Source organism: Dama dama, chromosome 18 (genome assembly GCF_033118175.1).
Source record: "Dama dama isolate Ldn47 chromosome 18, ASM3311817v1, whole genome shotgun sequence".
Taxonomy (NCBI): domain Eukaryota; kingdom Metazoa; phylum Chordata; class Mammalia; order Artiodactyla; family Cervidae; genus Dama; species Dama dama.
In genome coordinates, this window is record NC_083698.1 from 98,996,423 (window position 1) to 99,261,777 (window position 265,355).

General features: G+C 39.2%; 3 protein-coding genes and 1 pseudogene across 6 annotated transcripts; 2 read left to right on the forward strand and 2 right to left on the reverse strand.

Moving 5' to 3' along the window:
• The first annotated feature begins 12,708 nt into the window (after positions 1–12,708).
• ADCK2 (aarF domain containing kinase 2) lies at positions 12,709–27,005 on the forward strand. 2 transcript variants are annotated; one of them, XM_061165932.1, is made up of 8 exons: positions 12,715–13,815; positions 15,522–15,668; positions 17,828–17,956; positions 18,963–19,058; positions 19,210–19,461; positions 20,960–21,088; positions 22,014–22,067; positions 26,586–27,005. In XM_061165932.1, exons 1-8 carry the CDS (start codon positions 12,883–12,885, stop codon positions 26,724–26,726), a joined length of 1,881 nt encoding a protein of 626 aa, XP_061021915.1. In that variant the 5' UTR covers positions 12,715–12,882; the 3' UTR covers positions 26,727–27,005. The 2 variants fall into 2 exon arrangements, with proteins under 2 accessions (XP_061021916.1, XP_061021915.1); XM_061165933.1 differs by lacking the exon at positions 22,014–22,067 and having other exon boundaries at positions 12,709–13,815.
• Positions 27,006–31,718: 4,713 nt separating this feature from the next.
• On the forward strand, positions 31,719–37,252 carry NDUFB2 (NADH:ubiquinone oxidoreductase subunit B2). Its single transcript, XM_061165937.1, has 3 exons — positions 31,719–31,878; positions 35,620–35,764; positions 37,033–37,252. Exons 1-3 carry the CDS (start codon positions 31,772–31,774, stop codon positions 37,105–37,107), a joined length of 327 nt encoding a protein of 108 aa, XP_061021920.1. The 5' UTR covers positions 31,719–31,771; the 3' UTR covers positions 37,108–37,252.
• An 8,035-nt stretch (positions 37,253–45,287) lies between these two features.
• Positions 45,288–203,984, reverse strand: BRAF (B-Raf proto-oncogene, serine/threonine kinase). Of its 3 annotated transcripts, XM_061165934.1 has the most exons (19): positions 203,844–203,984; positions 139,959–140,060; positions 128,795–129,058; positions 116,229–116,332; positions 115,268–115,370; positions 109,642–109,790; positions 108,657–108,776; positions 106,153–106,312; positions 99,612–99,648; positions 95,737–95,873; positions 94,713–94,830; positions 92,064–92,148; positions 90,827–91,003; positions 74,033–74,079; positions 73,112–73,230; positions 69,245–69,376; positions 60,870–61,004; positions 57,279–57,432; positions 45,288–51,274 (listed from the first exon to the last, which is right to left on the reverse strand). In XM_061165934.1, exons 1-19 carry the CDS (start codon positions 203,982–203,984, stop codon positions 51,252–51,254), a joined length of 2,307 nt encoding a protein of 768 aa, XP_061021917.1. In that variant the 3' UTR covers positions 45,288–51,251. The 3 variants fall into 3 exon arrangements, with proteins under 3 accessions (XP_061021917.1, XP_061021918.1, XP_061021919.1); XM_061165935.1 differs by lacking the exon at positions 108,657–108,776; XM_061165936.1 differs by lacking the exons at positions 45,288–51,274; positions 57,279–57,432 and adding an exon at positions 67,277–67,357.
• Positions 110,092–110,210, reverse strand: LOC133073125 (5S ribosomal RNA; annotated as a pseudogene).
• Positions 203,985–265,355: the final 61,371 nt, after the last annotated feature.

Below are 265,355 nucleotides of genomic sequence, written 5' to 3' on the forward strand. Positions count from 1 at the left end.
CAGGTTGCTTGGCCTCTCTAACTAGCAGCCTCTTCAACTGTGCGCTGGAAATAGCAGTTGTACCCACCGCAGGGTATTGTGGGAATAAAGCAGATCTTCAGGTAAAGGGTGTAGTGCCAGGCCTGGCCCATGGGGGGCACTCTCCCTCAGCTCCTGTTTGTTGTTGGCTGGCGTTCTGTGGCTGAGTGGTGTCCGATTCTTTGCGACCTCATAGACGGCAGCACGCCAAGCTTCTCTGTCCTCCACTATCTCCTGGAGTTTGCTCACACTCACGTCCATTGAGTCAGTGATGCCATCCAACCATCTCATCCTCTGTTGCCTCCTTCTGTCCTCAATCTTTCCCAGCAGCAGGGTCTTTCCCAGTGAGTCAGCTCTTCGCATCAAGTGGCCATTGTATTGAAGCTTCAACATCAGTCCTTCCAATGAATATTCGGGGTTGATTTCCTTTGGGATTGACTGGCTGGATCTCCTTGCAGTCCCAGGGACCCTCAAGAGTTGTCTCCAACATCACAGTTCAATTCTTCAGTGCTCAGCTTTCTTTATGGTCCAACTCTCACATCTGTAAAACCATAGTTTTGACTATTCGGGCCTTTGTTAGCAAAGTGATGTCTCTGCTTTCTAATACGCTGTCTAGGCTTGTCATAGCTTTCCTTCCAAGGAGCATTTTTTATTTCATGGCTCCGGTCACCATCCACAGCGATTTTGGAGCCCAAGAAAATAAAATCTGTCACTGCTTCCTCTTTTTCCCCTTCTGTTTGCCATGAAGTGATGGGACCGGATGCCTGTTTGTTATTCTTTTCCTAATCTCTCATTTCTTTGTGGGAGCATAGTGGCACTCGGGGGTCAAGGAGGGAGGAGGGCAGCAGGCCGTGTTTCTTCTCCCCTCTGAGTTTTGAGTTCCCCCCTCCCCCCACCCCTTATAGGTCCAGGGCCTTCAGCCAGAGCATGGCCATCAGCCCAGAGCTGACATCCCCTCAGTATAAGTGAAGGAGAACTATGGGACCTGGGGAGGGAGGCTAGTCTGAATAAGATGGGGCGAGAACCTGAGAAGCAGCCTTTGACCATCTACTCTCCCCCAAATTGCTGAATGTCCACTTAAATTCCTTTGAGATGCTAAACACTTCTGAGCAACATCTCTTCAGTTCCAGGCACTTCACCTATGTCAGGGCACCTGATCCATTCCACGCTCCTGGGCAATTAGAGATCATCCCTACCATTTTCTGGGTGGGAAAACCAAGTTCTAAGAGGAGATGTGTCTTGTTCGAGGTCACATGGGTCCCAGCCTTTTTGTCAAACCAGGTTGCCTGAGAGCAAGGGCTCTGCCCAGTGTCAGTCACTCTGGAGGGGGGATTCTGGACAAGCCTTTAAGCCCCGTCCCACTCTGGAAGCCACAGGCATCTCTGACACCCCTCCCTAGAGATAACCCTGCTTGGGTTTGTTGGTGTTGTTTTTTGAAGTTACTGAGTCATGTGCGACTCTTTGTGACCCCATGGACTATAGCCCACCAGGCTCCTCTGTCCATGAGATTTTCCAGGCAAGACTATTGGAATGGGTAGCCATTTCCTTCTCCAGGGGATCTTCCTGACCCAGAGATCGAACCCAGGTCTCCTGCATTGCAGGCAGATTCTTTACCGTCTGAACCACCAGGGAAGTCTGGTGGGTCACTGTGACCCATTCCTTTCCAACTTCTTGCCAGACAGGAACTTCTCTCTCAGTGCCACTGGCCTGCCAGCGGCATAGTTGAAAGTCATACACAGTGTAGATGATAAATGAGAAGTTTGGTGTTTTTTTAAAAATTATTATTATTTTATCTAGAGAGCTGGCATGGAGAGGGGAATCATTTATTTGTGTTCGGGGCCGTCGTGACATTTGGATGAGGTCGAGCAAGGAAGGAGGCTGTCTTCGGGGCAGACAAAGTACACACCTCACCTTGACACACCCTTGGTGAGGATTCTCTTTATCCCTCAACCTGAGACCGCGGAGCCATCTGGGCTGGCAGCTGGGCTTCCTCCGTCTTCCACAGGCATCCTACTCCTTGCCCCCCCAGGAAGCCGTCTCCCGCTGTTCTGGGTCCACGCCACTCTCATCGCATCCGTGGCCCTTTCCCCCCAGCCTGGAGACAGCTGGATGCGAGCTCCTGCCCGGCCCACCACAACCCCTGGCTGCCTCCCTCTGAGGAAATAAAACCAAGTCAAGCATCCCACCCAAACCTCAAACCCAGGCTTGGTTTTTTTTCTCAGTCTGGGATCAAATGTCATCCAGGAGGTATGGGATGGGAGGGGAAGTGTGGGGCTGGGAAGTGGAGGCCACCCAGGGGAAGGGGTGAGAGGAGCGCAGACCGAGGACCCTGGGCCTCCTATATCACCCCCTGGCTTCAAGGGACGTGTCTTTTTTGGCGTGCCCCACCCCACCCCCCACACCCCCAGTTCATGCTCTCCTGTCCTCTATTTCTTGTACTAGGGCTGGGAGATTGGAAGCTGTGGGGACCCTGTAGGGGGCGCTGTGAGTAAGTGGCATTTGTTTATCACTCCCAGGTGGCTCAGATGGTAAAGAATCTGCCTGCAGTGCAGGAGACCTGGGTTCCATCCCTGGGTCAGGAAGATCCCCTGGAGAAGGGAATGGCTACCCTCTCCAGTATTCTTGCTTGGAGAGTCCCATGGACAAAGGAGCCTGGCGAGCTACAGTCCATGGGGTCGCCAAGAGTTGGACATGACAGAAGTGACTAACACACACACACAGGGACCGCGGACATTTGTCAGGATTCCCTTGGAAATCTCAAAGAAGCACCAAATTGGCAAATGTCAAGATACTCTGTCATTTCTGCATAAGCACCATCTGTTTTACTCCTATGCCGCTAGCTTACTTTGAAGGGTCATTTTTTTTTTTTCACAAAGAATTAAAGCGTTCCTAACTTTACAAGGATGAGTGTGTCTGACAAAAAGCAGAGAACCGAGTCACAGAAGGCCTGCACCTCTCACCGTTAGGCAGAGTCTCCAGTGTCAGACTGGTGATGCCCAGTACAGTCTGTGCTTGTCCTCTTCTCTGTTCCTTTTGGAAGACCCAGGAGACTTCAGGGAAAAGAACCAGAGGATGGTGATTGAGATACCCTTTTAGAGGCACGGATTTCTGTGTTTAAGCAGGTCCTGGTCTTCCTGGGCACTGTGATTCCAGAACACAGTATGGCAGTCAGACCGACTCTGGATTGTACTTAAGACACAAGGCTTTGCATCTATTTCCTGACCGACTAGATGATATCCTCTGACACGAGGGGGAGTCAAGAATCCCCCTCAAACACTTTCATCACAAGACATTAGGATCTGGGCAGCATAGCTCTGGGCTTAAAGCCTGCCAGCTCATCTTCCCTGCTAACACCCACCCAGGCACTGATCGCAGCCTTCAGACCTCCAAATGGTGATAAGTCACTGTGCTGCCTCTTGGAGGCCACACTTTGGGGGCACGCATTTCTGGAAGGCCCTAAAATCTGATCCACTCCCTGTATCTCTCAGGCCAAATAAGATTGAAATCAAAATACTAGCCAGATACAAAATTGTGAATCAACTATATGTGTGTATGCTAAGTCACTTCAGCTGTGTCCGACTCCTTGCGACCCCATGGCCCACCAGGCTCCTCTGTACATGGGATTCTCCAGGCAAGAATGCTGCAGTGGTTTGCCATTTCCTACTGCAGGGGATCTTCCCCACCCAGGGATCAAACCCAAGTCTCTCAAGTCTCCTGCATTGGCAGTGGGTTCTTCACCACTAGCAAAGCCAGAGACATAACATTGTAAATCAAGTATACTTTAATTTAAAAAATAAAAGGCAAGTCAGGAGACTTAAAAAAAAAATTTTTTTTTTTAATGTGGACCATCTTTTAAAGCCTTTATTGAATTTGTTACAATATTACTCCTGTTTTATGTTTCTTTTTTTCTTTTTTTCCGGCCATGAGGCTCCCTGACCAGGGGTTGAACCCACAGCCCATGCACCGGAAATCGAAGTCTTAATCACTGGACCACCAGGCAAGTCCCCAAGCTGGCTGACTTCTGACTGCCCCAGATAGCAGTGTGACCTTGAGCAAGGGGACTTCTGTTTGTGGGTCTCAGGTTCCTGGGGAGATGGGGCCAGATGGCCCTCAGGTCTCTACCAGCCCCCACCCCCTCAGGTGGGCAGGAAAAGCCCAAAGCAGCTGCCTGTTTTCACCCTCATCCGGCTCTGTCCTGGGTGACTGGGCGGATGCCAGGGAGCGCCGAGGCTTCCCGCAGATCACCTAGGAGGTGGGTTCTAACAGCAGCCTCATTTACCAATGAAGCCACTGCCGAGAAGAGCCAGGTACCTTGCCCAGGGCTCCTATGAATGAGCGCCAGAGCCCAGCAGTGTGACCCCAGACGACCCCTGCCTGCCTTTGCTGCCGGGAAGCCAGCAGGAACTGCTGTCAGGAGCTGCTGTTCTCATCTGCCCAGCGTGCAAATGATGGGGTTACAGGAGGATGAGGTTACAGGACCGAGAGCTGCAGAGCTGCAGGCAGCATGGTGGGGCATGCGGGCAGAGCTAGAAGGGGTCTCACAGCCCCTCAGGTAGGAGGGAGGAGACCTGCCCAGACCACTGGACCCCTCGGCATCAGCCAAGAGACAGCACTTGCATCAGAGGACTGCAGAACCATGCAGGAAACCAGAAGGTGGGAACCAGGGGAGGAGAAATCTCCTGAGAATAATGGAGACAATTCCGCTAAAGAGAAGACAAGAGATAGGGGAAGGGGGCAGGGAGGGCTGACATGAGGGAGGAAGGGACGGAAAACCAGCACGTGGAGGGGCCTCCTCCCTGAGTGTCCCTTTCCAGGATGATTTCTGATATTTCTCCTCTACAGGCTTAGGGAGTAGATGGATGTGGGTGGCCCAGAGAGAGTTTTTCCATGCCAGAGTCCAGCTCTCTGAGGAGCTAATTGCAGGCTAGGGGCACAAGCCGGACCTATGGGTAGGCTGGAGTCGCTGGCTTCTCAAACTTTTTCTGATACTTTTTCCCTGATACTCCCCTGAGGCTTGTGGAGGGGGAAGAAAAGCAGATTCTACTTTTTCCCAAAGGCATCCTCACGCAGGGAGACTGGGAAGGGGCCCTGGAATCTGCAGGTTTACAGGCACCCCCGGTGTTTTTAGTGGAGGTGGCTCCCGTCCCCACTGCAGACATACTGGTGGGGACCTGTTCAAGGTGGGGATGAAGTGCGGGCTGCAGCAGGCAGGAGGGGTGTCCGTTCCCCTTATTTGTTCTGAAGAAAGTAAGCATGTGTGATGGGGGAGGCGAGCAGGATGTTGAAACGGTCTTAGGAGAGAACTGTCCTCTTCAAGAAACTAAGCCCGTGGTCCTTACCTACGGACAACTTTGCTCCCCCAGGGGACACAGTTGGGAAAGGAGAGTGTTTCTGGTATTGAGTGGGTCAAGGCCAGAGGTGCTGTTGAACATCTTGGGACAGCTTCTCCTGCCCTAACGCACAACAAAGAATTATCCTGCCCGAAAGAGCAGATGTTAAAAACCCGAGAGCTACCTAGGTCACCATCCCCAGCCCCTCTCCAGGATCTTGAATAAAAACTTGCACCACATCACATCTGCTGAGGAACAACGTGACGTGGGTGATGCTACAATCACAGTCATTTGGCTCAGGTGAAAAAAATCACTGCAGCCAGGTGCATCTCTGTCCCCCTCCCATTCTTTCCAGCCTGTGCTGTAAGCCAGCAGACACTTTGGATGCACTTCACAAGCGACTGGTGCCACCTAGTGATCCTAGAGTTAACATCAGCAGCGATATTTCCAAGAGCTGGAAACTGTCGGTTATTCAGGGGTTTACTGCTTACAGCTGTGAAGCTTCTATGGAAATAAACGAAGACCACTCAAATGAGAACAAGCAGAGGCTATTTATTCAGAACTTTCAAACAGCAAGAGAGTCAATTACAATTAATTGTATTTGGCAGAGACTCCAGTACAAGTGGAGAATCAAATGCTAGTGGAAAAGGTTTAGAAAAAAGGTTTAGAGAAAAGGCATCAGGTGCCCTGAGTTGAAAGTTGTTGGCTTTGGGAGGCTGGATGCCGGAGCATCTTTTGTGACTGGGTTTGGAGAGGTTATTTGGCTTTCTATGATTGGTTCTGAGTTGGTAGTGGGGGCAAAAATTAGAGAAGCTGCAGTCATTGACTAAGTCCTGAGTATTCTGGGCCCATTGCTATAGAGGCTGTGGATCAGAGTTCTATTGTCATATATGGTCCAGCCTGTGTCTGTTTGTATATCTAGCTTCTTAATTCATCGGCCATTCTAAATACAGTCTGTATTTAGACTGTTGTTACTACTCATGAAACATTACATAGAATTATCCATGTGAGAAGCAGCTTGACTGCAAATCAACACCTGTGATTTTCAAAGCCTGCCCTTTCAATTTTTGATTTAGGGTTTATATTTGATATAACTGTTTGATTTTGCTGTCCATGATGTCTTACTGTGTACAACATTGCTCTCCCAAGTGAAATCCACATGGGCCTCAGGGACTCCTCAACTGCGCCTGTGTGGGCGACTGTAATTCCTTGAGATGCTGCACTTGTTCCACCATCACGACCACCACCGTCTCCGTCTACTACCACCTGCAGCTCCATCACCACCGCCACAAGATCGATGGTTCTCAAACTGTGTTCCCAGGCCCACAGGCGGCAGCATACCAAAACTTGTTAGGACTGCAGATTCCCAGGCTCCACGCCAACCTACAGAATCAGACACTGGGGACAGGGCCAGCCCTCAGGGCGTTCTGATGGATGCTAAAGTTAGAGAGCCTTCGCTTCAGGGGAATTTCTAGGATGCCACAAGGAGCTCAAGTCAGATCTTCCACGATGTTGCCTCCGAATCTGTGAAACAACTTTTGTTTATCTAGATAATATAAACGACAATACTTGCTAACATTTAGTGACACCTGGTGTTACGTACATCACATACAGTTTTGGCTTTCAAAAGTCTGAGAGGCAAGATCTGTTTATACCTCCATCTGACAAGCGAGGAATAGAGGCTCCAAAAGGTGAGGTAACTTGTCTCTAACATTATACAGGTTACACAGAACTGAAAACAGGCTTATCTGGCTCCAGAATTTTGCTCTTAACTGTTAAAGACACCAGTTGTTGGACTTCCCTGGCGGTCCACTGGTTAAGACTCCATGCTTCCAGTGCAGAGGGCATGGCTCTATCTCTGGTCTGGGAACTAAGGTCCCATATGCTACATGGAGAGGTCAAGAAAGAAAGAAATAATCAAACAAAAAAGATGCTAACTGCCACATGGATGGAAGTCTAGAGAATTTGTATAGCTTTAGTCAGAGTCCCCGCCCCAATTTGCCTGAAGTCAAACAGAGGCCCAGACAGACCATATGAGGTCGTGTGTTTACCTCTTTTATTTTGGGGGAGGGGGAATCAAAAATTTTTTTATTTATCCTTCTGCCAAACTAATTTCCATCTACAGTTATTTTTTAAGGTAAAAAGCAGTGAGTCAACTGAAGAAAGGGCTGTGGCCTTGGCTAGGCCATGGTCACACTGTGACACTGGGCTGAGACCGTGGGCCTGTGGGGATGAGCGGGACTGGACCCGGCTCAGGGAAGCGTCTCCAGGAAGGCTCTGTGGCGCCATGCCCTCTGCTGGTAGACAGGCTCAAGGTCACTGTAGTTGCCATAACAGGAATCTTCAACAATGAGCTGTTTTGGGGATCATAGCTCCCAGGTCAATTCAGTTCAGTCACTTAGTTGTGTCCAACTCTTTGCGACCCCATGGACTGCAGTACACCAGGCCTCCCTGTCCATCACCAACTCCTGAAGTTTACTCAAACTCATGTCCATCAAGTCGGTGATGCCATCCAACCATCTCATCCTCTGTTGTCCCCTTCTCCTCCCGCCTTCTATCTTTCCCAGCATCAGGGTCTCCTCCAATGAGTCAGTTCTTTGCATCATATGGCCAAAGTATTGGAGTTTCAGCTCCCAAGCAGTTTGGTTTTTGCTCTGCTATTTTTAATTTGATTGATTTTTCTATTCAAAGGTCTTAGGTCGCCTTCATCCATACATACTATATAATGAAAAGCTGCGAACTCTTTTTTGGTAACCCAGACATAAACAGCACTGAGTGGGTCACCTGTTCTGCCATCTTCCCTCCTGCCTAGAGGCCCCCACTTATGTGGTTACCTCTTAATTAGGGGGCTAGAACCTAGGGCCTCTGGTTTCAAATTAAGTCCTCATTAAGCCCTTTGGTGAATTAAAGGCATACAAGAATATTCTACTCCTTTGGGACAAGAGTGGATCCATAAACCAGAGGAAGCTTGTTGTTCAGTTGCTCAGTTGTGTCCAACTCTGTGACCCCATAGACTGCAGCACACCAGGCTTCCCTGCCCATCACCAACTCCCGGAGCTTACTCAAACTCATGTCCATCAAGTTGGTGATGCCATCCAACCATCTCATCCTTTGTCGTCCCCTTCTCCTCCCGCCTTCAATCTTTCCCAGCATCAGGGTCTTTTCCAATGAGTCAGTTCTTTGCATCAGGTGGCAAAAGTATTGGAGTTTCAGCTTCAGCATCAGTCCTTCCAATAAATATTCAGGACTGATTTCCTTTAGGATAGACTGGTTGGATCTCCTTGCAGTCCAAGGGACTCTCAAGAGTCTTCTCCAGCTCAAAAGCATCAATTCTTTGGTAAGCAGCCTTTATATGGTCCAACTCTCACATCCATACATGACTAATGGGAAAACCATAGCTCTGACTAGATGGACCTTTGCTGGCAAAATAATGTCTCTGTTTTTAATATACTGTCTAGGTTGGTCATAGCTTTTCTTCCAAGGAGCAAGCATCTTTTAATTCCATGGCTGCAGTCACCATCTACAGTGATTATGGAGCCCCCAAAATAAAGTCTCTCACTGTTTCCATTGTTTCCCCACCTATTTGCCACGAAGTAATGGGGCCAGATGCCATGATCTTAGTTTTCTGAATGTTGAGTTTTAAGCCAGCTTTTTCACTCTCCTCTTTGACTTTCAGCAAGAGGCTCTTTAGTTCCTCTTCGCTTTCGGTCTTAAGGCTTGTGTCATTTGCATATCTGAGGTTATTGATATTTCTCCCAGCAATCTTGATTCCAGCTCGTGCTTCATCCAGCCCAGCATTTCTCATGATGTACTCTGCATATAAGTTAAATAAGCAGGGTGACCATATACAGCCTTTGAGGATTTGCAATAGCTCAGCTAGGATTCCATCACCTCCATTAACTTCCTAAGGCCCATTTGACTTCACACTCCAGGATGTTTGGCTCTAGGTGAGTGATCACACCATCGTGGTTATCTGGGTCATTAAAATCTTTTGTATAGTTCTTTTGTGTATTCGTGCCTCCTCTTCTTAATATCTTCTGCTTCTGTTAGGTCCATACTGTTTCTGTCCTTTATTGTGCCCATCTTTGCATGAAATGTTCCTGTGGTACCTCTAATTTTCTTGAAGAGATCTCTGGTCTTTCCCATTCTATTGTTTTCCTCTATTTCTTTGCATTGTTCACTTAAAAAGGTTTTCTTACCTCTCCTTGCTATTCTTTGGAACTCTGCACTCAGATGGATATATCTTTCCTTTTCCCCTTTGCCTTTCGCTTCTCTTCTTTTCTCAGCTATTCGTAAGACCTCCTCAGACAATCATTTTGCCTTTCTGCATTTCTTTTTCTTGGGGATGGTTTTGATCACCACCTCCTGTACAATGTTATGGACCTCCATCCATAGTTTCTCAGGCACTGTCTATCAGATCTAATCCCTTGAATTTATTTGTCACTTCAAAGTGTATAATCCTAAGGGATTTGATTTAGATCATACCTGAATGGTCTAGTGGTTTTCCCTACTTCCTTCAGTTTAAGTCTGAATTTTGCAATAAGGAGTTCATGATCTGAGCCACAGTCAACTCCTGGTCTTGTTTCTGCTGACTGTACAGAGCTTCTCCATCTTTGGCTGCAAAGAATATAATTAATCTGATTTCAGTGTCGACCATCTGGTGATGTCCATGTGTAGTGTCATCTCTTGTGTTGTTGGAAGAGGGTGTTTGCTATGACCAGTGGGTTCTTTTGGCAAAACTTTGTTAGCCTTTGTCTTGTTTCATTTTGTACTCTGAAGCTTGGAGGGTATAGTTAATGGCTGGCCATACTTGAAACCAGCGGAGTTAGGTATGACTTCTGTCTTGAGAACTTCAAAAGGGTCTGTACATCTTGGGAAATGGGAGTTGGATTATTAGCTGGCAGCGCAGGAGTCCCCAGGTTTTCCTGCACTCCTTAGGCTGTTAGTGGCAGTCACACTTCCAGCAGCAGGCATGGGCCACGTCTCCAGGGTCTTTCCACTTGTGAGTCCCTGGCAGACTTCTCTGGAAGGCTGTCACCCACGTGGAGATAAAGGGTCATGAATGTAGAGGAGACTGTGGTACCCCAGTGCAGGCAGCCTCCAAGTCCCAAACAGCAGAGCAGAAGACCGCTGGCCTTCCCTGGCTGTCCTGGCTGATTTCCAAGCTCTGCTCCACTCCTCTTTGCTTGGTAGAGCTATCTGGCCTTCTTCTGGTTCTTGACAGTTAAACAAACTCCCCCAGAACCTCACACCAAACACCTTCCTGTTTGGGGGCTTAATTCTTTCTGTGGCTGAACACCCTCCCACCTGTACCACCCTCCCCTCTTCTCCCAAGTAGCTGCCATCCTGGGGGTTCTCGTTGCCCAAATTTTGGCTCTGTGCACCAGTGCCAAACAGAAATATGGAGACAGTTATGGAGGAGAAGGAAAGAGTGGCTTTATTACTTTGCCAGTCAAAGGGGGAATACAGTAGGCTAGCGCCTCAAGAACTGTGCCCCCCTCCCTGGTAAATAGGGAGGGGTTATATAGTCTGGCAAGGGTACCTGAGAAGGATCAAGATGGTAACATTCTTCTGCAAAGTTTCAAAAGGGTGAGGTTGCTGACAAGGTTAGGGTGTGCAGCGGCTTGGATGGTTAGGTCTCCTAATTCTTTTTTTTTTTTTTTTTTTAATTAGTTGGAGGCTAATTACTTCACAACATTTCAGTGGGTTTTGTCATACATTGATATGAATCAGCCATAGATTTACACGTATTCCCCATCGCGATCCCCCCTCCCACCTCCCTCTCCACCCAATTCCTCTGGGTCTTCGCAGTGCACCAGGCCCGAGCACTTGTCTCATGCATCCCACCTGGGCTGGTGATCTGTTTCACCATAGATAGTATACATGCTGTTCTTTTGAAATATCCCACCCTCACCTTCTCCCACAGAGTTCAAAAGTCTGTTCTGTACTTCTGTGTCTCTTTTTCTGTTTTGCATATAGGGTTATCGTTATCACCTTTCTAAATTCCATATATATGTGTTAGTATGCTGTAATGTTCTTTATCTTTCTGGCTTACTTCACTCTGTATAAGGGGCTCCAGCTTCATCCATCTCATTAGGACTGATTCAAATGAATTCTTTTTAACGGCTGTGGTCTCCTAATTCTTGATGTCCCTTTAATCTTGCCTCAGGTGGTTTCCTGGCTGCTCCTCCCTTGATTAGCAACTGTTCTGTCCTTTGGGACTCTGAGAAGGTCCTGGAGGCTGGAGTCTTGCCTACAAGAAACGGGGGACAAAGAGACCTTCGTGTCCAGGAGACCCTCAGGGCGCAGCTTGGCATCGTCCCCATTGTTCCCTTCTTTCACGGTGGGATCTTCCTCAAAAGTGATGAGCCTACAAGGTCAGGATGTGTGTTTCCATGTTCCCAGGACCTTGCACGGTAGATATTATTGAGCCTCGATAAATACTAGATTGAGTTTAAGAAATATAGACTTGGTTGAATGAATGAGCACTCCGGAGCCACAGCCCCGGAGTCCAAACACGTTCTCCAAATCAGGGCAGCCTGGGAATCCCGCCGTCCAAGGACAACACCCCCCCACCCCACTCCTCCTACCACCCTCCCGGTCCCGCTCAATTGAAAACCAGACCTGTGTTCAGGAAACGGCTGTCAATTTACCCAGCGTTCCCGCGTTTCCACGCTCTTTGTAAGGAAAGCTACCATGTCATTGGAGAGACAGACGCACAGTGGAGAGACCGGGTGTGGAGGGCGCGTTTGGGGTTAATTTTATTTGTGGGGCCCCAGGACCCGAGGGCCGGGTGAGTCTCAGCCGGAGTCTGGGTCGCGGTCGCTTTAAAGGGGCGGTTCCCGAGCCGGCGGGCGGGCGGTCCCGGAAGACGCGCGTCGCGCGGCCTGGGCGTCGGGATCCAAGCTCCCCGGCACCCCTCCAGTCCCCGATTCCCGGTCCTCCGACCCCCGACCCCCCTAGTCCCGATCCCCGGTCCTCCGCTCCGCGACCCTCCGCTCTCCTTCCCCGCCCCTGGCGCCCAGACCTCCAGTGCCCTTGGGACCTCGGCTCTCTAGAGCCCCCACCCGACTCCTCCCCACCGCGCGCTCGCGCCCTGGTCCTCGGCCGTTCCCGCTGCCCCCGCCCCCGGCCCCAGCTCTCCACCCCTCGCCTTATCTGGTTCTTCCTCACCCCCACCAGGCTCTCCGCACCGCGGCCCTCCGATCGGTCCCCCTCGCGCCCCTCCGCGCAGCACCGCTGCGTCCTGGCCCTCGGCGGGTGCACTCTGGCGCCGGCGGGCGTGCGCGGTGACCCTGCGGTCGCCGGGCTCGGTCTCCGCCCGCGCGGCCACCTCGCGCAGGTCACGTCCCTGTCCTGGGGACTGCACACGGGCGGCCAGGTCTGCGCTCCCCCTTCGTCTCGCTGCTGCCTCGCTCTTTAGCGGAATTCTCAGCGGAGGCCCGGACTCATGTCCGCCTTGCGAAAAGAAGGAACATAGATGGGCCCTCCTTAAGTGGAGGCAGGCAGCCGAGGCCGTGACCTCTGGGAGAGGATGGTGACCCCCTGGCGCTTCTCTCTCAGGGTCTGCTTGGCGCACTTGAGAGGTTTTGCGCTCAGAAAGGAACTCGGCCTTCTGAGACCCTCTGAGGGCTGTCGCAAGGCTAGACTCTGTTGGCTTCTGCTTGGCACTTTGCCCAAACTCGTCTCCACCTATGAGGACATTGGCGAGGGGTCTCCGGAGAGCGTACGTCGGCAGAAGACCAGTTGGAGTGACCTGGCTGAAAATGGGCCGCTGGAGAGAGTCCCTCCGGAGGGGCGGCTGGGCTGGCTCCTCCTGCACGTGCGCATCTGGCTCAGAGCAGGGGCTCTCTTGGTGAAATTCTTCCCCCTCCTCCTACTCTATCCCCTCACCTACCTGGCTCCCAGTGTCTCCAGTCTCTGGCTCCACCTGCTTCTGAAAGCCACCGAGACCTCGGGCCCCACCTACATCAAACTGGGCCAGTGGGCCAGCACCCGGCGGGATCTCTTCTCAGAGGCGTTCTGCGCCCAGTTCTCCAGGCTGCACGTCCAGGTCTCGCCCCATCCTTGGACTCACACCGAACACTTCCTGCGCCAGGCCTTTGGGGAGGACTGGGGGAGGGTCCTCTGCTTTGAGAAGCAGGAGCCAGTGGGTTCTGGCTGCGTGGCCCAAGTGTACAAAGCGCGTGCCAATCCTTCCTTCCTGGAGAAGGACAGCATCCAGAGACTGGCCACGGCCTCTAGACTGCAGCTCTCCTTGGAAACTGGGGCAGGTGGGGGGCTGGACGAGCTCCCTGGACGCCTGGGGAAGGCAGGGAGGCCTCAAGAGAGTCTTGCCGACCAGTCATTTGTAGAAAGGCTGCTCTTCCCTAAGGCGGACCTGGTTGGATCCAATGCATCCTTGTCTCAGGCTTCAGGGCCCACCGGTGAACAGGAGCCAGATCACCTCGTCCCCGTGGCCGTGAAAGTAAGTGTTCTGATGTTTGCAGCCAGGCCCTCCCATCTCTAAAACCTCACCAACTCCACGGAGCTACCCAGGTCAGGATACACCCCTTTGCAAATTACCCCACTTTGCCTTCCATTGGTTTCTTTCAGCTTGACCATTTTCTGAGTACCTGTGACATGCAAGCTGTTTGATTTCTTGGCTTGAAGGAGAGTGATGCGAATGGCCTGAAAAAGGAAGATGAAGAGGCTCTGGAGTTGGCTGTCTCTGCGGGGGGAGGACCGATCATCCATCCAGCTCACCTCTTGGCTCTGGGGTCGGGATAAATGGGAGACAGACTAGGTTAGGTGTGCTATGGCGAGTCCAAGAGGGCAGCGTTCATTTTTACAACATCAGCTTCCGTCTCTTCATTTCCAGTCACCCCTGCCCAGCTCCATCATCTCTCCTCTCCACACCTTTCCATCCCTGATCCGAACACCCCCAGGAGAACTAGCGGATGCTAGTAGCCAATACCCTGGTGCTCTCACCCTCACAGAAAAATCCCTCCCAAGGGTGCCTCACTGATTTCACCTAATTTCCAAGGCTGAAACCTAATTTCCAAGGGGAGAGTCCGACCTGGTTTTTTTATAAATGCTGCAAATGAGTCGCAACATCAGGCATGTTTAGGAAACACCTGTCCAAAGTATCTTGAAGTTTCCCTTTGCTCTGTGGGAGACTAAAGGAGTAGATGCCTGCTGTATACCAGGAAATGTGTCCCCTTTATTTAATCTGTATGAGGTGCCTGAGGTGGGCACTTTTTTTTTAAACAGGTTTAAAAAAATTTTTTTGCTTATTTATTTGGCTGTGCTGGTTCTTAGCTGTGGCACGCGGGATCTCCTTCTCCCACCAAGGGTTGAACCTGGGCCCCCTGCATTGGTAGCCCAGAGTCTTAGCCACTGGACCGCCAAGAAGTCCCTGTACTAGTTTTTCTTACATGTTTATTTACATTCCACTTTATTCTGAAAAGGATTTGTGGTGGAGGTAGAGGCTGTTATCTGCGTGTTTTAAATGATGGAACAGGAAGCTGAGAAGAGGTTGAGTGGCCGGTCCGGTTTCATACAGGGGATGAGTTGCAGAACTGGAGTTTTTGAAACCCAGAGCTCTTTCCATCTCACCTCTGGAGTCCTGTGACTCTAGAGCAGTATTTTGCAGGCTTAGGACTACCTGACTCAGTTACCTGGACACTCAGTAAAATGCAGATTTCCACCCCGCCTCCCAGCCAGTCTGATTCAGTAGGTCTTGGAGGAGGCTGGGGGTCCATACTTTACCAAGCAGCCCATATTGGTTTTTTTATGCTTGCTGATGTTTGGGAGCTGCTGATCTAAACTCAGCGTATTTGGAAGGGAAGCCAACCTATTCTTCCAAGCAAAGCTGAGTGCCGCTCAGGGGAGCTGCCCTTTTGTCCCCTCAGGAAGGCACAAAGGAATGGGTGTTGGAACTGCTTCCCCTCAGCCAGCTGATGGTCCTCTTTCTGTGGGGGGTGGTTGGGGGGATGTTGGCTGCACCACAAGGCATGTGTGATCTTCATTTCTCAACCAGAGGTAGAACCTGCATTGGAAGCACGGAGTCCTAATTGCTGAATTGCCAGGGAAGTCCCCTAGATCTCTTTTGATGTTGGGCCCCAGCCCTGGCTAGGCAAATGTGCCTGCCTGATTGATCCCTCCTCTGTCTCACTGTTCCTCTTTTGGCAGGTGTTGCACCCTGGCCTGCTCGCTCAGGTGCAGATGGACCTGCTGCTGATGAAGATGGGCAGCCGGGTCCTTGCACTTTTGCCAGGAATCAAGTGGCTCAGCTTGCCTGAGATCGTGGAGGAATTTGAGAAGCTTATGGTGCAACAGGTGAATTCGCCTTCTCTCAGTCGTAAATAGCATACAACAGTTTTTGCTGTTAGCAGCTGTTTCATAAATGTTGAATGGATGAGCATTTTTCTCAGGGCGCCATGGCTAATGTAGAATAGTAGTCAGGATAGGTGATGCTAGCTGATATAACAAAGAATATCCAAACCTCAGTGAGTTAAGGCAGCAAGGTTATTTCTTGCTATTCTATGGAAGTTCCATGCAGGTAAACTGAGGGAGCAGGTGGGAGCTCCACTCCATAGTTACTCAGGGACCCAGTTTCCTCCAAATTTAGTCATTGGGGTCAGTATGGAATGGGGAGAGAGACCATGAAGGGTCATGTAAAGGATTCTGTGGCCAGGCCTGGAAATGATGAACCTCACTTCTTCCCAGGCTACATGTCAGGCCCAGTGTAACTACGAGGGAACTTGGGGAAGGCAGTCTTGCATAGAGCCTGGGCTGCAAACGAAATAAGTCTGGTCGAATAGAGCATTATCTGTGCTGCAATCAATGGCCGCACTCCAGGAGAAGAAGAATCAGCGAAGTCACACACTGTGCCTTTGTTTTCCTTTGTTTCTGGGGTTTAATGAGTAGACAAGGGCCCTGTCCAGGGCCTTTGGGACACCTGTTTAAGTAGCCAGACTCAGTAGACACACTGGAGTCCCTGAAGGCTCCAAGGAGCCATCTGTGCTGGCTTTCTGGTGGTTGGCACAGAAATTGACAGGCTTTCAGAGGCCGTGTGCCCAACTTCATTTATGTCATCTGACTTAGGGTTTTAAGCCCCAGGAATGCATTTTCACGTTTAGAAAGCTTTGCTTTATGATATGGAGGTGTCTACTTTTGATAATAAAAGAAAATTAAAACAGAAAAATAGCTGCTGTTCCAACACCCATCTTGGTGTTAATACTCTTAGTTCCACCACCCACCTGAACTTCAGTTCTGCTTCAAGAAGTCTGATACGCACTGTGAGATGCCATCACTTCAAGTTCAGACCTCTATAGCTCTGTAACTCACCCCATTTTGCCTCAAAAATCAACTCTTCCTGCCAGCTGTAGCTCTCAGTGGTCTCATAATGCTGCCTGGCTTGAAAGCTTAGAGTCTGGGTGTATGTAGAGGGATGTATGTTCATTTATAAATTCATACAACAAGTATTAAAAACTCTGTTAGGATCTGGTGAAAGAAAACAAGTGGGGTTCCCTGAATCTTCTTTGATGGTGGGACCCAGTCCTGGCTGGGCAAATGTGCCCTCCTGACTGGTCCCAAGAAGTATGTACTAGGAGGAGGAGGGCTGACGTGAAGTGTTTGCAGCACAAGTGCTAGTTCCAATAGGAGTTCTTACGGGCTCAGCTGGGCTTAGCTGAGGCCCAACAGAGGAAGTGGTCATTCCACCCTGCGGGTCCAGGCTCCCGAGGCTTGAGTGGAATCTTGAAAGGAGAGTGTCTGCAGTTAGACCCAATGGGGGAAGAACATTCCAGTCAGGTGGAGTACAGAAGGCACTCAGAGGGGAAGTGTTAGGTGGGCTGGGATGCTCCCGCTCTACAGATTGGGTGCAGCTGGAGTTTGGGGCTGTAAAAAAAGGAGGCTGTATCACAAGAGCTGGACCTGGAGGAAGAAGCTGGGCCCAGACCATGACCCACCTTGGACGTCTTCCTAACCAATGCAGACTCTATCCTGCAGGTGGTGGTGGCGGGCACCAGCAGATGGATTGTAGAGAGGGGAGCTGGGGGACAGGGAACCCAACTAAGACACCTCTGCTGGGGTTCAGGTGACTGGTTTCGAGTCACCTTGGGAGGAACAGTGGGATGGAAAAAAACAGCTCTGAGCGTGGTGAGGGCTACAGAGCTGATGGCAGTGGGTCTCCCATGGGTGTGAAGGGTGAGAGAAGGAATCCTCTGCAGTGACTCTTGGGGCGGGGTGAGTGTGAAATCTGTTAAGTTCTCCAGTGTGTCTGTTGTCTGCAGCTTGGAGTCACGTGGTGGGGAGGGATGGGGGATCGGGACTTCCGGGGCGGCCTTCACCCTCAGGTGTCCTGGGAGTTCTGCAGGAGGTTAGCTGGTGCAGGCAGGTGAGTCTCGGGCTCTGCCAGCTCTTGGGGGCTTCAGTGTTGCTGTCCCTGGCCCAGACTAGCCCCTCCCTCACCTTTTCTCTCCACTTGCCTGTAGATCGACCTGCGGTATGAGGCTCGGAATCTCGAACTCTTCCAGTGCAACTTCCTAAATGTGAACTCCGTCAAGTTCCCCACGCCTCTGCGTCCCTTCGTCACCAAGGATGTTCTGGTGGAGACATACGAAGTAAGAAGGAGAGCTTCCCTTAGCCATTTGCCTTTTATCTCTGCTCCACAGGAAGGCTTGAGTCTGAGAGGGGTTTGAATCCGCCTGAGGGTGGGAGGTAGGGTAGCAAGGCGGGGAAGAGCCTGGCCCTGCCCTCAGACTTGCTGGAAGTCTGCTCTGCCAATTGTATCTGACTTGGGTTTTTCCATACGCTGTTACAAAAAATCGGAATGACTTTTTTGGCCAACCCAATATTTGCTGGGTGGCTTCAGTTACCTCCTGCAGAACAGCAGGATACCCTTCCTGCCTCGTAGGAGGCGATGACACGTTGAATGCAAAGTGTCCTGCACACAGAGTATGCACAGAGGAAGTGCCTCATGGCCTCAGCTGTCTTCTGGTCCAGCTTCATTTGTAAAGATGGTAATGCGACCCAGAGGAGTGGCCTGAATGACCCACTGTTACTAGCTGTGTGACGTTGAGCAAGTTACTTAAACTCTCTGGGCTTTAGTTCTTTAATTTGTTAATTAAGATTACAAGATCTATCTCAACAGGCTGGTTTGACAATTAAATAGCCAACCTGTCTCAAGTGCCTATAGAGCAGCTCCCCTTCTCTCTTCCTTTTCTTTCTCCTCCAGTGAGGTCGCAGAGCTCCTTCGTGTCCCTGTTGGCTGATTCTTGACTAGATACTACCCTTGATCTTAGCCAAAAGGCCGAGAAGTGATGATGATTCTTGACTAGAAACAAGCTCATCCTGACCTCACAGCCTCTCTTACCTGTGGGCGGCAGTCAGTGGGTTTCCTCCCTGGGAACCTATGGACTTGTTGAGATGTATTATAGAAGGGAAGTGTAAATGTCGGTTACAACTCACTTGTGGGTGATGGATTCACAGGCGTTCTGGGAAAGGAAAAACTCTTTGGGTCATTTCCCAATCAGAGGGAAGGCAGTAACTGTGTGTCCCTGGGAGGATGAGGAGCTGGGCAGTCGTGGCTGTGCCGTTGAAGCGGTTCTCACCCCGTCTTCCTCACAGGAGAGTGTGCCCGTGTCCAGTTACCAGCATGCAGGGATTCCCCTGGACGTGAAGAGGAAGATTGCGCGGCTGGGGATCAACATGCTCCTGAAGATGGTGAGCTCACAGCGGGGCGCGCAGCCGCCTCCCTGCCTTGTCCTAGATCTCCGGGAACTTGCCGTCACCCTGGAAGCTTTTCTGCGCGTGGCCTGGTAGAGGTGGGATGGTGAGGTTGACTCAGCCTGGAGTAGCTCTGGTCTCTCCGCAGATATTTGTGGACAACTTCGTCCACGCGGACCTTCACCCTGGGAACATCCTCGTCCAGGGCGCCGACGGTCTTGCTCAGGGCCCAGAGGCGCGGCTGCAGCAGGTGGACGTCTGCGAGGCGCTGGCGGTGGCCGTGTCGCCGGCCCGCTGCCCGCTGCGCCTGGTGCTGCTGGATGCCGGCATCGTGGCCGAGCTGCAGGCCGCCGACCTGAGGAACTTCCGGGCTGTCTTCATGGCCGTGGCCATGGGCCAGGTGAGGCCCGCTGGGCCCTCGGGGGGTTGGGGCCGAGTTTTTTTTTTTAACCAGGGGGCTCCTCAGGGTTTGTCATTCTTGTTAATGCTGGCATTTGCCAAGGGTGCTCCCGAGAGAGGAAGGAGGGAGGAGGAAGAGAAGCCCAGGAGATGAAGCCACCGAGGGTCCGTAGACAGAACAGGCTTGTTCCTGGCAGCTCATGGTTTAGGATGATGGGAAGCAGTGCCTCCTTCTCAAGTGATGTTCTGGTGGTTTCTCTTCCGTCCTCAGTCACTATACAGTTGGGCTTTGGAAATGCTAGCTTCTTGACAATAATAGCGGCCTCAAGTGCGTGCCATCTGCTCTGAGAAGGTGGGGCTGGAAAGCAGCAGCGGCTCAGGGAACTAACTCTCCCTGTGTGGGAAGTCACCTGGGGCAGGGGGAGATGACTCGTTTTCAGTTCTCATCCCATCCCTCGGAGGAGCTCCTGTGGTTGAGAATTGTGATTTAGGAAAAGGGACTCAGCGAAACCTCTGCGGGAGTCAATCTAAAGTGCCACATCAAGGGTGACAGTGAATTCTCCAGCAGGAATGACCCCGGGAAAGACGAGCTGGACAGACTTCCCTGGTGGTCCGCACTCCCAGTGCAGAGGGCCTGGGTTCGATCCCTGGTCAGGGAAATAGATCCCACATGCTGGGACTAGAAGTTTGCATGCCATAACTAAAGGTCCCACATGCCATAAATAAGACCTGATGCAGCTAAATAAATAAATTTTGGGGGAAAAAAAACCTGGGAAAAAAGGGCAAAATTGAGAGAAGCCCCTGCTTAGGAGGCTTCTGGGGTGGATTGGGGGTGGTGGTAGATAGACCAGAGGCTTGAGTCTGAGCCAGTTTGAAAGTGTCCCCCAGGCCAAGGTTAAACATCTAGGTGCAGTGATGGGTGGGGGCTGGGAGGTGCTCCTCTGCACAGGTTTGGGCAGAGGAAGAAGGTCACAGTCAAGGAGGAAGAGCTTGGCTCCTGGGCCATGACCAAGGGGCCCAGGTGGGCGTTAGGAAGACCTTGGAGCATCCTGGGTGGAGGAGGAGCCAGCAGGCTGTGAGCGGGGAATTCTGCTCAGGCAGGAAGACCGCCCTCAAGGAGAGTATGACTAGTCTGTCCCGGAGGCAGGCCTTTGGGCCAGGCCGGTTGGTTGGCAGGCAGTGCCTCGAGGCGCGTGAGCAGTGGGGCTTGGCCACTGGGCCTGTGTGGCCTCGGAGACAAAGGAGACCACACAGCTCCTGCCTCTGATTGTGCTGAGCACGGGTGGGGCCTCGCCAACCGAGAGAAGCATCAAAAGGTTTTGATTGACGACCAGGTATTATTGGAAGGCAGCGAGGTAAAAAAAATGGATGAAGGGGGTGCAAAAGCAGGAGGGTAGAGAAACTGGGATGGAAAGAACTAGATATGAAAACATTTGGGCAGAGAATCCAGGGTTAGGCCCTCTTGATTCTAGCATGTTTTTTCCTTTTCCATCTTCCAGGGCCAAAGGGTGGCTGAGCTCATCCTGCATCACGCCCGGGCCAGCGAGTGCGAGGACGTGGAGGGATTTAAGGCTGAGATGGCCCGGCTGGTGACCCAGGCCAGGAAGAACACCATCACCCTGGAAAAGGTGAGCAGGCCACTGGAGGGCCTTTTCCTCTGCTCACATCCTCCAGGGGTAAGGAGGCCCACTGAAATCTCCAGCTCTCAAGAGTGGCTCCTTGACCGGGCTCTCCTGGGTGGTTGCGGGGGGAGGGGGTGATACATGTGATACTGCACATCTGTCCAGACCCAGGTGTAGCTGCCGCTCCATCTATGTGGAGCTCAGCTGAGCATGGGGTGGGGGCGGGAGCACGGAGGCCCCTGAGCAGACAAAGGACTCACCTAGTGTTCATATCCTTTATTTAGACCTGAAGCAGAAAAGTGAAAGCTTTAGTTGCTCACCTGTGTCCGACTTTTTGCAACCCCCATGGACTGCAGCCTGCCAGACTCCTCTGTCCAGGGGATTCTCCAGGCAAAAATACTGGAGTGGGTTGCCGTTCCCTTCTCCAGGGGAACTTCCCAGACCCAGGGATCGAACTCCGGTCTCCCGCATTGCAGGCAGATTCTTTACCATCTGAGCCACCAGGGAAGCCCTTACCTGAAGTGGAGCCCACTTTGAATTCTGCACAGTTCTAACAAAGCTGACTTTTCTTCCCAAGTTCATTCCCAAGTCCACTCTGGCCAGATCAAGTCAGAAAAAGAGGTGGCAATGAGGAGCGGCAGCTGGCCCTTGGCACTGCCTGTCTTATTTATTCCAGTGTGATTTCTGTATGTGCCGGGCGTGCTGGGGTAGAGGCCTCCAGGCTGGTTCTCCTGGGGGGGAGGGGCCTTTGAACTCAGTCATGAGGTGGAAGTTGGGCTTGTGTGAATGTAGTCCTTTTGGGGATTTGTCAGGCAGTCCATTTCTGATCAGTGGGGTGTGTGTGGGTGTGGAGCGGGGGGTTGTGGGTGTGGATGTGGGTGAGGGGCAGGTGAGGGAGAGAAGTGGTTCCCTGTAACTCTCTGTTTTCCAGCTTCAAGTTTCCAGCCTTCTTTCGAATGTCTTTAAGTTGCTGATGACTCACAAGGTGAGGCCTGTGTGGGGAGCTTGCACTCTGGTCAGGCAGGAGGGAGGTCTGTGGGGAAGGCCAGTGGCCTCAGGGTTGTGGCAGGTTCTTTTACGGGAGATCTTTTCTGGAAATGTTCTGTACACCGATCCCTCTGCTAAGAGTGCTGTTTCTACTCCCTGACGTCCAGCAAGGTTTTCCTTTGATCACATTGTAACCCCACGTTGGTGGGATTTGGGGGGAAAAACTTTATGCTTTCCAAGAGTTTTGACAAGTTCTATTTTTAAAATGACTTAAATCTCACGTTAGAATTAGGGAAAGCTTTCATCATTGCTGGGGGTTGGCTTAGAGACAACTGGGAATGAACACACACTCCTGGGAGTTTATTTGCTCAGGACAGGTTGCTGGAGGGTGAGGCTTGTAGCCAGCTCTGACCTGGGCAGCCTCTCCAAGGCCCCGGGGCTGCCAGGAGGGCCAGATGAGGCTGTGACACGGTGATCAGTGTGCTGTGACCTCCCTCTATCCACCTAATTCAGTTGGATAACATCTATTAGTATCTGATTTAATCCCAACATTCCTCAAGGCTGGCACCAAACAACTCGCCCTGGCCCCCAAGGCCGCCCGCCCAGGGAGCCCCACTTCCCGTGACTTTGTTCTTTAGCCTTGGGGCTCCCACTGGTACGCAGCCTTCCTCACACACTGCGTGAGACACAACAGTTACCAGTGCTTTAGATGTTTGCTGTTGTCACTGTGATTCCCAGGATGGGAGAGCAGAGAGAGGGCCAAGTATAGCCATTCTCTTCGAATATTTCACCAGGCACTTAATTTAAAATAATTAAAAAATTTTAAATTATGGTTAAAAACTAATATACAGTTTGCCCCTACCCACCTCCAAGTGTACCATTCAGCAGTGTCAACCACATCCACGTAGTTGTGTAACAGATCTCTAGATCTCTAATAGAGCCCTATACCTACTGAACAAAAACTCCTTGTCTCTCTTACCTAAGCCCCTGACAACCACCAGGTCCATGGTTTCGATAGCTCTTGATTTCTCCTATAAGTAGGATCATATGGTATTTGTTCTTCCGTGACTGGCTTATTTCACTCAATGGAGTGTTCTTGAGGTTCATGGACGTTGTAGCAGATGACAGGATTTCCTTTTTAAAGACTAGATAATATTCCATGGTATGTACATAACCATAATTTTCTTTATTTGTTCATCCTCTGATGGACATTTGGGCCACTTGTACCTCTTGGCTACTAAGAACAGTGCTGCAGTGAACAAATATCTCTTTGAGATCCTGGTTTCAAATTCTTTTGGATATTTACACAGAATTGGGATTGCTAGATGATATAGTTGGTTTTTTTAAATTTAAGTATAAATTTATATGGGGCTTCCCCTGGTGGCTCAGAGAGTAAAGTGTCTGCCTGCAATGCGGGAGACCTGGGTTTGATTCCTGGGTTGGGAAGATACCCTGGAGAAGGAATGGCAATCCACTCCAGTATCCTTGCCTGGAGAATCCCATGGACGGAGGAGCCTGGCGGGCTACAGTCCACAAGGTCACAAAGAGTTGGGCACAACTGAGCAACTTCACTTTCTTATAGATTTATACATATTATTATTTTAGCTTTTTCTCCATACTGTTTTCCAAAGTCTACACATTTCTACACTCCCACCATGAGTGTGCATACATAACACGCTGCTTTCTTCTGATTGGCCCATCTGACCCCTCAGACAACTTTTTTGGGCCTTAACTGAGACAAAGACTCTTTGCTTTCATGAAAGGTTATTTCCCCATGAGTCATCCTTCGATTTCCTGACCTTCTGTCCACCTGAAAGCAGATTCCTGTTCTAGGTTTAAATCCTGGCTCAACTCTTCCTCATGTGAGTTTCCCTGGTGGTTCAGTGGTTAAGAACACTCTTGTCAATGCAGGAGACATAAGTTCAATCCCTAGTTTGGGAAGATCCCCTGGAGAAGGGAACGGCTACCCTCTCCAGTATTCTTGCCTGGGAAATCCCATGGACAGAGGAGCCTGGTGGGCTACAGTCCACGGGATCCCAAAAGAGTCGGACATGACTTGGTGACTAAAACAAACAAACAGACTCCTCCTAACCCAGAGGACTTGAGCAAATCACTCAGCCACCCTGAGCCTTAGCTTCCTTATCTACTGAGTGGGCACAATGACTACTTTTGAGGATTAACTGGGTAATCCATGTAAACTATTATTACTGTTAGCCTGGCTCCAAAGGGGAAGAAACCTGCTGTATTTGAGCAAAGCCAGACATGCTTGGTCTCAAAAAGACTACTGTGGATTTTGAAGCATGACCCATATTTAGATTGATAGTTTCTGGTGGTGTTTGTTGTTTAGTCGATAAGTTGTGTCTGGCTCTTTGCGATGCCATGGCCTGTAGCCCACCAGGCTCCTCTGTCTGTGGAATTCTCTAGGCAAGAATACTGGAGTGGTAGCCTTTCCCTTCTCCAGGGGATCTTCCCGACCCAGGGACTGAACCCAAGTCTCCTGCACTGGCAGGCAGGTTCTTGACTGTTGAGCCACCAGGGAAGCCCAGTTTCTGGTGTTAGCTGTGAACTTTTCAGTTTAGTATCTTCTAAGTTATTCACACATTCACACTGTACACACTGCATCCCCCAGATTTTTTCTTACTATGTCTAGTGGGTAGGGGGGGGTTGGGTGAGTAGATGAGATGGCGGGAAAACTGACTGGATAGGGAAAAGAATGTTCAGTTCAGTCACTCAGTCACGTCCAACTCTTTGCTACCCCATGGACTGCAGCAGGCCAGTCTTCTCTGTCTATCACCAACTCCCGGAGCTTACTCAAACTCATGTCCATTGAGTCAGTGATGCCATCCAACCATCTTATCCTCTGTTGTTCCCTTTTCCTCCTGCCTTCAATCTTTCCCAGCATCAGGGTCTTTACCAATGAGTCAGTGCTTCACATCAGGTGGCCAGAGTATGGGAGTTTCAGCCTCAGCATCAGCCCATGCAATGAATATTCAGGACTGATTTCCTTAGGATGGACTGGTTGGATCTCCCTGCAGCCCAAGGGACTCTCAAGAGTCTTCTCCAACACCTCAGTTCAAAAGCATCAATTCTTTGGTGCTCAGCTTTCTTTTTATAGTTCAACTCTCACATCCATAGCTTTGACCAGATGGACCTTTATTGACAAGGTAACATCTCTGCTTTTTAATATGCTGTCTAGGTTGGTCATAACTTTTCTTCCAAGGAGCAAGTATCTTTTAATTTCATGGCTGCAGTCACCATGTGCAGTGATTTTGAAGGCCAGAAAAATAAAGTCTTTCACTGTTTCCATTGTTTCCCCATCTATTTACCATGGGGTGATGGGACCGGATGCCATGATCTTAGTTTTCTGAATATTGAGTTTTAAGCCAACTTTTTCACCCTCCTCTTTCACTTTCATCAAGAGGCTCTTTAGTTCTTCTTCGCTTTCTGGCATAAGTGTGGTGTCATCTGCATATCTGAGGTTATTGATATTTCTCCCAGCAATCTTGATTCCAGCTTGTGCTTCATCCAGCCCAGTGTTTCTCATGATGCACTCTGCATATAAATTAATTAAGCAGGGTGTATAAGGTTAATTAGCCTTGATGTACACCTTTCCCAATTTGGAATCAATCTGTTGTTCCATGTCCAGTTCTAACTGTTGCTTCTTGACCTGCATACAGATTTCTCAGGAGGCAAGTCAGGTGGTCTGGTATTCCCGTCTCTTGAAGAATTTTCCACAGTTTGTTGTGATCCACACAGTCAAAGGCTTTGGCATAGTCAATAAAGCAGAAGTAGATGTTTTTCTGGAACTCTCTTGCTTTTTTGATGATCCAGCAGATGTTGGTCATTTGATCTCTGGTTCCTCTGCCTTTTCTAAATCCAGCTTGAACTCTGGAAGTTCATAGTTCATGTACTGATGAAGCCTGGCTTGGAGAATTTTGAGCAGAACCTTGCTAGCATGTGAGATGAATGCAATTGTGTGGTAGTGGGAACATTCTTTGGCATTGCCTTTCTTTGGGATTGGAATGAAACCTGACCTTTTCCAGTCCTGAGGCCACTGCTGAGTTTTCCAAATTTGCTGGCATATTGAGTGCAGCATTTTCACAGCATCATCTTTTAGGATTTGAAATAGCTCAACTGGAATTCCATCACCTCCACTAGCTTTGTTCATAGTGATGTTTTCTAAGGCCCACTTGGCTTTGCATTTCAAGATGTCTGGCTCTAGGTGAGTGATCACACCATCGTGGTTTTCTGGGTCATGAAGATCTGGGTCATACAGTGTATTCTTAGAAAAAAGACATTTCTGGGTCATGAAGTGTATTCTTGCCACTTCTTAATATTTTCTGCTTCTGTTAGGTCCATACCATTTCTGTCCTTTATCTCTAAGAATGTTACGTAGATAGTAAAAATCATGTGGGCAGACACACGATGCCAGGAGTGGAAGTTGACCTGGTAACTACTCAGGATACTCTCCGTCTATCCATGGGCTTCAGAAAGAACCCCTGTTTTTCTGTTTCAGGTAAAGCTTGAGAGCAACTTTGCCTCAATCGTGTTTGCCATCATGGTGTTGGAGGGGCTTGGCCGCTCACTGGACCCTAAACTGGACATCCTGGAGGCAGCAAAGCCCTTCCTCCTAAAAGAACTAGTGACCTCCCGCTGACAGCAGCAGAGGGGGCTTCATCTCGGAACTGGAGGCCGCTCCCAACAGCCTCTTGTGTGGCAGCTTGGACATTCTAGAACTGGGATTATGGAGGGCCTGCCACTGTGTTTCACCCTGGTTTGGTTTCAAGCATCTGTTTCCAAAGGTCTGGGTTACCTGGGAAAGTAAAAGGAGGAAGGGTCCTGACAGCTCAGTCGTGGAAGCAGGGCTTGGTGTCAGAGAGACTGTTTCAGGGAAAACATTCTCTGGAGGAGGATGAATAAACTTAGTTATTTTGTTTTCTGGTTTTTCTCTTTCCTGTTCTTAACCTCTGTACTCCTGGATCAGGCTGGTCTTCCTGGTCCTTTCCAGACTCTGATATTTAGGTTAGAAAATGTCATAGAAGCCTGTAGACCCATGGTTTCCAAACTGGTGGGGGGGGGGGGGGGCATGGCACATAGCTTGCGAGATCTTAGTTTCCTGACCAAGGATTGAACCCATGCCCTCAGCACCAAGTCCTAACCACTAAACCGCCAGGGAATTCCCCCAAGTATTTTGTGTTGTTTTTTTGTTTTGTTTTTCCCCCCAAATGTTTTGATTATGTGCCCTGTTGGTAAAGGGCTGCGTATATTTATATATACTGCACATATAATTTATTTATAGGGTTTATACAGGTTCTATGATCACCAGTAAATCTCTGAAGACACAGACACACGTAGGGCATGTTTCACTGTATCTCAAATTATCCTTTTGATAATTTAAAATCTTTTTTGCCATTCTCTTGCTAAATTTTATTATAAGGTAAAAGAAAAAAAAAAAAATAATGATCAGTGGTTAATGTGACATACTAGAGACAGGAACAGAGTCAGCTCTGCTATTTATCTTAAAGTTTCCCTGTGCTCACATATTAGCATTTAGATACTGGTTTTTCTGAGCATTGTACAGGGCTACTTTTGGTTAATGTCAACAAATAGATAATACAATCAGTACATTCCTGTTAGGGCTTCCCTGGTGGCTCAGATGCTAAAGAATCTGCCTGCAATACTGGAGACCCGGGTTTGATCCCTGGATCAGGAAGATCCCCTGAAGAAGGGCATGACAGCCCACTCCAGTCTTCTTGCCTGGGAAACCCCATGGACAGAGGAGCCTGGGAGGCTATAGTCCATGGTGTCGCAGACAGTTGGACATGACTGAATGGCTAACATTTTCACATCCTGTTAACCAGGACTTGAAATTCGCAGTAGTGCCCAGCAATACTCCAGCAGTAAAGGAAAATGGGGTGGCCATTGCCTGGCCCTCTGCACTGGGCCAGCCCATGGGCCATTCTCTCAAAGCTGGTCTGACACGTGGCTGGCCTGCATAGACTTAGAGCATCCCAGGGTCAGTTTGTAGAGTGGATATTAATACAGCTTAATTTCCTAATTTTGTTTAAAAGTAATGTTTTCTCTGCATCTCAGTGGATTCTCCTGCTTGTTTTGGAGACTGCTCTAGACAGTGAGTGGAAAGTCAAACCTTCCTGCTCTCTGATAGATTCTCCTATTCTTTCTTTCTTAAGGATAAAGTTCCTGTCTTTTAGGAAACAACTGAGGACAGAAATTATCTTTAGATATTGGACAGAGATTCCCTTGGATACAGTTTTTTTCTTTCTTTTTTTTTTTTTTTAGAGGGGTGGAGATGTTGTTGGCACTTTCAAAGTCTTGAGGGTAGGGCATTTGAATCAGGCAGTGAAGGGTTGGGGGCTCCAGGTAACCCTGTTCAGCTCCCTCCTCATGGGCAAACCAGCCAGATATTCAGCCCTTTGTGCCAAATGCATATGCATTTGCACTGTGGGACAAGAGACAGGGGTACCAACCAGAGCAATGTCTCCCTGTGCGAACACCAGCACCTCTGAGCCTTCCTTGAAAGCCAATAAATTCCATCTACTTACTGTGATAATCATTAGTTATCTCTCACTGCATACACGCTGCCCACAAATACAGCAGTTTAATACAACTGTTCTTCTTACTTGGTAGTCTCTGCAGGTCAGAAATGTGGGCGAAGCTTGGCGGATCCTCTGCTCAATCTTGCACGGCTATAAGCATCTTCGGGCTCCTCTGGGGTAGGTCTGAATTCAGGCTCACTCATGTATTTCCTCGTGGGCTGCTGAACCGAGGGCCTCAGTAGCTCAGGAGCTGTTACAGCAGCAACAGAAAATGAATACAGGCTGAACTGAAGAGAAAAATGGTTATTAATGGCTGTGCTTGGCTTTAATATAGGTAATTTGCTGATTTTTAAAATAAGCATCTTAAAAAGGCTAAACTTGATTTATACATTCATCTTCATAAGGAGAAAACGCTACTTCTTGGGTGTAAGTAGATAAAGGGGCAGTGGGGCATCACTTGGAAGGGAGATCCCAGTTTAGTCCCTCCAAAGTAGAAAGAACAAGGTTCATTTCTGTGTTAAAACTGCTGGAAAGATAAGTTCCTTTCTTCTTTCGGAGACTTAGAGGGAAAGGGTGATCAAGCAACCTTTAAACATAGAAAATTAGGGAATTCCCTGGCAGTCAGTGGTTAAGACTCAGTGCTTTCACTGCTACGGTCCATGTTCAAAGTAAGATTCTAAGAGACATACAGTGCAGGGGAAAAAAAAAAGTAGAAAATTAAATGAAATCGTGTGAACAAGTTTTTTTTTTTCCCTTCCTCATTCCCCTGCTGTGTTCTCAATTTCCAGTTACAGGATATATTTTTGATTTGGGGTTAGATGCTATAAGTTAGGCTATTTAGAGTCTGTCCTCACAGTTAAAATTTGACTGGGGAACTGATTTGCCTATCAAAGCTAAGAACAGTGTCAGGGCTTGTTATCCTTTCCCTCACCTTCTAATATGCATTCATTCAAACAGTTTGCTTTTCTGAGAATCAAAAAGAAGGCCATTGTGCAACCTGCAAAAGGCAGTCAGGGATATTTGCCCTTGGAATTTTTAGAACGTGTCTGCAACACAAACACACATTGCTGTTACACAGTAAAATAGTGTATTGATTGGGACCCTAAACTTTTCATAGTAAAAAATCACCATTAGTGATTCAAAACATTAGAGCTAAGGACCCCACAAATGGTCTATAGAACAGTATTGTTTTCAATACAAGCCAGCATTAAAGTTAAAAGTTTTTATTTTGTAATTGAGCAAGAAAGATGGGATGGGGAGGGGGTAAGTGAATTTCAGTTTACCTGAAAAGCTTTTGCAGCCAGGAAAATATTGACAAAGTAATACAAAATTGCTGAGTACATGCTGTGGGCCAGGTACTCTCTTGAATGGCTGATGAAGGGCACTGAGACCTGGAGAAGTGACTTGTCCAAATGGACAGAGCTAATCACTGGTAGAGCTGAGGCTGAACTCCAGATCTTCAGACTATCAAGTTGTATGGAGTGCTTTTGTTTAAGCTGGGTTTTTTGTTTTTGTTTTTTTGTGGCCTAGGAATCACAGCATTGTTCTTTCCTAGTAGCAAGGCAGGCAGCTCTATAATATGGGCAAAGAGCTCTCTTCGGAAGGATGGAAGACCCTGCTCTCCCCATTCATGAACATCTCTTAGTGGTTTGTACATGTACTAGGAAGGGTAAGTAGTGAATGGTAGCCCAGAGAAAGCCACACTATTGCATATCAGCTGGAAAGTCAACTTGCACCCAGAATACAGTACATTCTTTCCTACAGTTTATATATCTAGAAGTTAGGAGGACAGGAGAAGGTAGGGGTGGGGAGGGATAGCAGGTGGATGTGGGGAGGGGCATGAGTTCTACAGGGCCAGAGGGTCAATCAGTAAGTTCTGCAGAAAGGTATGTTGTTTGTTTGCTAAGTCGTGTCCGACTCTTTGCGATCCCTTGGACTGCAGCACTCCAGGCTTCCCTGTCCTTCACTGTCTCCCAGAGGAAGCCTTTCTCTCGGGAGAGAGGTTCCTAGCTACTGGGCACATGGAGGCCCATATCTTGCCACAGGAGGAGTGTCAGTTATATTCAATACACTCAAATCCCTAAATTCAGTTCTATGTGTCTCTCCATAAATTTCCAATTTTTCATGCTTATCACTCAGTGTGAAGTCTTCAGTGCTTGGCAGGTGATCCATTTCAAGTCGAAATCTCCAACGTGTGAGGCTGGCAGGTTAAGTTTATAAAAATCGAGAATTCTTAGGAAAACTATAACCCATAAGTGGGGACACTAAGAATTTTGGAGCCGGGGTTCTCAAGGCTGGAGAAAGGGGTTCTTCAGCTCCCCAAAGTTTTGGAAGTTTGGAGTTCATCCAGGACTTAATATTAAGAGACAAACGCCAAGAATCCAGGGCTGGCTCAGGATCCAGGGATCGGGAGCACCGCGTATGTTGGGGGCCTGCTAAAATTCAGATTCCTTGGCTCTACTCCAGACATAATAGCTGGGGTCGGACTCCTCAGGGGATTCTGATACCTCCAGTCTAGGTGCTGACATTTGAGAACCACGCGCTGCGGGTTGGTTATCAAGCTCAGGTTTGCACAACAACCGTATAACGATGAAAGCTTTAAAGAAATCGTGGAGCCTTTGCAGGGGAGGAATACAATGGACTAGCTTTGGGAAGGACAGACTTGTTCAGAATGGATTTGGCAGCCTAGGAGGGTCTGGAAGGGTACTTAATTCGGGGGAGCAGGCAGAGGGGCGGGTCCGGGTGGGGTAACAGCGCCTAGATCAGCACCCGTAGCAAAGAGCGAGCTGTGTCAGCGTTGTTTCTCAGTGTCCGCGTAACATCGAGGGGCTCGAGGAGCGGAGCGCCCATCCGCGGGCTCCGTCAGGGCCGTCTACACCCCTGACCTTTCGTCAGGGCGCCACCAGGCCCACAAAGCGACGCCCAGTCTGGTGGCTCAGAGCGAACCGCGCGCTCAGGAGGCGGCCCCGGACGCCCTCACCTCAGGGAAGGGACTGGAACGCTCCTTCGGGGCGGTAACTACCGCTTCCCCGCCCCTCCCTGTGTCATAGGGAGAGGGGCGGGCCGGCGCTGTGACGTCACCGGCCGGGTGCCAGCGGAAGTGACGTGCAGCGGCGGTGCGGCCTGGGCAACGGCCGATCTAACGATGGCTGGCATGTCGGCTCTGAAGCGACTGTCGCCTTTCGCTCACGTTGGAGGCCACCTTTTCAGAGGCCGCTGCGCGCGGGCGGCTGGAGTTGGTGGCGTCCGTCGGTGAGTATTGCCTGGGGTTGGGGCTTCGCCCGCTTCTAGAGGAAGGCACTAGCCTTCGGGACGCCTTCACCTTGACGCCGAGCCTCAGGGGCTTATCCTGGTCTGCGGCGGCCTCCACCCCTGAGGCATGCTGGGACTTGTAGTCTGATGGCGCGACGCCGGGGCCAGGGGAGCCGATTGAGGTGTGTATCTGACGGTCCCGGCCCCAGAGGGAGGCTGCCCCCGGGAAGCTGACCAGTTGAACAGTTGGAGACAGTTGGAGTTAATCTGGAAGCAAGGACAGGAGCTGAGGAAATCACCTGTACAGGGTAGTTTGAATCTTCAAGCTCGAGGCAAGGTGAGGCCGGAGACCTCGGGTCGCAGGGAAAGAATGGTAGAGGCTCCTTATGCGTGGTTGTGCCCTAGTTTCCCTGGTGGCTCAGACAGTAAAGGATCTGTCCGCAATGCGGGAGACCCGAGTTCGATCCCTGGATCAAGAAGATTCCCCCGAAGAAGGGAATGGCAACCCACTCTAGTATATCTTGCGTGGAGAATCCTCTGGACAGAGGAGCCTGGCGGGCTACGGTCCATGGGGGTCACAAAGAGTCGGACACCACTGACCGACTAAGACACACAGGCCTGCCTGATTTCCAACAGAGGCGCTGATCGGTCGTTTTAATCAGATGCCACGTGGCCACATTTTAATTCTAAAAAATTACTGTGGTTGCAGAGTGGAGAATTAGTGCTCCAAGGCACGAGAATGGAGTGGGGAAGGGTGGGAAGAGAGCCAAAAGTGGATGCTTGGGCAATGTCGGAAGTTTTCTTTTTAAAAATATTTCGTAGAACAGTTTTCTGTTTCCAAAAAAAAAAATTGAGAGGAAGGTACAGAGATTTGCCATAAACCCCCCAAGCCACACATGCATAGCTTGCTCCATTATCAGCATCCCCCACCTGAGGGTACGTTGACAGATTATTGTCACCCAAAGCCCATAGTATCCTTTAGAGTTTACCTTTGCAATACCAGAATTTAAGAGAGTGAGCAAAAGCAGAGTCACCCATGATGTAGCGGGAGAAACCCACTGGAGAGTCCAGTGCTGATGCCAAGGGAGGGCAGGTCTACCAAAAGCAAGCTGGGAGTGCAGAGAGATCCAGTAAGAGCAGGACTGAAAACAGTACCCTGGATTTTTTCAGGTGATGTTCCAGGCCTCTCCGACCACGGTCCACACTTTACCAAGAGGCACTGCAGATAGTGGTTTAAAAGCAGGATTCTGCCCTCAGACTGTTCAGATCTCACCTCTGCCACGCTCTTGCTGTATCATCTTGGAAAAGTTTCATGATCTCTTAAGAACTTAGTTTTCTCACCAGTTTAATTGGGATAATAATGTTGACTTCCAGGGAAGTAAATGAATAACAAATCTCCGAAGTGTTTTTACCAGAGTTGCTGGAGCCCTGTAAAGACCAGACAAATATTGTATAAATAGCTGTTGTTATTAGGGAACTGAGACCCAGCTAAATGAAAAGAGTGACTTGCTTAAAGCCACGTGTCTGTTATGAATATGGAACTGGGACAGACGTAGGATGGAGAGAAGGAAAAGGCATGTGTGACCTGAGAAGGACAGAGATCGAGAGCCACCAACAGCCGTTGAGCCTGCATGGGAAGACGAGGGGTGTTCCTCTCTGCTGCGCTCTTGGTACTTCCATACCAAGATTTTAATGATTTATTAAAAGTTTAAAAAAAATTAATCTGCTGTCGTAGTTTCTATTTGGAGGATGTTCAGGCCTATCTAGTTTGCCTTAGTGCAGTTAACAACCTCTCGGAGCATAAAATTAGATGTTTGTGGACTCTCTATATTTTTTAATCATGGCAATCATTATGTCATCCATCCTTTCTCTAATTGCAGTGTTTCAAATCTTCGTTCAAAAAGATTTATACCTTGCAGTCAATGACCCACTTATTTCATAGTTAAAACAAGATGTAACTCTCACAATAATGAAATATGGAGAGTTCCAGGGAAGGGGTTTAAACTATAATTTTCAAAACTTATTTTAAATGAGTTTAACTGATGGGCACTTACTACTAGATTGTATCTAAAACCTATCAAAGAGGAAGCCTGTTGTTAACATGTTGAATTCCCACCCCCATGGTTTGTTTACATAATGTAGTATCGTATGCACAGATAGCTCCTGCATAGGTACTTTTAAATAAAATTGACATACAGAAACAGTGTGATAAATTCAGGGTGTAAAGTAGTGATGCTTGACAGAAGCTTTTAAAAGTAACATGTCATGCAGAGGGTTATTGGTGGCTTGAACAATAAATGCACATGGAAGCGCTTTGTAATCTGTAAAGTTCCATACAAATGTAATATCATATTCTCAGCAAAAAATTAGTACTATACGTTAGTAAAAGAGTACCTAAAACCTGACTAAAGTTTAGAAGCTGGCTTTAATAAATGTTTGAAAAAAAAAAGTAATATATGGTCACTGTAAAAAAGGATACATACTTACATGAATACACACATGCATGCAGAAAGAATAAAACCCATTTTTTATACCATCCATAGCTAATTACTATTAATATTTTATATAGGATCTTTCAAATAAAAATGTTGATAGATAGATACATAGATATGGAATTAATGTTGTTTGTGGGCAGTATTTAAGAGCTTGCGCTTTGCCACCAAACAGTAATACTCCAGTGTCCTCATTTGTAAACATTGATAACCATAGATCTATCTCATCAGGTTGTTTTGAAAATTAAATGATAATATATAAAGTGCTTGGTGTGGTGTCTGACAGGTGATAAGACACTCTGTAAATAATATTAGTAATCTTTAAGAGTAGAGGAGAATAAAAAGGGTACTAGGTAATACGTATCAAGAACCATGGAAGTATTAATGTTCACACAACTGTAGTGTATTTTGAAGTAATTTTACTGAAGTTTTTGTACAGATACTCATTTCTGTGTCAAACAAAAGGGAACATTGCTTTATAAGCTGATTCTTTCCTGGAATGAAATTTGTGAACACGTTTTATATAGAAACTTTCTTTGAAATTCAATATCCATTTCTATTTAATAGTATATGTATAGCTGCTGAAGAGGACTTGAAAGTAGCCCCATTAAATACAACTTACATTATTTATGTTAGATTCAAGCTATAATAATCCAACAAAATAAAATGAGTAGAGTCCTATGGATGGTATCCCACACCTTGTCAACAGTATCTAAATGAAAAAACAAAAACCAGAAAAACCTGTTCAAACTGATTGTTTTAAGTCGCTTTGTTCAGTGCTGTTGCCTTATTAAAAAGGATCTAAGTTCTCTTTTCCATAAAGTGGTCTTTTAATAAAGATTGTATTACTAATACAGCAGAGGACATAATTTGTCTTGGAAACAGATGGCTCTCCGGAACAAAATTTGCTGATTTGTTTCACTGGATAAGCTAATGACCTACTGCAGGTCGTGATCCTTTAACAACCATGGGGGGCCAGTACCCCGCTAATCAACACATTCATATCTGGTGTAAAATGTATGGATATTCACTCAATGAACATCATAATTAGCCTCTTGTTCAGGCCAGTTTTTGCCGCTGCACACGTTTACAGCAAGCTTAAAGTGGAGTATTTTGAGGGACCATTATCATTCTGGCTTTTTTTGTGCTGGAGGAGAGAAAGAAAGGTTTAGTTTCTGGCTGTAACTCATAGAGTTTTAGATGAGCTCGAAGACAAAGCAAGCTGCTTCACACGTCCGTTTTGTTGTAGGGCTGGCGGAGGTGCGCACATCGAGCCCCGGTACAGACAGTTCCCGCAGCTGACCCGATCCCAGGCGATCCAGGCCGAGTTCTTCAGTGCGACCATGTGGTTCTGGATTCTCTGGCGCTTCTGGCACGACTCAGATGCTGTGCTGGTAAGTGCAGGAGAGTAGTCCCTGTCCTTCTTTGGGTGTGGGGAGGGAAGATGTGTTAACAGCTTAAGATTGTTTGTCTGTTTGTAGCCTGTTCTTCTCTCTGGAGGTATGTTGTCCTTATGTATATGCAGGGATCCTTTTATTTTAGGAAACATTATCATCTCTGACCTTTTCCACCCAGGGATGTACACGTAGGTACTGCGTGTCTTATAGTTGCCAGTTGGTGGCCGTATCTGGAAGGGAGACTACAGAAGCTAATTCTCTTACCTTCCAAGCTGGGCAGGGGGTCACCGGCCGGTTAAGTTTCACCCTTAAATGCCTTTAAATGATACATGTCATCTAGTCTGTGTAGAGGCCCAAGGCAGCAAGCAGGTTGAGGTGGAATGGGTATGAGCTAATTTGCCTGAAGCAGGGAAATTAATTACTGGTGACTTTCTAACATGTAACTGGCCTCAAATGAGCTTTTAATCATATTTGCACAGATACCATTCTCTAGGAAATTACACTTTTAGGCCATTGAAATCCATGCTTATTGATCCAGAATACTTTGAATTTCAGTAAATTAACTTTTTTTTTAAGGATAGGGAAAAATCTTAAATTTACACTGAGTTCTAGAAGCATCAGGTTGATTGGCGTCCCACTTCTCTTAGAATTTCTGTGCCCTTGTCCCCCAGAAAGAAGCCGCCTGGTGTCTGTGAACTGGCAGCACAGAGACAGCTTTGTCTCACTGTGGGTCAGCTCTTAGGTCTGTGTGTGGCTGTCTGGCCGGAGACGATGACACGCCCTAGATAAGGATCAAAGCGGAATGAGTACACCCGAGGCTCCCAGGTCTCCCAGCAGGAACTACAGGACAGTTTGAGACACTGTGTTTTGTCAGGGAGTCAGGACAACACTGTTGTCAAGGGATTCACAACAATTCAGGGACTGTTGTGACGTGGGGTGTCTTTGAAATCTGTTGTCTCCGTTCCCCCTCCCTTCCATCCAAAACTCATACTCAAATGCCGGCTCAGGGGGAAGCTCCAAAGTGGCCAAGCTTCTCAAATTCAGGCCGCAGCGCATTCTGAACATATTGAAGAATAGTTGGACCATCAGATGGTTGAAGTGTAATAGAATTTGCTCCTGGGGTATATCAAGGATTGTTTATTATTTAAATCACTTTCCCCCCCTAAGATTTCTTTTAAAATTTAATCAACTGTATGGAGTATAGATTATTAATAGTTTTGTGAAGTATAGATTCTTGAACTTTTTTTTTAATTGGTTGTCCTTAGGGTCACTTTCCTTATCCCGACCCTTCCCAGTGGACGGATGAGGAATTGGGTATCCCTCCGGATGATGAAGACTGAAAACAGAGGCTCAGCTCTTGCCAAATGGGTGCACCCCATGTTTCTTGTTATGTTTAACATTTGTCTGTAAACATGTTTTGACTTTGCACCTATGATGGTTCCGAAGAAACAGTGCATTTTATAATAGCATAAAGAATAATTAACACATCACGTCTAATTTCTGCTTTTCCCATTTTCACATTTGCTGTCATTCTGCCTCCTCTTCCCCCTACACACTTTTAGTCTTATCTTCCTTTTCCTTTTATGTTTCAAAAAATTATTTTTTCTTAAGCTTCGTTACAGTTTAGGGTCCCATTTGTCTGTCTACTGATGAAAGACTTTAAGCACCAGCTGTGCTGGACAAGATAGATAGCTTGTTTGTAGTTGCACAAATAGTTCTAATGAAAAATTTGAGCATATGGGAATGTTACATTTTAGAATTGTATGGAAATCAACTCTTTCAATAGTAAAAGGTTATGGCCATTTCATTTTCCAGATCAGGAGGTTTTTCTTTCAAAAGGAAGATACTGGGAGGAATTCTTTTCCTCACAAATCCTTCAGGGATTAAGACATTGTCATTTAAAATGTTTTTAAATCATTGCATGGACAATAGACCTAAAATAAAGCCCAGACTCTTAAAGCTTTTAAAAGAAAGCACAGGAGACTATCTTAACAATTTTAAGGCAGACAAAAAAGTTTTGGAGAAAAAACAAAAGCACAAAAACAATAAATTTTATTTAGCCTCATCAAAAATTTCTTTTATTAAAAGATACCATTAAGGACTGAAATATATAAGCCACTAATTTGGAAAAAATATAGCATCTATATCCAACAAAGGGCTTGTATCTGGTATATGTAAAGAACCCCTATAATCATAAATTAGATTAACAATCCAATTGAAAAATGGGCAAAGGCCTTGAGCAGATACTTCACAAAGGAAGATACATGAATGGCCAATAATCACAAGAAAAAAGGCTCTTAATGTCATTAGTCACCAGGGAAATGCAAATTAAAACTACAGTAAGGTATCTTTTGTACTCACTAGGATGGCTAAAATAGGACTGACAACTTTAAATGTTAGTGACAATTTGGAGCAACTAGCAATATTTGCTATTAAGAATGTAAAACAGTACAATGATTTTGTAGAATTGTTTGGTAGTTTCTAATGAACTTAAACATGTGTATCCTAGGATTCAGCAACTGTATTCCTAGGATTTACTCAAGAGAAATGAAAACTGTATGTCCATAAAAGACATGTACAAAATTTTTCATAATATCTTCAAACTAGGCCTAATTGTACCTCAATGAGAGAATGGATAAACATATTACAGTATATTCATTCAACTGAATAATAATTCAACAATTAAAAGCAACAAGCTATAAGACACAATCATTTAGATTAATCTGAGAGTCATCATATTAAGCAAATGTCACTTAAAAGTACATAATGATTCCATTCCAATGAAGTCTACATACTGGTGAAACTGTAGAGGTAGGGTGGGGGTTATGTGGGTATATACAGTTGTCAAAATTCATTGAATTAAACCCTTAGTATCTGCATTTTAATTTTAATTACACCTCCATAAAAATGTAAAAAACATAAAAACCATCGCACATTAATAATTGCCAGCATTCAAAATACCTTGGAAATTGTTTTAAAGAATAGGAAGCATTAAGTGACAGTTATGTGTTCCTGTTAAATCAGACTACTAGTATTGCTGTTATTTTAATTAGTAGTAGTTTATTGACATAAAAATTACAGCAGTTTTGAGTATGTGGGGGTGGGGGTTGAGGGCAAACAGTTAAGCTGTTTCACAGCTTGTTTTGTGTCTCTGGCTTTGCTATGAACCAGGCAGAGGTCCCTGTCCTCACCAAGCCTTTGTTTCTCCAATGTTAATAGGTCTGCAGCGCTAGTCTCTCCTGTCTTCTCATATATTTTCCAATATTCCTGCACACAGTCATTAACATTTTAATGATTAGAGCATAAGCCTGTTGAGAAAGCAAGGTGATTTTGACTCCTCTGCAAGGCCACTCACATGATTGATACTCAGTGAATGCTTGAATAGTTGAATGAACAAGAGCGATGGATTTGAAGCTTTCCAACTTTTGTTTCCCTGCAGGAGCCAGGTGAGAATTTCAGGAAATTAAGGACATCATATTATATATTAAAGTTGTAAATTAAAGTGTGTTGGTCAAGAATGAGGAACTGAGTTATGGATATTTCTGATGATGACAGCCACCCTTCATGGATGATTTCCTGTGCACTGAACTGCTATGCCAACTGCTTATAGCCCTTTCGGTGGATCTTCTTGGGTACCCCATGGTATAGATGATCAGTGAGGACATCAGGGTTCAAGGAAATGAAGTAACCTTGCTTAGGGTCACACACTGCTGAGTGAATGACATTAGGTCTGACCCCATGCTCAACAGCAGTACCATACTGCCTACCTGCTTAGCTGTCTTAGTCACATATAATTGACAGTTTATGTGAAGATCTTGCCATTTCTCTACTGCTAGTGTTTTCTTGCCCAAAGTATACAGAAGTTAGAGGTCGGTGCAGTCCATCTCGTGTTTATGTATCTCTTGCGGGCTGGACATTGTGTTGAGCCACCATTTGTGGAACTCTTAAGACATGTTTCTATGTAGGAATTCTTAGGGCCAGAAGAATGAGATAAGGATGAAATAGGATAATGCAGTTTTTCAAGAGTTTGTTTCAAAGTACTTTTCAACTTTTGTGTAGTATCATAGTTCTGAGGAGGTAGGACAGAATTTTTTCTATCTACAGATAAAAATATACACTAGAGTAGCTTAAGGACTTGCCCAGAAGCATAGCTGTTCACATTTTTATGTTTTTGACTATCTAGGTGTTGGGACTGCCATGCTAAAGACAGATGAGAACTCAAGACTTTGGCAAGGACAGAAAGACAAGCAGAGGGTTGCTGTGAAGGCAGTTACACTGGCTGCTGGGTGGGTCTGTGCTGATCCTTTTTGATAGAAGGCTGAGCTGAAACCTGACATGTAGCAGGAACGAGTTGTGTGGGGTCTGAAGGAAGAGTGCCCCGCGGACAAGGAATAGCAAGGACCAAGGTCTAGGGTGGGACCAGGGTCACCATGTTTAAGGGACAGAAAGTCCACTGGGCTTCCCGCAGGGGAGGAGAGGGTGGGACTGGATGAGGTCAGGCAGTAAGAGAGCTGCTCACAAGCTTTAAGCAGGGGATGGTCCAATTTGAGTTCCTAGTTCCTAGGCTTTCACTTGCCCTCTGGTTCTCCCCAGTGGTCAGAGTGGGCACAATGGCAGCAGAGGCAAGTGAAACAGTTTTTCACCCTCCCGACTGTCGGCTCCAGCAGCCCTGGGCCTGGTGCACAGGTGTTGGACACTCCTGGTTTTGTGTTTCCTTACCTGTGTAGGAGTGTGCTGTCTCACCTGATGGTCTTTAAAAGATCATCAGATTCTTATGTACTTTTTAGTTCTCATTTTTTGTTGTTTTCCATTGCTGCTCCTCCCCCCATCAATAGAGTTGTTTGGGAAAGAATACAGTCTTTAACAGTGAACTCAAGTAGGATAACCCAATTAGCTTTTTCCGTGAGAAATCAATCAGAATTGCTTGACTTGAATTAAAAGATTACTTAAACTAGCCCTCTTTTAAAATCGGCCAATGTGGCCTCCATATGCTGAATCCTCTTTTCTATACCTGGGCTGTGAAATCAGTTTGTGCTGATGCAAAAATTGTCCCAGCCAGCCTACTCTCAAAGGAACAAACCTCTTACTTTCAGATTCTTTCCATTTTAGAGATGAGTAAGTTGAACTTCCCTTGTGGCTCAGCTGGTAAAGAATCTGTCTGCAATGCGGGAGACCTGGGTTCGATCTCTGGGTTGGGAAGATTCCCTGGAGAAGGGAAAGGCTGCCCACTCCAGTATTCTGGCCTGGAGAATTCCATGGAATTCCCCGTGTAGTCCATGGGGAAAGAGTCAGACACGACTGAGCGACTTGCACTTGCAGCCTTAACTTAGGTTGAACTGTAGGGTGGTTAGGTAACTTCCCCAAGTCCCAGCAGAGAACTAAGGTTCAAGTGCTGGCTGTCTGGCTGTAGGTCTGAGTGAGGCGGACAGTGTAAAGCTTTGTGAGCAAGACCTGCCTGCTCTGCTCTTAAGTCATTTTATGCCGAGAGAGAGAGAGAGAGAGAGAGAGAGAGAGAGTGTGTGTACACATACATAATAGGAAAGTTTTATGAAAACTTACATGTTATATTTTCTTTCTTATTCTATTCTACATTTAAACGGTTGATTGAGACTGATTTTACTACCCACTAATGGGTTTCAGTTTGCAGTTTGGAAAATTGGCATAGTGAAGAACTCAGGCCCTGTAGCCAGACTTACTGGGTCTGACTCCTAGCTCTGGTCATTTATTTATGGAATGCCTGCTGGGAGTTTGGACAGATTACTTGTTTGAACTTTGCCTCAATGCCCTCATTTGTAAAATGGATTAAGTAGATTCAATGAATTTGCACATAAGCCATCAGAACTACATCTGGCAGGAAGGAAATAACCTAAATGGAAGCAACTGTTATTTCCAAATCATTGGGTCTAAACTAAGCTTACAGTGACCCGTGAATCCTAGTTTGATTTTTATAAATAAGCCTCCACATGGAGACAACTGTAAACATATTTCAGCAGATGCAGAGCCACCCCTCTCCTTTGCCTAAAGCAAGACAAACATTTAGGATGGTTTTTCCTTCCTAGTGAGTGGCTAAAAGAACAAAGTTAGTTTTAGGCTGTGACCTGGTAGATGGAGAGTTGTACCTTCATAAATGGAAAGGTAGGCAGTGAAAGAATTGATGGCAACAGAAAATATCAAGTGTTAAAATTTAACACACAAGTTTACCCAGTTTCCTATGGAAACTTGAATGTAAGTAACGCAATTACCTAATAAAGTTGTGAGGCGTGGAGGTACTGTGGAAGGAATGCTTGTTGTGCGTCTTCCGGGAATTACAGATGTCCTCTTGGTCCCACCTGCCTCTGGAACTAGTCTGTGGAAGAGGCAGACCCCGGTGCCTGTTGCCACCATCTCATCGGGAGCCTCAGAGGACGGCAGTGCATAGTGGAGGAGACGGGAGCTGTCTGAGCCGGTACTGGCCTGCCTCAGTACTCGGCCTTGACCTTCTATCTCCTGCATGAGCAGTGGGCTTGTTGACTGGAGGAGACAGAAGAGCAAGTGGCACAGTCTCCTTCTCTAGCTACAAATTCAGTATCATGGAGTCAACACCAATTTTATATCCAAATCTCGCTAGAGCCATCACAACCACGAAGTGTGCATGTGTGTTAAGTTGCTTCAGTCCTGGCCGACTCTGTGACTTCATGGACTGTAGCCCGCCAGGCTCCTCTGTCCATGGAATTCTCCAGGCAAGAATACTGGAGTGGGTTGTGGGTTGCTATTTCAGTCACCAGGGGATCTTCCCCACCGAGGGATTGAACCAGCATCTCTTCAGTATCCTGCATTGGCCGGCAGGTTCTTTACCACTAGCACCACCTGGGAAGCAAGTATTTAGCAGTGATCTTGGAAACCTACTTATTGACATAGTAGTGATCTTGGAAACCAAAGTCCTGACTTTTTAGTCCTGGCTGCATGAATCTAGCCAAGTCATCCCTGGGGATTCATATTTACTAGCTGACGAGGGGACCATGCAATCCTTAAGATTGAGCCACAAAAACTTCTTTGGTGGGGAGAGGACCACGCCACATGGCTTGTGGGATCTTAGTTCCCTCACCAGTGATCGAAACCTCACCCCTTGCAGTGGAAGCATGGAATCCTAACCACAGGGCTGCCAGGGAATTTCCTAGACCATGTAATCTTCAAGAGCTCTTTTGGCTCTTAATATTTCACAAGTCTAGGAGAACTACATAGCCTAGGTAGTAGGCTCAAACTTTATCAAACCCCTGACAAAATTTAAGAAAAGCTAGTATGGTATGCTTCTTTATAATAATAGAATTTTATCACAATAATTAAAGGATTCATAATTCTGGACTAGATTTTAAGGAAAACTAGAACAATGCATTAAGAAGTGAATCCACAGTTACACTCCATCATGTATGAAGGTTACTTAAAAGTTAGCTTCTGTTATGTGGTATTACAGCGTTACATTTTTCAGATGAGAGAACTGCAGTTCAGAGAAAATACTTGTCTCACTAGCATTTTATTATTCATTGGAGGGGCACAAAGATCAGAAACCAGGTTCCTCAAACATGTGCCATCTTGAAGACTTTTCTGTTTATATTGTTCTCAGACACAGGGTTTCCCGGTAACGTTTTAGAATTATTTCTCTCTTCTGGAAACTTTGCCTGGTAATATCACATAGCGTTGATGATATTCTAGGTGTCTTTCAAACTTCATGAGATAAAATGTATAAAGTCAAGGTACCAGCATTAAAATGGGAAGTATAAAACATGAATGCATAGTTTCAAATACATATATTTCTGTCTACAGCCTGTGTTCCTATAGAAAATACATCTTTGGAAGTTGTGTCAAAAAAAATCTGAAAGGTACCATTCACAGTTCAGAAGAGGGAACTTCTCCAGACAGACTACTACTTGTACGACTCAATTATAGCACACTCTTCAGCTGAGCCACTGGAAGGGGGACAGTCATATCACATCACATCACACAGTACTTGAGGATCATCACCAACATCAGACAAAAACTGTCACTTCTACAAGAGGGTAACTGGTGCAAAGTACCAAGTATTTATCTTGACAACTTACTTTAAATGTATTTCTCATATAAATACCTTTTGCCCACCAAGCAGTAATTGAAATATATACATAAAATTTCATTACATATGAAACAATGTACACTTCTCAAGTCCCTCCACTGCCTGAAAGAACTGTCAAAACCCTACGTCCATTACTGAATGTGACAGTGCTAGAAAAATAATTGTCTTCATAAAGACTTCTCCATGCAGTCAATCTTTATTATAGCAGTATTCGCATATTCACATCAAGTACATAGAACTTTTTTTGCCTTTTATATAGTACAGAGTTTTTAAATAACTTTACACAAATAAATTTCAATCTGAATTTCAGCTATCTTTTTTATTTAATTCTCCATGCGTTCTATCCAAACTGAACAATATTTTCCATTGTACAAATTTACATGAGAAAAAACTCCAAAGTACAAATGAAAGGACCTGAGCAGGAAAGAGAACTCAAGAAGTATCAAGAAGTGGGGATGGGGAAAAATTGAAAAAAATAAAAATAAAAAACTTCAAGCAAACATTGAGGATTAAGGGACAAGGAGACATCATCCATTTGACTGAAAATAAATGTCTTTCTTATGAATTGAAAAATAAGCTTTAAAAATAAGTTACTCCTTTGTAATTTTTGCAAAGCAGGTACAGAGAGGTCTGTGGACAATTAAAAACCATCTTTTCACTGGGCACACTCCAGACTCCATGAAAACCTTTTCAATGCTTGAGCAGAACTGAAGTGAATAAAACCCAAACCTTTGGCAGCAAGAGAGGAGAGGGATGTGAACATGCATCACCGTAAGGTCTGGTGTAAACCAGGGCCATTAACTCGGCGCGGTTAAGACATGAAGGAGTTCCCTTTCCTCTCTTATAGAAGAACTGTCCTCAAGCTAAGCGTAAGTGAAAAGGTGGGGAGGCGGGATTTCCTTTTTCTTGGTCCAAACCAAAGAGCAATCATAACTAATAAATAGAATTCAAAGGGACATATGTTAAACAGTTAATTTCAATCTCATGGTTGTACACTCCTGTTTTAGAAGAAACAGTAATTGCTGAGCAAGGAAAAGGGTTAGAGTGTGTACAACCAATGAACGAGCTACGTCACTGTGACAGTCCTTCAAATCAGGTGATAGGAAGGCCAAGCTGAGACTATGACCTGTGGCATGGCCTAAGGAAACACAGAGGACCCAACAAATGCATTTTCAAATGAAGGAGGGAAAATTTATAGCATACACACACACACACACACACACACACACACACACACATCCCTGTATGTAAACTAACATAACATGAAGATAAATAAGACGTAAAGGTTAGCCATTTATGTTGGTAATTAACATGACTAAAAAGGCATATGTTTATATAGCTGGTTTTAATCAGCTATGGGAACAGAGGCAAATGTATTAGGAAGGAATGATTTTCTTTTAAAAACCCGTTCACAGCTTAGAATAAAAAGCACACTTATTGCACTCTTACATTTTATTTCAGGTAATTACAGTTTATTATATCCCACCCTCACATCAATTTTTCCCTACCCTAGACTTATTCCCATACCTTCCCCCCTCCCATTTTGGTCCATTTTGTCTACATTTGTGCCTAGTCTGTGAGCTTTGTTGCTTATGCTAGTCTGAGGTTTCTTTCTATGTGACATATACTGTCAAAACACAAGTAGGTTAAAAAGGCTTAACACACAAATGTAACACAGTAATTTTCAAAACAAAGCCAACTGACTAAGCAACTTACTCCTAACTCGCATCTCCATTCCTGTAAACAGAACACTTCCTCTGCTCTATCTCTTAAGTGAATTTCACACCCGATTCCCTACCTAGATTCTGCGATGAGAACCAGACACCTGTGGGTGATGGACAACGTGCTCAGCCTGCCAGAAGCAGCAGATGGTCTGCACATAGCTTTTTTTTTTTCATACCAACATGAATAAACGTATTTTAGCTGTTTTCAATGAGTACTTCATAAATCTACAGAAGTCTTAAGGAAAAAAGCATCACAAAAAAACCCCAGATATACTCACTGGCTGTGTCCTCATGCACAACTGGCTATATTATATCATTGCAATTAGTCAAAACTGCTAAATAAACATTTTAATGAAACTGACTTAGTAATTAATAAAACTACACTGACACTTAGGTAAAGGGGTTCAAAAGGTAAAAAAAAAAAAAAAAGTATTACAAAAACAACAGCCGAACTTGTGAAAGCTGAAATAAAAGATTCACTCAATCACTTTTTTTGAGGTAGAGACTAACCACCCCTAAGCATTTTAAAATAAACCACGGTTACCTTAAGATTTTAGAACTTATGTTTCTATCCTCTTCTACCTTAAAAATACCTGATAGAAACTGCTAATTACCATAACTGGCAAAATTTAGGACTGAAACTCAATTTAAATGTCTTTCCAAATGGAAGTGAAAACTGATTAAGAACAACAAAACAAAGCTTACTCTCTAGTGTACTGATGAAACAAAAATCTTACCAGAGCTAGCAACATGGAACATGAGTACATTGGCCACTTTATTCTCCTCGGGCCAATATACAGTCATGCAGAGATGCTACTGCACTCCTCGGGTGCTCAACAACCTATGGGTGTTAGTAACACACCTTGGTGGAAACGTCTAGAGAACTCGCTGAAGCCTTTCTTGAGGGTGGCGAGGAATCAAGATACAAGAAGCACACCATGAAGTGTGTCCAGTTCACAGCCGCCCACCAGGTCGTTAGCTAGTCTGCTGTCCTCTCAGAGAGGATCCCCTGGAAGCCCCCACCTGGCCCTCAGAGCATTTCTGAACAGCACAAGCAGGACAGTCCCACTGAATCTGCAAATGAGTCCTGAGCGGCAAGTTTATGTTTCAGTCTCTGGAAACTCAGTGTCTAGGTCGGCAGCAGTACTCTGGGAACCAGAAAATCAAATTCTGTCCTGTACCTTAATTTCTCCCTTCTCACTAGTTAATACATACGATTGCTGCCCAGCACACAGTACTTCAGCCCCAAACTACAGCAATTTAAAATGTCCGTCACACATTTCTGTTATATAAAAGTTCCATGCTTTGAAGAACCTATGGGAGTAGAAAAAGTTTCTCTAGAAATGTCACTGAATTGTGATTTCAACCTATTTGCTCTATGTGATAAATATATCTGACTACACTAGGGATTATGTGCTTTAAAAAAATAATTTTGTTCACTGAAAATTTACTTGTGTTTTCTCTCATTTTTTAAATGTGATTTTGGCTATAAACACTTTAGTGCATTTATCTTTGCAGTCTAAATTGCACACTAAAAAATATTAACACAGCTGAGTTAGACCAGGGTGGCTGCTCTCTTCACAAATCACTGATTTCTGCTAAAATTTTAGCTTTTTTTTTTTTATTGCATCATGAAGGCACAGTAAGATCATTTGGCAAATTGTCAAGGTATTTTTCTAGCGCCTTACCTACACCATTTCAATGTGTGACTTGTAACCTATTTGCTGTTTATACTCACAGTAAACTTCCTGTGTCTGGCTGTGGTTTGTCTGTTTGGTTTGTTTTGCTTGTTAATAGCCTAATAGTTGGAATCACTAGTTTCAAAGTGCTGATATTCTAGTACTCCCAATGCCGGTTTGGACAAAGAAGAGAATCTTGAAAAATGGGTCATCATTCTACCCTCTTAACTGGGCAGTATCTCAATAGGAAAATCTGTGCATGTGATGAAGTTGTGGCTAACTCATTATGAAAATGTACTGTCTTGCTAAAAGCCTACCGAAAATTAAAATTATATCTGTTAGTCAAGTGTTACCATTAACTATATAATTTCATGCAATCGATTTAAGGTTAAGATTCTGATACGTACCCCTAAAACAGATTCTGGCACCACTTTCAACAACATTCAGATACTCTGAGCTACATTTTTCAGTATTACTGCTTAAATGTATAATGCCCTTTAGGACAAAAGGAGAGTGCTCAAATACAAGTATACATAAAAGTTAAAATCTTAGATCATCTTCATGTTCTAGAGCTCCTGACTTTTCATATCTTAAAATAAATAACTATTCATTACCTCATTCTGAGGAGGTAGTTTTTGAAGAGGTCACCTGAACCCTGCAATGTGTTTCAAACTAAAACTAAATGAGGTGTGCACAGGGCTGGAGAGGTGAATGTACAGGAGGGGCAGGTGAGATCTGAGGAGGGGCGTGCAGCAGCTCTAACATTGCCCAATGAGGAAAAGATAACATTGTGTGACAAAGAGCCGTGACCGCATCAAATGACAATCTAGGAAATATTTACAAAGTTTCAGGTTGACAGTGCTGAAGTCTTGAATTCTTTATTACTACACAATGCTCTTTGCCAACACTGACATAAATATAACATCTATCCTAAAGTATATGGGATTTTATCTGCTAGCGTGCCCCAGCATGTCCTACCAGATCTCAAACACAATCAAGGACTGGATGTTAAGGAACCAGAATTTGACAGCTAGACAGAATCCTCTTTTAAGGTGCACATAAGTACAAATGATCACATTGTATTTTCTATTCACAAATCCCTTTTATAAATTGCTTTTTGGTCAATATTATTTCAGTGGTAAAAGTTTAGATCCTAGACTAATTTAAAGATGAAAAAGTCCATCAGTAATACTATGTATTTTAAAATAATCTTCTTATGGTTGCTCTGAGATTTTTCAGAAGGCATAACCTTTCCTTATATACACTACAGAAGGCACTGCAGCCGCCTTACAGGAAAGACATAAGTACAGCCTCACAAGCTTGTCAGGGAAGCAGTCACATCCTATCCACACAAACTACTCATAAAGTGCTCTGCACAACGAAGAGTTCCTCCTTGTATTTTCTTTTTTTTTTCTCCTTGTATTTTCTTAGGAGCTCAACATGCCTATCTGTAGTCTAAGTATCAAGAAAAAAAAAAAGGCATACAAAACTCAGGGGAAATTCCTTTTCCGTCTCATTTGTAAACTAGAGAAAAAAGAATCTGATGGAGAAAAGAAGAAAAAAGGAAAGCTAAAATTTTGTTATTTTTTGAGGGCACTATACAAATCTCTCAACACCCTGAGCCTGGCTTCTGGGCACAGATTCATTTGAGATCAAATCTATTTCCCTTTTTCAAATCAGATAGCAATCTATTCTAAAACAGAAAGGGAAGAAGAAAGCGTTATCACCTTGAATTGTGAAAATGCCAGCACTAAGCTTCCTCCATAACCAGCTCCTCCTGGGCAGTTTCTGCCCGGCTGAGGGAGGGGGCCCTGCCTGAGAGCTCCTGGCTCTTCCCAACCACGGAAAAGGTAACACGAGCATGTTCATGTTCAAAAGCATCTATGGGGACAAATTTACAAAGAAAAATAGACACTGCTTTTAAAAGAGAGGCAGTATTATGCACACAGATGCTCTTTAAATCAGCATGAATCATTTTTACAATTTCTGAAATTTGTAGGATCTTGCTCTACTCACCAAAGACTTAAGACCTCATTGTTTTTCAAACTCATTAATAACTTCAGGATTATTTTCCACTTTACTGGGACAATCTTTTATAAATCCATGGAATTTTCAGTAGGCCCTCCTCTGAATGTAGGTATTGTAGCAAAAATAATGTAACAGCAGTAAGCTTTAGTAGGCTGAAAGACAGCAGGGCAATTTACAGTCTGAAAACTTCAAATAATTTCTAATTCCCTGATTTGTAAGTTCTGCCTAATATTGTTCAGGTCCTTTACTACATAGCTTGGCTGGGCTGGGTACATTTGATTTGATTTACATTCCTAAATCATGATAAGAGAGTCTATATTCATGGTAAGGGAGGTATTGACCAGGAACACATCCAAAGTCTGTTTCTTTGCTACTACTGTGATTTATGCCACACTTTAGTAAAGGCTGAGGGAGGTTATGATTAGGTTATATTCTCCATTTATAAAGATAAAGAAGAAGGTTCTTAATTATTCCACAGCAGTTCTTTACTGATGTTAATCTTTACATATCCTCCCTCAGTCCCAATACACCTAAAACTGCTCTATTCTCTGCCTGGGGAACTCAGCTGCCAAATTAACCAACCTTTTGAAGATCAGGCTTGGGAAAAAAGGAAGGAGGAGAATGAATGAAGATACCACCATTTTTATTTGAGGTTGCATATTCTAGATAAAAGACTAAGAAGATGTAGGATGTAGTGTAGAAGTAAGTTGGAAGAAACAATGAGATATTTAGTAAAGATGTTAGTGTGGATCCAGCAAGTACCATTAATTTAAAAATTATAAATATTTGTCATTAAGCTAAGACTCCCCATATATTTAGGTAGAGAAAAGGGTAATGATCTTTCTTTAAAAGCTGCTTATGTAACAAAAATACAATTTTCCAGGATATATAATTCTAGTGGGAAGTAATATTATTTTATTCCAATTCAATCTGAAAATTATTTTTTTAATAAAAATATAATAGAAGAAACTCAGAAATTAAAACTTGTACCTTACATTTAAATTACATAAATGTCTCACATTCAAAACTGTTATCAAGCAGTTTTGTAGGCTTTTAATTAGATACAGGCATTTTGTGCCCTGGACAAAGTAGCCACTTAAGTACTTGGTGACTGACTGGAAGAGCTTAGGAGGAAGATAGCAATTGTATTTTCCTGAGAACTTGCTACATGGTGGAGAAAAAAAAATCCCCAAACACTTGTCTTCATTGCTGGACCCAATGGGAAAAGAAGGCAACGCGCGCCGCTTCCAGCCGGCCCGCCAGGCAGGGAGCCGCGTGAGCAAGGAAGCCAAGGCCAGAGCCCCAGCAGCCCAGGAAAAAGATGCAGCATTCCCTTTCCTCCACACCCAAACCGACCTCCTCACCTCTCACCCTCCTTTTAAATAAAGTAGCTTCATTTTGGTAAAAATTTGTCAAGGACTGAACATGCACCACACAGGAAGGGCATGCTGCATTTTTGTTCCATCCCTCAGAAATGAACCGGTGGTGGCCAGGGGAAAGGGTTCCACAACACAATCCCAGAACAGGAAAGAGAACGAGGCTTGGTGATTGCGACTGCCCCATCAGACGATCAGCCACATACTGATCTGGTGGTTAGAAGGGCAAAGTTGACTGGCAGACTTCCCAGAGCAAATCTCCCAAGCTGTAGCAGCGGTTTCTTTCCATCATGCCTGACCATCAAAAGGTCAGAACTCAGGGTCTCTCCTCTTTCTTCCTGGGAGTGGGCAGACTTGTATACACGTGGTATTTGTGGTGAAGAAGAAGCACTGGCAGCAGAGAATTCTGGTTCCTAAAACATTCTTCCCTCTCTTGTTGGATGGGAAATTTCCTTCTGTTCCATACCAGCTTATGCACTGAAAACTTTTATCTTTAAAAAGAGTTGAGGAACAGAACTGTGTTTTGATGTTAACAAATTGTACGAACACAAGACTTAAGAAATAAGAGTAGATGCTGTCATGATGGTGTGGCTACTTGAAGGCTGCAAATTCTCCTGTAGAGGGAGAACAAGAGCTAATTTTAAAAAAGTTATCTCAAATAGCCTAGAGATGCAGAAAAGCCTCGCTGAAACCTCACTGAAAGGTGACTAGCTATGTATTACAGATCTAGCAATGACAGGCAAAAATGGTCAAAAGCATGAAAGAAGCCAACTTACACAATACTACATTAAATCTGCAGATAATCCCCCAGTTGGGTTTTACATGCTATGATTCTAATCAAGCTATAAGCAGTTCAAATGAACAAAACTTCTCAGACACCAATGGTAAAATAATAAGGTTGATTTGTAGAATACTTTCCCCCCAAATTATCAACACATTTTCATTATTATAATGCAACTATTAGGAAGGAAGAAGGAGGAATTAATCTCCTTTTGTAAAAGATAAAATTTATAGGTCAAATAATATATCCACATTACACATTTGACTGAAGGAAAGAAAATTCAGACCTCTCCCATTTGTAGTTCATTTTACCTTTTAAACTATCAAAAAATTACATATAGGCACATGTCAATGAACATCATTCTCAGCATACAAATTTTAAATCGCAAAGACCCTTTGAGGTATTATACTCTTTTAAGCTTACTGAATTTGGGGGCTTCAAGACGTTATTTTTCACCAACTATTTTGTCCATACCTTCTACTCGAAACTAGAGATAGGTTCCTCTTATTAATTACACCATAGTTCATTCTGGAAGTTGGCTAGTAACTGACAACTATCACAATTTAGTCAGCCTTAACATCATTTTTCAGTAACAGCAACTTCTGATAAGGATCCAAGCAATCACTTATATGAATACACTATTTAAATGAAGAATAATCTATCCGTTTTTAGATAGTTTTTTTGCTACTGATTTCAACTGGTTACTAGAGAACACTGGCATGTCCCAACAAACAACAGATTGCTAATGACTGGCTGACAGAATCCTCCGATTGTATGCTGATAATATTAGCAACTATTCTATTGTCTATTATAGTATACCAGGTGACTCCCTGAATACTTTAAACACATTTGTACTGCATCTGAGCCACATAACAACTCTATGAAGTGGGTGCTATTACTTCTTAATTTACTGGGGTTAATTTACTTCTTAAAGCTGGGGTTTAAAGTGGTTAAGTAACTTGTCCAAAATTTCACAGCCAGAAAATGGCAGACCTGGAATGCATAGCCAGGCACTGATTCCAAAGTCCAAGGTCTTAACAATGAACATATTTTCAATAATGAATTTTCAATAATGAATAATCTGTTTTTCCATTCTGAATACTACTACTAACTGGAACTGCAGATAGTATTATTGTCTCTTTCCATTTAAGGATTCCTTTTAACAAACAATTAACCAAGGTATTTATTGTAAGTCAAAAGATCAAGGAAGGGTAAAAGATTTTTTAAAGTTAAAAGAACTGGGGAGTTTGGCACTGACTGGAAAAAAAGCCAAATTACTAAAACCTTGGAAAGCAAAACATTTAAAGTAAAACCATAAGAGGCTATTACGTAAACAGGGACTCTAGAAATATATAAACATTCTTATTACCTTTGCTTATGGTTTTAAGGTTGCTATTTTTTTTTCAGAACTATTCTGATACATTTCTCTTTTTTTTTTGATACATTTCTTAAAAGTAATTTTCAACAGTCTTATGAGCAGTCACCATATCCAGCAGAATCTAAAACTCCTCAAAGGAAGCCAATGTGAAAACAGGATTTGCTTAACAGAAATCTTTATAAAAAATGGCTAGAATTCATCTTTTAAGTAAGAGAATATCAGAAAATGATAAACTCTAAGCTCAATTGTATATACCATGTTAAAAATAACTTAAAAAAAAAACTTCAGATGTTTCCTACTCATTATTATAATTTGAACAGCATTCTACTTGACAAACTTAAATATTAGCCTTAAAAATAAAATGACACAACCCCCGCAAAGCACAAAATCTTACTAACAAACTTCAAATCAAATAACAATAAAGCAAACTAAAGATCATGCTACCAGAATCTACTGCTTCTAATGGAACAGTTGTTGATTTCATCATCAGACTTTAGATTGGGGGTGGAGGGTGTGGGGAGGGGATGACAAAAAGAACTCATAATTTAGGAATTTCTCTGGTGGTCTAGGGGTTAAGATTTCACCTTTCAATGCAGCGCGTGTGAGTGTGGTCCCTGGTTGGGGAGCTAAGATCCCATATGCCTCTTGGCCGAAAAACCAAAACATTAAAAAAACAAAAAAAGAACTCATAGTTTAGGTATCAATAAAACTCCTTCTACATGTCTTTGAAATCACAGACAATTTAAGAAAAGACAGAGGTAACAGACAATAGATATGATTTTGGGAAAACAAACCTTTTTTCTTGCTTATTCTTCCCTGCATACCAGGAAATCTCTAAATCCCAACTTCTACTCTATTTTATTTGCTGTAAGAGCCAAATCTGCTTCTGTGAAGTTATTTAAAATGAAACATCTAGATACTCTGACTTTTTAAAAAATCTCAGTATATTAATTTAATTATTAGCCAAAAATCAATCAGAGGTCAAAATGAAACTTTTTAAAAACCTCCTTTCGGGATGAGAATAACCTAAGCTCTATTTTCCATTTGATTTTATTTAGGAAAAGGGCAGAGAACACTTGGGAAGACCCCAAGATTTCAGACACCTCAAATATCAAGTATTTGTTTATTTGAAAGCTAAGGACTTTACTAACTAGTTTTAAGATATTACTAAATGATCACCCTTAATTTCAGAGTTAAATGTATTTCAGTGACTGTTACACATATAATTTGATAAAAATTTCTTAAACATAAAATAGTCTAGGAAAAATCTAATGTTATTTTGTATACAAATATATCCCTGTTTTAGATGTAGAGGGGCAGTCATTTGAAACAAGAGTAAGTCCCATTCCTTCTTTGTGGTGACCTTTCAGGCAGTTTATAAAAAATGAGGAGCATCCTGGCACTGCCACACTGAACTTTAAAACTCTTAGAGAGATAATCACAGAAAAGGCGCTGCAGAAGTGCTTGATGCTCGTCAAGTGAGTCTGTAACTGGCCAAGTGTTTCTGTCATGAAATGTTTTCATAATACTTTAAAAAAAGGATAGATGATTTCCTTACATTTAGACTGATCCACTTGGCCAAAAGGCCAGATAAGCTACTGTGTTAAATAGTCACTACTTTAGAGAGAATGAGTTTAACTACTTGCTTAGGATTTAAATGGCTGGTACAACAATACAGTAATATTTGAAAATAAACAAACCTGAAGTATTTTATTTAAATGCTGTGATCCCTAAATTACTTAAAATGAAGAAGACAAACCTCATTCCTTATCACTGACTAGTAAACTTTTAAAATGTAAAACATTTTATAAAATGGCTGCCTTCTGAAGAAGGAAATCAATCAACTTTAATGAAAATATCCGAGGGTACAGGTTTTAGGAAAGAAGCTGTCAGTTGCAAGAGAGTGAACGTCTGTCCTTCTGTTTCAATTCCTTAGTCAAAAAAATTAACTCTACATATGGTTAGGAAAATGTTTTTCTTGTTTGAAGAACAAACACATCTAAAACTCAGTATCAAACAAACAGCAACAACAGAAAGGAAAACTACCATGTATCATTCTAATGCTTCATACTTCTCTGGATCCATGTTATTTAAATATTTCACCTGCTACATTTTTAATGTTCTCCCAATAACATTTCCAGTGGGCCCAATTTGGAAAGAAGAGGATTACTATGCAACCCTGTGAAGGCATGTTCAAATGTCAAGGGATGGTATAATGAGTATTCCGAGCAGTTCTAAGAGTTTAGCAATGCCCTCTGGCAAATGAGACTGGTATAGGAAGGAAGGAAAAGAGTCAAAAGCAGAGGTTGAGCGCTGGCTGGGTGGTGTTGGTGTGGGGGTAGTGCTGGGGGGAAAAAGAGGGTGAACAAAGACAGGAAGATAAAAGTGAATAAACTATGCTGGGAAATTATAAAAGAGCTCTATCAATAAAAAGATCCTTTGACTCTTGCCCAAACCTTTGAACATTCCACAGACCAAAGTCAATTTTGTAAAAACTTTGCTAGCTACATGTTTGCTGTTCAATTCATGAATAAATAAAACCCAGACTAATAGTTACTAATAATCGCATCTTTAGTGTCACTGGAAAATTTAGAAATTGTGAATTTTGATGTTTTTGAATAAGTTACATTCTTTTACGATTTTCTTATTCTCATTTTTTAAAATACAAGAAATGTTCTTTTTCACTACTCTTCCTAAACTAAAAGTTATGAATAGATTTTTAAAAGCATGAATGGTATTTTTTATCTTAAGCTACCCAAATGAAGGGCAAAAATTATGTCAAACTTATCAGTGAGTGATTTCCCTGGATAAAATCTAACTTACTTAAAGAAATAAAATATTTCAAAATTTTATTTATGGTGTGTGTTATCTGTGGTACTTAGAGACTAAACTATTATTAGTGTAAAGTCTTCCCAATTTTCTCCTTTATTTTCAAGAACGGCATTTATGCAGAAACTATCTGTGTGCCGCTGAATAACCTTGAACTGTCAGCTATAATGAAAATCATCACAAATCCAAACTGAGTAAATGAAAGTGTATTTAAGAAGCTGGCTTTGGTCCCTAGGCTGACTCTGAAGTTGAAATAGCAATGCTGCTTCTCTCACTTTGATTCCCAGTAAAGACTCTTGATTCACAGTAAGAATATACTGACTGCCACATTAGTTATTTTTTTTTTATACAAGAAAGTGGGAGTCCTAGAAAGCACTAAACATACTAATTACACTGGGGAATCAAAAAAGAAAATAGCATTCATTCATAACAAGTGGACTCCTGTTGGGCAAAGAACATAAGGAGGAAAGATATTTTACAAGACACATGGATAAGGTGATTGCTAACAGGTATCATGAGAGGTGAGTATAATCTAAGGCAATAATAATTTTAAAAAAATCAATTCCTTAGTTGTTTGGCAACCACAGTTATCCAAAAGAAAACAAACCAACCTACAAGTTCTCAGAGAATTCTTCTGTGCTTTTTGGAAGGAAGAGGAGGCAATACTTTTGTCAGCAAATTTGACTCCTATAATGTGTGAAAGTGAAAGTGAAGTCGTGTCCCACTCGTTGCGACCCCGTGGACTGTAGCCCACCAGGCTTCTCCGTCCATGGGATTCTCCAGGCAAGAATACTGGAGTGGGTTGCCAGTTCCTTCTCCAGGGGATCTTCCTGACCCAGGGATCGAACCCAGGTCTCTTGCATTGCAGGCAGACGCTTTAACCTCTGAGCCACCAGGGAAGCCCCTATAATGTGTAAGACATCCTTAATATATAAGGAAATATTAACTAAAAACCCAAAGTTAAACTATGTTACTCATGTCAAACATGCCACTCCTCAGTAATATCTTTGGTTACCTATACCGATTATTTAGACTGCTGTAAAGGAATGAAGAAAAATTGTATTTTCTAAATTATTACAAAAAGATATAGTTATAAGAAAAAATATTAATAAAAATAAGCTTATTCCATTCTAGTGATTCCTAATTAGACCTGGTCAGTTTACCTTCACTAACACAGCCTAACTCACCATCAGTTTCCCACCTGGCAACACACACACAAAGAGAGTGCTATTCTTGGAGCCCCTAAGAGATGCGGGCTAGCTAATAGCAAAAGGTAGGTGAGGAAAATTTAACTAAAGGTTAATGATTAGACTAACCAAGTAAACAAAACAAACTTGGAATGGGAAGTAAAGCCTCTGGAAAAGGTACTGTAAATTTCCAGCAATGTCTGCTAATTAAAAAAAAAAAACATTCAATGTTGAAAATCTAATGCTAACCATGGGTTTTACACTGGGGAAAAAACTATATCCAGATTTTAAAAACATCCATGTTCTTTTGTTCACCTTTAAAGAAAAAGAAAATCCTATTCAATTTAACAAATATATAAGCAAACATATGTTCACTTTCTTTTGTCCCTACCCTCCTAAACGCTGTCACTCACTCAGTTTGTTTCAGTGAACAGGAAACGTACCATATCCCCCTGCCTGAATGGGTGTTTTTGGAGAAGCACAAGCATATAGACTAAAATCCTCTGTTTGGAAGCCAGCCCGATTCAAGGAGGGTTCTGATGCACTGCGGTGAATTTTTGGCAATGAGCGGGCCAGAAGCTCAATAGAGGCGAGAATCTAAAAAAAGATAAAAAAAGGAAAGAAAGAACGAAAATGTAGATGGTGTTAATCTTTAAGAGTCCCATTATACTTTATAAGAAAGTGTATGAAATCCTACATTGTTTTTACTGTAATCCCAAATGCCTAGAACATACTAAAGAAACATACTTTTCCTTTAAAAGAAGAGAAAATTATCTATTACATCTTTTAATCTCTATAAACTGAATGAGAAAAGAAACCTGTAGTTAGTTTTTATTTACATCTTATAATTTTTAGATCATTTGCCAGCCTTGGAATAGTAAACAACAAAAAATTTAAAATCAATTATATACCTATTTCTCACAGACCACAAGTCCCTTTTGGGAAGAAGATGGAGCATAAATAATTAAAGCACTATATGACTTCATAAACAGAACCATTAGAGCAACTCATTCTTTAAAGAGATTTAGTAATGGGAAATATCTTTCACACATATAATTAAAGATAGGGCCCCAATGACCCTAGTGCCACAGGAGTGAGAAGTGACAGATGATGACCCATGAGTAAAAAAAAAAGACAAGAAAACTCTACAAATAGACACCAATAAACAAAATGTAGAAATTCAGCACATTTTTAAGGCACAAAGAAACAGGTTATGACTCCTGAAGGCATACAGCATGATAACACATGAAACATACATATAAAGAGCTTGGCACAATGCCTGGCATATAGAAAGTACTTAATAAAACTTTAGCAGCCGCTGTTATTACTACTATGATTATATACTATACAGTAGTATTATACACATTATATACTACATTATTATTATTTTTCTGAGCTACCAAAAGTTTTTTTTAAAGTTAAACGAAATCTGTATAATGATTAGTATAAGAAGGCAAAGAAGTAAGCGTTGTTACAAAAATTTTAAAACTATAACACACAAATACAAATTCAAATAATACAGAAAAGTATAAATCGTACCTTCCAGGGGTAACCACTGTTAAAGAGTCTATACTTTCTTCTGGACCTTTCCTATGCATAAACATGCACATATGAAAACAGAGCCCAGCCCCACCCTCACCACCATTTAAAATGGTATCACACTACACATTTTTCGGCATTCTTTCTTTTCCCCTCACTGATATCTAAGCCATCTACAGAGACACCTTGATCTTTATGTCTTTAATTTTTCCTATTACAGTTAACAATCTAGTATCTATCTGGATACTTGGAAGCAGATTCTGTAGCATAGAGTAGATTTCTGGGAGTGGAATTACCAGAGCAAAAGGTGTATGTATTTTTAAGTTTATGGAGTCTACCAAATCCTTTCAAAAGGTCAAACCACTTTACATCCCTACCAAAAAAATTTAAAAGAAATGCTCTTCCTCACTTCCCAACATTGTTCCCAATGCTGAATATATTGTTAATCTGAGAGACAAAAATAAAAATGCATTTCACAGTTGTGACTCTGTATTTTACTGATTATCACTGAATTCTTAACATCTAGTGCCAAGTTCATTCACCATTTGCATTTCTTTTGTGAATCACTAGTGCATATTTTTTGTTCACTTTCTGATTACCTTTACTTATGGATCTGTATAACATAATCACTCTTTATTATACATGCTACAATTTTTTTCCTCAGCGTTTATCTTTCAATATTGTTTTTACTATACAGAGATGTAAAATGTTTAATGTCATACCTGCTAATCTTTTCCCTGATAACTTCTGAATTTTGTCTCCTGCTTAGGAAGCCTTTCCTACCTTAAGGTTGTAAAAATCATGTTATAGTTTTGTTTTTTACATGTAAACCTTTAGCCATCTGAAATTTGTGTGTGTATGGTGGGAAGAGAGATCTTATAATGAAAATGTGAAAAAAGTACTTAAAGTGACAGTGTTTAATAATCTGGAATATTCATATATGGACTTCATTTTCTAATACCATGAAAAGAGTAAAATATTATTTATGTTTAGAAATATGACCATTTTGTCCCTTTTAATACCACCTGAAAAGTAAGCCTAAGGATATAATCTGTATTATTAATGTACATCAACCACGTTAAGCAGGGGGGCCTCGCACCTGGGATGTGAAACGAGAACATGGTGCAGAGCCCTGTTGACACCGGCCAACAACACTGGTCGTTTACTTCAACAGTCATAAGCGAGTGGTTTCCTAGGTTTAAAAAACCCCAACTCTTCCTCAAAGCAATAGCAATGTAGAAGTCCAATTTGTAAAACAAATCTACCCACCCAGCCCTTCAGCCTTCCCTCCCTGCTCTGGGTCAAGAGAGACTGGTTAAAAGCATAAATTCTATCTTTAATTCTTTAGTTGGGAATAAAAGACTCACACATTCCTATAACACTGACTTCCAAGAAACCTAGCTAGGACTGGGTACTCAAAGGTGTTTAGATTCACAAAAGACCAAGTCAGTAATTCTGGTAGCTGAATTATGGAAGTCAGCACTTCCCACGTGAAATCTGGACTGACTCGCTGAAACATTTATACAGCATATGATGAATTTCCGAGGTATTATAAAACACTGAATTTTTATGACTGTACCTACTACAGCTAAACTTCCTAAGCTTGTTCAGGTACTTAGTTCCAGTTCATGAGGCTTATGAAAAATTATTAACTTAAGGCTGTTAGCCCTCCCACTTGAAAACAATCTGTGGAAAGTTTCCAAGAGTTAGAGAACGGCAGACAACACCAAGAGCTGCCTTCTCTTTTTGCCCCAGGTAAAAATGCCTCTTCAGATAACCTAATATTAGAGGGATGCTTGCCACCTATTTATTTTATTGTCAAGAAGAATAAAAGTAGCAGTACACAAAGTGTAGTCTGTAGAAAACTATTAATGCACTAACACTAAGATATTATTTGCCTTTTTTACTGTCATTACTTTATAAGTGGAGTTTATAGAGGCTATATAATGTAAGATACTACAACATAATAAATGCAAAGCAGAGAATCCAGCTGTCTTCTTTTTGCAGCAATTTGCGAGAAAGTGTAAAACAAATGTCACTTTTCTCTAATTTTTTTTTGCTTGGAAAAATACATTTTTTCATAAAACATTATTTAATGTAATGGTTTTATTTTTACTATGTTTAAGTAAATTTATAAATAAATATTTAAAACCTTAGTTTTAATTTCTAAAATGGGAATTACTACCTACAAAAACAAAAGGTCTTTGGGGATCTTCAATAATTTTTAAGAGTAGAAAATGGTTCTGAGACCAAAACGTTTAAGAATTGCTAGACAAAAGCAAAAGCTTTCTGAATATTTTGTATTGGGATCCTAAGTTACTAGGTTCAACCTTCATTAAATCTCCTTTAATAATATGTTAACTTATATGAGTCTTCACATAATCACAAGGAATCCAAATCTGTGAAATACAAACTGTGTGCTCTAAAAAAGTGCCTAAAAATCTGCATTAGAGTTATCAGTCTGTCCTTTTAGGTAACATAAAGTTTTTCCTTACTTGGGGAAAGAGTGGTCTTTCATCTCTTTTCTTTTTTAGGCACTCTGCCATTAATCTCTTCATGGCTTTTGGACAGTTACTCCGTACCTTACTGAGATCTGGAGACAGATATCCTCGTCCCACCATAAAAATTATCTGGGGAGGGAAAAAAAAGGCAAATCATATAATCTTGTAAATAGGTGAAAACACTGAAAATTCAACAAGTTGTACACGTAAGACAGGGACTTTTCTGTATGTACATTACACTTAAATAAAAAATTAAAAAGCACAATACCACTAGTACTCAGAGTCTTATATATCATAGACTATGGGGAATCAATACGTAATGTGCTGCAAGCTGAAATCTTCATGATCCCGTTGAGTACTGCAAAGGTCTCCTAACTGCTTCCCACACTTTCAGTCTTTCCTTATCCAGTCCATTTTCCCACTGATTGGGTAATCACTCTGAAACACAGATCAGATCTACCTCTTCCATTCAACCAAGAGTTAACCTTTGGTTAACCAAAGTTAATCCACTAAGCAGTTGTTCTGGCATCTGAACTTTGAACTCTTTTTGTTGAGGAAACTCTAATGGGGCATTGAGTTACATAAGTCTGAGAATCAGTCTCCTCCAGAGAGAAGAAGGTGAACTGGGAACTAAAATCTTCTGCTTAACAAGAAAAAAGGTTTATCTTCCCTGCGTGCAGGCAGAGATTCGCAATTTTTCTGATTTCTTTCTTTTCTAATTTTCTTACTTGTGGTTCTTTTGAAAGTGGGCAAAGACAGATGTTAGCAGTCTTAAGTCTCAGGGAGAAGAGAGGGATTTTGACCTTAGAGGGAATAGGTTCAATAGGGGTAGACTGGATGCTAATACCCTGATGCTGGGAAAGACTGAAGGCAAAAGGAGAAGAGGACAGCAGAGGAGATGGTTAGATAGTATGACAAGACTCAATGGACATAAGTTTGAGCAAACTCTGGGAGACGGTGCAGGACAGGGGAGCCTGGAGTGCTATAGTCCATGGGGACATGACTGAGCTACTGAACAACAACAGAGGCTAAGGTGGAAAGAGGCAGTCAGAGATCCTTGGTTACAGGGCAGAATTGATGAATTTTAGAAACAGTCAAGTCTGATATCCTACTTTGTTATTTCTGGTTTGGTGCTGTACTAACCCTTATTTAACTACACGCTGATCTGACCGAGCACCACCAAAGTGAAGTCAGTTTAATTTCATTTACCTCCTTTCCCATCTCCTTTGTTTTAACTGCTCTTCTCCCACTTCATAACAGGCATACCTTTTACCCATATGTAAGTTAAATATATTGCATATCACAATGTATTGCATATATGACACTGCATTGTGTGATATATTGCAATCACAATATATTGCATATATCACACCGTGCCAAGGTGTAAAACTGCTCAGGGTACCAAAGGGACACTTTTAAATACTGCTGTCTAACTAGACTCTAATGAATGGGTAGCAAATCCCTTTGTAAGACAATTGGTTTCCAATTCTTTGCTTTCAGCAAAATCAACTGAATTGCCAGCTAATTATTAAAATAATTTTAATGACAAGTTATTAAATAATTTTTGGTATGCAATAGAAAGTGTGATGATTTACAGTGTTGTGTCAGATTCTAGTTTATAGCAAAGTGATTCAGTTATATATATTCTTTTTCAGATTCTTTTCCATTACAGGTTATCATAAGATATTCCCTATGTTACACAGTAAGTCCTCACTGTTTACTAGGATTTTATTTTTAACTTAAGCACTTTAAAGTTCTTGAATGTTTCAGCCACAGGAGATATTATGTAGTTTCACTGTTTGATCACTTATGTTTAAGAAACATTTTGTCAGTTCCAATGGCATCTTTCAGCTTTCAACCTGTTGAACAGTTCTCAGTTACATTTGTTTTATAGAGTTCCTTCTCACTGTTCAAAGAGCAAATTTCTTCCTTATTCACAAGGAGAGTTCACAAAATCCTCAGTTATGGCCATGTGCTTCTGATCCGTGGCTTTGTCTCTTTTCCTTGCACAGACTTTTAAAAAATAAATTTATTTTAATTGGAGGCTAATTACTTTATAATATTGTGGTGGTTTTTGCCGTACACTGACAGGAATCAGCCACGGGTGTACATGTGTACCCCCATCCTGAACCCCCTCTCACCTCCCTCCCCACCCCATCCCTTTGGGTTGTCCCAGTGCACCGGCTTTGAGTGCCCTGATCCATGAATCAAACTTGCATTGGTCATCTATTTTACATATGGTAATACACACTTCAACGCTCTTCTCTCAAATCATCCCACCCTTGCCTTCTCCCACAGAGTCCAAAAGTCTGTTCTTTATATTTGTGTCTCTTTTGCTGTCTTGCATATAGGGTCGTCATTACCATCTTTCTAAATTCCATATATATGCGTTGATATACTGTACTGCTGTTTCTCTTTCTGACTTACTTCACTCTGTATACTAGGCTCCAGTTTCATTCACCTCACGAGAATTGACTCAAATGCAATCTTTTTAATAGCTGAGTAATATTCCATGGTGTATATGTATCCCAAGTTCGTTATCCATTTGTCTGCTGATGGACATCTAGATGGCTTCCATGTCCTGGCTATTGTAAACGGTGCTGCAATGAACATTGGGGTACATGTGTCTCTTTCAATTCTGGTTTCCTCGGTGTACATGCCCAGCAGTGGGATTGCTGGGTCATACGGCAGTCCTATTTCCATTTTTTTAAGGAATCACCATTCTGTTCTCCAAAGTGACTGTACTAGTTTGCATTCCCACCAACAGTGTTTTTCTCCACACCCTCTCCAGCATTTATTGTTTGTAGGCTTTTTGACAGCGGCCATTCTGACTGGCGTGAGATGGTACCTCATTGTGGTTTTGATTTGCATTTCTCTGATCATGAGTGATGCTGAGCATCTTTCATGTGTTTGTTAGCCATGGCTTTTGTCTTAACTGACATTAATTAAATTCTGTTTTTTAAAAATAATAAAGCAAAGAAGAAATTCAATAGAAGAAATAAGTAGGTCAAGCAATATAATCTGTGTGAAAGTTGACAAGTCTTGTTATTTTGGGGACTTGTGAAATAGTTTAAGATGGTTTTATGTGATCAACTAGTAGAACAGGTACATATTTTCTTATGCTTTCTTTCGAAAATTAAATTCAACTTTTAGAGTATTCTAGTGAAGTATAATTGGTTTTATAAAGATACAAAATTCAATTTTAATGACTCTTCTCCAAATAAATAACTTGCTATTACTTTTAGTTTAATAAAACTATAGTATTTCTATGCATATATTTATATATTTTGAAGAAGGAAATGGCAATCCACTCCAGTGTTCCTGCCTGGGGAAATCCCATGGACAGAGAAGCCTGGCACACTACAGTCCATGGGGCTACAAGAATTGGACACGGCTTAGTGACTAAAGCACCACCATAGAAAGAGTTCAAATAACCAGTGACAAGAGTCATGGTAAAGAATTAATCTTGCCCACAGGGAGGGCTGGCTTTTGCCTTTGGCTCCTAGAAGACTCTGGTTCAGTCCCTAGGTTGGGAAGATCCCCTGGAGGAGGAGTGAATGAGCACCAGCACCACCTGGAAGGTAATCTCTGAGCCCTGGAATGTCCTGCCTGATAAGAGTGCCTTTGTTTACCTGGGAGTCTAAGATCATGTCAGACAGTCTTATTCTATCAACGTGATTTACTGAGAGGGTTTTAAGTTATATGGTAAGAGTTTGATCTCTGCATGGGCTAAAAACTAAGGTGGCCAACTGTATCTATGTGACTGAGGCCTGAGAATAACTCTGGCCTCCAAGACTTAGGTGAGTTTCCCTGGCTGGCAATACTTCCTGCAGGCTGTTACATGTGGCTGCCAGGAGAACTTAGGACTGGTCATAACTGCACTGAAAGAGGACAACTGGAAGCTCCATATGTGACACTCTCCTGGATTCTGCCCTATGTGCCTCTTCCTGTGGCTCATTTTAACCTGTATCCTTTTGTTTTAATAAACCATCATGTGAGTATTAACAACTTCCAGTGAGTTCTGTAAAACTTAAAAGAGTTACTGAACCTGCTGAACTCTGCATACAGTTGTAACAAAACTTCTGACTTTCCCATACTCTTATTAATATTTATTTGAACAATATTTCTCAGCACTTCTTTAAAAATAAAACTAGAAAAAGGACTGATGCTAAGTCCCAGCTTATTCTAGCAAAAGTCTTATTTTTCACAAATATATGGATGAAGAGGAGACAAAAGTCCCATGTTGTTCATTAAATTACACATTTCCAATAAAATTTTACCTGTTTCTATATATCAAAACCTGTATGTTATTTTCATCAGATATATATTAATAATTGTTAATAGATAATTTGGAATTTAAAAAGTTAACAGAGCCTAAGGTCACTGGCAACTTTTAAAAAAAATTCTAAATTAAAATCCCTATTTTTTGTTGCAGAGATGTAATATGAGTGATCAATAAGAGGTTTCAAAGCATACAAATATGTTATATTAGGAAAAAAAAACTCATTGGAGAAAGAAAAATACAGGTATTCAATAGTTTAAAGGCAAAAAAAGAGCCATGTAAAACTTGCAGAAATTTCTATATATATTCATTCATACATGTTTTGTATGTATATACATACATATATATACATATTTTGGCTGCACTGTGCAGATCTTAGTTCCCCAACCAGGGATAGAACCTGTGTCCCCTGCAATGGGAGCACAGAGTTTCAACCACTGGATGGCCATGGAAGTTCTGAAACTTCCAAAAATTAATGAAGAGGTTTTATATTTTTTAAACAAGTAATGATGGTAAGTATCGAAATAAAGTATGACTTAGATTTTAATTGGTACATTTAGAAGTGATATAATCACATTTTTTGGAAATGTCAATATAACACACTGAAAATTACATTCTTTGCAATGATTTAAACTTAAGGGAAGGTCTTTGCTGGATGTAATTCATGGATAGGAAATTAAACTGGCACTTACACTACAAAATCAACAGCTTGGTTTGCAATTCTGGGACTGGTTACTTTCATCCTCAGTCTACACATCTACACTTGCATTCCTGGTATCCCTGCCCTCCCTTCACTCCTGTTTTGTTGGAGCACACATCTGCTCATCCTCAACATCACCTCCTGCACTGCCTCAACAGAACTGTGAACTCCCCTGAGAGCACAATCTATGTTTTACTCATCTTTGTATTGCTCTAAATCCCATACAGTAGGCATCACAAATTTTTTTTATTAAAATAAACTAGTTTGCATGTTGGCAATTTATTGGCTTCCCTGGAGACTCAGTGGTAAAGAATCTACTTGCCAATTCAGGAGACTTAGGTTCGATTTCTGGGTCGTGAAGATCCCCTGGAGAAGGAGATGGCAACTGACTGCAGTATCCTTGCCTGGGAAATCCCATGGACAGAGGAGACTGTCCATGGGGTCACAAAAGAGTTGGACCTGACTTAGCAACTAAACAACAACAGCAAGAAAATACTTGTTATCATTCCCTGGTACTTGTCATTTCCTGTCTCCTTTAGATCTTGCAGCTTAGAACCCAGCCACCAAACTGTGATAAAAGTCCAAGGTTCCTGTGAAAAAGTCCTCACAGAAAGACCCATGTTCAGAAGAACTGAGGCCCCTGGCCCTTGGCCATGACTAAGCTTCCGGCTGACAGCAAAACAGAATGATAAAGAGAGGGGAAAGGATAAAGCAATTTCTCAGACTTTTGGCATTCGTGTAAGTGAAATAAAAGGCATGCTACTTGGCAAAGTCATATAGGGATGGTCATTCCTCCAGGAGTTAAGAGGCCTATTTAGGAAAGAATCTGATCTTTGTTAACTTTAAGGAATTCTTTAGTTCAATCTCTTATTTTTAATAATTGAAAAAAAAAAAAAAACCTAGAGAGGTACAGTAGCCAGGTCATGCAGGTTGTGAGTCCAACATCTGCCATCACATCAGGCTGTTTGACCAGTCCTATCCTGAATTTACAGGCAAAACCTGCCACCTCAGACTATGGAGGGGTGAGAATATGGGGGGATGGGCCTACATTACACAGTAAAGAAGCAGCTGTACCATCTCCTATGGAAAAAATAAAGAACATTCCTAGATTTTCAAACAGAAGTCCAATCTGAGAGCCATGGAGATTAAAGTATGAGAAAGACAGAAAGAAAAATCAAATCAAGGAGATAGATGGAACACTACCTGGGGGGATGACTAGAGTTTCTGATTCAAAAGAGGGAGTTCCATGAAAAGCGCCACTTACAGCAGACTAGAAAGTAATGAAGCAGAATGGGGATGGTGGGAAGAGTACACAATTCTTTCATATCCTTTTCTTTATCAAACACTTGGTTTCAGACTGGCAAATTCCAGAAGGCTCTAACTATACTACCAGAAAGAATTAACTAGTAAAGGCCTTACCCTTCTGTTGGTCACTCACTTCTCTCATGGGAAGTAAGCCCTTGCACAGCATTTATTACACTCCCATGGAGGACAAAGCACCTAAAATGCCAAGAAGTGGATGAGTGCAGAACTCTGGGATGCTTTTTCCATATTTTGGAGACACTACTACTTATTTCCATAATATAACTTTATTCTTTTATTAAAACAAACTTATTCACTGACAAACGGATTTCATCCAGATCTTAGGTTTGTAATTTTTTATTGTTTTTTATCTCTATGATAAATCAACTAAAACTAAACTAAAATTCCCTCATGATTCGTCTAGAACAACAGTATGGCTAGGAAAACTGAACATGGCACAGGGTATTATGCTGGATGGTTGAGTTAATAAGACTGTAACTGGCAGACCACATGAAGCTGGTAAATTAGAGGCAATCTAATCCTCAGAATGCCATCATCGAATCAATCATCTCAGTGATCTAGGATCTGTCACAAGGACAGTAAGTGCAATGTTTCAATTATGTTCTTTAGCTTCTATTTTAGCCCACTCTGAATCTAAATTTCATGGAGGCTTAAAAGAATCAGATCATCAGAAGCCAGGTCATAGATTTCTCTTTAACACTTAGAGCTATAATTCAACATTTTAAAGCTATGAAGCAGTTAGAAAGACCAAACAACAAATTAAAAAATTTAGTTTTAGACTGACTTAGGTGGAAATGCAGCCATTTAAAAAATCCTCAAGATAGAGAACCAAGGCCATTGTTGAGTTAGGGTCATATGGTGATTCAATAAGTACACACAAGCATATGACAACTTAGATTACTTCTCTGATATTACATGATAGTTAAAAATTCTTAGTGAGAAAGCTACCCAATATCTTTAGAAAGCTTCAGTTATTACCAAAAAGATTGACAGTTGAACTGCTGACCAAAAAACTACTAAAGGAAGCATTATACATTAAAAACTATCATTTCATTAGGTTGGGAGGTTATGACCAAACACATACAACATTCATGCTTTTTTAAAGACTCTTTACACTGGTGATTCTCCGTGTGTGTTAGAAACGCCCAGTAAACCCATTAAAATGCTGATGCCTGGACCCCACCCCACTGAATCAGCATCTGCTCCAGCATCTTCATTTTTAAAACAAATTATCCGGGTGATTCACATGCAAGTCACAGTGTAATGTATAAATGCTATTTTAATCCCAGTTTATATGGTCAACTATTGGTTTCTAATATATTAACAGTATAACTGCTGCAATCTCTCTCCACATACACCCCCCCCCCACACACACACACTCTTTTAAAATGTTAAGGTGTATAAGGTAATTTCAGTAAAGACAATTCATTTTTCTTGGCCAGTGTTAAAAGCCTAGGTGAATTTAACATGGCTGGGATCAAAATGACAAACAGCTGCACGAGGCTATGCTGACACTTTGGAAGATAAGGAAGAGACAGCAGGAGCTTAGGAAGAGAGAGGTAAAAAATTCCCTCCTACTTGAATTCGTATCACAGAAAAATGAAAGCATGATGTAACAGTCCTTTCATTTATCTAGCTTTAAAAATCTAAAAAGTAGGGAGAAAGCTTAGTAATTTTGAAAGGATTTGGTATCAAGAAGTTCACAGCTGAGTACCTGCTCAGACCTGACTGCACATCTGTGACAGAGTAAAAGTCCTAAGCCCAGATGCTACAGTGCTGTGCCACGGTCCAAGGCAGGAGCCAGGCCCAGCACTGTGTCTCTAGTTCCTAGTCAGGAGAGCAGGCGGTTCACTCCACTACAACACTGAAGCATGGTATTTCAAGGAAAGGTCTTACACGCTGCGATTACTGTCAAAAGTACTGAACAAAAGGTTCTAAACCTGGAACCAAGATCAAGAGTTCTGTTCTTCATGCCTACCCGAGATCCAAGACTTCTTTGCTACAATGAATTGGAGCCTCTCGACAAATAGTAAAATTAACCCCAAGAAATGGGTGAATATTTACCTGGTCCCTGTTGTTGATATTTGAATAAGGTAACTGTCCAGTCATCAATTCATACAGAACAATCCCAAATGCATATACATCTGACTGAAAGCTATATGGGTTTTTATCTTGCATTCTGATTACTTCTGGTGCCTGGTAGAACATAAAAAGAAAAATATTGTTGTTTATTATTCACATCAACCAAATAAAGACTGAAAACCAAACTATTATAATTCTCAGAACAATGTTTTTATCATTAAATAATCTATATAAAATATGTAGTTGATTCTCTTATTTATGGCCAAAGAAAGAAAACTGATTATCAAAGATAAACAAAAAATAAATGCTCTGTAAACTCTGAGAGAAGCAGTACTGAGATTCCATATACATTATTAAGATTTAAAAAATTTTAACAGCTCCCCTCTCTCTACACAAAATACCATTACTGCCATTTGAATTTTTCCCATTACTTTTCCTATTAAGAGTGAGTTCCCACTTTCCATTACTGACTCAGGAAAGAAACCCTAGACCTGTCATTATGAGATGTTTGAAAGCAGCATAACCACTATGGTAATCGCCTGAGAATTTCAGTTTTTCCCATTGGTACAAATGATTCTCCTTATCTCAGCACACGTTAGAAAATCATGGTAAATTTCAAGACTGATACATTCCAACGCCTTTCCTGTTTCCAAAAGCAGTAGAATCATGCCATGGATGCTTTATTAACAAAACCAACAGACAGTAGGTAGACTGAATGGTATAAAGATTCTTTTGGCTGCTGCTTCTTGGGCAAAGATACAGACCTAATCATATTTGGTATATTTTTACGCATTTCAATTACTATAGTCTACAACTAGATTCATTATTAGCCATTTACATGTAATATAATAAATGGCTGATTAAATATTAGCTTTAAAGAGTTCCTTCACCTTGCATCTTCTGTACTGTTTCATTGGGAAAAATTAGAGAAACTGCAGGGTAACAAGACTTGGTGAAAACATGAATCTGATAAAAAACCAAGACGAGCTGCAAAAATGGCCCAAAGACCTGGAACAGGATTCCCAGTTAGTGGTCAGGGTAAGGCAGGGCAGACTATCTTACAAGGAGTAACAGCACTCCTCAGTCTTACCTGCAAAACAGAATCACCTGTGCAGCCTTTCAACTCTCAACATCTAGAGTACATACTAGCTCAGTAATACACCATCAGAGTCTAGGGATGGTATCAGCTTCAACTGCTAGTTTTTATAGCTCCCCAGATGACTTTAATGTCCACCAAGGCTGAAAACCACTGAGGAAAGATGTATGGGAGATCCAGATGCGAGTAAAGGATGGGGAGGGGTGAGGGTGCTGTGAGGGGTCCATCCACTTGGTTTTGTCATGTATTTTCGTGATAACTGTTCTTGGTAGTACAGTGCAAAATAAACCCCATACAACTGTGAAGCAATCAACAAGCCAGATTATTAAGAGGCTGGTTATGATACAGACATAATTTTCAAAGCCAGGATGCAATTTTTGTGAGGAACAGTTGAAGAACTGCCTTCTTGAAATTTAGTTTTACTTCACTACTGTTGGTAGATGGTTTGATGAAAAATCATATGTGATCTATTTATAAGAAATGCATGATTTATCCTCAATTAGTTTAGTAACATGAAAATTTTCACAAAAGGTTTTATTATTTAAGATATAAATAAAGCGAGATTGAGAATACCACTGTAAATAATTCAGGGACTTACCTAACCTTTGGTTCTGACCAAGCTCTTCTCACTTAGTCTATGGATGTTTCTGTTTATGAAGGCAGTTATCAACTCAAAAAGATTTTACTCAACATTTAAGTGTACTACTGACTAATCTCTTGTCTTAAAACTCAGCTTGGTGGAATAAAGGATGAACCCATCTGCCCAGGTATCAACAAGAAAGAAATTAAAAGAAAATATAAAACAATGTATAATAGTCCATAAACTGTATAATCTAAGGTTTTTGGAAAAGGACAAACCTGGAGACTTGACTGAGCCTAACTTTCCCACACTAGTTAAAATAAACACACCTTTAAAACATGTATCAAAAAAAAAAAAATGTATCAACTGTTTCTTTATAATTGTAGATTTTGCAATTTCATCCCCTCCCAGGATACCTGTTATCTTTGCTACAAGGTTTATGCCTTAAAGGTGTCTGAGATCCAGATTACAATGATTAATTAGCTTGTTTTTAATTATTTATTAAAACAAACATGTATTAAAGAAAAATATAGCTAGCTCTAATTACTAGATCCCAGAAAAGGCATTCAAAATCCATTAGTTCAACCCAGTGTTAAAGATGGAACGACTTGGAGGAGGTCAAGAAACAGGCAGGTTAAGAGTCAAAAGTATGAGAGTAAAGACATCTGGACTTCAAGTCCAATGCCAACCCCGTTCCACCTTGCCACTCACTCTAATGCCAGTTAATATAAGAAATCATAGCCAAATTTAGCCCCAGGCTTATTGTGACTAATTCAGAATCCTCTTCTTAGAACTGCTACAGATAAGTTCAGGGAATTCAGGCAAATGTGGCTTTGAAAGCCCTTGCAGTTTTGCTATTTCCAGCAGGTGTCCCAAAGTTTTACTGCAGGTTCAGTTATTGAAAACTTAAAACTGCACTAATAGTTTTGGAACATCCTGTATTCAACTTGGAGCACAGGTTCTCAAACTTTTTGGTCTCAGAATTTTTTCAGTCTTAAAAATTATGGAGGACCCCAAGAAGCGTCTGTTTATGTGGATTATACCTGAGGATACTGATCATATTAAAACTTAACTGAGGAACTGTTAAAATATTTATTAAATTATAAAACAACCATTAGCTGTGAAGACAGATTACCCCCCCCCTTTAAAAAAAAAAACAAAACAAAACTAGATTTTCAAAAACAAAGCTTACTGAGAAGAAGAATACTGCCATTTTTCCCCTTGCCACATCACAAGGCATGCAGGATCTTGGTTCCCCACCAGGGACTGAACCTGTGACCCCTGGCATAGAAGCATGGAGCCTTAATCACTGGACTGCCAGGGAAGTAAGTCCCTGTAGTTCCTTTTGGCTGGTTTAACAGCAGCTAGCTACAGTCACATATTCACTTATGCATTCAATCTGTTGTGATGTGTTCAACAGTATGAAGAAAAAGCTAGTCTCACACAGGACGATCTTGGGAAACCTTAAAGGGTCTTAAGGACCCCCCTGAGAAGAGCTGGCTTAAGAAAAGCCCTATGACCGCCCTTTTCAAAGCATGCTGAAAGGAACTGAACAAAAGTTTTAGTTCCCTCTTCTTATACTTTCTCTTTCTTCTTTTCCACAAAGCAGAAATAGGAATAAAGAAAGAACAAGAAGGAGCTATGCAGGGCACACAAGGCTGACAGTGTTAAAAATCTACCTTTCATTTTTCTTTTTCTTTTCCCAGCTGCCCATAATTACACCATTCTTTCTAGTCTAAAGAAAGTAACTTTCCAATTTAGGCTTAAATAAGATTGTGAAACAGTCTCTTATTCTTAAAAAGAGTAGCTCTTTTATTGAAACCTTAATAATGGCTGCAGATCACACCTACTTTTAAATTGCATACTTGTTTTTTTTGAAACAGCATACATAGAACATTCTAAACACAAAATATTTTAGAGACAATTCTATATAAAACTTAAGCAGTGCTTATAAAAGATACATTCTTTTGTTTAAGATATACTGAAGCTGGTTCCATAATATTCTTCCTAAAGATAAAATTAAAGTCTATTTATAACAAAATAAGGTCAACATTGGTTTTTGTGAATACTGAGAACTATGAGAACACTATAGTTGAAATCTTCAATGACTTTCTAATAACAGCATCTCAGGGGCCAAAAATTTAATTAATGGAGAAATAGCCTCAATTCTTACCATCCACAAAATGGATCCAGACAACTGTTCAAACTGATGGGACCCACTCCATCGAGATTTCACTGTGGCTAGACCAAAATCACCTATTTTTACTGTGAGGTCTTCATGAAGAAAAATATCTGAGGTGTAGTAAGTAAAGGAAAACAACAGGTCTCATTTTCCTATCAAAGCAAGCATTATGAAGATTTTAGGTATGAGATATAATTTCCACAATTCTTTACTATGATATTCTTTAAAAAGAAGTATAGTACTTCGCATTTTCTTTTAAAGTTAATAAGTATGCTTTAAAAATAGTGTTATTTGAACTGTATGACCTGCTTTTAGGATTTTTGGTGCCTGAAACGTGGTAAGATGAGGTACGCTGTTTTCCTAAGTTTGTGGGAGACCTTGAGACTTCCCCATTGGATTTTAGTAGAAGAGGCCCAAATCTCCTTCTGGCACTGCTAGGAAGGCTATAAAGCTCATCACTGGCATTGAGGCACTTGGCAGATCGGATCTGAATCTGGGCTTATGGAGGAAGAAGAAACGTTATGTTTTCCTCACCTCATTGTTATATAATGTAGAGCCATCAAATACATCTCAACGACCACTGAACAAGGTCAGGGCACTGAAAGAAGCTAGTAGATAGCTACAGAACTAGGCATGTTATAGTGCTTACAGGACATAAACAAGCAATCATAGTCCTACTATCATAAGGACTTAATAGATTTTTTTTTTTTTGCAATGGTTAGCTGTTCAAAAACCAAAAGCAGGTTGTAGTATCGTGTGTTACTACCCTCTAGTGCAAACCCATTTATTGATTCCCTTTACAGTGTATTGTTGAACTCAGCGTGAAAACTGGTTTTACATAATGTGAAGATAAAATGCAGGAGAAAAGGTCAGGATGTTTTCAAACTTCGCAGACAAGTTCAGGAAGGATACTATTACTCTTGAGGTCTCTGTGGATGATTGACTTGGCGTGTAAGTAACTGAAAAACAAAACATCATTTTAACCTGAGGAGGGCTAACGACTCTGGCCTCAGTATCTATAGAACACATTTAGGGGTGTAAACAAAGATTTATTTAGAATCATGATACAACTGCAAACTTCACATTGTGATAATCCCTTTATAGAAGAAACAATAAAATAGACTACAAGTGAACTGAGGATTTTAGGAACATATTACTATTATGGTACAACCAAAATCTTTTTTTCTATTGAATGACTTTGCTTTATCTTTTACTATTTACCAATACAAACCTTCTACTCCAGTCACGCCTATTTATCCAGGTCCTTTAAGTATACCTTGGTATTTAATCCCATCTCTGTGATCAGTGCTCCCCTCCCACACCAAACTAGCTTTCTTTCTATTCTCCACTGAATCAGACTTATTCCTTAAGACTGAATATAGTTCTGACTCCTAAGTGACGTTTTCCCAAGAGTCAACCATAAATGAAGTGATCTTTGCCCTGTTCAGTTATATAGTAATTACTGTAACAGTTTGATTCATGTTTGCTTGCTTTTTTTCACCTATGTTCACTTTCTATTTGGAATATAAACTCCATTTGATAAAATAAAATCACTTTTAAATGTTGTATTATATGTTCTTAAAATACCTTCTTAAAACTAGTGAGGAACTTGCTACTGTAACAGACACAGTGAATCTATTTCAAAGTCAATGATAAATTTAAATCATCTGTTACCCCTAAAAACTGCCTCAGTTGAGTTTATTGAGGGAAAGAACTGTGTCTGGTTTGTTTCTGTTTATCCCCAGAGCCTAGTAGCATGCCTGGCATGTGGTAAATATTCAATACATATACACTGAATCAACAACAATGAGATAAATATAATGTCCTAGTGAAGGTTATTTTTCTTCATTTAACTGTAGGAAGAACAGATACATGAGACTTCTGAAATCTAACGATGACTATTAGGAAATAAATTTTGCCTTGAAGTAAGACTTTAAATTCAAATGATATAATCAAAATTATATAATGAACACTGTTAAAAAGAAAACAGTTGCAAATAATTAACTTAATTATTTATGCTTTCTCATCTTCAATTTCCTCATCCAGAGATCAAGACTTTGAAATTTTTTCTCAGACAACATTTTTATTTAAAATTACTGCTTATACAAAGCCAACTCCTTCTCCTCCAATTACTCTTACATTATACTGTTTATTTCCTTCACAGCATTTATCACAATCTGAAATTATCTTGTTGTCATGATTTTTTAGGCTGAGAGTTTGATACGCTACACCACACTCACTCTTGCATCGAAAGAAAACACGGTTATCAGTTATAGGCCTCATATGCTTGAAAAGTTCTGCAGTGACATAGAAAGGTTCAAAAGGAGAAAAATGAGTCAATCAAAAGCTGTTCCAAGATGGGGAGACCTTATCCTCATTAGAAAGAAAAGCGGATAGGTCACGATACTGGTGGTGGAGTTTGGGACTTCTTATTAGTATTTAGTACACAGAAAAGGTGTGGTCTCTGGAAAGAGGTCCTGTCTCCTTTGAAATTAAAGACAACAACAACAAATGGGTGGTACATATGAAAATAGAGAGGCATGATGAAGTTACAAGATGGGAAGATATAGGTATTCTTGATGGATAGTCTCAATCTTTTCAACAAATTTGATACAAAGAAATACACCAAGAATAATGTAGATAGAAATGTAACTACAGGGTTGAAGAGAGAAAATTTCTGACCAGGAAAGTACTAGATAATTAACAAGATATAAATATAATGGCTGAGCTAGTGATATATAATCATAAACAGCATAAATCTATTATAGGCCAAAGTTGCATACAGCTGCAACCTGAACTAATATTACTTTATCCTTGTGTAGTCTTTTATCATTTAGAAATTGCTCTACTAACTTGTATCTTATTTAATAAACTCTCTTTCTGCAACACTTCTATAACAAAAGCAGCAAAAGAGCAGAAATCCTGGTCTATATAATGGAAGGTTGGAAAGAGGAGAGACTCAAACTCCTCAGCGGGAAAAAAGGGAGGAGTATCATACCTCAATCCCTACTCAATCCCTATAATATTCTAGATATAGGCTGGCCCTAAACCATGATTTCCTTAAGCATCAACCAGTTACAATGTAAGATGCCACACCCCACATTAACTGGTTGAGGGTAAGGAAGGGAACAAGAATAAATGGACTAAAAAAAAAAGCATAAATGGACTTTGCTATAGATGATACAAAAGTCTATCCATTATATAGGACAGTTACACTGGAACTCCTTCTAACCTTTCAAAGATGCTAAGAAGAACCCTCTAAGTTTATAAAAGTAGTGCTTAGTCGCTGAGTCATGTCCAACTCTTTGTGACCCCATGGGCTGTAGCCTGCCAGGCTCCTCTATCCATGGAATGAATTCTCCAGGCAAGAATACTGGAGTGGGTTACCATGCCCTCCTCCAGGTGAGCTTCCCAGCCCAGGGATCGAACTCAGGTCTCCCCCATTGCAGGCAGATTCTTTACCATCTGAGCCACCAAGGAAGTCCATAAAAGTAGCAGGAAAGAAAAAAACATGTTATAAACTAAATGAATATCATGCTCTTGATAGGTTTCTGTTAGGAGTCTCCTTTCCTGAAGAAAAGTATCCACCTACAGAATCAATTTAACCTTAAGAAGCTGGCACATCAGCTAGTAAAATTTGTTCTCTATGCTGTTTCTTTCAAGGTCTTATGCAAGATTCAATTTTTCAGCGTTCTTTTTAGACCATACTATGATGCCCTGACATCAAACTAAAAAGCTTCTGCACAACATAGGAAATCACCACCAAGATGAAAAAGCAACCTACCAAAGGGGAGAAAGTATATGTAAATCATGTATCTATAGGGGATATCAAAAAATAAAAAGAACTCACATCTCAGTAACCAAAAACTCAATCAAGTTTTAAAAACAGACATTTTCCCAAAGAAGAAATACAGATAGGCCAACAGGTACATACATGAAAAGGTGTTCAACACCACTAACTACCAGGGAAATGCAAACCAAAATCACAACAAAATATCATGTCGTATCTGTTATAATGACTATTATCAAAAAGGTAAGAAATGCCAAGTGTTGGCGAGGGGCAGATAAAGGGAATCCTTATGTACTGTTAGTGGGACTATAAATTGGTACAGCTGCTATGGAAAACAGAATGGAGGTTCTGCAAAAAATTAGACACAGAATTACCATATGCACTAACAATCCCACGTTGGGGTATATATATCCAAAAATATTTAACTCAGCATCTCAAAAACACTTGCACCCTCATGTTCACTGCAGCATTATTCATAGCAACCAAGACACGGAAACAACTTAAGTGCCCATCAATGGATAAAGAAAATGTTAACACACACACACACATATACAAAGCAACAGTATTCAGCCATAAAAAATGAGGATATCTAGCCATTTATGACAACATGGATGGATCTCGAGGTCATTATGCTAAGTGAAACAGGTCAGAGAAAGACAAATACTGCATGATGTCACTTACTTTTGCAATCTCAAAAAACAGAAAAAGCAAAACAAAACCCAAATTCCTTTCATCTTCCTTATGGTGGGAAAAAAATGTTTATTAAATCAGCCACTGTTATTATGGCAGCTACAGTCACTCTACTGACTCCTATTAAAATTATATTCAACTATAGCCCTAGAGAGTTGTTGTTCTTGCATGGCTCCACAAAACCATTTCCCTTATCCAAAATTTGTGTACTTCTCTATTTTGGACTTGAATAAGATTTCATATTTTGCACACACGGCCTACATGTGCTTAGTTGCTCAGGCGTGTCCGACTCCTTGTGATCCTATGGACTGTTACCTGCCAAGCTCCTCTCCATGGGGATTCTCCAGGCAAGAATACTGGAGTGGGTTGCTATGCCCTCCTCCAGGGGATCTAGCCAACCCAGTGACTGAACCCAGGTCTCCGGCATCGCCGGCGAATTCTTTACTGTCTGAGCCACCAGGGAAGTCCTGAGACATGGCCTGTAATTGTAGCTTATTAAAGTTCTAGTTTTCACTAAAAATTAAGTTTATCAGCATGCGAATGATGCCTTCATCTAAGTAATGTATAAATATATGCTAGTCATATTCAAGAGAAGAGCCAGGACAAAACTCTCCTCGCGTAAGAACTTCAGGTATGATAATTATACAATTATGAACCTAGTTAAATTCTTCATGTGTGTTACACATCTCTATTTTATCCTAAAGAATATCATGAGAGATTTTAGTCAAATACTTTGCTGAGATTCAAATGCTGTGCCTACACCATCTGCCCAAATTATCAGTCTAGTCTATTTATAAAAGCCTCAAGTGTCTCTCACTCGTTTGCTGTTTTCTTACACTTTCAGCTATTTCTAAAATCAAGCAACTGACCTACAGACACATTAGCATTTCAGTCCTCTTTGATCTAATGCTACACAATTTGAAATAAGTTCATTGGTCTTTACACAGCAAGATGAATCTCTCCTCTGACACCAACGGAGAACTGTTAGCAGTTGATTGGACTAGAATGCGCGATGGTGGTGACAAGGTGTTATTTTATCCAAATAGAGTTTCAAATCCCAGTCTCCATGCTAGTTTGATGTTTTCCTCATCCCTCATAATCAGTGCGGAAGGTGAGCAAAACTTCAGGGAATGCCATTCTGCCAGTCTTATGTAGTTAGTAATCATTCACCACATTAAAATGATGAAAGGCCCTAGTAAGTGGAGATCACACATTTTTCAGTTGCATTCTACAGTGGCCTAAATTCAATTTTTACTTAGATCTTTCAGTTTCTCTCACTTTAAAAATCTAATTTACGGAGAGGTGTAACCAGTATACAACACAAAATGTACCCATTTACTATGTCAGTTTAAAGAGTTTTTGGCAGACACATATGTATACTTGTCTAAAGACCAATCATAACCAAGGTGAAGAATATCCATCACCCCGAAAGTTTCTTCATACATTTCTACAATTAACGGTACCTCCCTAGGCTCAGGCAACCATTGATAATGATTTCTATTACTAGCAATTAGCTTTACCTTTCCTAGAATTTCACATAAACAAAATCATTTGGCTTCTTTTGCTCAGCATGATTTGGAGACTCACACCCTGGCTGCATATAGTATTAGAGTGGATAGATATACCATAACTTAACCAGTTAGTTGTCAGACATTTGGGTTGTTGTGTTTTTTGGCAATTATGAATAAGATACTATCTATAAACATTCATATATGAGTTTTTGTTGCTGACTTGTTTTCATTTCTTTTGGGAAGTCAGTGAGATTAGAATTGTTCATATGGTTAATTTTAATTTGAAAAGAACCTGCCAAAGTGGTTGCACCATTTAAGATCCTTACTAGCAACATGTAAGAGCTCTGGTTACTCTGCATCCTTGCAAATATTGCTTTGTTGGCTCTGATTATAAGCATTCTAGCGGGTGTGTAGTGGCACCCTATCTGTAATGTCTAACATGTTGAGGATCTTTGCATGTGCTTATTTGCCATTCTTTCATCTTCTTTAATAAAGTATTCCAATCTTTTGCCCATTTTTTCATTGGGTAGTTTGTCCTATAATTAAGTTGTCTTATAATTAAGTTCTTCATATGCTTTGGATATAATTCTTTTACCAGATAATGTGTCCTGCAAACATTATCTTCAAGTCTGTGGCTTGTCTTTTCATTTTCTTAACAGTGTCTTTTGAAAAGCAAAAGTTTTAAATTCTGATAAAGTCTAATTTATTAATTTTTTCTTTTATGGTTCTTAATTTTTGTGTCATAAGAAATCTTCACCTATCTTCAGGCTACAATGATTTTCTCCTATGTTTCTTCTAGAGGTTTTAGATGTTCAGCTTTTAGTCTTAGGCCTTTGATCCATTTTGAATGAATATTCACATCTTGTACCAGAAAAGGGCTAGTTATTTATCCTATTTGGATATACAGTTGTTACGGTAACATTTTATTTTGTTTGTTTTAAAATATTTATTTGGCTGTGCCAGGTCTTAGTTACATGGGATCTCTGCTTTTCTTGTGCATGAGTTGTGGCATGCGTGTTCTTTGGTAGTGGCATGCAGGATCTAATTCCCTGACCAGGGATGGAACACAAGCCCCCTGCATGGGGAGCGAGCAGGCTGAGTCACCAGAGAAGTCCCAGGATAAAGATTTTGTGAAAATGGCTCTAGGGAGCCAGTTCTGGGAAAAGTGGATTGGGGAGAGGGAGCTTCTGAAGGAGGGGGATGCAGGGGTCATGGACTCTGAAGAGAGGAAGATTCTGGGGAGAGTAGGCGGGGGGAGGCGGGGAGAGGGAGCCCCGAGTGGAGGGAGATTCAGGCAAACAGGGGGTGTAAGGTGAAAGCTCTGATGAGGGGGATTTAGGAGTGGGCCTACTGTGAGCACTCGGGGAGGAGGAGACTGAAAGGAAGGAAGTTTTGGTGAAAGCTAGATTCTGGGGAAGGGGGCTTTAAGAGGAAAAGGACTCTGGGAGAGGATAAGGAGGTGGGTTCCAAAAGGTAGGGGGATTCTGAATCCTGCCAGAATTCTCGGAGAGGAATTCTAGACGAAAAAATGACTGCTGATGGTGAAGTTGTAAGACAAACCTCCTCCGAGGGGACTGAGAATCAATTTCCAGTAACATTTTTTGAAAGGACTATCCTTTCTCCATGAATTGCCCTGGCATCCTGGTGTTAAAAAAAAAAAAAAATCTACTGATCACAGACTAATAGATATACTTCTAGACTTTCTTTCCTGTTTTGTTGAGTCACACATCTATCATTAAAAATTACACTGTCTTGATTACTGTGGCGGCTTATAGAAAGTTTTGAATCTCACATTAAATGTCCTTCAACTTTGTTCTTTTTCAAAAGTGACTGACTAAAACTGACTATTCTTGCCACTGTATTTCCATATATGTTTTAGGATCAACTTGTGAATTTATACCAAAATCCTGCTGAGACTGGGGCTGTACTGAACCTATAGATTCTATAGATCAATTTGGAAAAAACAGACATCTTAATAATACAGTGTTTTCTAGTCCATGAATATGATATCTGCATGTCCTGTTTCCTGGCTGGGACTTACATTAGAGAGGGTATAATCTCTCTTTGGAAAATACTCTCACCATAATTTAAGTACACTACTGGCCTGAAGAGACTAAGTGTGAGTATACTGTAAACATGGAATATCACAATATTGATGGAATAGCAAAAACTATGCTGTTCCTAGAATAGCATTCATAAACTCAAACACATAAATTCACAAGTATGGTACTTGTTTGTTTATAAGAGCAAGACAGTTAAATGTGGGAAATGAGAGGTACTTCAACCACTGCTGCTGGAACAACTGGATATCCACATAAGGAAAAAAAAAATCTTCAATCCTTACTTCATACTAATTTGAAGTAGGTGGAAGAACTAAAACTAAAAGCAAAAATTATAAAACCTCTATAAAAAAACCAAAGAATTACTATCACCCTCCTGTACATGTAAAGTATTTTCAAGTTCTCAGGATATTTTTTACATCATTTGATTTTATAACCTTCGCATTTCTTTGTGAGGCAAGCAAAAGGGCAATAAGGCCACTTACGCTGATGGGAAAACCAAAGCTCAGAGGACCTAAGTGCTGTGACTAGAAAGGTGAGGAGGAAAGGACATGGGTTGTGAATGTGCAGATCTGGCTCTGAGATCCAACTGTATCACTTACTAGCCGTATGACCTTGGATACACGACATAATTCCTGAAGCTCTGGATTTCTAACATGTAAAACAGAGATAATGTTTACCTTCATAGATTCTTTCTTTCATTTACTTAACACATATTTATTGAAATCCCACTCTGTGCTAAGCAACAATTGTTCTAAGTCTGGAACTTAAGCAGAAAATCCCTACCCTAAAGGGGCTTGCATTTTAGTACAGAAGATATTAAAAAGATGCAAAAAAGTAGATGGGAGACAGAAAGTGCTGAGTGTCAGGGGGTTGTAATTTCAGGCCAGGGAAGGTCTCTTTTCAAAGGATAGCTTGAGTAAAGATTCAAAGGAAGAGAGGGAGAGAGTCGTACAGATACGGGGTAAGAACCCAGCAGGCAGAGGGGCGAGCAAGGGCAAAACCCCACGGCAGCTGTGTGCTTCCTGCGCTCTGCAAAGGCAACCTGGCTCAGACGAGAGAGCAGGAGGCGGAGGAGCAGTCAGTGAGCTGAGAGCGGTAGTAAAGCAGGCGCCGGGGGAGGTGGGGGGACATTCTAACAACTATTAGAAGGACTCTGGCTTCCTTTCTGTATGAAACGTGAAGACACTGGAGGAGCAGAAGAGCAACATAATCAATCTGACTGAAGTCTTCAAAGGACTACTCTGGCTACTAAGTTGAGAATACAATGAAGGTGGGTAAGGGTGGAAGTAAGGCACTCACCCAGGCAAGAGGTAACTGTGGCCTGAATCAGGGTAACAGCAGAATAGGTGATGAGAAGCTGTGAGATTCTTGCTGCGGTTCAGTCGCTAAGTCGTGTCTGACTCTTTATGACCTCATGGATGGACTGCAGCACGCCAGGCTTCTTTGCCCTTTACCATCTCCTGGAGTTTGCTCAGATTCATGTCCACTGAGTCGGTGATGCTATCTAACCACCTCATCCTGTCAACCCCTCTCCTCCTGCCTTCAGTATTTCCCAGCATCAAGGTCTTTACCAATGAGTCAGCACTTTGTATCAGGTGACCAAAGTATTGGAGCTTCAGCATCAGTCCTTTCAATGAGTATTTAGGGTTTATTTCCTTTAGGATTGACTGGTTTGGTTTCCTTGCAGTTCAAGGGAATTTCAAGAGTCTTCTCCAGCACCACAACTCAAAGGCATCAATTCTTCAGTGCTCACCCTTCTTTATGGTCCAGTTCTCACATCCATACATGACTACTGGAAAAACCATAGCTTTGATTATACGGATATCTGTCAGAAAAGTGATGTCTTCGTTTTTTAATATGCTGTCTAGGTTTGTCATAGCTTCCCTTCCAAGGAACGTCTTTTAAATTTCATGGCTGCAGTCACTGTCCACAGTGATTTTTTGGAGCCCAAGGAAATAAAGTCTGTCACTGATTCCATTGTTTCCCCATTTATTTGCCATGGAGTGATGGGACCAGATGCCATGATCTTAGTTACTATTTTCTTTTTATGTTGAGTTTTAAGCTTTTTTACTCTCTTCTTTCACCCTCATCAAGAGACTCTTTAATTCTTCTTCTCTTTCTGCCATTAGAGTAAGATCCTAAATATACTTTAAAGATAAAGATAACTGGAGCTGATTAATAGATTGGTAGTATGGTATAAGAAAAAGAAAGATGTCAAAGACTAGGAACAAAATGTCAGATATAAGCAGCCTAAGGAGAGAGCTGCCAGTCACTGCAATGAAAAGACTGCAGGAAGGGCAGCCTTGAGGAAAAAGATCAGGACCTCAGAATCAGACATATTACATTTGAGATGTCCATTGGACAATCAAGAGATGTTAAGCACAGTTAGATATGACAGTCTGGAGTTCAGAGGAAATGAATTAGCTGGAGACTGCCATAGAAATGGAAATTAAACAGTATTTTAAGTCATGAAACTTGATGAGATTACCAATGGACTATTTCAATGTTTAGAGAGGTTAAGGAGTTGAAGAACTAGCTGAGAAGGAACAGATAGTAAGGAGAAGGGAAATCAAGAGAATATAAAGTAATGCTTCTCAAACTTTAGAATGATTAATGATTAGAATCACTTAGGGATCTTGTTAAAATGCTGCCTACAATTCAGTAGATACCAGGTGGTGTTTAACATTCAGCTTTTCTAAAAGGCTCCCAGGTAGTAGAGTTTAAGGGATTAAGAAGAGGTTTCATGAAGAAGAGTGTGATCAACTGCATTATACACTTCTGATGGTTGAGGACTGAATATTTAACCACCAGATCTAGCAACATGGTAACTATCTTATTAAAAGATATTTCAGTGAAGTGTCAGGGGCAAAAGCCTGACTGGAGAGGGGTCCAAGAAAAAAGGGGAGGGAAGAATTTAGAGTAAGGACAACTCAGTTGAGAAGTTTTACTATAAAAGAAAGAAGAGGAAAGAAGTGATAGCTTGAAAGGGAAGTGGGGTCAAGAAAAGGACTCCCACGACTTCTTTATTACGAAAACTTTTATGCATAGAAAAATGAAAAGAATAGCATAATAAATAACCTGAGACTTGCACCTACGTTTAAGAATTGTCAATATTCTTCCAAATGTACATAAGAAAGATGTTTTAAAACACAAGAAAATCCAGTAGAAAAGGAAAATCTGATGTTGAGCAGGAGAGCGCTACTCAAAAGACGTCAGTCTGTAGGAGAAAGGTGATGGTATGTGTGCACAAATTAGAAGGACTGGCTTTTACTCTTAACGATGAGACAGAAAAATTGAGTGTGAATGTAGATAGGTAGGAAGATATTGTGGTGGGTGTTTCTAGTAGTTAATAAAATGGCAAGCAAGGTTATCAGTTGACAGTTCTTGGAGAAGAGATACTGGAGGACTGAGGATAAAAAAAGTATGACAGGGTCTACAACAGAGGAAGAGCAAAAACCCAGCAAGTGGAAGTATGATGGCTGCATGGCATTCAGGGCCCATTTATATGCTGAAAGGACTAACTAAACTGAAGAAGCAGAACAGTGAAGAGGTCAAGGAAATACACTCTGGAGCCAAAGTGCTTGCGGCAAGTCACCTGGCCTTTTAAACTAGTTTCTCCACCAGTAAATACAGGATAATAACAGTATCTACCTGCAGGGAGGAAAAGACCCTGATGCTGGGAAAGACTGAGGGCAGAAGAAGAAGAGGGTAGTAGAGGATGAGATGGTTGAATGGCATCTCTGACTCAACAGACATGAGTTTGAGCAAACTCAGGGAGACAGTGAAGGACAGGGAAGCCTGGCACGCTGCAGTCTATGGGGTTGCAAAGAGTTAGACATGACTTTGCGACTGAACAACAGGGTTGCTAAGGATTAAATGAGATAGTATATATAAAGTACACAGAACAGTGCTTGGAACAAATATTATGTAACTGCTAAATATATCACTATATAAAAAACCCCACAAAACATAGTTGGTATAAAAGAAAGAGTGAGTTACTAGTAGTAGCAGAGATGGAGTTAGGACATATTTATCGATCGGTAAAGACGTCTAAAATAAGAGCAAGTAAAAAAAAGTAAAACCAGTGTGATTCTGTATTTAAAACAACCACTGTATACAGTATTAAAATACAGAATTCTGAAAAGATACACAATACTACACATCCGAACGTTAACAGTAATTCTCTCTCAGTAGAGTACTGATGCTTATTTATGTTTACACTTTCTAAATTTTCTATAGCAATTATGTATTTCCTTATAATACTTTATATTTTGAAATTAAGAAAAACTGCAACAAAGGCTAATTGTAGAAACCACTTTTCCTCACTACACTTAACGCTTTAAAATTTTTACACATTTGCCTCCTTTTTAAAAAAAATTACACCTGTAAGAAAGTTGTGAAAATAAAACACAACTATAGAATCTTTTAAATAAAAAGACGGAAACCACAAGAATTTTACATAGGTAAAACTAAAGTCTCTCTGTCCTTGATAAGCTAGCCCCATCTTAAGACTCTTTTTTGCCATCCTGGAGACAACTACTACTGATTGAGCTTGCTGTGTACCTTCTAAGCTTTTGTTTAATATTTCTATATATATATATATACATAAGATTTAAAAATATATGTAATGTTTTGTTTTTAAAATTTTAAATGGTCTCAGGCTGCAGCTTGCTTTTCTCACTTGACATACTTTAAAGCTGATGTTGAAACATATTATTATTCATTTGTGCTATATATTCTTTCCCTGCACATACGTGCCAATACTTCATTCATGCAGTCTTCTACTGATGAACATTTATGTTTCCAAATTTTCACTAGTAGATATTTTCCTGTAGTATATCTCCTTCAATATACCTCTCTTGGAACAAAAGCTGGTTGTTTCTTGGGGGAAGACCAAACACTTTGTTTTAATAGAGCCTTCCAAGTTATCCCCAGGTTGGCTGGCTGCATCAGGAGTGTCCCAGTAAGCAATCCCCCAATCTTTATCAATACTTAATCTTGCCAGAATTTGGACATTTAAGCAATTCTAGTAGGTAAAAAATAGTACTTTTTTTAATTTGCATTTTTTGTGATTATCAGCATCCTCCTCTCAAATACTGTTTTTATCTGCCAGAAAATAACGTTTACTATAATTAAATATTCTTCAATCAATCAGAATTATTTTCAGTCATTAATACATGTTTACCATCTTCTCAGCTTCAATTCATCCTTCTATCTTTCAACTAGGCTTACCCAGGAGTAAAAAGAAGCATGCATGCACGCTGTGCACGCTGAGTCGCTTCAGTCATGTCCGACTCTGTGCGACCCCATGGGCAGCAGCCCACCAGGCTCCTCTGTCCAAGGGACTCTCTAGGCAAGAATACTGGAGTGGGTTGCCATTGCCCTTCATTGTTGTTTTTTAAGTAAATTGTAAGAATTTATCCTCAAATTATTTTTAATCACCTTACAATCAGAATACATCACTCCTGTGAGAACAACAGATTGCAACTTTCTCTGTGTGCCTCCCTGAGTAAACATTTAGCAAATTTTCTAATAAAGCTACATTTAAAATTATACAATAAATATTAGACTGAAATGAAAAGCCCTGAAAAGAAATAGCACGACAGACTGACAATTCCTGGAATTTCTCTGTAACGTTATTCTTTAAATACTTTGGCCCTTTGGCAGAATCAATGACTTTCAGGTGAGAAGGTGATAAACATATACTATATGAATCCTGATTCCTAAGAGTGAGTCTTTAATTATCTGCCACTAGAAAAGCTCTGCTCTCGTAAAGTAAACCTAGGAATAGGAAATGATCTTTTGCTGAAGAGAGAAGACAGTCACACAGGAAAAATGTCACTCATCTACTGTCGGCTTATATTTTCTAATCCAATAAAAGGGACACATTTGAAAGTCCCAATAATTCAATCTTCCTAATTTCTAAAGGTTTTATCTAGGAATGACTGAAACCCCAGTACTATATATAGTGAGACAGCATGCTCTTATTCTGCTTACATCCTGGAACTTTAGAATCAGTTTTGGAAAGCAGTCAGAAAAGATCATTTTGAACAGTCTCCGGAAATCATTCGGGGGCAGACTAGTTTGAAATGAGGGCTGAAATAAAGGCCATTACTAAGCAACTATTTAAATAGTCTACAGATCTACTGGTCAGCTATATCTAGCTTGTTCTGTACTTGGTGAAATGATGGTGAAGGACAATGGAAGAGGGACCTGACATCTAAAAGTTTAAATAATTGGAAGGAACGTACTTTCCAGTTGACTATAAATATCAGCATTTTAACATTTTTACATTGTTATAGGAATGTTCCTTATAAAGCATCTGTCCTTATTTCATAGAAAATCTTTTATCTCTGAGGAAACTGGTAAGAGGTTTTTGCGGGGGAGGGTGGGGGTGGGGGGGGGGGGAGGTTAGCCCTTCTTGAACTGTGTTTGTTTATTCCTAGTTTCCTTTCCCCCATTTGTTCTCTGTCACTGGCCTAAGAGACCTTCCCTCTGATGTCTGGTAATTGAGAGATAATTTGTCTTTATCCAGACTAAGTGAGACTAAAAGGCAGTCTGAAAGCTTGGAGCATACAGATGGAATCCTTGTTCTGAACTCCCATCTAGATGGAATTCCTAGTATCACTACCTTTGTGTCTCTACTCTTGGCTGGTAGATTCCTCAAACAAGAGTCTTCCAGTCTCCTGCCTGAAGGGGAAGGTTTGGCTGCCAGTACTCTGGGAAACAAATGAAAAGAGAGTACTAGCTCTCCATTCATCACTTAGTAGGCAGTCACCCAACCCCACTCCCCACCCCCACACCCCATTTCCCCTGTATCCTGGGTCCAGAAACTTTCTCTCCTCTCTAGAGAATATGTTTCCAGTGTCCTGCCAGGCAGGGTAGGGATGGGGTGTCCATCCAGTGGCATAGAGCACGAGAAGGGATCCCGAGAAACATTTCAGACAGGCCTTTTCATTTATGTACTTTTCCTCCTCCAGAGATAATTCACACTCCCAGTTCTTGAGACTTGAGGATTCCATAGTACAAATCAGGTTGGCTTCCATTTTTCCACACCCAGTTAATAATTTAGTTTTTTTGGGTGCACTATGTCTATTATCACTTCTTCATTTGCTTTCTAGCTTCTAAAATATTACTGCTATTCTTTTTTTCCTCTCCATCATTATATGTTCATGCTTAAAAACAATTTTCATTATTATAGTTTTGGTGGCATCTCAAGGAAACAAAAATGGGTCACCTTAACCTAAAAGCCACATAGCCACTTTAATAAAAGGGCTTTGAATCTGCCAAAGCCTTCAGTAAAGAAAAGATGTGATGAAACATTTAACCAGTTGCATATATTGTCTTATAAGAACTAAAAGGAAAAAAGGAATTGTATCTTCTTTGGTTAAATTTAAGCTGGCAATAAAAAATATAATCTGTGAGAAAGCTTATATTTTATAATTAATATTTTTCAGCTATTAAGATAAAGGATAAACTAATGGGATGATCTACATTCACAACCAGATATATTCAACATAGGGTTACTTCAAAATGCAAACAAAGTATTTTAAAGACATAAACTGTAAAGGTTTATACTTACAGATCCCAAACTGTAAAGTAATGGGAAAATACTGCCTCTTAACTATTTTCCAGACCACAGAACAATTCCAATTTGACAGTGTTTTTCTCTACCGCCACTTCTTACCTTAATCAACACTGCACTTCACTGCCCAGTCACTGTTTCTAAAACAGTATTTAATACTATTCTCTGTTGCCTCTGTGTATAGCAAAAGCCTTTTCCTCTGTGTTAATCTTTGATTACGTCTTTGACTGTTTTTCCTTTTGTTGACATTTCTCACTTTTGATACGATAAGGATGTGGCTGCTCTCTCTTCTGGAAGGTAAACCTATCAATAATATGCTGTTGTGTGTAATCATGGTTTCATTTAAAAATTTTTGTCATATGTATCTATCATAGCTCAGGCCTTGTTTCAGGAATTAGAGATAAAATAAGGAGCACAGCATTAAACCCCTGCTCTCATATAGCTTGTATTCCAGTGGGGATGACAGACGATAAACAAATATGTCATATGGAGTTGGGTGTTAAAAACAAAAACAGGAGTGCGGTAGAGGGTAACAGAGTAGGGTAGGAATGTGTTAGTTATATAAGGTGATCATTTGAAGGCTTCCTTGAAAAGGCAACATTGGAACAGAGACATAAGGGAAAAGCTCTATGAATACTGGGTGGCGGGACTACTTATCCTAAAAAGAAAATAACAAGTACAAAGGCCCTGAGCAAAGAGCATACTTGGCCTGCTGAAGAAGCAGCAAAGAGACTAGTGGCGTAGAAGCAGAACAAGATTTGTTTCTCTTTCTGTGTTTACCATTGTGGCCACGGTTTACTCTTTGCAAGATTTTAATATAACCTTTCAGATTTGAACAGATTCAGAGTCAGAGATGGGGCTGTTTTAGTCTACTGGATAAGTGGGAATGTTACTGAATAAAGTAATAAGCTGCTGCAATAAGGACTTTGGCGGAATACAGACTTATAAACAACCTAAATTACAAATATACTGCCTAGTTTTCTGACAGAAAGGGTAGAACAGTGGGAAGATTTAAGAGCTAGATCACGTTTTGAGTCCTGGTTCTATGCTTATTTGCTATAAATGACCCTGAGTCAGAGTTTTAGTTTTACTGTTTTATTCTAATTTTATAATGCACAAGTGGTATAGTGGTTTGGGGGAAAGAATAATGGCTGGGAGCCAAAAATTTTGAGCTAAACATCTTTGTTGCTGCTTATAAGTCTAGACAAGTCATTTAGAAGCCTCAGTTTCTTTATCTGTAAACATAAAATATCTACTTCATAACATTATAAAAATTAAATGACATAATGACTATGTATGTGAAAATCATCTGTATACTATAAAATGTTAAACTGACTTAATATACATGCATATTTTTAAACTACATATGGAACCTTCAAAATTGTATTTAACTCACTTAAATATTTTCATCTAAGTGCTTTCAAAATATATTTAATTTTACCTTTTGATTTATTTACTATTTGCACTTTATGCAAAATCTATCCTTGGTAGTCAATTTCTTACTTTGACCTATGATAAATTTTATAAAGTAATTTGTTTTATCTTTTAAATTACAAAGTAAAATTCAATGAACTAGTTAACTTGAAATCCTTAAAAAGGATCAAAATGCAGACTTTCACTTTTACTTTATTTTTACTATATTTTACACAGATTATTATTTTGCAATAGAAAATAGGGGCACATGGAGAAAATAACTTGAAAGGATAATTAACAATCATTTTATATGCTTCAATAACTATTAATGACTTTTCAATGGATTTATTTTTTTTGGGGGGGGGACTATTTTTATCTTTTGATCCCTCACTGCTTAGCTAAATTATAGTATACTAAACATAAATTCACAGTCACATACATATTATCAAATATTTGATATATGTTATGAAGACTGTACAGAGACAGACTACTCTATTTCTTAATATCATATAGCTAGCCATTAGTTAAAAGTGTCTATATGATGCTAAAGAGTAACTGGGAATTTAAGTCAAAAGAATAATGGCTAAAACCTTTGAAACATCCTCAGTGGTCTTCAAAAGTAATTTACATGAGATTTAACAGAATGGAACTTACTCCATGCCCTGTGCAGTTTGCCGTGCAATATCTATAAGTTTGATCATCTCGAATTTGGTCTCAATGATGTGGAGATGATGATATAAACTGGAGCCCTCACACCACTGGGTAACAATAGCCAGTTGTGGCTTTGTTGAATAACCCATGAAGAGGAGGATATTCACATGTCGAGTTTTCCTGTAAAAAGAAATGTAACAGGAAATAGTAAATGTTGATATGCTTTAGCAAATGTTAAAAAAACAAAACAAAACACAAAACCAGGGCCAAAGCAGTCTACTTGTCAATAAGATGCTGTCAGAAAAAGGTATTTTTTAGCAAGGCAGCAGAAAGATAAATTTAGATGAGACTTTAGGAATTATCTAGTCTAACATCCTAACTTTTTCGTAAATGTCTTTTTTAGTGTACCTCATAGATAGGCAACTAGATATTGTTTAAATACCTTTAATTATGGGATGTTCATCACTGAGACTGTAGCCTGTTCCCACTACTCTTTTTTTCTTTTTCTTTTTTTTTTTGGCCGCATCATGTGGCATGTGGAATTCATGTTCCACGACCAGGGAAATCTGAAGTTCCTTCACCAGGGATGGAACCTGTGCCCCTGCAGTGGAAGTGTGGAATCATAGCCACTGGACACCAGGGAAGTCCCCTCTTCTTTTCTTTCTTCCCTTTAAAGTAGTTCTAGTATTAGTAAAATTTTAGGCTAAGAAAAAAAACATTTTCCTGCAACTTTCACCACTGGCTTCACTATTCTACTCTCTAGAATAATACAGAGCAAGCTTATACTTTTTGAATGTAATAGCCTCCTATGGACCTAAAGTCTCAGTTCTGTTGACAGTTTTCTCCCTAAGTTATAGTTCCAGAATCCTCCGCATCTAAGTTCTCCTTGCCTGGACATACTCTAGTTTGCTCATTTCCCTCAAGTTCCAGGTTTGATACAATCTCTAAGTGTGTTCTGATAACCTTAGAATTTTTAGAGCAGTATTTCCATAAGAAAAAGCACCACTTTTCATGATTGGAACACTGTGTTTCCATTAATTCACTCTAGGATTAATAATTTTATCATCTGTACCATATAATATTGCATACCCCTTAAAAGAAAACAGTCAAAGACAAAACATACTCAGAAAGACTGTCTTGTCCATTTTGAGTAAATCCATGACGCTAACAACAGCTGTCACTGAAAAACACAAGTTGAGCACGATAACTTCTCTGGAAAACATGATTCACACAAACTTACCTGAGTACTCCTACTTCATTTTTGAAGGCCTGTAACTGCTGAGGTGTGGGTGCTGTCACATTCAACATTTTCACTGCCACATCACCTAAAAGGTAATTGCCATTCCAAATGTCATTCCAATCTTTAAAATTTAAAACTATAAAAAACTCTAGGGTATTTTCACAAATTACAACAGCATTAAAACCATACCACTACAAAACGGCAAATAAATTATACCTTAACTACCTAAACGACATTAATTTTCTAAGGATAACAACTAAAAAATGACACTCCTATACTAGTATTTTAAAATATCAATCCCTGTCCCCCCTCCCTCAAAAACAACCAGCCTATCTCATTTTTCCCTTGGAAATTTAGTTTAACCAATTAAATACCCATGATATTTTTCTAGCTATTTAGCAAAACTAAATTAGAGGCATTCACTAACTGAATGTTAAAACTGCAGATGACAGGCCCAACGGAACTTTGTGGAAATAAAAAACTGCAAACTTCTTTATCAGAGTATTTAACACTTCCTTCAAATCCACGGATCACTTATTGCTTTTACTTAGAAAAATTATTTAAAAAAAAAAACTTTATATGAAACAGATAGAATTCTTACACATTGCCAAAAGGTGTATAAACTGGGACAACCACCTGAAATACTGCTGTCAGTATCTACCACTGGCCCCACAAGTCTTTCCTAGGTATATACCAACTGCCATGGACACATATGTTCACTAAATGACAGGTGCTAAGAATATTCATAGCAGCAGCGTTTATAAAAGCCCCAAACTGGAAACTATTCAACTGCTGGTCACACAATAGTCATGTCTATAGTCACACAATGAACACTATATAGAGAATGAATAACCTACAACTATATACAATAATATAGATGAATCTTATAAACAATATTGTGTAAAAAGGGCCAGACACAAAGGAGTACATACTGTATTATTATGTCTGTTCAGGTAAGGATAGTGGTTACTCTTGGGGGTGGGGGACATGAAGAGGACTTCTAGAGTTCTGGTAATGCTCTGTTTATTGAACAGATGTGTTAACTTTGCAAAATTTTAGCTACTTGTACATTAAAGTGCACTTATTTGCATGTATATTTCAATATAATTAAACTAACATTGATTTTTCCTGATTACCAAAAGCTTATAGCAAAAAAAACTAACTTAAAAAATTACACATTTTAAAAGCATAAGAAATAAAATAAAAATCTCCCATAATCATGTCATTCAAAAATGATCACTGTTAACCTACTCCTGTATACCCTGTGTGTATACTCAGTCACTTCAGTTGTGTCTGACTCTTTGCAACCCTACGGACTATAGTCCGCCAGGCTCCTCTGTCCTTGAGATTCTCCAAGCAAGGATATCAGAGTGGGTTGCCATGCCCTCCTCCAGGGGATCCTCCTGACCCAGAGATCGAACCCACGTCTCTTGTGTCTTTTGCATTGGCAGGGTGGATTCTTTATCACTAGCTCCACATGGGAAGACCTGTTGTATTCCTTACTAGGCTCTTAAAAGTATGCAGTATGAATATTTATAAATATGTATGAAAAAGACAGGGGCTTCCCTAGTGGCTCAGCAGTAAAGAACCTGCCTGCAATGCAGGGGACCTAGGTTTGACTCCTGAGTCGGGAAGATCCTCTGGAAAAGGAAATGGCAACCCACTCCAGTATTCTTGCCTGAAGAATCCCATGGACAGAGGAGCCTGGTGGGCTATAGTCTATGGGATTGCCAAGAGTCAGACACGACTGAGTGACTAACACATACACACACGAAAAAGACAACCTAAAAAAGATATATACTAAAATAATGATGGTCATTTAGAAAATTATGATATATATATGTAGCATCATAGTATGGGATATTATACATGCTGCTTTTAAAATATACCACAGAAACTTTTCCATATCAATAAATATAGATCTACCATAACATTTTACTGTCTATATAATTATATATGGATGTTGTCAGTGTAAGCCCATCTTCTTTTAATGGCCATTTTAAGTTATTTCCATTTTTCCTTAATATTAAATCTCCAATGAATATACTTACATATCTGTTTGTTCCTGTTCTACAAATAAAATTATTGGTTCCATATACATATTGCCAAACTGCCCTCCAGAAAATTCATAGCAATTTACTTTCCCACCAGCAGCATTACAAAATCACAACTCTAAACAATCAATTAAAATAATTTTTTGTCCATTTGATTATTTTTTCAAAGAAAAATAAATCACTTGAGAGGCAATGATGATTTCAATTTTTTGAATTTTTAATTCTTTCGCAAGTAGTGAGACTGAACATTTTTTATATGTTTACTGGTCATTTTTTTCTTTGGTTAAGTGCTCTTTTTATATGTTTACTTGTGGTTTATAATACAAATAAAATTACCAGCAGAAAGACTTATTAAAAAAAAATCTTGGTGACTAGCTTGTCCGGAGGATCATCATCTTTAAAAATTATTACTGAAGTATAATGAGAGAACTTCTGGTGCTGTGAATCCAATTTTTATTTCCCATAATTTTTGTTAAAAACCTTTGGGGAACTCTTGCATCTGATCAAATCAGCTTAATGATACAACAGTGATTACTCCCTTTGATATTTTCTTTTTAACAGAAGTTGTGACAAGATCACCGTATGACATACGTACCATGCCACTTCCCCTTGTAGACGGTCCCAAATGACCCAGATCCAATTCTCTGCCCCACTGTGATCTGTCCATCAGGAATCTCCCAATCGTCACTTGAATCCCGTCTACCAAGCGTTTTCTTGATAAAAATAAGGCAAAAGTCAAGCCAAAGCAAACAAAAACGGAAAACTTTATGTCTAACACTAAGTACATTCCTCTATTTCTGAAAAGGACATAAGAAGAGAATAAGAACTTTGGGGAGAAACAAAACAAAAGTATACTCTAGAGGAATAATAGGAAAATGATTCTTACAATACACAAATTAAGTTTAAGAACTAAGTCAATATTAGGGTGGAAGTAATTCAGTAAAAATAAAAATTATTTATTGGTTATGAGAAGAAATGTTACATTAAATGTCAGTATTAAAATCAATAAAATAAAGCAACTTAAAAAAAAAATCATTTGGAAGACTAGTAACTAGGGGCAAGATAAGCGCTACACATTTGTGACTAGCTTTGGCTCCAAAGGCCAAAAATTTGAGTTAAGGTACTAGGCAACTGTTGATAATCTAATTACTTTCTCCCAGTCAGTACTAAACTACTTCATACATCTTATGTGATCCAATCTCTCTCTCTCAAAAATGTTATCAACACATACAAAACTCTGGTATGACAGAGAATTCACTTAGCCAATACATACTAGTGCACTACTGCTAATGTGATTAGTTTTTAATAAATATTTAAGTTACAGCATAAAGTTAACTTTTCAATAGGAAAAAATGTCCTTTGGTAGATATTTGAATTTCAGACCAACTCTTTAAAAAACATATATGCCTAATGCTTCCTAAAATACCAGCTTACTCTCTTTCCATAGTTTAGAAACAGAACACTACTCTAACTCTTCCCAAACTGCCTTACTCAATTATATTAGAGTTGAGAGCAAAAATCAACGTTGTGGGAATATGCTTTAAGCAAAAAACTATCAGCTCTTAACGATTTCTAAGAAGAAAGCACTTCAGAGGAAAAAAGATATCATATACTCTCACCATTCGATTCCTGTCTTCTGATGATGAAGAGGACTTTCTTTCTCGCTGAGGTCCTGGAGATTTCTGCAATGCTTTCACATTAGAGAGTGAGCCAGGTAATGAGGCAGGGGGTGTGGCAGATAAACCTGTGGTTGATCCTAAGTTAGTGAAAGGAAAAATTTATCTATCAAAGGAGGATCAAGTACATTAGCTTACTGGGGGCAGAGGGTAGAGGGAGATGTAGACTTATTTTAAAAAATGCAGTGCACGTTTTAATATTGACCATTAGGAAAGGACAGGCAAAAAGACAGCCTCATTTGGTGATTAACTATAAACTTAAAAACTATAGTTTCTTTTAATTTTACAATTTTAGCATTTTGGTCAATTTAATAACCTTTAAAATATATGATTATAGATATATACTTTGCTTACTGCTGCAGAGTCTAGGGGAAAAACAATCTTAAATATATCCCAATTTTTTCTTTGCTCAAAAAAAACAAAAAGCAAAATCAACTTAAAAGCAAACATAAAAAATAAACTTCAATTATGTGACATTAACAGCCAATCAATAATAATAATAAAAAAAGATAGAAATGCTCCAAATGGAAACATTTTCTAATAATGGCGTTAATACTGGCATTATCTAACTCTGTCATATTAGCCACTACAATTTTAAAAAATCCTACACTACATACTATATACTATTTAAGAGAGATACTAGTCACTGTCATTGGTTTCTGGAGCCTTATTTTGCTAAACAAAGATTAATTTTACCTGCACACCAAAGTTAATGCCAACAAACCCAAGTAGGTTTCTCAAGACTTTCTGAAAAATCTCTGCCTATAAAATGAGAACAAGGTAAGTGCAATGACATCTCAGCCAAGTCACTACAAATGGAAATATTTTATCAGCAAAATGAGTCCAAGGGCTACACTCTTTGAAAATGGACTCAGCTGGCAGGGTTGCATACCTTTCTGATGGATACTTTTCCTTCCAAGTGCTGACTGAGCAAAAAATCCCAATTCATGTACAGAAAGCACCTGGTTCAGAGGGGTTCAGGGTAATGATTCCTGGTGGGGCCTGAGTATAGCTAAGCAGGACTGAGATGTCAGTTAATAATTGCACAGACAGAACAAAAAGACCTCCAGTTTTTTAAAAAAGTAGATAACTATTCTCAAGTTGAAAAGTCACTCTCTCTCAAAGGATAAGGATCAAAATACTAATGGCAACATTTAAAATGTTACAACTAGAAAAAATAAATAAATAAATAAAATGTTAAAACTGTGTAGAAATTTCATCATTACTATACCACATATGTCATCATGTGGAATTTCCATGATCTCATATGCAATTTTCTAAAAGAAAATGACACCTGGAATCTCTATTAACTACAGTTATTAACTGGAATCTCTATTAACTACAATCCATATTCTGCCTTCCACTGATAATATTTCAGCATCATAAAGCCTTAACTGTCTACCCTGGCTTCACAGTTCTGATCTACTCAGCGCTGTACTGCATCACTTACTTTAATTACACTACTCGGTTCTCTATAACTTCCAGCCCATTCCATGGATTCTCTGAGAAAGTTGGGCAGAAAGAGCAAAAATCTGAAAACCATCATTCATTCAGAATAAGTAACAGACACTAGCAAAAACCAGTAAACATAATTCTTTAAAAATATCTACAGCAAGACACTTGTCTAAATTTTGACTTAAATTTTAAAGAATTAGTTTAACCACTAATTAAAGAATGGTGAGATAAACTGGGTGGGTGAAATTATACTGCTAAACTTTCCCCTCATATGAGAGCATAACTGAAAGTATCAATCTCAATTTTCTAAAGTATGCTTTAAAATACCTCAAATGTATCACAGATCTTTAAGTTCCCTAGTTTTGACATAAAATATACATGGCTTATGCTTTAAAAAAAAAAGCACATATTACCAAAAGATAAAGCCAAAAGTCTAATACGAACTCATAATAGGGATTTCCATTTTTTAAAAACCAAAAAAATTGATATTAGCAACCATCAAGGTTATCACCTAAATTGATTAAAGTAAAAGAAATTCAGCTTGAAGAAAACCCTCCCCACATTATTTACTGCCACCCCCTGAGTTTAAGAAATTATCAAGATCAAAAAATAGTATTAACAAAGAACAAGATGGAAATTTCAGCTCTCGCTTTTAAACATTTATGACAGACAGCATACAGAAAGCTTGTGGAAGTGAGTATGTGAGAGAAGCACATTCAGAGCATTCCAGCCAGGCCAAGCAGAAATTTAGTACTGAAAACTCTCACTCTTACAAACACACTGTGAGGGTGAGACACAAACAGTATCTGTTGTTTATATTTAATTTGCTTTGGGTGAAAACAAGAAAGAAGAGCCCAACTACCTCTGAACACTGGGCCAGGCTCAAAATCAAACACTATTTCACTGGGGACAGAATGTAGGAGGGGACTGGGAGTCCGGGATTGGTATTTCCGAAGACAGCGCATCAGCTGGTTCAAAGGGGCTGTTAGAAGAGAAAGAGAGGGGCAGGCAAACACAGGAAGACAGACACAGAAGAAATGAAAGAAGTCACGGGGAATAAATATGATGAGTTGAAGCCTGCTTCACAAAATAATTCTGGATGTTTAAAAAACTGCTTATTTTCATAAAATTCCAATCATTCTTTTAAAAGTGATGCATATAAAAGATAAATGCTGTTTGATTTTTGGTACTAAGCAGGCAATTTTTATGACTAAGTTAACTCTGTGATGCTAACATGATGGCAACATTTAAATGCCAGATGTATTGGGCAAAATTGTCAAAAGCCACAGCTATTAAGACGTACAAAGTCAAACTGGCAGCAACATTAATTGGTGGGTTCATGGAATAACAAACAGGAAAAAAAAAGAACACTTTTGTAACTATGTACTACATATAGTAAATACTAACTCCAGAGTACATAACACAGGGTTATTATTTTGGTAGGTCCACAAGTATATAGAAACATAACAAAAGATGGTTCATGCAACATTTGACATAAAGTATCTCTGCATCTGGGCTTAGATATTTTGAATATAAATCAGGGTCACAGTGAAGAGACAGACTCTAAACAAAGTATGTGGGCATTGCAGGGCTTCCTTATTAAATAGATGACAGTTGAAGACGGAAGCATAAAGGACCACCTGGAAGAAAACGTCAAGACTGTTTCAAACAGCATCTCTTACAAAAATCTTATGGGGGTAAATGCTTATTTTAAAAAGTATTTTCTAAAGTAATGTTTTGCTATGACCCCAATATTCACTGGGTGCCAGAGTAAACAGCTGATAACAATTCTTTAAGAAATCTCAATTCAATTTCTCATTTGCTTATTTTATTTACTGGACTAGTAAAGAGGGGAACTAGGCTTTTCTATTAGGGGTCCATGCTATAAAATGCATCTTCCAGGGCCTTCTAGAAAGCTGAAGGGAAGTAGCTGACAGTGTCTATCAAACTGACAAGCTGTAGCAGGTAATTCCAGGGATTCTCCCCAAGAATGATTTAAGAAAGTCAAGTTTTAACTGTTTGTAAGCTCAGTCTTTAAGTATTAGTGGAGATAGTTAGGAATAAAGTGGGTAAAATAATTAAGATTTCTCTTTGATAACATTTTAAAAATTGTAGATGTCACATTTAAGACTCCCCTTTTATGTCCTCTTTTTCCTCTGTTTCTAGAGTTAAAATTTAAAATCAGTTAAAATTTTATTAGAGACAAATGATAATTACTAAAGAAAAGCAAACAATTTTTATTTTTCTCTATGTATTTTTCTCTGTGTCTGTGTTTCATGAAAGAAGCAAATATAAAGGAGACAAGCAGCAAAGCAATTGCATTCTTCCCCGTTTTTTTTTTTTTAATTGAAATCACTACTTACCTCCATCACTACGAAACCCTTGGTCTCTAATCAAGTCCTACAAATAGATAGTAATGTATACTTAATCAAAGCATATGATAAAAAGGCAACAACATTTTATTTTCCACTAAGCATTAACAGAAAGGTGAATTCAAAATAATACCTGTCTTATAAATTACTTCACAAAACAGAAATAATATGGAATTAACTAGTGAACATGATAAAATAAAAACTCTGAAACACTTGCCAACCTAACCCTAGACTGAAGAGATTATTAGTCCTGATCAAATGTTGAAATCCATTTCAGGCCATTCAAAACCAATGGCTGCATTAATGCTTAAAAACATTCTACTGGCACATATTAAGAGCCATAAAATGTTCATACCCTTTGATCCTATAATTCCACTTCTGGGAATCTTTCCTAAAGAAATAATTCAGAAGAAAAAAGTGATATGCACAAAGATGTTTAGTGCAACATTATCCATTATACTAAAAAACACCAGAAATAATTACTTCCCTATTTTAGGCATACTGCCATTTTCGGCATACTGACATACATTGGTTAAGTAAATTATAGTGTGTCAATTCAGAACATACTATGCAGCTACTAAAACAGTTATGAAGTTTGAATCATGAAACATGTTTATAACTAGAAAAGGATACAAAATTAAGTATACACTGATACAATCATAAAAATATAAATGTTTAAGGACACCTTAGAAGGGAAAATTTTTTTTAATTGTCTTTATTATTAAAATACAGCTTTTTACAACAGACTGTGAGGCAGGGCAGCGGGGGAGGAGTCTACTGGCAATGCAGTGCAATTTGGACCTTGACAGACAGAACTTAGTTTGCCTAGTGTAACTGATAAGAGAGACTGACTGAACTGCCTCAAATGTCTCTAAATATGCTCAAAGGCTTATAAGCTAAAACAAGAGAACATTCTTTACAGATGCATTTCTGCCATGTTCAATGTACTATGAAAAACCTTTAACATTCTGTACAGAATAATCAACAAATACTCATATCTGCAAATAAGGTGCTAAGTGTTAGCGGTTGTATGACTACCAATAAATATAAAATCATAGTGGTCTCACTAACTCTGAGTTCTTGAGAGCTTATCATCTAAGAAAGATATACAAACATAGAAATTACATAAAAATAAGAGCTTAGGAAAACAATAAAAAAATGTGCCAAAGTTGCTTAGTTAATTGCCAAATAAACGGTATATGTAAAAAGATTCTTGGTGCAACATAAGTTCAAAGGATAAATGAACAACTATAGAACTTGGTCACTGGTGAAGCATTTGAAGAAGTTAATCTAAGAGCTGGAGTTTGAGCGGTAGATAGGAATGCAGAAAAGCAGAGGGGGAATTCCCTGGTGGTCCAGGACTCTGAGCTTTCACTGCTGAGAGCTGGGGTTTAAGCCCTCATCAGGGAAGTACGATCCCATAAGCTGAGCAGCACTGCCAAAAAAAAAAAAGAAAGGCCTTCTGGACAACCTGCTGCTAATAACCACCGAAAGCTTGTATTTTCCAATCTTAAATATGTTCTTAAAGCTCTCTGACAATCTTTTTCTATGTGGTCTAGGTTAAACAGGACCTTCTAGTATTCCGATAGTGGCTATTTCAAACTTCCCCCCAATTTCCTATGGTTCCTTTCTTAATTACTGCTCTTCTCCTTTTTAGCAGGATAGAGAAAACAGAAGCTATCAAAGAACATTCTGTTCTGTCTCTATATCTACAAACATCTGCACAATAATATTAGCTATAGTTTCTGAATTCTTTTTTTGTGCCAAGAATAATCATCACTACAAGGGGTAGACACTGTTAGCCCCAAGGTTAAGTCATCTGCCCGTGGTCATTCTGCCTCTAAAGAGCTGCGGACCTAGCTATGTTCACCTTTAACTCCTCATAGCCCCTGAGGAACATCACTTCCAAGTTCAAGGAATTTTCATTTACTACCTTAATTATTCCTTCTCTTGTTCTTTTGAACCTCTCTCTTTACTTGCTTCTTCCCCTCAAGTTACAAGTATGCTCAAGTCTCTCATGTGACTGCTTCAGTCTATGGCTTTCATCATTCCTTTGTAGCCAAGCTTCTCAAATCTGGCACTGAATCCCACATCTTTACTAGCTTTTGCTCTCCTCCACTAGACCTCTAAAACAGCTCTCAATGACATTAAAATGACACTGTAACTGCCCAGTTCAATAGTTATATTGAATGTATTCAATAGTTCTATCTCATTTGAGTCTCAATGGCAACTGCCATCAGCTACTTCAGCATTCTTGAAGTCCCCATTTCTCCCTTTGGCTTCTTCAACACTACTTTCTCTTCTTTGTTTCAAACTAAATTTAGGAAGAGGAGCCTATAATGGAGACAGAGAAGGACAGTCTCTGCCTATATCTCAAATGTTAATGATCACTGGGGTTGCATTTCTACCCTCTTCAATTTACATTATCTTGAAGTAATAATATCATTTACATCCATGACTTTAACACAAATAGGCTAATTATTTCTAAATGTGTATATCTACTCAAGGTCTTTATTTCAACTGCTACTGGATTTCTAAACCAGTAAAGATCCACAGACATCTTCAAGTCAGTATGTCCAAAATAAAAGTTAACATTTTCATTTCTACAAACCCTGTTCTTCCCTAGGCATTTCTATCCTAATCAATCAAATAAATACTATGTAGTCACCTAAGGCAGAGAATTCTAGGCATTGTCTTTTTTTATCTCTCATCTCCCACCTCTCTCCTCTACTACTAGACAGAACAGCGATTGACTTTAAGAAGAATGGCCAGGTTTTACCCCATTTCAATCATTTATCACCTGTGTGATCTGGAATAAGTTTCTTGACATCTCTAAATCTAATTTTCTTAACAGTAAAAGAAGGAAAATAATAGTACTTAACTCACAAGTGTTTATGAGGATGGAATAAGAAAATTTATGTACTTGAAAAAGGATCTAGCACATAGTAAGCATGCTATTTATAGTATCAATCTTAACAATCGTATCTATCAAATCTCTCACTAAATTCAAAAGATTTTTTCTAAAGTAAAGAGCTGACCACCTTCTTTCCCACTCAGTAAACACTGGACCCTTTACTATCAACTACTACACAGACCTCAGAATAATACATGTCATCTTCCCTACAATATCAAGTATTAACTACATCCCACATAAAGGTACTTCCATACTTCTGCACATACTATTTCCTTAACAAATGCTCTTCCTTCTTAAAACCCCTAGCACTAGGTACTTAATAAATTCCTACTCCTTCATATTCATCGTTCATCTTCTACAATCTGGCTTAAATGTGGTCTCTTCTCTGCTAAACTTGACTGTCTTTAATCAGGTAGAGTTCATCCCCTTCTATAAACTATCACCTTATATTTTTGTGTTTATTTATTTATATGTCTGATTCATCCATTAGACCATGACCTCCCTGAGGGCAAAGACTGTGTGCTAATTCATCTTAATTCCCTATTCTGACACAGTGCCTATCCCACAGTAAATATTAAATTTGGTTTACTGGAATAATAAATGACAAATAATGACTGAAACTGAAAGAAACGACTGAAACTGAATGAAATGCTAAAAGGTTTATATTTTATAATCAATGGGAAGTAAACAAAAGTTTTATAGCAACAAAAAAAAAGTTTTATAACAAAGGAACAGATGGTGATTGAAGTCTTACAATAAATAATAAAACAGAATAAAACCCTATTCTGACAGTAGCGATTAAGAATGTAAATGGACAGAGAAATCAATGGCAGGAAATTTATACAGCAGATTAATGTCATAAGTAGTTCAAGTGAAGAAATATGGGCCCAAATGGTGGTAGAAAAAACAAATCTGAGATACATATCAAAAGGAAAGGTGATATCTTATGGGGAAGATGAAAAGGCAAGATATAAACATGACACTCCAAATGCTCACGCCCAAGAGAACAGGAGAATTTTAGTAACACTAAGACATAAGGAGAAATACTCTAAAAGAATGTTAGTTTTGAAAGTAAATACAAAGTTTACAACTTTGAACATACTGACAATAGATCTAACCTAGAAATAAGATTTGATTTCATATTTCACGCAATCTCCTTATTCACTTATTTCCCTCTCCTACTTTTTTCCTCCCTTTGTATGTGGATCTAGCCAGATGGAAGAAGCCCTTCTTAGTTGAGAGAAATTGGTATTAAGAAAAGACTACTTTAAATAAATTCAACAAAAACAGAAAAAAAAATTTCATAGTAAAAAGTAGGAAGAAAGTCTGACTTGGGAATGTATCTTGAAAAATGAAAGTAAGATTGATAAAAAGTTTATTTTCATCTACTTCAACAAAAATATTAAGTTATAATGTCAATAATATGCTAATTCTTAGAATTAATACAGAGGGAATCAAGGTTTTGTTGGTCATAATATCAAACTTACAATAGCATAAACTCTCAATTTAACATTCATCTTTCACATCATAATCAATTATTTCTATAAAAATTTTAAAGGATTTCATCAGTTCCCTCAATGACTCCATCCATCCTTTGATATTTAATTCATTTTCTTTTGAAAAGCCTGTTCTCTTGTCATCCTTTAGACACTTACTCTCTTTTACTGTTAACTGGACTAATTTAATTCTGCTGTATCCTTATTTCCCAATGACTTTTCATTGTCCTCAATAAATCCTTAAAATCTTTTTTTTGTTGTCAGACTAGCAATCAGTCTGCTTTATTTTTTCATTGTAATGTTGGATAGTGATGAAAAAGGGCTGGAATGAAAGCTAGTATTAAATGGGGAGGGAGGGATATGTGGGTGGAGACTTATTAGGGGAGTCTGTTAATTAGTGAATATTTTCCTGTTAGGATAATTTTGGCTCCTTTACTCAACCTTATGAGGACTCACAGAAGGAATGCCTGTATAATGAGAACATTAGGCTCTTTAGAGAACAACAGGCTGTCCTCTAGCATACACATGACTCCTCAGTAACTTCAGTATCCTGCTCATCTGGGTAAACAGTTTCAGATTTCTTTTTAAATATGATTACTTCCCAATGCAAACAAATTTGGTAGCTTTTCTGTTTTGTTGCTTATTACATTCAAAGATTAAGGATAACCTACATTTTTTATTCTAAAGTACAAATTATGGGAGAAATGATCCTGACCCCACCACAGCTCAGGTGTCAAGGGCTCTTTATTCTCTTCAGGAATTTGGTTATCAGGATGATACAGCTGAATGAACCAGTCCTTTTGGAGTGATCCTGTGTATGTCAGAATTTATTTTTTTTCTCAACTCTTCTTTCCCTTTTGTCTATATATGGGACTGGCAAAAAACAATGGGCTGGCCACCTGCTTTACTGAAGTTTATCAGAATAAAGCCTCACCTGTTTGTTTAAAATATATTTATTATCTATGGTTGTTTTCACATTAGTGACAGAGTTCAACAGTTGTCTTTAGAGATTGCAAGATCCACAAGCCTAAAATATTTACCATCTGGCCCTTTAAGAGTTTGCTGACCCTTGGTCTGTATTATGGGAAGTAGACCTCTGCTTTGTCTTGTAAGCCTTTTATTAACACAAATATTTTTTGATGATCTCTTAAGTTAGGTCATCACCTAATAGTTCCTATTCTAGGCAACTATATTGGGAATGGTTTTTGCTGTCCAGAAGTTAAGGTTAAATTGAAGAAGTGATACTAAGGTACATAATTAACTTCCAGTGTGTAACACAAACTAGGAAAGGAAAAAATTCATGAGTGATCAGCCAGAAGTAGCTAAAATAACTGATTTGTATAGAGATGGAGTGCAATGGTATGCTGCTGCTGCTGCTAAGTCACTTTAGTCGTGTCCGACTCTGTGTGACCCCACAGACAGCAGCCCACCAGGCTCCTCTGTCCCTGGTATTCTCCGGGCAAGAATACTAGAGTGGGTTGCCATTTCCTTCTCCACAATGGTATACTCAAGAAAGTAAAGAAGGTAAATGGTAGCTTTGCACGAGAACTACAAAAGTAATGATTAGTCAGTCCTTAAGGGTTATTTAACTCAAAGCTGAACTTCTAGAAATTTAGGTAAAGATTTCACATTGAAATATGCAAGTATATTCTTATTTTTTCTATACCTTCAAATGGGTTAAGTGGATTGATTATCTGTTAAATAAATGAAGATAAGACTTTTACAGAGGTGTCATAAGGAAAAAAACAATGAGAATAACTCTATACTTTGGTACCAGGTTAAATATTTTATGCCATCAGAGAAGACGACAAGATTTTTCTGATCTGTAATTCAGATCATTTATACTAACTGTGATAAATGAAAGATGGCACTTATTTCTGATCTATATTATAAATCTATATTATAAATACACACAAAAAGATTAAAATTAACTCAATATATTGAGAGAGGGCATGGGAGAGAGGAGAGAGAGACACAGACAGACACTAACTTCTAGAGAGAGAGAAAACTAAATTTACAAAACAGTTGACAGAACTAGATTCCCCAAATCTGTGGTCCAAAAAAACAGCAGAAAAATAAACACACTTGAATTTTCTAGATTCGGACACTGCTGGATACTTACATCAATGTTGACGGGTTCTATTGTGTTTATATGTACATTTGGAGCTGATGAGGACCGGTCTCGTTGTCCAAACTGATTTCGATGATCTTCATCTGCTGGTCGGAAAGGCTGTGGAATTGGAATGGATTTTGAAGGAGACGGACTGGTGAGAATTGGGGGCCTGGAAAAGTCAAGCGATTGGAAGATAAGATTTAGAGCAACTTTCTAGAGATAGATAACATAGAAAAATGAATTATATGAAGATTTTGTTTTCATATTCTCAAATAAAACCTTAAAATACAGGTAATGGCAGTAATGGCTTTTAAAAGAATTAGTTTAAAAAACTAATATATCCTTACAACTAACACCAACAAACTGCTTTGCTCAAGCAGACCCTCCATGAGGTATCAATGATAAGAACACTGATTTTATTCAGAACATTCCAGAGACATCTACAAATGGCTAGAAATTACCTGTGGTTAATCAGCTGAAGAAACTCTTGTTCTTTAACATTATACAAAAATGTTCAAAATACACACTAAATGAATAATGTCTGCTAATTGTTTCTACCTTTGCCATTTCTTGATAGTTGAAGTTACTAAGATGTAATTTTTATGGGAAGTATTAGGAAATCATAAATCTTTTAAAAGCACATGTGTATTTCATGTATCTATTGCTTTATACAAGAGGTGAATTAAAATCTTGAACAAAAATGGCAAAAATAATTTCCAAATTCAAAAGATGATTCTCAGAGTGTCAAATCTCTCATAGTTTGAAATGTTTACCATGCCCAATAAATGATACAAGACACACAGAAGAATAATACATTAAACCTTAAAGCAAATTTTGTAAAAATTGCTCTTTGAGGAAACTGTGACAGACTGACCTATTTTGGTAGTGTGGATAAATAACAACGTCTATGACCTCTCACTGCCCCCAAAATGAAGCTGGCATTCACAGAGCACATTAAAGTTTTGAGAATAGATTGTAAACACCCATAAGAAATCTGTGCCCCTCAGAAAGAATATCCAAGGGAGCTGAGAAGTGAGTACCACTTGATTGATGAGGTGCGACTCAGTGAGCTCCGTCAGGACCAATGAATGATTCAATGCTATCAGCTTCTCTTCAGAGATTGGTTATTGTTGCACCCCATCTTATGCAAACTCTGTAACTAATCAGCAGTATCAAGTGGTTAATAAGACAGCCAGAAAGACAGCTGAGGGAATAAAAAGACATTTTTAAGAGGAGAGAGGGTTTAAAGAGGAATGAGAAGAAAATATAGTTTTGGACCAGATGAAGGTCGGAAGAGTCAAAAAAGCCAACTTGTGACAAGAAGCTTCTAAATTAAATATATTACTAGAATCTGAACCATACCCGCTTATGAGCTTTACTTCTTTGAAGCACCCTTTTAAAAGGGTAGGGAAAGAAATGTTAACTTTAACTGTTCATATTAACTAAATGAATCCACTTAGAACTGAAATAAAAATAATTGCTCTATTGGTCCTTTTTATTATGATTAACTGATTAATTTTTAGTTTGTGACAAAGCTGTGCTTTTGCTTTAGACAGCCAATAACAGCCTTTGGCAAGGGATTTTGGGAGCAGGTAAAAAGAATTTTAAAATGACAGTATTAGCTTTAAGAAAGTTTTGAAACACACACTGACTTTCTACATACTTAGAGGCTAATTTAAAGTCTCAAGGCAGTGACACACTTTATGTCAGAACTTAAAAGTAGAAAAAGCCTTAACTAACTACAACTGTAGAGGGTGGTCAATTAACATAATTGATCTGGTGTAGTGACAGCAAGTCATTCTCGAAACTTAATAATAAAGACTATGATAGCAACATGTAGCACATTAAGTCAGAAATATGTATGCAAAGGACACTGGTCTTTACATAGGAAAAACAAAAATCTGGATTAAATCTGATAAATGTTATTATCAAATCTAAAGAAAATGGATGAACTAGAAAATGAAGATAAGCTGTTTCTGTCCTTCTCTTCTCCCCCCACCCCCTGGTCCCATCATCACTAGTGTGCTTTTATCTCCTAGACTCATTCAGATTCTGGAATTCTTTATGGTCCGGTTCAAATCCCACTTTCTTGATTAAATGTTCACTACTCTCTCTATTCTCTTTTGTAAACATCGCAATATTTATCACATAGTTTAAAATAATATATCATAAATTGTAGATTATAATTATATTTAGCTTAAAACTGTTGGCCATTTTCTAAATGGAAATCATATACTTCTGTATCTGATATTAAAAATAAAGCAAGCACAAGGCAGGGACTCTAAATTATTTGTTGCTTGATTTTTTCCAAGTATGGTCCTACAACAGTCTATGTCAGTTTTAACCCTCTGTATCTGTATCAAATGTATGACAGGTGTTACGAGTTACCTGGAAAAAAAAGTCCTTAATTTAACTACCCAAATGTTGGAAATGTTTCAAAGCAACTAAAAGTTAAAAAAAAAAAAAAATCAGCTCAAGTAGCATGTCACTGAACAGCAGGAATCAAATCATACCCAATAGAATCGGAGTGGGGTGCAGAAGGGGATGAGCCACATGGAAGGGTAGTCTCTGCTAAGGAGGCCTCCTCCTGTGGTATTGGGTGGTGTTCAAAGAACTTGGAGACAAACAGCAAACTGTGAGGCAAAAACAAAAACAAAACAAAACAAACCTAACTTGTGCAAAACCCAGAAGCTTCATACACCAGAATACATTAAAGAATTTACAAAAATATCTGAGCTCAAATTGCCATTTTCAGGAAAGACTGCTAAATTCAATTGGCTGTATTTCTGTCTGATAGCTTAGGGTAAAAAATTATACTCTACTTTCAAGACAAGCTAAAACTAACTGTTTTAGCTAAAACTAATTGTTCTATATAGCACATTTCTACATAGTAGAGAGGAAAAATTATGCTTTATGGTTAAGGAATTAGAAGAAAATGTATCTATTGCTAAAAGGTTACATTATTATCATGTACTTTAAACTACTGAGTGGAACTCTCCCTAATTCCAGTGATCAAAAAATAAGACCTTAATAGCAGTAGTGACAATACACACAAAAAGATTAAAATTAACTCAATATATTGAGAGAGGGAGTGGGAGAGAGACACACAGACAGACACTAACTTCGAGAGAAAGAGAAAACTTAATTTATAAAACAGCTGACAGAACCAGATTCCCCCATCTGTGGTCCAAAAATATAATAGTTAATTTAATTTAAACACTCAAAATCCATCTTAAAGTGATATCTATGTGGAAGGGATCTTATATTAATTAAAAAAGAATATGAAACATAAATGAAATGTCTAGCAAACCAGAATTACAATCTGAAAGTGAAGTACTGGCTACACTACTATCTAGCCAAACCTCAAAAAACTTTTGTTTTCTCCCTGTAACAATTCTTCTGCAAAGAAAATTTCCACGGACTCTAAGACATACTAGTTTCACATTAAGAAAAGTTAAATGTAAAGTGGCAGAAAAGAAAAATTTTTTGATTACTTACTCTAGTTGGTCATAATTAACACACATCAGTGGAACCTCTGTACTACAACGCTGGTGAAATTTATAACCACATGTTTGACAGCGGAACCCCTGGAAAAGCAGCTTTCGACAGAAGTCACAAAATGCTAAGGTGAAAAAAGTTTTCCGTACCTGCAAAGTAAAACATCATGAAGGATTCTGTAAGAATCTTTTTAGAAATCAACTTATTTACTCTCTTGTTTAAAATAACAAATTTTTACTATGTTTGTGTTAGTCGCTCATTCGTCTCCAACTCTGTGACCCCATGGATTATAGACTGCCAGGCTCGTCTGTCCATGGGATTCTCCATACAATAATACTGGAGTGGGTAGTCATTCTCTTCTCCAAGGCGATCTTCCCAACCCAGGGATCAAACCCGAGTCTCTTGCATTGCAGGCGGATTCTTTACCGTCTGAGCCATCAGGGAAGCCCAAGCCTATAACACCTGCTATTCCTAGGCGGTCTCCCATCCAAGTACTAACCAGGCTCAACCCTGCTTAGCTTCTGAGATCAGATGAGCTCTGGCGCGTTCAGGGTGGTGTGGCTGTAGACTTACTATGTTTACATCATGAGAACCAGCTTAACCACGAAGAGTCTAAAACGAAACCAGGGGGTTCAAGGTAACAGATGGACTACATGAATTTATCTCCCACCCACTATTCAATTAAACTCAGAAGTCAAGAAGATGGGAGATGAATAAAAGACTAGAAGCTAATTTCAAGCTTTACTATATAAGAGTACAGGAGAAGGAAGTAATAGAGGTGAAAGAACGAGTAAGAGTACACTTGAATAATTCTACAAAGGAGTTAAGAGATGCTTATTGGTGTTGACACAAGAAATAATAGCATGCTTAAAGTTACAAAGGTACGGAACAGAGGAACCAAAAAACCCACAAAAATCAAAAACACTTCCGAGGAGAAGGGGAAAGAGGGGGAAAGACTGTCATGTTACAGATGATCTAATTTCCAATGGAACCGGCATTAAGTAAACGATGTCTAAAACTGATACAGAAGTTGTGACCTAAAGCTATTATTCAGTAACGTGAAAAGAATCACTAGAAGAGCATTAAAAGTTAAGAATGTAATTATGTTGAATTGGTTCATAGAGCTTTTCAGGTCTACTATATCCTTCTACTTTTCTATCTATTCAATTGATTTCTGAGAGTTTGATATTGAAACTCCAACTAAAAATCTTAATTTATCTACTTAAGAAATAATTGTAATATATAGTGGAACTATATATAACCTTGTTCCATATTTTCCAAGTCTCCTATGTCTTTTTTCAAATTTAAAAAAGAAAGAAGAAACAAAAGGAAAAGAATGGTTTCCTCTATAGAGTGGCATTACAGGCTAATAAGGCAACCCCTTTGCACTATATTAAAAACTATATACATTTGATTAAAATGCAATATACTTTGATTAAAGTGTTAAAAAGTTACAAAAGAAAAAGACTAGTTTATAATTAAAATTATATGAAAATCAGATTAACCCTACCTAAACTTGATAACTTAGGACAAAGGATAGGAACATCACCTAAAAGAAGGTCAGAACTACGCTGAACAAATTATCAGTTTGTTAGAGGATCAGAACACCTCAGTGTATCTGTGACCATCCCTCTATGTGATGCTGACAGGGCAGCATGTAGGAACTCCATGTCAGAAGGCAAACACGTGTCACATAAACACAACTGTGCTAGGGAGGTTCTATCTTGGTAATGGACAAAACCAGAAATTGTTTACAACTGTTTGGTTTGTGTATGTAATAAGCAGAAAACATAAGCAGGATAAGTAAACGACAAATGTTAACAACGGCTATTTGAGAGTGATGAGAACATAGGTAACTCTATTTTGTCCTTTGTTTTTTGCTGTACATTCTCAAGTTTTCAGACAATACTAATCATACACAATAATAAGAAAAATACATTGTGATCCGGATATAGTTGCATGCTTGTAATATTACTGTATATATAATGCACATCAGAATTTCTAATCCATTCTATTACATATAAATGCTTTTCAAGATCCAATAAATTGATTTCAATACTCACTTTATAAAACTCTTCAATAAACATATTTAACAGGATAAAATGTTATTTAAAGAAATGTTTCATAGAAAATGGTACCTTGGCATATCATCCATTCTGGCTTTTTGAGAATATTTAGATAAACTAGATAGTTTTAAGAGTAGCTCTTGCTTTCTTCACATTCTGGCTATGAATCAAATTATAGAAGATATAAAAAGGCAACTGACTGTTTTTAGCTTTGTTCCTTTTCCATTTGTCTCTGGATATACAAGTAGTAAGAAAAAGCTTCTTTAATATTTATGTGGCTATTATTTACTAAAGCAAGCATCTTTTTATACTCGAGCGTAATCTCTGGAAATTAGAGCACAGAAAAATATAAATTGTATTCATAGGAATCAGCATTTTATAGTCATCTTTTTTGCTACATACTCATACTTTCAATTGCCTAATAATCTGTTTCATGAAGCCCTAATTTCTTTTCCTTCTTTAATCTAGCCAATTGCAGTCTTTCTTCCTGTCACTGACATACTTGAAAACTATGCATAACATTATTTCTGTATGTTAAGGAAATGGGAGAAAAAGAGAAGGAAGGGAGAAAGCAGGGAAGCAGAAAGGAGAAAAGATGGATATGCATTTGGGCATAAACTGAGTGACATATACCTCTGTATGTACACCTTTGTTTATAAGCAGGTACAGGAAGATATATCTTTTCTTTTGGGCCACAACTTATGCTTATTTTGGAATTTGAGACATGAATGGTAAACTCATGTGGGCCACAGAACAGGCAATTTACATGCATTGATTTGTAAGGTGTGGGGCTGTCTGAGGTTAGCATCTATGTAACATGGGAAGGTCTGGACCCATGGCATCTGCTTCTAATCTTGCTTCTCTACCTTTCCTGCCTCCTCCACCCCATCCATTCCCAAGGATTCCTGGGATACAGGTAAATGCTGAAGGAATAGCCTTTGTAACAGACTATGAAACCAGGGGGCATAAGCAGCCTTCCTGCCATAGCCAACAAAATTCAGCACACAGAAGCAGAGAGAGGAATTCTTTCCCTTTCTAAGCAGAACTCAGGCTTACTCTTGTTTCTATATGATGCTAAGAGCAACTGTTCAAAACCACAAATCTAAACACACTGCTCCCTTGCCTATAACAGTCATTAAATTTCCAATGATTTTAGGGAAAAGTCCAAATCTTCAACAGAGCACAGAAGGACTCACATGAGCTTACTCCACCCGTATACACGCTACACCGTAACATCCGCCTCTCCAAGTATGTAGCCTCCATTCTAAACTTCTCTCAAAACTGAAAAGGTAACAAGCTTTCTTGCTCTTCCCTTTGTCGAGTGTAGTCTTCCCTTCACTCATCTTTCCTCATCCACCAGGTCTTAGCTTTGATAATTCTTCCTTTGGGAAAATTTCCTGACTCCTCAAAAGCCAGGTTAGAAATCTCTATTCTCTGTATCTATTCTACTTCAGTGGAGAAGGAAATGGCAACCCACTCCAATATTCTTGCCAGGAGAATTCCATGGACAGAGGGGCATAGTGGGCTCCAGTCCATGGGGTCGCAAAGAGTTGGACACGACTAAGCGACTAACACACACACACACACACACACAGCACTTTAAATGTATACAGTAATTAAGAGTCTTTATGAAAATTCTTAATGAAAACATTTGTTCTAGGAATCTCTATTCTGTGTACCTATAGCAATTTAAATGTATACAGTAATTAAGAGTGTTAATGAACATTCTTAATTAAAACATTCAGTCACTCAGTTGTATCTGACTCTTTCGCGACTCCATGGACTGTAACCCGCCAGGCTCCTCTGTCCATGGGTTTCTCACGCAATAATACTGGAGTGGGCTGCCATTTCCTTCATCAGGGGATCTTCTCAACCCAGGGATCCAGCCTGTGTTCCCTGTATTGCAGGCGAATCCTTTACGCCTAAGCTGCCGGGGAAGCCCTAGGGCAGGGATCCTATTTTCCTCTTCACTGTTACATCCCCAGATCAGACAAAATGCTGGCAAACAAAAAGATCTCAACAAACATTTACTGGCGGCTCTCCAGCTGTGCTGTGCGGGTTCCCAAACCCCGCGGCTCACCTGCAGTTTGCTTTCACTGTCCTCTTGTGGCGAGGACCTGCCTGAGGCACTACTTCAAGGCTACTGACTTAGGTCTTCCTTTACCTTCTCATATCCAATTTTTAATTAAGAAGAGTAACCAAGAAAAAGAGTACTGATCACTGTGAAATGTAAACTCAACTATTTTTTTTTCAATTCCTAAAAACTGGAATAAAAATTCTTAAGATTTACCTTCTCAAAATTCTACAAGTTAAAAACAAAATCAATACTAGCGAATGCCTTATCTCATGATTATAAAATTATTTGCTTCACGGTAAATCTGACTGACATCAGGTGTATTTTACACTTGTCCAAAAGATGCCTTATCTATTGAAGCACAAAGCCGACTTCATTATTCACCACTAATGGAGCCCCCAAAACACTAACCCCCTGGGAAATCAGAAGAACCCAGCTGTTCTAATCACAAAGGCACAAGGGAAAACACTTGATGCCAAAAGGGAAGCGATTACTATCCATCTAGCAAAATAAACTACAGTTCAAATTTCATACACAGAAAAGAAAGCAATGCACTCCTGCCTTATAGATCACTCTAATCTTGGCTGCTGGCTACTTGTTCAGAGGACAGGTTCTCAAGCTCTGGGAACTGTACCCTTATCTCTGAGGTAGAGAGGTTCCACTGTTCCAGGCCTCATGCTGGAAACACTTAGCTTAAGCTAGGTTCTGGCAAATGCAAAAACCAGATAAAGGGAGAAGTATGGAAGGAGAGCTTTAACAACTGTCTTTCTTCAGTCTTCAAGGTATTCCACTTCCATTATGCTCTTTCAGAAACATTTATACAAGTGTGTCAAGGTGTATGCAGAGTCTATTTACCATGTTTAGAATGGATTTTTTAAAAACTTAAATGTCAAAGAGGAATGGTGAAATACACTGAATTTATATTCTTATGGACTACTATGTAATCATTATAAAGCTCAGTGTACTGACATGGAAAGATGCGTATGATGTTGTGTTTAACACTTAAAAAAAAACATACAAAATATAATTCCATTTTTAGTTTTTTTAAAAGAGGAAAGAAATGGAAAATAATGAAGGAAAATGAAGGAAAAGTAAAAAAGATTATTTTGGGCTTGCAGATATAAGAACACACATTTTATATAGACTTTGGAAGACTACACAATAACCAATTATTAATAACAACTATTTACCTCTGGTAGGGTACTTCCACACTTTTACTTGATATACTTTCATACCACTCAAATTTTTTAAGAATTTTCTTTTAATAATGACTATTACTTTTTAAAATTAAAGACAAAGTATAATGATTAAAAAAAAGAACTCTTTAATATGTGGTGCTTTTTTTCCTTTAAAGAATAAAACTGATTTTCAACTTAGGTTGAAAAAACAATGCCAAAATTGTTCATCTCATACTTCATATTCTTTAAATAAAAACTCCAAGAACTTGACAATTTTTTACATTAAAAAAAATATAAAAAGTACATACAAAGTTGTGTGTTGTAAGTGGAACATTCTCCAACACTTCTACATGCAATTCCTCTCCAGTAAGCCAGGAAATGTCAGTGTCCCAGCCAATTGGTTTCTTCTCCCTGAAAAGTGTAGACACAGCCTTTCTTGGTTATCATACCTAAAAAGCTTCATATACCTCATGCTGAAGATATGAAAATTGGTTATTGAGGGGCTAGTAATGGTGAGGGAGTTTTGGCTCCCTAGTCTTCCATCGTTAGAAATTTAAATGGCAATAAATTAATTTTTAAGTTTACCCCAAATAAATGTATCACTCTTGGACAAACAGCAGGGTAAAGAGATGTACTCTTTTCTTCAAGTCAGCTCCAGAAAAGACCTACAACAGCAGAAAATGGATTGTTCCTGGGGTCCAAAAAAAAAAAAAAACAAAAAAAATCACAGGTATGGATTTACCTATCCATTCAAAGAAAAAGAGTACTCAAGGGACACTATGCCCCCAAAAAGGAGATCTCTTTTTTTCTTTTCCAGATGGGATTCAAAATTGGGAGTGGCAGGGGTTGGGGTCATGGCATAATTTCATGCTTTCTGAAAAATAGTTCAATATAAAATGTTAATTTTGATAAGTCTTTGGTGAAACTATGAGTTTATATTAAAAACAGGAGTGGGAAAGAGTCCATTATTCAAAGAAGAAACAGACAAAATGGTTCAAAATTTTAAGAATCTCAAACTCCATATAAAGTCATTTGATCAAAATAATAAACACCATCATCACACAAAATTATCTAATGTTCACTCCTCAAAGGGCATACCAGACTTGTTTAAGCTAATTAACTTAGTATTTTTTTTTTTTTTTTTCATTTTCTGAGGTTGATTTTCAATACCCTAGGTTTGGGTAAAGATCTTACAGAATACCTCAAAATTTAATATCTGATGTTTTTTCCCTTTTTTAAACAAAGTTTCACATCACATACAAACCATACCCATCCTGAATTCTGTAAACAGCACAGCACTCTGGGATTAAACCTCTCATCATCAGCGCCTTCTTCAGGCTGTCCCGGACTGTGACTCCACACCGTGCAGGTACCTACAGTATCATAAAGACAGGATATGAGGTAGAATAAACAAATTATAAATTTTTCACATCACTGGAAAAAAAAAAAAAACCACCCAGTAATTTACCTTTATAACATTTTGAAAATGTCATATGGATTACTATGTCAGGAAATTTTTTCTAGGGCTGACTTAATATTAATGGAAAATTATGACTCAAGCATCTATTATTACTAACCAACTTAAGGCAAAATTAATTTTTAGTTTTTTATTAAAATTACAAAATATCTTAAATACATAAACGAAAAGAAAATACAACAGATCACCAAGTGCCTTCTGCTGAGAAATAAAAAATGTCAACATTTAAAGCAAGATCAATTTTGATCCAACACTGTTCAAAGCTGAAAACCGTAATTCTTCAATCATTATCATGGTCCTTAAGAGATGTCTTACTGATCCTAAACATAAGAGAATACTTGTCTTAAGGTATACAGCTGATATTTGTTGTTTAGTTGTTTAGCATTCCTATTTCCTCTGGGAATCCACCTTTCCCTAAAAGCCACATGGTACTTGAGAAGTTATGAATCCAGGGTCATTACTTTTCTGGCTGCACATGACATGGCTGGCTAATCAGTTTCCATATCCCAGATCCAGGGCTAGATATGACCCAAAAGTACTACAGTTCTTTCTTTAACTGACAGATCAACTCTGGTTGACAGAAGTTTCTTTCCTACTGTAAAGTTCCAAGAAGACAGAAATATGGAATCCCTAATGGTTATCTTCCCTAGTACATTGAGAAAATCTGGCTATAGAATGAAGCTAACTTAAGGAGAAGTGGAGATGACATTAGGAGCGAAGAGAGAAGAGGCACTGAAAAGAGAGAGAAAGATAATCTTTCTGTCTATTTGAAGTTATCTATCTTGGTCTTTTCTGCCAGTGATTCATCTCCCTTCTTATTAATTTGAATAATTTAAAACTGAAAAAGAACTGACAAACACAGTGTAGACTAAGATGAAGCAATGGGAGTTCAGGTTGGTCAGTTTTTATGTGGAGAGGGGAGTGGAGGGTGACAGGCAAGATGTGTTAGTTAATAACAAAATTAAAGGTTTCATTCTTTTAAATCACTAAGGTACTTAGCAAACCGAAAGTTTCTCAAGAAATTGGGACTCTTATGCCAGAGGGGGAAAAATTGAGTGAAAGTGAATATAAGACAGCTGAATTTAAACAGTATGTCAATGGGGAACAATCCAGAAAGCCAAATTAGGACCTAAGATTTGAAAAACAGAAGACAGATTTTAGCTCAATGTAACTATTAAAACTATCCAGCAAGGGAAAAGTTTGAGCGAGTAGGTTCATCACTGGAAGTATTCAAGAGACTAGATTTATACAGTTGATCCTCTTAATTCATGGATTCTGTATTTGAAAATTTGCCTATTTGTTAAAATTTATTTTTAACCCCCAAATCAATACTTGCAATGCTTCTGCAGGCATGCACAGAAAACTGAAAAATTTTACCCTTTCCAGCTGAAGTTAATCAAGGTGACATGTCTTCTTTCTCTAGCTCTCATACTGTAAATAAATGCCCTATGCCAAGTGACTTTTAAGCTAATGGACCCCAGCCTGCTGTGAAGAAATAAACAATCTAGGGGACAACATACAGAGGCCATCTTTAGCTCATTTATAATAGTAATCCTGCACTTGTCCTAGGAGCAGTGGTTCAGTATTCACTATTCAGTGTTTTTGCAGGAAATATACAGAACATAACTACTGCCAATAGTGAGAACTGGCCATACCTTCCAGAAATAATGAACAGAAGGGAAAGCTCACTTTTGCCCTCTGCTATTTGTATTCTGCCTACTCTAAAGCGAAACTTCTTAGGTGGCAACCCTATCTTTAGTTTTAAACCCCATCGAATCTGATCCTATCCCGTTATCAGTGAAATCTTTTTAAAAGGAGGTATTCTTAATATGTGTGTGTGTGTGTGTGTGTTTGCCAAATACTTCTGAGAACCTGATAAAAGCCTTAGAATAATCTCTTTGAGACATAAAACTTCAAGCCCATCTATGGACTTCTGAGGAGTCCACTGAACTCAGAATTTCATTCTGTGATATAACCTTACATTTCATTAGTCTTCTCAATTTTTTCCAGTTAATTATAGGGTGAAATTCAAATTCCTTAACACAGCATACAAGGTCATTAATGGACTGGGGCTATGCACCCTTCAGTTTCTTTGGTAATTTCTCTCATGCACTCCTGTAATGCTATCTTCTAATATAGCTAAGCTCCCTTATGCTTCTCTGAACAGGTTGATTCCAAGGTTATACATGTTTCATCAGTAGGCAAAATTTTGGTTTCCCACTCTTTATCACCAAGGGAAAGTCATCCATCTGTCCTTCATCCGCTTCAATAGACTGATTTTTGTTTCTTCATGATACTACCTGTTCAACAGACTGACAGACCAATGGAATTAAACAGAAAAACCAAAAGCAGACTCCTAAGCACATAAATAAAATCAAAATAAAGGCGGCATCTGTAATAGGGTAAATATGAACTTTTAAATAATTGATGCTGGGACAACTGGAACCAATCTAGGAAAAGAAAGTTCATCCATACTTCATACAGTATCCTAGGGTAAACTCCAAATGGATCGAAGATTTAAATGTTGAAGGAAGGAGGGGACAAACCATAAAAGAACTAGAAGCAACATGGTAAGCTCCCTTACAATATCAAGTGAAGAAGGCCTATGAAACTATGATGCAAAATCTGGAAGTCATAAAAGAAAACACTCACATAACATACTACACACAGTCAGCCCTCCATATCTGTTGGTGCCACATTCATGGATTCAACCAAGTAAGGATCAAAAATATTTAGAAAAAAATCCAGAAAGTTCCAAAAAAGTAAACCTTAAATTTGCCTACTGTAAGTAATCTGGAGGTGATTTAAAGTATACAGGAAGATGTGCACAGGTTATATGCAAATATTAATACTATGCTGTTTTATATAAGGGACTTGAGCATCTAAGGATTTTGGTATCCTTAGATAGTCATCCCCCAATATCTGTAGGGGATGTGTTACGGGGTCCTGGAACAAATTCCCTACAAATACTGGGAGAATGACTATATAAGCAAAGTCAAAAGACAAATACAAACAGGGAAAAATCTTTGCTACTTATGTATCAGGAATATAATCTTCCTGATACATAAGGAGCTCCTGAAAAACTGAGATTAAGACCAACCCAACAGAAAAATGGGCAAAAGAAAGAGTGCTCAGGAAAACAAATTATAAATGGGATTCAAAATTATGAAAAAGTGTTCAACATCAGAGAAAAGCGAACTCAAACTTGCCAAAATATTTTTTCACTTATCAAATTGGCAAAAATACACAAGTTTGACAACATATTCTGCTGGTGAGGCTATGGTAAACAGACATCTCATACAGTGCTGGTCAGTTCAGTTCAGTTGCTCAGTCATGTCCAACTCTTTGAGACCCCATGGACTGCAGCACGCCAGGCCTCCCTGTCCATCACCAACTCCCAGAGTTTACTCAATCTCATGTCCACTGAGTCTGTGATGCCATCCAACCACCTCATCCTCTGTCGTCCCCTTCTCCTCTCGCCTTCAATCTTTCCCAGCATCAGGGTTTTTTCAAATGAGTCAATTCTTCGCGTCAGGTAGCCAAAGTATTGAAGTTTCAGCTTCAGCATCAGTCCTTCCAATGAATATTCAGGACTGATTTCCTTTAGGATGGACTGGCTGGATCTCCTTGCAGTCCAAGGGACTCTCAAGAGTCTTCTCCACCACCACAGTTCAAAAGCATCAATTCTTTGGCATTCAGCTTTCTTTATAGTCCAACTCTCACATCCATACACGACCACTGGAAAAACTATAGCTTTGACTAGACAGACTTTTGTTGGCAAAGTAACGTCTCTGCTTTTTAATATGCTGTCTAGGTTGGTCATAACTTTTCTTCCAAGGAGTAAGCGTCTTTTTATTTCATGGCGGCAGTCACCATCTGCAGTGATTTTGGAACCCCCCAGAATAAAGTCTGCCACTGTTTCCCCATCTATTTGCCATGAAGTGATGGGGCCAGATGACATGATCTTAGTTTTCTGAATTTTGTAGTGCTGGAAGCAGTGCAAAATTAAGCAAAATCTATGAAGCAAAATTTCAAAGTATCTTATCAAAATTACAAATGTATATTTCTCTTTGATCAAGGAAGCCTACTTTTAGTATATCATAATATAACTGGCAAACTATAGTACATCTGTACAATGGAATCTATAGCTATACAGCTGGCTCACATAAACATTAGAAGCAAAACACTGAACATTAAAAACATAGCAAAACATTAAAAGCAAAATACAGAATGACATATACAGTATGATGCCTTGTATGGAGAAGAATGGGAAAATAAGAATATATTTTTGTATTTTATTCTTGCTACATCTTTAGAAAGGCAGCACACCACCCCCCCGCCCCCGCCCCTAATAAAAAGTTACCCTAAAAGGTGCAGGGGAACATGGATGTATACGGACAGGGGCAGGAACAAGATTTCTTTTTTTTTTTCTATTTTATTTTTTTTTTTATTAGTTGGAGGCTAATTACTTCACAACATTTCAGTGGGTTTTGTCATACATTGATATAAGATTTCTTGATACAAATACCACATGAAAGAATTATCTATTCACAAAAGAAAATGGGTGGGCTCCCCAGGTGGCTCTGTGGTAAACAATTTTCCTGTCAATGTAGGAGATGTTGGTTTGATCCCAGGGTCAGGAGGATCTTCTGGAGGAAATGGCACCCCGCTCCAGTATTCTGCCTAGAAAATGCATGGACGGTGGAGCCTGGCAGACTATAGTCCATGGTGTTGCACAAGAGTCCGACACAACTTAGTGACTAAACAACAAAGGTAAAGGAGTAGGGGAGCACTGTTTCAATTTTTATAGATGGAAAGACTAAAAAGATATTTTCAGAAGAACCAAGTTAATGCTTCTTTTCCAAATTTCAAAATTAAATGTCCTTGATTAGGCCATCAAAGCTGCAATAACTTCTCTAAAAAAGTGTAAAATCTAGCAGCCTACCTTAACAAAGATCTAAAGTCAATGTAATCATCTGAATATTTGCAAAGGAAAATATATCCAAGAAAAACAAAGACATATGTCCACACAAAAACCTGGACATGAATATTCATAGCATTATTCCTAATAGCTAAAAGTGAAAACAAAATTCATAATGGATAAATAAAATGTGGTTTGATACACATACAGAATATTATTCAACCATAAAAATGCATGAAGCACTGACACATGCTACAATATGGATGAATCATGGAAACATTATGCTAAGCAAAAGAAGCCAGTCACAGAAGACCACATATTCTATGATACCATTTATATGGAATGAAATGTACAGAACAGTCAAATCTAGAGAGGCAGAAAGGAAGTAAGTGGTTGGCTAGGGCTGGGAAGACTAGGGAGAAATGGTGAGTGACTGCTAAGGGGTACACAGTTTCTTTTTCAGAGTGATGAAAACGTTCTAAAATTAACAATGCTGACAGTTGCATAACTCTGTGAATAGACTAAAATTGTATAGTTTAAATAAGTAAATTATATGTCTATAAATGATATTTTAGTAAACCTATAAAAAATAAAATAAGCAAATTCTCTTTTAAACTACACGTTCAAGAAAGTCAGCTTAGGATAAGCCACAGTTCAGGAAAATTGGGCGAGTTTTTTTTTTTTTTTGGTTAACTTGTTGTTAATACAACACATTGAAAAATATACACGAATGAGGGAATCTCATGTCTAATATATTTGAAATTCTGTTAGATCAGTTGTTTAGCTGCTAAGTCATATCCAACTCTTTAGTAGCCCAACAGGCTCCTCTATCCATGGGATTTCCCAGAAGAGAATACTGGGGTGGTTTGCCACTTCCTTCTCCAGGAGATCTTCTCAATCCAGGGATCGAACCCACGTTTCCTGCAGTGGAAGGCGGTAACATCTAAATTTCATTAACACTTAAGGTTGACCAGGGTCTTATGGGAAAAGGAAGTCTTATATAATAGAGAGAATATAAACCAGTAAAATTTTTCGGCATAAAATGTACATTTTACGAAGTTTTAAGTGTGCATACCCCATGACCCAATACTTAAGTCCCTAATATCAAAATATTCCCACAACATTTCAGGATATGTGTATTTAAATGTATTTTGCAGCATTTAATTATCCATAATGAAATAAATAGTTAATAAATCAGATATGATCATTCTAAACAATAATTTTAACGATAATAAAACAAGTAGCTTGGCATTATGTGAAAGAAGGGGGTAAGTATAAGGCAAAGATTAGTCCCTTTTTCCTGCCCCCAGCAATGTCCCCATCCTTCAGATAATCGCAATTAACAGGTTTTTATACATGATTCAAAACTATCTCAAAGGACACACACATTTATTCTTTTTAGTCACTGTATCTAATCCATGACCTGGATAGTCTTAAGTAGTTCTGTACCAAGGGACACTTACCTTGCTAATACTTTTTTCATTTTTAGAAATAATGAGTACACATTCATTTTGATACAGAGTATCTTATAAAATCTCTAAATTACTTTTTAAGAAATTACAGTTTTGAAATTTTATGTTTTTTTACAGTTTTGAAATTTTAAAGTAAATATATTTGTTAGAAATCCTGAAAAGGAAGAATAAATACCTCTAACACCACCATGAAACAATCATTGTAACATTTAGAAAAGAAGTTTTACATGCGTTTCATATGAATTTTAATACAATAAAAGACAAGTAAGATAGATTTTCTATGTAGACAAACTAGTTGCTAAAAATAAGTGTCATTTCTTTCTTTTTAATATTTGTGTTTTTTATTTCTTTGTCTTGATCGAGATTGGCTAGAATAGTCAACTCCATAAGTAGCAGATTTGTCTTGTTTCCAATTTTAATGAGAACACAGAATCCTTCTTTAGATATACTTAATAGATACCCTTTATCAAGAAAGTTGTCTTTTATTCCAAGTTTACAAAGCTTTTTTGTTTCTTGTTACAAATAAGGTTTTCAATACATCAAATGTCTTGTTTACTGTATCTAGAGATGTCCACACACTGTTATTCCTTTAACCTGCTAATAAGAACTGCACTGTTTGTTCTGGAGGGGGGCATGCCACACACACATGGGGTCTTAGTTCCCCCACAGGGCTGAACTCATGCCCTGGGCAGTGGAAGCATGGAGTCCTAACCACTAGACCATCAGGGAAATTCCAGAGCTGCACTAATTTTAAAAAATCACTGTTGCACTCCTAGAATAATTATTTTTTAAAAATATATACATTGTTAGGTTCAGCTGACCAGTATTTCATCAAAGATTTTTGCAGATATGTTCTTAAATTAGATTAACCTTTAGTTTTTCTTTAGCAAATGATCTTTGGTTTTAGAACCAAGATATACAAATTCTACAAATGAGTTAGGAAATGTTCTCTTTTGCTTTTTTACAGAAGAATAAAATTTATATAGGACTAGGATTTTTTTCATATTTTCTCTCTGACATATGACATTCGGAAGTGTCTTCAAATCTCTAAAAATGTGGTTTCCCATTATTGTTACTAATTTCTGCTTCAATTGCATTATGCTCAAAAAACATACTTGTGTTTGTGAAGATTCCATTTTTTGACTAAAATGCAGTAAAAGAAGTTTTTCAGTGTCCCATACATTCTTGAAAAGAACGTGTGTTCTTTCATTGATTAGTACAAGGTTTACATGTCTATTAAATAAAACTGACAACTATGTTGTTCAAGTCTTCTGTAATTGCTTTATCTACCTACATATCTATTTCTAGCCACATCACAAGCCTTGTGGGATCTTAGTTCCCTGAACAGGGACTGAACCCTGGGGCCATGACAGTGGATGTGCCAAGTGATAACCACTGAACCACCAGGGAATTTCCTCTAGACTTTTATAACGGAATTATAAAGTATATAGTCATTTTTGTCTGGCTATTTTCACTTAACATAATTACTTTCAGAGTCATCTATGCTGTTGTGTGTACTAGTAATACATTCTTTCTACTAAGTAGTATTCCATTTGACAGCTATACCAAACTTATTTAACCATTTGGGTAATGCCCAGTTTTGCATATGCCATGTAAAACTATTTATAAAAGTAAATACTTTCTCCAGCAAAGATATAGAAAAGCCACTTGATATCATCAGCCAACAGAGAAAAGTATATCAAAATCACAACAAAGTCCCACTTCATACTCACCAGGAAGGTTATAATCAAAAAGAAATAATTTAAAAGTACTCCATTTACTTCACTGGTCTATCTGCCTATATCAGTACCAAAATGATTTACTTATTAATTTAAAAGTTTTAGTATCAGGAAGTATGAGACCTCCAATTTTGTTCTTTTTCAAAGTTGTTTGAGTATTCGGGATTCCTTGAGATGCCATATGAATTTCAGGGTGGATTTTTCTATTTTTGCCAAAAAAAAAAAAAAAAAAAAGCTACTGAGACTTTAAAGCTAAAAGACTTTAAAACATTAAGTTAATCTTCAAATTGCTTTCAAAAGTGGTTATACCACCACAATACATTCCTATCACCAATGTATGAAAATTCAGTTATTCCATTCCACATCCTCACCAATATTTGGTAAGGCCACTCTTTCATTTTAGTCATTCTAATAGGTGTATGGTGGTATCTTGTGCCTTGAATCAGCTTTTTCCTAATGACCCATGATGTTGAACATCTTCTTATGTGTTTACTTGCCATCCACGTATCTTCTTTGAAGTATCTATTCAAATCTTTTGTCCATTTAATTATTTCCTTACTATTGAGTTCTAAAAGTTCTTTATATATTCTGAATACATGTCTTTGATCAGATATATATATATTTTGCAAAGATTATCTACTAGTCTGTGGTTTGTCTCTTTATTCTCTTAATACAGTCTTTAGGAGAAGAGCAGTTTTTAATTTTGATAGAGTACAACTTATCAATATGTTCATTAGAGACTGTGTTTTGGTGTCATATTTTAGAAACTGCTGCCAAATTCCAGGTCACAAAATATTTTCCTCTGTGTTTTCTTGTACAAACTAGCTTTACATTTAATTCTTACTTTTCATTCCTTCCTCTGTGTTCAATTTTTTACATTTAATTCTTACTTTAAAATGTTTACATTTTTACATTTAATTCTTACTTTTCATTCCTTCCTCTGTGTTCAGTTTTCTCCCTAAGTCATTTCCAAGGTAGTCCCTTTGGGTAGAGCTTGGGAAAAGTAAACTCCTCATCTGGAGAGGCTTTACTGTGCCCTGACTCACAGTGTACCAGATCAGTTAAACTCATACTTTAGCTAAGCAACTTACAGCATCAATCAGCACATTCTGAGTATATTATTCTACTGTCTTCTGGCTTCTACAGCTGCTATAAAGAAATTTTTTGATAATCTAACTGGAATTTCTTTATAGGTAATTTTTCCTAAGTGCTTTTAAAACAATATTCTTTCATTTTGTTACATCTACTAAGAATGAATTTCAATTTATTTAAAAGACTTAAAGCTTATGTGTCTCAAATCCTTAATTTGTCTTTAATGAAGATTAGCCATCATTTTTTTGAATTTTGCTCTATTCTTTTTCTTTTTTAAAAAAGTATCTATTTATTTATTTATGGCTGTTGCTGCACAGGCTTTTCTCTAGTGGTGAGCAGGGGCTACTCTTTACTTGCAGTGGGCAGGCTTCTCATTGCGGTGGCTTCTCTAGCTGTGGAGCATGGGCTCTAGCTTCAGGAGTTGGGGTTCCTGGGCTCTAGAGCACAGGTTCAATAGTTGCAGTGTACAGGGTTAGTTGTTCTGCAGCATTTGGGATCTTCCTGAAACAAGGATCAAACTCATGTCTCCCACATTGGCAGGCAGATTCTTTACTACCAAGCCATCAGGAAGCCCCATTCCTTTGCTCTGTTCTCATTTTCTGCTTTGAGACATATGATGAAACTATTCAGTCCATCCTTCATACCTATTAACCTCTCATATTTTCTATAACTCTCTTTCTCTGTTTTCTAGAGGTCACCAATTCTCTTCCTCCAGGTAAATTCAATCTACTCTTAAATTAATCCATTGAATTTTTAAAAATAAATATTTTTATTTCTATAAAACATTTTAACACCTGGTCTGTAATATGCTATTGTAACCGGCTTGATATATTGAAATTTTAGCAAAAGTGTTACTTTGCTACTTCCTCAAATCAGTATCAATATGTTCACTAATTTTTTTTCCTAGGGACAACTGTTTCTTTTTAACTTTCTACTTTTCTTTTGTTCCATGTTCTTTGAATTTTCCCAAATTCACTAGGCAAAACTACAAACACAGAAAATTAGAAGGAATGGCACAATTAACATCCAATTTTCCCAGATTCTAAAATTACTTCTCCATATTTACTTTCTCTCTTTAACATTTTGTTTTCCATCATACCATTTGAAAATAAGTTCTAAATTTATTGATTGAGACAGAATTCAGTATAGGGGTTACTCTTAAAGGTGGGTACTCAACTGAGGGAGCACAAGAGTATACTCTCAACATTAGAAATGTTCTATAATCTTTATCTGCATGGCAGTTACACATGTAGAAGGTCACTGAGCTGTACACTTGAGATTTGTACGCTTTACTATATATAAGTTTTATTTTTAAAAAAGAGGTGAGAGGAAAAAAAAAAAAAAAGAGGTGAGAGAGGTTGCAGGCATCGTAACAATTTACCCCTAATTATTGAAGCATATGTTTCCTAAGAATAAAGATATTCTCCTACATAATATCTCTATTGTCACACTTAAGAAAACTAATAATTCCATAAAAACATACTACATTCAACCAACATTTGACATATCCCCTCTCACGAAGGACTTCTACAGCTCTTTCTCACTCTAGTCCCAAACCAGGATTATAGAATGCATTTGGTTGTTTTGTCTCTTTGTTCTATTTAGTGTAGAATAATCTCCGTTTTATTCTCTATAAATTGAGAGTCCAGGCTGTCTTACGGAATGTCCACCTTTCGAATGTGTCTGCTTCTCATAGTGCTTAATTTTTCCCTTTACTCCTTGCCCTTCTTATAAAGTAGAAGGACCAGAAGCTTAACATTCGACACAATTATTTTTAGCAATAATACTTCAGAGATGATAAGTGTCATCCACTGAGTTTTAAATTTTAAGGCCACCTAGAAATTCTATTTGGTTCCTTCTTAGGAATCTAATCTTGCTGCTATTAAGTCTTCTAACTCACTGATGACAGACTATTTCTCCTTGTGAACTATAACTTGGGATTTTGACCTTGTCACTGAGGTATTACGCATATGAATTCCATAAGACCTATATGGGCTAAGGGAGGGATTTACATCTGTTTCTGCCCAGTGCCTGAGTGCTATTACTATTCCAGAACCTGTTTTTAATTTCATTTCTTGGGTTGAGAATTCCTGAATAATGCATGTAACATAATGATGAACCCCATGCTATGGTAAGAACAGATCTGTAGTTAAGAATTCACAAGGGAAACTTTAACCTTTATCTGGGCCCTGGCAAAGACAGAAAAGTTTCACTGTTATTTATGTATGCTGGTGAATAGATTTTCTTCTAATTCACCCTTTTATTGACGGTAAAGCCTTTCAAAGGTTCAGATTACGTGATATAAGTTTCAACTACCTTTGTGACAGAGGCCGAAGGCCTAGTCTTGTATCTCCACATAATGACATTCACAAGCCTTTGTTTCACCGGGTAACAAGTTGACCCCACTAGAGGCCACTACAGCATAAGTAAATCAGCAAACTTTTTCTGTGAAGCAATACTAATGCTATCTGAGGGGAAAAATTAAAAGATTACTTTGGCTTCAATTGTATAAGGCAATGAAATGGTTTTTTTTATTAATGTCAAAATAACCATATACATTATAAAAAAATGAGTGATGCAGGTAGATGCATTTTTCCATTCAGTTATGTCCACTGGCAGTACTTGTTGCACTTGAGATTACAGACCATCTATAATTATTCTGCAGATTTCCCTGCTTTAAAGGTTATTTACAGAGTACTATGTTCCAATGATGATATAATTATCAACAATCAAAACTTATGTAAACAAGACGAAAAATGTCAAGCACACTAAGAATCCAACATTTGATAATAAATCCAAACAGGGATTTCTCTATGGCAAAAAACAAATCTTACCTGACATATGTTAGATGACAAACAAGCTTAAGTCTCAAAATTCTGACTGATTCTAAACTAGTACTCAGACGTGAGTGTGGTTCAAGCTTGGTAGACAGGTATACATGTGACACTAAAGACAATGCAATTTGTTCCACTTAAGGAACACAAACTTTGGCACCAAATAACTATGTCTTTTCCATTCTTGTTTAAATGGATGCTTCCATTTGCATGACCACTGGGTATCACATTTCATTTTCCACAACTAGTCTTTCTGAAAAATACGAAGAAAAAGCCACGATGAATTAAAAGCTGACTCACCACTGTCCTCTGTTTATTGGGCAGGAAGACTCTAACGATAGGTTTTTGTGGTGACTTGGGGTTGCTCCGTGACACATCTGTGGGATTTTGAAAAACTGAAAGAGATGAAGGCAGCACTGAAAGGCTAGAAGAAGAAGAAGATGTAACGGTGTCCGTTGATGCAGAGCTAGAAACAGAAAAATCAGTTCCATTCCCCAGGGATTCCAATAACTGTTGTTCTCTTTGTTGGAGGGCATCTAGCTTGCTGGTGTATTCTTCATAGGCCTATAAAATAAAGTAGACTTACATTGAATCTGGACTTTTTCCTGACAGTAACAAAAGGAAATATGAAATTTTAGTTTTTGATTATAAGCTTTTTATAATCTAGCTAAAAGGATTTTGTGTTACAAATTACAAAATAAGTACTGGAAGTATTGTAAATTAGTACCTTTATCTTTAAACTGATAAATCTTTTGTAATAAGACACTACATTTAGAAACTGACACACACACATACATGTATGATGTCCATAACAGCCATGAATATTAATTTAAAAAAACTAGTGTTAGCTATTTTCTGGCCAAATCACAATTTATCTTTCAAACTACACATCTAACATAAGATAAACTACTACATCAAAGCATTTTTTTCTAGATAAGTTATAGGTATACAAGGTTTCACATCTCTCTCGGTCTCTCTCTAAACAACTGAGAGAGGTTGAAAAGGAGAAGGTGTTAAGAGAGATCTGTCAAAAAGACAAGCCTAAGGTACACAGTCCAGGTGGCGCTAGTGGTAAAGAACCTACCTGCCAATGCAGGAGACATGAAATGTGGGTTCGATCCCTGGGTCAGGAAGATCCCCTGGAGGAGGGCATGGCAACCAACTCCAATATTCTTGCCTGGAGAATCCCATGGACAAAGGAGCCGGATGGGCTACAGTCCATGGGTTTGCAAAGAGTCGGACATGACTAAAGCGATTTGGCAGGCAGGCAAAGGTACACAGTGCCAGGTCTCACCATAACCACCAAAGTCTCCTCAACAGGGACTAGAGGATGCATAACTGTGACCTTTTTTCTGAAACAGTTATTAGTTAAAAATATCTTCTTTTTCGCACTATGGATACCTTACGACCTCCCCTTTCCCATCAAACACTGCTTAGAGAATAGAATTTTATTTGAAAAGGTGGTTTACATCCTGTAGTCAAGAAATTTTGAGACCATTACCCATCAGGGTAAAGTATCATTTTACTAAAGCTGAAAGGTCACATGATCACATAAGATATCATTTTCTAAAAGCAGGAAGAATCTTGAAAATAGAATGATAATTGAAAATTTAAGAGACAGAATGGATTCAAATGTATATGCCCACGGTTCTTTACTGCAGTGGTAATCACCTTCTCCCCTCCACGCCATAATCCACCACCACGTCTCCCTACCACCCCAAATAGATAGAACACCACACACATTTATAAAAGGCCACAAAATTTTAAAAGTGGCATTTCCCATTACCTAGAGAGTTTATTACTGGGCTGCAGAGAAGCAAATGGCTGCATTTTTATTGTGTTATATATGAGAAAGAATGATTTTGATACAAGGTAAGAGTGAGGAAGGGGGGGCAGCTTAAAATGTTACCATTTATATAGATAGAGTTAAGTGGCGAGAAGAGAGTACTGTGTAGTACAGGAGACATTTTTAACAGAGTAAGGAGGTTAGAAATTTTAAGTCAGAGGAAAACTATGGACTAGTATGGCTGACTGTCATACAATACCTGGGACATATCAAGGGATCAATAGATGTTTGTGTAATTTAAGTGAAGAATAGGAACACAAATCATAAGACTAGAAAAGTGGGTAAAAAAGAAAAGTGGGTAAAGGACCAGCTTGGAGAAATTGTATATACTATGCTTTGAAGCCTGAACTTCATTCTATAAGCAAGGAAGAATTATCACAGGAAGAGGAGAAAAATGGAGAAGGAAATGGCAACCCACGCCAGTATTCTTGTCTGGAGAATTCCATGGACAGAATAACCTGGTGGGCTACAGTCCATGGGGTCACAAAGAGTCAGACACGACTAAGTGACCAATACTTTCAGAGGAGAATAAAGGAGAAATTTCAATTCAATATAGGCCACCACACCTGATGTCTGATCTCACCATATAACTTTTTTTAGGGGGGAGGGAAAATACTAAAATGAGTTACTGAAGGGCTTAATTAAACTACATAAAAAAGCACTCTCCTTTACAATCCAATAGTTGCCCAATGTTGACCCCAAAACGTTTCACAGCATTTCAGGGCATTATAGCCAAATCAGTCCAAAATCTACTGAGCTATGTTTCTATTTAGCTTTCAGTTCCATGGGCTAATTACTTAAGGATATCTTTTTTCAGTATGATCCACTTACTGATACTTAATCATTCAATAAATATATACTGAGCATACATGTGCCTGCTACTATTTGGGGCTCAAATCACAAAAATAAAGACCAACACAATCCCTACCCTTTGAAGATTATATACATACAGTCTAAGGAGACAAAAATTCCTCCTTGCATAGATCATGTAATCTTATTATCATCTGAGCAGGCACATTTACTACACAGAGTTAAGCTTAGGAAAAGTAATAAATGTAAACAAATGTTCAGAATGTTAACTCTGTATCAAAATATTAGCCTTAATTTTTGAAAATATATTACAATAACTCTTTCTTAAATACAAAACATTTACTTATTCTACTTCTCTCCATTCTCATATATGCAATCTACCAAGGTACTTCCTTCCCCGCCTTGTTTTGTATCTGGTTTGGCTCATTTCACCCCATTATCCTTGCTGCATTCAGTGTGGATGGTGATTACTCTTTTTTTTTTTTTTGGTGATTACTCTTATAACACCCCTATCTTAAAGTTATCTAAACCTTTTATCTACAAAGGCATTTATTTCTGCTCTACCTACAAGATTCAGAGATACAAATAATTCTTTACAAAAGCGTTCTAAATGATGACAAGATCTCAGTTGGGAACCTCCCACACTCCTGTGCACACACACTTATCCCATTGTCTTAAATTTCTTAAATGTCTTAAATCTCACTACCACACTACTACTCTGGTTCATGGTCAATATTAATCTCTTAAAAGTTTTTCAGATTTCTTTGCTATTTTCTTCCCATGCTTTGTGACTCACTATTTCAACAATGCACTGGTAATATCTTAGACTGTCTGGTTAATTCTTATTCTTTTACCAACTTGCTTGTTAAATACCAACTCTGGGTAAATTCCATCATTCAATTATTCCATTCTTTCTCTCAGGTTACCACATATTACTGAAGAAAATAATAAAACAAGGCCACTGAGTTCCATTATCAATTCATGGAAATTAGTCCTCTACGTTACTGCATGAAAATTTGTACTTATTTTTAATTCATACTACATGTCTCACAACATTTACTCCAACCTTTTCTATGCTTCTCTAGCTCCTAACTTCATTCCCCAACTTTAATTCACTCAGAAAATACCATTACATTCAAATTTACTCTGAAGATCAAAGCCATCAAATAAAAGTTTCCTCTTCTTTCTTTGAGCAATTCTCCCCATTTCCCTCCATCCTTCTTTTGTTCTTAATTTAATGCTAGCATTGGGTGGTTAAGGTCCCCAACTACGGAGGCCTTGGTTCATCACTGTCTCCATTTTTTCTTTTATCTTCCAACTTTCCCTTTTCCTTCATTTTCTTACCCTGAAAATGTGAGTGGGTCATCTCGCATAAACATATACCTCAAGCACTAGTACTACCATCAATGAAATTCCTCTGGTGCTTCAAGAAGTTGCAGAAACCAGGTATTTCTTCAAGAGGCAGCTTTTCCAAAATCCCATTCTTTCTCATCAAAATCCTACCCATTTTTCGAAGTCCAATTCAAAGCTCTGCTTGACAAAATCTTTTCACCTTCTTTACAGTATTATCACACTTTTCTTTATATGGTTTAAAAAAATCATTTGTGAAAAAACTTTGTGAGCATTGAGATAAATAATAGTAAAGAAAGTTATCACAGAGACTACCACATAGCAAAAACCCAATACTTTTATTAGTAGTAATAAGTAGTAACAGTTCTTATCATTATTACTGTTACTACTACTGGGTTGGTCAACAAGTTCATTCAAATTTTTCCACAAGACATTACAGAAAAACCTCAACTTTTTCTCTAACCCAATATATTACTTGACTAGGTTCTCAACATGACTCTACCAAACTGTAAGGTACTTGAGGGCACAACTCATGTTATTTATTTTTTTATCCATTTGTTTATTCAATGGCTTCTTTTTTAAACTGAAGTATAGTTCTCGAACTAAAAAAACAAAAGAATGTGGAGAAAAGAACACAATATTATTTAGATGAAAATACTCCTCAAATTGATATACAGATTCAATGCAATCCTTATCAAAATCCCAATTGGCCTGTCTGCAGAAATGGATGGCTGTTCTTAAAATCACAAAGAAGTACAAAGGACTCAGAATAACTAAAACAATCGCAAAAAAGAACAGAGTTGGAAGATTCACATTTCCTGATTTCAAAAGTTACTACATAGCTAAAATAACCAAGACATGTGGTACTGATACACACATAACAAGGCAAATTAAGAGTCCGGGGGAAAAAAGCCTTACATTTATGGTTAACTGATTTTTGACAATGTTACTAGTACAACTGAATACCTGCATGCAGAAGAATGAAGCTGGACTATTACCTAACATCATGTTCAAAGATTAACTCAAAGCGGATCATACACTTAGGAAGAGCAAGACCTAGAGGGGCAGGATGGGCAGAGGTGGGAGGGAGGTTCAAGAGGGAGGGGATACATGTATTCTTACGGCTAATTCATGTTGTTGTAGGGTAGAAACCAACACAACATTCTAAAGCAATTATCCTCCATTTAAAGATAATTTTTAAAAAAAGAGTTAAAACTAAAAAACTCTTACAAGAAAACATTAATAGGAGTGAATCATCATGACCCTGGACTAGGCAATAGTTTCTCAGATGACACACCAAAACACAGTAACCAACGAAAAAACAGATAAACTCGACTTCATCAAAATCCAAGCTTTTGTGCTTCAAAAGACACTATCAAAAGAGCTGGGGGGGGACACATCTCATAGAACGGGAGGAAATATTTGCAAATCAAATCTGACAAGGATTTCCCACCCAGAGTATAGAAAGAACTCTTACAACTCAGCAATAAAAAGACAACCCAGTTTTTTTTAATGGGCAAAGGATCTGAATAGACATTTTCCCCTAGAAAATATAAAAATGGCTAACAAGCACATGAAAAAGATGCTTAACATCATTAGTTACTAATGAATTACAAATCAGAACCACAAGGAGATGCCAATTCACACTTACTAGGATGGTAATAATAATAATAAATGGAAACTAACAATTCGGCAATGATGTATAGAAACTAGAACCCTCACACATTGCTTGTGGGAATGTAAAATGGTGCAGCCACTTCGGAAAGCAGTTTGGTAGTTCCTCAAAAAGTTAAAACAGAGTAACCAAAGGACACAGCAATTCCATCCCAAGGTACACAACCAAAAGAACTGAAAACATGTCTACCACAAAAACTTGTACATGAATGTTTATAGCAGCTTTACTCATGACAGCCCAAAAGTGGTAACAACCTAAATGTCCATCAGCTGATCAACGGATAAACAAAATGTGATGTATCCACATCACATGGACAATAGAATGGATGATAGAACATTAGCCAAAAAAGGAATGAACGCTACATGCTATGACTTGGTTGAATTCATTCACACAAAATGTTCAAAAAGGCAAATCCACGGATTAAGAAACTAGGTAAGTGGCTGACAGGGATTGGAGAGAATGAATGCCAATGGGTAAAAGGTTTCTTTTGGTGTGATAAAAATGTTTTGGAATTATATGATGGTGATGACTGTACAATTTTGTGCATATACTATAAATTACTCAACTGTATACTTTAAAAAAGTGAATCACAGTTCATGAATTATTTCTCAATTAAAAATGGGAAGAAAATTAAGACCCTACTTAATTAAAACATAATAGGAAAAAACAATGGAATAAAAAATTTTTAATCATTAGAGTTCATTATATTTATTCTTATTGAACTTAATCTCACAAGATACAATGAAATCTTTCAAACTATCCACGACTGATAATTAATGAACTGTTCTGCATTCCACAGGAAGCACCTAGCTTCCAGTATTATTTTCATTACAGTATCTGTTTCGATAAACGTCTTTGCATTATCTTCAGTTCTACACAAGCTAAGGATCAGAAAGGCTGTAAGCATAATAATAATGATAAAGCAATTAAGAGCACAGGTTCTGATAAAAAAGAAAAAAAAAAAAAGAAGACATACACATGGAGAAAATGTAAGCAGTTACAGAAGACTCATTAAAAAAAAAATACAGATTCTGAATTCAGAATGTCTGGCTTCAAACTGGCTACCCCACTTGCTAGTTGTGTAACACTGGTCACGTTATTATTAAAATCCTCTTTGCCTGAGTCTCTTCTTTGAAATGGAAATGAGTACTAATATAACTCAAAGGGCAGGTTGAGGATTAAATGATCTGCTACTATATGCTTGGAACAGTTCCTGGCATAGCAAGCACTCAATAAATGTTAAGAGCTTTACTGTCTGTCTGCAGGGGATCTGAGCATACACATAAATGTGGTGGTAGATTGGAGGGTTATTCCAGAAACTTTGTTCCCTTCACTTCTGGAATCCAATAAATCAGGTCCAGAAACAGGAATCTACTTCTAGAAAAGCATTCAGCATTACATCTTACATACAGAAGGCATTCAAATAATTTGTTGGATGAGTAAAAATAAAAGAATTGGGACAAAAATAAGAAATTCTGGGAAATGACTTTTAGGGGAAATTTCTTTGTATGATGGTAAAAAGAAAAGATTGGAACCAAAGACTGAAAAGACAAAACTGAAATTCTTTTAGAGTACGACAGCTCATTTCACTGCAGTTATCATCAAGGGAATCAACAGTGTTAATTATTATTCACATGCCAGTAGGAGAAAATCTAGAACTTAAAAGCTTGCTTTTAAATAAATTAGTACACAGAAAAAAGAAAATCACGAGGATTTCTGATGGTGATATAACTGATTTCATTCTGCTTTGCTGTGAGGAAGAAATGTGGGGATAGGTAAAGATTTAACTTTCTATGGAAACATCAAAATGGTTTCTTTGGAAATGCTATGTAATGAAATAACTAGCGCACAACTTCTATCTGCCACTGCACAAACTAATCTGAAGCCAGACTGTGAACACTGAAAAATTTTTACTTTTTAGCCTCTTATTTCAGAAAATGTAAGCAGAATCACTAGTCTAGGAGTTATGTAACCCCCTTCTGGTCGGTGAGATGTAAAGACTTGTAGGGGATTTGAGGGGAAGGTTTTCCTCCATGAAATAACTCAGTACACCAGAGAGTATCTGTGATCCCTGCTTCTGGACTTGAGGTATTGTGTTAAGAGTACAATTCTCAGATCTGCTGCAGATGGAAAAACCCAAAGGATGGTAGTAATCTATGCCAGTGTGTAACAACCTGAGCTACAGAAATCAATCTTTGAATAAGTTACCTCCATGTTTCTCACTGTGGGAGGAGAAATTAAAAACAAGTTTGGACAGCCTGTTGTTTGGTTTTTGCAGATCTAGATTTATTCTCTAATTTTCCCCATCTTTCCTTTAATATTTTCTATCTTTGTATTATTCGGCTTTCTGGAAGATGTCCTTAACTTTATATGAGTGAGTGAAGTCGTTCAGTCGTGTCCGACTTTTCGCGACCGCATGGACTGCATGGTCTACCAGGCTCCTCTGTCCATGGGATTTTCCAGGCAAGAGTACCGGAATGGGTTGCCATTTCCTTCTCCAGGGGATCTTCCCAACCCAGGGATCGAACCCAGGTCTCCTGTGTTGTAGACAAACGCTTTACTGTCTGAGCCACCAGGGAAGTCCTTAACTTTACAGTGTATGTTTATTTGTCTATTTATATATGCACATGCAGATACACACACATATATAAATTCCCTACTATACTATTTTAACTCTTACTATTTTAGTTTCCAAGAGCTCTTTCTTATTCTTTAATACTTTTGCTTCTTTAATTCAACCATGAAGCAAGAACAGATTATGGATCTTCTCTTATCTTTGATGTTACAGCGATTTTCAAATTTTCTCTGTTCTCTGCACTGTTTCTGAGTCCCTTTTGACCATTTCTGCCATTATCTTTCCTGTTAAAAGCTTTCTTCAAATATCTGGTTATTCTTAACTGTTCATTTGTATTTAAGAGTTACGAACCTTGAAGATGTCAATACTACACAAAGCAATCTATAGATTGAACGCAACCCCTAACAAAATTCCAATGTGTTTGCAGAACCAGAAAAACACCATCCTGAAATTCATGAGAAAAACCAAGGGATCCCAAATAGTCAAAACAATCTTGAAAAAGAACAAAGCTGGAGATCTGCATTTCCACAATGAGATATCCCTTCACACTCATTAGGATAGCTATTATTACACACACTCATACAGAAAATAAGTCTTAGCAAAGATATAAAGGATTGTTAATGGGAATGAAAAATGTAGCTGCTTATGGAAAACAGAATGGCAATTCCTTTAAAAATTTAATATAGAATTATCTTATGATTCAGTAATTCCACTTCTGGGTATATACACCCCCAAAAGGTAAAGTCAGTATTATTCACAATAACCAAAAGGTGGAAACAACCAACCACTGATGGTAGCCATCAATAGATAAATGGATAACATACATTATATTATATACAGGTATACATATATATACAATGAAATATTTTTCAGCCTTAAATAGGAAGAAACTTTTGATACATTCTTCAACATGGATCAAGCTTGAAGACATTATGCTAAGTGAAATCAGTCAGTTACAGGATAAATATGTTAGAATTCCACTTATACGACATTCCTAGAGTTGCAAAATTCATTGAGACAGAAAGGAGAATGATGGGTCTCAGTGGGTAATCAGTAGATTACTCACTTAAGGGCCTTCAAATATCAGGACCCACAAGTCTTTTCCCTTGGCCTGGTCAACTTTCCTCAGGGAAGAAAACTCTCAATTCCGGCCAGGCTCCTCTTCATACTAAATCAAATGGTGGTTAAGTTCAATGTTTTAACTTATTTATGTATTTATTTTCTGTAAACCACTCCCTTGATTAAAATATAAGCTATCTCAAGGCAGAGATTGGGAGAAGGGGATTCCTTGTTTTTTTTAATATATATCCCCAGAGCCTAGACAAGTATGAATGTTAGCAGGCACTCAATAACTGCCTGTTGAATAAATGAATCAAAGATTTATGGAGCACTTATTTCATAATAGTAAACTCAAAATTTAGTCTTTAAATTACCATGTGTGATATATTCCCATTTTACCAATTAGGTGAGATAGGGAGGTTAGGTAACCTGTCTGCAGAAATTAAGGCAGAGCTACAATTCAAACAGAGGGTCTGTGTAACTCCATGGTTCATCTCAACCACTATATTATACTGCTTTCTACAGAGAAACTGTGTAATGTTAGTCCCTGACAGTAAGAATCTATGTGCTAATGATACAACCTATGAGGTATAGTCTGCTGTAAACTGTCCTGTTGTTGTCATTCAGCTGCTAGGTTGTGTCTGACTTTTTGTGACCCCATGGACTGCAGCTTGCCACTTTTCTGTCCATGAGATTTTGCAGGCAAGAATACTAGAGTGAGTTGCCATTTCCTTCTCCAGGGGATTTTCCCAACCCAGGGATGGAACCCACGTCTCCTGCACTGCAGGCAGATTCTTTACCACTGAGCCACCTGGGTAGCCCTATACAGTCCTAGTTAGATATAATTCGAATAGTAAAAAGTCTGAAGAGTACGTGTGTGGAGGGGCGAATGAATCCCTGCTATAGTGAAACCATGTTATTGATGCAAATGTATTACATCTGAGGGTGGGGAAAGTTTCCTGACACAAAAATGGTTGGCAGAAAAACTGCTGGTTAAGTTGTCTAATTCTGATTAACAAGCAATTATCATTTTCACCAGGACCATTTGCCTCCTTGTGACCCCTTCGCTTCTTCTCCTCACACACAAAAGTAAAACAGAGAGCATGTGATATTACAAAATACACTAACTAGCATTCAGAGGTATGAATTCCAGTCCTAGCACTGATACTAACTGGCAGTGTGGTCTGTGATAAGCCACATAAAGAGAGAATATTAGCAGTTATTTCCAAACTTTCAAGGTAATTTTAGAAATATACAAACTTACTTTCTCTTGAAATATAGATTTAACTTACCCCTTAAAAGTAATTAGATTACTAAATTAGAATTTTGGTTTAGGAGTCTGTCGATCCATGCCAAAAAAATCTCTGGCATTTGAAGGCAAATGGTAACCTGATCATTTGTAATCTAGGGTTATCTCCCAGTATGACTGGTGCTTATAGTTGGAGCTAGTTTTTATGGAGACTGGCAGTATAGTGCAGTGGTAAGTGGTATGGGTTGTGGAGCCTGACTGCCTAGATTCTATAACAGCTTCCTTGCTGTGGAACTTGAGTGACTTACATAAGGAAACTAATGCCAAGAAAACTTATCTGTGATTATTACAGTAACGGCTACCTCATAAGATTAAGAACAATAACTAATCTATAAACTTACAATGATGTTTGAGACTGGATACAAAAGTTTCAAGGCACTATTAAACTGTAACGTTAAGCAATCTTGAGATACTCAAATTTTGTAAATTTTACCCATGAGGAAGCAAAAACCTATTTGAGGAGGATTTGTTCTGGAAACAAGATATTTCGCAAAATTCTCCCCATTTTCTAATACAGCAACTAGTTTGCTGACCTCCAGAAAAGAATGTTTTCTCTTTTTTCAGTAATTTTTTCTTCTTTTAAACCAGGGTAATATTTTGAAGTTTATATACAGCTTCTTCTTAGTTTTGCTATTTCCCAAATTACCAAATACTACATATTTATTGTAACAAGTGAAACAACATTATAAAGAGTACAATAAAGACAAAGCTAATTCTCTCTTCCCATATCTATTTTTAATCCCACTCCCTAAAATAACCCATATTACCAATACAAATGCATCTTACAAGTTCATTTTCTTTTTCTCAAAATTACTACAAATATGACACTCAAAAGCTTACCTCCAGATATATTGATGGTGGATTATGCTCCCCACCAAATTTGTCCAATAGGGCCTCTATATGCTCCTGTGTCAACTTAATCATTTGTTTGATATTCCACACCTAAAAAATATTTTAAAAGAATTTAAATACAAATCATTTAGAATATGAATTAGAAATATCTTAATATTCCTACTGAAATATTATAGTAACTGTCAGTGTTCCTTGAAATTTAGAGCTTAGAGATCTCGAGATGATTTATTTTAAACTTCTTCTTACACTAGTAATACAATATATTCTCAACTACAAAACATTTAAGTAATACATGAGTATTCAGGAACAAGCAGCAAAAATCTCTTTTCACATTCCCCATATTTCTGGGTGTCCTGCCAAAAAGTTAAGTCCTATTTATGGTTTGGTATACATTCTTCCATAACTTCTTTTTACTCAAATAAAAAACAAAAATACATACATACATAAAATAGACAAATACATGTAAACATTACTTATTAAAATATTCTCAACACTTGCTTTCTTCACCAAACAACATGCCTCAGAATTCTTTCCATGTCAATATGTATGTATTTTGCTTTTATTTTTTTGAGTGTTTTTAAGTATTTGTTCTTTTAATATAGTTTCAGTTTTAATTAATTAATTAATTGATTTTCCTTCATTGCTGTGCACAGACTTTCTCTGGCTGTGGTGAGCGGAGGGCTACTTTTCACCGTGGCGTGTGGGCTTCTCCTTCTGGTGCCTTTTTATTACAGAGCACAGGTTCCAGGCACAGAGGCTCAGTAGTTGTGCCTGGGCTTAGCTGCTCCACGGCATGCAGAATCTTTCCGGACCAGGGATCAAAGCCATGTCCCTTCATTGACAGATGGATTCTAATCCACTGTGCCACCAGGGTAGTCCTATTTTACACCTTTTAAATGGCTGTATTACAACATCATAAGTTCAGACAAGACAACATTCACTTCATAATGTTAGGACACTGCTTATTTCAATGGTCTTCAAACTTCAAAGGTAACTTAAGGTTAGGTGGATATGGATGATTTTAGGAGAATCATTTCCAGATTTCCAGTGTCTATTTGTATTCTTTCTAACTGATCTGCTTAACAAATAGTTCTTCTTTCTTCCTCTCCTTTAAAGATCACTGCTTTGTAATTCTCCACTTTGTAAAAGAAAGGCAAAATCCTTATCCATCTCAAGTGCATCTACTAACGTGTACTCTTCTGAGCTATACAAACTTCAAACTACCTAACAAACAAGAAAAGAAGGAAAATCCCTTAACAAAAAAAGGGGGGGGGGGTGGATATTAAGAGCAAGACCTTATTTTATCAGTGAAACAAATTCTTGGGAAGGTTTCAAGCCTTATCCATTTATCCAGCCATCCAACTGAGAATTCAGAAGTCTAATGGTCATAGTATAGGCACACAGTACATGTTTAAGATAAATAAGCAGATTTTTTTTTTTCTTAGTGAAAAGTGAGTTCAATCTATCTGAGTGATTTTTGCAAATGCAAAACATGCTTTTTTGCAAATTACACTACAGTATATACTGTCTACAGATACTCTCTATAAACTGAATGATTTAAATCTGTAATTTTATGGTGTGACTGAAAATGTATTTAACATAAAATATACTCTAGAAATCAAGGCCACTTAAATTATTTAAAGTTATAATGAAAAATGTGAGATAATTTTTTAAATGTACAAAGGAGAACAAATAAGCAAAGGGCACTTGGTTTATTTAATAATTCCTTCCTGGAGGACATTTAGATTATTTCACCTCTCCCAGCTTTAGACAATGCTTCAAAATGGCTCTGTAATGCCTTTCTGGGCAAAGGTAGAAGTTTTCCTTTTAGATAGTGAGGCACAGGATTCCAAAATTGAAGGATACGCTCATTTAAAAATATCAGTATGGCAAACGGTCTTCCAAAAAGGACAAAAGTACCAAGATACCTCCTATTAGGGTATCAGTCCACCCTTTCCCCACAATCCCACCACAGTGTATATTATCAAACTTAAAAATTTTTCCTGATCTTAATGGGGGAAACGTGATCTTCTTGTTTCAATTTGTATTTCCCAGGAAAGTTCAGCATTTTCCACGCTTATTGACCATTTAAATTTTTTTTTGTTTGTTTGTTTTCTTTTTTTTTTTTTTAATTAGTTGGAGGCTAATTACTTCACAACATTTCAGTGGGTTTTGTCATGCATTGATATGAATCAGCCATGGATTTACATGTATTCCCCATCCCAATCCCCGCTCCCACCTCCCTCTCCACCCGATTCCTCTCGAAACATCCCACCCTCGCCTTCTCCCACGGAGTTCAAAAGTCTGTTCTGTATTTCTGTGTCTCTTTTTCTGTTTTGCATATAGGGTTATCGTTACCATCTTTCTAAATTCCATATATATGTGTTAGTATGCTGTAATGTTCTTTGTCTTTCTGGCTTACTTCACTCTGTATAAGGGGCTCCAGCTTCATCCATCTCATTAGGACTGGTTCAAATGAATTCTTTTTAATGGCTGAGTAATATTCCATGGTGTATATGTACCACAGCTTCCTTATCCATTCATCTGCTGATGGGCATCTAGGTTGCTTCCATGTCCTGGCTATTATAAACAGTGCTGCAATGAACATTGGGGTGCACGTGTCTCTTTCAGATCTGGTTTCCTCAGTGTGTATGCCCAGAAGTGGGATTGCTGGGTCATATGGCAGTTCTATTTCCAGTTTTTTAAGAAATCTCCATACTGTTCTCCATAGCGGCTGTACTAGTCTGCATTCCCACCAACAGTGTAAGAGGGTTCCCTTTTCTCCACACCCTCTCCAGCATTTATTGCTTGTAGACTTTTGGATAGCAGCCATCCTGACTGGCGTGTAATGGTACCTCATTGTGGTTTTGATTTGCATTTCTCTGATAATGAGTGATGTTGAGCATCTTTTCATGTGTTTGTTAGCCATCTGTATGTCTTCTTTGGAGAAATGTCTGTTTAGTTCTTTGGCCCATTTTTTGATTGGGTCATTTATTTTTCTGGAATTGAGCTGCAGGAGTTGCTTGTATATTTTTGAGATTAATCCTTTGTCTATTTCTTCATTTGCTATTATTTTCTCCCAATCTGAGGGCTGTCTTTTCACCTTACTTATAGTTTCCTTTGTTGTGCAAAAGCTTTTAAGTTTCATTAGGTCCCATTTGTTTAGTTTTGCTTTTATTTCCAATATTCTGGGAGGTGAGTCATAGAGGATCTTGCTGTGATTTATGTCGGAGAGTGTTTTGCCTATGTTCTCCTCTAGGAGTTTTATAGTTTCTGGTCTTACATTTAGATCTTTAATCCATTTTGAGTTTATTGTCACCATTGCAACAAAAAGAATAAAATACTTAGGAGTATATCTACCTAAAGAAACAAAAGACCTATACATAGAAAACTATAAAACACTGATGAACGAAATCAAAGAGGACACAAACAGATGGAGAAACATACCGTGTTCATGGATTGGAAGAATCAATATTGTCAAAATGGCTATTCTACCCAAAGCAGTCTATAGATTCAATGCAATCCCTATCAAGCTACCAATGGTATTTTTCACAGAACTAGACCAAAGAATTTCACAATTTGTATGGAAATACAAAAAACCTCGAATAGCCAAAGTAATCTTGAGAAAGAAGAATGGAACTGGAGGAATCAACCTGCCTGACTTCAGACTCTACTACAAAGCCACAGTCATCAAGACAGTATGGTACTGGCACAGAGACAGAAATATAGATCAATGGAACAGAATAGAAAGCCCAGAGATAAATCCACGAACCTATGGACACCTTATCTTCGACAAAGGAGGCAGGGATATACAATGGAAAAAAGACAACCTCTTTAACAAGTGGTGCTGGGAAAACTGGTCAACCACTTGTAAAAGAATGAAACTAGAACACTTTCTAACACCATACACAAAAATAAACTCAAAATGGATTAAAGATCTAAATGTAAGACCATTTAAATTTCTTTATGAAAAATTCTCTATCCATATTCTTTCTCCCTTCAATTTTTTTTTCTTTTCAGTTTCTAGATGCCCTTTTTTCTGGATATTAATCCTTATTCTCCTACAAATGCTGCAGTCTTTCCTTCTTTTTACTTTGTCTCTTTAGTCATAGATTGTCTTGCTATTCAAAGCATGGTTCATAGACTACCAGCAGCATAATCTTCTGGAAGTGTGTAGGAGCAGCAGAATCTCAGGCCCCATTTCAAACTTACTGAACTTTATCAAAATGATCCTTATTAAAGTTTGAGAAGAAATGACAGAAGTTTCTAGTTTTTTCTATAATCAGATATTACAATATTTTCCTTTATGAATCCTTGGCTAATTTCTCATATCCCCACCAAGCATTAGGATGTCTTTTCTCTAGTTACATTTACTCCCCAAGTAATCTTATCTAATCCCGTGGCTTTATATATGTACTGATGAAGTCCAAATTTTTAAATCCAGCTCTGTTCTCTCAACTCCATGGTATTTTTGTTCAGGTGCCTACTGTACATTCCTACATACTTATTAAGATAAGTATTTCAAACTTAACATGTTCAAAAGTTAACTTGATATTTATCCACCAAGTCCTGTTTCAAAATCTGTTTTTCTTACAGTCTCTTCATCTCAGAAAATGATAAACTCCCTCCATGATGAGTTCACTGACCACCCAGGGCAGAACAGCTTTATAATCAGAATTTGATATTCTAAAATTGATTATGTTTTTCATGTCTATTAGCTACTTTGAAATCAGAAATAAGTTTTATTCATCTTTTATTCCCTCATCACTTATCTTGGTGTCTTAGTCATTACAGGTATTCAAGTTAGTGCTGGAGCTAAGATTTAAGCTTTCTTCAGAATAGGATAAGAGAGAAAAATTAATCCTAGTTCAGCAATTCTTTACAGTCCAAGAAATTAAGTACTCTATTACCTACAATTTCTCTTTTTCCTTTTCCCCCTTAAAGTTCCACAGATAAAACTCGTGTGGTTAGGGTAAAGAACCATTCACCCAAAGAATGGTAGAAAAAGAAAGAAAAAAAAAATTAGAGAGGGCAAAGAGCATGCGAGAAACGAGGAGACTGAGCTGATTAGAATTGATTCCTTTTCTTCCTGGTGGTAGAAAATGCTAAGATTTACATAAGGCAGGGCCAAACCACAACTGCCTGAAAGGCAGGTTTCTTAACTTCCTTCCAAACAAAAGTAATTTTATAGCCAAAGAATGAAGAAAAATCTCTATGAACACTCACTTATAATTAGAAAAAAATCAGTCTGAGCAAGCAAACTCTTTCAGATTTTTCCTAAAGAATAAGAAAAAAGAAACTGTGATGATAATAATACTTTGATGATATATTAAAAAGTAGAATAAGATATTGTAAAGTTAACAGTAGATATAGAGTTTTGGCTTAAAATGTCTTCTTGAAAAAACAAGAAAAACTGTTACCACAATCCTAAAGGGGAAATGAAAGAATTAAAAACAAAAAATTTCAAGAAAGGTACCAGAAGAATTCCTATCCTTTTTTGATCTCTTCAGCAGAACATAGCAATTAAAACCAAGTAATATTAGTAAAGGGCAAAGGCTAATAGAGTTCTTCCAAAGAATGCACTCGTCATAGCAAACAACCTCTTCCAACAACACAAGAGAAGATTCTACACATGGACATCACCAGATGGTCAACACCAAAATCAGACTGATTATATTCTTTGCAGCCAAAGATGGAGAAGCTCTATACAGTTAGCAAAAACAAGACCGGGAGCTGACTGTGGCTCAGATCATAAACTCCTTATTGCCAAATTCAGACTTAAATTGAAGAAAGTAGGGAAAACCACTAGACCAACCAGGTATGACCTAAATCAAATCCCTAAGGATTACACAGTAGAAGTGACAAATAGATTTAAGGGACTAGATCTGATAGAGTGCCTGATGAACTATGGGTGGAGGTTCTGTATAGGAGACAGGGATCAAGACCATCCCCAAGAAAAAGAAATGCAAAAAACCAAAACAGCTGTCTGAGGAGGCCTTACAAATAGCTGTGAAAAGAAGAGAAGCCAAAAGCAAAGGAGAAAAGGAAAGATATACCCATCTGAATGCAGAGTTCCAAAGAATAGCAAGGAGAGATAAGAAAGCCTTCCTCAGTGATCAGTGCAAAGAAAGAGAGGAAAGTAACAGAATGGGAAAGACTAGAGATCTCTTCAAGAAAATTAGAGATACCAAGGGAACATTTCATGCAAAGATGGGCTCAATAAAGGACAGAATGGTATGGACCTAACAGAAGCAGAAGATATTAAGAAGAGGTGACAAGAATACACAGAAGAACTGTACAAAAAAGATCTTCACGACCCAGATAATCACGATGATGTGATCACTCACTAGACCAGACATCCTGGAATGTGAAGTCAAGTGGGCCTTAGGAAGCATCACTATGAACAAAGCTAGTGGAGGTGATGGAATTCCAGTTGAGCTATTTCAAATCCTAAAAGATGATGCTGTGAAAGTGCTGCACTCAATATGCCAGCAAATTTGGAAAACTCATCAATGGCCACAGGACTGGAAAAGGTCAGTTTTCATTCCAATCCCTAAGAAAGGCAATGCCAAAGAATGCTCAAACTACTGCACAATTGCACTCATCTCACACGCTAGGAAAGTAATGCTCAAAATTCTTCAAGCCAGGCTTCAACAATACATGAACCGTGAACTTCCAGATGTTCAAGCTGCTTTTAGAAAGGGCAGAGGAACCAGAGATCAAATTGCCAACATCTGCTGGATCATCAAAAAGGCAAGAGAGTTCCAGAAAAACATCTACTTCTGCTTTACTGACTATGCCAAAGCCTTTGACTGTGTGGATCACAATAAACTGTTGAAAATTCTGAAAGAGATGGGAATACCAGACCTGACCTGACCTGCCTCTTGAGAAACCTATATGCAGGTCAGGAAGCAACAGTTAGAAGTGGACATGGAACAACAGACTGGTTCCAAATAGGAAAAGGAGTACGTCAAGGCTGTATATTGTCACCCTGCTTATTTAACTTATATGCAGAGTACATCATGATAAACACTGGATTGGATGAAGCACAAGCTGGCATCAAGACTGCCAGGAGAAATATCAATAAATTCAGATATGTGGATGACACCACCCTTATGGCAGAAAGTGAAGAAGAACTAAAGAGCCTCTTGATAAAAGTCAAAGAGGAGAGTGAAAATGTTGGCTTAAAGCTCAACATTCAGAAAACAAATATCATGGCATCTGGTCCCATCACGTCATGGGAAATAGATGGGGAAACAGTAGCAGATTTTATTTTTTTGGTCTCCAAAATCACTGCAGATGGTGACTGCAGCCATGAAATAAAACGATGCTTACTCCTTGAAAGAAAAGTTATGACCAACCTAGATAGCATATTAAAAAGCAGAGACATTACTTTGCCAACAAAGGTCCGTCTAGTCAAGGCTATGGTTTTTCCATTAGTCATGTATGGATGTGAGAGCTGGACTATAAAGAAAGCTGAGCGTCAAAGAATTGATGCTTTTGACTGTGGTGTTGGAGAAGACTCCTGAGAGTCCCTTGGACTGCAAAGAGATCCAACCAGTCCATCCTAAAGGAAATCAGTCCTGAATGTTCATTGGAAGGACTGATGAAGCTGAAACGCTAAGACTTTGGCCACCAGATGCGAAGAGCTGACTCATTTGCAAAGACCCTGATTCTGGGAAAGACTGAAGACAGGAGGAGAAGGGGATGACAGAAGATGAGATTGGTGGATGGCATCACCGACTCAATGGACACGAATTTGAGTAAACTCCAGGAGTTGCTGATGGACAGGAGGCCTGGTGTGTTGCAGTCCATGGGGTCTCAAAGAGTCGGACACGACTGAGCGATTGAACTGAACTATATATTAGTAAACAACAGATCATTTCTCACAACTTACAAAAGGCAAAATTCACTCTTCAAAAAACGTGATTTTTAAAAAAAAATCTATGCTAAAATATAACGCATAAGAACTGCTATAGAAAGAACTGAAGGGTGGCAATGGCAGAAAAAAAACTACAGGCACTGATGCCCCTCCCCCCAACAAGAAGGTATCAGGTTCAAATCAATGATTTCTATCAAATCTTTAAGGAAATACACTATCAATTAATAGGTGATAGTACATATAAAAAAGAAAACCTTTCAAATTCGTTTTATGAAACTAGCAAAATCTAGATTCAAAACTTGACAAAAACAAAAAAATAAAGCCACAAAATAATCTAACCTGTGAGGACAAACTCAAATATAACTCAGTACTATATATGTACTTTTTAATGTAGGACTAGAGATCTCTTCAAGAAAATTCAAGAAAATTAGAGATACCAAGGGAAAATTTCATGCAAAGATGAGCACAATAAAGGACAGAAATGGTATGGACCTAACAGAAGCAGAAGATATTAAGAAGAGATTGCAAGAATACACAGAAGAACTATACAAAAAAGATCTTCACGACCCAGATAACCACAATGGTGTGATCACTCACCTAGAGCCAGGCATCATGGAATGACAGTGAGGGACGCTGGGAAGCTCATGTTCACACTGCTGTATTTAAAATGGATAACCAACAAGGACTTATTGTACAGCACAGGGAACTCTGTTTAATGTTATGTGCCAGCCTGGATGGGAAGGGGGGTTTCAGGGAGAATGAATACATGTATATGTATGGCTGAGTCCCTTTGCTGTTCACCTGAAACTATCACAACATTGTTAATTGACTGTACATCAGTACAAAATAAAAAGTTTATAAAGTTTTAAGTAAAGTAAGATAAGTAAAATAGACTCACGTCTGAATAAATTCTAGTTTCCATGAATAAATTTCAGAAATTCAGAGTTGAAAAGAAAACCCTAAATGGTTCCTACAAAATAACTAGAATTAATATCAGGCTTTTGATCAGCAACATGAAAAGAGAAAGTAGATTACTTGTTGCCTAAGACTGGTGGATTAGTGGGAATGGGGAATGACTGCTGTCTGGGGGATTCTTTTTGGGGTGATGAACATGTTCTACAGTGACTGGGGTGACAACTGCACAACTCCGAGAACATATTAAAAACTGAAGTATATTCCTTAAATGGATGCATTCTATGATATGTGAATTATGTCTCAATAAAGCTGTTAAACAGAAAAAACAATGGAGTAATGTTTTCATTGTCCTATATAAAAATGATCTGAACCTAGACTTCTACCCTCAGGGAAACTACCAATCAAGCATGAGGGTAAATGAAACCTTTTTGGTCATGCAACGTCTCAAAAATTTACCTCAGTAGGATTCACAGGTCTGAAAACACTCCTATCTTTTAACTTAGCAATTTCACTTCTAGGAATTTTTACCAATCTCCCACAAAACTAGAAAAACATAGTAGGTCTATTTATAAAGAGAAATGATTCACTAGATGATAAAACATCAACTGATTTAAAATTTGGCACTATCTTTACATTTTAATACCACAAAACAAGCACAAAGCAAAAACTGAAGTTGCTTCCCACCCCCCCACCCCCACCAAAAAGACATCCCATAAAAAGTTATGTTTTAAAGTAGAGAATTAAAGATAACAAAAGTGATGACAAAATGCAGTCAGAACAACTAGACATAAGGTCTGGTTATGAAGAGTCCTGAAAGTCATGGTAAGTTGCTTTAATTTTATTCTAAGATATGAGAATTTGAATTTTCAAAAGCAGACGTATGTGTGTCATCATCTGATATTTTATCACTGACAATTATCATCTCATTTTATAGATGAGAACACTGTGGCACAGAGCTGTTAAATTAGATATGGGAGAAGAATGAGAGAAGTAAGAATCAAAGCTGACCCCAAAATTTTAAAGTAGGTAACAGGATGGACAGTGACGCCACTGAAGTGGGGAATCTCTAGGGGAAGAAATCAAGTATTATATCACCAAAAAGAGAGGTTAATTAAATGATCAAGTAGGCAGCTGGCTATGCATTTCAGCACTCAGGAAGAACTATGAGGCAGGACATGTATTTAGGTGTCACAGAATGCTAATAAGGAAATCTCCAACAGAGTATACGCAAAGAAGACTCAACCCTAGAGCCCATCAAAATTTAGAAGACTGATAAAGAATAGAGTCCACAAAAATGATTGAGAAGAAACAGACACTGAGATAGGAGAAAAACTTGATTCAGTGAAGATAATTTATTAGATAAGAACAGGAACAAGAAATAGTAGATAGAAGAGAGAAGAATGAAATATAAGTATCTGTATATAGTTTGTCATCATATTTATATGTATTTGCATATGTATCAGGGCTGGCAGATAACAGAGTATGTTTGTAGGCTGGAGGGAAAATCCAACCAAAAGACAGAAACTGATGATGTATAAAAGAGATGCCAGCTGCAGGAAAGAAGCCCTAGAGACAGTAAGAAGAGATGGAACCTGAGTCACAAGAAGTGGAATTAGACTGGCAGGGAAGGTTTCTTAATAACAAGAGAAAGGAAGACTGAGAACCTGAAGACCAATGCAGGTAGGTTTGCAGATACAGTGATGCAAAGATGATGACAGCTGCATCAGATTTCTCAATAAAGTTTGAGGTGAGGTCCATAGATGAGAGTGGGGGCTGTAAGAGGTTTGCAATGAGTGGAAACACAGTATTAATGGAAAGTGAAGAAGGAGTAGCAGCACTGCCAGACATTGTTGAAGCCCTGTTGAGGTTTGTGGCATAAATTTAGAGCAGTACATTCAACTGCCTGAGTGCAAGCAGAGAGACGGTGGCCAGATGGTATTTTGTTCTGCCCATAAATGGGGAGAGGAACTAGACAGTCAAGGATATCATTAATTCTTACAGGCATTCCTTACTAAAATCTTCGTCCTGAAGTCTGTGAGTTGTGAAGAAAGTTTTACTTGAGAAGGCTGAAGAAGAGCTATAATCAAGGGCAAAACAGATATCTGGAACCTTTCTGAGCTTAAGAAAGAGGTTGAGGATTTAAAAGTTTGCTGAACACAGTTTCACAATTACTTTGGCCAGCAGACAGTGAGAAATAAAAACAGGAAAGTGGTACTCATGAAATCAACAAATAGAAAATGTCCTGACTTTGAGTTAAGCTTGGAAATTAAAATTATCTAAAACAGAATAAGTGAATCAAACCATTTCTTCTGGTTGATTAAGAGTAAGTAAATCCTAATATTTCCAGGATCCTGACAAAGCACACACAAAAAAACCAGCACATAAATGAATTATTCTAAACTACCCATAAAATTGTCCACTAATTTACTTAGTTTTTAAACTGAAAGTTCAACAGCTACTCACCACTACTATTCAAAATGAATGGTCTTTAGTAAACAGATCAAATTTTTGCCACATACATATAACTGAATTAAATGAAACTATTTTTGGAGTAGGAATAAAACTGAACGAAAATGCAGATTCATATCATGTGAAACAGATGCAGTAGAGATTCAGGACTTTCAACTGCAAATACTTTTGCATATCTTAAAAACACACCATGTCTCCTGCTAATCATTTTGATACAACTCCCCAGTCATAATTTTCTTCCACTGTAAACCTCCTATCCCAAAGCACTTTCTGTTTCCACAGGAAACACTTCTAAGTGCCACATCCTAAAATCAAAGATTTGTGGGAAAACACTGTCACAAATAAATAACTGGGGCATAATCGCCTATAAGGGCCATAAGTTCAGTAAAGTTGAGATCGGTTACTCATCAATCACTGTTTTACTCCTAGCACTTAAGTGTTCCAACAAGAAGCAAGTATTTTATAGGTGCTGGCTACCTGAAAATATAAAAAACTCTATATTCTGGGTAAGCTCAGAGCAAATCACAGTTCCAGATTATAACATGATTCCATACTGAAACAAGTTATGTATGCAGATAGACATAAATAGAGATGCCAAGCATAAATTTGGTATTGATGAAGCAAGTAAGTTTAAAAAGGCTATGTCTGGAATAAAATACTTGTAAGTGATATGACTTACAATGACTTACTTTCCAAAATATATGAAGAGCTCATACAGCTCAATATCAGAAAAACAAACAACCCAATCAAAAAATGGGCAATAGACCTAAACAGACACTTCTCTAAAGAAGACATACAGATGGTAAACAGGCACATAAAAAGATACTCAACATTGTTAGTTAGTAGTGAAATGCAAATCAAAACTATAATGAGGTATCACCTCACTCCAGTCAGAATGGCCATCATCAAAAAGTCTACAAATAATAAATGCTGAAGAGGGTGTGGAGAAAAGGTAACCCACCTACATTGTTGATGGGAGTGTACACTGGTGCGGCCACTATGGAGAACAAAATCAGAGTTCCTTAAAAAACTAAAAATAGAGTCACCATATGATCCAGCAATCCCACACCTGGGTATATATCAGGAAAATATGAAAACTCTAGTTCGAAAAGATACATGCACCCTAATGTTCATCGCAGAACTGCTTACAATAGCTAAGACATGAAAGCAACCTAAGTGTCCATCAACAGATGAATGGATAAGGAAGATGTGGTATAAATACACAGTGGAATATTATTTAGCATAAAAAGGAGTGAAATAATACCATTTGCCACAACACAGATGAACCTAGGGATTATCATACTTAATGAAGTAAGACAAAGACTACTCACCACTACTATTCAAAAGGGTCTTCAGTAAACATATGATACCATATGATATCCCTTATATGTGGAATCTAAAGAAATTATACAAATGAACTTATTCACAAAACAGAAACAGACTCACAGACATAGAAAACAAATTTAGAGTTACCTGAGGTGAGGGATAAATTAGGAATTTAGATTAACAGATACACACTACTATATATAAAACAGATAAACAACAAGGACCTACTATATAGCACTGGGAACGCTATTCAATATCTTGCAATAAGCTATAGTAGAAATGAAACCTGGAAAGGAGTATCACTTTGCTATACATCTGAAACTAACACAACACTGTATTGGTAAATCAACTATACTTTACTCAATCAACAGACTACATCAGTAAGTAAAATAAAAATGTTAAGTCAAAATAAGCACTATAAAATAGGCAAGTTCCCACCTAATCATAGTTGTTCTCTCACAGGAAAACATCAAGAATTTAGTGAGATATTTTATAAAACACCAAGCAGATTGCTTAAGAAGTAATTGAAAATATAATTATTAGTTACTAATGTTATCATCAAATGTTTAAATATCAGAAGCTCCATCAATGAGCCATTTTCCAGGGAAGGTGTGTAATCAGAATAGGCTACATTATACCCTGTTAAGGATCTCCCATCTCTGTAGTTACAATCAGGGAAAAAGAAGACTCTCCCATCTCTGTGCCTTGAAACAAAATAAGTTTAGTTTTCATTCATGCTCTGTGTCTATTTCAGGTAGGAAGGGAAGCTCTGTTTATTGCAGTCACGCAGGGATGCAGGTTAACAGAGCAGTAGTCACTGTTTTTAATAATGCTAATCACCAGGCTGGATAGGGAAAAAAAAAAACTCTGGAGGGCCTAACACTGGCAACTAGACATAGGGTATGTCACCTGAGGTGATACGGGTCATATTTATAACAAAAAGTACAGAACTAGTCACATGCCTTCTTTGTGACCAGGTAGGAAAACTGGATATGGGTAAAGAGCACAAGGACTACTAGGGAAGGCTAATTTATCTAGAAATCCATAGGTACAAGAAAACTATAGAAAAACAGTCCGAGACTTTGGCTTAGAAAGAATGATTAGATGTCGTGGGAGAAATGAAGAAATGTATTACATCTATCAAAACACTATCTACATTTTAATGGTCTTTGAATACACTGCTCCTTCTGCTAGAACATTCTTTCCTTCCATTAGCTACACCATCTCACAACATAACCAAACGGGCAACTAGGTTTTTTCCTCTGAAGTCTTTAATGTGAACAAAAACCATAAGCCCCAAACACACGGATTAGCACATACTTAAGCTGATTCATACAGAAATAAACAATACAATCATAAGAAATCTGAGATACAATTTTAAGTAACATTTATCCAGGAAACTGAAAAACTTGAAAGTTAATGTTCTTTTCTCCTAATCATACAAGAGAAAAACTTAGGTAGCAAAATAGCTATCTATAAAGAAGAAATAATAAACATAAATTAGGGTGTTCCTTGATCCGTAATAATTATATTAACACCTGACTTCTGATGACACACACTGCCAGCTGGCCACAGGAAGGACATGTTATACAAGATGGGCTAATCATGTACTTCATCCCACTAGACCAGGTAATTGAGTACTGTGGGCACATGATTCTAGTTAGGAACAATTATATTCTTTCCCATCAATTTTCCTAAAATGCAGCTTTCCTGACTATTCTATGTGTGGCTATCTATCTGTTCTTCACTATACACATATGACTATAGTCATTTAAGTGGAAGCAAACGAACCTAGGGCTACTTACAGCCATGCTTTCCAGCACACGGGAAAGTCTATCTCCAACAGAAGATAAGGAGCAAATATTTAGGAACAAGGAGAAAAAGGTGGAAAATATTTAAATTCACTGGTGCTGGACAACCTAAGGTCCACCTTGACTGATTTCTGTAGCTCAACTAATTACTCTATTTCCCATAAATTTCCCTCTTTTTGATTAAGCTGAATGAGTTAAGTTTCTATTTTGACCAACACTGTTTTTGCCAAATAATGTATTTAAAAGAAGAGTCTGGTTTAGTGTCCATTGGCTGAACAACACCAGAAGACCAGATTCCCTGCAGATGACAGGAAAACTAGGAAGAAATACATCTGGCTACAAACATGCCCATCTAATTCAAGCTTCATAATGAATTCTGGGATTGGCTGGAAAGCCCAGATAAAGACTCAAATTGATTAACACTGAAAAACAAACACGTGAAAGAAATATTCATAAGCTAGAGGTATCCACTATTCTGGTCATGTAAAAGGTTATATAAATAGTTCTATTCAATGTGTTATGAACAGAAGTTACCTGTGCTAATGATTTTTAAAAATCTGATAAGCAATAATCCTTATAAATTCAAGTAGCCAAATCAAGTTACCAAGTATAAATTGAAAAAGATAAAAACTTTTAACACAAGGAGGTAACTTTCACTGAAACTTGATATAATCAATAGATCTTATTTATACAGATTTAAAAAAAAAAAAAAAAACAAGAAGAAAGAGGAGAGGAAGAGAGAGGTAAAGGGTAAAAGGAAGAGAAATCATCACTGTATATGAACCTGCTCCTCTGAGCATGGCAAGGCAGTGATGAATATCTGAGCAGAGATTAACAGACAGGTAATCAGAGGCCTCTTTTTGTCATCATGGTACAGGATAAAATATTAGTTGCAGAGCATTTAGAAAACATTTCCTAACAAGGATTAGAAACCTACCACAGAATAAAGCTATGATAGTGACAGAGAACTTAAAGACTATTCTGACATCTGTTGAAATCTTATTCTGCTTAAACTTTTAAGATAATTTTCTTTGATCAAAGAAATGAAGTTAATAATTCTTTCCTTTATACACTTAAGGAATCTACTGTGATAATCAAGTAACAATATACCCTTTCCTATGAGTTACAGTATGAAGATGTACATGTTTGTTTTACATTAACTTTTAAGAAAGTTTAAAATAAAAACAGATCTCAAACATATTCAAAACTGCATTTTAAAAGGATATGTTAAAACTTTAAAGGGAAAAAAAGCAACTGAACTCTTTCTCATTAATATTATTAGTTCAGTCTATTTATGAGAGTTCTCAACTTTTCTTAACTAATAGCAAAAGGCCCTACCTCAAAGTATACACATCTCCCAGGTTCTAGGTAATCTTAGCATCAAAAGTCCTTTCAGGTAGCTCCCTTTACTCCCAAATCTTTAGTGAGATCACCTTTCTGACTCAAGTAACTACAAAAAAGGGCTTCAGTCTATCTTCTAACTAGGATGCTATAAGTTTTTGCTCTCCTGAACAGTCACAGCAAAAAAAAAAAAAAAAAAGGAGTGAGGGAGAGGAGATAATCACAGAGAACACTTCTATGCCTCATTGTAAACTTATATGACTATCATTCCCTAATCAGATTAATTCTCTTAACATAATATTCAAAACGTCCAGCAAACAATTCACAATTACTCAGCATACAAAGAACTAGGGAAACCCCCAAGTCACGTGGAAAAGACAAGCAAAAATTACAAACCCCAAGATAACCCAGATGTTGGAGTTACCTGACAAAAACTTCAAAGCAACTTTAATAAGAATGCTTCAACAAGCAATCAAAAATATTCTAGAAGCCAATGGAAAACTAGAGTATTGGAAAACAACTGAAGACAGTAAGAATTACAATAACAAAAATTTTAAAACTCGATGGATGGGCTCAGTAGCAGAATGAAGATAGAGGAGTCAGGGAGCATGAAGGCAGAACAACTGAAATTATCCAGTCTTAACATAAGAAAAACAAAGAGATCAAAAATTTTTTTTAAAAATTGGGGTTCTATAGGACAACAACAATAAGGTCTAACATTTGTGTCACTGACTTCCAAAAGAAAAGGAGAATGAAGCAATAAAAAAATATGTGAAGAAATACTGGTTGAAATCTCCTCAAATTTGACAAAACAGTAAAACTACAAATTCCAAAAGATGAGTCCCAAAATGGGTAAGTACACAGAAACACATACCATGCACATCAAGTGTTGAAAACTAAAAACAAAGTGTTATCTTGAAAGCAGAGACAAATGACCCATAAACTACAAGGGAATAACATTTCAGATGACTACAGGTGTCTCAAAAGAAACCATGAAGGCAGAAAGTAGTAGCACAACATTTTGAAGTATTAAAAGAACTGTCAACCTAGTATTTTATACCCAGTGAAAATATCTCTCAGCAATGAAGTAAAATAAAGATATATTCAAATAAATAAAAATAAAGAAATTCTGCTGCCAAAAGAATTACTAAAAGAAATTCTTCAAACAGAAGAGAAATTGTATCAAAAGGAAATCATAAAGAGCAGGAATGAAGAGCGGGGGAAAAAAAGGTAAATATCTGGGTAAACACAATACATTAATCCCCTCCTCTTACACTCTTAAATATGTTTAATAGTTGAAAGAAAATTGTATAGTATTTCCTAATGAGGCTTTCCATAAAGGAAATGTAACATGCAAGACAAGAATAACAGAAAGGAGCTGCTGGTGGGGGGGTGGGGGGGGCATAAAGAGACCTATACAGTAGTAATATTTCCATAATCCACTTAGGGGAATAGAGAACTTATTCTAAGCAGACAATGAAAACTTTAGTATATATACTGTAATTGCCAAAGCAACCACTAAAGAAACTATTGAGAGATATAACTAAAGAAAATACACACATTAGGTAAATTTAAAATGGAATACTAAAAAAATGTTGAAATAACTTAAGAGAAGGCAGGAAAGGAGAAACAGTAATGAAAAACAGAGGAAACTAACAGAAAATGAATCACTAAACTGGTTAACCTAAATCAAAACATACTGGGATTCCCTGGTAGCTCAGTGGTAGAGAACCCACCTGCCAATGCCAGAGACATGGGTTCAATCCCTGATCCATGAAGATGCCACATGCCACAGAACCACTAAGCCTGTGCACCACAACTACTGAGCCTGTGCTCCAGAGCCAGGAGCCACAACCACTGAGGCTATATGCCACAACTACTGAAGCCCATGTTCCCTAGAGCCTGCGCTCCACTGTAATGAAAAGCCGGTGCACCACATCTAGAGAGCAGCCCCCTGCTCACTCATCGCAACTAGAGCAAAGTCTGTGCACCAAGAAAGACCCAGCAGAGCCAAAAATATGTAAACAAATAAGCTTTAAAAAAATATATCATTATATTAAGTGTAAATAGTGTACAGATACAAATTAAAAGATAAAGACCATCAGAAGGGATGAAAAACATCTAAATACACAGTTTCTACAAGCAATTCACTTTAAATATGCATTAGAATCACTCAAAGGGTTTCTTAAAATACAGACTGCAGGGTATCAAGCTCAGAGTTTCTGATTCAGTAAGTCTACAGGAGAGTCTTCATTTTTAACAGATTCCCATGTAATGCTGCTGCTGCTGGTAAGGGCATCACACTTTGAGAACCAGTTATTTAAAAGGATGTTTCGTAATTCTAAAAAAGTTATGTTAAAAGATATGAGATCAGTTTTCTACAGATGCTGCTTTCCAGTTTTACTAATCATCTCTCTCAAATGTACAAATAGTGTACATGGGTGATGGACATATGGTTCCTTCTGTGTCTGAAAATATCTTGATGAGGTATGGGATTCTTAATCACAGCTGTTGTTTACCTCTCAGTGTTGCCATTGTTGACCTGCTAATCTTTCCTTTTTGTTCTATCTGAGCTTTCTTTCTAAGCTTCTGATCATCTTTATCCCTAATATTAAGTAATTTCACTATGAAGTATAACTTCTGCTTATTATTCTGCCTTTCAATATACAGATTCAAGTCTTTCTTCAGGTCAGGATATAGTTTTCTATTATTCAGTTAACTATTACTTCCTTGCTTCTTTTTTCCTTCTAGAAATCTATTAATTCATGTTAGACTTCCTGAGTCTATCTTCTAAGTCACTTACATTTTTACTAATGAATTTCATTTCTGTGTATTTTCTTTTACTGATTAACAGTTTATGTACCAAACACTATTCTAGGCTTTAGGCATGTAACAAAACTCCTGCCCTCATGGAGTATACATTCTATTAAGGGAACAAATAAACAAAAAAACAAATGTATAATTTCCAGCAGTGAATCAATGCTTTGAAAAAAATTCAACCAAGGTAAAAGACAGAGAGTAGGGAGAAGGCTCTTTTGCTTTACTTATTTCTAAAATTTTATTTATTTATTTTGGCCACACCATGACCATGGGGCATGTGGAATCTTAATTCCTTGACCACGGATAGAATTAGTGTCCCATGCCGTGGAAGTGTACAGTCTTAACTACGGGACAATCAGGGAAGTCCCAAGAAGGCTCTTTCAGAAACTGTAGGCTTGTGGTTAGGAAAGGTCTTGTCAAAGAGGTAGTAACATTTGAACAGATATGAGAATAAAGTGAGAAAGCTGGTGAAAATATTCTTCAGGTAGAGATAAATAGCAAGCAATGAAAAAAGTCCTAGGTTACAAGTATGCTTGGAGTATTCTACAAACAACAAGAAAGCCAGTGAGGCTGATGTGACGTAAGAAAATGCATACAGTGCAAGACAATAACTCTCAAACTTTACAAGTATGCTCTCATGATCCCTTTACACTCTTGTGAGGATCTCCCAAACTGCTGTTTCTGTGAGTTATATCTATTAATTCATGTTAGACTATCTATTATAGACTATCATCTATTAATGATATTTGCCCTATTAAGAAATCAGACTGGGAAAAAAAAAAAAAAAAGAAATCAGACTGGGAAATTATTTTAAAAATTATTTGAATAAAACTGTCATGTGTTAAACAACTTTTTTAAAAAACAAAAAACAAGTCCACGGTCCAAAACAAACAAAAAATTTAGTGATAAGAATGACACTGTTTTACATTTTTGCAATTCTCTTTAATGACTAGTTTAATAGAAGGTAGCTGGATTGTCATACCGGTTTCTACATTAACTTGTAACAATAACACAGATCATGTAGCATCTGGAAACTTGATTCTACACTCAGGAGAACTAGAGAGAAAAAGGTAAATATCATCCTAGTATTATTAACAGTTTTGGCCTTATAGATCTCCTGAAAGGAGAATAGGGACCTCCAGCTTCCTTTGGACCATATTTTGAGAATCACTGGTTTGGAAGATGAAGCTATAGAAGCTGGGAGGGGCCAGATTCTATAAACCTTGAAACCACAGTTTAACGTTTGGGTTTTCTTTTAAGTGTAGTTTTCTAAGCAAATGAGTAACATTATATAAATTACATTTTAAATAATTACTCCTACTGGTATGTACAGAACAAAACATAAGGGGGGCAACATCAGTTGGAAGATTATTGCAATAACTGGGGAGATGACAGCAGCGAGGACTAAGATGGTGGCAAAGAAAACAGTGAGAAGTTATCTGGTTTAAGAGGTACACAAAATCCCCTACATATGAACGAGTTCTGTTCCAAGAGTGTGTTCATAACTCCAACAAAATTAGCCTATGTAACCAAGTAACACAATCAGCTATATATAGGACTTTACTGTAATGGGTTTGTAATACTTTTCACAGAAATGATACATAAAAAACACAAAAAACAAACATTTTAAATCTTACAGTACAGTATCCTGTAAAGTACAGCAGTACAGTACAACAGCTGGTTGTACAGAGGCTGGTAGCGAGTGAACAGGCAAGAATTACTGCCTGGAGGAGGAAGCAGGGGTTGGGAGATGGTAAAGCTGAAGGACTGTCAACAACAGGACTTTCAAACACTGCACATTCACATATTTGAAAGTTTGCTACTAGAAGGTTACTATGTTGAAGACTTACTGTATTTCAAAGGTAGAGCCAATGGAGCTCACTGGAAAAGTGGATTTCAGATGTGAAGAAAAAAGATCTTACTTGATCTTCCAGAACATAATATTCAGTTCTGAGCAGTGGTTTCTCTTTTTCAGTTTCAGGTCCAAGAGTTATACATGTGGAAATTAGTACAAGAGAAAAATTATCTTGGTTCCAGGTTTGAAATACATCCTGGATCAGATTACTTCTTACCACTTCCCCTGCTAGTCCAAGCTACCATCATCGCTCCCCTAGAATCTCCACAAATTTGTTCACTGAACTCACAGATGATTAAAATAAAAAGAAAACAGGCAACTGTGGATAATGCATTACCGTACGGTTGCAGAATTAAAAACATGTAACTCCACTCAGAATGCGATTAATCAAACAAAAAACTTAAACCCTATAGAAAAATATAGGCATATGAATATATTTATATGCTTTAAATTAAAATATGTATCTCCTTTCCTTAAATAATTTTCCATTTTAACCATTTTCAATTAACAACCTTTTTCAATCAACTGGCACTGACTGCATGATCAATTTAAATAGCAAACGTTAACTAGCAGGATAGTTTTTCATTTGCTTTAAATACAAATGAGATCACAACCTAACAGACTGCAAGTTCAAAGACTACAGCTATGGAGATAATACACAGTAATAATCAATGAAAAATCAAGTAAACCTTAAATTGACAAAATCTTCAAATAAATACTATGACTATATGTATGTGTATATAGAGGATACACACACACATCCTAGAAAACTTCACACTGTACAAAGAACAGAATGTCTACAACCCTTTCTATTTAAAACATAACCAAGTTCTAGGTCCAAACCTAGAAGTTTAGCCAACTTACAGCTTTTATCTTATTTAAGAAAAAACATTTCTCTTTTTTTATTTTTAAGCACAACTGAACTATCTGCTTCAAAAGAGAATATAAAGGATAATTTTCCTACAGCTTTCTGCTATGTAAAGCAAAGCAGTCACTTGATCTTCCTATTTCCTGGTCACCCTTTGGCAAACATTCTGCACTGTCATCTTAAGGAGTCTACCTTTAATATAGTTAGGATTTAAACCACTGAATTTAGAATCCACCACAGGTAGGATGTCCTATGTTCTCTTATTTTACTAGATCATATTTAGTCACACTCTGTAACATCTCATATTATTCTCTCAGGGCAATTCTGTTTTTCTTCCATGGTGCCATGAGTTACTTTTTCAATTAGCCATGTGCAATATTTTGGGGCTTAACCTTTAATCTACAGTACTTATTTTTCAAGATTTCTAAAGCATGTTTTTAAGTATCTCCAGCTATTTAATACTGTTCAAAGATTCAGTAAATGTGAGGCACCGTCCCTATCCTTATAGTATAATGGAGTTCCTTAAAACTATTCCAAGCCCACATTTTGTTTCAGTTCCCTTGTCTATGAAGATGAATAACCACAAAATACATTACTTTGGTTTTCACCCTTCCTGATAAACTGTTATATGTACTGAAATGGTGATTTTTTTAAAAAATTATATACTTATTTATCCACAGACCTCTCTGCCTACTAACATAACTAAGCCCGGTATGTTCATGCTCTGTATGTAAAATAACAACAGGCACAGAAATAGGCGTGTTTGTAAAAACACACAATAAAATAGTAACTATCACTTACTAATCAGGATACATATATTAACTCATTATATCACCACAACAGAGTAAGATAATATGTATTCCATCTTACAGATAAGTGGTAAGGCTCAGCAAGGTTAAGTAACTTGTTCAAACTCATAAGAGGGATCTGAATCCAGATCCATCTCCTTTAGCAATTAGAAATGACAATATCTGAACAAAGGCTTCAAACAATGTACCATCTACAATAGACCTTAACAATGGAATTCAACAAACATACCCATTATATGCAAATAATTACAGGCTTTAGAGATACAGAGATAACCAGACTCTTACTTTTTAGAAAAACCATAAGAATTTAAAAAGAAACATAAGGTATCTTTTACTTCTCCAGAAGCTACCAATTTAAGTCAGGTTCTCACTACAGAAGACTCTTAAACTTCCCAGTTCCAGGATCCCTTTAGAGTCTTAAAAGTTACTGAGGAGCCCACAGAGCCTTTACTCATGTAGGTTATAGTAATCAATATTCACCTATATTAAAATTATATCCAAGAAATTTTTATACTTAATTCACTTAAAAATTACAACACATTTATTAACACAAATTACCTAGTTTTTATGAAAAAACATAACTACACTTTCCAAAACAACAAAAAACAGTGAAGATGGAAAGTGGCATTCTTTTATAATACTAAGTAATATCTACCTTAACAGAAGACATTTGAATTCTCATATCTTCTGCATTCAATCTGCTGCACTATGACACACCACATAACTGTATATTCACAAGAGAATGAGAGTAAAAATGCAAATAATGTCTTAGTATTATAAAAACAGTTTTGACTCAAGGACCCTCTAAGGGTCTCAAGAACCCACAGGCACTCTTTACTATTCCTTAATAATCACTTTTCAAAATTTATAATTATTAATTCAAAAATATGTGTGCAGAAATGGCAAAAAGTGAAGAGGAACTAAAGAGCCTCTAGACGAAGCTGAAAAGAGGAGAGTGAAAAGGCTGGCTTAAAACTTAACATTCAAAAAATCAAGATCATGGCATCTGGTCCCATCACTTCATGGTAAACAGATGGGGAAACAATGAAAACAGTGAAAGGCTTTATTTTCTTGGGCTCCAAAATCACTGCAGATGGTGACTGCAGCCATGAAATTAAAAGACACTTGCTCCTTGGAAGAAAAGCTATGACAAATCTAGACAGCGTATTAAAAAGCAGAGACATCATTTTGCCAACAAAGGTCCATGTAGTCAAAGCTATGGTTTTTCCAGTAGTCATGTACGGATGTGACAGTGGACCACAAAGAAGGCTGAGCACCAAAGAATTGATGCTTTCAAACTGTGGTACTGGAGAAGACTCATGAGAATACCTTGGACAGCAAGGAGATCAAACCAGTCAATCCTAAAGGAAATCAACTCAGAATATTCATTGGAAGGACTGATGCTGAAGCTGAAGCTCCAATACTTTGGCCAACTGATGTGAAGAGATAACTGCCTCTGATGCTGGGAAAGAGGGCAGAAGGAGAAGGGGATGGCAGAGGATGCGATGCTTGGATGGCATCACTGACTCCAAGGACATGAGTTGGAGCAAACTCTGGGAGACAGTGAAGGACAGAGAAGCCTGGCGCGCTGCAGTCCATGGGGTTGCAAAGAGTCGGATACGACTGCTCGACTAAACAATATGTGTGCACAGATTTTGTTCAAAGTCTGTGTTATCTCTGGGCTATAGGTTCTATAGTGACTGTATCTATTTCTATATATAAATATGTCCACAATGTGTACACACAGTGCCCAGCACACAGTCACCACATAAATATCTGCTAGATTAACATATTACAACACAAAGAAACTAGTCTGGTTAAGAGAAGGTAAAGGGACAATGTGTGGCAGGAGGCAAATTTGGAAGGCTTCATATTTGACCTGGATCCCAAAGGATAGTCTGAATTTTATTAAGTATATAGGATTAGAGTACTCCAGTCATAGTAAACAATTAACTATGGCATCAAGGTACAGGCATGTTCAAATTAACTATTGCCATGGCTATAGCATTAGTGATAAAGGTAATAAAGGTAGGCTGAAAAATCTTCAGCGGAGTTTGGCTTTTATTTTAAAGACATGATCAAATGGTTAAACCCCAGGTTTCAATTTTGTATCATCATTTCCTAGATGAACTTTGATAAGTTTATTCCAAATCTTTTTCTGCTCATACTTCATAAGTTATTTTAATGGCTTTATGAGACAATCATTCCATGCATTACCTTGTTTACCATCATTACTCTAGTTTAAACTATCTTTTCTCCCGGAACTACTACTTACAAAGGCATCCTAACTGGTTTCCCCACTTCTTTTGCCCTACTTCCAGTCCTCTCATATCCTTTCTCCACAGTCAGAGTAAAATCTCTAAAATACAAATTCTGATCACAATCACTCTTGCTTAAACCTCTTACCGGCTCCTCAATGACTCATAATAAAACCTGAAGTTCTTAGCAACCTGCATACAAGATCCTAAAGGATTTTGCCCCTATCTCCTGCCTCATTAGGCACTATTCTCTCCATCCCTTACTCAATAAACTCAACCACAATGGTGTTCCAGCAGCAAACCTTTACCGCTATTCCTTCTTCCTGGAAAACTCGGCTCAGAACTTTTCCAAGCTAGCACGACTTGTTCAGACAGAAGAGATTTTTAGATTTTACTTCTTCCAAGAAGCCTTTCCTCACTAACCTCCTCCCAATCTATACTGCATACTCATTAAACTCTCACAGCAGATAATCGCAATTCAGAATCTGTGTGCATGTATATATTTTAAAATAATTTTTAATTAATTAATTAAATTTAATTAATTTAATTAATTATTTAAAAGTCTCTGATTGCAGAGACTTATCTAAGCCAGCACATACAGTAACTTTTTAAAGTGTAGTTTTTGTTACAAATGTCTTTTGATCTGATTAGACATATATTTCAGGTTGTTTACTCCGGCAACAATGTTTAAGTTAATAAGTCAGAGAGGTACTAGAGGCCCACTCTCATTAAAAACATGCTACAGCTATCAGCAAGAAGTAATGAGAATCTGAGCTACTGTTGATCAATTTAGTACCCTATGAAAACCTTGCTTTGTTGCAAGGAAGAACCTACGGTTCTGAGAGAATAAACGGCCATTCCAAAACAGAAAGTTTGAAACGTTCTGCCTAATAATTCAGTTATGAGTTTAGATGACCAGAAAAGTAGGGTGCTAAGAGAAACTGTAATCCCAGCTCTACAAAGTAAATCATCACAATTGTAATACTGAAGTCTGATGGTGGTTAATTGAAAAGGTTAGTTAAATCAGGGAATCCTAAGCAATGATAAAACCATAATCATTTTAAGTTATTTCAAGAAACATTTTCTGTTATAAAAACTCTTCAAGACCATAAAAAAAATGTTAGAAAATTAATCTGCTCTTTCTAACAACACAAACATAATTCTGATACCAAAACTGGGTAGAACAGCACAACAAAGTTATAGACTAATCTCAATCATAAGCACAGATGTAACAGCACTAAATAAAAAGTTGTATGGCAAATGTACTGAATTAAATTACATTAGCAGAAGAAGAAAACCATACAATCACCTCGATAGATGTAGGTAAAAAAAATCTGACAAAATTCAATACCCATTTATGATTAAAAACACACACACACACAAATCTCTCAAACTAGAAATTGCATCACCAAGCATATAGAAGCATTCCCATTAAAGATACAAGAAATAAAAATGCAGTGATACAGATCACTACAACTATCAAATATTGTATGCAAGACCCTAAGCGGTGTGTGAAAACAAACAAAAAGAGACTTACAAATGAGAAAGGAAAAATAAAACAATCACTATTTGTACATATGAGTGTTAAAAATCCAAGACAATCCACTGATGAATTTGAGAATAAGACTTCTGTAAGAATCAGGTTTTAAAAAACCAATGTACAAAAGAAAAAATCACTTCCCTACAATAAGTTTTTTTTTTTTTAATCCCATTTGCAATAGCACAAAAGATTCTTGGGAATAAAACTAATCCCCCACTCCTCAAAGTATAAGAACATTATATTGAAAACTATAGACATTTATTTAGGGAAATAATGGACTAAAATAAATGAGGATCAAGACCATGTTCATGAACTAGAAAATTCAATTTGTAAATATCTATGTCCCTACATTAATATATAAGTTTAACACAATCACTATCAAAATCCCAGTAGGACTTTTTATAGAACTTAATAACTTGATTTGCCTTCCTGAACAATATAGTTAATTCCATTTGTTTTTGAACTTTTTATAAACAGAATAATGTAAAGAATCTTCTGTGATTTTCTAATGTTTGACTAAATTATGTTTGGGAGATTCATACAGATGGATACAGGAGACAGATTTTCTATCTGAATGATATTTTTATTCCATAAATGAATATACAATGATTTATCTATCCAGTCCACTATTGATGGACACCTGAATTTTGTGTCTGTATACTTTGAGGTTAATAGGAATAATACTGCAATGAACATTTTTCTGTAAGTAAGCTTCCTAGTCCATACATTGACACATTTCCCTAGGACAATGGTTGGTTCTCAAAGTATGATTCCTTGGCCAAGTTCCCATCACCTGGGAACTTCCCAATAACACAAATTACCAGGCTCCATTCCACTTCAACTGAATCAGAAACTCTGGGGCTGGGCCCAGACGTCTGTCTGCACCCCCACAAGTGATTCTGATACACACTCAAATCTTACAACCATTGGTCTAGGGTAACTGCTTAGCAGTAGTACTGGAGGTTGTAGAAAACTATTATTTTGCAAAGTGGTTCATCAATGCACACTCCTACCAGCAGTGGAAGAACTCCCATTGCTCCATATCCTTTCTAATGCTTGATGCTGTCAGATATTTATTTCTGTCAATGTAGTCTGTATAAAATGGTCTCTAGTGGTTTGAGTTTCTGTTCAATTGTTAATGATAATCATCTTTTAAATATGTTAATTAGTTATTTGAATTTCTTTTATCATCAATGCCTTCTCAGACATTTTGTCCTTTTTCTAGTAGGTGTTGTCTGAGTAAACAGTTCCGTAGGTATATTTTTCATAAAAGTTGTCCATTCATTACATGGTGGATGTAACATCTATAATGGCCCCAATGATTGTCACCTCTTGATATTCATGCCCTTGTACAACCTCACCTCCTGGAGTATGGGCTGGGCTTACTGACTTGCTATTGAATAGACTGGCATAAGTGATGGGATGTCACTTTTAAGATTAAGTTTTAATCAAAAAAAAAAAAAGATTAAGTTTTAAGAAGACAATCAACCTAAGTGTCCATCAACAGATGAATCGAGAAAGAATATGTGGTATATCTATAGATACACAATACTACTCAGCCATAAAAAAGAATGAAATTTTGCCATTTGCAACAACATGAATGTACTTAGAGGGTATCATGCTTAGTGAAATAAGTTAGAAAAAGACAAATACACTTACATATGGAATCTAAGAAATAAAACAAGTGATAAATATAACCAAACAGAAACAGTCACAGAAATTAGAGAACCAGTAGGAAAAGGGCAGGAGGAGGGGTAAAATAGAGGCAGGGGATTAAGAGGTACAAATGACTATGTATAAAATAAATAAGCTACAAGGATATATAGGAGAGCACAGGGAACACAGCTTTAGAAAAAAAGACCCCAGCTCAGATGGTAAAGAGTCTCCCTGCAATGCAGGAGACCTGGCTTTGATCTCTGGGTCAGGAAGATCCCCTGGAGGAGAGAATGACAACCCACACCAGTATTCTTGCCTGGAGAATTCCATGGGAAGAGGAGCCTAGCGGGCTACAGTCCATGGGGTCACAAAGAGTTGGACACAACTGACTGACTTTGACTCACCACTACCCTCCCACCACCTCCCCCCAAAAGACTGTGGCTGTCACCTTAGGGAGTCTCTCTCACTCTCGTCTAGATCTCTCATCCTGGGAAAAACCAGCTGCCACGCTGTGAGAGGGCACTAGAAGGAGGCCCATGTGAGTGAATCTGGGACTGGATCTTCTCAGGCTGCCACATGCGCAAGAGGAAGCACGGAATGAGGCCCTTCTCCAGTGCAGCACTGAGAGAATCGCAGGCCCAGCTGACACCCTGACTGCAGCCTCACCAGAGACCCCGAGCTAGAACCACCAAGCTATGCTGCTGAGACAAATACTTGTTACCAGCAACAGGTAGCCACTGCAAACCTCTTTGCACTGTTGCAAACCTCTTTGATCCTGTACTTTATCTTTAAGTCTCCTAAGAGAGTCTTAATAATTAAGTTTCTATTTTTAACATAGTCAAAAATTCATCAATTTTTATGGTGTTTTTCAGTCTCAAGAAATCGTTCCCTGCTTTGAGCTCATAAAAGTATGCCCCTTCTTTTAAAAAGCTTTCTGGGTTTGTCTTTTGTATTTAATCCTCAATCCACTAGTAATTAATTTTTATTCATAGTAAGAAAGAGGTGGGGTAGAACTTCATTTATTTAATGCATTAAGCAACTAATTTCCCATTAAGCATGTTTCCACCCACCTATCCCCATAAAAGCATATAAAGCTCATTTAGCAACCTCTACTTACATAGTATTATCTGTCATTTTGTTATTCATCTTCCCTTTTCTTCTTATAGGCACCTAAGACATCCCACAGGCTAGACTTCAGACACCCAACTGCCTAGGCCTCAAATCCCTCATGCCTGTGGAACCCTCAAAGTCACTCTCCCTAGCTCCCCAAGATCAGGTTAACTGCTCTGGACATCACTCAGCAGCAGATCCCAACCCTCTCCTGCATTTCTAACAAGGCTGTAATACAGCTGACATTCTTAAAGATCTATTTAAAGAAAAACCAGTCTACTTCTAGGCTTCCTACCATTTAAAAAAATTCACGAAGGAAAATATAAACAAAAAACATACACAATGAGGAAAATTTTTAAATATGAAAAAAATCATATAATAAAAATTACAGTGATGTCTGCTCGTATTCTTGGCACTCATCTGACATTTTAGGAAATGGTTTGTTAAAACCTCCAGATATCACTAGAAGTGAATCTGAATGTGACCTTTGGTGGGAGCCACGTGTCTTATTCACCAAGGTAATACCCGGGCCCAGCAGTGCTTCACATATAGCAAGCATTCAAATTTGTTGACAGAAGGAATGTATTATAGAAGTCATCTCATCTTACTGTTCTTTAAGAATATCTTGGCAATTGCTGCCTCTTTTTACTTCAAAAGAAACCATTAATCAAGCTGTCAAGTTCCAGAGAAAAACCGACAGAGGTGTAGATTTCAATAAATTACTGATCAATTTGAGAAAAACTGACATTTTCACCACTCAGTCTTTCAATCCATCCTCAGGATATGGTATATAATTCCATTTATTTGCGTGTTGCTTTCTGTCTCTAAATAAAGTTTAATTACTCTTCTTTAGTAAAGTCTTGCACATCTTAAATAGATAAAATTCAATTTAAGTATCCCTTTTCTAAAAAATCTCTCCATCCTCTATCCCCTACAACCGTTTTGAATTACTATGCTCCTCTTCTATGATTCCTCTGGCACCTGGGCCACACTTTAAACACAGTATACTGTCCTTAATTCTTGATTTGTCTGCTTCTACCACTAGACTATAAGACCCTTAAAGACAGAGACTGACATTCATTTCTCTATCATAGCACTCGGCAACCAGCACAAGGGAGCTCAATATTTTTAAACTTTAAACAAAAGAATAAATAAATATAACCAATGAATAAAGCATAAACTATCTTATAAGGAAAAGAACCACCATTTATTGAGTACCTTCTATGTACTGGACATAATAATACGTGGGGTTCTTAGATGTATTATCATCTAATTCTAAAAGTAACTCATCCTTTGGACACACACTTTATAAAGGCCTAATACTAGTGTCACATGATATACAGGGCATCAGGAATTCTGTAATGATAGTCCTTACTGACCTGGAGGTCACAGTCTCATAAACCTTAATAGGGAATAGCAATTGTCTTAGTCTGTTTGGACTGCTTATTAAATAACACCATGAACTGAGTGGCCTGTATATAGACATGTCACAGATCTAAAGGCTGAGAAGTCCACAATCAAGGTGCCAACAGATTCAGGGTCTGGTGAAGATCCACTGTGGTTGCAGATGGTGCTTTCTAGCTGTAATCTCACATGGAAGAAGGGACAAGCTAGCTCTCTGAGGTCATTTATAAAAGCACTAATAATCTCAATCATGACGGTTCCACTGACTGCAATCTTCTGAAATCTGTTGAAACTTGTTTTATACAGTCAATTTTCCCAATATCCTTATGTGCCTGAAAATGATGTATAGTCTTCTTCCACTGGGTACAAGAGGTTCTATAGATCATCTGGGTTAAGTTTGTTCATTACGCTGTTCAAATATTTTAAATCCTGCTTAAAGTGCATGTTGCTTGTATCAATTACTGAGCAAAATATTTAAAATATCCCATTAAGACTGTAAATTATTCTACTTCTTGTAGTCTTGCTAATTTTTGTTATATGTATTTTGAAGCTATATTTCAGGCTCTCCTGTATGATTAAAGTCATTAAATATTCCTAGTGAACCGTTCACTCTGTATTTTGAAGGGAGTCCCCTGATTGCCAATAAATCTTTCTGAATTAATGTTCCCTTGAGAACCCCATGAACAGTATTAAAGGCAAAATGACAGGATACTGAAAGAGGAACTCCCCAGGTCAGTAGGTGCCCAATATGCTACTGGAGGTCAGTGGAGAACTAACTCCAGAAAGAATGAAGGGATGGAGCCAAAGCAAAAACAATACCCAGTTGTGGATGGGACTGGTGATAAAAGCAATGTCCGATGCTGTAAAGAGCAATATTGCATAGGAACCTGGAATGTTAGGTCCATGAATCAAGGCAAATCGGAAGTGGTCAAACAGGAGATGGCAAGAGTGAATGTCGGCATTCTAGAAATCAGTGAACTAAATTGGACTGGAATGGGTGAATTTAACTCAGATGACCATTATATCTACTATTGTGGGCAGGAATCCCTTAGAAGAAATGGAGTAGCCATCATGGTCAACAAAAGAGTCCGAAATGCAATACTTGGATGCAATCTCAAAAATGACTGTTCGTTTCCAAGGCAAACCATTCAATATCACAGTAATCCAAGCCTATGCCCCAACCAGTAACACTGAAGAAGCTGAAGTTGAACAGTTCTATGAAGATCTATAAGACCTTTTAGAACTAACACCCCAAAAAGATGTCCTTTTCATTATAGGGGACTGGAATGCAAAAGTAGGAAGTCAAGAAACACCTGGAGTAACAGGAAATTTGGCCTTGAAGTATGGAATGAAGCAGGGCAAAGGCTAATAGAGTTCTGCCAAGAGAACGCACTGGTCATAGCAAACACCCTCTTCCAACAACACAAGAGAAGACTCTACACATGGACATCACCAGATGGTCAACACCAAAATCAGACTGATTATATTCTTTGCAGCCAAAGATGGAGAAGCTCTATACAGTCAGCTAAAAACAAGACCAGGAGCTGACTGTGGCTCAGATCATGAACTCCTTATTGCCAAATTCAGACTTAAATTGAAGAAAGTAGGAATAACCACTAGACCATTCAGGTATGACCTAAATCAAATCCCTTATGACTATACAGTGGAAGTGAGAAATAGATTTAAGGGACTAGATCTGATAGACAGAGAGCATGATGAACTATGGACGGAGGTTCATGACATTGTACAGGAGACAGGGATCAAGACCATCCCCAAGAAAAAGAAATGCAAAAAACCAAAACAGCTGTCTGAGGAGGCCTTACAAACAGCTGTGAAATGAAGAGAAGCAAAAAGCAAAGGAAAAAAGGAAAGATATTCCCATTTGAATGCAGAGTTTCAAAGAATAGCAAGGAGAGATAAGAAAGCCTTCCTCAGCGATCAATGCAAAGAAATAGAGGAAAACAACAGAATGGGAAAGACTAGAGATCTCTTCAAGAAAATTTGAGATACTAAGGGAACATTTCATGCAAAGATGGGCTCAATAAAGGACAGAAATGGTACGGACCTAACAGAAGCAGAAGATATTAAGAAGAGGTGACAAGAATACACAGAAGAACTGTACAAAAAAGATCTTTAAGACCCAGATAATCATGATGGTGTGATCACTCAGCTAGAGCCAGACATCCTGGAATGTGAAGTCAAGTGGGCCTTAGAAAGCATCACTATGAACAAAGCTAGTGGAGGTGATGGAATCCCAGTTGAGCTATTTCAAATCCTGAAATAAGATGCTGTGAAAGTGCTGCACTCAATATGCCAGCAAATTTGGAAAACTCAGCAGTGGCCACTGGACTGGAAAAGGTCAGTTTTCATTCCAATCCCTAAGAAAGGCAATGCCAAAGAATGCTCAAACTACTGCATGATTGCACTCATCTCACACGCTAGGAAAGTAATGCTCAAAATTCTCCAAGCCAGGCTTCAGCAATACGTGAACCGTGAACTTCCAGATGTTCAAGCTGCTTTTAGAAAAGGCAGAGGAACCAGAGATCAAATTGCCAACATCTGCTGGATCATCGAAAAGGCAAGAGAGTTCCAGAAAAACATCTATTTCTGCTTTATTGACTATGCCAAAGCCTTCGACTGTGTGGATCACAATAAACTGTGGACAATTCTGAAAGAGATGGGAATACCAGACCACCTGACCTGCCTCTTGAGAAACCTATATGCAGGTCAGGAAGCAACAGTTAGAACTGGACATGGAACAAGGCTGGTACCAAATAGGAAAAGGAGTATGTCAAGGCTGTATATTGTCACCCTGCTTATTTAACTTATATGCAGAGTACATCACGAGAAACACTGGACTGGAGGAAGCACAAGCTGGAATCAAGATTGCCAGGAGAAATATCAATAACCTCAGATATGCAGATGACACCACCCTTATGGCAGAAAGTGAAGAGGAACTAAAAAGCTTCTTGATGAAAGTGAAAGAGGAGAGTGAAAAAGTTGGCTTAAAGCTCAACATTCAGAACATGGCATCTGGTCCCATCACTTCATGGGAAATAGATGGGGAAACAGTGGAAACAGTGTCAGATTTTTTAGGGCGGGCTCCAAAATCACTGCAGATGGTGATTGCAGCCATGAAATTAAAAGATGCTTACTCCTTGCAAGGAAAGTTATGACCAACCTAGATAGCATATTAAAAAGCAGAGACATTACTTTGCCAACAAAGGTCCGTCTAGTCAAGGCTATGGTTTTTCCAGTGGTCATGTATGGATATGAGAGTTGGACTGTGAAGAAAGCTGAGTGCCGAAAAATTGACGCTTTTGAACTATGGTGTTGGAAAAGACTCTTGAGAGTCCCTTGGACTGCAAGGAGATCCAACCAGTCCATCCTAAAGGAGTTCAGTCCTGGGTGTTCATTGGAAGGACTGATGCGGAAGGTGAAACTCCAATACTCTGGCCACCTCATGCGAAGAGCTGACTCATCGGAAAAGACCCTGATGCTGGGAGGGATTGGGGGCAGGAGGAGAAGGGGATGACAGAGGATGAGATGGCTGGATAGCATCACCGACTCAATGGACATGAGTCTGAGTAAACCCCAGGAGTTGGTGATGGACAGGGAGGCCTGGTGAGCTGCGATTCATGGGGTCGCAGAGAGTCAGACACGACTGAGTGACTGAACTGAACTTCATATTAATATAATTGTACCATGTTCACTTTGTTAAATCTGCATGATATATTTACAACTTTTACATAAGTCCCAGATAAACTCCATAACACCATGTTTTAAAAAATCTGGTCTAACAATCTTTGCCTTTTAAGTGAACCATTTAATTCATTTAGTACTTAATGTAATCAGTGCTATGTTTAAAGATATCTACCCCTACTTTGTGTTGTTTGTCCTTCCTGATCTTTGTTATTTTGCGTCCTTTCTGGTTTTCTTTGGATTAATTTTCTCTTTATTATTCCATGCTTCTCCTCTTTAGAAGTTATAAATCTAGTTCTTAGAGTTATATTTAGCCTATAAATTAAAATGTGGAATTATTAAAGTCAATTAACACACTTTACCTTCCCCCAGAAAATACTATCTAAGAACACAACCTTTATTTATCATATATTTTAATTAAGGTCTTACTAATAATTTATATAGTCAATGTTCAATTCAACACGTACACATATTTGTCACTCTCTTTACTCTTTATCCCATCTTGCACCTCAGATCTTTATATGTAAACTTTCTGTCTAAAGTATAACACATGCTTCAATTTTCTCTACAAAGGGCTGATGGACTTTGTTCAACAAGATGTTTATTTACCCTCATCCTTCAGTGGTACAAGTAGAGAATTTATAAATATAAACCTACAGTTATTTTGTGAATGTATGTTTCCCACGGAGAACTCAGCTTTTGGTCTACGGTTGCTACTTTGAAAGAAATCTTCCTTGGGCTGCTTTTAAGATTTTTCTCTTTGTATTCAAGTTTATACCGTTTCACTATATGGTTTGTCTGGGTACAGATGTCTTTTTATTTATACTGTTAAAAATTCACAGAGCTTCTTAAATCTATCGCTGGGTTTCTCATCAAAAGTAGAAATTTGTCAGCCAGAAATACCTTTTCAAACATTACCTTGCTATCAATCTCTTTTTCTTCTCATTCTGGAGCTCTGATTAATTATGTTAGATCTCACTCTATCTTTCACATCACTTTGCCTCCCTTCAGTATTTTCCATGTCTTTGACTCTCAGTGGTGCATTCTGGAGTTTCTTATGCCTTACCATCTGGGTAACTAATTCGTTCTTCAGCTAGGTATAATTTGACAAATTTTTCCCTTACGGATATTTGACATAGTTTTATTTCTGAAATTTCTCTTTGGTTTTTTCAAGTATATTACATCACTTTTTCCACTTCATGGATCACAACCTTACTGCAGCAAAAGCTGTACAATTCAATGAAGCTATGAGCCATGCTGTACAAGGCCACCCAAGATGGATGGGTCACTGTGAAGATTTCTGACAAAACATGGTCCTCTGGAGAAGGGAATGGCACCTACTCCAGTATTCTTGCCTGGAAAACAGTATGAAACAGCCCATTCTTATGTGGACAGTATGAAAAGACAAAAAGAGATGACGTCGGAAGATGAGCCCCCCAGGTTGGAAGGTGTCCATATGCTATTGGGAAAGAACGGAGAGTAATTACTAATAGTTCCAGAAAAAATGAAGCAGCCAGGCCAAAGTGGAAACAACACTCAGTTGTGGATGTGTCTGGTGGTGAATGAATAGGAATCTGGACTGTGAGGTCCATGAATCAAGGTATATGAGAGGTGGTCAAGCAGGAGATAGCAAGAGTGAACATCAACATCTTAGGAATCCGAGAATTAAGATGGATGAGAATGGGCAAATTTAATTCAGATGACCATTGTATCTACTACTGTGGGCAAGAATCCCTTAGAAATTTGAATTGGAGTAGCCCTCATAGTCAACAAAAGAGTCTGAAATGCAGTCCTTGGAGGCAATCTCAAGAAAGAAAGAATGAGCTCCATTCATTTCTAAGGCAAACCATTCAACATCACAGTAATCCAACTCTTATGCCCCAACCACCAATGCCAAAAAGCTGAAGTTGAATGGTTCTATGCAGACCTACAAGACATTCTAGAACTAACACCAAAAAAAAAGACATTCTTTTCATCATAGAGGATTGGAAGGCAAAAGTAGGAAGTCAAGAGATACCTAGAGTAACAGGCAAGTTTAGCCTTGGAGTACAAAATGAAGCAGGGCAAAGGCTAACAGAGTTTTGTCAAGAGAACACATTGGTCATAGCAGACACTATTTACCAACAACCCAAGAGACAACTCTACACATGGACATCACCAGATGGTCAACACCAAAATCAGACTGATTATATTCTTTGCAGCCAAAGATGTAGAAACTCCATACAGTTAGAGCTGTTATTATATGACCTGGAGCTGACTGTGGCTCAGATCATCAGCTCTCTTTACAAAATTCAGGCTTTAAATTGAAGAAAGCACGGAAAACCACTAGGCCATTCAGTGACAGTCACTCAGTTGTATCTGACTCTTTGCGACCCCATGGATTGTAGCCTGCCAGGCTCCTCTGTCCATGGGGATTCTCCATGCAAAAATACCAGAGCGGGTTGCCATTCCCTTCTCCAGAGGATTTTTCTGACCCAGGGATAAAACCTGCATTGCAGGTGGATTCTTTTACGGTCTGAAACACCAGGGAAGTCCTAAGCTATTCAGGTATGATCTAAATCAATACCTTACCATTATACAGTGCAGGTGACAAACAGATTCAAGGGATCACTGCTGACAGTGATTGCAGCTATGAAATTAAAAAATGTTTGCTCCTTGGGAAGAAAGCTATGGCAAACCTAGACAGCACGTTAAAAAGCAGAGACATCACTTTGCTGACAAAGGTCCATATACTCAAAGCTATGGTTTTTCCAGTAGTCATGCATGCATGTGAGACCTGAACCATAAAGGCTGAGGGCCAAAGAACTAACACTTTCAAACTGTGTTGGAGAAGATCCTTGATAGTCCCTTGGACTGCAAGGAGATCAAACCAGTCAATCCTAAAGAAAATAAGCCCTGAATATTCACTGGAAGGGCTGTTGCTGAAGCTGAACCTCCACTTTTTTGGCCACCTGATGTGAAGAGACCACTCACTGGAAAGGACCGTGATTCTGGGAAAGACTGTGAAGACAAAAGGAGAAGGGGGCAGAAGAGGATGAGATGATTAGATAGCATCTCCAACTCTATGGATATGAACTTCACTATCCGAGAGATAGGGAAGGACAGAGAAGCCTGGAGTGTTGCAGTCGACGATGCTGCAGTCAGACACAACTTAGTGACTGAACAACAACAAAGTGTCACTTTATACAACGTCTTGTTTCCTGCTTCTCTTCAAATGTCTTTAATCCTTTAAACATAACAAACAACTGTTTTAACTTCAGTGATATTTGCAATATGTAAGAATTTTGTGGATCCATTTATACTCTTCACTATTATTCACAGTGCCATTTCCATGCATGTTACTACTATATTTTTCTTCATAAAAAAACTTACTTTGAGGTATATGTATATAAAGAAAAATCACTTATGTGTCAATTATATTTCAATTTTTAAAACTATACAAATCTTAACTATATTACTTGAATTCTACTAGGTTAGTACAAAAGTAATTGCAGTTTTGGACTGTGAATTTTAAATCATTATAATTAGGCTCAAACACATCTTTATTAATCAAAGTAGGAACCATTACAATCAACACATTTTTTACCAGTAAGAAATGAGTTTGTTTATTCCTGTAGCATAAAGATGTGTGCTTCGGGATTCAAGGAACTCTTCAAAAGCATTTTCTGCCTCTTGCTGGTTGTGGAAGTGGTTTCCCTGCAAAAAGTTGTCGAGATGCTTGAAGCAGTAGTCAGTTGGTGAGAGGTCAGGTGAATATGGCAGATGAGGCAAACTTTGTAGCCCAGTCTGTTCAACTTTGGATGTGCTGGTTGTGTAATATGCATTTGAGTACTGCTGAGAAGAACTGGGCCCTTTCTATTGACTAATGGCAGCTGCAGGCATTGCGATTTTCGGTGTGTCTCACTGAATTGCTCAGTATACTTCTCAGATGTAACGGTTTCGCCAGGATTCAGAAAGCTGTAGTGGATCAGACCACCAAACAGTAACCATGACCTTTTTCTGGTGCAAGTTTGGCTTTGGGAGGGAAGTGCTTTGGAGCTTCTTCTCGGTCCAACCACTGAACTGGTCATTGCCAGTTGTCATATAAAATCCAGTTTTCATCACAAGTCACAATCCGGTCAAGAAATGGTGCATTGTTGTTGGGTACAATAAGAGAAGATGACACTTCAATGTTTTTAAATTTGTGGTCAGCTCATGAGGCACCCACTTATGAGGCACCCACCCAAAGCTTTTTCACCTTTCTAATTTGCTTCAGATGCTGAACTACCACAGAATGGTCAACGTTGAGTTCTTTGGCAACTTCTCATGTAGTTATAAAAGGATCAGCTTCAGTGATGGCTTTCAATTGGTCGTTGTCAACTTCTGATGGCTGGCCACTATGCCATCTTCAAGGCTCTCGTCTCCTTTGCAAAACTTCTTGAATGACCACTGCACTGTACCTTTGTTAGCAGTTCCCGGGTCAAATGCACTGTTGATGTTGCAAACTGTTTCTGCTGTTTTCAAGCTATTTTGAACTCAAATAAAAAAACTGCTTGAATTTACTTTTTGTCTAACATCATTTCTATAGTCAAAAAAAAATTAAATAAACAAGTAATAAGTCATTAGCAAAAAAACATAAAGTGAAAAATGCACATTAAAATGATATATAACATAACCACATTTGGAATGTATTCCAGTATCAAAGGCAAATTTCAATAGTGCAAAAACCACAATTACTTTTGCACCAACTTAATACATACATACATACATACATACATACATCATGTAATCTTGACTAGTTTTTTTCAAATATGCCTGGTTCCTTATGACAATGTACTGCTCTCTGTCCTTGAAAAACTGCTGTTGGCAATTCCCTCAAAGTGAAGAAGACTCTGTCCTACAGATGATTTGCCTTTCCTTCTGCCAGACCTTGGGAGTACTACCAGTCAGAAACAGCCATGATAAAAGGGGACCTGGATCACCCCAGCAGGACAATTGTAACCGTCAATCAGTGTGAGGGCTCAAACTATGGTCAAGACTTGAACAGTTTAATTAATTTCCTTTTTCTTGCCCTGCTCCAATTAACCCTACAATTCCCTTGATATTGGAATAGGTAGACAGTTCTCTTTCACATTTAACCTAATGATGAAATTATTGGAGTGCCATCCTCAATGGAGTTGTTCTCATTTTTGACTCTCAGCTTGGATGAACTCTAGGTCTTGCCTTCTGCCCTCTTCACCCCCATGACATTCACCAAAACCAAAGCCCAACTTCAAACAGACTGACAACTGCCCCTAAGGCAAAAGCTACTTCATCACCTTCTTTTTTCTTTGGGTTTTTGCTTTTGGTCTGGCAAGTTTCTATTGGGCTTCCCAGGTGGCACAGTGGTAAAGAATCTGCTTGCCAATGCAGGAGACACGGGTTTGATCCCTGGGTTGGGGAGATCCCCTGGAGCAGAAAATGGGAATCTGCTCCAGTATTCCTGCCTGGAAAATTCCATGGACAGAGGAGCCAGGTGGGCTACAGTCCACAGGGTTACACAGAGTCAGACATGACTGAGCAACTGTGCACACACACACACACACACACAATGCTCCATTATCTTTTCAGCTCTTCATTCATTAAGATTTTTTCAAATAATGTTTCAAAGATTTTTCGTTGTCTTCATCGAAAGTTTGTCTGAATAACCTAATCTACCATTACTGAAAACAAATTTATTTCCCCCCTTTATGACAACTATTTTGTACTACTTCTTGAAATTTAGAGATAACCTACATAAGCACAATTTAAAAAGTCAATACAATACCCTAATTGTACTTTCAATCAGATGAAAGAAATTAAGTTATAATGAAGTATTGATTTCAAAATGTGAAAGCAATTACTATAATAAACGACATAATAAGGCCATCAGGTGCTTGCATCTATATGCAGAATCACTGTGACTGTGGTGGTTACAACTGCAGACTGAGGAGAAGAGTATCTGAGTCATCAATACTATACAAGTGGCACCGCCATAATTTATGTGATTTTCCGAAGTGGTAAAGAACTCTTGATAAAGGTCTGATTGAAAACTTTTGATATTTCTCCAATTTATGTGATAAATTCCTGAAACTTCTAGTGTACTCTATGAAAATAATGACTCACACGTAAAACAAAGTTAGTTTCTAAGCTCAGATGATTACGATCACTTTTTCCCCCTACCTCAAAGTCTAGCAACTCATTCTAAATCATGTGATTATCTGAACAATTTAAAAATATGCAGACTGTCCTGAATGCTGTGGGAAGGCTGACTTCCCTGGTCCTTACTCATTGAATGCTAGTAAGTGCCCTGTTCCCCCACCTTGCTAAAAAGCAAAACACCTTCAAGTATTCAGAACGTTTCCTCTAGGAAAGAACTGCCCACACACAGACCCTCTGGCTGTAGAAGACACAGGGATGCAACATCAAGCTTTTCTTCATGGAAGGAACTGCTGCCCAGCTATGAGTATAGTCAGCAGACAGCCTCCAAATGTCCCCTCCTCCAAGGTCCACCTCAACTGCTGCCCAGATTAGAGACCAAACAAAAGCCCAGCCATCTTGGCTTAACACGGGTCTCTCGGATAGGCAATCTCTCACTCCAGAGCTCCACGCTGATAGGTAAAGGTTTTCTGAGGTTTACATCACAATACTTTGATGAGAGAACTTTTTTCTCTGCTCAGTCCCACACAGAGCCTCTTTCTCTTGCAGGTATTGATTTCTAATAAAATCTTGCACTGCAAAAAAATGTCTCAGTATCTGCTTTCAAAGAACCCAACCTCCAACTGTGGCCTAGTGTAACACCTGACTACCAAGTCTTTCTATAAACATTTTTTGGTTGTTTGACCTCTTTCCATCTTGATTCTACCCTACACTCACCAATTCAATGACCCTGGAATATAGCTTTTATAATTTTTATTTTAAATCTCCAGTTTCATCCCACTGCATATAATATAAAGTTAAAATTTTTTTCCAGTCTATCATTATTTTCCACAATCCAGCAGCATCTAATTTAGCCACATTTTACTTCATAAAATTCACTTAACTAGACTATTCTGTTCTTTAAAAAAACTACCTTATGAATTTCCAACTCCAATTTTTTCAAATTCTATTCCCACTGCCTATTACAGCCCTTTTCCTTCCTTCTACCTGCCTAGGTTAAACATTAACTTCCATCAAGACCTTATTAGCCTATTATAGGCCACGCGAGCCTTGACTATTTTATTGAATATATAGTTGTGTTACTTTCAAGGATACAACAAAGTGAGTCAGTTATGTACACATACGTATACAGTTCTCCAGATTATTTTCCATTATGGGTTATTACAAGATATTGAATATGGTTTCCTGTGCCATACAACAGGTCCTTGCTTATCTATTTCATATACAATAGTGTGTATCTATTAATCCCAAACTCCTAATTTATCCCTCCCTCCCTGCCTCTCTCTTTTTCCCTTTGGTAATCAAAGTTTGTTTTCTATGTCTGTGAATCTATCTTGTAAATAAAGTGAACCATGACTTTTAAAAGGTCTAGAACTGACCACAGAGAATGCAACGGCAACCCACTCCAGTACTCTTGCCTGGAAAATCCCATGGACAGAGAAGCCTGGTAGGCTGCAGTCCGTGGGGTCGCTAAGAGTCGGACATGACTGAGCGACTTCACTTTCACTTTTCACTTTCATGCATTGGATAAGGAAATGGCAACCCACTCCAGTGTTCCTGCCTGGAGAATCCCAGGAGGAGCCTGGTGGGTTGCCATCTACCGGGTTGCACAAAGTCGGACATGATTGCAGCGACTTAGCAGCAGCAGCAGCTGCAGAACTGACCAAGGTAGCCACAGCCAAGTGTTGACTATTTAATGAAAATTTAAATTAAATGAAAATTTAAAAGCCAGTACTTGGTCCTACTATACATATTCTGAGTACACAACAGCCGCATGTGGACATACTAGACATCAGCAAACATTTCGATCATGACAGCTGTCTTGACTGAACAGTGCTGGTCTAGAGGGAGAAGACACATAATAACAAAAACCTAGTAACACAATATAGTAAGTAAAATGATACAGATATGCCTCAGGATGCTACAAAAGCACAAAGTAGAAGCACCTAACTAGGCCTTGAAAAGAGGATAAGGAAGGCTTCCAACAATAAGTGAACTACGTTTGAAAGGTTTGGGGGATGGGTTTAGGAGGGGGAATCTGTATTTCAGGCAGCAGGAAAAGCACAAGTAAGGACAGGTCAAATTTGGAGGGTTCTGAAAGTAACAGGACAGCAACTGCTTCACTGGACAGTATAAAAATTAGACTGCAATAGCTGGGATACTACTCCACAAAGAAAAACAATATTCAAAATTTTTTCAATAAATAATTACTTTTGAAAAGAAAATTAGTAACCAGAACTCTCCAAATTTAGCTTCATAGCAGGATAATGGCAGATACTTCATGAAGAAGTAATAATTCATGTTCTATTTCCCAATGATTCTATGTTTGTGAGTCAAAATGAGAATGACTCATATCAATTATTAAATTGCCTTGGCAGAGAAGGCAACGGCACCCCACTCCAGTACTCTTGCCTGGAGAATCCCATGGACGGAGGAGCCTGGTAGGCTAAAGTCCATGGGGTCGCTAAGAGTCGGACACGACTGAGCGACTTCACTTTCATTTTTCACTTTCATGCATTGGATAAGGAAATGGCAACCCACTCCAGTGTTCCTGCCTGGAGAATCCCAGGGACCGGGGAGCCTGGTGGGCTTCTGTCTATGGGGCTGCACAGAGTTGGACACGACTGACGTGACTTAGCAGCATCAAGGACAAATTTACTGGGAATTCCCTGGTAGTCCAGTGGTTCAAACTCTGCACTTCTACTGCAGGGGACCTGGACTGGAACCCTGGTCAGGGAACTAAGATCTGCATGGCATGGCCAAAAATAAATAATAAGAACTTTGTCCATTAAAGGTACCAAATTAAAAGTCTTATCTTTCAACTAAAAAATAAATAAATAAATAAATTGCCTTGGCAAGTTACACTGAACTTTGATCTGAGGACAAATTAGGAGGCCCACAATATTGTCTGGACAACAGCAAGTAAAATACTAAGTAAAATAACCTAATGAACTGAACTGAACATAGTCGCACAGTCATGTCCGCATGTGCAATCCCATTGACTGCAGCCTGCAAGGCTCCTCTGTCCATGGGATTCTCCAGGCAAGAGTACAAGAGTGGGTTGCCATTTCCTTCTTCAGGGAAATAACCTGATATTGTCTATCAATTCACTATTCCTAGTCTATTCACTCTCACACACTCCTAACAACCTTTAAAATCTTTACCTTTCTCCTTAAAACGCCACATTCCCCAAAACCCCAAAACCCCAAGGTATCTTAGCTGATAACCTTCAGTCTGTCTTCACTGGGAAAAAATGAGGCAACTGGAAGACAACATGTACAGATTCCAGCATCATATGGATCTACTTATCAGCACTGCTACTCCACATACTCTGCCCTACCACTTATTATCAAAGACAAAGTCTCTATGCTCCTACTGAGAGCCAGTCCTTCCACTTGTACACCAAATCCCTTTCCCTTTGGCTTGTTCAGACACTGCTCCAGCAATTCTTCTGTCTCTCCTGAAATCACTAACGTTTTACACCATAATGGTTCATTCTTTCATTATATGCCCTTACCTTTTCATCATCAAAAAAAAATCTCATGACTCCAACTCCTTCACTAGCTATGGTCCCATTTCTCTTTTCCCTTTGTAGGAAAAGTCTTCACTATCTTCACATCCCCTCCTATTCTCTCTTAAACTCACTCAATCAGAGTATCTCCCTCAGCATCTTCTTATATAAATCATCAATACCATCCATTCCTTAACTCGAGTGGAAAATCCTTGGTCTTTATCTTACTTAACATAGCAGCAAACACAAATGACCACTGTCTCTGTTAATAAACTTTCTTCATTTAATTTTCTACCTCACTGGTTGCTCCTCAAGTTCCTCCTCTTTTCTCCAACCTTGGAGCTCTTCTTTTGCCTATCTATGCTCATTCCCTTGATGACCATATCATCCTCACAGCTTTAAAAACCACCTAATATACAAATGGGCTTCCCTGGTGGCTCAAAGGTAAAGACTCCACCTGCAATGCAGGAGCCATGGGTTCGATCCTTGCATTGGGAAGATCCCCAGGAGAAGGAAATGGTAACCCACTCCAGTATTCTTGCTTAGAAAATCCCATGGAGAGAGAAGCCTGGCAGGATGCAGTCCATGGGATTGCAAAAGAGTTGGACATGACTTAGCAACTAAACAACAATAAATATATAAACAGCTCATGCAGCTCAATAAAAAAAAAAAAGCAACACAATCAAAAATGAGAAAACCTAAATAGACATTTCTCCAAAGAAGACATACAGATGTCCAACAAACACATGAAAAGATGCTCAATATCACTAATTATTAGAGAAATGCAAATCAAAAACTACAATGAGGTATCACCAGTTAGAATGGCCATCATCAAAAGATTTACAAACAATAAATGCTAGAGAAGGTGTGGGGAAAAAGGACCCCTCCTACAATGCTGGTGGGAATGTAAATTGGTTCAGCCATTAGGGAGAACAGTATGGTGGTTCCTTAACAAACTAAAAATAGAGCTACCACATGATCCAGCAATTTCACTCCTAGGATATATCCAGAGAAACCAGAATTTGAATGGATGCATGCATTTGATGTTCACTGCAGCACTATTTACAATAGCTAAGACATCGAAGAAACCTAAATGTCCATCGACAGAGGAATGGATAAAGATGTGGTACATATCTATACAATGGAATATTACTCAGTCATAAAAAGGAATAAACAGTGCCATTTGCAGAGATGTGGATGGACTCAGGGACTGTCAGAGTGAAGGAATTCTGAAAGAGAAAAACAAATATCATATAATAGTGCTTATACGTGGAATCTAGAAAAATGGTACAGATTAATTTATTTGTAAAGCGGAAACAGAGTCACAGATGTAGAGAACAAATGTATGGTTACCAAGGAAGGAAGAGCGAGTGGGATGAACCCAGAGACTGGAACTGATATACATGCACTGCTATGTATAAGATGTGGATGTGACTGGTAAAAGTGAAGTTTGGAGCTCTAAAGAACAATACTGCACAGGAATCTGGACTGTTAGGTCCATGAATCAAGATACACTGGATGTGGTCAAGCAGGAGACAGCAAGAATGAATACTGACATTTTAGGAATCTGTGAACTAAACTGGACAGGAATAGGCAAACTTAATTTAGATGACCATTATATCTACTACTGTGGGCAAGAATCCCATAGAAGAAATGGAGTAACCTCACAGTCAACAGAAGAGTAAGAAATACAATACTTGGGTACAATCTCAAAAACGACAGAATAATGTCTGTTCGTTTCCAAGACAAACCATTCAATATCACAGTAATCCAAGTCTATACCCCAACCATTGATGCCAAAGAAGCTGAAGTTAAATGGTTTTATGTAGACTTACAAGACATTCTAGAACTAACACCAAAAAAAGAGGTCCTTTTCATCACAGGAGACTGGAATGCAAAAGTAGGAAGTCAAGCAATACCTGAAGTAACAGGCAAGTTTGGCCGTGGGAGTACAAAATGTAGCAGGGCAAAGACTAACAAGAGTTTTGCCAAGAGAACACACTGAGCACAGCAAACAGTCTTTTCCAACAACACAAGAGATGACTTTACACATGGACATCACCAGATGGTCAACCGAAACCAGACTGATTGTATTCTTTGCAGCCAAACATGAAGAATCCCTACACAGTCAGCAAAAACAAGACCTGGAGCTAACTGTGGCTCAGATCATGAGCTCCTTATCGCAAAATTCCAGCTTAAATTGAGGAAAGAGGGAAAACCACTAGGCTGTTCAGGTATGACCTAAATCAAATCCCTTAGGATTATACAGTAGAGCTGATAAATAGATTCAACGGGTTAGATCTGGTAGAGAGAGTGCCCGAAGAACTATGGATGGAGGTTTATAACATTGTACAGGAGGCAGTGACCAAAACCATCCCAAAGAAAAAGAAATGCAAGAAGGCAAAGTGGTTGCCTGAGGAGACCTTACAAATAGCTGAAAAAGAAGAAGAGAAGCAAAAGGCAAGGGAGAAAGGGAAAGATATATCCAACTGAATGCAGAGTTCCAGAGAATAGCAAGGAGAGAAAAGAAGGGCTTCTAAAATCAACAGTGCAAAGAACTGGAGGAAAACAACAGAATGGGAAAGACTAGAGATCTCTTCAACAAAACTGGAGATACCAAAGGACTATTTCATGCAAAGATGGACACAATGAAGGACAGAAACAGTATGGACCTAACAGAAGCAGAAGAGATTAAAAAGAGGCAGCAAGAATACATAGAAGAACCATACCAAAAAGGTCTTAATAACCCAGATAACCACAATAGTGCTGTCACTCACCTAGAGCTGGACATTCTGGAATATGAAGTCAAGTGGGCCTTAGGAAGCATTACTATGAACAAAGTTAGTGGAGGAGATGGAATTTCAGCTATTCAAAATCTTTAAAAATGATGCTGTTAAAGTGCTGCACTCAATATGTCAGCAAATTTGGAAAACTCAGCAGTGGCCACAGGACAGGAAAAGATTAGTTCTCATTCCAATCCCAGAGAAAGGTAATACCAAAGAATATTCCAACTACCATACAACTGTGCTCATTTCACATGCTAGCAAGGAAACAGTCAAAATCCTTCAAGCTAGGCTTCAGCAGCACGTGAAATAAGAACATCCACCTGTACCAGCTGGATTTTGCAAAGGCAGAGGAACCAGAGATCAAATTGCCAACATTTGCTGGACATAGAGAAAGCAAGAGAATTCCAGAAAAACATCTACTTCTGCTTCACTATGATAAAACCTTTGTGTGGATCACAAAAAACTGTGGAAGATTCTTAAAGAGATGGGAGTACCAGACCACCTGACCTGTCTTCTCAGAAACCTGTTGCAGGTCAAGAAGCAACGGTCAGAACCAGACATAGAACAACAGACTGGTTCAAAATTAGAAAAGGAGTACATCAAGGCTGTATACTGTCACCTTGCTTACTTAACTTCTATGCAGAGTACATCATGGGAAATGCCAGGTTGATGAAACATAAGCTGGAATCAACACTGCCGGGAAAAATATCAATAACCTCAGCCATGCAGATGATACCACTCTAATGGCAGAAACTGAAGAGGAACTAAAGAGCCTCTTGATGAAAGTGAAAGAAGAGAGTGAAAAAGCTGACTGGAAACTCAGCATTCTAAAAACTAAGATCATGGTATCTGGTCCCATAATTTCATGGCAAATAGATGGGGGAAAAGTGGAAACAGTGGCAGATTTTATTTTCCTGGGATCCAAAATCACTGCAGATGGTGATTGCAGCCATGAAATTAAAAGATGCTTGCTGCTTGGAAGAGAAGTTATGACCAAGCTAGAGAGCATATTAAAAAGCAGAGACATTACTCCGCTGACAAAGGTCCATCTAATCAAAGCTATGGTTTTTCCAGTAGTCATGTATGGGTGTAAGAGTTGGACCACAAAGAAGGCTAAGAACTGAAGAACTGATACTTTTGAACTGTGGTATTGGAGAAGACTCTTTGAGAGTCCCTTGGACAGCATGGAGATCAAACCAGTCAATCCTAAAGGATATCAACTCTGAATATTCATTGGCAAGACTGATTCTGAAGCTGAAGCTCCAATACTGGCCACGTGATGTGAAGAGCTGGCCCACTGGAAAAGACCCTGATGCTGGGAAAGACTGAGGACAGGAGGGAAAAGGGGGCAACAGAGGATGAGATGGTTGGATGGTATTACAGACTTCATGGACATCAGTTTAAGCAAACTCCAGGAGATGGGAAAGGACAGGGAAGCCTGATGTGCTGGAATCCATGGGGTTGCAAAGTGTCGGACACGACTGAGCAACTGAACAACAAAGAATAAATGAGAACCTACCGTACAGCACAGGGAGCTCTACTTGGTGCTGTGTGGTAACCTAAATAGGAGGGAAATCTAAACAGAAGAGTTCATATATGTAAACACATAACTGACTCACTTTGCTGCACAGCAGAAACCAACACAACACTGTAAAGCAACGATAAGTGAATAAGTCAATTGCTCAGTTGTGTTCAAATCTTTGCGACCCCATGGACTGTAGTCCACCAGGCTCCTCCATCCATGGGATTCTCCAGGCAAGAATACTGGAGTGGGCTGCCATGCCCTTCTCCAGGAGATCTTCCCAACCCAGGGATCGAGCTTGGGTCTCCTGCACTGCAGGCAGATTCTTTACCATCCAAGCCACTAAGGAAGCCCCCAATAAAAATTAAAAGAGAAAATAAAACTAGTTTGATGTAAGAAAAAAATTTTAAATGTAATTTAGTGAACATTGTATGGATTCTCTGGCTGAGTGGTGAAGTGGGTTAGTCATGGAGGAAAATGTCTTGATTTAAAAAAAAAAAATCAGATATAAAGTGAAAATAAGGTTTGTGGAGTAATAAAGCTCCTAGGATGAGTAAGCAGTGACACTGACTCTAAAAAAACAAAAACACCTAAATGCCCAAATTTAAAGTTAGCTGTTATAACAAATACATCTTAAAGGTATAAGGACTCAAACTCATTAAATTTATCTTACTCATCTAATAGAACTAGGTGGCTAAACAGGTTGGCAAGATGGTTCTTATCTAGACGGATGCAGACAATTTACCATTTACAACACATGGCTTCCAACTTTCCTTAAAGATCAGCTCTGTTCCAGCAGGCCAGAAGGGAAAAACCAGACGGAAGATGATGGTATGGCCTAGACCTAGAAGGTGTGCACATCACTTGTGCTCATATTACATTAGCCTGAACTTAATCACATGATCACACCCAACTACAAGCGAGAATTGTCTAGCTTTATACTCAAAGAAAATAAGATAGGTATGGTGAACAGTCTCTGCCATTGGACCTCACTCTCAAATTCCAGACTCATGTACCAACTGCTTACTCAACATTTTGGACATCTAATAGGTATTTCAAACTTAACATCCTCAAAACTGAATTCTTAATCTGAACCCTCCCCTTCCTCATGACACCTCTCTTTCTTGCACATCTCACCTTCAATCTATCAACAAATTCTGTCACCTCTACTTTCAAAATGTCCAAAATCTGACCACTTCCCAAGACCTCTACTGCTACCAATCTGGTAGGCCACTGCCTTAGAGGACTGGAAGCGGCTCCTCCCTGGCCCCCTTGTGTCCATCCTTGACCTTTACAACTCATTGCCCCCACAGCCATCAGAGCATTCCTATTTCCACATAAGTCAGATCACAGCACTCACCTCTGTACTGCTACTTATTTCACTTAAAGTCAAACTCCTCACACAGCCTGTGGTCATGCTCCCACTGCTGCTTCAACACTTCTTAGATTTCATCCTACTATTCACCTCCCTTCCTCAAGGCACTTCAGCAGCTCTGGCATCCTTGCTGTTTTTTTGAATAGGCAAGGTACATCCCTGGCTCAGAACCTTTGATCTTGGTTCTTCTGATATGTTTTTCTCTGCCTTCCTAAAATCTTTGCTCAAATGTCACCCTTTTCAGACAAGGTCCTACCTACATCTATTTTAAATTGTTACCTAACCCCCAAACTTTACCTGCTCTTTCATTTTCCCATAGTACTCGCTATCTTCAAACACACTATGGAAGTTTCTTTTTATGAGTGTGTGTGTGTCTCTCTCATACACACACACACCCCCTACACCAGAATGTAAGCTAGATAAGGAGAGATCTTTGCATTGTTTTGGCCTTTAAATGTACTAAGCAGCTAGATTACTACCTGGCACAGTAGAAATTCAAATATTTATTGAATACATAAATACCTATTGTCCTGTGAAATGACTCAATACAAAATTTATCAATGTAGTTTTCGAAGGATGACAAGGCAAATGGTGGACAATAGCTTTAAAAACGCCAAAACACAAGTCCTAATGCTTACCATTTTTCCTATAAAGCCATGAGATAGTCTTTCTACTATCATATAGAGAAGTTACCTCATTCCTATGAAATGTTTACCCAAAATACCAATATGCTGCCACTTTTAATTTCTTTAATTCAATAGTGTTTTAAAGATAACATTAATGGAATGTTGGCAACACTGAAACATTTCTACTAGGTCAATCATCAGTCCTACATTAAGAACTAACCAAAAGTTTTTGACAACTAGAGCCCTGTGCGAAAGTATGTCATTGGACATTCTTTAAAAACGCCATAAAGATATCTGAAAGCAAAATTTCGAATATATTTATCTTTGTCCCCAAAATTGGCAGAAAAATAATACCACTATAATTCTGTGAAGGCTTGTACGTATTGTCACGCCACCCCTGTTACCCACTTACAAGTTCAGTGCACAGCATGAGGAAGGGGAGGACAGGGATCAAGAACTGCCAGTGAAAACCAAGCAGTGTATGAATGGCTATGACACTGGATAGTTATGACTTCATGATTAAACTTTTCTCTCAAGTACCCATTCATGATAACCAATAACTACAAGTTTGATTCCTAAATACATACAGCAACTGAAGTGCCCAATTCAGTAGTAGAAAAATCATCTGCAATAGACTTACCAAAACGTTACACTGCACTAAATCTTTATGCATAATGAAACTTTTAGATTGTGTAATTTACTGTTAATGTGAGAAGACACACAGAAAGAATATATGGGTAAAACATTTCACATTTTAGAAGCAAGCATGTGAAAACTAAGATGAAATGAACACTTTCAGTAGTTGTAGAATAGGAATCTAAGGACTATACTAAATCATAAAGTCTTCCCTGTCTGAAGTTCTCTGACACCTGTTATTGTTTAGTCGCTCAATCATGCCCAACTCTTTGTGACCCCCATGAACTGCCGAACGTCCGGCTTCCCTGGCCCTCACTGTCTCTCCCAGAGTTTGCTCAAACTCTCTGACACTATTCCCATGGAAATTTAGTAATGTGATGTGTAAAAAATTAATTCTGAGTTATGTAGGAATAATTAACAATAGTTCTTTATCTTTTCATAGTAAAAAAAAAAAAAAAGGCAGTAATTGTTTGGGACTCATGGAAAAGGTAGGATTTTTTAAAAAATAATAAATGGAAAATAAATTAAAATTAATAAATGGAAATAAATGGAAGGTATAAATTACCTTCATACATGACAAGAAATTATGCTACTAAGAACTCTTTAAAAACAAAACTCCTGGAGAAAGAAAAGGCAACCCACTCCAGTATTCTTGCCTGGAAAAGTCAATGGACAGAGAAGCCTGGCGGGCTGCAGTCCATGGGATTACATGACTGAGGATGTGTGTACGAGGGTGGAGGGAGATGGGATGGTAGCAATAAAGTGGTAGAACTAAAAAATAAAATAAAATAAAAACAAAACTCTCAAATTAGTAACTGTTGGGATTTTTTTTCCCTCTACGCTTCGGAGAGATTTCTAGGTAGAGAGTACAAACTTTAAAACAGACAAAATGGGATTAGACCCAACGTGGGAAAAAAATAAATACTCTAACTATTTACAATATCACTGCTGGAGCTAGTAAACTCCTTTAATAAAGCACATCTGTAAACACAAACAGAAATTTACTTTGCAAAATAAGTGCTGTAATGCAGCAAATACAGTATAAAAATCTTAGGTCAACAGAGGAAAAACCCCCAAGCAGTATTTTAAACTGTTTCAAATACTCAAAGGTAAGTGACTAATTCAAAGCATCCTAAAATTTAAGCCATTCTGGAAATAAACTCAAATTTTTCTGGTGTTATTACTTTAAAGGTTTTATATATATATATAGTGAAAGAAAAATATAAAACAAAAGTAGAGTATTTCTCGATTTAAACACAAGGCATCTTTTTACAGTAAGGAGATGCGTACTTTTTAAAACACGTTGATTCGGGAACAACAGTTGAAAATAGTCTCCAAAAATGTTGTGGTTCTCTCTCCCTGTAAGTGCCATTTCAAAATCTGCAAAGTAGCCAGATACAATTAGAATACTACTACTTACTACTAAAAAGCCTCTTGATGAAAGTGAAAGAGGAGAGTGAAAAAGGTGGCTTAAAGCTCAACATTCAGAAAACTAAGATCATGGCATCTGGTCCCATCACTTCATGGCAAATAAATGGGGAAACAGTGCCTGACTTTATTTTTGGGGGGTTCCAAAATCACTGCAGATGGTGACTGAAGCCATGAAATTAAAAGACGCTTACTCCTTGGAAGAAAAGTTATGACCAACCTAGATAGCATATTAAAAAGCAGAGACATTACCTTGTCAACAAAGGTCCATCTAGTCAAGGCTATGGTTTTTCCAGTAGTCATGTATGGATGTGAGAGTTGGACTATAAAGAAAGCTGAGTGCCGAAGAATTGATGCTTTTGAACCGTGGTGTTGGAGGAGACTCTTGAGAGTCCCTTGGACTGCAAGGAGATCCAACCAGTCCATTCTAAAGGAGATCAGTCCTGGGTGTTCATTAGAAGGACTGATGCTGAAGCTGAAACTCCAATACTTTGGCTACCTGATGTGAAGAGCTGACTCATTTGAAAAAACCCTGATGCTGGGAAAGATTGAAGGCGAGAGGAGAAGGGGACGACAGAGGATGAGATGGTTGGATGGCATCACTGACTCAATGGACATGAGTTTGAGTAAACTCTGGGAGTTGGTGATGGACAGGGAGGCCTGGCGTGCTGCAGTTCATGGGGTCATAAAGAGTTGGACACGACTGAGTAAATGAACTGAACTGAACTTACAACATGAACAGAAGCCTGAATAGTCTTACCCTCCCAACTGTCACATGACCCTACTAAGTCAGGTATTACAAGACTTTCGCTGATGTTTAAGTCTTAAGTTTTCCTTCCTTCACAAGGAAACTAAGGGGAAAAAAAATCAGGTAATGTATCCATAACTCTAAAGTGAGAATCATGACTACAACTATCATTTTACATTGCAGGGAAGCCCTTCAGGCTATGGAATAAAAAGCTACCACCACTGTAATTTCAAACAAGGTAATAGGTCCTATGGGTCCCAATGAAAAAGGAAGAGATATGACCAACCACCACAATATGCTTATCCTTAGTAAAAACAATTTAATGATGACTCTAAAAGTAATAAAGGTGCTAATTCTGCAACATCACAAGACATGACATAGATTTCAAATGGAAAAACTCACTTGATGATGGAGAATAACACAGCTAGTATTATAGACTAGTAACTCCCACCACCTGACTGACATTTTCCATAACTTTTTTGGTGAATAAACAACTTAACATATTCACTTTCACCCATACGTATCTTGATTATTGAGTTAAAATTTTTGAAATGCAGGTAAAAAAACAAAAAAGGACATTGTTGACCTTCTGGTGTCACGTAGTAGGATATCGTCTTCATTTCTTATGAAGTTAATTTTAGATGAAACATGTTTTCTGTATCTGCCACTTTTCACAACATCTCCACCAAATAAATCAAGGAAGGGATGTGTTAACTATATACTACAGTGAGTTTAAACTTTTCTTGGATAGCAGACACCTTTGAGAACTGGGAGAAAATTACGAACCCTGTCCTGTCAAAAAATACAATAGCACAAAAGAATTTTAAAAATCAAATTTTAAAGTTCTAAAAATCCTACAAACTGTATCTACCTAATTTTAAGATTGAACTATAAAGCTACAATAATCAAGACACTGTGGTACCAGGCAAAGAGACATATAGGTCAATAAAACAGAGTATAAACCTCAAACACAATCAACTGATTTAAATAGAGGTGCCAAGGTAATTCAACAGAAAAAGGTCAGTCTCTTCAAGAAAGGTGAAAAACTGGACATCTATATGAAAAAGAATGACTAAACTTTAACCCTTACCTCACAATATATAGAAAAATTAACTCCAAAAGGATCAGAGACTGAAATGTAAAAGCTAAAACTGTAAAACTTATAGAAGAAAACATGGGACAAAATTTTATGGTCTTAAGTTGAGCAAATATACACTGGGCAGGACACAGAATGCATGAAACATAAAAGAAAAAACTGATAAATTTTATTTCATCAAAAACAAAATTTCTACTCTTCAAAGAACATTTAGGAAAATGAAAAGACAAGCCACAGACTGGGAGGCATGTACAAAATACATGTCTGAAACAAAGAACTTGTATCCAGGTTATGTATACAACATTCTTACAACTCCATAATAAGAAGGCAAATACTACATAAAAAGATCTGAATGGCTACTTTACCAAAGAAAATATATGAGTAACTGAATGAGAAATAGATTTAAGGGACTAGATGTGGTAGACAGAGTGCCTGATGAACTATGGTCAGAGGTCTGTGACATCGTACAGAAGAAAGGGATCAAGAACATCCCCAAGAAAAAGAAATGCAAAAAAGCAAAATGGCTGTCTGAGGAGGCCTTACAAATAGCTGTGAAAAGAAGAGAAGTGGAAAGCAAAGGAGAAAAGGAAAGATCCATTTGAATGCAGAGTTCCAAAGAAAAGCAAGGAGAGATAAGAAAGCCATCCTCAGTGATCAGTGCAAAGAAACAGAGGAAAATAATAAAATGGGAAAGACTAGAGATCTCTTCAAGAAAATTAGAGATACCAAGGGGACATTTCATTCAAAGATGCACTCAATAAAGGACAGAAATGGTATGGACCTAACAGAAGCAGAAGATGTTAAGAAGAGGTGGCAAGAACACAAAGAAGAACTATACAAAAAAGACCTTCATGACCCAGATAATCACAATAGTGTCATCACTCACTAGAGCCAGACATCCTGGAATGTGAAGTCAAGTGGGCCTTAGAAAGCATCACTATGAACAAAGCTAGTGGAGGTGATGGAATTCCAGTTGAGCTATTTCAAATCCTAAAAGATGATGCTGTGAAAGTGCTGCACTCAATATGCCAGCAAATTTGGAAAACTCAGCAGTGACCACAGGACTGGAAAAGGTCAGTTTTCATTCCAATCCCAAAGAAAGGCAATGCCAAAGAATGCTCAAACTACCGCACAATTGCATTCATCTCACACGCTAGGAAAGTAATGCTCAAAATTCTCCAAGCCAGGCTTCAACAATACATGAACCGTGAACTTCCAGATGTTCAAGCTGCTTTTAGAAAAGGCAGAGGAACCGGAGATCAAATTGTCAACATCCATCATATCACAGAAATAGCAACAGTGTTCCAGAAAAACATCTATTTCTGCTTTATTGACTATGCCAAAGCCTTTGACTGTGTGGATCACAGTAAACTGTGGAAAATTCTGAAAGAGATGGAAATACCAGACCACCTGACCTGCCTCTTGAGAAATCTGTATGCAGGTCAGGAAGCAACAGTTAGAAGTGGACATGGAACAACAGACTGGTTCCAAATAGGAAAAAGAGTACGTCAAGGCTGTATATTGTCACCCTGCTTACTTAACTTATATGCAGAGTACATCATGAGAAACGTTAGGCTGGATGAAGCACAAGCTGGCATCAAGACTGCCAGGAGAAATATCAATAACCTCAGATATGCAGATGACACCACCCTTATGGCAGAGAGTGAAGACAAACTAAAAAGCCTCTTGATGAAAGTGAAAGAGGAGAGTGAAAAGTTGGCTTAAAGCTCAACATTCAGAAAACGAAGATCATGGCATCTGGTCCCATCACTTCATGGCAAATAGATGGGGAGACAGTAGAAACAGTGGTAGACTTTATTTTTTTGGGCTCCAAAATCACTACAGATGGTGACTGCAGTCATGAAACTAAAAGACACTTACTTCTTGGAAGAAAAGTTATGACCAACCTAGACAGCATATTAAAAAGCAGAGATGTTACTTTACCAACAAAGGTCCATCCAGTCAAGGCTATGGTTTTTCCAGTAGTCATGTATGGGTGTGAGACTTGAACTATAAAGAAAGATGAATGCCAAAGAATTGATGCTTTTGAACTGTGGTGTTGGAGGAGATTTTTTAGAGTCCCTTGGACTGAAATGAGATCCAACCAATCCATCCTAAAGGAGATCAGTCCTGGGTGTTCATTGGAAGGACTGATGTTGAAGCTGAAACTCCAATACTTTGGCAACCTGATGTAAGGAGCTGACTCATCTGCAAAGACCCTGATGCTGGGAAAGATTGAGGGCAGAAGGAGAAGGGGACAACCGAAGATGAAATGGTTGGATGTCATCATTGACTCAACTGACATGAGTTTGGGTAAACTCTGGGAGTTGGTGATGGACAGGGAGGCCTGCCATGCAGCAGTTCATGGGGTCACGAAGAGTCGGACACGACTGATCGATTGAACTAAACGGAACTAAGCATATAAACAGCTGTCAAATATCATTAATCTCTAGGAAAACGCAAATTAAAACCACAATGAGCTACTCCTGCATACATATTAGAACTGCTAAAACTAACAAGACTAATAATCCAAGTGTTGACAAGGATAAAGTTTGGAACTCTCATTCCTTGTGAGTGGCAATGCAAAATGGTACTATTGCTTTAGAAAAGTTTGACAGTTTCCTATATAATTAAATATACACCTACCATATGCCCCATTAATCCAAGTTCTAGCTCCTTACTAGAGAAATAAAAAACCCAGCGTCCACACAAAAACCTGAACCCAACATTTTTGGCAACCTTATTTATAACTGCTGAAAACTAGAAAGAACTCTGCTACCCATCAACTGGTAAATAAATGTGCAACACCCATATGCTACTACTAAGCAATAAACAGAAACCAGTTACTGATACATGCCAACAACATGAGTCCATCTCAAAAATACCAAACTAGGGACTTCCCTGGTGGTCCAGTGGCTAAGAATTCAGCTTGTAATGCAGGGGACACGGGTCACTCCCTGGTCCATGGCAACGCGGCCCACGCAACGCAACTACTGAGCGTGCAGCACTCCGGAGCTCACACACCGGAACCAGCGAGCCCACGCGGCAGTGAGAAGCCTGCGTGCCCCAGCTAAGACCTGAAGCAGTCAAAGACGTAAATACACACATAAAATAAAAAACAAAAACAAAACACTTCAAACTTCTATGCAGCTTAAGTTAGAGGGAAAAAAAATTCAAGTTAAAAAAAGATCAAATGTAAATCCATGGTTGATTCATGTCAATGTATGGCAAAAACCACTACAGTACTGTAAAGTAATTAGCCTCCAACTAATAGAAAAAAATGAAAAAAAAAAAAAATCAAACTAAATGAAAGTCGCCAAATACAAGGTTACACATACTGTATGATTCCCCATTTATGCTTTGGAAAAGGCAAAGCTAGAAGTCAGTTCAGTGTTTGTCAGAACTGGCAGTAGTGTAGCGAGGAAAATGAATGAAAAGAGGAATTAGGGAAGTTTTGATGGAAATGTTCTTTATCTTGATTGTGGCAGTAGTTACATGACTATACACATTTGCCAAAACTTATCAAGTTGTGTGTTTAAAATGGTACATTATAGTATGTGTGAATTATAACCCAATAAACCTGACTTTTAAAAACTTACAGAACTCTAAATCACACCGTAACTTCAGAACCTCAAATATGATCTACTTAGTCTCCATCAGACTAAGTAGAAAACTTTGGCCCATGAACTAAATCTGTCCCCCACCCCAGCTGTTTTTTGTACAAGCCAAGAAATGTTTTACATTTTTCAATGAAAAAAAAAAAAAAGAAGAAAATATTTCATGACACATTCAAATTTCAGTGTCCGTAAATAAGTTTCATTGGAACACAGTCACACTTACTCATTTACATAGTCTATTAGCTGATTTCATGCTACAGTACGATGATTGAGTGCTCAGTCCTTGTAACAGAGACAGAGCAGTTAGGTCCACAGTGCCTAAAATATTTACCACTTGACCCTTTACACAGAAGTCAGCTGACTGCTGCCTTAAACACAAGTTGCTGAAAATCTTCTACGCAGATTATTACACTTGGGAAGATTCATGTCAGCACAAATCTCTCTTCCATGCACAGTAGCTCTGAAATTTTTACAGCCATCAACTGCTTTTCTTTCAAGGAGATCAATGCCTAATGCAGATAAATGAAGAATTTCAACAGTTACAGTATAGTGGGACTAAATAAAGCCTTGAGGTAAGCTCTGAAGAAGGTCCTTGATACCCTCAAAACAAACTGTTGCAACCAGGTGGTTGTCAATCTAACAAACTGATTTTATGAGCAGCATTAAAAAAAGAGAACTGAATGGTACAGAAAATCCAAGCGCACCATATCTAATAGAGTTTCATTCACCAATTCTTTAAAAAACTATTTTTTTAACTGAGGTATAGTTGATTTACAATATTATATTAGTTTCAGGTGTACAACACAGTAATGCAAAAATTTTATAGATTGTACTCCATTTAAAGTTACTATAAGATACAACTCAAAAATCTATATTTCTTACAGTGCTAATGTGTTTTTAAAAATAGTACTAGAGCTCTACAGTAATCGGAAAACCACAATCTTATGGCACATTTGTCCCCAAAGTGCTGTCAATAATTGCAGCTATATTACAAGAGTAAAAATGATGTTTCATTTCATGTTACAGAGCTTCCAGAAGATATAAAGTTAACTGAGTTCAGAGCCATTTTTATATTCTTTATCAAGGGCATTCCCAGAACCCAGAAAGAAATGTAATGTTACTGAGCATCACTTTGCCTCTTTATAAGCACAAGCCTGATATGAGGAGAAACAAGAATAACAGTTTTTTAAACCCAAGAGAAAACATGGAAACCAAAATAATCTCAGAGGATAGAGGGGAGAAAAATAATTGCTTAATGTTAGAGTAGAGGCTGTATTAAAGAGTTTCGTCTTGAAACAGATCACCAGTCCAGGTTGGATGCATGAGACAAGTTCTCAGGGCTGGTGCACTGAGAAGACCCAGAGCGATGGGGTGGGGAGGGAGGTGGGAGGGGGGATCAGGATGGGGAATACATGTAAATCCGTGGCTGATTCATGTTAATGTATGGCAAAAACCACTACAATATTGTAAAGTAATTAGCCTCCAACTAATAAAAACAAATGGAAAAAAAAAAAAAGTTTCTTCTGACTACCGTGGTAATTATGCATGATAGTAAATTAGACTGGTAGACAAAAGAAAGCTGAAAAATAAAAACCACTTCCCAGAACATGTCAATGCCGCCACCAAATATTTAAGGAAGGAATAGAAGAAATAAGGCTAGATTTTTGGTTCTTATCTACAACATTATGGCCACGCAAGCATTGTTTACAAAACAGAAAAGCTCCTCAACAGGCTCATCCATTTTGAATTCAGAAGCTGTATAACTATTGCTGATCCTGACTTTACAGACTAACCAATTCAGATGAACTAGACAAAGAGAATGAGTAAAAGGATTCAAAACAATTCAACTTCTGAGGAAGAAAAATTCAGTAAAAGCCACTGACTCTAAAGGTTTATCTGAATAACAATTTGAGGCAGAAATTTAGGAAGCACAGGAACATACTGAATTTCGTAAAAGAGGAAGCTGACACAAAACGTTCACTAAGTACCAGCTAAATTAATATCAAGATGTCAAGGAGAAAAATGCACTTTTGCATTTCTAAAGGAGAAAAAGAGCTTTATGGTTGTAGAAAAAAGAACACTAAATAAATGCCTCATTCTTCAACAAGGTAAGCATCAAGTCTTAGAAAATACTAACAAAGCATACAAAGTATACAAATGCTAACAAAGCTCCCTCCCTTTCTTCCCTAGCACTCCTAGAACGTAGGTTTCCATTTGTTATGACCTGATCGGCTCCCTCAACAGTAAAGCCAGAAATAGGGAATCAAAATAAATCAGACTTCTCTAGCCTATAGTCTTAATATAATTTGTCTAGCCTATTATCTAAATACAATTAAATCAAGTTGCTTTCAGGTTTTACTACATTCAAGGATTCGAGTACTCAGTTCCAAAGTTTCTTTCTTGTCCATTTACTGACTATCAATTCCTTTAATAGTCAGCATGCGTAAGTGACAGATGTCAGAAAATTTCTAAATAAAAGAAGAGGTGAGTGGTGCCTAAAGGAGGGAGTTCATTAAATGATGAGAGAAAGACTACAGAAAGGGAATGCTGCAAACACCAAAGACACACAGTTATCTTACGGTTTTGACTAACAGGCATGTTCTGTCCACTTTGAAATGTATCTTAACAAGTTCATACAGCAAGTCAGAACTGTAGAAACACAAAGTTTAGCGGGCCTACCACTTTTTAAAAGTATGATGCAACTCAACCTGGTTTGGCATGATTCATAAAAATTATTTTAACACACTGAACCTCATTATAAAGGACATACTATCCCAGAATACTACTTAGTCAATGCATTATTATAACACAGTTTAACCAAGGTTGGTGATAACAGATCTTGAAAACAATACAATCTTAATTGTAATGTGATTGTAAGAGGCTCCTTTCTACAAAAATACACCATAAGAGGAATGGTTAATAAATATCATACCCTGGCATAACACATTAAAAAAAAAAAAATCAATGTATGGCAAACACCACAATAAAAAAAAATAAACAAATAAAAAAATTTTTATACCATCTTGTCATAATGTCCCATACTATACCATATGGTCATAGAAAGAAAGTAGTATCAGGGAAATATAAATGGTCAGAAGTAAATGTTAATGCCAAAAGTAAAAGCACATTTATCTGATAAATATTTAATAAGCTCCTGTAATTTATTAGAATACTCTATTTTGAGCTTCTACAAAGTAATACTTACAGGACATGAAATTTGTTCACTTACCAACATAAATCTACATTCTATGTTCAAGATGTCTGACAATAAAATTTTTAAAATTAAAAACAATATAAAAATTGTTAAAATCACACTATATGTTAAATCTTTTTTGATGCTGTTTAAAAATATTACAAAACCACATACATTATGCAAGCATAAAAGAGTGTATGTATACATACTAAAACTTTTTATAGTAATTATATCTTAGGGACAAGATTACAGATAATTTTCCAAAATTTTTTGCACTTATATTTTTCTAATTTTTCAATAATAAATGTGTTTTTCCTCTGAGAAGCTTTAAAAAATCTGTATTTTACTGTCAAGTAAGGTAATTCTTTAGACACTTTTTTTCATTTCATTCTATGCACTTGAGAATCATAACATTATCTCCTTAAGAGCATATAAGGAAGACAGTTTAAAAGATGACAGTAAGCCAACTTATAATTTAAAATTATATTTTGGAGGAATTTATTCTATCACCCATAACATCGATATTTATATTGAAAAGAGATTTGTTTTTAACCCTTTACTCTCCCCTCCCCCAGTCAAATACATTTATTATAAGCTCTTATAAAAAAATATGGAGGAAAAACTACTATTCATCACTAGCCATAAAAACTTGGGTGGAGGAGGCTAGGGGAAACACTTCTACTGAAAATTAGTTAAGAGTATAGTTATGGTTTCAAGAGGTACTAATATCTTTTCCAATTATTACCAATTTAAACTTGAATTCATCTAGCCTAGAAGTTCTCAAGTATTGGCACATGAGAACTGCCCAGGAAATGTGCCAAATACAGAAACTCATGGCCCTAGCTTTCACCTACTGAGTCAGAATCTTCAGAATAGAGCTAAAACAATCTGGTCCTTTCAAATAAAATAGCAGACATTGTACTTAACAGAAAATGTCTCTATATCACTGCAAACTGTTCTAATAATTTTGAAACAAAGTTCTCAACGAAAATAATGTTACAATCAGAAATACCATTTCATAGAAAGAGAAAGTGTCAGTCATCAGTTGGGTCTGACCCTGTGACCTCATGGACTGTAGCCTGCCAGGTTCTGTCCATGGAATTCTCCAGACAAGAACACTGGAGTGGGTGGCCATTCCCTTCTCCAGGGGACCTTCCGGACCCAAGGATCCAACCCAGGTCTCCTGCCTTGCACACAGATTCTTTAACATCTGACACACCAGGGAAGCCCCATTAATCTTACCATTCTTTGGGATGCAATTCAACAAAACCACACAAGCGCTACAAAGTAAAGTAAGCCTAGAGGCACCTGTGAGGAGTAAGACAAAGGCATATCCGATTTGTGGAAAAAATAGACAGCAGATGTGACCCCAACTATTTATCCATTAAAAACAATGTATTCTAAAAATAAATTTCCATGTCAACGGAACAAAGTTGTTTATAAATAAGAAGGAATGTGGAGGTGTGGGGAAGACAAGAGGAAGCCTCAGCAAGTTAAGTACCAAAAGCCAGGAAACAAAGCAAATGAATGGCAATTGGGGACAAGGAAAACAGAATGAACTAGGAAATGGAAGAAGGGATGACCACTATCCTTAAAATTCAAGAAACTAGGGGAAATGAACAGATATTAGAGGAAACTGATCTGAGCAGAAATGCAAACAGAAAAGTAACTGGGAAGTGGTGTAAAGGATACACACAAACACACACACATATACATACACATATCACATATATCTATATAGAGATATTTATATAATTCGGAAACAAAGCTCTCAACAAAAACAATGTTACAATCAGAAAATTACAATTCATAACCCATGCCCATTATTTTTTATAATACATATTTATAGATATATACAAATGAGAATTTAAGACGAAATCAAATGATAGTACAGAATGAATCTTGGGCACAGATGCAAGTGGTGTAAGAGAATGAAAAACAAATAGTATTGTGAACAAACTGATACTGAATAGAGCGAGCACATGGGATGAATCTCAAAGTAAAGATGATGAAGCAGGAAAAAGAGGATTGCATAGACAGAAGACAGAATGAGACATTATGAGAATTGGGAAATAAAATGTAAGTGCTGTAGTACGAAGGAAAGAACTTTGAGCAAAGTCAATGGCGTTAAATCACATTATCTAATCAATAATTATAAAGCACAGTTATCATACCATACATTATCTCATTATTTGGAAAGCATAATAAAGTGTATTATTTTATGTAATACAAAACATTTTACATAATAAAAACCAAAATGTAAAGAAAGTAATCTGACAAGGTGATAAGAGACTAAAATAAACAGTGGCTGAGAGATGGAAGGACTAAAGAAGAAAAAGTAAAAGAAAAAAATGGGACAGAAAGAAATCAATCACACCTATTTAAAAACCACAGGTAGGAATAAACAAAGAGGTATGGATGCACAATGGATGACGGACTAAAAGGTGCCAGGAAAGCAAGTGAAATCTGACGGAATCTTGACAGCATCAGGATTCAGAAAGTAAGCAGTTCCAAAGTGTCCAGAAGGATTTGTGACCGTAACATGTTACGGAGCAGGGGAATGAAGTATAGGGCCTCAACAAGACTAAGACGAGAGGGGTGCAAAAAATCGTCTTAAGTAGAAACTGAGGTTAGGAGCAGGCAGGTCCGACCACTGGCAAAGGAGCGGGGAGGCAGGTGGAATTGGGATAGGGATTACCAGCTGGCGACACTGACAAACATTAGGAACCGGGGGTCTGAGGTCGGGATGGGAGAAAGAAGGGAAACACTGGCACTTAGGATTGAAAAAGTAGAGGCTAGATCAAAACCATTAGCTGGTTAAAACAGGTGACGAGAAACCCTCCCCTCCGCCCTAACAAGTAGAGAAGCGGAGGGAGCGCAGCGGCCTGAAAAGGGGCAGAGTCGGGGAGAGTTAGAGAATGATGCGCCCATATTCACCGTGACCATGTAATAATTACACACAACGTTAACTCGGGCTGGGGTCCCGGCCCCGGCTACTAACCCACATATTTCACCAGGATGCCGGCCCCAGCTCTCCCACCACCACCACCAAAAATAAAGAAAACATCCAGGAGATGCGAGGCTGGCTACCTTCAGCCAGCCTTGACCTTCTCGGACCAACCCCGAGTCTCGCCCCCTATTGATAGCCTCCTGCTCCACCACCGCTGCCCGAATCCCTCAAGCCCAGAGCGCGGATCAGGGAAACCCCCCTGGGCCATTGTGTGTGTTTACGTAGCGAGCTCCTGCCTGGCGGGGAGGGACAGGTGGGGAAAGCCAGTCTCTCAGCCCGCAGAGCCCCGAGGAGAAGGTGGCTGAGGGCAACCGGAGCCCCCACCGCCACCTCTTTCCCCCAAAATAAACCCTAGTTAGCCGAGCCCCGAGACCGGAGGGGTGCAGGGTGCGCCGGCACTCACCTCCTCAGGAATGGCGGGGTCCGCAGTCGAAGAGGCCGCGGCGCCGGCCTCGGGCTCCATGTCCCCGTTGAACAGAGCCTGGCCCTGCTCCGCGCCGCCGCCGCCGCCGCCGCCGCCGCCGCCGCCGCTCAGCGCCGCCATCTTATAACCGAGAGCCGGGCCCAAGCGACCGCTGCTGGGCGGGGAGGGGGAAGGGAGGCGGAGGGCGGGGGGAAGCGGAGGCGGAGGACGGGGGGCGGCAGGGAGGGACGGCCCGGGCGGCCCGGGCGGTGTCGGCGATGGGAGGGCGCCTGGGCCACCTCGGGAACCGGCCTGCGGCCCCCGGCGCAGCTGAGCCTGAGGGGATTGGGGGAAGGACGCTAGGCCGGGGGTGGGGGGTGGGGCGGGGGCAGGGGGCGGAGACGACTGGAAGTCGCCGCGGCAACGGCGTCACCCGCGTGTCACGGTCGTGACGTCACCTGAGGTGCGTGACGTGATCCTCGGAGCGCCCTCGCGCCGTCCTCAGGGGAGGGTGCCTACCCCTCCTGCCCACCCTCCTCTCCCACGTTTCCTCCGCTCGGCCGTTTCCATGGCTCCGATTAATTCTCTTCTCCTCAGTCCTAAACCTATTCTGTGTTGTCGGATTTACTCGAAGAGGAGATTGGAGAAGAAGTTGAAATCCTAGAGGGAGGAAGGCGGAAAGCCCATACTACTGTGTTATTTCTATTATCATTATAACGAACGTCTCCGAGTCATAAAAATAAGACTCGAAACCCCGAGGTTGCTACAGCCAAGCAGAATTTGATAGAAATATATTTAGGAAAAGCCAGGTTACCAGAATGATGCTTGGATCCTTTTCATTAAAGGATTTGGCCTGTCAAAGCGGGTCTAAAGGGAAGTGCAAAAGCTTTTTTTTTTTTTTTCTTACCATCGTTTAGGAATGAAATGTTTTAGTCTGTTTTTCGTTTTCCAGATTCGTTCATTTAACAAATGGAAGTGGATCACTTCCCATGCACTAGGGCCTGCACAAGGCATGGAGCATTCTGGACATCTGAAGCTTCCAAACTTGAATCATTTAATTTTCAAGAAAATCATTCAAAATATTTTAAATACTTTTGTGCAGTTCATAAACAGAATAGCCCAAGGCATTCTCTATGCAAAATATGCGTGGAAACGAGAGGAGAGGTAAATTACCTTTGAGAGGTCTAATTATAGATTGGAATTCGTTAAATCTGGCTTATTATTAAAAAATACATTTATGTGACAAGAAGGAAATATGCTGGGGAAAAAACTTAAGAAAGGGAAAAATCAGAGTGAGAAGCAGTGAGAATTACTGTGAACTCCTGATGGGTTACAGGTAATCACAAAATAACCTAAGCATCAAGTCATGGTATGCTCTAAGTGGACTACCCATGGGGGGAAGTCACCAGTGACCTTCTTGTATTCACCATGGTTCAGGAGATAGAAGACTGTCCTATTGACATCTGATGCAGGATGTCTGTGTATATCGATAGAGTCAATATGAGCCCAGGAGCTGATCATTACTCCCAAGGTAAGGACTTCTGTGTGAGGCTTCTTGTTTAATCAGAATGCTAATATTCCCCTACATTGAAAAATAGGGGACAATAGGGAAAAATTAGAATACCACCTATCGAATGAGCATAGTATTCTCTGTACTTTTCTTCTAAGTAGAGAAGTCTCTTTGAGACACTAAATTTAAATCAAAAGATGGCTTGACAAAGTAGTGTAAATGAGGATGATGGTAGAGGATGATGGTAAAGGATAATGTCATTGAGCTATACAAGTCTAAAATGCCATACTTTACTATAAGGAATTCTAAGCAGAGGAACATGGAACCAGCAGCCAATCATAGCACCTTTCCCCCTCGATACCATCAGAAATACAATTGGCAGAGTTTATATTCTCTAATAGTCCTGTCCTATTTCATTTTTTAAAAAATCAACCCCTAGAAATATTACATCATTATCTCACTTCTTCATAGCATTAAAACTCCAGGATTTTTTTCCATTGGTTGCATTTTAAAGTATAACCTTCTTTATCTGCCACACTCTGTAGATCATCTCCTATTTTTTCTCCACAGAATGGGGTATCTCGTCCATTTAATATTTATTCTTGTTAGCTTTTGTTTATTTAGTATTTTCTGACTTCATCATCAAATTCTGGATATATCTTCTTTGATTTCCCTAAGCCGTTCTAAAGACCCACAGAATCCAGATGGGAAAATATAGTGGAAAGCATAAACTTTGGAATCCAAAGATTAGTATTTTGGTGTCAGCATGCCACATCTTGGCTATATAATCTCAAGGCTAGTAAGCGCAAATCCCTGTTTGCTGTTCTTTCAGTCTCTAAAATGAGGGTAATGATAATGCCAGTCCTGTCAATCTGTATCATTGTGAGGATCAAACTTAATAGGTTTGCCCTTTATAAAATATAGTCACCCTCTCAGTCAGAATTCAGGCAAGGCATAGCAGACATGGCTTATTTCTGCCCCATGATGTTTGTGACCTCGACTGGGAAGATTGACTGCCTGGAGGTGTCTCAGTGGTGAGGAACTGGAATCATCAGGAAGCTGATTTCCTTCTATCTCTGATGGTTAAAGCTGGGACCATAACTAGGGCAGTCAGCCAGAATTCCTCTCTTCAGGTGGCCTGAGCTTCCTCCTAGCATGGCTGCCTCAGGGTATTGAGACTTCTAACAAGGCGGCTGAGGGCTCTATACCCTCAGGTTCCTGTAAGCAAGGTGGAAACTGTATTGCGTTTTATGACCTAGCTTCCAAAGTCACACAGCATCACTTCTGCTACATTTTATTGGATACGGGTGTCACGAAATCCTTCCCAAATTCAATGAAAGACATGCCGAAGAATTTACAGATATATTTCATTTCAGACAGATCATGTTTAGAATAATGAACTAGCTGCTCTGTAGAAATGGCTACCTACCCTCACCTTCTCCAGAGGGGATTCTACACTTACACTCTCCCCCTTTAATTACAGAGAATTGCCAAGACATACCTCAGTATGGTCATGAAGAAGCCTTTACCTTCTTTTTTTTTTTTTTTTTTTGAAGACTTTACCTTCTTTCTTTAGATTTGGAGGCCTCCACTGTTTGCAAAAATAAATGCAGGTCCTTGGTCTTTGGACACAGCCTCTCTCGTCTTGGACATTTCCCCCTAAATCTCAGTGCTGACATAGACAGTGGTGATGTGCTGAAACCCTCTACACAAAACAGTGACACTGTGTTCTCGGAGACTGTAATGAGCCAAGCCAGTTTGTGTTGAGCAGAAACAGAAATAACACCTCCCTTTTGTGTTATAGCATGCCATATGGGCATCAAAGCAGTATTATCTTGCCTTCTATAGTCTTGCAGACATTTTAATCAACACAGTTCTTTTAGCTTTTGCTCACCATCCGCTTGGGGTCACAAAGAGTTGAACATGACTGAGCACACATGCACATCCCCTTTCCCCCTTCAACATTCATGTTTCCACAGAATGCTGGAAAACAATCTAGGTGAAATACACTACTCAGAACATTGCTCCAGTGGATGACTGAGACAGTGTTACAAAGCCTTGCTGCTATGTCTGACCCTCTCTTCCCTGACTGTGTGTTTGTTTCCAACTGGTGATTCTATCCTGAAACCTGCATTTCAATAGACACTGAATAGTCCCATCCATCAGCCAGACTTAACCACCCAGGTCTCATCCCTCATGAGTGTTGTCATACTGAAATCTGGTAAAAGGCTTCTAGGAAGCTTAGAAACTCCAACCATGTTCAGTGCTGTATAGCTAATCACAGTTTAATATTTTCTTTATTAATCAAGGTCATCATTACAAATAATACTTCCTGTGTTGTTTAATAGTAGATTACTCTCGTAAGTATTTAGGTGCACATAGAAAATAGAAGCAGAGAATTGATTCAGCAAAATGTTCCTGCTGAGAGACACTTTGAATCTCATCTCTAGAGTTTTAGAATCTCCTCAGATACTTTAGTGAGGGAGACTTCAGTAATACAATACTCTATTCAACTATAACTTGAAATCCTCCTCTTTGTGACATCTATATCCTGATCTAAGTTTTGCCTTATAGAAGAACACAGGATGAATCTGTTTCTTATTCTGTGTAACTGCTTTCAAATATTTGAAGGAAGTTCTCTGAAGGCATTTTTCTCTTCTTTCTGTGTACTCTTTTCAATGTTCCTCTTAAAACGTGGTCCTGTGAATTAAACACTGTTCCAGATTTGGTCCAACTAACAAAGAATAGACTCTCTCATTGCAATAATCTAGGAACCATGCATTTGTTAATATTATAAAAAAATCATATAAGCAACCCCACCCCGTTATTCTTACATAGGAAGCTTACAGTCAACAAAAAAACTTTTGTTGTTTTTTAAATAAAATGTTATTACATCAAGTCTAGGTTTTCAGTCATTTTAGCATTGGTCATCTCTTCCGCTGAAATTCTGTTTCTCAGACTTGTAACTCTTGAAGGAAGATCTTGCTTTTTAATTCATGAAATTTGTTAAATATTATATTCTAACATTTAACAGGACATTTATATAAATATGTTATTTAATCTTATAACATCTTGCTTATACTATCCTTGGTCTTGTTAATTAGATAGAGCTCTTTGGAACATTCTTTGTGAATTTGGTAATATGGGGTGCTGAATTTTTAACGATTGCTTTTATTTCAAGGTATAGGTGTAGCTTTCCATATCAGATATGGGAAATTATATCTATATATTGAAAATAGTACCTGATAAGGAATGGGTCATAGCAGGGTGGAGGAGATTTGGTGGGAGCAGGACTTCCCTGAGTTACCTGAGTATACCTTTTAATATGGTTTTACTTTATGACTGTAAATAAATGAAAAAGTACAATCTAAAAAACTAAATCTAATTTCACATCAAATTAATAACATCACTATATGGAGAAAGGGCTTTCCTGGTGGCTCCGATGGTAAAGAATCTGCCTGCAATGTAGGAGATCTGGGTTCAATCCCTGGTTGAGGAAGATGCCCCTTGAGAAAGGAAAGGCAACCCACTCCAGTATTCTTGCCTGGAGAATTCCATGGACAGAGGAGCCTGGAGGGCTATACTCCATGAGGCTGTAAGGAGTCAGACACAACTGAACGACTAACACACATACAGATAAAATGATTAATTCATTTCCTGACTGGAGACTATGGTGGATTTACTGTGTTAAATTATCTCAACTGGACCTGTTTCCCAGAATCCTCTTATATCCTTTAAGACCTGCTGACCATCTCCTTAAGCATATCCCATTGTTGTTGGTCAGTCACTAAATCCTGTCCAAGTCTTTGTGACCCCCATGGACTGCAGCATGCCAGCCTCCTCTGTCCTCCACTATCTTCCAGTTTGATCAGATTTATGTCCATTGAGTCAATGATGCTATCTAACCATGTCAGCTTCTGCTGGCCCCTTCTCCTTTTGCCTTCAATCTCTCCCGGCATTAGGGTCTTTTCCAATGAGTCGATTCTTCATGTCAGTGGCCAAAGTATTGGAGCTTCAGGATAAGTCCTTCCAATGAATATTCAGGGTTGATTTCCTTTAGGATTGACTGGTTTGATCTCCTTGCTGTCCAAGGGACTCTCAAGAGTCTTCTCCAGCACCAAGTTCGAAAGCATCAGTTCCCTAATGCCCAGCCTTTTTCATGGTCCAACTTTCATATCTGTACATGACTACTGGAAAACCATACCTTTGACTATACAGACCTTTGTTTGCAAAGTGATGTCTCTGCTTTTTAATATGGTGTCTAGGTTTGTCATAGCTTTTCTTCCAAGGAGCAAGCATGTTTTAATTTCATGGCTGTAGTCAACATCCACAGTGATTTTGGAGCCCAAGAAAGTAAAATCTGTTACTGCTTCCACTTTTTTCCTTCTGTTTGCCATGAAGTGATGGGACAGGATGCCATGATCTTAGATTTTTGAATGTTGAGTTTTAAGCCAGCCTTTTCACTGTCCTCTTTCACCCTCATCAAGAGGCTCCTTAGTTCCTTTTCACTTTCTGCCATTAGAGTGAATCACCTGCATAGCTAAGGTTGTTGACATTTCTGCCATCAGTCTGAATTCCAGCTTTCGATTTATCCAGCCTGATATTTTGCATGATGTACTCTACATATAAGTTAAATAGGCAGAGTGACACCATTCAGCCTTGTCATATTCCTTTCCCAATTTGGAACCAGTCCGTTGTTCCATGTCCAGTTCTAACTGTTGCTTCTTGACACCCATGCAGGTTTCTCAGGAGGCAGGTAAGATGGTCTGGTATTCCCGTCTCTTTAAGAATTTTCCACAGTTTTTTGTAATCCACACAGTCAAGGAAGGACTTTAGCTTAGTCAGTGAAGCAGAAGTAGATGTTTTTTGTAATTCCCTTGCTTTCTTCATAATACAGTGGATGTTGGCAATTTGATCTCTGGTTCCTCTGCCTCTTCAGAATTCAGGCTGTACATCTGGAAGTTCTCAGTTCACATATTACTGAAGTCTAGCATGAAGGATTTTGAGAATAACCTTGCTAGCATGTGAAATGAGCGCAGTTATGTGGTAATTTGAAAAGTCTTTGGCATTGCTTTTCTTTGGGATTGGAATGAAAACTGAACTTTTTCAATCCTGTGGCCACTGCTGAGTTGTCCAAATTTGGTGACATGTTGAGTGCAGCACTTTAACAGCATCATCTTTTAGGATTTGAAATAGCTCAGCTGGACTTCTGTCATCTTCGCTAGCTTTATTCATAGTAATGCTTTCTAAAGTCCACTTGACTTCACACTCTAGGATGTCTGGCTCCAGGTGAGTGACCACACCATCATGGTTATCTGAGTCTTTAAGACCTTTTTTGTACAGTTCTTTTCTCTGTATTCTTGTCACCACTTCTTGATCTGTTCTGCTTCTGTTAGGTCCTTATAGCGTCTGCCATTTATAGTGCCCATTCTTACATAAAATGTTCACTTGATGTCTCCAGTTTTCTTGAAGAGATCTCTAGTGTTTCTGATTCTATTGTTTTCCTCTATTTCTTTGCATTGTTCACTTTAGAAGGCTTTCATATTTCTCCTTGCTCTTTCCTGGAACTCTATATTCAGTTAGATATATCTTTCCCTTTCTCCCTTGCCTTCCACTTCTCTTCTTTCCTCAATTATTTGTAAAATCTCCTCAGATAACCACTTTTCTTTCTTACATTTATTTTTCTTTGGGATGGTTTTGGTCACTGCCTCCTGCACAGTGTTACAAACTTCCATCCACAGTTCTTCAGGCACTCTATCTACCAGATCTAATCCCTTGAATCTATTTGTCACCTCCACTATATAATCATTAGAAATTTGATATAGGTCATATCTGAATGGCCTAGTGGTTTTCCCTACTTTCTACAATTTGAGCCTAGATTTTGCAACAAGGAGCTGATCATCTGAGCCATAGTCAGTTAGCTCTAGGTCTTGTTTTTGCTGACTGCATAGAGCTTCTCCATCTTCGACTGCAAAGAACATAATCAGTCTGATTTCAGTATTGACCATCTGGTGATGTCCATGTGTAGCATCATCTCTTGGTTTGTTGGAAAAGGGTGTTTGTTATGACCAGTGTGTTTTCTTGTCAAGACTCTGTTAGTCTTTACCCTGCATCATTTTGTACACCATCGCCAAACTTACATGTTAGTCCAGGTATCTCTTGAGTCCCTACTTTTGCATTCCAATCCCCCATGATGGAAAAGACCTCTTTTTTTCTGTTAGTTCTAGAAGGCCTTGTAGGTCTTCATAGATCTGGTCAACTTCAGCTTCTTCAGCATCTGTGGTAGGGGCATATGTTTGGATAACTGTGATATTGAATGGTTGGCCTTTTTTAAAATCTTTTTATTGAAGTCGCTCAGTCATGTCCGACTCTTTGTGATCCCATGGACTATAGCCAGGTTCTTCCGTACATGGGATTTTCCAGGCAAGAATACTGGAGTGGTTTGCCATTTTCTTCTCCAGGGGATCTTCCCAACCAGGGATCGAACGTGGGTCTCCGAAATTGCAGGCAGACTCTTTACCGTCTGAGCCACCTGGGAAGCTTGGAAATAACCAAAATCATTCTGTCATTTTTTAGACTGCATCCATGTACTGCATTTCAGACTCTTTTGTTGACTACTCCATTTCTTTTATGGGATTCTTGCCCACAGTAGTAGATATAATGGTCATCTGAATTAAGTTTGCCCTTTCCCATCCATTTTAGTTCACTGATTCCTAATATAGTGATGTTCTCTGCTTGACCAAGTCCAGTTTATTTTGATTCATGGACTTCCATAAGAGGGTACATCTATCCCATGAGAGGGTCCAAAGTCTCTTCACCAAAGATGTAAGAAATGAATTTGTGAGGGTAACTTTTAGAGCTCTTTGGTGGCTCTCTTTCATAAGCCAGAAATGCCAATAACTGCTACCATTTCTATGGAGTGCACTTTTAATTGTGGTGGAGAGCACTGTCTTCTCCTACAGGATGTCCATGATGGGAGTTGTCATGAGAGCCCTGGGTGGTGAGAGTTTGACTTATATTGCAGTCCCTCCCCATGGTTTCCAGCAGTAGACCCAGAAACACTGGTCTCACATAGACTGTCTACCCAGATCCACAGTTGCATAATATCAAATCCCTAATGTAAATAAATTATTTACATTTCCTAGTGCTTCTGCTTCTAATTAGGTACTTACTGGAAAAGAGTCTAAACACAAAATTAATTGCAAATAAATCTTTATTTAGATTTATTATTGGTAGTAATCTTGGTTTTGTAATTCTGAAACAGTTTGTAGTTATTGCAGCATAGAGCAAATGAGTACATATATTGCTACTGGGAATCTGGGTTCATACTGTGGAAAAAGTAGAAACACACATGGAGTAGGGGAATTTGAAGAAGAACGCTGTGGTGTTGTATTTAATTGGAATGTAGTAGTACTAACATAAGATTTAGGGGGGGAAATACATACACACACACATATATATATATACACACACATAGACATTCTATAATTTTTAAAAGACTATATGTTAGTTAATATAAGAGAAGAAATGATACAATTAGAAAAATATATGCTAATAAGTATATCAGTTGTGTAAAAACTTGCTGCTATGTAAGTGTTGTTGTTGTTGTTGTTCAGTCGCTCAGTTATATCTGACTCTTTGCAACCTCCTGGACTGCAGCACACCAGGCTTCCCTGTCCTTCACCATCTCCCAGAACTTGCTCAAACTCATGTCCTTTGAGTTGGTGATGCCATCCAGTTATCTCATGCTCTGTTGTCCCCTTCTCCTGCCTTCAATCTTTCCCAGCATCAGGGTCTTTTCCAACGAGTCAGTTCTGTGCATCAGGTGGCCAAAGTAATGGAGCTTCAGTTTCAGCATCAGTCCTTCCAATGAATATTCAGAATTGATTTCCTTTAGGACTGACTGGTTTGATCTCCTTGCAGTCCAAGAGACACTCAAAGAGTCTTCTCCAACACCACAGTTCAAAAGCATCAATTCTTTGGTGCTCAGTTTTCTTTATGGTCCACCTCTAACATCCATACATGGCTGCTGGAAAAACTATAGCTTTGACTGTATGGACCTTCATTGGCAAAGATTGTCCCTGCTTTTTAACATGCTGTCTAGGTTTGTCATAGCTTTTATTCCAAGGAACAAATGTCTTTTAATTTCATGGCTGCAGTCACCATCTGCAGTGATTTTGGAGCCCCCCAAAATAAAATCTTTCACTGTTCCCATTGTTTCCCCATCTATTTGCAATGAAATGACGGGACTGGATGCCATGATCTTTGTTTTTTGAATGTTGTGTTTTAAGCCCATCTTTTTCATGCTCCTCTTTCACCTTCATCAAGAGGCTCTTTAGTTCCTCTTCGCTTTCTGCCATAAGGGTGATATCATCTGCATATCTGAGGTTATTGATATTTCTCCCAGCAATCCTGATTCCAGCTTGTACTTCATCCAGCCTGGCATTTCCCACGATGTACTCTGCGCAGAAGTTAAATAAGCAGGGTGACAATATACAGCCTTGACATTCTCTTTTCCCAATTTTGAACCAGTCCATTGGTCCATGTCTGGTTCTAACTGTTGTTTCTTGACTGCATACAGACTTCTCAGGAGGCAGGTGAGGTGGTCTGTTATTCCCATCTCTTTCAGAATTTTCCACCGTTTATTGTGATCCACACAGTCAAAGTCTTTAGCATAGTCAATGAAGCAGAAGTAGATGTTTTTCTGGACTTCTTTTGCTTTTTCAATGATCCAGCGGATGTTGGCAATTTGATCTCTGGTTCCTCTGCCTTTTCTAAATTCAGCTTGAACATCTGGAAGCTCTGGGTTCACATACTGTTGAAGCCAAGCTTGGAGAATTTTGAGCATTACTTTGCTAGCATATGAAATGAGTGCAATTGTGCAGTAGTGTTAATATTCTTTGGCACTGCCTTTCTTTGGGATTGGAATGAAAACTGACCTTTTCCAGTCCTGTGGCCACTGCTGAGTTTTCCAAATTTGCTGACGTATAGAGTGCAGCACTTTCACAGCATCATCTTTTAGGACTTGAAATAGGTCAGCTGGAATTCCATCACCTCCACTAGCTTTGTTCGTAGTGATGCTTCCTAAGGCCTACTTGACTCCAGGATGTCTGGCTCTAGGTGAGTGATCACACCATCATGATTATCTGGGTAATTATGATCTTTTTTGTATAGCTCTTCTGTGTATTCTTGCCACCTTTTCATAGTATCTTCTGCTTCTGTGAGGTCCATAGAGTTTCTGTCCTTTATTGAGCCCATCTTTGCATGAAATGTTCCCTTGGTATCTCTAATTTTCTTGAAGAGATCTCTAGTCTTTCCCATTCTGTTGTTTTCCTTTATTTCTTTGCATTGTTCACTTAGGAATGCTTTCTTATCTCTCCTTGCTATTCTTTGGGACTCTGCATTCAGATGGATGTTTATCTTTCTTTTTCTCTGTATATCTTTCCTTTTCTCCTTTGCCTTCACTTCTCTTCTTTTCTCAGCTATTTGTAAGGCCTCCTCAGACAATCATTTTGCCTTCTTGGATTTCTTTTTCCTGGGGATCATTTGCTCACCACCTCCTGTACAATATTTCAAACCTCCGTCCATAGTTCTTCAGGCACTCTATCAGATCTAATCCCTTGAATCTATTTTCCACTTCCACTGTATACTTGTGAAGGATTTGATTTCGGTCATACCTGAATGGTCTAGTGGTCTTCCCTACTTTCTTCAATTTAAGTCTGAATGTATCAATAAGGAGTTCATGATCTGAGCTACAGTCATCTCCTGGTCTTGTTTTTGCTGACTGTATAAGCTTCTCCATCTTCGGCTGCAAAGAATATAATCAGTCTGATTTCAGTATTGACCATCTGGTGATGTCCAAGTGTAGACTCATCTTCGGTTGTTGGAAGAGGGTGTTTGCTATGACCAGTGCGTTCTCTTGGCAAAACTCTGTTAGCCTTTGCCCTGATTCATTTTGTACTCCAAGGTCAAATGCTATATAATTGTGTACAGCTGCACCTTGAATAACAACAGATTGGAGTTGCACAGTTTCACCTATCTATAGGTCTTTTTTAATAATAAATTCTATAGTACTACATGATCCAAGGTTTGTTGAATTCACAGATGCGGAAATGCAAATATAGAGGAATTGTGTATACAGAGGGCCAACTCTAACTTATACATGGATTTTCAAGTGCAAGGAGGGTCAGTGCCCTTAACCCCTGCGTTGTTCAAGAGGTCAACTGTATATCTTTATAAGTACTTATAATCTACATATCTTTATTTATCTATACCTATATAGAGTATATATGCATACTATATAGCTACTTGTGTGTGTGTGTGTGTACATATGTGTATATATGCATATATATGCTCACTTGTGTCTGACTCTTTGCCGTTCCCTTGACTACAGCCCACCAGGCTCCTCTGTCCATTGGATTTCCCAGGCAAGAATACTGGAGTGGGTGGCCATTTCCTCCTCCAGGGTATCTTCCCAATCCAAGGATCAAACCCAAGTCTCCTGTGTCTCCTGCATTGGCGGGCGGATTCTTTACCACTGAGCCACCTGGGAAGTCCTGTATATATGTAAGTACTTATGTGTATATATATATTACATATAGAAGTATATAAATACACATATGTATATATATTGCATATAGAAGTATATAAATACTTATGTATATGTGTACTCTGTATTGATATAGATGTAGATTCATAGGTTGGTATAGATATAATTCATGGCTTGTTATCTCTGCCCACTGAAAGAAGTGCCTAGGAATAGTAGTAAGCATATCTGGTACCTGGATCTTGATTTTAAAATGCCATTCTCCATTAATAATAGCATTCAGTTCAGTCGCTCAGTCATGTCTGACTCTTTGCGACCCCAAAAGTAGCATGAACTTCTTTAAAAAATGGTTCATCCCTCTGGGACAGTAAATGTATAAACTGAGTTTGCACAGGATGTACCGTGTATATGCAAGAGCAAGGATATGATAGAATTAGAAAAATCACCATTTTGCAACCACCAGTGTGGTAATTAGTCTAGGTCAGGACCACGAAGAGTTGCTGAAACTATTATTGGGTAAAAAACTGCTGGGGAACAGGACAGTCTTATGGTTTCATAATACCACTGCATGGACCTCTTATTAATTATAAAGGGGAAGTGTATATTTACAATGGAGAGATCTGGGAGCCACTATATTAACCAAGTAATAAAACTTAACATCACCATTAGGGGGACAGTTCACTATTATATAAGTCCCAATGCAGTGCATCGTCTGTGTTGTGTTTGGGTCCAAAAGTGTTCAACCTGAACGTAATCACGAGGAAACAATCAGAGCCAGAATGTGGGACATTATAAATATAAGACAACCAGGTCTAACTCTTTAAAAATTCACTATTGTGAAAAACAAATGAAGTCAAGGGCAGAGGACTATTCTAGTTTACAACAGAATGAAGAGCTATAACAACCAAATGTAATACATGAAACTTAACTGAATCCTGGATAAGAAAATAAACTATAAGAGATATGTTAGGAACAATTGGGAAAATCTAAATATGGGCTATATATTAAGTGGTAATTTTGAATTAATGTTAATTAATTTAATTAATGTTAATATTCTTATTTCTATGAGATGAGTGGTGAAATGTTTAGGGCTGAAATGTCGTATCTGCAATGTATTTTAAAGTGGCTGAGAGACAAATGGAGAAAGAAATAAAGAAAGGGTGCAAATATTAACAACTGGGGAATCTAGATAGATAATGTGTTTGTAATACTATTCTTTTAGCTCTTCTATATGTCTGTGTTGGAAGAAACAGTTTTTATTATATAAAAGTAATACATTAAGTTTTACCTTCTTCTTACATGACCTGCCTAGGATCTACTTCTAATAAATCTTGTTTGAAAATACCTTTCATTTTCTGACACACTGGAATTAAACCATTTTGTGTCGTGATTTATAGCCAATAAAAATTATGAAATAAAAATTCTCCTGTATCTCGCTCAGGTTTTAGTAAGACCCTATAATGTATCTCTCTACCTATCAAGTGAGAATTTTCTCACATCTTAAATGTTGTTACGTTATTATAAGTGTGTGTTTGGAGTACATATTCTTTAATTTCAAATATTTGCAACAAGACCTGTCCTAGTATCTTCTCGTTCTTAAGATATTTTTAAGCTGTCTCATAGTTCATGTCTTCATTTCTTCGTTCATTCCACAGATACTTACTGCATACCTACTGGGTGCTGGACATGGTACTAGGCTTTTATGTGATCTGAACAGTAATGAGAATGTTAGATTTTGGTTTGTTTGCTTCAACACTTGCCGTCACTCTTAAAGAGCCTTGTTCATATACAGTTGTTGTTTTCACTCGCTCAGTCCCGTCCAACTCTGCGACCCCCTGCACTGCAGCGTACCAGGCTTCCCTGTCCTTCACCGTCTCCCAGAATTTGCTCAAACTCGTGTCCATTGAGTCAGTGATGCCATCCAACCATCTCGTCCTCTGTCATCCCCTTCTCCTCCTGCCTTCAGTCTTTCCCAGCATCAGGGTCTTTTCCAATGAGACGGCTCTTTGCATTAGGTGACCAAAGTATTGGAGTTTCACCCTCAGCATCAGTCCTTCCAATGAACATTCAGGGTTGATTTCCTATAAGATAGACTGGTTGGATCTCCTTGCTGTTCAAGGGACATACATACATACAGTAGATTGTTAAAAGCAAATCGCTAACAGTACCCAACATTAAAGACATCAGAACTTCTGTTACTGTTTTGTGTGTGTGTGTTTAATGTCTCTAATGCTGGTTTCTAAATCTGTGTTTTGCTTTTGTCTTTGATTCTTAGGTATAGAAACCTGTCTGTAGAATCTTGCTTCCTATTTCACGGAAGAAATAGAGGCTTTAAGGCATTAACTCTAGTTTCCAGCTCCCCTAAGTGGGAACTTCTATGCATTTTTATTCATTCTCATCTCCTTCCCTACCTCATAGTATGAAGTGTCACTCATTATGCATTTGATACTGTTAGCTGTCTCCTTTTTCTCAAAAATCTCTATTGCCTTAGATTTTATGACTCTCCACATTCCTAATACTCCTCATAAGAGATCAATTCTTTCTTGGTTTCCTTTTGAGGGTCAACTTTCACCATTTGCAATTTTACCATAGATATAACCTGGGCTTTCATCTTCTGCCAACTTTTGTTTTCTCATGGAACTCCTTTTATTCTCTTATCAATTCGATTGGTTTTATTTGCAGTGATGACTTCTACATCCATATCACCATCTAAGTGTCGCCACCTTGACCTCAGCCTTCAGTATCCAACTACCAACTAGATGCTTTCACTTGACTATGTTACAAACAGTGCAGACTCCACAAGTACCAAACCGAGCTCTACAATCCGCACTTTCTGCTTTAACAGCTGGTCATCTTTAATATTTTTTAAAATTAATATTTTTAAGAATGTCATTTGATGGTACCATCTTTTGACTTTTTAATTTAAGTACCAATTATATACTTTATTCTGTGCTCTGCTGCTGCTGCTGCTGCTGAGTCGCTTCAGTCGTGTCTGACTCTGTGCGACCCCATAGACAGCAGCCCACTAGACTCCTCCATCCCTGAGATTCTCCAGGCAAGAACACTGGAGTGGGCTGCCATTTCCTTCTCCAAGGCATGCTGTAGATATAACAAAAATCTTTAAGTTGATTTCTGTAATCTTTTTTTAGTAATTAATTAAGCTACTTTTTAAGTTTTTTAACAATAAATTGGCAGATGTATGTTTCTTCACCTTCACATCTTTTCCATTTTAGGTGTCTTCTGAGAAATCTGGATTCCTCTTTTAAAATTCTTTTATTACTTCGGTAAGTTTTCAGCTGTCTTTTTTGCTCCTGGTTTCTGGTTTCAGCATCTGCCATGATCACTTCTTTTCACTTTCATTTTCATGACTCAATACTAGATAATTTAAGTCAAATTTAACACTGTTGCTTTGGGAAACAAATATCCTAAATTATTCTGACCCTTTCATACTGTTCAGACTTAGTGATGGTTTGAAGGCAGCACTTTTCAAATAAGAATTTTTGTTACATGAATATAAATATATCTTCCATGATTTTGCACAGGACATTAATTCACTCTTTAGCAAATGTTATTAACTGCTAAAATAATGATAGAAGTTAGATGTTAGGAACTTAAGGTACCAAGAACTCTGTTACTTTAATAAGAAGACTGAATATTTTATCATATTTGCATTTCCTGCTATTTGATGCCTTTCAAACATACTGTAAGTGTAGTCAATTGTTCTGGATAAGACTAGGCCCAAAGATTTTTGAAACACTGAAGAGAAAATACAATTAAAACTGCCCTAAAACTTATAAACAGGAGACTGTCAGTGAAAGCAAGGCTAGAGTGGTGGCAGACAGCTAGGTTGGACTCAACCAGAAGCTGAATTTTACTGCTGTTAGTTTACAAGATACTGATGAATGCAGACAGCAACTTCATAATATTACTGTACCTTTAGAAGTTTTTAAATATATAGATCAAGGTTGAAACTCCTTATGCCATATGGAAGGATGCTTCGAGAGGTCTCAAGCTAAAAATGAACAAGTTAAAGGCGAAATTAACACACTGAAGAAATATTAAAGTCTCTTTCTAAAAAAATTGACATGGCTAATTATTGCAGTATCCAAGGTGAGGGTCATCCATCTTCTTAACTAGCTTATTTTTACTAAGTCTGAAGGTATCTGTTTATTCCTTCTGTGTTGAAATGACACTCTAGTTATAAGGTGTTTGTAAACAATAAGTAATATTATAGTTTTCTTGATAATGTGGAACAGGAACTATTTCTTCAAGGCCATCATACCTTTCCTCAAGACACTTGTTGTAATTTGACCTTGCAGCATGTTGGAAACTTGAAGTTATGGAAGGTATAAAACCAATTTTCCTTTCCCTGTTCCTGAAGACTTATTTCATTGTCAAGTTTTTTATATACAATTAATTACACATCTTTGGATGTGGTTTATTTAATTATTGCCTGTGGGAAAATATATCATAGGAAGATAGTTTGGAAATGTTAAATATGCTCAGTAAATTAAAGATTTTTAAAAGTTATGAAGTTTCATTTCTTGAATGGGTCTAGATATAAAGCAAGTACCTGCTCTTTTTTTCCTCAAAATACATACATACAAACACCATTGAATAGTGGACAGAGGAGCCTGGCATGCTGTAGTCCATGTGGTCACAAAAGGTGAGACACAACTTAGCAACTGAACAACCACCACCACCACTGAATAACCACAAATACTAGGTGTTCTGACTTAGATATATGCTTCTTTGTCCTTTTGGATGTAGGTTGGAGAAGGCATATGGAGATGTTTATATTATGCATTGAGGCAAGTTACCCAAAACCAGTTGCTTGTTTCGTAGCTAAGGTGGACTCTTGGTAGGGGATGATGTCAAGAGTTGTTTGCAGGAGATGAAGAATGAATGGAGACAGGAAGCTAATTGGTCACTTTGGTGAAAGACTGTGAGGTCTGGGCTTAAGTGCCTGAGAAGCCAAGTGCCATGGCTGTAGGGAGTAGGCCTTTCTCTGAATATCTGCCTGATCAGACCCAAGCCTGAACTGAAATGGACAAACAATGGAGCTAGGACTATTAAGGGACTGCATCCTTGGCATGAGTAATGGGGAGCTGCCATGGGCATCCTCAGCATTAGTATCAGTGGTTCTCCTTTAGACAATGTCAAGGACAACAGTGACTAGGGCACCTGAAGTAGAGGAGGAAGAACATAGTAGATCCTGAATGGAAATTGGTCTGTGAACACCTTAAAGGTGCAGGGTCAATGCTGCACCATTGCAAGGACACCATTCACATTTTACTTACTGTGAATCTCAGTTGTGCTCCGGGGAGTGACGTTCATCCAGGAACCAGTGTCAATTGTACCCCCCGGAATTGGGCAATGTGGCTGTCTGATCCTGGGAAGCATCGCTTTCGCAGGCTCCCAGAAATAATTACAGGCTGCCTTAAATGGGCTGCTGAGGTTCAAACTATCAAACACCGGGTAGGAACCCAAGTCATTGTGATTTTCAGTTTTGAGTTAATATATCCTCATTTTATTCATTTATTCTGATAACATCTGGGAATTTGGATTGCTTAGTTTTGTATACTCCTGCCAGATATTGTAATGTTCTCTCACATAGAGCAGGGATCCAGAGCGAGTCTCAGCAGTGTTCCAGATTCAAGCGTATGTGGAGGACTGAGGAGACAGGCCTTCCAGTAGCCCATTTACAGGAGGGATTGGAGTGACTTGTAGGTGGTTCAAGGACTGTGAACCAGTGTTGAATAGAGCAATTCTCATAATAGTATATTATCACTTACTTAAATTATTTAAATTTTTCTCCACTTCCACAGCTCTCACTCATACCTGAGTTTTGAGGTGAATTTATTAAAAAGATAAATCTGTTCAGTACAGAGTTCAGTATGCAGCAAGCTCCGCTGGGAGAGTCACACTGTGCTGACCTTCTGGAGTGAGGATATGCCATCTGAAGAAGAGAATTACACACCTTTGAGAAACATTTCCTGGTGTATTACTGGGCCCTCATAGAGACAGACTATTAGACTGTGAGCCGCTAAGGAGCCATGGGTCCAGAAATGCTCATGAGGGATTTTGTCAGACCTGCCCAGTTATGTCAGATGGCCCTGCAGCCATTCATCAAAAGAGTGACATCAAGGAAGACCAGAGGGCAGAAAGGGAACCTAGACCCCCATGCACACGTACCCTTTTCCTCACTCATACTTCTGTCTTGACAGGGGAGGCCCTATAAAACCAGCTAAAGGAGGAGGTTCACAGAGGTGTAGGTTGTTGTTAGTTTTTCAGTTGCTAAGTCGTATCTGACTTTTTGCCACCTCATGGACTGCAGCACACCAGACTTCCCTATCCTTTACTGTCTCCTGGAGTTTGCTCAAACTCATGTCTATTTAGTCAGTGATGCCATCCAACCATCTTATCCTCTGTCGCCTCCTTCTCCTCGTGTTCTGAATCCTTTCCAGCATCAGGATCTTTTCCAGTGAGTCATCTCTGTGCATCAGGTGGCCAAAGTATAGGAGCTTCAGCCTCAGCATCAGTCTTTCCAACGAATATTCAGGGTTGATTTCCTTTAGGATTGATTGGTTTGATCTCCTTGCTGTCCAAGGGACTCTCAAGAGTCTTCTCCAGAACTATAGCTTGAAAGCATCAATTCTTTAGTGCTCAGCCTTCTTTATGGTTACTCTCATGTCCTTACATGACTACTGGAAAAACCATAGCATTGACTATACAGACCTTTGTCGGCAAAGTGATGGCTCTGGTACGTGGGTGAAAACTGGATATGATTATGGCAGCATTATATCCACTTTTGGGGTGACCTTGAACAGTAGTTGGCAGGGAAAATCTTCCCAATAGGCAGAGTCATGAATGGTACCACTGGTCATGCACTTTGTAGGAGGAGAAGTGGGCCAAGAGGAGAGTATATGCAGATTCTTCAGCCGTGGTCAGTGATTAGGAACCTAGAAAGAAGAGACTGACAGATCTGTACAAGGAGATCCAGGGAAAAGCCCTGTGAGTAGACCTATGAGAGTTGACACCAGTGAGCACATCTTTATATCAAATGTTAACATCTACCAGAGGGCATCCACACATGGATAAGGCATTAAACAACCTAAGAGACAAAATGGTTAGGCCAGTTGATGTCAGCTAGCTTATGTCATAAGACGTCCCAGTACTGGCACAATAGGCACATGAGCAAATTGGCTGTGGGAGCAGAGACTGAGGTTACTCATGGACCCAACATTCTGGGCTCCTACTTGCCAAGGTGGCTGTAGCTACAGGTGCCAACCTGCTAGCCAGAGATACCAATGCTGAGTCCTTGATATATTGCACCATTTGTTAAGGAGAACTTTTGGTCACTCGGTGACAAGTTGACCACACTAGACATCTTACTTTTCTTAATATTACTAAAAACATCTGATAATCCCTCAAAGTCAACTGCCACAGCCTGGGTTCAATCCCTGGTTGGGGAACTGAGATCCCCACAAGTTGTGCCGTGAGGCCAAACAAAAAAGTAGGTATGACGTTTGCAAAAGATATGTGCTCAGTCTCTTCAGTCATGTCTGACTCTTTGTGACCCTCTGGATTGTAGCCCACCAGGCTCCCCTGTCCATGGGATTCTCCAGGCAAGAATACTGGAGTGGGTTGCCATTTGAATAGATACTGTCAATTATTTTACAAAAAGTCTCTAATACTTCCTGTTTCCACCAACGATACATGAGGATCTCCTCCCCACATTCTTGCTAGTACTGGCCATTATCACTTTAAAAATTTTTTGACATAGATTTAAAGTGATATCTCATATTTACTTTATATTTCCCTGATCATAGTATTTTTATGTGTTTATCAGTTGTCAACTTTTCTTCTGTGAATTGTCCGTTCATGTCTTTGACTACTTTTCTACTAGTTTCTTATTCTCTTCTGCCTTAGTTTGTAAGAGTTCATTATTTATCAGAGTTGTTGAATATCCTCTTCTGTTACACAAATATTTTTTTCTGAATCTGTTGTCTCTTAATTTAAATTATGATATCTCTTCCATATATATTCATACCAAAGTTAAAAAATTTTAGATTCATTATGTATCTTTTTCTTTCTTTTATACCTTTTGGCCTTCCAATGCCATCCACCTGTTGATTAAATATATATTTTCCTAGATTTTATTTCCTCAAAGATTTTGTTTGATTAATATTTTAAAGATTTTGTCTATCTGTATATTTTTAATATCTGCCTCAATAGCTAGCACCATTTATTATATAATTCTTCTTTCCCACAGTGATTCCACCCACCTTTATCCCATATTACTTCTCGCGTGTATGCTGAAATCTTTCTGAATTCTTATTCCCTTCCATTGATCAGTCAGTCAGTTCAGTCTCTCAGTCGTATCCAACTCTTTGTGACTCCATGAATTGCAGCACGCCAGGCCTCCCTGTCCATCACCAACTCCCAGAGTTTACTCAAACCCATGTCCATCGAGTCGGTGATACCATCCAACCATCTCATCCTCTGTCATCCCCTTCTCCTCCCGCCCCCAATCCGTCCCAGCATCAGGGTCTTTTCCAATGAGTCAACTCTTTGCATGAGGTGGCCAAAGTACTGGAGTTTCAGCTTCACCATGAGTCCTTCCAATGACCACCCAGGACTGATCTCCTTTAGGATGGACTGGTTGGATCTCCTTGCAGTCCAAGGGACTCTCAAGAATCTTCTCCAACACCATAGTTCAAAAGCATCAATTTTTCGGTGCTCAGCTTTCTTCACAGTCCAACTCTCACATCCATACATGACCACTGGAAAAACCATAGCCTTGACCAGACGGACCTTGTTGGCAAAGTAATGTCTTTGCTTTTTAATATGCTATCTAGGTTGGTCATAACTTTCCTTGCAAGGAGTAAGCGTCTTTTAATTTCATGGCTGCAGTCACCATCTGCAGTGATTTTGGAGCCCAAAATATAAAGTCTGACCCTGTTTCCACTGTCTCCCCATCTATTTCCCATGAAATGATGGGACCAGATGCCATGATCTTCATTTTCTGAATGTTGAGCTTTAAGCCAACTTTTTCACTCTCCTCTTTCACTTTCATCAAGAGGCTTTTTAGTTCCTCTTCACTTTCTGCCATAAGGGTGGTGTCATCTGCATATCTGAGGTTATTGATATTTCTCCCGGCAATCTTGATTCCAGCTTGTGCTTCATCCAGCCCAACGTTTCTCATGATGTACTCTGCATATAAGTTAAATAAGCAAGGTGACAATATACAGCCTTGACGTACTCCTTTTCCTATTGAGAACCAGTCTGTTGTTCCATGTCTAGTTCTAACTGTTGCTTCCTGACCTGCATATAGGTTTCTCAGGAGGCAGGTCCAGTGGTCTGGTATTCCCATCTCTTTCAGAATTTTCCACAGTTTATTGTGATCCACACAGTCAAAGGCTTTGGCATAGTCAGTAAAGCAGAAGTAGATGTTTTTCTGGAACTCTCTTGCTTTTTCGATGATCCAGCAGATGTTGGCAATTTGATCTCTGGTTCCTCTGCCCTTTCTAAAAGCAGCTTGAACATCTGGAAGTTCACGGTTCATGTATTGTTGAAGCCTGGCTTGAAGAATTTTGAGCATTACTTTCCTAGCGTGTGAGATGAGTGCAATCATGCAGTAGTTTGAGCATTCTTTGGCATTGCCTTTCTTAGGGATTGGAATGAAAACTGACCTTATCCAGTCCTTTGACCACTGCTGAGTTTTCCAAATTTGCTGGCATATTGAGTGCAGCACTTTCACAGCATCTTATTTCAGGATTTGAAATAGCTCACCTGGAATTCCATCACCTCCACTAGCTTTGTTCATAGTGATGCTTTCTAAGGCCCACTTGACTTCACATTCCAGGATGTCTGGCTCTAGCTGAGTGATCACACCATCGTGATTATCTGGGTCATGAAGATCTTTTTTGTACAGTTCTTCTGTGTATTCTTGTCACCTCTTCTTAATATCTTCTGCTTCTTTTAGGTCCATACCATTTCTGTCCTTTATCGATCCCATCTTTGCATGAAATGTTCCCTTGGTATCTCTGATTTCCATTCATATGTTTGTCCAGTTTAGAGCTCTGTAATGATTTGATAACAGTGATGTTTCAGTGTGTTCTAATATCTGCTAAGTCCTCCTTTTTTGTTTATTTTGCTATATGCAATCATTTATTTTAGTGTATAAACTTTACAGGTATTTTATCTAATTCCAACCTGCATTGATACCCTAGAGTATTAATTGAAATTTTATTAAATGTATAGATTATTTTAAGAAAATTGACTTTCTAGTGTTAATGTCCTCATCTGAGAACATGAATGCTTTTCCTTTTGTTCAGCACTTGCTTCATGTTCTGAAATAAGATGTTATTATTATCTCTATTTGCTGTGCTTTTCTTGTCAAATTTATCTCTAAGTAATATGTCTTTTTCTCCTATTGTGAGTATCGTTTTAAACCTCATTTCCTTTTCTAAATGTTTATTAAAGTGAGTAGAGAAAAATCAGTAATTCCTATACATTGATCTTGTCTTCAAGCATCTTATCATATTTTGTTATTAATTCTTGCAGTGCTTCGTTAATCTGTACCTCTTGAGTTTTATCTCCTTTTCTCATAATATTTGTACCATTTTTCCTGTCTCACTGAATGTACTGGATTACTCAAACAATGTTTAATAATACTGACATAGTATCCTGACTACTTATTGATTTTAATGAAATAGTTTTGGTATTTTACTATTTAGGCTCTTTTCTGTTGGGCTTTGGTAAATAATCCATTATATGAAGGGTTTCCTTCTATTTTATGTAGAATTTTTATTAGGAATTGCTGCTGGCTTTTATCAAAAATCTTTTTAGCACCTATTAACATGATTATATAGTTTTTCCCTTTAAAATTTGTTGACAAAATGGATTATATTGATGGAATTCTTATTATTACCCACCTCAAAAACATTTGATTACATTACTGGATTAAATACAAATTGTTTGGAACCATGCATCTATACTTATAAACTTGGAAATATGTGTCTATACTCATGAATGAGACTGGTCTACATTTTTCCTGCTGTTTTTGTATTTTCTTCATCAAGTTTATATTTAAAATTTGCTAACTTTATAAAATGAACTACTGGGCTTTCTATTTTTTCATTAATCGCCAAGAATAGTTTCAGTCAGTTCAATTCAGTTCAGTCGCTCAGTCGTGTCTGACTTTTTGTGACCCCATGAATCGCAGCACACCAGGCCTCCCTGTCCATCACCAATGCCCGGAGTTTAGTCAAACTCATATCCATCGAGTCAGTGATGCCATCCAGCCATCTCATCCTCTGTCGTCCTCTCAAGAATAGTTCAAATCACATTAAATATTATGTTCTTTAAAGAATAAATAAAAATCTGCTAGGAACCTATTTGGTTCTGGCACAGTTTACAGTGGGTGAATTTAACACTTTCAACTCCATCTATAGTAATTCTTCTATTCACGTTTGCCATCTTTCTTGGATGTGTTTTGTTTATATAGGAAATCATCTATCTCCAGCTTTCAAATGTATTGACATAAAGGTGTATGTGGTATTCTCTTAGAATTCTTTTAATCACTCCATCTCTGGTATGTCTCCAATCTCATTCCTAATTGTGTATATTTTTATTCCCTTTATTTGTCCCTAATTAGACTCATAAAGGTTTATTAATATTTTCACTTATTAAAGATATGTTTTATAGTATTAAAAGAGAGTAATTGAAGTCATAAAGCACCATACATCTCCCAGCTGTCTTTGATGATGAAGAGGGACAGTGTTTTTCCCCAGAAGAAATTTCAAAGAAGCTTTTTTTTAAAAGCCACAAAGGGAATTCCCTGGTGCTCCAGTGGCTAAGACTCGGTGCTTCCATTGAAGGGGCACGGGTTTGATTCCTGGTCAGGGAACTGAAATCCTGCATGCTGCACAGTGTGGCCAAAAATAAAAAAATAAAATAAGAAATCAATTTGCAAAATAAGCAGTTATACAGCAGACAAAAACTAATGGAAAGGAACATGAGAAATGCATGAGTTTAGTGTAATTATCTTCATTGTCATTTATGAACCGAGAGTGAAGCTTTTAAAATATGTTCACGCTTTTAACAAATCGATATGTTCACTTATGTGTTCACTGTTGTTGTATTCAGTGATTTATTTCTCTATATAACCTTTACAGGTTTTTTTTATCTAATTCCAACCTTTTATCTAATTCCTTGCTAAGAGTACTCTTTGTGCTTGTGTTCAGTTGTGTCCAACTCTTTGTGACCCCATGGACTGTAGCCCACCAGGCTCCTCTGTCTATGGAATTTTCCTGGCAGGCATACTGGACTGGGTTGCCGTTTCCTCCTCCAGGGGATCTTCCCAACCCAGGGATTGAATCTGAGTCTTCTGCATTGCAGGTGGATTCTTTACCGCTGAGTCACTGGGGAAAGCAAGAATACTCTTTACCTTGAGGAAAAAGTGCAGTCAAATTTATGCTGAGAAAGAAAATGTTTTCACAGTTATCAAGGTGTCTTGTCTTAGAGTGTTGTGGGGAGTAGTGTTTGGTTTTTCTTATTTTGTTGTCAAAGGATCTTTTTAAATTAAAATCCTTATCAGCAGATAAGTAGGTCGAGTTTGGTAACACCTTTGTTCTAAGCCAAATAACAGATCTATAAATTTTTTAATAACGTTACAGTGAAAGTGAAAGAAAGTGAAGTCGCTCAGTCATGTCCGACTCTTTGTGATCCCATGGACTATAGCTTACCAGGCTTCTCCATCCATGGGATTTTTCCAGGCAAGAGTACTGGAGTGGGTTGCCATTTCCTTCTCCAGGAGATCTTCTCAACCCAGGGATTGAACCCGGGTCTCCCGCATTGCAGGCAGATGCTTTACCCTCTGAACCACCAGGGAAGCATGACCTAGCAATTCCACTTTTAGGTTTATACCCAAGATAATTGAAACCATATGTTCACACGATAACTTGTACATGGATGCCCATAGCAGTGTTATTTATAATAGCCAAAAAACAATCCAAATGTTCATAAACTGATGAATGGATAAACAAAATGTTATATACTCTTACAATGGAGTATTATTCAGACATTTAAAGGAATGAAGTATTGACACATGCTTCAACACGGATGAACCAAGAAAATATTATTCTAAATGAGAGAAGTCAGACAGGAAAGGTTGTGTGTTGTATGATTCCATTTATCTAAGATGTCCAGAATAGGCAAATATGTAGAGACAAACATATTAATGGTTTGCCAGTAGTTGAGGGGAGGAAGAATGAGGAATGACTGCTAATGGGCACAGGGTATCTTTTGGAGGTGAAAAAAAAATGTCCTGGAGTTAGATAATGCTGATGACTGCATAAATTTGTGAATATGCTAAAAAAAAAGCCACTTGTACACTTTAAAATGGTGACTGTTATATTATGTAAATTTTACCTAAAAACCTTGCGGAATAAAAAATGCCTAGAAAAAATGTTAAGAATTAGTATTCATGCAAGTCAGGGAAGAGGTCATACTAGAGATACAAATTTAGAAAGATTTCTTTATTGGTGGGACATAAAGTGTCGAAGCTATGGTTTTTTCCAGCAGTCATGTAAAGATGTGAGAGTTGGACTATAAGGAGCTGAGTGCCGAAGAATTGATGCTTTTGAACTGTGGTGTTAGAGAAGACTCTTAAAAATCCCTTGAACAGCAAGGACATCCAACCAGCCCATCCTAAAGGAGATCAGTCTTGAATATTCATTGGAAAGACTGATGCTGAAGCTGAAACTCCAATTCTTTGGCCACCCGATACGAAGAACTGACTGAAAAGACCCTGATGCTGGGAAACATTGAAGATGGGAGGAGAGGGGGACGACAGAGGATGAGATGGTTGGGTGGCATCACTGGCTCCCAACTCTGGGAGTGGATGATGGACAGGGAGGCCTGGAGTGCTGCAGTCCATGAGGTCGCAGAGAGTCAGACACGACTGAACGACTGAACTGAACTGAACTGAAAGTGTTGGGTCTGAGTCTCTGTTTGCAGATAATATGATTTAAAATATGGGGAAAATCCTATGGATTCCACAAAGCAACCACCACAACTAGTATGTGAATTTAACAAGGTCCCAGGAGACCTGGGTTCTATCCCTGGGTTGGGAAGATCCCCTTGAGAAGGAAAAGACTACCGTACACTCCAGTATTCTGGCCTGGAGAATTCTATGGACTGTATAGTCCATGGGTGTGCAAAGAGTCAGACTCGGACTGAGCACCTTTCACTTTCAGGATATAAGGTTATGAAAAATCAGTTGTATATATATCATAGTAAAAATAATTGGAAAATGAACTACTAAAAAAAACTCCATTTATAATAATTATATAAAGCTAAAATGCTTAGAAATAAATTGAACAAAAGATGTATAACTACACTAAAATTATTAAACATTGTTGAGAATAATTAAAGAAAATCTAAATAAATGATGAATTAGCCATATTCATAGTGTGAAATAATAAGAAATACATATATTGGTCTCTATCCTTGGTTCCTAACACAGAGGTCCTGAATCCCTTATTAATAATTAGGATGCTGGGAGAATCTTCTGTTTTTACATTTCATCTCTGACCCAAGTTCCTGGCACAGAGATTCTGAAACTCTTGTAATTTCCAAATGATAAGAGCCCTGGGAGCATCTTTTGTTCTAATATTTGGCCTGAGTTTTTGATACAGGGCTTCTGAATTCCTTAGAATTTCCTGGGTGATAGGAGTGTCTTTTGTTTTAACGAGGCAATTCTGGAAGGACTGCTGGGTCAGAGCTGGTCACCAGAAAGACCAAGCCTTGGTTAGAAGCGTGGAATTTTCAGCCCCACTCCCTCATTCTCTCAGAGAGGAGAGAGGTGCTGAAAATGGAATTAGTAACTGATCATGTCTATGTGATGAAGCCTCCATTAAAACCCCAATAGTGTGGGGTTTGTAAAGCTTCTACATAGGTGAACATATCCATATACTGGGAAGGTGACAGATCCCAGTTCCACAGGACCCTTCCAAACCTTGCTCTGTGTATCTCTTCATCTGGATGTTCATCTGTGTCCTTTGTTATACACTAAACAGGTAAATGTCAGCAAGTATTTACCTGAGCTCTGTGAGCTGTTCTAGCAAGTAATAGAATCCAGCGGGGAGGAGATCATGGGAACCCTTGAACTATAGCCAAGTTAGCCAGAAGTTGTGGCTCACCTGGGGACCTAGTAGCAACTGACATCTGAAGTGGGGGCAGTCTCACAGTAATGAACCCTTAACTTGTGGGGTCTGTTGCCATCTCCATGCAGGTAGTATCAGAATTGAGTTAAATTGTAGGACTCCCAACTGGTGTCACAGAGGATAGTTTGGGATGAGAAAACCCCCATATATCTAAGTATCAGAAGTGTTGTGAGCATGGTAGTGTGAATTTAAAGGAGGGACACACAGGAGGAGGACTGGACTTCTCTAACCATGTGGATTGGCTGATTCAATATTGTTAATGCATCTATCCTATTAAGCTTCTCAGGTGGTTCAGTGGTAAAGAATTTTCGTGCCAATGCAGGAGACACAGGAGACTTGGGTTCTATCCCTGGGTCAGGAAGGTCCCCTGGAGGAGGGCATGGCAACTCACTCCAGTGTTCTCGCCTGAAAAATTCCATGGACAGAGGAACCTGATGGGCTATAGTCCATGGGGCTGCCAAGAGTCAGACACTACTGAGAGACAGGACAATGCAGGTTGAATTCAGTCTCAATCATAATTCCACTAGACTTTTTTTTTTTTTGATTGAAAGCTCATTCTAAAATCCGAAGCAGTCTTACAAAATAAGAAAAAGTTGGAGGACTAACATTGCTTGACTTCAGTATTTACTATAAATCTAAAATAATCAAGGCAGCATAGTACTGGTATAGGGATCACCTAATAGATGAATAAAACCGAAGAAAAATCCCAGAAACACACACACACATATAATCATTTCATTTTCAGCAAAGATATTAAAGCAATCTAATGAAGAAAGAAAAATATTTTTAACGAACTATGCTAGAACTGGATATCAGTATAGGAAGTCCTTAACTATCTCACATCATATATAAAAATTAATTCTGGGGACATTTCCAACTATAATCTCTTCAAAAATTTTCTCATACCCTGTCTTTTCCTCTTCTTCTTCTGGGACCCCTATAATTAGAATGTTGGTGCATTTGATATTGTACCAGAGGTCTCTGAGATTATCCTCAGTTCTTTTCATTCTTTTTACTTTATTCTGCTCTTCAGAAGTTATTTCCACCATTGTATCTTCCAGCTCACTGATTCATTCTTGTGCTTCAGATATTCTGTTATTGATTCCTTCTAGAGTATTTTTAATTTCAGTAGTTGTGTTGCTTGTCTCTCTATGTTTATTCTTCAATTCTTCGAGGTCTTTGTAAATTGATTCTTGCATTTTCTCCATTTTGTTTTCAAGGTTTTTGGTCATCTTTACTGTCATCATTCTGAATTCTTTTTCAGGTAGTTTGCCTATTTCCTCTTCATTTATTTGGACTTCTGTGTTTCTAGTTTGTTCCTTCATTTGTGTAGTATTTCTCTGCCTTTTCATTATTTTTTTTTTTAAACTTACTGTGTTTGAGGTCTCTTTTTCCCAGTCTTCAAGGTTGAATTCTTTCTTCCTTTTGGTTTTTGCCCTCCTAAGGTTGGTTCAGTGGTTTGTATAAGCTTCTTATAGGATGAGATTTGTGCTGAGTTTTTGTTTGTTTTTCCTCTGGTGGGAAGGCTGAGTGAGGTGGTAGTCCTGTCTGCTGATGATTGGGTTTGTGTTTTTGTTTTGTTTGTTGTTTAGATGAGGCCTCCTGCACAGGGTGCTACTGGTGGTTGGGTGATGCCGGGTCTTGTATTCCAGTGGTTTCCTTTGTGTGAGTTCTCATTATTTGATACTCCTGAGGGTTAGTTCTCTGGTGGTCTGGGGTCTTGGAGTCAGAACTCCCACTCCAAAGGCTCAGGGCTTAATCTCAAGTTTTGCGTGGTTCTATATATTCCTTTCCTCTGGTCAGGTACTCCTGTCCACTCTCAGCTGGTGTTCTGCATCCACTTCTGTGTCTGAAGGTGTATTCCTGATGTATCCAGGGAGAGAGATGTACTCCACATCCACCTACTCCTCTGCCATCTTCAAAAATCTAAAAATTAATTCTGAATTTATCATAAACCTAAACATAAAAGCTTAAACTATAAAACATCTAAAAGAAAAGATAGTAAAATATTTTTGTGACTTCTGGTTAAACAAAGTCTTTAGAATACAGACTTATCTAGCCATGGAAGAATAGGTTGAAAAGCGGGGGGGGGGGGGGGGGGGGCGGGGGGGGGGATAGTGATCAAAAAGTACAAACTTTTAGTTGTAAGGTTAATAAGTTCTGGATACCTAATATAAACTATAGTTAACAATGATGTATCAGTGACAATTCTGGAGATGAAAAGTACACTAACTGAAGTGGAAATTTAGCTTGAAGAGCTCAACAGAAGATTTGAACATATAGAAGAAGGAATAAGTAAACTTTAAAGTTAGTTAAATTGAAATTATCCAATGTGAAGAACAAAAAGAAAGAAAAAAAAAAAAAGAAGAGAGCCCTAGAGATTATAGGCCATCATTGAATGTACCAACATATGCCTTATGGTAGCCCCAGAAGAAAAGTCAGACAAAGGGCAGAAAGAGGATTTGAAACAAAAAAAAAATAGCCCCAAACTTCCCAAATTTAATGTCAGACATTACTATACACATCAAATTCAACAAACTCCAACTAGAATAAACAAGAAGAGAGTCAGAGCTCGGCACATCATAATCAAACTATCAAAAGTCAGACAAAGAGAACCTTGAAAGTAACAAGAGTTAAATGACCCATCACATTACATGGGATCTTCAATAAGTTTATCATTTGATTTCTTACAGAAGCTATGGAGGCCAGAAGGCATTGGGATCACATATTCAAAATGCTGAAAGAAGATACTGTCAATTAAGAATTCTATATCCAAACAAACAACAACAGCAAACTATCTTTCAAAGATAAAGGAGAAATAGGCTTTCTTAGATAAGCAGAAAATAGAAAGAATGTATTCTAGCAGACCTGCCCTATATGAAACACTAAAGGGAATCCTTCAGGCTGAAATAAAAAGCTACTATAGGGACTTACCTGGTGGTCCAGTGGCTAAGAGTCCATGTTCCCAATGCAAGGGGCCTGGGTTGGATCCCTGGTCAGGAAGCTAGATCCCACATGCTGTGACCGAAGATCCTTCCTGCCACAACTGAGACCTGGCACAGTCAAATAAAATAAATATTTTTTTAAGAAAAATACTAGATATTAACTTGAATTCTCATGAAGTAAAGCACACTTGTAAACGTAATTTCAAAGGTAAATATTAAAAGCAATATGACTGTATTTTTTGTTTGAAATTCTTTATTTTTCTTGATTTAAAAGACTGATACATAAAACAATAATTATAGATCTGTGTTGATGCACATACAATGTGTATTGTGTGACAGTAATAGCACAAAGGAGCAGGAAGGGAATGGAGCTTATGGGAAGAATGTTTTTTGCATACAATTGAAATTAAGTTGGTACTAATGTGAACTAGATTGTTATACATTAATATGTTAGTTACAGTACTAGATAAGATCTCTCTTGTCTTTTACCGGTTTCCCCCTCCTCTTTCTTACCTTAACCATGGAGGGGCACAAACCACATCTGGTTGAGTAGAGAGCAAAGTAGGACAAAGTGGAAAAACAGGTGTCACCTAGGGTCACCTTTTTCCATAGCAATCATCTACCTGTGGGAAACAGCATAAACAAGCTTAAGCAATCTTTGTAAACACTTATAGCTAGACTTGTCCTTCACAAAGCTAAGCAAAGCTAATTACTCTCTGACTTCATATGAATCGTATTTTGCACCTGGCATTCTTCTACCCCTACACTGTCTTGGAGCATTCTTCATTTCAAAGAGGACATGGGTGGTAACTTCAGGAACACCAGACCGGTTGCTAAGTTGCCTGATGCCAGCAAACTTTGCAGAAGAAAAAGAAAGAAACTTTGCAAAAGAAAAAGCATAACCTTCATGAGGATATAAAACCTCTCCCTGTTCCTGAGAGAGAGGACACAATTGTTGAGGTGCTCAGTTCAGTTCAGTTGCTCAGTCATGTCCGATTCTTTGTGACCCCATGAATTGCAGCACGCCAGGCGTCCCTGTCCATCACCAACTCCCGGAGTTACTCAAACTCGTGTCCATCGAGTTGGTGAGGCCATCCAACCATCTCATCCTCTGTTGTCCCCTTCTCCTCCTGCCCCCAATCCCTCCCAGCATCAGGGTCTTTTCCAATGAGTCAACTCTTTGCATGAGGTGGCCAAAGTACTGGAGTTTCAGCTTCAGCATCAGTCCTTCCAATGAACACCCAGGACTAATCTCCTTAGGATGGACTGGTTGGTTCTCCTTGCAGTCCAAGGGACTCTCAAGAGTCTTCTCCAACACCACAATTCAAAAGCATTGATTTTTCGGTGCTCAGCTTTCTTCACAGTCCAACTCTCACATCCATACATGACCACTGGAAAAACCATAGCCTTGACTAGACGGACCTTTGTTGGCAAAGTAATGTCTCTGCTTTTTAATATGCTATCTAGGTTGGTCATAACTTTCCTTGCAAGGAAAGCGTCTTTTAATTTCATGGCTGCAGTCACCATCTGCAGTGATTTTGGAGCCCAAAATATAAAGTCTGACCCTGTTTCCACTGTCTCCCCATCTATTTCCCATGAAGTGATGGGACCAGATGCCATGATCTTCGTTTTCTGAATGTTGAGCTTTAAGCCAACTTTTTCACTCTCCTCTTTCACTTTCATCAAGAGGCTTTTTAGTTCCTCTTCACTTTCTGCCATAAGGGTGGTGTCATCTGCATATCTGAGGTTATTGATATTTCTCCCGGCAATCTTGATTCCAGCTTGTGCTTCTTCCAGCCTAGCATTACTCATGATGTACTCTGCATATAAGTTAAATAAGCAGGGTGACAATATACAGCCTTGATGTACTCCTTTTCGTATTGGGAACCCGTCTGTTGTTCCATGTCCAGTTCTAACTGTTGCTTCCTGACCTGCGTACAGATTTCTCAAGAGGCAGGTCAGGTGGTCTGGTATTCCCATCTCTTTCAGAATTTTCCACAGTTTATTGTGATCCACACATCGAAGGCTTTGGCATAGTCAATAAAGCAGAAATAGATGTTTTTCTGGAACTCTCTTGCTTTTTTGATGATCCAGCAGATGTTGGGTTGAGGTGCTAGCCTACTGCATTTCCCCTTGACCTGGCAAGGACTAAAACTACTCTTTTCTATTTCCTCCAATCTCTGTCTCCATATTTTTATTCAGCATCAGTGGACAGGGAGCCAAGACTTATGCAACATTAGTGACAAGTTGCTAGTGTCCATTATACCTGATATACAGTGGTGAGAAGACCAGGATAACGGCAATAAAACTCCCACTCAGAGAAAGTGGGAAATGCGAAATTTCAGCAGTTAGCAACCTTTAGAAATTATCAAATCCTGCTGGACAAGTACTGAATCCTACTAGACAGAAACAGGCTTCTCTGGTAGCGCAGACGGTAAAGTGTCTGCCGACAATGCAGGAGACCTGAGTTCGATCCCTGGGTCGGGAAGATCCCCTGGAGAAGGAAACGGCAACCCACTCCATTATTCATGCCTGGAAAATCCCATGGACCGAGGAACCTGGTCGGCTACAGTCGATGGGGTCGCAAAGAGTCGGGCATGACTGAGCGACTTCACTTCACTTCACTAGGCAAAAACAGTGAGGACTCCCAGCCCTGATAGAGAAATAAGTTCCTTGATGAGCCAGTCTGGCAGCGCCTAAACATTTCCCTGGGGTAAACCTGTGTCTCCCTCCATCTCTGGAGATAGTGCCCTTCTCTTCCTCCTAGCTCTATTTAGGGCCTAAGAGATTGCTTAAATTCAGTAGCCACAGTCTGTTACCACGTTCTGTTTGTCTTATTTTTGTTTGTTTTTTAATCTACACAGTTCTCTTAAACCTAGTAGGTTTTTGGAGTATCTATTTCTAATTAATTCTGTGTGCATGTAACCACAGTCAAGATTTTTTTCTATTAGTAGATAGTCTCTGAGTCTGAGAATTTGGGGCTCTTAGATCAGCCTTAATACTCTGCCAGTCCTCCACTCCCAGAAAGTAACAGCCCCAGCCCCTGATGCTGGGAGAGATTAAAGACAAAAGGTGAAGGGGGCAGCAGAGGATGAAATGGTTAGACAGCATCACCAATTCAGTGGACACGAATCTGAGCAAATTCTGGGAGATAGTGAAGGACCAGGGTAGCCTGGCATGCTGCTGCTGTAGTTCATGCTGTCGCAGAGAATCAAACCCGATTTATCCACTGAACAATAACAGCCTTGCAGTGCTTTGAAGCAAAGGCAGGAGGACAACACCCTTAATCCCATCTTCTTCCACTGACATTCCTTCTTTGTCAGGCAAAGAAGTCTTAACAGTGAAGGTACTGGTTAAAGTTCTGGGCTTCCAGTCTTCTGCCCTGCTGGCCTGCTGCTTTGCAGCCTGGCTTGCTTGGACCTCAGGGTGAGATATTGAAGCAGTTGACTTTTTCAGTTTCACAAGGATCCCAAGTCCAAGACAGTTGGCTTCTGCAGACAGAGCCCCTCTTAGCCCTGAGGTTTTCCACATTCCCTTCCCTCTCTGTTTGCATCTGGCTAACTTGAGCCTCAGTTTGCTCCTTTTTGGAGACTGTTTGCTGGAAGTGGCAAAATATTTTGTTGCAGGAAAGCAGACCCCTTCCAGGGCCTGAGAGTGGGCTGTTCCCAGAGACACACATGCTGACAAAGCAGGAGATTTTATTGGGAAGAGGTATCTGGGTGGAGAGAGGAGAGTAAGGGAATCTAGAAGGACTGCTGTGGCAAGTGGCCCACAGTCTCAGGCTTTAGTCTCAGGTTGTCTCTGGCCAGTCATTCTGGCTCAGGGTCCTTCCTAGTGATGTAGGCATTGCTCAGCCTAAATGGATTCCAGTGAGGAGGATTTTGAGTAGGACATGTGGCGGCTCCTTTTGGCCTTTCCCAAATTCTTTAGGCTGGTGGTGGCTTGTTAGTTCTGTGTTCCTTATCAGGACCTCCAGTCATAAAATAACTCATGGAGATGGTTACTGTGGTGCCTGCCCAGGGTGGGCAGTTTGATCAGTGGTTCCCTAACAATTTGGCTTCCTACCACAATCAGAGTCCTTACAGTGGCCCAAAGGCCTTCCACACTCTCACTCCCCTCCCCCACCACACTCCCCTCCACATCAGTTTTTACTATCCTCCTTTTTTTTTTTTGACTCCTGTTCCTCCATAAACATTCCAAGGAAGCTCCTCCTACACCCACTGCTTGGACAGTGTCATCCAGGTAGCCTCACGGCTCTCTCCCCTCTCACTTCCCTCAGGTCCCTGCCTACCTTTCACATTATCTCAGTTTTCTTTCTGACCACTTCACATACAAAGCAACTCCTATTCATAAAACTCCCTCATCTCCTCTACTTTGCTGTTTCTTTCCCATAGCTCTTTATAGACTGCACATTATATGACAAGATATGATAGATGATATTCTGCCCAGATATTACATATCAAATTTCACCACCTTCTCAGCCTGAAATGATTGATTCTTGGTATTCTCTGACCAATTCCACAAATTTGTATTCTTATTCTTGTGGTTTCTCATATCTTAAAAAAAAAAAAAGTCAAAATCAGCCAGGAATGCTTGTACTTCCAAGAAACCAAAAACTTCCATGGGGCTATAACTAGATGGGGGAGTATTTGTCTCACACCACAAAAAATCGGGGGATAGGTAGGTAGTCTAGGTCTGGTATAAGGAAGTCTCCGAGTCCAGGCTTCTTGTATTAATATCTTTCCACACTTTCAGTGTTTTGGCCTGTGTTCTTTTGCTGGTTACCTGTTATGCACAATATAGCTGCTGCATCTCCATGCTTTGAACACACATTTGTGCAAGAAGAAGGAAGAAAAGGCATTAGTTGTATCAATAATGAAAAACTTCCCCAGAAATCCTCAGCACTTTCCTTTTTCCATGGTCAGGACTATATTGTATGGCCTCTTCGATATGCAAGAAAATTCTAGAACATGAATATTTTTAGCTGGAAACATTGCCACCTGGAACAAAATCTGGCTTCTGTTAATAAGGAAGACGAGGTGAATGGCTGTTGGGTAAACAGAAAAGTCTGTCAGTGTTTTTCTCTTCTGTGAAGTGCTATTTATACATTTTGCCTAGTCTTTCTGTTGGGTTATCACCACCTTATTAATTTTTAGTGGCCTATTGTATAATTGGGATGTTAGTTCTTTGTTGATTTTATGCATTATAGATACTTTCTACCATTCATTCATTCATTCATTACAAGTTGTAATAAACTACACATCAAATTTACCATCGTGAGTATTTTTCAGTGTACAGTTCAGTGACATTAAGTACGTTCACATTGTTGTGCAGCCATCACCAGAACTTTTTCATCTGTCCCAGTTTCAACTCTATACCCATTAAATGCTAACTTCCCCACCCCCAACCCTTGGCAACCACCATTCTACTTTCTATCTCTATGAATTTGACTACTTTAGGATTTCACATAAATAGAATCATACAGTATTTGTCCTTTTGTGACTGGTTTATTTCACTTAGCATAGTGTCCTCACAGTTCATCTATGTTGTAGCATATGACAAGATGTCCCCTTTTTTTTTTTTTACTGAGCTATGGCATGCGGATCTAGGGATCAAACCCGTGCCCCCTGCAGTAGAAGCACAGAATCTTAACCACTGGACCACCAGGGAAGTCCCTGTCCTTCATTTTGAAGGCTGAATAATATTCTCTTTGGGGATTTTTCCTGGTAGTCCATTGGTTAAGACTTTGCCTTCCCATGCAGGTGATGCAGCTTCAGCCCTTGGTCGAGGAGCTAAGACCCCACATGCCTAGCGGCCAAAACAATCAAAACATAAAATGGAAGCAATATTATAACAAATTCAACAAAAGACCTAGTAAAATTCCACTTGTGTATATATATGCTACATTTTGTTTATCCATTCATCCATCAGTGGTAAATGGACGTTTGGGTTGCTTCTACCTTTCAGATATTGTGAATAGTGCTGCTTTGAATCTGGACGTACAAGTGTCTCTTTAAGACCGTGCTTTCAATTCTTTGGGGTATATATCCGGAAGTGGAGTTGCTGGATCATGTGGTTATTTATTTATTTATTTTTGAGGATTTATTTTTATTTGGGACTTCCCAGGTGGCACCAGTAGTAAAGAATCCGCCTGCCAATGCAGGAGATGCAAGAGACATGAGTTTGATCCCTCGGTCAGGAAAATCTCCTGGAGGAGAAAATGGCACACCACTCCTGTATTCAAGCCTGGAAAATTCCATGGGCAGAGGAGCCTGGCAGGCCACAGCCCGTGGGGTTGCGAAGAGTCAGAGCGACTGAGCACACAGTCCATTCAATGCCTAGTGACTTTGAGCATCTTTTCTTGTGTTTGTTGGTATTTGCATAACTATTTTTATTTTTTAGAAATATCTATTTAAATCCGTTGCCTGTCTTTTATTTATGTTACTTGGGGATTTTTGTTATTGTTGAATTGTAGGAGTGCTTTATATATTCTGAATATTTCCTACTTATCAGATATATGGTTTGTATGTATTTTCTCCCATTCAGTGGGTTGACTTTTTACTCTGGCTTTCAAGATTTTTGAAATTTATTTATTTTTATTTTTGGATGCACTGGGTCTTCATTGCTGCGCTTGGGCTTTCTCTAGTTGTGGAGAGTGGGGACTACTCTCTAGTTGCAGTGCACAGGCTTCTTGTTGTGATGGCTTCTCGTTGCAGAGCACAGGCTCTAGGCACACAGGCTTCAGCAGCTGCAGCTCATGGGCTTAGTTGCTCTGCAGTAAGTGGAGTCTTCCCGGATCAGGGATGAAACCCGTGTCCCCTGCATAGGCAGGTGGATTCTTACCCACTGAACCACCAAGGAAGGCCTGCTTGTGTCCTCTGATTCACAGAAATTGTAAATCTTGATGTAGTCCAGTTGATCTGTTTTTCACTTTAGTTGCCTGTGCCTGTGTCATTCCAAGAAATCACTGTCAAATTAAATATAAAGATGCATTTCTTCTAAAAGTTTTCGAGTTTTTACTCTTATGTTTAAGTCTTTAATCCATTCTGAGTTAATTAAAAAAAATTATTTGGCTGCACCATGGGACATGTGGGATCTTAGTTCCCCGACCAGGGATCAACCCATGTCCCCTGCAGTGGAAGCATGGAGTCCTAACCACTGGACTGCCAGGGAATTCCTCTAAGTAAATTTTTATATATGGTGTAAGGTGAGGGTCCAACTCCACTGTTCTGTATGTGGCTATCCAGTCTTCCCTATACTATTTATTGAAAAGACTGTCCTTCTCCCATTGAATGGTCTTGGTATCTTTGTCAAAAATCATTTGAACACATATGCAAGGATTTATTTCTGGGTTATCTCTTTTATTCTGTTGAATAACCTCAGATATGCAGATGACACCACCCTTATGGCAGAAAGCAAAGAACAACTAAAACTCTTGATGAAAGTGAAAGAGGAGAGTGAAAAAGTTGGCTTAAAGCTCAACATTCAGAAAACTAAGATCATGGCATCTTGTCCAATCACTTCATGGAAAATAGATGGGGAAGCAGTGGAAACAGTGACAGATTTTATTTTTGGGAGATCCCAAATCACTGCTGAAGGTGACTGCAGACATGAAATTAAAAGGTGCTTGCTCCTTGGAAGAAAAGCTATGACCAACCTAGACACCATATTAAAAAGCAGAGACATTACTTTGCCAACAAAGGTCCATCTAGTCAAAGCTATGGTTTTTCCAGTAGTCATGTATGGATGTGAGAGTTGGACTATAAAGAAAGCTGAGCGCTGAAGAATTGATGCTTTTGAACTGTGGTGTTGGAGGAGACTCTTGAGAGTCCCTTGGACTGCAAGGAGAGCCAACCAATCCATCCTAGAGGAGATCAGTCCTGAATACTTGCTGAAGCTGAAACTCCAATACTTTGGCCACCTAATGTGAAGAACTGACTCATTGGAAAGGACTCTGATGCTGGGAAAGATTGAAGGCAGGAGGAGAAGGGGATGACAGAGAATAAGATGGTTGGATGGTATCACCAACTCAATGGACATCAGTTTGAGTAAGCTCCAGGAGTTGGTGATGGACAGGGAGGCCTGGCGTGCTGCAGTCCACAAAGAGTCGGACACGACTGAGACTGAGCGACTGAACTGACTGACTGATATGTCTGCCTTTATTCTATTACTACACTTTTAAAACATAGTTAAGATATATTATTTTAACAAATGTCTAAAGTTATTCAGTATTCCTATCCTTCTCCCAAAATAACGCAGATCTTACACACTTTAACCATAAGAGATTCTTCATCTTTTAACTTTGGAATAACTTTGTTACCTTTTTTAAACACAAATAAATTAGTTATTTTTAAGTTACCATTAGTAGTTATTTAAACTTACCAACTTTTAAAGAAATCAGTTTTTTTCAATTTTGGGGGTTTTCTGTTACTTTTTGATTCTATGATTTTCCCTAAGGTTCCTCCTTCTTTTGCTGAAGGGCCTTTGTACTGATTTTTAAGTTATTGTCTTTTAGCTCCAAATCCACTTTTCTCTGCCCTGTGATGCTGGGCCTAGGACTTTGGAAACTACACATTTCCTTTGTTAACTTCGTTTCCTATCTATAGGTTTCCCATCTACTTGTAGGCTTGCCTACTTGTAGGCTACTTATAGGCTTGCCTACAAGTAGATTGGAAACCTGGAGAAAAGAGAAGTGACTTGCTTCTTTTGATTTACATGTTATTTCTGTTAACATTGCCCCAGACTCTTTACATATCCTACTCATCCCTTTAGATCTGAGGTCCAAAAAACCACTTTTTTTTTTTTTTTTAAGGCAGATTGGTGGATGAAGACTCATAATCTTACTACACTGGTAAATTTTTTTTTTTTTTGTATACAAGTACTTTTGAAAAAAGGACTTCCCAGGTGCATGCCTGCTAAAACAGATGTGAATTTGATCACTGGGTTGGGAAGATCCCCTGGAGTAGGAAATGACAACCCACTCCAGTATCCTTGCCTGGAAAATTCCATGGGCAGAGGAGCCTGGTGGGCTACAGTCCATGGGGTCACAAAGAGTTGGACACAACTGAGCACTTTTGAAAAAAATGGAACAATAGCCTTACTGAGATATAATCTACATTCCATAGAATTCACCCATTTAAATGTACAATTCAGTGATTTTTAGTATATTCAGAGCAAGATGACCACAATATCTAATTTTAGAAAATTTTCATCACCTTCCAAAGTAACCCCATTCGCAGCCTAATACAGTCATTTTGGGGATGTCCCTGGTGGCTCAGTGGGAAAGAATCTGAATTGTTTTCATCTAAGGCGAGTTTCCACAATTCTGGTCCAGAAATTGTTTTCTCTTAGGCCCTGTCTTTTATTTCTGGACAACTGCATTTGGTGGGTAAGAGATCAGATGAAGAAACAATGCCATACATTCCAGACCCTCTGCCCTCTGTGTTGGCTGCCACTCCGACAGGCCACATTCACGTGCCGTGGCAGCCTGCTTTACAGGCCCTGTGCAAATCACATAGACCATGGTCAGGATGGACAGGTTCTGTCTGTGTAGCATGAGCAACGTTCACGGGAGAAAGTCTGAGCCAAAGGTTTCCTGTTAATTAGTGTTTCTCACCTGTTGGTATTACCTGTCTTTTCATTACCTTCCACCTCCATGCCAGAGGCAGCTTGGACCTGGAGGATCCTGAGGCCCACTGCTTAGATTTTATAAATTTTTTGCTGGAAAGATCAAAGATCCAAGTGGACAATAAGATTTGGCTCCTAAGAGATGTGAGCCTGTATATTTTACCATGTTCTTAAAGACACAGGAAGCCTTTAAGACTTTATCCTTGAAATAAAATCTTGGCAAGACCAATTCCAGGCGCCGCCGTTCACAAAACCTACAGTATGTGAAAGGCACACCCTAAAGTATGGAGTGTAACCAGCACCAATATCCTTAGCCTGAGTCTTGGCCAGCAGATATATAGTAACAACAGGATAGAAGTAATGAGGAGGATAATTAGCATTCTATGGCACCTTCTGTGTGTGAGATTTAACTAGAATGTCTTGGAAATGTGTACATAAAACCAGTGATGTTGCTGTGGCTCTCCCTTCATATTCCCCCACCCCCATCTTTACTGAGGAATAATTGGCAAATAAAAATTGTGTGTATTTAAGGTGTACAGCTTGCTGCTTTGCTGTATGTATACATTATGAAATAATTGCCACAGTCAAGCTAATTAACATATATTAATAAAAGAAGCAAATTGTGGAAAAAGGAGAAGAATTTGTAGCAAAATTTACTTGTGGAAAATTGTTCTGTGATTCTCTCTCCCACCCCCTCAGGGGAGTAGGGGGTAATTCTCCCTTCATATCAGATAAGGAAAAAAGACACACAGGGAACAGGTGCCTGACTGCTACCTGGAAAAGCCCCAAGCTAGTAAGGGCTAACTTCAGACCCAGAAGCAAAGAAGGAGAGTGAGAGTATAGGAGAGTGGCTGCTCAGGGTGGTCCTGCTCCCAGAACCTGCTCCCAGAGTCTCAGAGCAGAGAATGCTTGAGTATTCTGAACACCCACTGTGGCCTCTCAGTAGAGAGCCCAGTTGGGCCCACACTGGTGGTTGTTGTTTAGTTGCTGGGTCGTGGTCCGTCTCTTTGCGACCCCATCGATTATAACCCATCAGGCTTCTCTGTCCCTGGGACTTCCCAGGCAAGAATACTGGAGTGGGTTGCCATTTCCTTTTCCAGGGTATCTTCCCGACCCAGGAATCAAACCCACGTCTCCTGCATTGCAGGCAGATTCTTTACCACTAAGCCACCTGGAAGCCATACTGGACCCAGCCCCAAAGGACCACACGAAGGAAGGAGGGACAGCAGAAGACAAGAGTCTCCATGGAGCAAACCTCTGAAAAATTAGAGAGAAAACTGGTCAACCTGCAGAAAACACTTGTCTCACACCACAGGAAATGCAGCCCAGAGTTCCCAGGGGCTGCCTCCAAGGAACCCAAGGAAAGTCCCATGAGAGAAAATGTCAGTCAAAGACATCTGCCAGGCCCAGGGCTGTAAAGCCACCTTCCAAGTCTACCATTCAGATGAGAACTTTCCTGTAGTGCTGTGCCAATCTGCACCCCTGTGTAGACTTATCAAATGATCACCCGTATATTGAACCAAGTGGAAATGTTAATAAAGGTTTCACGATCTAAAAACAGGATGACACATGAAGTCCTGGGTTGCCCAGTCTGTTCTGTCTCCATTGTAAACCCTCACAAAAGTACTCATCAGGGGACATGATGACCCAGTGGCCCTTGAACTACAGGCTGATGATTTGAAACACTGTTCCCATTGCACAATGACTCAAGGTTGTAAGACAAACAAAACTCAACAGTCCATCTTTATTTACATTTTTGGTGTGTTGTTCATCTTGGACTTTTTGCATTTGATTTCTTAAAAAAACTTTGCATGATTTATCTTGATTACTGATGCCTTTTAAATTTTGCACCTGAAGCAAGCACTTTCCTTCCAACCCTGTTTTCCAGCTCTGTTTTTCTTGCCTTTTCACCCCTTCAACCTAAGAGAACCCAGAAATCTGGGTTATTTAGCAAGAGGGAGGGGAGGGGTGAAGCATGAAGTGAAGAAAACTTCCCATCTACAGATGGTCTGAGCTGGAGGAGAGGCACAGTGGGAGGCAAAAATAAAGATGCGCTCTCTGATTACATTCCCTGAAGATGTGCTTATTCAAGGTATTGGTCACATGAAGTTGCATACCAGCTTCAAAACAAAATCACACAGATGCTTGGGAGTTGGGACTTCAATTGAGGATAGACAGAGAAACCTCCAGCGTGATATAGTGAAAGAACTTAGGGTTTGAGGTCAAAGGTCATGGTTCCTTGATACACAATCTTGGGAAAATACTCTGGTAGCCTCTTTCCACCATCCATAAATTCAGTGAATGTTGTTGAAAACTTCCAATATGCTAGGAAGACGTGATTACATCTTTGGGGAAGACAAAAGCAAACAGCCGATGGCTGGCTGTTCAATAAGCCTTATGGTAGAGCTATCTTCAGGCTGTGTGCCTGCATGGAGCCCAGGGGCAGAGCAGCCTTCCCACCTGGGGAGCTTAGGAAGGTGACAGCAGAGCTCAGTAGGGCAGAAATCAGAGAGACGGGTCACATGACGCTGCAGGAAAAGAATGCCTTAGCCAGAGGGAACTGTATACACAAAAGCATAGAGGATTCCGCATATGTGCATTAATACATGATGTTTGTTTTTCTCTTTCTGATTTACTTCTCTCTATGTGGCAGACTCTAGGTCCATTCACATCTCTACAAATGACCCATTGTTGTTCCTTTTTATGGCCAAGTAATATACCATTGTATACATGTTTCACATCTTTTTTATCCATTCATCTGGGATGGACATTTAGGTTGCTTCCACATCCTGGCTAAGAGGGGAAATCTTAAGCCTTCTCACCAAAAAAAAAAAAAAAAAAAGGCAAGCAAACGGTAATAACCATGTGAGGTGATTGATAAAGGGTAAAGGGTTTTTAAGAGCAAAGCTACCAATTTTTTAGATATCTATTGAAAAATTCCTATATGGTAGTCTACCTTGAAAATTCCTTTGGGACTTCTCTGATGGTCCAGTGGCCAAGACTCTGTGCTCCCAATTCCAGGGGTCCAGGTTCCATCCTTGGTCAGGGAACTTGATCCCGCATGCCACCAGTAAGACAAAGCACAGTCAAATAAATAAATATTTTTTTTTTAAGAAAGGAAAATTCCTTTGGTATCAAAGAGCTAGAGCCTTGCTGAAAAGTCCATTTTAACATGCTGCTGCTCTTATATTGAAGAGGTATCTTTCCTCAAGATCTGGACATGGTGAGAGAAAAGAAGTGATGACTTAAGATTCCGCAGCTCTACGGGATTCCCTGGTGGCCCAGTGGTTAAGACTCTGTGCTTCTACTGCAGCGGTGAGGGTTTGATTCCTGTTCTGGGAACTAAGGTCCCACATGCCATGCAATGTGGGAATAAAATAATAATAATAATAATAATAATAAGATTCCTTGCCTCTAAGCTCTATTCTTAAAGGCAGAAGTCTACATTTTAATAAAAATATAACATTTCAGATTGGAACTTGAGGACTTCTTGTGAGTGATGATAGAGTCAGTGCCTGAAGCATCACCTGAAGTTAGTGTGTTCTTACCTGAATCATGGCCAAAGTACTCATTTCAGATAGAACAGTGATTCATCGAACTTCAGATTCTTTACTGCATCCTACTGAGAGTGGCTGAAACTCACAGGTAAAGATCTGGAAGGTGGAAGTAGCTATAGTCTCATTGTGAGACCAGATGTTATGTATGAAAGATAGAAACTTTGAAGAGGTATATAACATTAGTTTTCTCCAGAAGTCTGATTCTCTGTGTGCAGTGTCAAAGTATAGGTCAGCCAATTTCTAAGTAATTCATAGATTCAAAATTAGCAGAATTCAATTAAGTAAGGTTTGGCCATGACTGTCTTTATTCTAGCATAGGAATATAGTGTCTATCTTTTTAGCGGTTGCTAGTAACCAGCCTCAGGCCAATTTGTCTGTGCTGTCTCTCTGTTAGCACTCTTCATAAAATTTAGCTTATCTAAGAAAACCCTAATCCTAATAAACATCTCTCTTTGAGTCTATTTTAAACTGAAGTAGAACAATACTGCAGGATAGGAAATTTTTTATGTCAGGCTGATCTGACATTCATCAATCATGTTAAATATCATTTCTTCAGAGATACTTTTGGGAGTGTCATGAAGGCAGGGATGTGTATGTCTCACCCACTGCTGTGTCTTCAGGAGCTTGCCCACTGCTAGCACAAAATATGTGCTCTGTCATCATCTTCTTGATGAATGGATTCGTTTACTCATTAACCTGTGACAGGCCTATTGTTCGGTGTGTGTGTGCATGCGGGCTAAGTTGCTGCAGTCATGTCTGACTCTTTGTGACTCCATGGACTATAGCCTGCCAGGCTCCTCTGTCCGTGGTCTCCAGGCAAGAATACTGGAGTGGATTGCCATGCCCTTCTCCAGGGGATCTTACCAACCCAGGGATCAAACATGTGTCTCTTACATCCCCTGCATTGGCAGGCAGGTTCTTTTCCACTAGTGCCACCTGGGAAGCCCTAGTGTTTGGTGACAGTGAAAGTGTGAGTTGCTCAGTCACGTGCAACTCTTTGTGACCCCATGGACTGTTGCCCACCAAGCCAGGCAAGAATACTGGAGTGGGTTGCCATTTCCTTCTAGTGTTGGGCACTGGGATGTAAAAAGGAAAGATGGGGTCCCTGTCCTTGAGTAGCTGGTGGTCCCTTTAGCGGAGACTGACAATTGCCATGAGGTGTGAAAATCACTTTGGTAGAGTACTCTGAGTTGTGTGGGATCAGAAAGGAAGGGTGTATGACACCATTTGGGTGAGAGTGGGAGGAATGGGGGAGTGACTCAGAGAAGGCATGGTTGCTTGAACTAAGTGTGTGTGTGTGCGCGCGCTCACTCACTTCAGTGGTGTCCAACTCTTTGCCATCCCATGGACTGTAGCCCATCCGATTCCTTTGTCCATGGATTTTCCTGGTAATAATAGTGAAGTGGGTTGCCATGGCCTCCTCCAGGGGATCTTCCTGGCCCAGGGATTGAACCCTGCATCTCTTGCTTTGCAGGTGGATTCTTTACTACTGAGCCATAGGGGAAGCCTCTGAACTAAGTGTTTAAGGACGGGTAAAAGTTAGCCACATCAGAGCAGTAAAGAAGAAATTGCAGGTTCAAAAGGAAAGAGGACCGGGACTTCCCTGGTGATCCAGTGGCTAGGACTCTCCTCTCCCAGTGCAGGGGGCCCAGGGTTCAATCCCTGGTCAGGGAACTAGATCCCACGTGCCTCAGCTAAAGATCCTGCATGCTGCAACAAAGATTGAAAATCTTGTGTGCTGAAACTGTGAGCTGGCATGGCCAAATAAATAAATAATTTTAAAAGTAAATAAATTAATAAATTGTTTTAAAAGAGAGTACAAGAAGTGTTTCAGTATATCAGCACTTTCCTAAGGCAGAGTCTAAGAGGTATGTGAGTGTGTGTGTGTGTGCCCGTGTGGCTGTGATGAAAGAGGCCCACTCCTCAGTTCCTCTGAGGACCCATGACCCTATTTCCAAACAATGCATGGAGCTGAAATAGACTCTTTTTCTATCTGCCTGCTCTTTGCCTTGCATCCACTCCCATCCTTCTCCCTCAAATCACCTGTTTGTCCTTGATGCCTGGCTACCTGGCCAGGGTACCTTTTCTTTCCTGTCCCTATATGGGTATAATCTCCTCATTTGTATGGCCAGCAGTCTTTGGTGTGGGGGGCCATCACCGAGTCACTCCAAATTGTAGTCCCAGGGCAGTGAGACTCCTTCATATCACAAATGGCAATTATTTCCCTGCTATGGAATTATTTGATTGATTGTCTTAATCTTTTATTTTCTTTCCATTGAAAGACACAATCTGAAATTCATATGTTGGTTTTTCCTATGAGAAAAGCTACCAAGGATACCAAACTGCTCAGGCAGTGGAACAGTAACAATGGAATCAAGCTCAGAGAACCAGATTCCACTAAAACCAGGACCACTGATTAGCTGTGTAACCTTGGAAAAGTTGTTTTCTTGTGTTTAAAACAATAGCTGGACCAGTACAAGATGCTCGCTATAAGTATCCTCCAACTCAGATTCTTGTCAAGGGAGAAATATTTAGCCTTATGAGGAAGAGACAAAGTAGTGTTGTTATTGAGCAAAAACAGTAGTAATTGCCTGCTCATCTCTGTTTATCTCCCCCTCTCTGTTTCTCTCTCTCACTTACACACACAAACACACACACTCCATGGGAATATTTCAGCTAAAGGAAATCAGCTTAACAGAAACTCAGCAGTGGGTGTAAGGTTAGCCTTCTCTATAAATGTTTTGATAATTGTGCAGTTGTAATTAAGTTCTGCTTGAGAAAATTGGTTCTCACGGTGCAGCTTGAGAACCTCCTTCATTGCTTATTCAACTCCAAAGCCCAGTGGATCTCTGCTTCCTACTAGTCACCAGTTCAGCTTGTTGTCCTAAGGTTCAGAGAGCACTGTGATATCCCTGAGACACGGTATCATCTACCTGAGTTCTGACCAATATGTGGTGGAAGCCAATAATCTGTATGTTTTTGAAACAAACAAAGAAACCAAAATCTGTTTATATTTAGATTTGGTAGACTATCTTTCCATCCAAAAGGAGAGCTGATTACACTGTTTTTCTTCAAGGGGGTAAGCTGGTTCTGAGTCTGGTATTGTGTGTGTGTGGATATGTGTGTTTACCTGTCTCAAAGTAACAATTCCAGTTTGGCAACCCCCTAATTGCAGGGATTGTTAAAAAGATTATTATACGTGTTATTGCAGAGAACTCAGCACCCTATAAAGTCATGTGGCAGGAACTAGGGTATTTCTCAATTTACCACATAACATTGCAATATACCAACTCCTCTTTGTAAATAGCAAGCCAGAAGGACTACCCGGAGGGTGGGCTTGCAGGGTCTTCTGAAAACTTTTTTTGTTGTTGAGGGAGGGTGGAGAAATCACAGTCATTTTTTTAATTCTTTTGTTGTTCTTTGGCTTTTCTCCTTCTTTTATATCTTTTTTCTAATTAGAAAAGAAATACATATTGAATGCAGAAAATTTGTAAAATGCATAAAAGTATGAAAAAGCAATAAAATTAACTGAGATCCCATCTCCTAGTTACAACCGCTATCAACCTTCAGAAATACTTCTTTACTCTGTTTACTCGTGTATAAAAAATATTTATGCTCTGCTTTTAACTCAGTAAGACAGGCCTTTTTCTTATTTAAAAATTTGTTTATAACTGTCATTTCAAGTGGCTACCTAGTGTTTTATTTATAGAATATGCCTAAACAGACTACTATCATTAGATGTTAAGTCAATGTCAATTTTTCCACCCGAATATAAAGTTTTACATTGTTCATCTTGATGTCAAAATATTTGTGCATATTTTGGGTAACTGCTTTAGCATAGGTTACTAAGAATGGAATTTCAAGGTCAGGGTGTAGAACATTTTAAAGCCTCTTTAAACACACTGTGAAATTGCTGTCCTGAGAAGTTGTGTTAATTTTTATTCCTGCCACCAGCAATATACAAAAAGATCCATTTCACCACACTTTCATCCATTGAGACATTCACATTATAACACATCTTTGCTCAACTTGTAGCTGGGCAAACTATTTGTAGTTTTACTTCTTGGTTATTTGATTTTAGTGAAGTTAATCATTTTACCAAATGTCTATCATCCAATTGCATGTTCATTGTCTATTCATATTGTTTGTCCATTGTCTATTGAGAATTTAGAGAGGTTTTTTTGAACTCATTTTTATGATCTCATTTAATTCTTGGGCCATAATATTTGTTTTAGTAAATATTTCTCTCAAATGATTGCTTGTATTGCTTCTGTATCTTTTTGATGTATAAAAGTTTAAATATTTGATACAGCTCAAGTTTTAATCTCTTTTCTTCTTTGCTTCTTAAACTTAGAAAGTTATCTCCAGTCCAGAGATTAATAAAGTTTTCCTTCTCTTTTCTTTCACTGTATATCCATAAGCTATTTTAAATGCAAAGCACATACCCCCAAAATCTGAGGCTATACCCATCAGTTCAAAGAAAGCAAAAGTGATGATTCATTAAGAAGGCAAAGCTGGTCTCTGTTAGGAACCAGTTGGACTGCAAACTTTGATGACTATTTGAAAGAAACACCTGTGACTGTCAGTGAGCTGCTGATCAAGAAGTGTGGAGGTGACTGGGAGGGGATGGTTAGAAAGTCTGGAGAGATGGATTTTCATGCTGGTTTTGAGGCCTCTTCATGTTTTCCATTCTTTTCTTAGAATTTCTGAGTTTCTACAATAAATTTGTAGTAGCCATGGATTCAAGGAATGATGACTTAAGACCTTTTCCTAAGATTGACAGATAGCTATGGGTTGCAGAACACACAGTTCCTCATTTTCAAAAGACACAGAGAAATAGAAGAGTTAGAGAACTGGGGCAAAGCTAACTGGGAGTCTCTCAGTGTTACCCCATTATAAACAGAAACAGTAGGTAAATGTAAAAGTTGAGTGTCAGGGCACAGAAGGTGAGCTACATGGAGATGTGGAGCCTAAGTGAGAGAAAATGGTTTCTCTTTTGAAATGAAATAAGGAGAATCAGAATTAGATGAAGCATTCATACAATTTGAAATTCAGTGTAAGAAGGGCACAGATATTTGTAGTTTCAAATGTTTTATTTATACTTTAAATCTACTTATTTTTATTTCATCATTGTAGATTATTTAAATATTTGTATTGGTTATCAATCCTGCTAACACATTTAATTTTTAGTTGAAATGATAATGTAAGTCTTCATGGTTATTTCTGCTTGGACAAAACCTCAGTGGCTGGTCTAGCATCTCCTCAGGAGAATTTGCCTTTTAACTTACCTGGACTGCAAACACAGTGACTAAGAGGAACTGCTTGGTTTGTGAAGTGCTGGCTTGGTAAGCTCAGCCTTATAAAGTGACCGCAGTTTACACAAACTGACATCTGTGCCCTGTTTGAGGACATTTGCCAAGAGTCCTTCTGTAACCTGGGATCCAGTTCTGCATTTTCAGGGGCCCTTGGGCAAAACATCTGGCTCAAGACAGGCTAATTTCTTCAGCTGTTATATGGGGGCTTTGACTAAATCTTTAAGGTTGCTTCCAGCTCTAAAAGTTGGACTTTTTTTTTTTTAATCCTGCAACTAGGAGAAACCTAACAAGGATAGTTTTCTTGCCATTTTTCTTTAGCCATTTGAAAACTACATTTCAGGACAGTCACAGGAAGCAGCCTGGAACTTTATAATTGATTAGGAGTACTAGAAAGGTAAACTAATATTATTCCTTTAAGTTACTCTGGTTGCCTAGGCTCTAACTTTTCTTGGATAATTTGTTGTTGTTGTTGTTAAATCTTTTGTTTTCTGTTTTCTTTATCTTGGTATGTAAGAAATAGCTACCATATTCAATTAAGTTCAAAGATTTTAGTAAAGAATTAAAACAGAGCAAAGAATAAAACCATGTGTTTATAGTAAAACTTATTGTTTAAATAACTCAGCCATGACTGAGGTGCTACTGCCACCTGCTGGCACTTTGCCTAATTACAGGAAAAATATCAAAACAGCTTGTGAAACTAAAGTGACAACAGATATAGGTCTTGTTTGTTTGTTTGTTTATGGCCACACCTTGTGGCAAATGGGATCTTGGTTCCCCAACCAGGAATTGAACTCAGACCCTCTTCAGTGGAAGCACAGAGTCTTAACCACTGGACCACCAGGAAATTCCCAAATGTTATAGTTTTAAACAAGCCTCTGAAATGTATATTTAACTGGCAATTACTATGTAGATAAAACTATTATAATCTAGTAGTGCCCAGGTTGGTGCCAGTGAATCTATAGTCAGACAACATTGCTTATTTTTGCTTCCATGCTCTTGGGAAGAAAAAAATCCACTTCCCCCCCCCCCCCCCCCAGTTGCTCCAGTGGCATTTATTTATTTATTTAAAAATTTTAATTAAACAAGTCATGGGTGCTTTTGTGGAAAAGTTAGAAAACTGAAAGAAGCAAGAAGTTTATAAAAGTCATTCACAATGGTATCGCCCAAGAGTAAACACTCGTTAACTTTTGGGCATATTTCCAATATCATATCATAAGTTTTTCTGCATCATTTTAATGATGGGGTAAGTGATTTAGTACACATGCAACAATATTAATAATAACAACTAATACTTACATTGTACTTATTATATGCCAGGCACAGTTCCAAGTGCTTTACATAAATTAAATTTGATCTTCATGGCTGGCCTATGAAGAAAGTAATATTTTCTTCATGTTACACACAGGAAATTGAAGCATGTAGAAAAGAAGTAGCTTACTAGATGTTGCACATATAATAATTGGTAGAGCTGGGATTCAAACTTAGTCTGCTTGGATTTAGGATCTGTTCTTAACCACCTCTCTGCATTATGTTATATTGCTATATTTTAGTCACTAAATTACCCTTGTTGGACATTTAGGTCGTTTCTAAAGTTATTGTCCTTATAAACAGTGATGTGGTGAACATCGTTTTTGTTAATTTTTGCAAGTATAATTTGTTATACTTTTTGGCTAAATTCCAAGAGGTAAAATGAAAGTCAGATTAACTCCACATTTTTTAAGGTTCATTGTCTAATTGCCTTGTGTCAGACAGTAAGAATGTACTCAAAGAAAGAAGGGTGTGGTGAGGGAAATCTAAAGGGAGTCAGTGGTATTGGATTGGAATTGAAGGCATGGGTATGAACTTACAGTATTTAGAAATATATTTAGATAGCTAAATATAGAAATAGATTGAGATATGTGTGTATTGAGAGGATATAAATTCATACATTATATGTTTAACAGCTCTGTCTGCTGAGAGGGCCCCAAAACAATGACACCCAGTAGCAATGAGCACACTTAGCACTCACATCATGGTTTCTAAGTGCCATTCTTCATTAAAAGGAACCACATCTTCCTTGGAGAAATGGCTGATTCCAGGGCTGGGGCTGGGAAAGTACAAGATGAGTGTACAACATTTTGGGGTCAGAAAGTAGGGCAGTGACCAAAAAAAGAGGGAATATATCAGAAGAATGTAGAATTCAGGTAAAAGGGACTCCTACTGACCAAATCTGGGACAATTTGAGCATCAAAATAAATAATGATAGTAAAGAATCCATTAGTTTAAACCAGTATGAGTGTATGAAACAAAGAACGAATGATGAATAAATGGGACAGGGGAATTTTTCCTTAATAGTAATATTCTAACTAATTAATGTTAGTTAATTAGCTACTTAGGGCTTCCTAAGTAGCTCAGATAGTAAAGAATCTGCCTGCAATGCAGGAGACCCAGGTTTGATCCCTGGGTCGGGAAGATCCCCTGGAGAAGGGCATGGCAACTCACTCCAGTATTCTTGCCTGGAGAATTCCATGGCCAGAGAAGCCTAGCAGGGTACAGTCCATGGGGTCGCAAAGAGTTGGACACGACTGAGCGACTAATACACAACAACTAATTAATGTAGAAGGAATGATGGAATTAGAAAGTCACTATTACAAAGGGAAAACTAGTAAAGTAACAGTGGAGAAACCTGGCAGACGTCAGCTTCACCAAGTGTTCGAAGCTTAACAGCACCTGTGATGGTTCTTTGTGTGCCTCCTGATATGGGACAAGCACATCACACCTGTGATATTGCCATCCTAAATGATAATCTGAATCATGAGGAAACATCAGACAATTCCAAACTGAGACACATTCTTCAAAATACTTGGACTTTATTCATCAGAAACATCAGGATCATGAAACACAGAGAAAGAACTTCCCTGGTGGTACAGTGGATGGGACTCTGCCTGCCAATGCAGGGGACATGGGTTTGATCCCAGGTCCAGGAATATCCCACATGTCTCAGAGCAACTGAGCCCATGCGCCACAGCTACTGAACCTGTGCCCTAGAGCCTGTGGGCTGCAACTACTAAGCATATATGCTGCAACTACTGAAGCCTGCATGCCTATAGCCTGTGTTCTGCAACAAGAGAGGCTGCCGCAATGAGAAACCCAAGCACTGCAACCAAGAATAGCCCCACTTGCGCAACTAGAGAAAAGCCCATGCACACAGCAAGGAAGACCCAGCATAATCAAAAATTTTTAAAAAAGCAAAACAACAGAAAGACTGAGGTGCTGTTTCTGATAAAAGGAGACTAAAGAAACATGACAGCTGAATGCAATCCATTATCTGAGATTTTCTTTTCCTACAGAAGTCATTTTTGGGATAATAGCTGAAATATGATTTGTAGATTAGCTAATAGCTTTTTATTGAAGTTAACTTCTTGATTTTCCTGATTTTGGTAATTGTACTGTGGTTATGGAATAGAGTGCTTTGCTTTAGTAAATAGCTGCTCAAGTATTTAGAGGTACAGGGGAATCATGTCTGCAACTTACTCTCAGTTTAAAAAATTCACATATACACACAGAAAGAGAAGGAGGGAGAAAGAGAAAGAAAGGAAGTGGGGGAAGGGAGAGGGAGAGAGAAAACAAATATGACATTTGGGGAATCTGTGTGGAGGTTATAAAGTAATTCTTTGCCTTATTTTTGCAATGTAGTGTAAAACTGAAATTTTGCCAAAATCAAAAGTTTAAAAAAAATGCAAATGTATGTGTTTTCCTGGTGAGTCTGTGGTAAAGAATCTGCCTGCTAATGCAGGAAACACAGGTTCGATCCCTGGATCGGGAAGATCCCCTGGAGGAGGGCATGGCAACCCACTCCAGTATTCTTGCCTGGAAAATTCCATGGACAGAACAGCCTGGTCCATGGGGTCGCAAAGAATCAAACACAACTTAGTGACCAAACAACAACAGTAAGAAGTGTATATGCTATAAAAGGGAAAGTGATTTTGAACTATTTTTTTTTTTAATCCGTTTCCTCAGATATAATCACAGTAAGCAGTTTGGTGGATAGGCTTACAAACATCTGCTATGCATATATAAATAGGTGTGTATGTGTCTGTATATGTGTTCTTACACATAATTTTTAAGTAGGTTCATACTATAATAGAATATTCTGCTACTTGAGTTTTTAAAACGTATCATTGACATTTTCAGAAATGTCAGAAAATATACATATATCTTTTTAAGAACTAGTTGTTTAATATCCAGGGTGTGGATGTATAGTACAGCTTAGTTAGTAACTTTGCTATTGATAAACAAGTACTTTTCTACAAAAACCAGAGTGAACATTTTTGTGCATTTGTACCTTTATTCCTATGCTACAGTCACATGGAAATCCTGAGTCAAAGGATATTCATATTTAACCTCTTGATAAAGATTGCGAAGGCCTCTTTAGAAAGCAAAAACTTTCCTACATAATATCTCTTGATTACCACTGTCAGGGCTATACATTCAGGATATATTTGAACAACGACTGAGACCAATGTGGGGGCCATTTGGGTGAGTCCTGTGGACCACGTTCTGCTTATGGCTTTGCATCGATGACCAGCACGGGCAGTGTAAATGCCTCTTGTACTCTTGTGTATTACCAGTAAACATCTCTGGCTGTGGGTTACCTCATGCAGGCTGGTACATGACTGTATACAGTTTCTCAAGAGTTCATTGTGGGTTATGCCAGCTCTGTAAGTGCCCCATAATTACCTGTGTGTTTTCTAGTGTGTTTGTCTTAAGAACACAGCTATTAATTATTGTGACATGGATCACTACTTATCTTCTACTTTACTTTCTTTTCTTTACTGTTCTGTGTTATTATTATTATTTTTTGCCTTTCACTCACAACCAATTCAGTAATACCAGTTAGATACCTGTAAGGAAATATTGGCATCAAGACAGGCTTAATATGAATAAATAGATAACAATAATTCCTTTTATTATACCGTCTACCACTACTGCCCCCAGATATTTGCTCTGTAAGCTGGCCTTTCATCAGCAATGGATATGTTAGGTTGTGGGAGAGGTCTGTATTCAAGGGACAAGTGGCAGAAATAGTTATCCCAGTGAAACATAGGCTCAGAGATTGTTTGTAAGCCAATGGAAATGTTTTAGAATCATAACTGTAAATTAGCAAATTAAGGATGTAAAAAGGCATTTTAAAGGGTAGAAGGTTACCATAGGAAAATCTTCAGGCAGTGCAAGATTTACTATGACATGACTGGAGAACAGTGAGAGGAAAAATCATGAAAAGTCGTTTTCATGTAACATTTATTGAGTTTCTGTTCCAAGTCCTGGGCTGGGTGCTGGGGAAGATAGATGAATAAGGCATGCCGTTTTGCCCTGGGTAACTTACCTTCTTGTGGGGGACATAGACATGGGTGCACATAATTATAATGTGGTATGAAGAGGTATGTACTGGATGTAGCTGTCAAGTGTCAGGGAGCACAGAAGAGAGAATAATTAGTTTTGACTCAGGGTGCAGCATAAGGGAGGACTTTCTAGGCGGCTTCCCAGTGGTGAAGAATCCACCTGCCAGTGCAGGAGACATAAGAGATGCGGGTTTGATCCCTGGGTCGGGAAGATCCCCTGGAGGAGGGCATGGCAACCCACTCCAGAATGCTTGCCTGGAGAATCCCATGGGCGGAGGAGCCTGGTGGGCTACAGTCCTTCGGGTCGCAGAGTTGGACACGGCGGAACGACTGATACTTTGACTTTTTAGTCGCTTTCTGACGCTGTGTTGGTTTCTGCGGTACAGCAGAGTGAATCAGCTATAGGTGGACACACAGCCCCTCTTGTTTGGACTTACTTACCATTCAGGTCACCACAGAGCACTGAGGAGGGTTTCCTGTGCTGCACAAGTGCATATGGTTGTTTAGTTGCTCAGATGTGTCCAACTCTTTGCGACCCCACGTGGACTGTAGCCCACCTGACTCCTAAGTCCATGGGATTTCCTAGGCAAGAACACAGGAGTGGGTTGCCATTTCCTTCTCCAGGGGATCTTCCCGACCCAGGGACTGAACCCACGTCTCCTGCTTGGCAAGTGGATTCTTTACCTGGGGTGCATGTGCTGTACAACAGAATCTCATTAATTATCTATTTTATATATAGTTTCAGTAGTGTATATATATCAGTCCCAATCTCCCAATTCATCCCACATTCTCCTTGCCCCTTGGTATCCAAACGTTTGTTCTCCATGTCTGTGTCTCTATTTCTGCTTTGTAAATAAGATCATCTATACATTTTTTTTTTTTTCAGATTCCATGTATACAGTATTTGTTTTCGCTCTCTGACTTACTTCCATTCGAGTTATTTGATGATGTTTTCTCGGGTGCTTCAGTGAGAAAATAGATGCATCAGTTGGAATGCTCTGTTTTGAATTCGTGACAATGGTTCCTAAAGAGCCACCTTTTTTTTTTTTTTTGATCGTAGAAGTGATGCTTGTGTTTTGCAGAACATTTGATAATAAGCCATGATTTGGAGTGGTCTTTGTCGAGTAGATAATTTGGACTATTTTTCTTTTATTCCTGTTTTCCATACCTCACCCTGTGGCCACACCCTCCTTGGGGAGCTGGCTCTGGTGAGTGGTTTGGCAATGTGGTAAACAGAATCCTGGGTTGGGGGGGTGCCCACCTGTCACGGTAAAGACAGCCTGTGATTGCCAAGTAAGATCACTGAGCTGTTCTTCCCTTTCATCTTCCCTGCTATTAATGCTGGTTGTGAAATGCAGTCGGGAGGCTTCATAAGACTAATGAAGGAGGAGGAAAGATCAAATGATTATTTTTCACAAGAACGATCATCCTCATCACAATTTCTGTGATGAACTGCACAACCTACCCAGATGGTTCGGAGCAGACCACATGACTGGAATTTAGTGCCCAGGGATTGGACTATCCTTACTCCCTCAGCCTCTCCCAGAAGATCCCCACAGAGACCACTGCAGAGACGAGATCATACAAGATCATACAAGAATGATAAGCAATGATTAACACCACGGTTTCACTAAGAATAAAATCAGATGGACACATGAGCTTGTCGGAGGGAATTATAAAATCAGAGACTGAAGATCAGTGATGAGGACCCCACAATCCAAAGTTGACTCAAGACATCTTCGATAACATTTCCAAGCACACGATCCTCTATCTGGTGGGCAGCATCTAGTGGGCTCACTAAGTAAACATCTTGGAACCAGGGTTTATCTCTTTCAATTTTGGTTCCACCGGATTCCTGAAACATCAATTCTCATTCTTTCAAGTGCATACTAATCACCTGGAAGCACTTGCTGGGAATGCCTGTGCCTGGGCCGCCTTGCAGTCAGCTGGCTCAGAGAAGCTCCAGGAAGCCCAGGAGGCTGAACCCAGCCGCTGAGTGTCCCTCCTTCCCAGAGTCATGCTGACTGACAAGTGCAGGTCCCATGCGACTGGGGAAGAAAGTCCTGTTTTTCCTCCCGCTGGCTTCCCACCAAGCGCTGAGAGTAAAGGCTAAACGAAGAGGTCCAAAGAAAGGGAAAAACAGAATAGATGACCCCCAATTTTTACAGCCCAGATGCATTTCTCAAAGGTTGCATAAAACTCTTAATTTGTGTGAGCTTTATCTTTACTTTCTCTTTATTTCAACCCTGACATGTTATATCCACTTTTTGATTTTCACGTGGTCATGGCTTTGCCACCTCACCTTTCTTTTTCAGCTCCACCCAGCCTCTCCACTGTGAATTTAACTCCTTGTGAACAGAGTGAGCAGGGTAAGTGAGAGCCCCAAGGGCCCCCTGCCTTCACAGCTGCAGAGCCCCTCATCTCCCCTGGGGGCGCCCCTCTCCGGAGTTAGCGCCTGTCTCTCAGGGGGTCACAAGGCTGCTGGCCTCCTGCCTCGGGGTGTAGGATTGTTTGCACCCTGCCCAAGGCCCGGATCTCCTCTCGCTCTGCCCTGCTGCCTGTCAAGTTGTGCCTGGAGGTGCAGAGTGACTTCTCTCTATCACTTGTCAGACCGGGTGTCCCGGTGGGGCTGGTCCCCCATCTGGCTTTGTTCCGGGTCAGTGCCGCACTGACCGAAAGGGCTCAGAAGTCATTTCCCATCAGAGTTCCAATCTTGCTCAGCAACCAGCGCTTCGTACCTCTGTTTGCTTTCAGAGTAGGTGAAATGCTGCCCAGGGCTTCCCAGGTGGTGCTTATGGTGAAGACCCATCTGCCAATGCAGGAGACGTAAAAGATGCAGTTATGATTCCTGGGTCAAGAAGATCCCTTGCAGGAGGGAATGGCAACCCACTCCAGTATTCTTGCCTGGAGAATCCCATGGACAGAGGAGCCTGGTGAGCTACAGTCCATGGGGGTCTCAAAGACTCAGACACGGCGGAAGAGACTTAGCAGGCAGGTAAAGCGCATACTCACAGAAGAAAAATGAAACGAGAAAACTTCTGTTCCCTAACAGTGGCCCCTCCTGAAATGCATGGTCCCTGCTTCTGCCCACCTCTGCCTTCAAAATGCACAAACATGTCTGTCTCGTCCGTGCAAAGCCTACTGGATCGTATTCCATTCTTTCCCTTGGCATTCACAAAATCCCAGGAAACACAGAGAGAACCAGGTGTCTTACTGCTTCGAGCAGAATCAAGTGTGCTAGAAAGAGCAGAAACCATCAAGCCTGCTAGTCTCTTCCTCAGGAGAAGACGCTTTCCTGTCTCTCAGTTGCTGACGGCACGGGTGGTTAGACCTGCCCATGGCGCTTACTTAGGTGCTCCGGCTGCACTGGGGGCTTGCAGGCGGCACCCTTCACCAGCGCCGCTCCTTCAGCACCAAGGAGGCTGACTCAAACCCCGGCCAGGGTCAGGCAGTGCCTTATCCTGCAGTCACTCCCAACCTGTGCTGTCACATGGACTTCGCTGCTTCAGCGAGGTCCTGGGACATATTTAAAGACGGAATAGCCTACAGGAAAGCCAGGCAGGAAGCCAGAGGACCAGGCAGGGCAACGGCCCAGGGGTGAACAGGCTGCCTCCGGGTCTGAAAGGGCGGCCCGTGTAAACCCGGTGTGCCCACAACTTCTGATGTTTTTTTTTTTTTAAGAGAAGCTGATATCTAGGTTTTATGTGCAATCTCTTAATTACAAAACATTGGTATCTAATTTGCAGTTTAAAAAATATCATGGGGCCAGACAAATCATACTCAAGGGCCAAATATGGGCTGTAAGCCACCAGCCTCTGACCTCTGGGCTAGATTCTTTCCTCCTGATCCGGCTTCGCCTGGCTGTCTTTTGCTTCTCTCTTAGCCGCTCTGGTCCTCAGGCTCCCGCACTCTGAGCCTGGTCTTACCTTGGCACTGCACTCTCTCTACTCGCTCCAGGCTCACCTGTAGTCCCTAGCTGCCTAACCCGTGTCCTCCTGCTCTGCCTTCTGGGGAACATGTGAGGGGCCATGTGTGTTGATCTCGTGTTGTAGCCCCGCACCCCCAAGCCCATCTGTACCTTGCCAGGGGACCTGACAGAACCCCCAGTTCTACATTATGGGGCAGAATTTCACAGTGTGGTACAGCCCCCTCAGTGGCTCCTCTCTTATTATTGATGTTTACCTGGATCTCCTGCTTAAGATGGTGTCTGTTAGGTTTCTTTACCTTAAAGTTACTACTTTTCTCTTTGTGCATAATAGTTATTTTTAGGGGAAATACTTTGAAAGCGTACAAATATCTACATACTTTTGCCCACTAATTTTAGCATCCCATCAGTGGATCTTGCCTGCACCATGATTATGTGGTATTCTGATGGTGATTTTCTCTCTTCCTCATTCTTTACATTTTTAAGTTGCTATTCTTCAATGCAAAGAAATAGAGGTAAACAGTAGAATGGGAAAGACTAGAGATCTCTTCAAGAAAATTAGAGATACCAAGGTTACATTTCATGCAAAGATGGGCACAGTAAAGGACAGAAACAATACATACCTAACAGAGGCAGAAGATATTAAGAAGAGGTGGCAAGAATACACAGAAGAACTATACAAAAAAGATCCTCACGACCCAGATAACCACGATGATGTGATCACTCACCTAGAGCCAGACATCCTGGAATGCGAAGTCAGCTGGGCCTTAGGAAGCATCACTATGAACAAAGCTAGTGGAGGTGATGGAATTCCAGTTGAGCTATTTCAAATCCTAAAAGGCGATGCTGTGAAAGTGCTGCACTCAATACACCAGCAAATTTGGAAAACTCAGCAGTGGCCATTGGACTGGAAAAGGTCAGTTTTCATTCCAATCCCAAAGAAGGGCAATGCCAAAGAATGTTCAAACTACCACACAATTGCACTCATCTCACACACTAGTAAAGTAATGCTCAAAATTCTCAAAGCCAGGCTTCAACAATACGTGAACCATGAACTTCCAGATGTTCAAGGTGGATTTAGAAAAGACAGAGGAACCAGAGATCAAATTGCCAACATCCATTGGATCATTGAAAAAGCAAGAGAGTTCCAGAAAAACATCTACTTCTGCTTTATTGACTATGCCAAAACCTTTGACTGTGTGGATCACAATAAACTGTGGAAAATTCTGAAAGAGATGGGAATACCAGACCACTGGACCTGCCTCTTGAGAAATCTGTATGCAGGTCAGGAAGCAACAGTTAGAACTAGACATGGAACAACAGACTGGTTCCAAATAGGAAAAGGAGTATGTCAAGGCTGTATATTGTCACCCTGCTTATTTAACTTATATGCAGAGTACATCATGAGAAACGCTAGGCTGGATGAAGCACAAGCTGGAATCAAGATTGCCAGGAGAAATATCAATAACCTCAGATATGCAGATGACACCACCCTTCTGGCAGAAAGTGAAGAAGAACTAAAGAGCCTCTTGATGAAAGTGAAAGAGGAGAGTGAAAAAACTGTCTTAAAGCTCAACATTCAGAAAACGAAGATGATGGCATCCAGTCCCATCACTTCATGGCAAACAGATGGGGAAACAATGGAAACAGTAAGAGACTTTATTTTGGGGGGCTCCAAAATCACTGCAGATGGTGACTGCAGCCATAAAATTAAAAGATGCTTGCTCATTGGAAGAAAAGCTATAACCAACCTAGACAGCATATTAAAAAGCAGAGACATTACTTTGCCAACAAAGGTCCATCCAGTCAAAGCTATGGTTTTTCCAGTGGTCATGTATGGATGTGAGAGTTGGAGTGTACACATGTAAATCCGTGGCTGATTCATGTCAATGTATGTCAAAAACCACTACAATATTATAAAGTAATTAGCCTCCAACTATAAAAATAAATGAAAAAAAAAAAAAGAAAGGTGAATGCCGAAGAATTGATGCTTTTGAACTGTGGTGTTGGAGAAGATTCTTGAGAGTCCCTTGGACTGCAAGGAGATCCCATCAGTCCATCCTAAATGAAATCAGTCCTGAATATTCATCGGAAGGACTGATGCTGAAGCTGGATCTCCAATACTTTGGCCACTTGATGCAAAGAACTGACTCATTGGAAAAGACCCTGATGCTGGTAAAGATTGAAGGTGGGAGAAGGGGACGACAGAGGATGATATGGTTGGATGGCATCACCAACTCGATGGACATGAGTTTGAGTAAGCCCTGGGAGTTGGTGATAGACAGGGAAGCCTGGCTGCAGTCTGTGGGGTTGCAAAGAGTTGGACACAACTGAGTGACTGAACTGAACTGATTCTTCTATAATAACAGTTGTCGCTTCTCCCCAATTTATTTGTATCAGTATGAACTCAAGGATATTTATTTTAATCTTTGGGTTTTAAACCAGCACTCTTCTTATTTGTTCTGATGCTCAAATTGTTCCAGCCTTGGCCATTGGGAACTCTTTTAGGTTAAATACCATGCCTTTTGAGCAAGTTCCCTCTGTTTTGAAAGGGCATTAATTTACTTTCTGGCGTTTTACCAACTGCAGCCTTGGAATCCACTTTCTCCAAGGAGCTGGGATTTCTTGTCTTATAGAATGGTATTTAAAAATAAAAATCTAGATGCAAAGTTGTGTTTTTAGGTCAAAGGATACGGGTGTTATTAATGGTTTGGTATACTTGTCAATAGATTCTTTTTCAATAAGGCTAAACTATACTGCCAGCAGCAATCTTCCAGTTTTACTAAATCTTGTTGTCAATCCAAATGAATTATCATTCATTTATTTTTCTCTTCCTTCATCCCTCCCTCCCTTTCTTCTTTCCTTCTCTTTTTTTCTAATATAGTGAGAAAAAAGTACTTTATTAATTTTCCAATTATAAGTAAGTTTGGGTCTTTCATTCAGCCAAAATGTAGAGATTCTGACTACAAACCAGGTACTGTTCTAGGCACTGGGGATATGGTAATGAGTGTGAGTAAAATTCCTGTCCACATAGAGCTGGGTTTTTGCAGGAGGAAGAGACGATACATAAACTGTTCACTGTGCCTGGTAGAAAATGGAGCAGAAAAGGTGAGGTTCACTCGTGAATAAGTATTTGTGATTTTCAAGTGAGTAGTCAGAGAAAGCTTTGTGAGTGTGAGGTGACCTTTGGTCAAAGACCTGAAAAAGTGAGTTTAAGAGCCAGGTGGGATATTTGGGGAGAGTGTGTTTGGAGGCAAAGTATAAAGGCCCTGAGAGTAGAGTGTGTATCCTCATGTATTTATTTACTAATTCTAGTTGCTCTTTTTGTGTCATTTGCCATTTTTCTTTTGTTACTTGCATGTTTTTCTCATAAAACTGTAGGAATTCTTTATATAACTTAAAAAATATCCAATTTATTTGTCTTGTTTGCCGTAAATATTTTTTTGGTATCATTTAAAAATTTTCTTAAGAAC

Excerpts from the sequence above, each read along its gene's own strand:
- ADCK2 (XM_061165932.1), top strand. The coding sequence starts at position 12,883 with ATGGTGACCCCCTGGCGCTTCTCTCTCAGGGTCTGCTTGGCGCACTTG. Across the intron at positions 21,089-22,013 it reads ACACCATCACCCTGGAAAAG|CTTCAAGTTTCCAGCCTTCT; the intron begins GTGAGCAGGCCA and ends TCTGTTTTCCAG. Across the intron at positions 22,068-26,585 it reads AGTTGCTGATGACTCACAAG|GTAAAGCTTGAGAGCAACTT; the intron begins GTGAGGCCTGTG and ends TTTCTGTTTCAG.
- NDUFB2 (XM_061165937.1), top strand. The coding sequence starts at position 31,772 with ATGGCTGGCATGTCGGCTCTGAAGCGACTGTCGCCTTTCGCTCACGTT. Across the intron at positions 31,879-35,619 it reads GGAGTTGGTGGCGTCCGTCG|GGCTGGCGGAGGTGCGCACA; the intron begins GTGAGTATTGCC and ends GTTTTGTTGTAG. Across the intron at positions 35,765-37,032 it reads ACGACTCAGATGCTGTGCTG|GGTCACTTTCCTTATCCCGA; the intron begins GTAAGTGCAGGA and ends GGTTGTCCTTAG.
- BRAF (XM_061165934.1), bottom strand. The coding sequence starts at position 203,984 with ATGGCGGCGCTGAGCGGCGGCGGCGGCGGCGGCGGCGGCGGCGGCGGC. Across the intron at positions 129,059-139,958 it reads CACCATCAATATATCTGGAG|GCCTATGAAGAATACACCAG; the intron begins GTAAGCTTTTGA and ends TTTATTTTATAG. Across the intron at positions 69,377-73,111 it reads CTGGATCCATTTTGTGGATG|GCACCAGAAGTAATCAGAAT; the intron begins GTAAGAATTGAG and ends ATGTTCTACCAG.